This window comes from Trachypithecus francoisi, unplaced genomic scaffold, assembly GCF_009764315.1.
Source record: "Trachypithecus francoisi isolate TF-2019V2 unplaced genomic scaffold, Tfra_2.0 Lachesis_group11, whole genome shotgun sequence".
In the NCBI taxonomy this organism is placed as follows: domain Eukaryota; kingdom Metazoa; phylum Chordata; class Mammalia; order Primates; family Cercopithecidae; genus Trachypithecus; species Trachypithecus francoisi.
The window spans coordinates 128,144,762-128,358,045 of NW_022681456.1; the positions used below are offsets into that span (position 1 = coordinate 128,144,762).

The 213,284-nt window shown below is 45.6% G+C and overlaps 1 protein-coding gene and 1 non-coding gene across 6 annotated transcripts; both read left to right on the forward strand.

Annotated features, from left to right (window-relative positions):
• The first annotated feature begins 61,732 nt into the window (after nt 1-61,732).
• Nucleotides 61,733-194,512, forward strand: CRACR2A (calcium release activated channel regulator 2A). 5 transcript variants are annotated; one of them, XM_033223167.1, is made up of 20 exons: nt 61,733-61,856; nt 81,329-81,598; nt 99,600-99,680; nt 116,528-116,791; nt 125,787-125,898; nt 127,034-127,217; nt 132,542-132,688; nt 147,068-147,158; nt 150,310-150,405; nt 152,297-152,484; nt 157,969-158,040; nt 162,231-162,276; nt 164,755-164,861; nt 168,188-168,518; nt 173,215-173,347; nt 179,438-179,519; nt 179,594-179,708; nt 187,736-187,837; nt 190,398-190,474; nt 192,006-194,512. In XM_033223167.1, exons 4-20 carry the CDS (start codon nt 116,564-116,566, stop codon nt 192,088-192,090), a joined length of 2,196 nt encoding a protein of 731 aa, XP_033079058.1. In that variant the 5' UTR covers nt 61,733-61,856; nt 81,329-81,598; nt 99,600-99,680; nt 116,528-116,563; the 3' UTR covers nt 192,091-194,512. The 5 variants fall into 5 exon arrangements, with proteins under 5 accessions (XP_033079058.1, XP_033079062.1, XP_033079060.1 ...); XM_033223168.1 differs by lacking the exon at nt 61,733-61,856 and adding an exon at nt 62,479-62,585; XM_033223171.1 differs by lacking the exon at nt 99,600-99,680.
• On the forward strand, nt 88,598-88,703 carry LOC117091178. The gene has a single exon (XR_004440295.1). It is a non-coding gene; the product is annotated as a U6 spliceosomal RNA (small nuclear RNA).
• Nucleotides 194,513-213,284: the final 18,772 nt, after the last annotated feature.

The window sequence follows — 213,284 nt, forward strand, 5'->3', positions numbered from 1 at the left end:
ATTGTTGATCTAGAAGTGCTACATCCTTACAAATTCTATTCTGTAGCCATTCGAGTGTTTTGTGATTATCTCCCAAATTGCTAGGAATAACATGAGAAACAATATTACGGTGATCCTACTTGTGTAGCCTCCAGATTTTCCACTCTGCTTAAGGATTATTTGTTTATTTTCAAATATTTTCTTTTGCTTAAAACAAAGAGACAGTCAATTTCTAGATGAAATTATACACTCTGTACTTGTAAAAGAGATAAAAGGTAATGAAAAGTAGCAAGGAAAGGAAAAACAAAACCCTCGTCAAGAATTAGTTTTGGTTAGAAACTTTAACAAAGTGATTTTAGTTATTTTTATCCCTTTGCACTCTGCAGGAAGAGTTTTGGTGATACGAGATAGTCTGCCACACTTTCTTATGAATCATTTCATGATGTTACTTGGGGCAACACAGATGGAAGAAATGAACGTTTCAAAGAACTATGAAATACATAATTATTTGCAGGCTGCTTGATTAGTGTGAGTAATATATGCAGGGAGAGGTGAGCCCTAAATATCCAAGAGAGAAGTTGGAAGTTGATCTTTTATCCTTCACTTTTTAGCAGTGGTAGTTTACTTCTCATGTTTTCAGAAACTCTAGGATGGAAGGTGGTTTGGGAACTCATGTTTCTTTCCTCCTGTCTCCTTCCTATATTGAGCTCTGCTTGATCCATCCCAGGTAAAAGGATGTCTCAGTTATTTCTAAACCCAAACAATAAATTCCTTGTAAATGATCCGAGTCTCCTGCTGTAAAATTATGTAATCCATTTTCTCAGCTTTAATTGCTTGGCTTTCGTTTCTCAGCACTACAGGCCAAGAACCTGGCTATTAGAATTCTCTCACTGTGTGGCTGTGTATCTAAGAATTTAGCACTGTCTTACTTATTTTTAAGTGGCTTTTCATAAGATTGGAACATAGGTTTTATGCCAAAGACATTTGTGTTTTCTGCAGCTTCTTAGCATTGCTGGGCCCTCTACCAAGAGGTTATATGGTAAGCTGATTCTGACTCTGTGGCTTATGCTGACTTCATGATTGTAAACCAGCTTAAGGAGAGTCACCATCCAGAATTTAATTAAATCATCTTTGCAATATTGATTATACATCCAGACTGCACTTGTGTTTTCCTGTTCCTTTTTAAAAATACCTTTTCCTGAAGGGCTCATTACGCTTTAATGTCTCCTAGATAACATGTGGAAGCTGTAGGCATTATAAGCCCGCTTTTGATGAACAGTCTCAGAGAATCAGCATGCAAGCTCATTTCCTCCACTTTATTCCTTAAGAAGAAGATCAAGCCTCAACTTGGGAGCCAGCTGATGTGAATTTTATTCCCGGCTTTGCTGTTTGATTCAGTGTGACCTTGGATAACTCACCAGAGAGGGAAGGTTCACTTTTCAGAAGGTGAAGTTTATGAAAGACCAATCAGACTCTCGTTGAAAGAAAAAGACCGGATGGAGCACAGCTATATTTCTCTAGGCAACGTCTGACCTGACTGAAGATGATTTTTGAGTTTGGGTCAGGAAAATACAGTAGCAGGGATCAAGATGCCTTGAGAAGAAGCAAGGGCTTGCAGTAGGAACGAAAAAGAATGAACCTGGTTGTCCCTGAAACTCTGCCACTAATTAGTTTCCCCACTCCCCTTCTAGTTCACAACTCTGAATTCTTGTGGCGTGCCAGGGACTGAACAAGTCAGTCATGGCCTCTGCTCTCATGGGACTTAAAGTCTAGCAGGGAAGATGTAATGAACTGTAATGACAAGAATGATGACGTTTCCTGAAGGGGAAGTTCAGGCCACTGTGAGGCTCTGACAGAGGGATTTCACCTGTCCTCGGGAATTATGGAAGGCTTTCCTGGGGACTGACATTTGAATGTGAAGATAGAAAGATAAGTAGATGTTAATGAAGGGAAGGAGGATTTTATATCCCCCAGCCACACCCATCTGTGCCATATCAGGCTTTGGAGAGATGAGAAAACCCAGGTATGGGTAGAAACAACGTTGGAACATGGTTTTTATCACTAAAACAAAGATGGCAGAATCAAAGCCATTTAAATTGTGTTGCCCCAAACCCCTGCACCTGGTCCTGGAACCAGCCTTACGGGAACCAGGACCCAGCAGTAAGAGGTATGTGGAGAAGGGATTGTGAAGATTTTATACAGTTTAAGGGAATCAAGAAGCTTGCTGGGTAAAGGAGTTCCTTCTTGGCCCCCATGCCTTTGCATATGCCTTTCTGCCTCACCTAGAACACACACTCGTATTCCTCTCTCTTGAAAACTCTATTTGAAGCATGGGCTCTGGAGTCAGATGTCCAGGGTGATTCCTGGCGCCAGCATTTACCAGCTGTTTCACTTGAGCAGGTTGCTTAAGCTCTCTGTGCTGCTGTTTCCTCATCTATAAAATGGTGATGATAATAGTGTCTACCGTAGAAGGCTGTTGTGAGAACTGGATGAAGTAATGCTTGTAAAGTGTTTGGGATGATGCCCGGCACATAGTCAACCTCAGTAAATGCTGGAGGGTGTTAATACGTAAGGCCTCTCCTCTTTCAAGAGGTCTTCTATGCCTAATACAACCCTCACAGGCTAGGATTCATACGGTATTTATAGTGTACTTGGAGGTAGGGACGTAACTTTTTTTTCTTAGCATTTACTTGGTCAGTGCCCTTTGGCCAAAGACCACCAGGAGCAACCCTGTAAGTTAAACAAATTAGGTTCATTACTTATGGCAGCCAGAGAGCACACACCTGCTGAGGAACTATGGGGTGTCCCGGTAGGAGGGTGCAAGAAAGAACTTTCTGTAGGATTTGGGCTTTGGGGATTTGGGGGCGGGTCTGAGGAGTTAGGATTTCACTCTCATTGGATGCTGTCAGAAAGCAGGGGCAATTCTATGATTTGGCATGTTCATAAATCTTATCTACAGAGAGGGAAGTGTAGCTGAGGATAAGCTGTAATTAGCAAAACAGAAGCAGTGGTTCATCTGGCTGAGAGAAGTGGTGTTTGGTGTCCTGTGGGTGACACAGTGACCTTATTTTTTTCTGTTCTTAGACACAATTATGAAATGACCTTGTTTTGTCTCATTTTATTGTAGTCTCAGAATAACCTTGTCAGAGGTTGGTTTTCTGTGAGATAGTTTAGGTTCATCAGAATAACAACATGCCTTAGCTGTGAGTACCAGGCCAGTTTCTAAATGTCAGAGGCTGCTCTTTTTGTTCTCAACTTGTCTAACTTCTGTTTGGGCTACTTTTCTTCCTCCTGGGAAATTGTAAGAGAATGTATTTACTCATTCAACAGACCGCCAAGTGAGTACCTGTACTCCATACCAGGCACGAGCCTACACACAGGACACAGTAGTGAAAATGCTGCCTTCAAGGTTCTCAGAGTCTTGGATGAAACTATGTTTCAATGAACTGTTTTGCTCGTTTGAATGCCTTCTTCACCTTTCCCACAAGTATTCCAACTTGTATCTGGATACTTCCAATCATTAGGAAATCCTACGTATTGTAGACAGTTCTGAATGCTAGAAAATTGGTTCTTACGTTGATCTATAATTTCTTTTTTCTTTTTTTGAAACGGAGTCTCGCTCTGTCGCCCAGGCTGGAGTGCAGTGGCGCAATCTCGGCTCACTGCAAGCTCCGCCTCCCAGGTTCACACCATTCTCCTGCCTCAGCCTCCTGAGTAGCTGGGACTACAGGCGCCTGCCACCATGACCAGCTAATTTTTTTGTATTTTTAGTAGAGACGGGGTTTCACCATGTTAGCCAGGATGGTCTCGATCTGCTGACCTCATGATCCACCTGCCTCAGTCTCCCAGAGTGCTGGGATTACAGGCGTGAGCCACCGGGCCTGGCCTTGAGCTACAATTTCTTTGCTTGTATATTCCACTGCTTGGGTCTATGTCTGTACATTAAAGACACTGAGAACACGTTCCCTGCATATTCTCTAGCTGTTTACATAGTCGACCCATGGGTGATGTAGTTCGTGAACTCTGGATTTTCATGATTCAGTGCTATGCTGACTGCTCTTACATTCTTCTCAAAAGAATATTTTAATTCAAGAAACAATTTAACATTGATTCCATTTTCCACATGGCCTTAGCGTTTAGGCCTATTTTGTCTGACTGAAGGACAGACTACATTATCAGGGCTTTTCTAATCAAAATGTTATGTAGGCAGTTAAGTGCTACTGCGCGTGAGAACAGGAGACGCTAGGTGGCAGCATCTTGCCTCGGAACTGGCACAGCAAACTGGGAGCTGAGTTCATAGCTATGTTTGAGAGAGCAGGGTCAAAGGACCTTCCACCAGGTGGTTGGACAACCCCTGGTCAAATCCACCGACATAGGTATTTATCCCGTTTATAATAACTGCTAGGAAAAGTGCGCATCTTCCCAATAGGAACCTAGTCTAATATTTTAGAATTTTGCCTGGTGAAAATTCTTCCCAAATAACCATACCACGTACTGTCATCTAATCTGTTTTCCTTCTTTCCTCAGATGAAATCACATTAATTTTTTTTTTTTTTTTGAGACGGAGTCTCGCTGTGTCGCCCAGGCTGGAGTGCAGTGGCACGATCTCGGCTCACCGCAAGCTCCGCCTCCCGGATTCCCGCCATTCTCCCGCCTCAGCCTCCGAGTAGCTGGGACTACAGGCGCCCGCCACTGCGCCCGGCTAGTTTTTGTATTTTTTTTTAGTAGAGACGGGGTTTCACCGTGTTAGCCAGGAGGGTCTCGATCTCCTGACCTCGTGATCCGCCCGCCTCGGCCTCCCAAAGTGCTGGGATTACAGGCTTGAGCCACCGCGCCCGGCCGAAATCACATTAATTTAAGTTGATTTAGAAAAAGATTGTTGGCCATTTTCTGAGGCCGTACACACAAAGACTGTTACCAGTGAGTTCCCTGTCAGCCTTACTTCTTCAGCCCACCCATCCCCACCTTGCCAGAAAGATTCTTCATCCACTAACGTGTTTTTGACTATATTCCCCAGCTTCTTCTTTACCTCTGGCAGTGCCTCCTGGCTGTGTTCTCCATCGTGCTTAAGTTATGGAGCCCCTAAGTTTTGCCTTCCTTCTTGGCACAAATTAAAACTCAGGTTCTTAACATTGTAAAGTTAACACCTCAGAACACAATATGCCCTCTGAGCTATGATATTCTATGGTCTTTTTAAAAAAATGTGTGTCAGAAAAGATGGGCCATAAACTTAGCTTCACATTGAAACAGAGGACATATCAACTCCAGATGTTTCTGAAATCCGTCTCTCAAAGTCTTAGGAGTTGAACTGGTATACCACAAATATTTTAAAGGTATAATTTTTATACTCTTCCTACAAAATTGAGGTGAGGCCAAATAATTTGTGACTGTGGAAGACAAGAACTGAATGCCTGCGATCATGTTTCCATGTCAGAACCAGGCAGAGACCCCCGGCAGTGTAATTCCCGGTCTAGTGATCTATCTTCCAGTGTAATCGTGTTGGGCTCCTGCCATATATGTAAGATCTTAACACGGATATTGTTCGTTTAAAGAATTTTTGTAGCAAGAGAGGAGCATCGTAAAAGGTCTGTGTCAGGATTTTGTGTTTGAAAAGCAATGTGTTCTAATAAAAAACAGGTGTTAGAGTCAGGTGATCCTAGCAACAGACCCAGATTTGCTACTTTCTAGCCATGTAGCCTTGGAGAAGTTGACCAGCTTCTCAGAACTGCTGTTTCCTCACATTTTAATGCTGTTATGAGAATTACCTGAGGCTGTGTGAGTATATGGAGCACTTAGCACAATGTCTGACATATGCCAGTTGCTCAAGACTTAGATACAATAATCAGTGCTGGCTGTCCTGTTCCGGGAGAAGGGCTTCTGTGGGGCCATTCCTAATACCGTGTGACAGAAGTGAAAAAGGACAAACCCGATAGTCTGGGAGAAGTCATACTGCAGTGGCGTGGTGTCAGATCTCACCCTATTCTTTGCTTCTCAAGAACTGTAAGTAAGGAACTTGGCATACAGAGGAGAAAAAGCAAGCCACAGAAAGGCCAGGCAACATAAATGAGAACAGATCTGTGATTGTGAGTTCTTCATGTCCATTTCCTTTGGCTTCCAGGCATATCTGTTTCTCATCCCTTCCAGAAAACCGTTAGTGGGCCAAGGGGGTGGACAGAGTTATGGATAAGGATAGTATGATTTTGTATGTCTCTTATATTTTCATTGCCAGTTTCCACAGAAGCAGCAATGGTCACCTGACCCTTTTATAATATCTAGATTATCATAGATTTAGTGTATACTTTCAAACCCAAGGAAAATAAAATAGATCTCCATTTTGGACTAATGACAGGGAAAATGGTTCAGAAGTTGATGACAGTACTGATGGTGGGTGCTGCAATAGAATTGGATAAATTTGAAGTATTGTGGATGGAAATAATGAAAACAAAGGAAACATTCATTATCCATTAATTCACCCTCATTTCTGGAAGGAAGGAAGAGAGGAAGAAAGCCTTAGTTTTGTTATTATGTGGTTGCAGGTATTAAAGCTACCAAATGAATCTTAAAATTAGAAGTTTTTAATTGTTGCTTTAGTCATTAAATATTTATTTACTATCCACTATGTGCCAGCAGTTATACGTCAGGCCCTGTGCTGGATTAGCATCAAAGCTGAACAAGGTGTAGTCCTTACCTTCCAGAAGCTCTCGGCCTACTGAGGAGACAGTTATGTAATCAAATGGATAATTCCATGTGCTAAGTGCTGGTCAGAGACATGAATTCCCTATCATGGGAAATGCAAAAAGCCAAGGAATCAGATATTCCTGGAGAGGAGGGTAGGTGTAACCTAACGGTAATAAGGCAACATTTTACCTGAATCTTGCAGGAAAATACCATGCGACAGAAGTGTAAAAGGACAATCCAATCCCAACAAATCACGGACCAATGTGTAGAGCTAGGAAAGGGCCCTGTGTGTCTGAGTAGTGTGTGCAACAGCAACACGTGGTCATGTGGGGAAAGCAGGGAGTGGGAATGGAACAGAATAATTTGGGGAGACAAAAAAAAATGTTGAGCCTGGTTGGAAAGGGATTTGTATTTTAAGTTAAGGAGTTTGGGTTTTGTTTGAGGAACTGACCAAAGTTTTTAAGAAGTTGGGGCACAGTTTGTAAGACTGGGTACGCAGAGATGTCATCAGTGGAGATGAACAATGTGGAAGGCAGAACATGGTTGGAGAGTGTGGTGGGCACTGCTCCTTTTTCCTGGAATAGTGGTAACCTGTTCTTCTCCCCTGCTTTAACTTGTGTATGTGAACCTAAGAAGAGCTGCTTTCTACCCCTGCCCCTGCTCCCACCTTTTAGGATACAGAATGCTATCTCCTTATCTATAGTGATTGTTCTAGGGGTGCATACCAGATGCAAGCTGGTTCAGTCATAGTGTCTTGCAGTCTACCCTGGTCCACAGTGTTTGGCCTAAGTATGGATGTGTGACCCAGTCTGACCCCTTCCCTGGTATTTTTGAATTTTGAATAGTCACTAAGGGAAATCTGATGATGGATCTGGGAAGTTGCAACCCTAAAGATGCTAGTGGTTTTGTCTTTTATATGTGTAAGAAGCTGGTATTCAGTAGGGAAAACTGAAACTAGCAGAAAGAAGCAAATATGAGAGATAGAAGGAGAATTCTGGTGGCCTTTTGGTTTCTGATTTCAAGCATCCTGAAGCTGGCTTAATTCCTGCCGTGTTTTGGTTAACATAAGCCAATAAATTACTCTTTTTGCCTTTGCTGGCTAGTGTTTCAGACACACCGATTAGTCCTGACTAATGACAACAGGAAGATAATTAACTCGGATTTTGATATATTACGTTTATAAAGACTTCTCTAGATGGTAAGGAGCTCAAGAGAAAAGTCAGGGCTAGAAATACAGATGTAAAAGCCACCTGGAGATCAGCGGTTGTTAAAGCTGTAGAAGTGGCTGAGTTGACCCAGGTAAGTGTGGAAAGTGTTGAGAGGCCAAGGATGGAACCTTGAAGAATGCTAACATCCAAGAATACGCAGAGAAGGAGGAACCAGCTGTTTCTAACTCATACCATTTCTGATTTAGCCAGCCCTTCCAATCTTACAGTCCTCAGTGGGAAGAAGGTAGTCTATTAAAATTCATTATGGTGTCTTTATTAAAATTCATTATGGCTTTTGGACTTTTTTTTTTTCTAACTGCTCTAGGCCACATCTGAAATCTGCCTCATATAGCTCTCAGTCATTGGAGTAAATATAATTTTCTCCAACATATTCCTTCCTGTATTTGAAATCTAAGATCTTATAACGTAATGTCTTCTCTTCTTCAGTATTAAATCCCTTCCTTCTTTCAGCCATCCCTCGTCTGACAAATTGTCAGATTGTATTGATGTCTTTTAAATGTCTGTCCATGTTGCTTATGAAGGGTGACATCTGGAACACATACTGTATTTGAGCTGTAATGTGACTGTCACAGAGTACAGTGGAACTAATGTGTCTTCCTGATACTAACCTCATACTGGTTGCACTGTTGAGGAATAATGCACTTGTCACTAACAAAAAAATCACAGATTTTTTTTTCTAAAAATTTCTAGAAGCCCAGAAAAACAATCTATAATTATATGATTGGGGTTTTGAACTTAAAGGCCTTTACACTTGTCCCTGTTCAATTATTTCTTATACAAAAGGGTAATTGCTGTAGCCTAATATATGTGTAAATAATTAGAAGCAACATATCTGGCCAAAAATAGGGTAATGTTAAATATAAACACAAGATGGAATATCATGTGTCTGTGAAAATGATCTTTCTGAAGAATATTTAATGACATGAGAAAGTGCTTAGTGTATAATGTTAAGGAAGATGCAGGGTTTAAACCATATGTAATAAATTGTAGAAGTCCCTTCACCAGGAAAGGGACTGTGACACAGAGGTAAGAGAAGCAACATCCCTGTTAAATTTTATCTTATTGGTATTAACCCGTTATTCCAGCTTCAAAAAAGCTTTTTTTGTCTTAATTCTGTTACCCAACTATTAGTCATCCAGAGCTCTCTCCTTTGTCCAAAGCTATCCAAAAATTGGTCTACCAAATAGGACATAAAAGTGTTTATACTATTGGGCAAGTATAGAGGTCTGCAGTAAATATCCATGGATGCACTTGAGTTTTGGGTTATAGTAACCATACCTGAATATATTATTTAATCACTAGATTAGTCTTTAACAGGATATTATTAGAAAATACATTCAGACTGAAAGGCATCTTAAAAGATCATTTCCTCCCATCTCTACACCTCTATTCAGATTTGGTATTATACTTTTTTAGGAAGAACATTGTCCTAGTTTGGGCTACTATAGCAGAATACCACAGACTGGGCAGCTTAAACAGAAACATTTCTCACAGACCTGGAGGCTGGGAAGTCCAAGATCAAGGTGCCTGCAGATGTGATTGCCTCCCAAAAGTTTCACCTCCAAATACTGTCACATGGGGGATAAGATTTCAACATACGAATTTGAGGGCATTTAGTCTGTAGCAAATGTTATTGCCCAAGATTCCCATCAGTTGCCAAAAGTCAAAAGTCCTGAATTCATTGTGTACCTTGGTATATGATTTTGACCAAGACACTTAGTCAACACTCTTGCTTTCCCTGTCAGCAAAATGGGATTTGCTATACGTGAAGGTCCCCATGTCAGTCTGGTCTGAGGAGATAAGCTACAATACAAACAAAAATGGGATTTGCTGTATGTGAAGGCAGATTAGAACAAAGGTCTTTTTATCTTAACGGTTAAGTGCATGGAAAGAACCTCTGATGGAAATCGAGGAGTACTGATAGCACGATGTGAAAAATAAGAGAGAAAAGCAAAAAAGGAAGGTGGAAATTCTGACAAGGAAATTAAGATGCATGTCCATGGATGTGTTTTGTTTTGATGATAGCAAAAGGATATATTTACATCCTATGTAAATATTGTTTGTACTTGACAAAAATCTAGTTTCCTTTCGTAGAGTTCTTAAAGGACAGAAAAATATATCTGTCTGAACACCATTTAGACAGGTAAATGATGAATGAGTTACCTCTGAATACCTCTTGAAAGCTGGTGTCTGTCAAATGTTGAACTTCTGGGAGAGAAGTATAACAAAATACAAGGAAGCTTAATGGTCAATATTTGCAAATAACAAAGTACTCCTTAGATTGGAAGTTACTACCTCAGCAATGGGCAATATTACCCCCAAAATAGTAAGAACTTTGTGGTTTAATATTACTACAATTTGAGGCATATTATCTAAATGATTTAAGATGTGATTGTTTCCAGATTTTTACTCAGTGCTATGGTTTGAATGTTTCTGTCCCCTCCAAAAGTCACATCTTGAAAACTTTATCATTAGCACAACCGTTGGGAGGTAGGACCTTTTGGAAGGTGTTTAGGATTAACACTGCTATAAAAAACACTCTAGGTAGTGGGTTTGCTCTCTCTTGTTCTACCTTCTATGTGAGGACACAGCAAGAAGGCCCTTACCAGATGCTGGCACCTTGATCTTAGAGTTTCTGGCTTCTAGAACTGTGAGAGAACTGTCAGGTTTTGGGGGTTTTTTTGTTTTTCTTTTTTCTTTTTTCTTTTTTTTAAATAGCAGCACAAAACAGGCTAAGAAACTCAGGATTTTTTTTTTTTTTTTTTTTTTTATTATACTTTAAGTTCTAGGGTACATGTGCATGACGTTTATATCATGTATAACTCCCCAATGCAATCCCTCCCTCCTCCCCCCTCCCCATAATAGGCCCCAGTGTGTGATGTTCCCCTTCCCGAGTCCAAGTGATCTCATTGTTCAGTTCCCACCTATGAGTGAGAACATGCGGTGTTTGGTTTCTCTTCTTGTGATAGTTTGCTAAGAATGATGGTTTCCAGCTGCATCCATGTCCCTACAAAGGATGCAAATTCATCCTTTTTTATGGCTGCATAGTATTCCATGGTGTATATGTGCCACATTTTCTTAATCCAGTCTGTCACAGATGGACATTTGGGTTGATTCCAAGTCTTTGCTATTGTGAATAGTGCCGCAATAAACATACGTGTGCATGTGTCTTTGTAGTAGAGTAATTTATAATCCTTTGGGTATATACCCAGTAGTGGGATGGCTGGGTCATATGGTACATCTAGTTCCAGATCCTTGAGGAATCGCCATACTGTTTTCCATAATGGTTGAACTAGTTTACAATCCCACCAACAGTGTAAAAGTGTTCCTATTTCTCCACATCCTCTCCAACACCTGTTGTTTCCTGACTTCTTAATGATTGCCATTCTAACTGGTGTGAGATGGTATCTCATTGTAGTTTTGATTTGCATTTCTCTGATGGCGAGTGATGATGAGCATTTTTTCATGTGTCTGTTGGCTGTATGGATGTCTTCTTTTGAGAAATGTCTGTTCATATCCTTTCCCCACTTTTTGATGGGGTTGTTTGTTTTTTTCTTGTATATTTGTTTGAGTTCTTTGTAGATTCTGGATATTAGCCCTTTGTCAGATGAGTAGGTTGCAAAAATTTTTTCCCATTCTGTAGGTTGCCTGTTCACTCTGATGGTAGTTTCTTTAGCTGTGCAAAAGCTCTTTAGTTTAATTAGATCCCATGTGTCAATTTTTGCTTTTGCTGCCGTTGCTTTTGGTGTTTTAGACATGAAGTCCTTGCCCATGCCTATGTCCTGAATGGTACTACCTAGATTTTCTTCTAGGGTTTTTATGGTATTAGGTCTAACATTTAAGTCTCTAATCCATCTTGAATTAATTTTCGTATAAGGGGTAAGGAAAGGATCCAGTTTCAGCTTTCTACTTATGGCTAGCCAATTTTCCCAGCACCATTTATTAAATAGGGAATCCTTTCCCCATTTCTTGTTTCTCTCAGGTTTGTCAAAGATCAGATGGCTGTAGATGTGTGGTATTATTTCTGAGGACTCTGTTCTGTTCCATTGGTCTATATCTCTGTTGTGGTACCAGTACCATGCTGTTTTGGTTACTGTAGCCTTGTAGTATAGTTTGAAGTCAGGTAGCGTGACGCCTCCAGCTTTGTCCTTTTGACTTAGGATTGTCTTGGCAATGCGGGCTCTTTTTTGGTTCCATATGAACTTTAAAGCAGTTTTTTCCAATTCTGTGAAGAAAGTCATTGGTAGCTTGATGGGGATGGCATTGAATCTATAAATCACCTTGGGCAGTATGGCCATTTTCACGATATTGATTCTTCCTATCCATGAGCATGGTATGTTCTTCCATTTGTTTGTGTCCTCTTTGATTTCACTGAGCAGTGGTTTGTAGTTCTCCTTGAAGAGGTCCTTTACATCCCTTGTAAGCTGGATTCCTAGGTATTTTATTCTCTTTGAAGCAATTGTGAATGGAAGTTCATTCCTGATTTGGCTCTCTGCTTGTCTGTTACTGGTGTATAAGAATGCTTGTGATTTTTGCACATTAATTTTGTATCCTGAGACTTTGCTGAAGTTGCTTATCAGCTTAAGGAGATTTTGGGCTGAGACGATGGGGTTTTCTAAATATACAATCATGTCATCTGCAAACAGGGACAATTTGACTTCTTCTTTTCCTAACTGGATACCCTTGATTTCTTTCTCTTGCCTGATTGCCCTAGCCAGAACTTCCAACACTATGTTGAATAGGAGTGGTGAGAGAGGGCATCCCTGTCTTGTGCCAGTTTTCAAAGGGAATTTTTCCAGTTTTTGCCCATTCAGTATGATATTAGCTGTGGGTTTGTCATAAATAGCTCTTATTATTTTGAGGTACGTTCCATCAATACCAAATTTATTGAGCGTTTTTAGCATAAAGGGCTGTTGAATTTTGTCAAAAGCCTTTTCTGCATCTATTGAGATAATTATGTGGTTCTTGTCTTTGGTTCTGTTTATATGCTGGATTACGTTTATTGATTTGCGAATGTTGAACCAGCCTTGCATCCCAGGGATGAAGCCCACTTGATCATGGTGGATAAGCTTTTTGATGTGCTGCTGAATCCGGTTTGCCAGTATTTTATTGAGGATTTTTGCATCGATGTTCATCAGGGATATTGGTCTAAAATTCTCTTTTTTTGTTGTGTCTCTGCCAGGCTTTGGTATCAGGATGATGTTGGCCTCATAAAAAGAGTTAGGGAGGATTCCCTCTTTTTCTATTGATTGAAATAGTTTCAGAAGGAATGGTACCAGCTCCTCCTTGTACCTCTGGTAGAATTCAGCTGTGAATCCATCTGGTCCTGGACTTTTTTTGGTGGGTAGGCTATTAATTGTTGCCTCAATTTCAGAGCCTGCTATTGGTCTATTCAGGGATTCAACTTCTTCCTGGTTTAGTCTTGGGAGAGTGTAAGTGTCCAGGAAATTATCCATTTCTTCTAGATTTTCTAGTTGATTTGCGTAGAGGCATTTATAGTATTCTCTGATGGTTGGTTGTATTTCTGTGGGGTCTGTGGTGATATCCCCTTTATCATTTTTTATTGCGTCTATTTGATTCTTCTCTCTTTTCTTCTTTATTAGTCTAGCTAGCGGTCTGTCAATTTTGTTTATCTTTTCAAAAAACCAACTCCTGGATTCATTGATTTTTTGGAGGGTTTTTTGTGTCTCTATCTCCTTCAGTTCTGCTCTGATCTTAGTTATTTCTTGCCTTCTGCTAGCTTTTGAATGTGTTTGCTCTTGCCTCTCTAGTTCTTTTAATTGTGATGTTAGAGTGTCAATTTTAGATCTCTCCTGCTTTCTCTTGTGGGCATTTAGTGCTATAAATTTCCCTCTACACACTGCTTTAAATGTGTCCCAGAGATTCTGGTATGTTGTATCTTTGTTCTCATTGGTTTCAAAGAACATCTTTATTTCTGCTTTCATTTCGTTATGTACCCAATAGTCATTCAGGAGCAGGTTGTTCAGTTTCCATGTAGTTGAGCGGTTTTGATTGAGTTTCTTAGTCCTGAGTTCTAGTTTGATTGCACTGTGGTCTGAGAGACAGTTTGTTATAATTTCAGTTCTTGTACATTTGCTGAGGAGTGCTTTACTTCCAATTATGTGGTCAATTTTGGAATAAGTGCGATGTGGTGCTGAGAAGAATGTATATTCTGTTGATTTGGGGTGGAGAGTTCTATAGATGTCTATTAGGTCCGCTTGGTGCAGAGATGAGTTCAATTCCTGGATATCCTTGTTAACTTTCTGTCTCGTTGATCTGTCTAATGTTGACAGTGGAGTGTTGAAGTCTCCCATTATTATTGTATGGGAGTCTAAGTCTCTTTGTAGGTCTCTAAGGACTTGCTTTATGAATCTGGGTGCTCCTGTATTGGGTGCATATATATTTAGGAGAGTTAGCTCTTCCTGTTGAATTGATCCCTTTACCATTATGTAATGGCCTTCTTTGTCTCTTTTGATCTTTGATGGTTTAAAGTCTGTTTTATCAGAGACTAGGATTGCAACCCCTGCTTTTTTTTGTTCTCCATTTGCTTGGTAGATCTTCCTCCATCCCTTTATTTTGAGCCTATGTATGTCTCTGCATGTGAGATGGGTCTCCTGAATACAGCAGACTGATGGGTCTTGACTCTTTATCCAGTTTGCCAGTCTGTGTCTTTTAATTGGAGCATTTAGTCCATTGACATTTAAGGTTAATATTGTTATGTGTGAACTTGATCCTGTCATTATGATATTAACTGGTTATTTTGCTCGTTAGTTGATGCAGTTTCTTCCTAGCTTCGATGGTCTTTACATTTTGGCATGTTTTTGCAATGGCTGGTACCGGTTGTTCCTTTCCATGTTTAGGGCTTCCTTCAGGGTCTCTTGTAAGGCAGGCCTGGTGGTGACAAAATCTCTAAGCATTTGCTTATCTGTAAAGGATTTTATTTCTCCTTCACTGATGAAGCTTAGTTTGGCTGGATATGAAATTCTGGGTTGAAAATTCTTTTCTTTAAGAACGTTGAATATTGGCCCCCACTCTCTTCTGGCTTGTAGAGTTTCTGCCGAGAGGTCTGCTGTTATTCTGATGGGCTTCCCTTTGTGGGTAACCCGACCTTTCTCTCTGGCTGCCCTTAAGATTTTTTCCTTCATTTCAACTTTGGTGAATCTGGCAATTATGTGTCTTGGAGTTGCTCTTCTGGAGGAGTATCTTTGTGGCGTTCTCTGTATTTCCTGAATTTGAATGTTGGCCTGCCCTACTAGGTTGGGGAAGTTCTCCTGGATGATATCCTGAAGAGTGTTTTCCAACTTGGTTCCATTTTCCCCCTCACTTTCAGGCACCCCAATCAGACGTAGATTTGGTCTTTTTACATAATCCCATACTTCTTGCAGGCTTTGTTCCTTTCTTTTTCTTCTTTTTTCTTTTGGTTTCTCTTCTCGCTTCATTTCATTCATTTGATCCTCAATCGCTGATACTCTTTCTTCCAGTTGATCGAGTCGGTTACCGAAGCTTGTGCATTTGTCACGTATTTCTCGTGTCATGGTTTTCATCTCTGTCATTTCGTTTATGATCTTCTCTGCATTAATTAGTCTAGCTGTCAATTCTTCCACTTTTTTTTCAAGATTTTTAGTTTCTTTGTGCTGGGTACGTAATTCCTCCTTTAGCTCTGAGAGGTTTGATGGACTGAAGCCTTCTTCTCTCATCTCGTCAAAGTCATTCTCTGACCAGCTTTGATCCGTTGCTGGCGATGGGCTGCGCTCCTTTGCAGGGGGAGATGCGCTCTTATTTTTTGAATTTCCAGCTTTTCTGCCCTGCTTCTTCCCCATCTTTGTGGTTTTATCTGTCTCTGGACTTTGATGATGGTGACGTACTGATGGGGTTTTGGTATAGGTGTCCTTCCTGTTTGATAGTTTTCCGTCTGACAGTCAGAAGGACTGTCTGTTGGTCTGTTAGAGATTGCTTGAGGTCCACTCTAGACCCTGTTTGCCTGGGTATCAGCAGCAGAGGTTGCCGAAGATAGAATATTGCTGAACAGCAAGTGTACCTGTCTGATTCTTTCTTTGGAAGTTTCCTCTCAGGGGTGACGCCACCCTGTGAGGTGTGGGGTATCAGACTGCCCCTAGTGGGGGATGTCTCCCAGCTAGGCTACTCAGGGGTCAGGGACCCACCTGAGCAGGCAGTCTGTCCGTTCTCAGATCTCAACCTCCGCGTTAGGAGATCCACGGCTCTCCCCAAAGCTGTCAGACAGAGTCGTTCGGGTCTGCAGCGGCCCTGCTCTTTCCCCTAATGGACTGCAGCTGTGTGCTGTCCGCAGAGGTAGAGTCTACAGAGACAGGCAGGCTTCCTTGAGCTGCTGTGAGCTCCACCCAGTTCGAGCTTCCCAGAGGCTTTGTTTACCTACTTAAGCCTCAGCAATGGCGGGCGCCCCTCCCCCAGCCTCGCTGCTGCCTTGCGGATAGATCGCGGCAGACGGCTGTGTTAGCAGTGAGGGAGGCTCCGTGGGCGTGGGACCCTCCCGGCCAGGTGTGGGATATATTCTCCTGGTGTGCCTGTTTCCTTAAAGCGCAGTATTGGGGTGGGAGTTACCCGATTTTCCAGGTGTTGTGTGTCTCAGTTCCCCTGGCTAGGAAAAGGGATTTCCTTCCCCCTTGCGCTTCCAGGTGAGGCGATGCCTCGCCCTGCTTCAGCTCACGCTGGTCAGGCTGCAGCAGCTGACCAGCACCGATTGTCCGGCACTCCCTAGAGAGATGACCCCAGTACCTCAGTTGAAAATGCAGAAATCACCGGTCTTCTGTGTCGCTCGCGCTGGGAGTTGGAGACTGGAGCTGTTCCTATTCGGCCATCTTGCTCCGCCCCCCCAGGATTTGTTTTAATCAGGTACTTTTAAGATGAAAGACACAGAGTTTGAAAGAAGTTTTCTTTCTTATACTTAAGAGAAAGGTCCATGCCATGCCATGCAGGGCCACGTGGGGGAAGTATCAGGGTCAGTCAGGAGGCAGAAGGAGGAGAGAGGGGAAAGCATGGCCCAGAGCATTTATTGTGCTTTTCCAGGGAAGTCATGGATAAGACAAGGAAGGCAAATATGAGCAAGTTTGGGGGTTGGGTAGTAGTTTTGGTAATTTCAGCAGCCCTGGGTTATAAAGGTGGTCTCTGGTTGTTGGACACCTGGTCCTGTGGTGATTTAGGGCAGGGGAAATACTGACTTGCTGTGTGAGAGTTAAATAAAGTTGTGGTTGGAGATAGGGCCTTTGGATTGGTTGGTGTGCATGTGAAAGACACCCTTAGCAGAGTCCTTTGCTATCCAGGACTTAGCCAGCCCTGGGAGGGCCAGTCTGTCCTTGGCCAACAGGGTACTATAAAATATAGAAAATAAAAAGTATGATTAATATACATACATAAGTGTAGCTCTTTAAATAACTGACAAAATTTTGAGATCAAATTAGTTAGGACTGAAGTAAAATACAGTCTTTATTTCTCTCTTTACTCCTCATTTTGCTGCCTGATTCTCCCTAAGAAGATGACTGGATAGGGCACAAATTTCCCTTGTTCTCTACAACTGAGGTTTTGGGATGAACTTCTGTGGGTGGATGAACACTTTAGTGATGAAGTGTTCCCCAGGATGCATCATAGTCTGTTTACTGTCCTTGGGAGAAAATCACTGACCGCCTTGCAGCTGCCTACCCCAGCATCTTGTTCATGGCCAAAGGCAACTTACACGGTCCTCTGTGTCACCACATTCCCACAGGAACCCATTTGCCAGGAAAATGAAATGCAGTGTCTGCATCTTTTGTTTTTTCAGTCAGCCCACAATGGATAATGAATACAGACCTCAAGGGCAATGTAATGACAGTGTCCAACCCCTGAGAGGGTGATTATGCAGAAGGTGGGGGGCCAGCTGTTCTCCATTTTCTTTGAGAACAGACAAGAGGAATTGGATTTAAACCATGGCACAAGATGTATCAGTTAGATATTAGAAAGAATTGCCTGTCACAGTTCGAGGCATGGAATTGGTGACCAGGGACAGCTATGAAACTGCTTTCCTTGGGGACCTTTTATGAAGGAAAGACTGGTAGATGGACGGGGCCACCTGCCTAGGTAGGTGTGACACAGAAACTGCCTTTGTGATCTCCCTCCAGGAGTACATGTGCTTGTCCTGAGAACCACTCTCTTAGAAGTCTTAGCACAAGATGGGTTTGTACCTTACCTGCCCTGCTAGACTGTAGCAGTCTTTAGGCAATGACTAGCATGGTGCCTTGCACATAGCTGACATTCAAGAAAGTTTTGTGTGTGTGTGAGAATGAATTAAGATGATACTTGTCTTTGAAATACCTCAATTCCTCACCCTCCTCTTTTCCACCCTCTTTTTTATTCAGCACCCTTTCTATCCCAGGTGATCTCCAAAGTCTCTTCTAACTCAGAAATTTTAGTAGTCTGGGTTTACTTATGTTGTTAGTATACCATTTTTACCTTTCCTTAGAAACATAGGTCTTATGAGTCACATATGAATGTGAATTTCTTAATAACAGAATAATGATTTCTAATTATATACATTATTTCAATTAGCACAATTCAGTGGACTGGGCATCATCAACTCAAGTTTGCTTTAAATAAGCAGTCTAAAGCTAAGATTGTGACCTATCCAAGCTTAAATAGCTAAGAACGATGTAAACTCACATCTGTCTGACCCCAAAGCCCGGCACCTAAACACAGTGGGTTTTCTCACTCAGGAAAATACAAAATTTAAAAAAGATTCTAAGGAGAGCCCAAAGACAATAGTATCCAAAAAGAGAATAGCAAGCCCTGTTACTGGAATGAGTGAGACAAAAATTGGACTCTGAGGACCTGAAAACCTCAGCTACATGTAAGATCAGCCCTGGCATCCCAGCTGCTTAGTCCTACCTACCTCTAGCCCAACTACTGCTTAGTGCCTACACAAAGCAGACAGTTCCCCAGGTTGTCTGTTAGAGTGAGGAGGTTGTCAGGTGCCAGAATCTATACAGGCACTTAGGGCCCGGATATCTGAGCTTATGTTACTGCTTTGCAACCTGGGGAGTCTAGCATTTTATCCGTCTGCAGAGTTAATTTTCATCCCTCCCTTTCTGGCCTCTGAACCACTGGAAATAGGATCTCTCTGTCAACAGTGCCTTTGACTGTTTATTTTCCACTTCTCCAGTTGCATTTTATTCTCAGCTTGGATCATTAACCCACTGTGTGGAAATTTTGATCAGACTTGAATCCTAGAGGACCAGCGCTGTGGTGTATTTAGCTGCTGTTTCAGTAATAGCAAATACTTAAACCTGGAATGCACATTGCCCATGGGCTGTCTGCATTGAGTTGTTTTTCTACCAAATGTGTTCATCTGCCCAGACTCCTTTTAAAGAAAGTAATAAATTACCTCCCTGCAATTATAGTGTAATTCACTGGGAAAGTGTGGTTTAATTTGTGCATCATTTTCTTGGATCAAATAAATCACCCTAAAGCAACCTTCAGTTGAAGTTTTGTTATTACAAAGCCCAAGAAGATCGTCCAATTATCATTTAGAGTGGTTATCAGCCTGTTCTGCAGTGGGCAGCTGAAAAGGAAATACAGGTTTATTTTCAGTGGCCCTTATCTTGGTGTCCAGCCACTGCCATCCTCCATGCTTAAAGAGGGCAGGAGGAGCTGGAACTGGGAACTCGCATGTTGAAAGGATGACAGACTCTAGGGATACACCCACTAGACTTTTAAATTCTTTGAGGATGAGACCTATGCTCGACATTTGTATTCAAGGTAGCATGGCGTAATGATTAGCTATATAGACTCTGAAGCCAGACAGCCTGCGTTTCAATCCTGCCTGTGTGGCACTAGCTGGCTGTGTGACCTCTCTGCACTTCAGTTTCCTCATCAGTAAAAGTACCTATCTCTCAGAGCTGTTGTGATGATGAAGTGAGTGAACATATGTAGAGGGCACAGGATGCACCCTGGGCTATAATAAGTACTGTATATCTAACTGTATCGTCTGGCACTGAGTAGGCTTAATAAATGTCTGTGAATGAATAGCAGCATTCCATCATTCACCTGTAATGATCTCTTCCTGGTATCATTACTACTAGATCCAAAAGGTAGGGATACATTTCTGGAGGAAGAAAACGTTGTAGATAGTTGGAATGATTGACCAAGGAGGGAGTGAAATATTTTGGGGGAGGTTCTCATGACCACATTGACTCTCCTCAGTCAGGGATTCTCGTGTATAGTCCTGCATATTATATTAACAAGGAGTTGGAGGCCTCTAGAGAGGAAATGTCACTGCAAATTCTTCCAACAAGAGAAAACAGTTTTCCTCTGCTCACGTAGATCATAGATCCCAGCACATAGATTTGCAGTGTGCTACTCTATCTTGTAAATATGCCACTGAGTTCCACTAGGGGCACAGCTAAGTTTCTGCTGATTTTTTTAGCACTGAGATTGACATATCTGAGCTAATGAATATGCAAAACCTTTCCAGTACATTTGCTAGCTTCATCCACTTCTAGGCAGTCTTCTAGCTGAGTCCCCCAAGTATGATTCTTGGCCTGTATTGCGTTTTTACCTCCTGGTGCCTGCTACTTACACCATCAACGCCGCCTCTCCGCATCCTCCTTTGTCCTCTTCTATGTGACCCCCAAGCCTTTGGCTAAGAATAATTCCGCCATTCCCAATACTTAAAAATCATAGAAAACATGAGTGTGGTCTGGCAGAGGAGCGTTGTCTGGTTGTCTTGTAAATGTTACAGATGTGGCAGATCCATTTGGCTTTACTGTGTCTTTAATGTATATGTTTGTGTGCATGTATACATGTGCACATACACATGTACATCCAATTACACATCCATGCCTTTTTAAAAATATGGTGTTTGTACTCACATGGCCCTAAGCTGTAAAATATCTTGCTTTTCCTACTACTCAAGGCTTTTTGCTTCCTGTGTTCCTTCTACTTTTCCATAATTGTAATCTCAGAACATTCACATGACTCCAAATGTTAGGTGTAGTTCAATGCCTAGAAGTCAGAGCAAGAAAAGGAGAGATTTGCCCCCATTTCATAGTTTCCTAGCATGAGAACATTTATATTGTCCCTTATTATACACAAGTATACGCAAGACTTCCTTGCATTCCCCACTGTCTAGACTCCAAGGTCTTCGGAGAGAGGTGCTGCTTCTCAACTCTGTATCCCCACCTTCTCTAATAGTGCACAGCACACAGTTTGTTAGATGAAGTAGGAATGCTTATTTACTCGATTGTGTGTGTGTGTGTGTGTGTGTGTGTGTGTGTGTATGTGTTTGTTTGCAAAGAGCAGAAAAAGGAGTTTATTGTAGGACTACATTAGAACTGAAGCCGGAAAAAAAATCAGGATTTCAGCAGTTTTTAAGATGCCTGCTCTCTTTCTCTCCCTTTGGAACTATCTAACATGACAAATTTTCTCATCTCTGCACATCTGCCCTTCTTTTCTTTGGGACTCACTGATCCATTCCCTCTGTATTCCCCAAACTAAATTCAGACTGCTTAATGTAGAATCCTACTACATTTATTGGACAGCATCCTTCTTGTTGGGCTGCCTCATGGGCTGAAACCCAGTCTATGATTGAGCTGCCTTGGGTCAGATGCATATTCCAGTCTAATCAGTAACCACTGCTGCCCGAAAAGACTGCCTGGCCTTGCTATTTTGAAGGATGGGGTTGGCGGGGAGCTGTGGGAAGTGCAGTTAGAGGGATCAATAGATGATGCAGGAACGTTATAATTCATGGCAGAGTGTCCCTGAAAAAAACGGTGCTAGTACACTGTAGCAAAGAAACAAAAGGACTACTAACTACTGGGGGATTGTTACCAAGCCCTTCACGTATATTAACTAATTTAACCTTTTTTTTTTTTTTTTGGTCGGGGTCGGGGGCAGGTGTGTGGAGTCTCGCTCTGTCGCCCAGGCTGGAGTGCAATGGCGCGATCTCAGCTCACTGCAACCTCCACCTCCTGGGTTCACGTGATTCTGTGTCAGCCTTCTGAGTAGCTGGGATTACAGGCACTTGCCATCACACCCAGCTAATTTTTTGTATTTTTAGTACAGACAGGGTTTCACCATGTGGGCCAGGCTGGTCTTGAACTCTTGACCTCAGGTGATCCACCTATCTCAGCCTCCCGAAGTGCTGGGATGACAGGTGTGAGCCACTGCGCCTGGCCTTAATTTAACCTTTTATGATGTAATACTAGTCTTGTCAGATATAGCAAATAATACAGGAAGGATACCCGTACAATATTTAGGATATACTTAAGAAATTATTTGTGATTTATCTGAAATTCAAATTTAACTGGGTATATTCTAGCCACTCTATCTCCATTTTACAGATGAGGACACTGAGGCAACTCACCTCACCCCAGGACACATAGCTAGGAATTGGCAAAGCCAATTTGGCTTTAGTACCCTGTACTATCCACTGTGCTATTCTGCTGCTTTTAAATCTATGTTAATGGCAAGCATGCGCGTGCGCACACACACACACACACACACAACTGCTTTATTCTTGTCACCATCTTTCAAAAATAAGAATCAAAAGACCAAAGTGTCCTTAGATGTTGTGTCAGAGTTCAAGCAAGGGACAGAAATCACAGCAGAAATTTGGACAGGGAAAACTTAATATAAAGAATTTTTTTTTTTTTTTTTTTGAGACGGAGTCTTGCTCTGTCGCCCAGGCTGGAGTGCAGGGGCGCGATCTGGGCTCACTGCAAGCTCCGCCTCCCGGGTTCACGCCATTCTCGTGCCTCGGCCTCCGGAGGAGCTGGGACTACAGGCGCCCGCCACCTCGCCCGGCTAGTTTTTTGTATTTTTTTTTTAGTAGAGACGGAGTTTCACCGTGTTAGCCAGGATGGTCTCAATCTCCTGACCTCGTGATCCTCCCGTCTCGGCCTCCCAAAGTGCTGGGATTACAGGCTTGAGCCACCGCGCCTGGCCAAGAATTGTTGACTACATAAAGTTCTGTTAACTACTAAAAGGGGGAAAGGAGCTCTAAGGAGCAGCGAGGCAGTTAGCTGCAGAAAGTGGCTACTACATCGAAGACTAAGGGACAAATGAACAAGGAAGGAACTTACAAACTAATAGAAAAGGTCCCTGCAAGGCTGGATTCAGACCTCTGAGGAGAGTTCCTGGTGGTTACAGGAACTTGTTGCCTGTAGTCCTGGTGCCAAGGACACTTGCTGAAAGGCACCCGCTGTTAAACTGCATAGGGCAGCCTGCCACTGCTGTAAATCCTGACCGGGATAGTCGCATGCCGATCTGCCCGCCACTGCATGGAAAACAGAAAACTAGATGAAGAAGAAAAAGGCCTCCGTCTTCCAGCCGTGCATTATCCTTCCACACTCCTTATTGTCAAAGCCTAACATGGAGCCAGCTGACAAAGGAAAAGTATGGCCTGTGGAGTTCAGCCCCACTGTTACAAAGCAGGATGAAGAAACTGGGCTTGGAGCTGAAATACAATAAATTACTAACTGGTACAGATGGAAAGTACATTTTTCAGCCCAAGTATAGAAGGAAGCCCCAAACATCATCACACAAAAGGAAGACAGATTGGCTAAGAGAGGCATTTAAATTAAAAACAAAAAAAAAAGAAAACTCTAGGTGCGGTGGTTCACACGTGTAATCCCAGCACTTTGGGAGGCCAAGGTGGGCGGATCACGAGGTCAGGAGATGGAGACCATCCTGACTAACATGGGGAAACCCCGTCTCTACTGAAAATACAAAAAACTAGCCGGGCGAGGTGGCGGGCGCCTGCAGTCCCAGCTACTCGGGAGGCTGAGGCAGGAGAATGGCGCAAACCCGGGAGGTGGAGCTTGCAGTGAGCCGAGATCATGCCCCTGCACTCCAGCCTGGGCGACAGAGCCAGACTCCGTCTCAAACCAAACCAAAACTAAACTAAACTGAAGGTTTACAGGGACACATCTCTTGGAGTAGAGCAGTCTGCGTCCAAGGTATTGGATAAGCAAGACAAGGTGTTATAAAGCCTATTGTGTAAATATATACAGAAGACTGAGAGGTTTTCAACCGAATAAATAAATGCCCGGTACAGCGTTAATGTAGCTGAGAAATTCATCCTGTGAGAAGTTGAGTCAAAAAAAAAAAAAAGACAACAACCAGCCGTGAAGGGATAAGTCACCCTTTAGGGAGCATCCTTAGTTATTACTTTCAAAAGGATAGTGATAAACATTTACAATGTAAAATAGCATTAACTCCCTGAACTCTTGACATTTCTGGAGCATCTAAGACTGATGTTTTTGAGGCAAATGCAGAGATTCAATGAACTGTGAAGACCCCATTCACTGCCAGAGGGAATAATTCTAAGAGGACGATTCATAGAGACAGTTTTTCCAATGTGAAGAATAAGTCAGACATCAGGTCTGTTACTTTTCGTTGTGAGACAGTAGCCATTCTATCCAGTCAGCAGTTAGTTATTTTTCTATAGAACCCTGACTTTCCTACCTTCATTGCAGCTTCTCTAATTGCAAAGTATCCTCTCTGATTTACTCTCTAGACAATCAGGTCTGTCCTGCAAACTGCTGACTCTCAGCCTTGCTGGGCAAATTGAACACATCACTCTTTGGAATACTGATGTTGTCAAGGTTAGTTCAAGGGACACTCTTCTTTTTATTGGAAGCATGTTTCACCCTCCTGCCTCCCCTATCAATGATGTCTCTTAGTATTTATGGACCACCTGCCCCCCACCCTGCACCTGTTCTGCATCGATGGCATGAAAGCCCAGACCATTCTGTAGGCGTGAAAATAACTCCTGTCTACAGCCCAGAGCCTTGCATTCATCCTCTTATTTACGTTTGAGATCAGGGCTACATCTTACTCCTAAATATCTTAAGTATCTTAGTATCTTTAGAGATTTTTAAATATCTTTGTATGCTTTAGAGATTTTTATATTTCTAATACTTCCTTGAGAGTCCATACAGTCGAGTGATTAAAACCATGGGCCAGACTTCCTGCATTCAGATCACCAGGTGATATGGTTTGGATATTTGTCCCCTCCAAATCGCATGTTGAAATGTGATCCCCAGTGTTGGAGGTGGGGCCTGGTGGGAGGTGTTTGGGTCAGGGGAGTGGATTCCTCAAGAATGGCTTGGTGCCCACCCCCGTGGTCATGAGTGAGTTTTCACTCTATCAGTTCATGTGAGAGCTAGTTGTTTAAAGGAGCCTGGCATCTCTCTTGCTTCCTCTCTTGCTCTGTGACATACTGGCTCCCGTTTGCCTTCTGCCGTGACTGTAAGCTTCCATTTTGATGGGTTATAATGAGAATTAGTGTGCACGTAAGAGACCTAGAATAGGATCAACTGCTTTGGCAGTTGCCCTCCTGTATCACAGAATTAGAAGACATCGGACAACAGGCAGTATAGGACCTCGATCCCTTGAAAGATGAGAAACAAACGAGGTGAGCCCTATGATTTTCTCAGCTTGCTGACTGGAGGCAGTTTATAGACTGCAGTGCAGGGCAAGGGAATCCAAAGGGAGCCAAGAGACATTTGCAGGCTGGGATTTAGAAAGAGCGAGGAGGGAATTATCTCTCAACAGTGGCCCTTTTAGGGACCCAGCAAAACCTACAAATATCCAGTACTGAAAGCTGACAGCAAGATTTTTGCCAGGGCTCTTGATGATGGATGGTTTTATTTCAAAGAAAGGAAGATGTTAACACAAAGAGAAGTTTGCAGACAGGCATTTAGAAGGAGCTAGGAATGGAATTCTGTCACACCAGTGAGTCGTTTAGAGACCCATCAAAACCAACAAATACCTGGCCTGAAAGCTGACAATGAGCTTTGTGCCAGAATTCTACACACATGCGCACACACGTGCGCAAACACATACTGTTAGAACCGATAAATTTAATAAAGTTGCAGGATACAAAATAGCAAACAAAAAGTTGCACATTAGAAAAATGAGCTTTTCTAAAATGAAGCTAAGAAAACAACTCATTTATAAAAACATCAAAAAGAATAAAATACTTAGGAAAAAACTAAGGAAGTGAAATCATTATACACTGAAAACTGTAAAACACTGATGAAAGGAATTAAAGGAGATTACAAATAAATGGAAAGACATCATGTGTTCATGGATCAGACTACTTAATATTGTTAAAATGTCCACAGTACCCAAAGCAATGTACAGATTAAATACAATGCTTATCAAAATGCCAGTGTTTTTTTTTTTTCTTTTTTTTACAAAAATATAAAAGCCCCCAAGTTCACTTGGAGTTACAAAGTACCCTGAATAGCTAAAACAATCTTGAGAAAGAGACAAAGTGGGGGGACATCATACTTTCTGGTTTCAAAATATATCACAAAACTACATTAATTAGTATCACAAAGCTACATTAATTAGAACAGTATGCTATTGGCATAAAGATAGACATGTACACTAATGGAACAGAACAGAGAGGCCAGCATAAACCCAAGCATATACAGTCAACTAATCTTTGACAAGGGTGCCAAGAATATACAATGGGGAGAGGATAGTCACTTCAACAAATGGCGTTGGGAAAACTGAATATCCACATGCAAGAAAATAAATTGGGTTGCTACCTTACACCACACAAGAAAATCAACTCAAAAAGGGATTAAAAACTTAAACATAAGACCTGAAACTTTATAGAAGAAAACACAGGGTGAAAGTTTTATGACATTCATCTTGGCATTGATTCTTTTATTTATATGTGTGTGTGTGTGTGTGTGTGTGTGTGTGTGTATGTACACTTTAAGTTCTGGGGTAAATGTACAGAATGTGCAGGTTTGTTACATTGGCATACACATGGTGGTTTTATGACCCATCAACCATCATCTACATTAGGTATTTCTCGTAATGCTATCTCTCCCCTAGTCCCCTACCCACCGACAAGCCCCAGTGTATGATGTTCCCCTCCCTGTGTACCCACAGCCAATATTATACTGAATGGGCAAAAACTGGAAGCATTTCCTTTGAAACCAGCAGAAGGCAAGGATGCCCTCTCTCACCATTCCTATTCAACATAGTACTGGAAGTTCTGGCCAGGGCAATCAGTCAAGAGAAAAAAATAAAGGGTATTCTATTAGGAAAAGAGGAAGTCAAATTGTCCCTTTTTGCAGATGACATGATTGCGTTTTAGAAAACCCCATCATCTTAGACCAAAATCTCCTTAAGCTGGTAAGCAACTTCAGCAGTCTCAGGATACAAAATCAATGTGCAAAAATCACAAGCATTCTTATACACCAATAACAGACAAACAGAGAGCCAAACCATGAGTGAACTGCCATTCACAATTGCTACTAAGAGAATAAAATATCTAGGAATCCAATTACAAGGGATGTGAAGGACCTCTTCAAGGAGACCTACAACCACTGCTCAAGGAAATAGGAGAGGACACAAACAGATGGAAACAACATTCCATGCTCATGGATTGGAAGAATCAATATCATCAAAACGGCCATACTGCCCAAAGTAATTTATGGATTCAATGCTGTCCCAATCAAGCTACCATTGACTTTCTTCACAGAATTGGAAAAAACTACTTTAAATTTCATATAGAACCAAAAAGCCCGCATAGCCAAGACAATCCTAAGCAAAAAGAACAAAACTGGAGGCATCATGCTACCTCACTTCAAACTATAATGGTACTGGTACCAAAATAGGTATATAGACCAATGGAACAGAACAGAGGCCTCAGAAATAACGCCACACATCTACCACCTGATCTTTGATGAACCTGACATAAATAAGCAATGGGGAAATGATTCCCTATTTGATAAGTGGTGTTGGGAAAACTGGCTAGCCACATGCGGAAAGCTGCAACTGGATCCCTTCCTTACAGGAAAGCTGCAACTGGATCCCTTCCTTACACCTTATACAAAAATTAACAAGATGGATTAAAGACTTAAATGTAAGACCTAAAGCTATAAAAACCCTAGAAGAAAACCTAGGCAATACCATTCAGGACATAGACATGGGCAAAGACTTCATGACTAAAACACCAAAAGCAATGGCAACAAATGCCAAAATAGATAAATCGGATCTGACTAAACTAGAGAACTTCTGCACAGCAAAAGAAACTGTTATCAGAGTGAACAGGCAACCTACAGAATGGGAGAAAATTTTTGCAGTCTATCCATCTGACAATGATTTCTTGAATATTGCATCAAAAGCACAGGCAACAAAAGCAAAAATAGGCAAGTTGGACTACATCAAACTAAAAGGGCTCTGCACAGCAAGGAAACAAAATGAAAAGGCAGGCCTATGGCATGGGAGAACATATTTGCAAATAACGTATGTGATAAGTGGCTAAGATCCAAAAATATAAGGAACTCCTTTAATTCAAAAACAAAACAAGTAACAAAAAGTAGGCAAAGGAATTGAATAGAAATTTCTCCAAAAAGACATACAAATGACCAACAAGTATATGGAAAGATGTTTAACAGCACTAATCATCAGGGAAATGCAAATCAAAATCACAATGAGATATTACTATACACTTGTTAGGATGACTATTATCAAAAAAAGGTAAGTGTTGGTGAAGATGGGGAGATGCTGGGACCCTTGTACACTATTGTGGGGAATGTAGAATAGTGCAGCCACTATGAAAACAGTATAGAGGTTTCTCAAAAAAATAAATCTATAAATTACATATGATCCAGCATTCCCACTTCTGGTATCTGCCTAAAGAATTGAAATCTGGGTCTCAGATATATTAACACTCTCATGTTCAATAGCTAAAGTGTGGAAACAACCTAAATGTGCATTGACCGATGAGTGGATAAATGTGCTATATTCATTCAATGGAATATTATTCAGCCATAAAAAAGAAGAACATCCTACCATCTGTGACTGTGTTAATGGACCTTGATGAAATTATGTTAAGTGAAATGAAGCATAGTCACAGGAAGACAACTACTATATGATAATTCATATATAAGGTGTATAAAATAAACACATGGAAGCAGAGAGTAGAATAGTGGTTGCCAAGGGCTGGGGGAGGGGAAATGGAGAGTTGCGATTCAGTGAGCATAAAGTTTCAGTTATGCAAGTTGGTTAAGTTTGAAAGATCTTCACAACATTGCAGCTATAGTTAACAATACTGTATCATGCATTTAAAATCGATTAAGAGGGTAGATCTTATGTTAAGTGTTCTTACCTAAAAAAAGTCTTCTTCAGATGATTAAAAATCAAAAAGAACCCATTGCCAGTACACCTGGACTAAAATAAATCTTCATTTAAATTCCTCAGGCAAAAGGAAAGTGAGGAAAGGGATAGGAAATGGAAATCTGGATCTATAAAAAGAAGTGAAGAATGCTGAAGATGGAAATCATGGGGACTAAAAAAGATATCTTTTCTCGGCTGGGCACGGTGGCTCACGCCTGTAATCCCAGCACTTTGGGAGGACGAGGTGGGCGGATCACGAGGTCAGAAGATCAAGACCATCCTGGCTAACACGGTGAAACCCTGTCTTTACTAAAAATACAAAAAAATTAGCCAGGCATGGTGGCGGGCACCTGTACTCCCAGCTGCTGGGGAGGCTGAGGCAGGAGAATAGCGTGAACCCGGGAGGCAGAGCCTGCAGTGAGCTGAGATCGCACCACCACACTCCAGCCTGGGCAACAGAGCGAGACTCCATCTCAAAAAAAAAAAAAGTTACTATTAAAGACTACTGACTGTTTAAAGCAAAAATAAAAACAATGTACCATGAAGTTTATAAAATATGTAGCAGTAAAATATATGACAACAATAACACAGAGGACAGAAGGCATGGATGTAAGTATAGTGTTGTATGTTTCTTGTGTTACAGAGGAAGAGGAATGATACTATGGGAAGGTAGACTGTGAAAAACTAAAGATAGATACTGTAAATCCTAGAGCAACTCCTTAAAAGAAAGATAAATAATAATCGAATGATGGAAATAAAATGGAATTATAAAAAATATTCAATTAACTCAAAGGCTAGAAAAGAACAAAAAGGGAGCAAAGAATAGATGGGACAAAGAGAAACTGGAAGTAAGATGGCAAATTTAAACTAAGGAACCCAATTAAAAGCCAGAAATTGTAAGATTGGATTTAAAAAAGCAAGCCTCAACTATATGCTATATTCAAGAAACTCTACATATACACATATATATGAAACCATATATATACATATATATGTATATATGATTTATTGAATGATACCGATAGGTTAAAAATGGTGGAAAAAGAAATACCACACAAACACTTATTAAAAGAAAGCTAAAATGGCTGTATTCATAATAGACAATGTAGATTAAAAACCAGGACTATTAGCAGAGATAAAGAGGAACATTTTATAGTGATAAAGGGGTGAATTCATCAAGAAGACAAAAGAATGCAATACATGAAGAATATTTGATAGAACTGAAGGGAGAAATAGGCACATACACAATTAGAGTTGGAAACCTCATTCTTCTCCCCAAAAACTGATGAATCAAATAGAAAACAACCACAGTGCAATAGAAGACTCAAAGAACTCGATCAACCAGCATAACCTCATTGATATTTATAGAACATTCCAGACAGCAAGAGCATAATACACATTTTATTCATGTCTTCATAGAACATGCACCAAGACAGACCATATACCAGGCCGTAAAATGAGTTGCAATACATTTAAAATATTGAAATCATACAGAATATGTTATTTGTCTACAACAGAAATAATAACATAAATATATCCAGAAAATCCCCAAAGAGTTGGAAATTATCACATTGCTAAGTAACTCATGGTCAATAAGAAAATGTAAAAATTCTTTGAATGGAATTAAAATGAAAATGCACATGTTAAAATCTGTGAGATGCAAGCCGGGCATGGTGAAGGGTGTCTATAGTCCTAGCTACTCAGGAGACTGAGGCAGGAAGATCACCTGTGCCCAGGAGTTTGAGTTCAGTCTGGGCAACATAGAACCTGTGCCCCCCGCAAAAAGAAAAAAAAACTCATTTTAAGATGCAGCTAAAACACTGCTTAGAGAAAAATTTGTTGCCTTGAATGATCATAATAGAAAATAAAAAATATTTTGGCCGGGTGTGGTTGCTCACGCCTGTAATCCCAGCACTTTGGGAGACTGAGGCAGCTGGATCACCTGAGGCCAGGAGTTCAAGACCAGCCTGGCCAACGTGGTGAAACCCTGTCTGTACTAAAAACACAAAAAAATTAGCTGGGCATAGTGGCGCACACGCCTGTAATCCCAGCTACTCAGGAGGCTGAGGCAGGAAAATTGCTTGAACCTGGGAGGCGGCGGCTGCAGTGAGCCGAGATCGTACCATTGCACTCCAGCCTGGGCAACAAGAGGAAAACTCTGTCTCAAAAAGAAAAAAAAAGGGGGGGGGGGAGAAAAATATTTTAAGTTAATAATCTTATTTTTCACCTTACAAAATCACAAAAAGAAGAGCAAATTAAACCTGAAGTAAGCAGAAGGAAGGAAATAATAAAGAGTATAAACCAAAGATGCAGGAAACAGAAAAGCAGTAGAGAAAAATCAGTGAAACCAAGAGCAGATTTGCTAAATCAATCAATAAAATTGATACGCCTCTAGGTAGCCTGATACGGTAAAGGGAGAGAAGACATGAATTACCAATGTCAGGAGTGAAAAAGGGGATATCACTGCAGGTTCTATAGACATTAGAAAAAATCAGGATATATTATGAACAATTTTATGCTAATACATTTGACAAATAAAATGAAAAATTCCTTGAAAATCACAAACTAAAAAAGCCCAAACAAGAATAAATAAACTGAAGAGCCCTATATCTGTTTAAAATTTCAAATCTGGGCCAGGTGCGGTGGCTCACGCCTGTATTCCCAGCACTTTGGGAGGCCAAGGTGGGCGGATCACTTGAGGTCAGGAGTTCAAGACCAGCCTGGCCAACATGGTGAAACTCTGTCTCTACTAAAAATGCAAAAAAAAATTTAGCTGTGTGTGGTGGCAGGCGCCTGTAATCCCAGCTACTCGGGAGGCTGAGGCAGGAGAATCACTTGAATCCAGGAGGTGGAGGTTTCAGTGAGTCGAGATCACGCCACTGCACTCCAGCCTGGTGACAGAGCGAGACTCCATCTCCAAAAAAAAAAAAAAAAAAAAAAAAGTCAAATCTGTAATTTAAAACCTACCAACAAACTTCAGACCCAAATGACCACTGGTGAACTCTATCAAATTTTTAAGGAAGAAATAATACTGATTCTACATATGTTTTTATAAATTAGAAGAGAAATGATGCTTTCTAACACATTTTATGAATCCAACATTTTCCAAATACCCAAACCAGAGAGAATTATTACTGGAAATTTATCAGTGTCCTGTATCAGTCTATTCTCACAATGCTATAAAGAACTATCTGAGACTAGTAATTTATAAATAAGGGAGATGTAATAGGCTCATGGTTCTGCAGGCTGTACAGGAGGCATGTCTGGGGAGGCCTCAGGAAACTTACAGTCACGTTTGAAGGTGAAGGGGAAGCAAGCACATTTCACATGGATGGCAGGAGTGAGAGAGAAGGGGGAGGAGCTACACACTTTCAAACAGCCAAATCTCGTGAGAACTCTAGCACAAGACAGCCCTTGGGGGTTGGTACTAAACCATTAGAAACCACCCTGATGATCCAGTTACCTCCCACCAGGCCCCATGTCCAACACTGGGGATCACAGTTCAATATGAGGTTTGAGTGGGGACACAGAACCAAACCGTATCAGTCCCTTATGATAGATGCAAAAATCATTCACAAAAATATTAGCAAATTAAATCCAGCAGTGTAGAAAAAGAATAAACTACATGACAAAGGGGTTTATTTCAGGAGTGCAATATTAATTTAACTTTTGAAAATCAAGTAATGTAATTCACCACACTAATAGACAAAAAGACAAACTATGTGATCACCTCAATAGATGAAGAAAAAGCATTAGGAAAAAAAACTCATTCATGATAAAAACTCTTTGCCAACTTGGAACAGAGTGGAACTTTTTCAAACTAAATAAATGGAATCTTTGAGGAACCAACAACTAACATCATATTAGTGAAAACTGTATGCTTTCTGCTTACAATTGGAAAGAAAGCAAAGATGTCTGTTCCTTCACCTTCTACTCAGCATTATACTGGAGATTCTTGGCAATGCAGTAAAGTAAGAAAAAGAAATAAAAGGAAATAATGGAAATGAAGAAGTAAAATGGTCTTTACAGTCATCATGATCTTGTCTGTAGAAAATCTTAAGGACCTACAAAAAAGTGAATAGAACTAATCAGAGCTTTTAAAGATTGCACAATATAAAGCCAATATACAAAAAAAAAAATTGTATTTCTATATACCAGCAACAAATAATTAGAAATTTAAATAACACTATCATTTACAATAGTGTTAAACAACATGAAATACTGAGGAGTAAGTTTACTAGCCTTAGCAACATGGTGAAAAATACAAAAACTACAAAAATTAGATAGGTGTGGTGGCATGTGCTTGTAATCCCAGCTACTCGGGAGGCTGAGGTGAGAGGATCACTTGGGCCCAGGAGGCAGAGATTGCAGTGAGCCGAGATCGCCACTACACTCCAGCCTAGATGAGATGACAAGACTCTGTTTCAAAAAAAAAAAAAAGGAATAAGTTTACCCAGATACGTGTAAGACCTTTACATGAAAAACTCTATGCTTATGAATCGTAAGACTCAATGTTGTTAAGATATCGGTTGTCCTCAAATTGTTCTATAGAATCACATAATAACAAGCTGATTCTTACATTATATGGAAACTCAAAGTTCTTAGAACAGACAAGACAGTGTTGAAAGAGAAGAAAATTTATATGGGTTTATGCTGCTTGTTTTCAAGACATTAAAAACTACAGTAATCAAGACAATATCATATTGGAATGAAGATGGACGAGCAAATTGAGAAATAGATTCTTACATACGGAGTCAATTTGGGTCAAAGGTGCCAGTTCAATGGGAGAAGTCATAGTCTTTTTTTTTTTTTTTTTTTTTTTTTTTGAGACGGAGTCTTGCCCTGTCGCCCAGGCAGGGGTGCAGTGGCGCGATCTCGGCTCACGGCAAGCTCTGCTTCCCGGGTTCACTCCATTCTCCTGCCTCAGCCTCTGGAGTAGCTGGGACTACAGGCGCCCGCCACCGCACCCAGGTAACTTTTTGTATTTTTAGTAGAGACTGGGGTTTCACCATGTTAGCCACGATGGTCTCTATCTTCTGACTTTGTGATCCGCCCGCCTCGGCCTCCCAAAGTGCTGGGATTACAGACATGAGCCACGGCGCCCAGCCCATGATAGTCTTCTAAGCAAATAGTATTGGAACAGTTGGATAGCATATAGAAAAAAATGAACTTTAGCCCTTATGTCACACTATTCATAAAAAAAAACACAAAATAGATGATATACCCAAACAGAGCTAAAATTATAAAACTCTAGAATAAACTTTGGGAGAAAAATTTTATGAACTTGGAGTAGGCAAAGATTTCATGGATATGACACAAAAAGTACAAACCCAAAGTACTGTTGAATTAAACTGTTAAAATTTAAAACTTTTGTTCTTCAAAAGACAGTGCAAAAGAAAATAAAAATGTAGTTATAGCCCAGGTAAGGGGATTGGCAAAATACGTATCTGATAAAGGACTTGTATCCAGAATATGAAAAGGACTCTTACAACTCAGTAAGAAAGGCCGGGCGCGGTGGCTCAAGCCTGTAATCCCAGCACTTTGGGAGGCCGAGACGGGTGGATCACGAGGTCAGGAGATCGAGATCATCCTGGCTAACACGGTGAAACCCCGTCTCTACTAAAAATACAAAAACTAGCTGGGCGAGGTGGCGGGCGCCTGTAGTCCCAGCTACTCGGGAGGCTGAGGCAGGAGAATGGCGTAAACCCGGGAGGCGGAGCTTGCAGTGAGCTGAGATCTGGCCACTGCACTCCAGTCCGGGAGACAGAGCGAGACTCCGCCTCAAAAAAAAAAAAAAAAAAAAAACAACTCAGTAAGAAAAATGACCTGATTTTTTTTTTTTTTTTTTGAGACACAGTCTTGCACTGTTGCCTGGGCTGGAGTGCAGTGGAGTGATCTCGGCTCACTGCAACTTCTGCCTCCCAGGTTCAAGCGATTCTTCTGCCTCGGCCTCCTGAGTAGCTGGGATTACAGGCGCATGCCACCACGCCCAACTAATTTTTTGTATTTTTAGTAGAGACACAATTTCACCATGTTGGCCAGGCTGGTCTTGAACTCTTGACCTCGTGATTCACCCTCCTCAGCCTCCCAAAGTGCTGAGATTATAGGCGTGAGCCACCGCGCCCAGCCCAACCTGATTTTTTTAAGTGCAAATGATCTAAACAGATACTTAGCAAAGAAAATATATGGGTGACAAATAAGCACATGAAAAGATGCTCAACATTATTTAGTTTTTAGGGAAATGCAAATTAAAGCTGCAGTGAGATGCCATTACATACCCACTGGAATGGCCAAAATTATAAAGACTGGCAGCACCAAGTGTTGACAGTGGTGTGGAGCAGCTGGAACTGTAATTCATCGCCGGGAGGAATGCAAATACGATACAGCCACTTTGGAGAACAGTTCAGTAGTTTCTCATATAGTTGCTTTATGACCAAACAGTCCCACTCTTGCAGATTTACCCAACAGAAATGAAAATGTTTGTCTGCAGAATGACCTGCCTGAATTTTCTCAGCAGTTTTATTGATAATAGCTTCAAGCTGGAAACAACCGAAGTATCCACAAACTAGTTAATGGATACACAATAATAAATATAATGGATGTATTTATTCATTGGACTACTACTCATTCAATCATAGTACAGCATGGATGAATTCAGAAATATTATGCTAGGTAAAAGCAGACACAAACGTGTACGTTTTCATTTGCATGAAATTCTAGAAGAGGCAAGACTGTCATGATACGAAGGAGATCAGTAGTGCCTGGAGTCATGGGTGAGAGGAGGGACTGATGGTGAAGGGGCACAAGAGACTTCTAGGGGCAATGAAGATCTACTATCTTGCTTTGTTGTGGTTACAAAGTGTATACATTTGTCAAAACTCATCAAACTTCACTCTTAAAATGCAGAGTGGATAAATAATGGAATATTGACGACAACAAAAAGGTACAAACTACTGATACATGTAACAATGTGAATAAATCTCACAGTCATGTTGAGTGAATGATGCCAGACACGAAAATACACACTCTATTCTTCTGTTTATTTGAATTTCTAGAAGCAGCAAAAAAAAATGTATTAATCTGCATTGAAAAAATCAGAGATATGGTTGCATCTGAAGCAGGAGTGGGGAGTATTGGCTGAGAAGATGCCTGTGGTAATTTTCTGGGATGGTGGTAATAGTCTTTATGTTGACTGGAGCGTGAGTTACACAGGTATATGCATTTGCCAAGACTCATTGAACTGTACACTCAAGATCTGTGAATTTCATTATGAAATCTGTGAATTTTTACCTAAGATCTGTGAATGTATACCTCAATAAAATTTTATTTAAAATTTAAAGCAATGCTTTCATATGCACCATTTTGTTTGTCACAGTAACTTGAGAGAGAGGAATGCAGCAAAAACTCTCCCCATTTCACCTTACAGAAATCCAATGTTTGAATCAATTATATGACTTGCCTGAGATCACACAGCTGGGATAAGAATTCAGTCGTTTACTCCTGTTCCTCTCTTCTTTCTATTTAATGTACTGTTTAGTGGTTTAAACTGAACCATGAACACAACATATGTGGTCTTTTGTAAATAAGTGAATGGAATGTGATGTTCTGTAGCCAAAGCAAACCAGTATGTTTTCTGAAGCAGCGGGACCCAAATAAAAACAGGAACATAAAAATATCCTCTGCAGTGATATCTCACATGGGCATGGCACAGTGTTTAAATTGCAATCCGTATCCCATCATTTTCACCACCCTTTATTAAACTGTGAAAGAAAACCACTCAATAACAGCAATTCTGGTTGACAATTTACAATTAATCAGCAGAGTTGTTGTCCACGTGAGTTTGTTATGAAGTTCAGATGTGAAGCTGTTTTGTCTGAGACATCAGTCACCCATTACTGCAGGAGTGTTAGTGCACTCAGGGTCTTCTTCCTTTCTAATGGATGTTTCTCCTAAAAGTGCAGTCATAGTGGAAGCAGTTGATTTCCTCAAGCACAGAAGCATCATTTTATCACTGAAACATGATGATATGAAATAGCTAGATCTTCCTGGTAAGTTCATAATGTCCAGTTGTATGAAGTCACAGATGTCAGGGCTTCGCTGTCAAAGAGGAATGGTGGATTATACATTCAGTGATCAGATCACTCAGTGTTTTCTGGTTCTGATTTCTCCATAGAGAGTTTGAGAAATAGCTTTTATGGTGAATCGATTTCTAGATATTGTTACTATTAATTGGCTTCTACAAAAGTTTAGTTTGGCTTAGGTAAGTTCCAGCTTTGCCTGGTTGGCGGTTTGTTTTTAGAAGAGCTTCAGATGCATGAGTCCATTCCTGCATCTTTCTACCTCTAGATGGGGCTCTTCTCATTTCATCCTGATTTCATAGTCTCCAAAAATGACAGGGAAGAAGATGGCACAGCTGCTAATTGTCATGCTTTCTTCTTTTTATGAAGGTTCTCACATGAAAAATAGTCCCTTCCTTCCTTCCTTCCTTCTTCCTTCCTTCCTTCCTTCCTTCCTTCCTTCCTTCCTTCCTTCCTTCCTTCTGTCCTTTCCCTTCCTCCCTCCCTCTCTCCTTCCCTCCCTCCATTCCTATAAATGTTACTATCTACTCTATGCCAGTCATTGGAAATGTAAAGGTAATAATGACATAGTCTTTCTTAAATTACATCTAACAACACAAGCAGATATGTACTCAGATAATCATAACACAATGTTAAAGGGCAAGGAAGATGAACTTGCAAAGTTAAGTTAGGTCTAGATCATGAAGGGGTTTGTATATCATGCTAAGGGTTTGAACTTTCTTGAGAGGGCAGTAGAGAACCTCTGAGTGCTTTAGGCAGGGAGGAGTCATGATCAGAGCTGAGTGTTGGAGACATCACTCTGGCCTCAATATGAAGGATGGATTAGAGTTGTGAAGACTAGAGCCTCCTTTGCCAACTCTCCATTTTCCTGACCTCTTCTCTCCCTTTCTCTTCTCTTTCCTTTTCTAGCTATACTCCCTTGTGCTGCTATGAGAAGTGATGTCACCTAGTCCTGCTGCTTTAAACAGGATCCATTGAGTGATGACTCCCAATTTTATATCTCCAGCCTAGACCTCCCTTCTGACCCACTGCATCCTACATTTGAAAGCCTTCTCAGTCTTCATTTGGCTGTCTAAAACTTGTTCTTTCCCTTGTCTTTTCCAGCATAGTAAGTGCCACCATCATCCATCCCTTTAGTTACCCAAATCACTCCCCATTAGATATGCTCTTCTTTCTTCATGCCCCACACCAATCCATCACATCTGGGCCATCTCTAAAACATATCCTGACTCCATCCACTTCTCCTCATCTCCATTAGTACCTTATCCCAAGCCACCATGATCTTTCCTTTGCACTATTGCAGGAGCTTTCTAACTGTGCTCCCTACTTTCCTTTTGAGCATACGCCAATCAGAGTGATTTCTTAAACATAAATTGGATGATATCACTCCCATGCTTACAACCTATCAGTTAGTACCCATTGCACTTAAAAAAGTTCCCAACTCCAATCTGAGAACCAAAGGGTTCTCCATTATTTGGTCTACTCATCCTCACCTGGATCGCTCTCTCTTGCTCATTATACTCCAGCCTCATTTTTCTTTCAGTCCTTCCATCACTGTGCTGTAATCCTTTCCTCTTCCTGGCGTGCTCTGGGCAAAGCTGGATGCTTGCTTCTCCTCCTTCAGACCTCAGCTCCCTCCTCTCGAGCTCTAGAGCCACCCTATCTCTGTGAGCCCTCTGTGCTCAGTTAGTCTTTCTCACATCACTCTGCTTATTTTCTTCCTAGAAAACATGACAATTTATAATCATCTTAGTTGTTTTATTTTCTGGCTCTCCTACTACGGTATAAGCTCCACGACACTAGCAACTTCTCTCTCACTCACCACAGTGTCCTCAGAACCTGAAAGAGACCATGGTACAAAATGCACATCATGGATGACATATTTCATGTAGGGGCTGTGATGGTAGTTTGAATGAGCAATTGTGCGGGCTTCAGTGAAATGATGTCAGGATGGGAAGCAGAGGAGGTTTCCATGAACATTTAGAAGATCGAATCAGTAGGACCTGGTGACTGAATGAGTGTGAGGGTGAGGAAAAGCAGTAAAAGGTATTTCTTGACTAGATGCATAAGCATGCCATTGACGTGATGCAATATTCGGGGAGAGGAGCAGCAAAAAGCAAGGGGGAGTGCAAGAGCAATGAGGCTAGGAAGAGATAAGCATGACAAGAACTTGATCTGTAGGCTAGGGTTCTAAGAACATTTTGTGAGTAGAATTAGATTGTAGACATTTTCATTTGAAATCTATGTTTTTGAAGTTTAGGCATATGTTAAGACATTATTTCTGAGTCTAGTTCCGTTCTCTAATTCTATTTCCAATTCTCTGTCTCCTCTCTTACCTTTAGAAAAGTGTTTGATCTGATACAATCAAATAAAATGGCATAACGTCAATATCACAGTTTAGTGGTTTGATCAAGAGTTTACATTTTCCCCATATTTCTAATATAAAGTTGTTTGAAATATTTAAAAATCTCCTGAACCACGTGACTTTTCACATCCTAAACATCCTTTGAGCCCAGCTGGTGAAATTCACTGAATCAAAGAAACGGAGAGTATTAGCGGCAGATGGGCTTCAGAGGTAGATGAGTTGGTCCCCACACTGCTATAAAGAATACCTGAGACTGGGTAATTCATAAAGAAAAGATGTTTAATTAACTCATAGTTCTGCTTGGCTTGAGGGCCTTAGGAAACTTACAATCATGGCGGAAGGCGAAGAGGAAGCAGGCACCTTCTTCACAAGTCAGCAGGAGAGAGAGAGAGAGAGAGAGAGTGAGCGCAAGCAAAAGAGCAAGGAGGTGCCACACTTAAAACCATCAGCTTAAAACATCACACTTAAAAACCATCACGATAGTGAGAACTCCCTCACTATCATGAGAACAGCATGGGGGAAACTGCCCCCGTAAGCCAGTCACCTCCCACCAGGTCCCTCCCTCGATACATGGGGATTACCATTCGAGAGGAGATTTGGGTGGGAACACAGAGTCAAACCGTATCGAGAGGCCATTTAGTTCAGCTGAGGAGAAAAAAAGCCCCAAGTTAAATATAGCTTGCCAAGTGGTTGAACTAGGAAAAGAACTCAAGGGATATTTAATCAAATCCACTGAGCAGCACTGAATTTGAACCTCAGCTCCTGATTGCAATGGAAGAAGTCTTCAGAACACTGGTGGTATGTTTGTGCTGCTCTTTTGTTCACACATTAGTTCAGTTGACATTTCTTTTTTTTTTTTTTTTTTTTGAGACAGTCTTGCTCTGTGGCCCAGGCTGGAATGGTGTGATCTCAGCTCACTGCAAGCTCCACCTCCTGGGTTCATGCCATTCTCCTGCCTCAGCCTCCCAAGTAGCTGGGACTACAGGTGTCCGCTACCACGCCCAGGTAAGGTTTTTTTTTTTTGTATTTTTAGTAGAGATGGGGTTTCACTGTGTTAGCCAGGATGGTCTTGATCTGACCTCAAGATCCACCTGCCTTGGCCTCCCAAAGTGGTGGGATTACAGGCCTGAGCCACCGCACCCGGCCCAGTTCAGTTGACATTTCTGACTGTCACAGGCAGCACCAAACCTCATCCTTTTCTGTTGCAGAGCTGTTCCAGCTGCTGCGTTTGGATTTATGGAGAAATGACTGCCTTTAGCAAAATATGTGTTTTTTTTAAATGACACCCTTAAGTCTGACTTATTATATTTATCCCCATCTCTCTGTTCTTCTTTCTGAAGTACACACCGCTCTCTCCTTTTCTTTTCCGCTTCCATTGAAGGATTTTTGGCCCAAGTGAGTGTTTGTATTCATTGCACCAGCCAGCCCAAGTGGTCTAGGGAAGGAAAAGCTGATAAAGATTTTGCATTTTTGTCAGCCTTCTCAAGCTCTTCTGACAGTCTGCCTGGGGCTTCATTGTTCCTTCATGGGGTATTACTTAAGAATCTTTGTCTATACAGCGGAGTAAGCAGTGATGAGACAGATCCTAATGCAGCACAGGTGCACACCCCCGTTTGTCTATCAGTGTGCTAACAGCAGAACCAGCCTACCCAGCATTTAAAACACTAGGCAGAACCACCCATCTGAAGGGACCATGCATTGTACAAAAAGCCATCCTCATTCTCTAAGCTTCCAAAAAAACTGCCTTCTGAGCAAGGCATGCCCTTGGCACCTCTGCGGGCAGATAGATCTTTCCCCCATAACCCATGCATAGCTCTGGCCACCCAGGACACCAAAAGAGATAGTTCATTTTCTGTTCACAGCCTCTAAACTTTAGTTGCAGGACAGAATGGGGCCCAAAGATCATGCAATACAACCATTTATATTCTTGTCATCACACTGGAAAGTTCTCCATGTGTAACTTACGGATCTTGCCAAGATAGAGCCTGAGTCTGTGTCTTTATTATTTAAATGCCTTTTGAGTCAAGGGAAGGTTAACACTGGCTGTCTGGAGATGAGTAAGTCAAAGTTATAACTGTCATTCAAATGTCTACACAATTTACTCCAGTTTATATTTATAGACTTATCTGCTTCTGCTTCTCAATCCAATTTCTGTATTTTAGTAAAATAATAATATTTTTCTCTCAAATTCACCTTGTGCTTTTCCATTTCTAAAAACTTCTTTCTCTGGGCACTTATTATTTCCTCCCATCTGTATTTCTCACATTCCTGCAATTCTGTCAATCAAAATTATATCCACCCCTAAGATCTGATTTAAATAACACTTTCTCCAGGAAGGCTTTCCTGACCGTTCTAGCTAAAAGGCCTCTCTCCTTCCTTGAAACTCCGATATCTCAGTTTGTATGTCTGTTATCACCTTACCTTATAGCATAGTTATTGTGTACTCACCTTCCCTACCTCCTGCTTTAGTTAGACTGTAAACTCTCTGAGGACAGGGTCATTCTTTTTCATCTGTGTATCCCCCACAGCCTCTAAGACAACCTTTTGCACTTAATAGGAGCTCAATAAACATCTGTTGTGAAATGAATGAGAATCACATAATGAATAGTTAAGGAAACATGAAATGAGTAGTTAAGGAATTTTAGAGCCCTGAAAAACCCAGCTGGTGACTGGGTCCAGAGTAAAAGAGAAGAGCAGGAGCAGGAAGTGAGCTGGTTTGGTCTCTCTTTGGAGGCAACCAGCTGCAGCCCCAAAGAAATCTATTTTGTTTAAAAAAACAAAAACAGCAAACAAAGTTGGCAGAGGAAGTGATGATGTCAGCATTCCATTTCTGCACAGATGTATCACTCAATTAAACTCGATAGCTCAAACACCAAATTACTACGCCTTCACCCCTCATCCTCCACCTAGCTTTCTCAGAGCACACACACTCATGCCTAGGGGACAGACATCAAATATGTTTTAGAAGCTTGGTGAGTATTCTTGGTAGGGTAGAAAGTGTCATCCAGAATTCTCTCCTTAGGTACTATATGCTGGAGAAATGGGGATAGCAATATGTGGGTGCAGTATTTCAGTTCTTTTTTGGTAAAGGCCAAGATTGTAGATAAAAATTCATTTTAGTTGGATTTCTGCCATTACTGGTATCAAAAACATCTCCATTTTAGTGATGCTGAAAAGTGCTGAGCAGGTGGCTGGAAACCTGGCACACTGTCCCAAAGATCCTGGCAGCAAAATCTGAGAGAACACAGGGACAATGGATAGCTAGACAGGGCATGGCCCGAGCAGGGCTGGCTTTGACCAGGGCCACATGCAATCAGTATAGGTCAGAAAGAAAGAGAATTTATGTCACAACAAGATGTCACCTACACAGTTGAGGAGCTTGTCATTACATGTCCAGGGTTCACACCTCCATTGCTGAGCCAGTATTGAGAGTCGGGTTGCTTTGTTTTGTCTTGTTTTTGTTTTTTAACAGCCTTATTGAGGTATCATGTATATACCTTATACCCATTGCAAGTATACAACTTAATGGTTTTTAATAAATGTATAGAGTTGTATGACCATCATCACAATCCGGTTTTATTACATCGTCATCATCCTAAACATTTTATTAAGCTCATTTGGAGTCCAAACCAACTTCTACCCCACCTTCCCAGGACAATCACTAATCTGATTTCTGTCTCTATAATTTGCCTCTTCTGGACACTTACTATAAATGAAATCATCTAATATATACTCTTTGCATCTGTCTTCCTTTTTTTTTTGAGACAGAGTCTCACTCTGTCGCCCAGGCTGGAGTCCAGTGGCACGATCTTGGCTCTCTGCAAGCTCTACCTCCCGGATTCACCCCATTCTCCTGCCTCAGCCTCCACAGTATCTGGGACTGCAGGCGCCTGCCACCATGCCTGGCTAATTTTTTTGTATTTTTGTAGTAGAGACCGGGTTTCACCGTGTTAGCCAGGATGGTCTCGATCTCCTGACCTCGTGATCTGCCTGCCTCAGCCTCCCAAAGTGCTGGGATTATAGGCGTGAGCCACCGCGCCTGGCCTGCATCTGTCTTCTCTAGGCATACTAATTAGGTTCATTCATGTTGTAATATGTACCAGTATTTTACTCCTTCCTATTGCTGAGTAGTATTCCATTGAATTGGTATACCATATTGGGTTTATCCACTCACCAGCTGGTAGACATTTGGATTATTGCCAGGTTTTGGCTAGTACAAATAATGCTGCTATGCATATTCACGTATGAGTCATTGTATGGAGATATTTTCATTTCTCTTGGATAGATTCCTCAGAGTGAAGTCACTGAGTCTTGGGTAAATTTTTGTTTGACTTAAGAAAAACCAAATAATTTTCCAAAGTAGCTGTACCATTTTCATTTCTTCCAGGAACACGCAAGCATTCCAGTTTCTCCACACCCTCACTAATACTTAGTATTACCTGTCTTTGAATATAGCACTCTACTGAGCATATAAGTACATCACATTATGTTTTTTTTTTTTTTTTGAGACGGAGTCTCCCTCTGTCGCACAGGCTGGAGTGCAGTGGCGAGATCTCGGCTCACTGCAAGCTCCGCCTCCCGGGTTCACGCCATTCTCCTGCCTCAGCCTCCCGAGTAGCTGGACTGCAGGTGCCCGCCACCACACCCAGCCAATTTCCTGTATTTTTAGTAGAGACGGGGTTTCACTGTGTTAGCCATGATGGTCCCGATCTCTTGCAACTCATGATCCGCCTGCCTCGGCCTCCCAAAGTGCTGGGATTACAGGAGTGAACCACCGCACCCGGCCCACATTATGATTTTAGTTTGCATTTATTTATGACTAATGATGTTGGGGTGCCTTTTCATGTGTTTATTTGCTATTAATATGTCTTCTTTGGTGAAATATTTATTCAAGTCTTCTATCATTTTTTATCAGTTGTAATTAAAATTACTATTAATTACTGAGTTGTAAAAGTACCTTTTATATTCTGGATACTAGACCTTTATTAGGTATATGTTTTGCAAATATTTCATCCTAGTTTGTGCTGGTCTTTTAATTTTATTAGGGTTATTTTTTGAAGCACAAAGGTTTTTAAACTTAATAAGGTGCAATTTGCCAATTTTGTCTTTTATGAATCCTATTCTGGAGTCATAAAGATTTGCAGAAGATTTATCAAAATGATTTTTCTCCTATATTTTCTTTTCTTTTTTTTTTTTTTTTTTGAGACGGAGTCTTGCTCTGTCGCCGGGGCTGGAGTGCAGTGGCCGGATCTCAGCTCACTGCAAGCTCCGCCTCCCGGGTTCCCGCCATTCTCCTGCCTCAGCCTCCCGAGTAGCTGGGACTACAGACGCCCGCCACCTCGCCCGGCTAGTTTTTTGTATTTTTTAGTAGAGACGGGGTTTCACCGTGTTCGCCAGGATGGTCTCGATCTCCTGACCTCGTGATCCGCCCTCCTCGGCCTCCCAAAGTGCTGGGATTACAGGCTTGAGCCACCGCGCCCGGCCTTCTCCTATATTTTCATTTAAAAGTTTTATAGTTGTAGCTCTTCTGCTTAAGACTGTGACCCATTTTGAGTTTAAGTAGAATGTCAAAGAAGGGTCTAAGTTCATTTTATTGCATATGGATATCCCTTCCCAAGTGCCTACTGTGGAACAGACTATCCTTTCCAAATTGAATTGTCTTGTCCTTCATTAGAAACCAGTGGACCATAAATGTAGGCTTTTATTTCTGGATTCTAAATTCTGTTTCAAAAATATGTATGTCTGTCTTTATGCCAATACAACATTGCCTTTACTACTGAATACGTTTTGGGCATTGCAAATCCTCCAACTTTTTTCTTCTTTTATAAAATTGTCTTGGCTATTCTAGATCTTTTGCATTTTCATATAAATTTTAGGATCAACTTGTCAATTTCTACCAAAAATCCTGATGGGATTCTACTATGTCGATTCTATGGATCAATTTAAGGAGAATTGTTATCTTAACAACATTGCATCTTCCAGTCCAGAAACATTCATCTTCATTTATAAAGATCTCACTTTGGACTTAAGTTTGCTTTTCTTTTTCTAGTTTTGTAAGGTGGAAACTTAGGTTTTTGATTTTAGATCTTCTCCTTTTCTAATATATCCATTCAATGCTGTAAATTTCTCCCCAGGCACTAGTTTCACTGTATCCCACTAATTTTGATGTTTTATTTAATTTTCATGAAGTATTTTTAAATTTCTCTTGATCTTCTTTCACCCACGTATTTTTTAGAAACGTATTTTGAGATTTTCTAGCTGTCTTCTGTTATTGATTCCTCATTTAATTCCATTATGGTGAGAACATACTTTGAATGATTTCTATTCTTCTAAATTTGTTAAGGTTTGCTGAACGGCCTGGAATGTGGTCTGTCTTGGTGAATGTTCATGTGAGCTTGATAGGAGTGTGTATTTTACTTTTGTTGGATGAAACATTCTATAAATCTCTATTAGATCCAGTTGTTTGGTGGTGCTATCCCCTTCAACTATATGCTTATTGATTTTCTGCCTGCTGAATCTATCAGTCACTGAAAGAGGATGTTGAAATCTCCAGCTACGTTAGTGGATTTGTCTGTTTCTCCTTGCAGTTCTATCAGTTTTGGCCTCACATATTTTGACTCTGTTGTTAGGCGCATACGTGTCAAGTATGGTAGTTCTTTTTGAGAATTAGTCCCTTTACCACTATGTAATGCCCGTCTTTATCCCTGTCCATTTTTCTTGTCCTGAAGTCTGTTTTGTCTGAAATTAATATAGTTATTATAGATTTCTTTTGATTCATGTTATCATGGCATCTTTTCCTCTACCCCTTTAATTTATTCTATCTGTGTCTTTATATTTAAAGTGAGTTTCTTATAAACAGCATTTAGTTCGGTCTTGTTTTTTAAATCCATTGTGACAAACTCTGTCTTTTGTTTACTTAGACCACACTTTTTTTTTTTTTTTTTTTTTTGAGACAGAGTTTTGCTCTTGTTGCCCAGGCTGGAGTGCAATGGCATGATCTTGGCTCACTGCAACCTCCGCCTCCTGGGCTCCAGTGATTCTCCTGCCTCAGCCTCCCGAGTAGCTGGGATTACAGGCATGCATGACTATGCCCAGCTAATTTTGTATTTTTAGTAGAGATGAGGTTTCTCCATGTTGGTCAGGCTGGTCTCAAACTCCCAACCTTCGGCCTCCTGCCTCGGCCTCCCAAAGTGCTGGGATTACAGGTGTGAGCCACCACACCCAGCCTTGTTTCGTATTCTTAAGCCTGGCTTCCTAGGCTTCCTGGCCTAGAACACACATTTAAAGTGATTTTTGATATAGTTGGATTACTATCTATCACACTTACAACTATCTTCTGTTTTTTGTACTTATTCTTTGTTTCCTTTTCAAATTTCCCCTCTTTTCCCACCTTCTCTGATTTTTATTGAGCATTTTATACGATTCTATTTTCTTTCCTCTCTGCATATCAATTACATTTTTAAAAATATTGAGTGGTTGCCCTAGTGTGTATAATGTGTTTACAACTAATCTAAGTCCAGTTTCAAATATTTATCTATGATTATATGTTCTTAATTTCTCCCTCTTGTTCCTTATTGTATTGCTGTCACTCGTTTATCTATATGTTATAATTACCTAATACATTGTTACTATTATTTCTTTGAGCAAGTTATTATCCATTACATCAATTAAGAATAAGAAAAGTAAAGGATTGCATTTTGTTTTAATTATTCCTTCTTCAGTACTCTTCCTATCATAATTTCCTTCTCTCTAAAGAATTTCTTTTAACATTTCTCGTGGGCAGATCTACTGATGATGAGTTTTCTCAGCTTTTGTTTGTCAGAATTTTCTAAGTTTTTGTTTTTGTTTTTGTTTGTTTTGTTTATTGTGCCTTCACTTTTAAAGGGTAATTTTGCTGAGTATAGAATTCTAGGTTAGTGGTTTTTCCTTTCAACACTTCAGATGTTTCACTTAACTCTCTGACGAGAAGTCTGTGGCGGTTCATTTGAAATGTTGGCTGGGCCACAGGGTGTTCATAGATTTTGTACACATTGTTCTGAGTGTATCTGTGAGCATGCTTCTGGTGAGGATAACATCTGAATGGGTAGACTGAGTCAAGCAGATTGCCCTCCCCAGTATAGGTGGACTTCATCCACTCCGTTGAAGGCCTAAATAGAACAAAGAGTTGGAGTAAGAGAATTCCCTCTCTCTGCCTAACTGTCTTAGAGTTGGGACATTTTTCTTCTACTGCCTTCAAACTTGGACTCAGATTAGAAGTTATGCTATTGGCTCTCCTGGTTCTCAGTTCTTCAGATTCAGGCTGCAAGTATACCATGAGCACTCCTGGGTCTACAGCTTGCTGATTGCAGACTTGGGACTTCTCAGCTTCCATAGCTGCATGAGCTAATTCCTTATCCTTCCTCCCTCTCTCCCCACCCATACACACATATGTGTGTGTTTGTGTGAAGAGAGATGTGATGTGTGTGTGTGCATGAGAGAGAGAGAGACAGAATGTGTGTGTGTGTGAAAGAGAAAGAGCGAGAGAGAGAGGTGTGTGTAGTGTGTGTGTGTGTGTGAAAGAGAGACAGAAAGAGTGAGAGAGAGAGAGAGATGTGGGGTGTGTGTGTGTGTGTGCATGAGAGAGAGAGAGGTGTGTGTGTGTGAAAGAGAAAGAGCGCGCGCGAGAGATGTGTGTGTAGTGTGTGTGTGTGTATGTGTGTGTGTGTGAGAGACAAAGTGAGAGAGAGAGAGATTGTGTGTGTGTGTGTGTGTGTGTGTGTGTGTGTGTGTGTGTATTCTATTGGTTCTGTTTCCCGGGAGAACCCAGACTAATACAAAGTTCACTGTAATTTTTATCTCTATTCCTCTATAGGTGAGATGTCCTCCCCTCACCCCCATCTCTCATGGCTTCTTTCAGGATTTTCTTGGTCTTTGGTTTTCTGAAGTTTGAATATGATATGCCTAGTTGTAGATTTTTAAATTTTATCCTGATTGGTGTTCTCTGAGCTTCCTGAAGTTTGGTTTCTATTATTATTTTTGGAAAATTCTCAGCCTTTGTTACTCAAATTTCTCCTGCTCCTTTCCCTCTTTCTTTTCCTTTTGACATTCCCATTACACATGTTTTACCTTTTGTGATCATCCCACAGTTCTTGGATATTTTGTTTTTTCTTTTTTCTTTTTTTTTTTTTCTCTTTGCGTTTCAGTTTGGGAAGTTTCTACTGGCATATCTTCAGCCTCACTGACTTTCCTCAGCTGTTTCCAGTGTACTGATGAGCCTGTCAAAGACATTATTTATTCTACAGTATATTTGATTTCTAGCACTTTCTTTTGATTATTTCTTAGAATTTCCACCTCTCTGCTCACATTATCCATCTGTTCTTACATATTGTCTACTTTTTCCATTACAGCCCTTAATATATTAATTATTATTATTATTATTATTATTATTATTGAGATGGAGCCTCGCTCTGTCACCCAGGCTGGAGTGCAGTGGCCCGATCTCAGCTCACTGCAAGCTCCGCCTCCCAGGTTCACGCCATTCTCCTGCCTCAGCCTCCCAAGTAGCTGGGACTGCAGGCACCTGCCACCACGCCTGGCCAATTTTTGGTATTTTTTAGTAGAGACGGGGTTTCACCGTGTTAGCCAGGATGGTCTCGATCTCCTGACCTCGTGATCTGCCCATCTCAGCCTCCCAAGGTGCTGGGATTACAGGCTTGAGCCACCGCGCCCGACCAATCATAATTATTTTTAACTTTCTTACGTGATAATTCCATAGTCTGTGTTACATGTGAGTCTGGTTCTAATGCTTGTCTCCTCAGGTAGTTTTTTCTTGCCTTTTAGCATGCTTTGTAATTTTCTGTTGAAAGCAGACATGGCGTATCGGGTAGGAGAAACTAAAGTAAGAGGCCTTTGTGTGAGGTTTTATGTTAATCTGACTACAAGCTGGGCTATGTTTAATGTTTACTATAGCTATAGGTGCCGGAGAGTTTAGTTACCTCCAGCATCCTTGCTTTTCTCCCTGTGTCCTGTTGTCATTGAGTTCCCATAAGAACCCCTTCCTTTTTTTTCTTTTTTTTTATTTTGAGTCGGAGTCTCTCTCTGTCGCCCAGGCTGGAGTACAGTGGCGTGATCTCGGCTCACTGCAAGCTCCGCCTCCCAGGTTCACACCATTCTCCCACCCCAGCCTCCCTAGTAGCTGGAACTACAGGTACCTGCCACTACACCTGGCTAATTTTTTTATATTTTTAGTAGAGACGGGGTTTCACCATGTTAGCCAGGATGGTCTCGATCTCCTGACCTCGTGATCCACCTGCCTCGGCCTCCCAAAGTGCTGGGATTACAGGCATGAGCCACCGCGCCCGGTCAGAACCCTTTCTTAAATAGAACTTGTGTTTTTCAGGTCTTTCAGCTGTAATCTGTTCTACTAGAGCTCTGTTGATATAATAAGGTGTGATATAATACGGTGATATAATACTGAGCTTCAATTTGATTGGACTGAAGGATGAAAAGTTTTGTTCCTGGGTGTATCTGTGAGGGTGGTGCCAAAGGAGATTCACATTTGAGTCAGTGGTCTAGGACAGGCAGACCCACCCTCAGTCTGGGTAGTTACATCGAGTCAGCTGCCAGCGTGGCTAGGATAAAAGCAGGCAGAGGAATGTGTAAGGACTAGACTAGCTAAGTCTTCTGGCCTCCATCTTTCTCCCGTGCCTGATGCTTCCTGCCTTGGAAAATGGGATTCTAAATTCTTCAGTTTTTGGACTCTTGGACCTACACCAGTGGTCTGCCAGGGGTTCTCGGGGCTTCGGCCACAAACTGAAGACGGCACCCTCGGCTTCTCTACTTTTGAGGTCTTGGGATTTAGACTGGCTTCCTTGCTCCTGGGCTTCCAGACGGTTTATGGTGGGACTGCACCTCGTGATCTTGAGAGTTAATACTCCTTAATAAACTCCCTTTCATATATGCGTCTATCCGATTAGTCCTGTCCCTCTAGAGAACCCTAATACATGAGGTGTTGGTGAGGGGAAATGATCTATAATTTTATGATGAAATCTCAGTCCTTTAGTAGGCTTGAGTCTCTGGGCTACAACCTTCAGAAGTGTTTTCTTTCGTTTTGTTTTTCCCTTCCTTCAAGTGAGGCAGGAAGGCTAGAAGGAGCTGAAGTTGGCTAATTGTCATTTCCTCAGGTAGGCAAGGCTCTGGTAAAGTTGGTTCCCTTGGAGAGCAGGCCCTTGAAATGGAGAATGCTTTGGCATATTTTAAATGGCTGCTTTTCCCCTCACGCCTGCCTGAAATGTAAGGGAGTTTTTTTTTTTTGTTGGATCTTCAATGTGAGAATCTAGTGGGGCTCCTGAAGGTAAAATCCATGCAGGTGTAGTGGGGGAAGCACACTAACACTGCATCTCCAGGAATTAATGACTCACTCGAGCAAATCCATCCTCGACCCCCAGCCATCCATCAGAATTATTATTTAAGGCTTTCTGTCGGTTTATGGCTGTCGTGGCTTCTGCTTTACAAGAGCTGACCTAGGCTGTGGCTCTCTGTATTCACTTGTCTCTGTAGACTTCAGGATGCTTCTTTGCCTTGCAATGTCAATTTTCTGATGGAAGTAAGAAAAGTTATTTATTTTCCATTTGTTCAGCTTTTATCTTGTAAGAATGGGAGTGATAAGTTCTAAGCTCTTCCCATGTCATAGCTGAAACTGGAAGTCCTCCATCCTTTTACATTTAATTTTCTTTGTTTCTTTGAAACTAAGCTATGTTTCTTGTTGACCGCGTATACAAACATACAAAAATTTGGTCTTGTTCTTTTTTATACAGTCTGAAAACCTGTTCCTTTTGAGTAGGGCATGTAGTCCATTTATATTTTGTATAATTATTGGTATGGATTTATATTTGTTATTTTTCTGTGTGTTTTCTATTTTTCTCATGTTTTTTTGATATTGTTCCTTTGCTCCTCTTTTACTTCCGTCTTGCGTGTTCAATGAATATTTTTCGTGTAGCATTTTAATTCCTCTGTTGATTTTTCTGCTGTATTTTTGAGTTATATTCTTAGGTGTTTTAGGAATTTCAATGTGCATCTCAACTTCTTGCAGTCTAATTCAGAATAATGCTAAATTAATTCTAAAAATATTGCTGCAATATTTCTTTCTTTTCTCTATCCTCCTTTGTTCCATCATTATCATATCAATTTCTATGGGTGTTATATACCCAACAATACAGTGTTACAAGTTTTGCCTTATACAATTTTATGTCTTTTACAGAAGTTAAGAGAAAAAAATCAGAAAAAAATATATTTATGGAGTCTTTCATATTTACCCACATATTTATAATTTCTGAACTGCTTCCTTTCTTATTGTGGATTTGAGTATCTTATGGTGTTACTTTCTCTCGGCCTAAAGGGCTTCCTTTAGTATTTATCGTGAGGTACATTTGCTAGCAAAACATTCTCTCAGTCTTTGATTACCTGGCAGTGTCTTTGCTTTCATTTGTGAAGGATAGTTTGGATGGATGTAAGTAATTTGTTGACAGATATTTTTCACCATTTCGATTATGTCATTTCACTGCCTTGTGACATCCATTGTTTTAGAATTGATTCATTTGTGTAATTTCTTTTGTTGATATTGTTTATTTATTGTTGTCATACTATCCTTAAAATTTTAAACATGGTTTCCTGTAGTTCCTTGAACACATTTCTAATAACTGCTTTAAAAACTGTCTGCTAGACCCAACATCCAGGGACATTCAGAGACAATTTTAATTCACTCCTTTTTTTTTCCCCCTGAATATGCTCATACCTTTGTGTTGCTTTGCCTGCCTTATAATTTTTTTTTTGTTGAAAAATGGATATCTTTACATAGTATATTGTAGCAACTTTGGATTTTAATTTTAATTTGAGTGTTTGTTATTGTTACTGTTTTGTATGTTTATTTAATGACTTGTCTGGAATAAATCTGTGAAGCTTGCCTCTTCTGCAGTGTACATCCATGAATGTGTCTGCTGCTGTTTTTCTTGTTTCTTACTTGTTTTTTTTTTTTGTTTGTTTGTTTGTTTGTTTGAGACAGAGTCTTGTTCTGTCACCCAGGTTGGAGTGCAGTGGTGCGATCTCAGCTCACTGCAACCTCCGCCTCCCAGGTTCAAGCAATTCTCCTGCCTCAGCCTCCCTAGTAGCTTGGACTACAAGCGCATGCCACCACACCCCGCTAAATTTTTTTTTTTTTTGTATTTGTAGTAGAGGCGGGGTTTCACCGTGTAAGCCAGAATGGTCTCGATCTCCTGACCTCATGATCCACCCGCCTCGACCTCCCAAGGTGCTGGGATTATAGGCATGAGCCACCACACCCGGCCTTGTTTCTTATTCTTAAGCCTGGCTTCCTAGAGTTGCCCATGTGTCTGCCTAGATTAGTGCTCAGCCAAAGATTGGTCAGAGGTTATGCTCAAATATCTTGAGCCAGTAAGATTTCTACTTTCTGCTGGCAGATTTGTGAGTAAGCTGGATAGTGCATCAAAATTTCAGGCATTTTCCCCCCAAGTCTGCCCAGGCTTCTCTTTTCCCCTGATCCCTTGCATCTCCACTGTACATGGGGAAGACTCCATTGGCCAGGAATGTGTGGGTGGCTTAGGATGCTCCCATTTCTGCAGCATATGCATATGATCTTTGTTTAACTCATAATATGAGGAGAGTTTACTAATCCCCCCATATCTGCCTCACCTCCTGGAACTCCCTGTTAAGTACCCAGCTAGTCACTAGCTCATTGCTTGCTCTGCAATTTCAGGCCAGAAGAGCTTCTGGTCCTTTCTGATCACTTGCCTCTGAGATCATCACTTAAATAATACTGCTTAAAATCAAGTGAGCCCCCTCCGGCAGTCAAAAAAAATGCTAATTTGTAAGATCTGGCTTGCCCTCATTGAACTATCAAATAACAGAACTCTGGTGGCGGGGCAGGGGTGCAGGGATCAGTACAGATCACCACAGATTCACGCTGAGCTTGCTGTAAGTTTGGTAGTTTTCATGAATATAAGCACTTTTCAGTTTGTTGCATGCCTGTAGTCATTTTTGAGAAATGAAATGGTTGTTTTTGACAGTTTTAAGTGGGGACTTTTTGACAGTTTTGAGTGGGGACTATAGTTGCTTTTTGAGGAAATAGATTATCGACCTCTTCACACTCTTATGCCAGAAGTTCTTCTCTGGACATCAGGTTTTTATGGTGTCTCTCCCCGGCTGGGAGAGGGGGTGTGCAGGAGGGTAGGAGCTCTGGGCTGGAAGCTTTCCAATCTGGACTCAGCTGCACACTGGCTTTTACCGTTTGTAGATCTCGGTTCCCTTAGCTGAAAATCAGTTGGGGTTGGACAGGGTGATTTCTGCATTTCCTTCCAAAATATCAAGTTTCTAATGGAATTCAGAATTCAGCTAACATCTTTACATAGGAGATCTGAAAACTTAATCGATCTTACCCTTTCCATGATCTTTGGTGTCATTGTTACATGAAATTCTGTCTCCAAGGAGGTCATACATGTTATTTCATCTAAGAAGAGGCAGTGGTGCTTTTGACTTCAGTACAGAGAGAAGGATATTTTTCCCTCCCTCCCTCCCTCCCTCTCTCTCTCTCTCTCTCTCTCTCTCTCTCTTTCTCTCTTTCTCTCTTTCTCTCCTTCTTTCTTTCTTTCTCTTTTTCTTTTCTTTCTTTCTTTTCAGAGACAGGGTCTTGCTCTGTTGCCTAGGTTGGAGTGCAGTGGCATTATCCTAGCTCACTACAGGTGTGTGCCACTGTATTAGTCCATTCTCACATGGTTATAAAGAACTACCTGAGACTAGGTAATTTATAAAGAAGAGAGGTTTAATTGGCTCATGGTTTCAGGAGGCATGGCTGGGGAGACCTCAGGAAATTTACAATCATGGCAGAAGGTGAAGGTGGAATAGGCACATCCTGCATGGCTGGAGCATGAGGAAGAGCAAAAAGGGAAGTGCTGTACACTGTTTTATTTGTCCATTTTCATGCTGCTGATAAGACATACCCGAGACTGGGAAAAGAAAGAGGTTTAATTGGAGTTACAGTTCCACATGGCTAGGGAGGCCTCAGAATCATGGTGGGAGGTGAAAGGCACTTCTTACATGGTGTGGCAGGAAAAATTGAGAGAGAAGCAGAAGCAGAAACCCCTGATAAACCCATCAGATCTTGTGAGACTTACTATCACGATAGTAGCACAGGAAACACTGGCCCCCATGATTCAGCTACCTCCCCCTGGGTGCCTCCCACAACATGTGGGAATTCTGGGAGATACAGTTCAAATTGAGATTTGAGTGGGGATACAACCAAACCATATCAACTTTTAAACAACCAGATCTTGTGAGAACTCACTCACTATCGCGAGAACAGCAAGGGGGAAAATCCTCCCCCATGATCCAGTCACCTTCCACCAGGCCCCTCCTCCAACATTAGGGATTACAATTTGACATGAGATGTGGGCAGGGACACAAATCCAAACCATATCAGCCACCATGCCTGGCTAATATATTTTTTTAATTTATAACTTTTTGTAGAGATGGGGTGTCACTGTGTTGCCCAGGCTGGTCTCATTCTCTTTGCTTTGCTTTTCCCTCTTCCTCTCCTCCCTCCCTCCCTCCGTCCCTCCCTCCCTTCCTTTTTTCTTTCCTGACATTGTAAGCCTTGACTATGTACCAGGCACTGTACTAGTTGCTTTTTACATGAATTATTTCTTTTTTTTTTTTTTTGAGACGGAGTCTCGCTCTGTCGCCCAGGCTGGAGTGCAGTGGTGCGATCTCCACTCACTGCAAGCTCTGCCCCCCGGGTTCATGCCATTCTCCTGCCTCAGCCTCCCGTGTAGCTGGGACTACAGGTGCCCGCCACCATGCCTGGCTAATTTTTTGTGTTTTTAGTAGAGATGGGGTTTCACAGTGTTAGGCAGGATGGTCTCGATCTCCTGACCTCGTGATCCGTCTGTCTCGGCCTCCCAAAGTGCTGGGATTACAGGTGTGAGCCACTGCGCCTGGCTGAATTATTTCATTTACTTCTCACAACAATCTCATCAGGTAGGTCCTATCCCTAACTACATTTTACAGATTAGGAAGCTGAAGAACAGAGAAACTTCCTGACATGTTCAAAGCTAAGTTGTTATTTAGTCTCTACCTCTCAATCCCCTTCTACTCTACAACACCAACTCTACACATAAATTAGACTTTTGGCATCATTGGTCATGTTTTTAAGAGAAGTGGCCAGGAGTTGAGAGGTGGGGAGGCTCCTCTGGCTGAGAAACACCAGAGATGTCTTTCTGCAGAAGGCAGCATGACAGCTGGATCTGGCTTTAGACTTTAAACAGAGATACATGGAGGGCCCTGCAGGCAGGGAAAGCAATGGTAGTATGACAACAGCAGTTGCTAGAAAGCAAATGCTGGACTCTTTACAGCTTATTTGTGGGTGAGTAGTGAGACATAAGCTTAGAAGGTGATATGGTTTGACTGTGACCCCACTCAAATCTCATCTTGAATTGTAGCTCCCACAATTCCCATGTGTCATGGGAGGCACCTGGTGGAAGGTAATGGAATCATGGGGGCAGGTTTTTCCTGTGCTGTTCTCATGATAGTGAATACATCTCACACAAGATTTGATGGTTTGATAAAGGGGAGTTTCCCTGCCCAAGCTCTCTCTTATCTGCCACCATATAAGACGTGCTTTTTGCTTTCTGCCATGATTGTGAGGCCTCCCCGGCCACATGGAACTGTGAGTCCACTAAACCTCTTTTCCTTTATAAATTACCCAGTCTCAGGTAAGTCTTGATCAGCAGCATGAGAACAGACTAATACAGAAGGGTTGTTTTATCAAAACAAAGCATCTTTCTAAAAATGGTGATGTTCCCTGACCAACTTTTGATGGTGGAAGAATTAGGTTATTGGAAAGCACTCCATAATGAAACTGCCAGACACTTTTCTTAGTTTTCACTGGCTTGTAGGAGCTGGTTGGCTCCACCAAACACTAGGCCTAGAACATTCTTGTGCTAACAGAACCCCCTGTTTCACCTGACTACATTTGTTATTTTCTTATTTATTATATTCATGGTCAAGATACTGTGGTTGGGTCTTGTGTGTATGCATGTGCATTCATGGGAAAGCAGAATTATGCAGGAAAAATATCTATACTTTCTAAGCAATTTATAACTGTAAAATAGTAGATACAAAACATTAATTTCATCATGCCCAGATGATTAGATAAATGATAATTTACTGTTAGGCCTTTAAGTTATTTTTAGCTGAAGTAACAATGTGGCTTCTTTAGTGGATACCCTTGAATATATGGAGGCTTTGATTTCTCTATTCCACAAACAGGGGATTCAGAAATTTGTGACAGCAAAAACAATATCCCACATAAGGTGGCATCAGGTACGCTGTCTCTCAGATGCCACTTGTGGGGCAGGGGGATGGAATGAAATCCTCCATTCAGGGCCTGGAGTGGGCACCCACAAGCTTGTGGCTTATAGGTCAAGTCACCCTGAGCCATAGTTACCTCATCGGTAATACATGGGATTGGCTCTATGACTTCCAGCTCTCTCAGGTCTGTACCTCTGTGGCCCCATCTGAATGACGAAGTCTATTCTTGGCTGCTGCATGGAGAGTAGAAACTTCCTGCTCATGTCTCACTTGTCCTGTTTTGGAAGGACTCCAGATTTGTAAATCCCTTAAAGGAAGTACATGATTTTCAGAAATATCCTCAGGGAGGCCCTGAATTCTAGCCTGATTTTTCCATTGCAGCTATAAGCATGTAGCCTGAATTGGCTCCTGCAGTCTCACAGATGTCTCCTCCCCAAACATGCTCAGAGAGGCAAAGGATGGAAGATATGGATCCCGGGTGATTTCCCTCTGGTGTTTGCTGGCTCTGTAGAGCTCGCTAGCCCTCTGTTCCCGGCCGCTGTTTGATTTGGCCTTTGTTGGCGAGGCTCTGAGAGGTGGGGCAGATGCTGCCATTCTGTATGCAGCCCGAGAGAGTCAACATGGAAAAGTCCTTTTGGTTTTTGGCCTCCACCTGTTGGAAGCTCTGTAATTATTGCCATTCATAATAAGGAAGAAGGAACAGCAGAGGGATGCCTATATTAGAACAATGAATGTTTTCACTGTTCCTCCGAGGGGGCCAGTAATAGGAACTGGGCTTAAATTAGAGTTGAAAGCAGCAAGTGAACAAGAAAAAACAAAGAAGTTACAGATGCTAGGAGAAAGGATGCCACAGAGTATCAAGGTGACTCTGGAGGAGGGTACCTCGCTTCCTTGGAAGTGTCCCTGTGCCCTTCAAGTCAATTTTCTACTCCACCCACCCCTGACACTGGCTCTTCCCTGCCCCACCCCAGAGGAGGCAGCAACTCACAGCACAAGCATCTAAATGTTACTTACCCCACCGGTCAACCCAGACCCTCCAGCCATTACCTATTTTCTTGGTTCATAGAGGAAACAGGGACCATGATCTGGGAGCTCTGCATCCATTTTCCTCCCACTGCTTGCTCCCATCCTCACTCATCTTTACCTCCTCCTCCTGCTTCTGAGACTTACAGGCTCCGCCTAAGCCCTTGTGCTCGCCAGTCCTTCCTGCCTCTTCTTATACCAGGGCCATTGACCCTTCCTCACTCTTCGTTCTTTCTCTCTTTATCAGATTCTTAACCTCAGTCTACAAACCTCTTCCAGTCTCCTGCTTGGTTCTTCTGTTCCTCTCTCACACTGTTTGTCCCCTCTACTGCCAGCCTCCTTGAGAGTGGTATCTCCTTCCTTCTCCATTCCTCACTTCCATTTATTCCCAAACCATTGTGTTGGGGCTTCCAGCAACTCATCCAAAAAAAAAAGAGAAGGAAAAAGAAAACAGACCACAACCAAAAATACCCTGTTCTTGGGCCAATGACCTTCAAACTGCCAATTCCAATCCAGGCTTTGCCGTATGTATTTACCTTTTGTATGTTCACTCAACTATCATGACTTAGATGCTTCTTACATGTCAGAATGCAGGCCAGGAGGACACCAGAATACCTCTAATAAAACCCAAGCGTCCTTTGGATGAATAGCCCATTAGGTTTTGTCTGCCAATTGCTTTTCACTGTGGATGACTTTATGTGCCCTTTTCTGGAGGTTGACTGGGTCTGGGCAGGCAGAGGAAACTAGAGTCCACTGGCAGTCTGGTGATCAGGGAGTATGGGTTGGAGGACATAACAGCTTAGGGCCCCAGTGGCACACATTTCCTGGTGTTGACATGACTTAGCGGTGGCCTCCTAGGGTGGCAGGGTTTGCAGCTGCTGTCTGGGGCTGCAGGCCCTGGTGCTAAACCAAGGCCATTCTCCTAGCAGGGAGCACAGTGGTAAGTCACTGGCGGCTGGGCAGGCTGCACAGCTGGGGAGTGCAGCTGGGCCAAGTGAGCTCAACACTGGCCAATGTCCTGTCCTTCTTTCACGGCTACCCTGTCTCTGTCACAGCCACCATCGTACTGAACTGCAATTGTCAATTCCCTGGCTGATTTCCTGTGACACGGAGCTGCTAGGGAAGAGCCTCAGTCCAGACCAGCTGTACAACTTGAACGGTCCAGTGTAAAATACAATTTATATGGCCCCTTGTTCAAAAATTAAGAATTTCAAGCAGGTGACAGGAGAGCATTAAACTACGTATGAAGCCCTTCTAAGTGAGTGGCCTATGTCAAGTGTCGCCAACCCCTAGGCTACGAACCGGTAATGGGGTACTGGTCTGTGAACCTTATTGTGAATTGTGCATGTGAGGGATCTTGTTTGCACACTCCTTATGAGAATCTAACTAATGCCTGATGATCTGAGGTGGAACAGTTTCATCCTGAAACCATTCCCACCCCCCACTCCCATCCCCGGTCCATGGAAAAACTGTCTTCCATGAAACAGTTTCCTGGTTCCAAAAAGGGTGGGGACCTCTGGCCTATGTGACTTCATGGGTCACATGCCCAGGAAGCCGGCCTTGCCTAGGTCTTATTCATCACCTAGAGAGTGCTCAATAAATCCTCATTGAATAAATGAGTTTGGGTTTCTCCTGCAACACTGAATCAGGAAAGCAGTGTAGCCATGGGGAAAGAGGTAGTGGAGATCCTCATCCTTCCCACGGTCCAGGCTAGCTCCATAGCCTGGGGCCAATCAGTGAATATCAACTGTGCCTCAGTTTCCTACATCCATACATGGGAAGAACCATCTTTTCCCCGTCACTTTTCTGCCGTGCACCAAGAGTAAAAGAGGCACAAATGTACAAGCTCAACTTGCAGCAATTAATGTGATGGCTCTGTGATTCCGAAGGACACCGTGAGGTGTGGTGTTCTGTTAAAGAAAATGCCAGCAAATCAGAGACATCCCCATAGAAGCCAGAAGATGTGGTTAATGTTTGTACCATGAAATGTCTACGTGTTCTGAGGTGGGCTAAAGGACAGTTGCTTTTCTTCCCTATTAAATAGGTGGTTAGACTCAGACATAAGAGTACAGGAAGCAGAATGGTGTCAGAGACAAAGACGACTGCATGGAGTTTGGTGAGAAACCATCCCCAAAGCAGCAATTTTTTAGATGAGTCTCAGCCTTTCTGAGCCTCCATTATTCCAACTGTGAAGTGATACAATTAACAATAACAAAAATTTGATAAGAGCGAATACATTTGACATTTTTAATGCATCTGCTGCTATTCTAAGCCCTTTAAAGATACGCATTTATTTCGATTCATAGAACATACCATGATGCAGGAGCTGTTACTATCCACATTGTACTGAGAAATGTGGAAAAAGTTCCAGTAACTTGCCAAGGATGTATAGCTGGCAAGTTGGAACACTGAGATTTGAACCCAGGGCTTTGGCCTCCAGAGTCTGTGCACTAACCACTATAATACCTCTGAGACTGTGAGGGGCAAATGAGTGACAACACATTGCTTTAGAAGTGAAAGGCGATCTAAACGTGCAAGTATTAACGGTATTAAAAACGACAATAACAATGGTAGGTACCTCCAATGACTCTGACTTTATTTCTCTGGTCACAGTTTTCTCCTCTGTAAAATGGGTGGGCAGGCTTTGCGTTGGATACTCTCTGAGGTCCCTTTCACTTCTTGGGTTCTGATAATGAAAGGTCCTTCTTTCCTCACGTAGGGCTGAGAGAAGGGCAAGCCACCGGCTTGCAGAACTTGGAGGCAGAGACAGGGAAGCCTACTCAGGACAGAGCTGGAAAAGCCCAGGCACACAGTGAGGACACACCAGAGGGCAGGCCTCCGAGCCCCTGACACCCTTCTGAAACGCTGGTAGGGTGGAGGGAGGTTGTGGGCTAGTGGCTGGCTGGGCTGCAAGGAGAAGAAAGGACTCCACAGAGCAATTTATAACAGCTGCTCAGTAAGTGCTACTTTGTTTCTCTCCATCTTGGAATAGGGCTTAGTGTGTGTGGGAGGGGGATGCTACATAAACCAGCACTAGAAAGATGGGCTTACCAGAAAGAACTGGGGCCCTCTGCAGGGGCAGTGTCTGGGGAAGGGTTCTCCAAAAAAGGTGACATTTCAGAGGGCCTGGATGGATGAGTAGGATTTCAACAGGCAGAGATGAAAGGGGAGGGTGCTCCAGGCAAAAAGCAAGAACTCCCAGCAGCCATGAAGAACAGCTGGTGTTTGGCAACAGCCAGTGTGTCCAGAGCTAAAGTGTTGTGTGTGTGTGAGGGAGAGAGGGTGAGGCTGGAAAATCAGGTTGTGGCCAGAGTGGGCAGGGTGGGCCTTGCCTTGTGCGCTAGGCTTGAGGGGTTATCCCGCAGCCTGAACACCTTGGGAGGCCTTTGAAGATTTACTTAGTGCTTTATTAACAAATATGTATCGGGCTTTGGGTTTTTGGTGTTTTGTTTTGTTTTTTAACGATTCATGCCCACAGTAGAATATACAGAAGGGTCAGAAAAGTATAAAGAATAAGATCCCCTATAGTTTCTGTTCCCGGAGATAACAGCTGGAGTGACGCCAGGCCGTTGCCGGGTTTTCGGGGTGCACTCCCAGACACCACCTCTCCAGTGAGTCAGCAAGGGCCGGACTGACGCCCCTCCTTGGGAACCTGAATCGGGGCAAGGGGCCTAGGGGGCCTAGGGAGCAGAGGGGCCCGGGAAGCCCGACCAGTCAGGCAGGCTAAATCGGCAGGGGCCCGCCCTCGCCACGCAGGCTCCCTGGCAGTCTCAGGTCGCGCCTGCCGGCCCGGACCCCGCCGCTCGGCGCGCGCACGTCCAGGAGGGCGCCCAGGGGGCGCCGCTTCCCCTTCAGCTCCGCTGGGGGCTGGTCCAGCCGCGCGGATCGGAGCGGAAAGAGTCGGGCGGAGCACGCGGCGGGGCGGGCGGCTGCTTGACAGCTGTGAGTCGAGCGGGCGCGCGGGCAGGTCCACGGGAAGCGTACACGCTCAAGGTAATGTGCAGGAAGGTGGAGGGTTGAGGGTGGGCACCCGGGGCGCGGCGCTTCCTGCCTGCTTCTCCGGCTGCGAAGTGTGAGCGCGTGTGTGCAGCACATGGAGTTCGCAGAGGGCCTGGCTGGAGGCTGTGTGCCCTTGGGTGGGAACAGCTGGCTCCCCTGCCATCCCCAGGCCTGGCCTGGCCCTTGCTCCCCTCGCTGTCACTCGGTAACGGGACTGGAGGGGAGCCGAGAAGCCCTAGGGTTTTGGTCAGGAAGGGACCTTAGGAACCCTCCAGCCTCATCCAGCCTCTTCATTTCACAGATGAGGAAACCCTCAGAAGGGTAAAGTGACTTGACCAAGGTCTCAGGCCTAAGAACCAAAACTCCTACCTTGCAAGTCAATGCTACTAGGAGCCCTGGCCACGCAGGCAGCACCCACAACTCTTGCCCTGTGTGGAAACAAAGAACCGAGACAGACAGAAAGACACAGAGAGAGAGAACCTCCCAGAGCAAAGGAAGGAGGTCAGGAAGTGGGCGGCTGCTGAGGCTTGGCTTCCGCCCTGGCCCCAGCATGTACTGGTCTGGCTGTGTGGCCCAGCGGCCCTGTGCTGACTCTGCCTGTGTGTGTGTGTGTGTGTGTGTGTGTGTGTGTGTGTGCGCGTGCGCACCCATGCATGCACTGGATGCAGCGAATGTGCCCTGCTACGTGGGAAAGCCGTCTGAGTTCATTTATCTGTTTACAAGGTGTGCTTGGGAACTTGCCCTGTTTGGCTCTGTGGAGGAAACCAGGAGTCTCAGAGGAATTCCTTCCGTGTGACTCTAGAGTACAGAAAGGGTCAATCCGTGGGAGTCCCCAGGGTGGTCAGAGGTCAGGAGGAAGAACCTAACTCGTGAGGTGGTGAGTTCCTTGTCTCTGGAAGAAAACAGCATGTACCGAAGAGTCTTTTTATCAAGGATGTGGGCATAGGGATGTGAAATCAGGGCAGCTTGTTCCACGTGGAATCAGCATTTTTGTTGGAGGGTCCAGAGTTCCTGCCCCTTTTCAGGTGAAATTAACATGCACAACCTTCTGGGATAGTATTTGCCCATAAGAGCAGCTTTATGCATAGTTTTTGAGTGATAAGTGAGAGGCTTCATGTATGGCTTCTGAGGTCCTGTCACCTCTCGGTTCTATACTATAAAGCCTATAGAGGGAGTTTGGAGGAAGGAGGTTACTTCTGGAAGGAGTGGCTCGCAGAGGGCGTCCTGGAGGTGGCACTGAGGCCGGGCCTTGAACAGGAGTCTGGGTCTGGGCATCTTGGGAAAGGACGGCTGAGCAAAGCCATGAAGGTGGGATGTACCTGAGGAGCGAGGAAGAATGTGGCGGACAGTCCGGTAAGGAGCGCTGCCTGGGCGAGTTGGCAGAGGCTTGGAGTGTTCGCCTCGTTATTAAGCCTAGGGATGTTTTGATGGTTTCTAAGAAGAGAAGTGACGGTTCTGGAGCTGGGTTCAGAAGAACATGTCATCTGCAGCTGGGTATGGGATGTACTGCAGTGGAGGAAGCTTTGGGAAGAGAACCTGGGAAGAAGCCCATTGCAGTGACCATGAGGGGTTGAACAGGGCTGGTGGGAATGGACAGGAAGGGGCTAAAAGTCTTGGGGGTGGGGGAAAAGTCATCTGCTATGTGCCAGGGCCTGTGGTAGGAGATTTTCATCTTTAATCTCATTTAATCCTCCTGACAACCTCATGAGGAAATTGCTGTGATCGTTCCATATTGTAGAGGAGGAAACAGAGAGGTTAAGTGGTTTATCCAAGGTCATGTAGCAAACAAGTGGCAGGATGGGGATTTTAACCCAGAGAACAATGGAGTAGATGCAATCTGGTAACTGAATAAATGTCAGGGACTAGAGCAGAAGAGACCAAGATGATGGCGATTTGGGTTCCAGAGTTGGAGTGGTTGGTAATGCCACTGATGGAGGCGGAACCCCAGATGTGGGGAGTGATTGGAGATGTGTTAGCCTGTGGTGAGCCTGCAGAAAGCAGGCCCCAGCACCGCGGCAGTGGCCACAGTAGCCATCCATTCTGCCTTGGGGCTCCTTGTCGCAATAATTTGCTGAACCTGTTGTGGGGAAGGAGGGTTGAACCTGCAAGCTGCCTGGGTACTGGCAATGCAGCTGAGAGAAGTTAGGCTGGAGGAGAGCTAGTGAGGGATTCCTCAGGGACTGGCCTAATCACCCACTGAGTTCACATCACTCTTGCTTTTCTTCCGCACAAAAGAATGTCTATTCTGTTGCAATGCACAGAGGACTCAGGCACTTGCCGTGATACTTTAGGTGAGAATTAGTTCAGATTTTATATTTTCTAAGGCACTGGTTCCCTCCTATGTTCCCCTAGAGAAGAGCTAAAAGATGCAGTTGCCAATATTGCAAAATATTGCAGAATTCAGGATCCTAAGAGCAGGTCCAGGGCCTTTTACAATGTCGTAGAATCACAGTGTCCTAGAGACAAGTCTGCCCTATTTTACGGGCGGAGAAACTGAGTCTTTGCGAAATCATGGTCCTTTGTCAGCTGTTAGTGAATGGCAGAAATGGCCCAGGCCCTTGGGCTCCAGAGGTTTTGCTTTCTCCACTGACACACAAGGAGGCTGCTGTCTTGCAGAGGAGCCTCCAGGGTTTCCTATAAAATAGCCCTGGGGGCCGGGCGAGGTGGCTCACACCTGTAATCCAGCACTTTGGAGGCCCACGCTGGGTGGATCACCAGAGGTCAGAAGTTCAAGAGCCTGGCCAACATGGTGAAACCTCATTTCTACGAAAAACACAAAAATCAGGTGGGCATGGTGGCAGACACCTGTAAGCCCAGCTATTCAGGAGGCCAAGGCAGGAGAATTGGTTGAACCCGGGAGGCGGAAGTTGTAGTGAGCTGAGATCGTGCCATTGCACTCCAGCCTGAGTGACAAGAGCAAGACTCCATCTCAAAATAATAATAATAAATAATAATAATAATAAATATTTTTAAAAGCCCAGGGGACAGTTTTGTAGACAGGTCAATGGACCATTTCAAACTGGTACACTTTTCGTTCCTACCAACACAACACACACACACACACACACGCAAAGAAACAGCAACAACAACAAAAACCAGCACATTGTTCCACTCATCCATCTGTTGGTCATTTCTTTGCCTTTTCAAATTGCTTCCTTTCCACTGAGAGAAATTTGATAAGGCACAGTTTAGTTAGAGCTGTAAAGGGTTCCATCCAAGTACAGGGTCAGGGGGAGGTCCCAATAAAGCCAGACGGTACCTGTGTGCACCACCAGAATCCTAAGGCATGGACAGGGAAGCAGGAAAGGAGAGGATGGCTGTAAGGATCAAGGAAGGAGGAGAGACAAAGTGCAGAGAAAAAGGAAAAGAGGAAAAGCTGAGTTTGTGCAGCAGACACGTCAGTGGCATGGGCAGAGCCTACTTGGGGATCTATATTTTGGGAACCTGGCTCCCCAGTACTCAGAGGCAGCATGAAGCAGGGAGATAACCAGGTGGACATGAAGTAGCCAAAGGGAGTCACTCTTATAATACATCATCCAACCTCGGGCACTGCCGGGAGTGAAAGGGGGAATATTCTTAGCAATGCTGGGACCACAAGCATAGCCAGGATGTCCCAGGCAAACTGGTCACCTTCACAACAGCAATGCACAGAAAGTGCCAGGCACAGCCCAAGGGCTGTCCGTGTATTCCCTTTTGGAAGCCTCACTGCAACCCAATTGGCTAGGCACTGCCATCATGCCCATTATACAGAAAAGTTAACTGAGAAAGAGAGAGGCACAGTATCATGTCTACAGTCACACAGCCAGTACACGGTTCAGGCAGGATTTGAACTCAGGCAGCTTGGCTATTTCAGAGCCTGCACCATAAGCGTCATGCTCCATTGGCTCTCTACTCACCAACAGCATCCACACAAAGACACCCCCTTCCCCTCACAGGACTCAGCAGAGGGACCTTTGGGGTCTGTTTCCCCTCACAGCTGCTCTAACTGGTCAAGTTAGCATGATGTCATCTGGATGACATAAACAAGTTTGCAGTCAGACTGAGGTGAGGGGGAGGACAACCTTCAGTCGGGTTTGTCCTCTACAGGCTCCATCCCTTGGACACAGTGCTGAGTCTTGGGCTCAGGTCTTGGAGTTCTCAGTCATCCTTGCCTTGTAACTGCTCTGCCCTTTCACTGAAGGCTGAGTTAGATACAGGAAGGACCTCTTGAAGTTCAGTGTTAGGGACGGGTTCCTCTAGGACCTCATCTGCCTGGGGCAACTAGAGGGTGCCACCCTGTGATGACAAAGTTATCTCCAGGGCCTCTTCAAGCTTGAGGGCTATAGAATTGTCTTTTGTGACAGATTCTTCAGGAGACAGTGCATGCCCCTCGTCGGTGTGTTTTGGCTCCCAGCCCTGGCTTTCTGAGAATGCCAGCAGGACACTTGCTTCCCTTGTCTGTTGACACATCCTGGGTAGGGCTGGCCAAGGGAGGCATTTATAGGGCAGCAGGCTCTATGGTGGGTGGAGTCTGACTCTGGGTGATGCTCCACGTGTTTCTAGAAGATGCAGGGAGGTAGAAGCAGGCAAGCTTCCCCTGTGGTTCAGATTCCAAGGGCCTCTGTCCACACCCCATCTGTGCTGAAGCTCCCTCATTCACACAATAGAGCTGCTCTGCCTGGGGGTGGACACATGTGAGGCTGGGCCTGAGAACTTGTGGGAAAGTGGAAATGGCGTTTTACCCAAGCAAATTCCAGCAGTGAGGTTGGATAGGCTTAACACCCAGCCCTGTGCTTGTGGTGTACCCCTGAGCCTGTGGAACTCTGTGCCCTTCTGGGCTTAGCTAGAGGAAAGGTGAGAAGGGCGAGACATAGCACACATGTGACAGGTGCACCAGGACAAGCTGGAACCAGTGGGTGTGGCTGCCCCTCCTCCCGGAACCTTCACTTGTATTTCTGGCCAGACAGCTTCCTTTACTCCCTTTTTAACTCCCAGCAGCACCAAGGGACGTGGGAGGTTGGCTACAATGACCCAATTACCAGTGCAGACAAGAGGAAAATCTCCTATTACCTGGGAGATTGTTTTATTTTCACTTTATTTACTTTAGAGATTGCTCAGCATTGAGCTCCGGGATTTGCAGTCTGTTAGAGTTCTCTTGGTAAATGGATGGAGCTTTGCCACATTGTCCACTGCACATAACCACATGCCTTCACCTGCTGGGATAGAGGGTTGGATTGGTGTGGATGCGGGAGGGAGGCCAACTTCCTGCAGCCCCACTTTGACCAAACATGGAACTCCAGGGACCTTCTTTCTACTGCACCTCAAGGTTGATGCACAGAAATACACCAGGCATGGCTGAGAGTTTGGCATAAATGAACTCATCTTTCTAACAGATTTAGGAAATAGGCACTGTTATCATTCTCCCCATTTTATAGATGAGGAAACCAAGGTTGCGAGAGGCTGAGTAACTTTTCCAAGGTCACACAGCTGATAAGAGGCTGAGCTGGGATTTGAATCCAGGCAGTCTGGCTCTAGGGCCAAGTCCTCAACCATTCCACAGCCTGCTGTCTCTGAATGCTTAGTGCAGAGCCTGAGTTCTGACTCTAACCAGTCGTGTGTCTTTGGGATTAGCCCTCTAAACCTGAGTTTCTTTCCTCTTCATTGAAGTGGGAATACAGGAGTTACCTGTTGATCCATGTCAGATGAATTAAGGGATGTGAGGAAGCACGTGGTCCATGCACACATGACCCCATGGGTCATGGTGACGTTACCTCTTTTGAGAGCTTGTGGTTGAGTTCCGTGCTAAGGGTGTACTCCTCCCCTTGTTGGTCCTTCACAACTTGTGCTTGTCTTGGACTGAAATTCCCTAGGAGGCAGAGGCAGAGTCTCTCACCTAATTAGCTTCTATGTGTGCTAAGTTCCTGATGTGCCAGCAAAGGGTCCTGCAGGGTGTCTGGTCTAAGAAGAGAGGGGTGGTCCCTGCAGCAGGCATGCACAGTCCCTTTGCGGGGGGATGTCTTTTTTCAAAATAACACAGACTGGGTGGCTTGGACCACCGAAATTTATTTTCTCACAGTTCTGGAGGCTGGACGTCTAAGATCTTGGTGTCAGTTTGGTGGGTGGAGGTTCTCTCCTTGGCTTGCAGAAAGCCACTTTCTTTTTGTGTCCTCACATGGCACGGAGAGGGAGAGAATGGGAGAGGAAGAAGGGAGAGGGAGAAGGGCAGGGGAGAGGGAGGAGAGAGAGATGGGTTGGAGGGGAGAGAGAGAGAGCAAGAGAGAGAGAAGCTCTCTGGAGTCTCTTCTTACAAGGGCACTAATCCCATCATGAGAACCCCACCCTCATGACCTTATCTAAACCTAATCACCTCCTAAAGGGCTTACCTCCAAATACCATCACCTTGGAGGCTAGGGCTTCAACATATGAATTGTTGGGGAGACATAATTTAGCTTGTAACAGGGGATGATATAAAAAATAACCAATGATGTTAGTGTTTATAGGCAAGTAAGTAAGATATATTTCTCATGGCTTTAGAGAGGAGGTAAGATTTGAGCTGCACCAGAAGTACAGCCCAGGCATTTACAGCACAGGGCCCTGAGGCACAGGAACACACCCCCTCCTCGGCAGGGCCATGCCCTTCTGAAGACATGAATGAGGTCAGGGAGGTCGGGGGAAGGAGATGAGAGACACTGGCCAGAGAGACACCTCCTGCCTTCGGCCAGCTTTTGTTTTTCTGTGGGGAAGGAGATGGTTTGTCAAAGATACAATTTCTTTTTTCTTTTCTTTCTCTTCTTTTCCCTTTCCCTTTCCTTTCCTTTTTTTTGTTCTTGTTGCCCAGGCTGGAGTGCAATAGCATGATCTTGGTTCACTGTTACCTACCTACACCTCCCAGGTTCAAGCGATTCTCCTGCCTCAGCCTTCCAAGTAGCTGGGATTACAGGCATGCACCACCACGCCCAGCTAATTTTTGTATTTTTAGTAGAGACGGGGTTTCTCCATGTTGGTCAGGCTGGTCTCAAACTCCCAACCTCAAATGATCCACCCGCCTCAACCTCTCAAAGTCCTGGGATTACAGGCGTGAGCCACTGCACCTGGCTCAAAGCTACTATTTCTTAACCTGAGCAGGGCTGACATTTTAGAGGCTTTCTTCCCAAGGCGAGTTTTCTGAGCCAGACAGCAGCAGCACCACCATCCCCAGAGGAGGATGCGGTGGGAGTGAGGGTAGGAGAAGTTCTTGGAAGTTCATTTCTGTGGGTAGTGTCATCTGAATCATGGTCAGAAATTGCCACTGGGGAGATACCATCAGGAATAACATTGTTCAGCAGAAGAACCTCTAGATCTTTCAGTGGTGTCATGGCCTGCAGTGGCTTTTAGATTTTCGGGTCTTCTGGGAGTTTGGATTGAATAGACACCCCAAATACTGATCATCCACAGGACAGAGATCTTGACTCACAGGGCCTTTGGTGTGGCATCTGGGTGCATGGGCACTGCCTTCCCTACAGAATCCCACAGAGGGAAGGCCATCCGACTCTTCTTTATGTTATTTTTACTGTACTGTCTGCAGTGGGCAGAGAGTTGAGATTTAGGGTTTTTTCTTTGTTGGCTTTTGGATCTTCACTTTTTTATTGTGATAAAATATACATAACGTACAATGTACCATTTTAACCATTTTAAGTGTGCTGTGCAATGGCAGTAAGTATATTCACATTGCGAATTGTTTCATCTTACACTGACAGGGTTTGAGAAGGTTTGCTTTTAACTGTGGCTACAGGAAGTCATACAGTGATACTGTCTCAGCTCCCTCTCTGCACAGTGGCCTCACCATCAGATGTCCTGTCAACTTTTGGAATCTTTCTGCTGCCATTTCTCTCTTATTCCTTTCTGTTTGTTTGGTTTTTTAAAAAAATGATCTGCTTCAATCAAAAGCGCTTCCGTGAGACTGCCCTCCTGTGGGCTGAGTACTCTGTACAGAACCTTGTATATTTCTCCCCAGGGTCCTATAAGGTAGTACAATCACCCACCCTTTCCAGATGAGGAAACTGAGTGCCTCAGATGTAAGTAACATACGTGAGGCAGTGTAATTTCAGAGCTGGGACTCGATTCTGGACTCTCTGATTCTTCCTGCTTCATCTAGACCCTTGGGTTGCAGGGTCTGCTTGATCTAGACAGGGTCAAGCACAGCTTCCCTGCCTGAGCACATTAGTGTCTACTCGAGAAGGTTTCTAGAAGCTGCACGGATCTGGGTTTGTATTATGTGAACCATGTTCCATTAGGATTCTTAACTGGGGCCTTTAGCCAAAAAGGATTCACTTAAAAATAGCTTCATTACATACCATAGATAAACTGCTAATGGAACTTACCAAACTGTTAAATTAAGCTTTTCAACGAATCACACACATACTATAAAAGTGTGAGTTTAGCTTTGACTGTGATTCCTCCCAAGGCAGAGAATTTGTGCACCTTCTCTGGCTAGCAGGGATTTAGTCCATCTCAGCTCCTGTTCTTGGTCGTGATCTGTTTTGCTTTTCTGTCCCCTCTCGGTATCTCACCGCAGCTTGATTCTGCGTTTACTCAGGACACAGTTTGTTCCTAGGCCGTGGTTGTCCTGGCCACAAATACTGTGGAGTGTATTTGCTGTTTCCCCAGCGAGCATTCTTGCTAGCATGTGACACATGTGCGACGTGTCCACTGGCACATTTCCTATGGCTTGTCATTTCCCTCCCCATGGGCTGCAAGCCCCTGCTGTGTGTCCCAGAACTCAGACTTCTGGGTTCAACTTTCTTTGGGGCACAGGGTTCTGATGTGGCTTAACTCTCGGAATGAAGTCAGCTGGGGAAGCAGCGAGGCATTCAGCAAACTTCTGTGTGGGCTGCGTGCTTCACACGAAGATAATTTGTCAAGTGCCTGCCATGTGCCAGACATTTTCTGATATAGGTCTCACCATGTCCTTTTTACAGTTGAGGAAACTGAGGCTCAGAGAGGCTCAACAACTTGTGTGGGTTCACACCAGACACCTAGTCCTGGTGTAGACACCTGCACCATGGACACCTCCCCCGGGCTGTTGATCCCCCTGTGCCTGACTGGCTTCCTACAAAGGGCTGACCCCTTGGGTTGCAGGGTCTGCTTGATGACAGAGCTCTCTCCACACGCCTGTAAAATGGGAGCCAGAAGCTGCCAATGCCATGTCAGGTGAGCCACCCCGGGCACAGGCCATCCAGAAATACAGGGATGGAAAAGGCCTGTTTAAAAATCTGTTGTAGTACTTCTTTTTAATGAATGCATGTTTAGTCCATTGAACTGCAGCTTGAACCAAACCAGAGCCACAAAAAGGAACTTTCAGGTAAAATGAGTGTCAATGAAAAAAGAAAAATTACTCGGCTTCCATTACGTAGGCACGCTTCGCAAACTAAACGTATTTTTAAAAAATGTACAAGCCCTGTTTACAGAAGTTTGAAATAGAATAAAAAGTTCTAATTTGTACTCAATAGCAGTTAGATCATAACACACACCACATCTGAATTTTCTGACACTTTAGGGGTTACATTGTTGTGATTTAATGCCAATAAAACAAAAGACAAAATGGATCAATATGTACTTATTGAACACCTGCTGTATGAAGTGCTTTGTGCAAGAAAAAGGGACACAATATTTCTTTTGACCAGACACAAGTGCAGAGAGAGCTGACCTCCCCAGATAGCATGTGTAACTTTTGCCAAGGAGATGGGACAGAGTGAATGTGCTCTAGAAAGAAACTGGGCCTTGGAGAGGGCTTAGCCAAGTAGGTGGGAACTGAGCCTTGTCTTCAAGGATGGTAGAATTCAGCAGGTAAGTGGTGGCAGGAAGTCCTGGGAGGACTGTTCCGTGAGTGTCCTTCTGTCCATCTTAATAGACGTGTCTGAGGGCCATTCTTAGGGAAATTAAACCAGTGATGTTCTGCCCAGGCTGTAGAATGTGCCTACCAATATTTGTAAGGGTCACACTCTCCTGCCAGCCTTCACTGACTAGTTTATAATCTAGAAGGAGGTGAGATTTCTCCCAGCAGGGAGCCAGGATTCAATTCTGGACTTTCTGATCCTTCCTCCTTCGTCTAGACAGGGATGTTGTCATATAGAACCTCGCACAGCTGGCCCTGCCTCTGCATGTATGCTGGAAGGTTTCTAGAATCAGCACGGATTTGGGCATGTTTGAGGTAGACTGTGTCCCATTAGGATGGAGATGGTATTCAGCACCCTGTAGAAGGTGCCAGAGAGCTATCGAGTGGAAGAAGATGGGACCACCCTCAGAGACTCACCCTCTCCTTCTACAGTTATCCACCAGGAAAAGCCAGCCAAAACAGAACAGGAGATGCCTAGATGGTAACTCTTTTACCAATAGGCCAACTATTGAGTTCTTTCATGCCTGCTGCCTGATTTCTTTTCAGTCCTGGTTATAGAGCCAAAAGCAGCTGTTCACAGTTTGGCCATGTCCTAGGCCTGGGTAACAGTGGTTAGTCCAGCCCTCCCTGTCCCAGCCTCACATGTGCGTTCAACCCCAGCAGCCACACAGCCTCTGTCTGCAACCTGTGAAATGGCTGGGCCATCTCAGAGGTGCTTTAGAGAGAAATGTTAACTAGCAGAGTGACAGTCACGGGTGACTGTCTTGCCCTCGCTGAGAGGATACAGGATACATGTGCCCGCTTCATTGCAGCCGGCCGTTCGCCTGTGACCTTCAGGCTGATTGGGTCTCATTGGAGCTCCTGAGGGTGTGTTTTCTTTTTGTGAACTAAGATGTAAGTTGAGTGACTAAACCATGTCTCCCATCCTCCCGCCCTGTCCCATTCGGAATGCAAGTGCCCATGTGGTGTGACTCCTACTGCTGTCCTTTTAGGACCTGGTCCACAGAAGCTGGAAGCGGGCAGACAGGAAAGTCAGAAAGCTCAGGTGGAGAAGCTGGGCCAGGCGGCAGCACCGGCTGTGAGGGAGGAAGAGCGTGGTTGATGTTCGGCTTCACCACTTGCTCTCTGTGGACCTCTGTTGCCTCATCCATGAAAGAGCTGCCCTTCGTGTCCCTGAGGGAATTTGTAAGGATGGAATGACACAGTGAAAATAGGAAAGTCCTTCATGAACATAAAGCCTTTTGAATGGAGGTTGCTTGTTTTTGTGCAGCGAAGTAGTTTCCATTCGTTTATCAGTTTGGCCTAAAATTAACCTTTGCTTCTTCTGTCATTATAATAGATCCGTTTAGCGTTGGCTCAGTCATCAGTGATTTTTATCAAAAGGGTAAACCACACAGTCCAGTTAGGTGGCTGAAGCTCAGCCAGTGCCCCACGGTCCAGAGCTCTCCAGCCTGTCCCATCAAGATCCTCAGGAGGAAGTAGGAAGGGGTCCAGGTCCAGAGCTCTCCAGCCTGTCCCATCAAGATCCTCAGGAGGAAGTAGGAAGGGGTCCAGGCTGACTGGGGCCCTTGGAAGTCTGGGCTGTTTCCAACTAAGACAGCATGGAGACGCCCCTGAAACAGAGTGGGAACCAAAGCCTACAGAAAGTGGAAAATGGAAAAATGAGGCTTTGTTACTTTTTAAGAAAGTCATTCTGGGTGTGTCCTGCTCTCTGGAGCTTCTGCCCTCCCTTTGCAAATATTTGCCTAGGGATGTAGAGGGTGGAGGCAACCATGGAGAATAAAGGAAGAAGGAGGGTGAGTGTTCTTGAGTACATATGTGTGGTCAGACAGCTGTCAACTTCAACTTGATGTAAATTCAAGTCACCTCTCACTGAGAGCCTACCATGTGCAAAGCTCTGCACTGCAAGCTAGTACAATTATTATTTTCCTTAGCTTAAAGGTGAGGAAACTGAGGCTTATAAAGTAGCTAAGCAACTTGCTCGAGGTCACATGGCTAGTAAGTGTAGAACCAGAATTGAAATCCGGGCACTTGACTGCAGAGCCCACTCAATAACCATAATGGGTTAAATTATGTACACGGAGATGATCTCTCTGTTGATGAAGGTGTTTGCAATTCACACAGCAACCCACAGACTCTGCTTTCAAATCTGTACAGCAATGCAGTAAGGTATTAGTACTGAGTATTATACACTTGGCTAAGCATATTAAATAAAATTATGACTGTGGAGGCACTTAGTACATTGTAAAATGCTCTACAAATAGGGTATAATTATTGTCTCATAACTAAAATAAGGGGTTAAGTGGCTTGCCCAAGGACATGTAAGTTGCAAATGCCAAGTGAGGACGCCACCCCGGGACCTGGAACTTAGAACTTCAGCACCAGTGCTTTTTGTTTTCTTGACACCATCAAGGAAAGATTCACTCTGACTTTATCTGTTTCCCCCGAAGTGTTGTCAAATAAAAATTGGGCAGAGACCCTAAAGAAGAATAAGCTAACTTTTCTTCGCTACCTTTTATTAACTTGGGCTTTCCTCTCCTTTTTCAGTCCCCAGTGAAACTGAGAGTAGGGTCATGGAAGAAGCTGGGGGGTTCTCCAGCATGGGGGTTAGGGTAGCAGAAGCTGCAGAGGGATCATTTGTGTGTCCCCATCTCCTAGTTGAAATGAGAGCCCTGGGCAAGGATGTGAGGAAAGAGGATGGGCAGGATATGTTGTTTTGCACTATGGATGGACCAGCATGTATTTTATAACCTTGTAACACTGTGACCACAAATTATTTTAAAATTGTGAGTTCATCTAGAATCTGGGGTGTATCCCTGGGGCTTGTGTGTATGCAGGCAATGTGTGTGTGTGTGTGTGTGTGTGTGTGTGTATATATATATTTTTTTTGTTTTGTTTTGTTTTTGAGTCGGAGTCTTGCTCTGTTGCCAGGCTGGAGTGCAGTGGTGCGATCTCGGCTTACTGCAACCTCCAATTCCCTGGTTCAAGTGATTCTCCTGCCTCAGCCTCCTGAGTAGCTGGGATTACAGGTACGCACCACCACGCCTGGCTAATTTTTATATTTATAATAGAGACAGGGCTTCACCATGTTGACCAGGCTGGTCTCAATCTCCTGACCTCGTGATCCGCCCGCCTCAACCTCCCAAAGTGCTGGGATTACAGGCATGAGCCACCACGCCCAGCCAAAATTTCTTAAATAAAGAAATCATAAATATTTTGTTCAAAAGATCTTAGACTTGATACTGGAAAGATGAAAATAACTGCTAAACACAGTTCATATTTGTACAATTTGAAACAGTGCCAGAATTTTATCTTAGAACTGAAGCAAAGGGAGTCATTCTTTGTTACTAGCAATGTCTTATTTTTAAAATGTGCTCATTAATTTTAAAAGGGATAAGAAATTAACATTTATTTTACACCTTCCAGATACAGAAGCTATGCTGGAGCATTCATGGGTATTTGCTCATTTATTCCTCAAAAAAATGCTTGTATAAGTGATACTGTTAGATGAGTTTTTAAGATGAAGAAATCAAGACTCTGAGAGATTAAGTAATTTGATTCAAGTTTCTCGGATAGCAAGAGATGGCAGCAAGATACCAGTATAAGCATGCCTGACTACCAATCTGTAATTTTTTCAACAACCCACTGAGAAAATCCATTTTCAGTTTCTTTGTTTTTCATTTCTTCCTTAATCTCAGATCTTTCACGTAGATTCTGTCTTTTTCTGTTTGAAGTCCATCTTTTAAAATTTTTCATTTTCAGTGAGAAGCTCCATGTGGCCGACTCCCAGGTTTTTTTTTTTTTTTGGTCATATAATGTCTTTATTTCTCTTATTCTTAAAGGATATCTTTTTAAGTATAGAATTCTCAGAAGACAGTCACCCGCTATTACCGTGTTGAAAGTATTTTACCACTGCCTTCTGTCTTGTTCGTCACTGATGAGAAAAAACCTAACTGTTAATCCCTTGAAGGTAATTTCTCTTTTCTCTGTGCTGCTTTTAAGACACTCTCTTTGTCTTTGGTGGTCTTGAACCTTACTGACATGTGTCTGCTTATGGATTTATTTTTATTTATTCTTCTTGGGATTCTTGAATATGTGTGTTGGTGTTTGTCATCACTTTAGAAAATTCTTAGTCATTACCTGTTTAAATATTCTCTTCCTTCTCCTTCTCACATCTGAAACAGATGTGAGTTAGACTCTTTTTCATGTCTCTTACGTTCTCTTTCATATTTTTCAGTGTCTTTGTCTTTTTGGGCTGCATTTTGGTTAACTTATTATTGACCCAGCTTCCAGTTTACTGTCTCTTTCTCAAACTGTATCTAATCTGCTCTTAAGTCTATCCACAGTTTGTTATTTCAATTATTATTTTTTTATTTTTAAACATTCTCTCTGGTTCATTCTTCAAAACTTCTTGTGTTATTCCTCATGACTTTGTCTCTTACACATATCTTCAAGCTTTGCTTTAATTTCTTTAAATACATTACAGTCATTTTTATAGTCAGCGTCTGGATATTTATTATCTAAAGAAGCCCCTGGCCAGTAAATTCCTTCCTTTCTTGTCAGTCCATCAATGCTTTTGGAAATTAAAAAAAAATTACATAAAACTTTTTAGTAGTTTCTAGTGGCAAGGTCCATCTAGGTACTTAGCCTGCCATAATGATGAAAATAGAAATCTAGCATGTTGTTGGAAAATTGACAAAATTAGGAGGGGGAAAACTGATCAGATGGAGATCGGCATTAGGAGCCTAGAATTGCCCACATGTGCTGAATGCACTTTGTGAATGCCCTGAAGAGTGCATAGGGTGTTGTGATGAGAAGCTACTCACCATGGGACTTGGCTAGCCTGGCACCCCACCCCACAGGACGTGACACCAGAAGGAGTGTCACCAAACAAGATGAGGAAATTTCTAGGAGGCCTATTTAAAAGACATCATTTTATCAATGAGAGGCTCTTTTAGGAGAGGAAGGCTTGGTAGGACTTGTCCTCTACTTCTGATCTGAGCCCTACAAAAGCCAGTAGGACCCGTTGCCTTGGAATTCAAAGGGTATGTGTTCTTCCATCCCAGTGGCCCTGTGGGAGTATCCAAGAATAGATGTAGATGAGACCACAGAGTCCATGCTGGCCTCCACTGCTCCTTCCCCCCACTTACTACATCCCATTGGCCACCCAGTCCTCTTGATTCCACCTCTAAATAGCTCTAGAATCTCTTCACGTGTGCCTACTTCTGCTGCCATCGTCCTGGTCCAAGATGTTGCCATCTCTTGCCTGGGCTGTAATGATTCCCCGAACCAGCCTCCATGTATCCACTCCATGTCCCTCCTCTTCCAATTTCACTCCCCACAAGCAGCCAAAGTCATCTTTTAAAAAAATGCAAATCAGATCATGTCTCTCCCAACCTTTTAGATTTTTAACTTTAATGATTTCCTATGGCTTGTTGGGATAAAGTCCCGAATCTCTAACCTGGCCCATCAAGTCCTACTCTTCAACCTCATCTCCTACCACTCTCTTCCACATTAGGATTGTTCTCACCACCCTGGTTTCCTTCCATTTCTTGAACACACAAAAAAGCTTGTTCTACCTGAGGGTATTTATGCCTGCTCTCCCCCCTCCTTAACACGCTTCCCACCCACCTTTCATTGGGTTGCTCCTATTCACCTCGTGGACCCCACATAAATGTAATTTCCTTTCTCTCGTCTTCTGTGTTGGCCCTGTTGCTTTGGGCTCCCGATAGCAAGCCCTTTGTATGTCTTCACGTCTTCATCAGAGCTCTTACCCCAATTGTGATCCATAATCGTTGTAATTTCTGTCCACTTTCTCCCCTCTCCACTATCTGGTGAGGGCTGAGTTCATCACCCTATCGCAGCGCAAAGCACAAAGCCTGGCACATGGTAGCTGTTGCTTATTGGAGAATGTGTCTGTGAATGAATCTGGCTTCTACTTCCATCCCTCCACTGGGACTGCTATTACTGAGAGTTCATCCATGGCCTCCTCATTGATAAGTCCAGGGTTTCTTCTCTGGAATGTCTGACATGTCTACAACATTTGAACCTGCTGTCAACCTCTAGTTCTTTAAAGGTTCTCCATCTTTTCTCATCCTTTGGTTTTGAGACAACATTATTTCCTTTGCTTTCTCTCTGAGCACTGCTTCTGAGCCTCCTTGGCTGATGTGCTCTGAGTGTCCCTTAAATGTCAGTGTCCTGCATGATTCCAGCCCTCCGTTTTTTCTGCTCCCTCTGTACATTCTGTAAGCAGCCTTAATTATGTCTGTGGCTTCAACCCGTATATATTTCAACTGGTGAATCCCACAGCTGTATGTCCAGCCCTGTCCCCGCTCCTGCACACCAGATCTTTCTCTCACTGCATCCTAAATGCCTCCACCCAGATGTCCCATAGAAGCTTCAAGCTTAACATTTCCAAGTGGAACTAATTCTCTTCCTTGCCAAACTTGTTCTTCCTGTAGAATTTCCTATCTGGCTAAATAATGTCACCCATCTACCTAACCTCTGAAGCTAGATGTCATGGAGTCATCCTAGATACCTCTGCCAGCTCAGTACCCATGTTCAACTGTCATCACACTCTGTCTCTTGAATCTGTCCCTATCCCTCCTCTCTCTGCACTGCCACCGCCTTAGTGCAGCCCCTGCTGTACTTGTTGGGGTCATGGCATCAACCTCTTACCTGAGCTCCCTCCTTCCGTCTTCTTCCCCATCTAGCACTCATGCCAGAGATCTTGTCACAGAGAACAAAGCCTAATCAAGCCACCTCCCTGCCTCACCCCACACCTTTCTCCCTCATGCCCATACAGTAAAGCCCATCTTCCTGAGGATGACGTGCAAGCTTCTTCACAGCTGCCTTGTCTTTCCCTCTGGCGTTTGCTTCTCTTTGCAGCATTCATGGTCCTCTGAGCATGCCATCCCTTCTCAGTTCAGGCTTATAGTGTCAAGCAGGGTTCACAAACATCAGAATCACAAGGAAGGCCTGCTGTAAAAACATGGCATGCTGGGCCTCACCTGCAGAGGTTCTAACTCTGTGGGTCTGAGATGAGGCCCAGGATCTGAATTGGCAACAAGTTTCCAGGGTCTGCGGGGCCTTCTCTTCTGGTGGCCACTGTGAGAACCACCAGTGTACCCTAAAAAGCGTGTGAGCCTCGGAGCTCCACTGCCTGGGTCCAAATCCTGCCTCTGCTACTCACTTCCTATGTCACTTAACCTCTCCATGCCTCGGTTTACTTATCCATAAAAAGGGACTAATCCTTGAACTACCTTACAGGCTTTGGAGGAGGATTAAATGGGTTAGTACCCAGAAGACTTTCAAACACTGCCTGGGTCATTGTAAGTGTCAGGAACTGTTAGTTGCCACCATTGTTGGTTGTTATTTGTATTATTATTTACATTCTTGGTTGTGAATGTCTGCCTCCCTCTCTTTATTGCTTGCAGTTTTCTCGTCTCCTCTCAAGATTTCATTTCTTTTCTGAGGAGCGTTTTGCTAACACCCTCCCATCCCCAGGCCTTCTGCACCCTTCTTTGTGCCCACACAGGCCCGCGTGCACCATGTCCTAGCATTTGCCACCCTGCACTCGCCTCTTTCCCAGGAGTTGGGCTCACTTGCTGTGTCTCCGCAAGGCTTCATTTTCTTCCAGCTTCATTGAGGTATAACTGAAAGATAAAATTCTATAAATTTAAGGTGTCCAATATGATGATTTCATATATGTGTGCGTTATGAAATGATACCCCAATCAAGTTGGTTAATACAGAATTCAAAGAGAAAATGTTTTTATAAAGTTAGTTAACACATTCATCACCCCACCTAGTTACCATTTTTGCGTATGTGGAAGGAGCATTTAAAATCTACCCTCTTAGCAAATTTCAAGTGTACGATACAGTATTAACTCAAGTCATCATGCTGTGCATTAGATCTCTAGAACTTACCCACTTATCCACATTATAACTGTAATTTTGTACCCTTGGACCAACATTTCCCCTTTCTCCCCACCTATAGCCCCTTGCAACCACCATTCTACTCTCTGTTTCTCTGTGTTCAATTGTTCTAGATTCCACATATAAGTGAGATCATAAATTTGCCTTTCTCTGTCTGACTTACCTGACTTAGTGTAATGCCCTTGAGGCTCAACGTTCACCCCTGTTGTCGCAAATGGTAGGATTTCGTTCTTTTTGTGGATAAATTATATTCTATTATGTATATGCGCACGCGCGCACACACACACGCACACTGCACAGCTTCTTTATCCATCCATCTGTTGATGGACAGCTAGGCTGTTTCCATGTCTTGGGGATTGTGAATACTGCCGCTGTGAACACGGGAGTGCGGAATCACTTTGAGCTACTGATCGTGTTTCCTTCAGACACATACCTAGAAGTGGGATTGTTGGATCATATGGTAGTTCTGTTTCTAGTTTTTTGAGGAACTTCCATGCCATTTTCCGTGTTTAGTCCCTGACTTCAATTTTGAGTCCCGGGAGCCCAGCAAAGTGTCTGGTACATCAGTGGGGGTAAAAAATGTTTCTTAATTAAATGATGGAGTTGGCATATGTTGCAGAATTTATTGAAAATACGGGCTGGGCGCGGTGGCTCACGCCTATAATCCCAGCACTTTGGGAGGCTGCGGTGGTTGGATCACCAGGTCAGGAGATCAGACCTTCCTGGCTAACACGGTGAAACCCCGTCTCTACTAAAAATATAAAGAAATTAACCAGGTGTGATGGCGGGCACCTGTAGTCCCAGCTATTCGGGAGGCTGAGGCAGGAGAATGGCATGAACCTGGGAGGCGGAGCTTGCAGTGAGCTGAGATCATGCCACTGCACTCCAGCCTGGGCGACAGAGCGAGACTCCATCTCAAAAAAAAAGAAAATATGGCAAAATGTGTGCAGTCTAGGAAAAGGACTGAATACCATGAAAAGGTGGAGAAAAAAGTGTATGTGTATGTGTGGGTGTGTGTGTGTGTCCTGAAAGTTTGAGAATGTTGTAGTTAGGATAGTGGGATTGGATTCAAGAATGTGGTCTTGTGGTCTCAGGAACATCTCAGTGCACATCACTTAGTATAATCTTAGCTATGAGTAGCAAAACCCCACAACTCGATGGATTTAAACAAGGATATTTATTACATGTGTAATAAGAAGTCTGGAGGAAGGGTGATATTGGTGTTGTCTGATCCAGTGGTCAACGATGTCATCAGGGGCCCGGGTTCATTCTTTCTGTTCTGCCTCAGGCTTCCTCCTCATGGTCACGAAGTGGCTACAGAGGTTCTAGTCAACACATTAGATGGCACAGCATCCAGCAGAAGAAAAGAGCTGGGAAAACACTTCCCCAAGCACCCCTAGCAGGCCTCCTCTCACATCTTAACGACTAGAGGCCGGGTAGAGTCCACCCCAATCTATGCACTGGCAAGAAGCTTGCTTTGTTTTGACTTGATGAGGCCTCTGAGCTGGGGAGGTCACTGTCCTGAGTGGACAGAATCTGCTAGAAAGGAGGAAAGGAAAAATGGATGCTGCTTCAGCAAACAACAGTGTCTGCCTCAAAGCCCAACCCAGATAATCTAAAATGAATTGCTTGAAGTCAAAGTGAGGAACCCTTTCCTCTCTCTGTTCTACCCATAGGTCATGCCCTGACCACAGCTGCCCTTCAGGAGGCTGGCACGGAGCCACCCGGGGTCATTGGGCTGTTTGTCAAGGGTGCGGCAGCAGCGGCTTGCCACTCTTCCTCCATGAGCCCAGCCAGAGCCTCCACTGGGCACTTAGCACAAGAAAAACCCTGCAGGAACCAGAGTCCAGAGCGTTGGGATTCAGCAGGTGTGCCAGGAGAATTCAACACAGGTGTGCTGCCTCCTCTCCTGCCAGGCGTGTGGCTGGACACGAGTCTTGCTGATGGTAAGAATCGGAGTTCCTGGATGCAGGGGGTACTGGGAGCAGCCGCCTGTGAGAAGGCTGGGCCAAACAAACAAATGTTCTGAACGAGGGTAAGAAAACAGCATTTCTGCCGAAGGTCTCTGATTTTCTGTAGCCTGCCCCTGGCTTGAAAACTGTCAGCTTACCAAAGTGGGCTCTCAAACCACCTGGATCTCATGTTTTTTGCTTGTCAGATTCATTGAGAGCTGCAGAATAGGCCCACCGACTCGTAGGGTCTGCTTCTCTGACTGGGACAAAAGCGCTCGCAAGAAACTGATGGGAGCGGCTTCACTGGGGGTGGCAGACAATTCTGGCCAGGAGTGGGTGTCCACAGTGGGCAAGAAGTGTGGGCTCCATGTCAGGAGCGGTGGCGACAGCTTCTAGAAATTGTCTATGGCTGGGCGCGGTGGCTCAAGCCTGTAATCCCAGCACTTTGGGAGGCCGAGACGGGCGGATGACGAGGTCAGGAGATCGAGACCATCCTGGCTAACACGGTGAAACCCCGTCTGTACTAAAAAAATACAAAAAACTAGCCGGGCGAGGTGGCGGCATCTGTAGTCCCAGCTACTCGGGAGGCTGAGGCAGGAGAATGGCGTGAACCCGGGAGGCGGAGCTTGCAGTGAGCTGAGATCCGGCCACGGCACTCCAGCCTGGACGACAGAGCGAGACTCCGTCTCAAAAAAAAAAAAAAAGAAATTGTCTAATAGCCTGACATCCTAAAGAATGTCCTGAAGAGCTGAAAAAGCAGTTCTTCCAGACACATACAGGGAGCAGCGAAATGAGATGCAGTAGAAGGTTGAATCCAGCTGGGAGCACAGTGCCATTTAGTTAAGAGTGACTTCTGTGGCATCTGCTGGTCATGGGTGAGGGTTGGGGGAAGATAATACTAATTTGGCCATTATTACATGTGTCTTTCTTGAATCTTCAATCAGACTGTCAACTCCTTGAGGACAGTAATGGAATATTTTATTTCTCTTGCATTCTTCACAAGATCGGGTACTCAGCCATTGTTTATTGGTTGAGTATTTGATGGATTCCGACACAATCAACTTGACCAGGCCAGCTCCCAGAATCTTCATTCATGGGAGCAGTGTTGTCACCAGTATCTATCGGTACCTGCTGAGAAGGAGCAGTGGTGGGTACTTTTGCCACCTGAGTTGGCCGAGGTTGCTGAGTGTGTGAGTTTCCTAGGGCTGCCTTAACAAAGTGCCACTAACTGGGTGATTAACAGAAATGTCAGGTCTCCCAGTTCTAGAGGCTAGAGGTCTGCAGCCAAGGTGTCAGCAGGGCCATGATCCCTCTGTGGTATATAGGAGGCCTCTCTCTGCCTTGCCCTGGCATCTGACGATTTGCCGGCAGACTTTGATCTTCCTTGACTTGCAGCTGCATCACTCCAATGTCTGCCTTTATCATCACATGGCATTCTCCCTGTGTGTGTGTTTCCAAATTTTCCCATTTCTATAAGGACACCAGCCATATTAGGAACCGCCGTACTCCAGTGTGACCTCATCTTAACTCTTGACATCTTCAGCAACCCCGTTTCCAAAGAAGGTCACATTCTGAGGTACTGGGGGTTAGGACTTCAATGTGGAGATCACAGTTCAAGCCGAAACACTCAGTGAGCTCATTCACAGTGACAAGACTAGGGACATACGAAGGGCCAGGATGAATATGCCTGGTGTTCCGTGGTGCTGCCTGGAAGTGACTGGCAGCAGTGTCAGCGGGGGAGCACGTCCTCTGCTCTCAGCATTCCCTAGGGAGGTGCGCTGAGCTGGGCCCAGCTGGACACATTGGATGCCGTGCTCCAGAGGAGGAACCGCACCCACCTGTCGCTCTCCTTTGTATGGGACAAGTGGGACACAGCCTTGATGGGGGGAACACACCACTGGGGCTCCAGGCAGCCTTAATTGTCGAGGAATGCCCGGAAATTCTGTCTGCCCAGCAGCTGGAGACCTTGGAGCTCCTCGGTTTCCCGAGAAGTTGAGTTTTTTGGAGCCGTCTCTCCCAGAGAGGCTGGGAGTTGATCGCTTTCCCCCTAGAGGCGGTGGGGGCTGCTGGGCTCGACTAGCGCATTGCCAGGCAATCCAGAGAGAGTTCCAGACACCAGGCACTGAGCAACCTACTTGTCTCGAAATCCAGTAAAGCTTGGACCCAATGCCGCCAACTTTTCTGCCTCTGCAGTTTTGGAGCCCTTAACATGAAGGTTACAGCCCAGAAGCCTGCAGGCTGTTCGGAGCCTGTAGATGTGTTTTCTTCCCAGCAGCTGGTGTACACAGTGTTTTTGTATTATTTTTCAAACAGGCAATACATTTGCGTGGTTCAAAAATTAAAGCACTGTAGAAAGGTATTCACTGAAATCTTATCCCTGCCTCCAGTGGCCAGTCCTGCCCTGCCCCTCCCCTGTAAATGCTTTTATTAGTTTCCTGTACAACCTTCCGGAATTTCTTTTTGCAGATAAAAGTCAGTACAAATACTTATCTGCCTCCATCCCTCTACTTCTCACATAATTATAGCAGACTATACGCACTATTTTTAACCTCGCCTTTTTCACTTAATTTATCTTGGTGATCTTTCCCTATCCGTATGTGGAGAGCTTCCTCATTCTTTTTTTACAGGGGTGTAGTATCCCGTTGTATGGATTTACCGTAATTTAACAATCCCCTACTGATGAACACGGGTTGTTTTTAGTCATTTTCTGTGAATGTTACAAGAAACACTGCACGGGATAAACCTGCCATTTCGTGTTGACCCTGAACGTGCGTAACATTTAAAAATCTGAAAAATCTTTGAATAATCAGAAGAACTGGAAGCACTTGGTTCGAACATGTGGACAACTGGTTGGGTTGGGTAACAGCTGTCCTTTTAAAGAGACCTCCCTGCCCCGCTCTGGCATGTTCCCCACCACCTCTTGCTGACCCTCTTGCGTTCAGCCTGAGCGTTGACTGCCATCTGGCAACATCGTGCTGTTTCCCTCCTAGAGTATTAAGGAGGAAGGGAAATCACTCATGTACTCATGTCTCTTCAAGGGGGAAACTGAAAACCAAGGAGGCTGTCTTTTTCCAGCAGAGGGAGGAGGGCAGACTCGATATGAAAGCGATTCTGCTTCTTCATCGGCCCCTCACCACTCGGCCCATTTCGGTTACTCTTCTGTATGCTTGAGATTGCAGCCCCTGCCTTGCCATGTCCAGGCTTTCGTCTCAGGAGCTGGAAAGTGGAAGGGAAAGAACCCTGCCGTCTTCTTGCTTTTGTGTGCACTGTCTGAGTGGCTGCATGGAGACCAGCAATGAAAATGAAATACTAGACAGTCAGAAGTGTTGTTCTATGACATGGATTGTCTCAGCAGACCCCCCAGGCAGTGGTAGCACTATCTCCGTTTTCCAGACAAGGAAACCGTAGCAGAGTGAAGCGGCTTCACCGAGACTCATAACTCGTACACAGAACTAGGATCAGAACCCAGGTTTTTCTGCCACTAGAACCTGACATTTTAGCCAATCTATCGTGCTGCTTCCAAAGTTTTTTTTTTTTTTTCCTTGAGACAGAGTCTTGCTGTGTCACCCAGGCTGGAGTGCAGTGATGTAATCTTGGCTCACTGCAACCTCTGCCTCCCAGGTTCAGGTGATTCTCCTGCCTCAACCTCCCGAGTAGCTGGGATTACAGGTGCGCACCACCACGTCCAGCTAATTTTTGTGTTTTTAGTAGAGACGGGATTTCACCATGTTGGCCAGGATGGTCTCAATCTCTTGACCTCATGACCTGCCTGCCTCGTCCTCCCAAAGTGCTGGGATTACATGAGTGAACCAGCACACCCAGCCCCAAAGTCTTTTTTAAAAAGGTGTGGTTTACAGTTATGCCTCTCACCTGCTAAGTTTGTCACTACTGATGCTGTGGAGATGACAGTCATGACAAAGATAAAAGCAGCTCTGAAAACAGGCAAGATGGCTCCATGCTGCGAAGAAGGTGGGTGACAATGCGTATGTGGTCTCATAACTAACATGACAGCTGTTCCTTGATGGTTTTTCCCATTTTATAGAGTGGAATTGGCTCCCCTGCCCTTTTTGCTCTTTCGATCCAAAAACATGTATTGAGCAACTTCTGAATGCCAGGCACTGTGCTCGATGTGAGTGATAAGCCTGGTGCCTGGAGGCTAGTTCAGGTAGGTCAACAGAAAGCTGCAGTGCCACCAGGTGTATGTGGTATTGGTGACATGGATGCGTTGGGTTGTGTCCAGAACGTGACAAAAGAGACAAATATACCATGGAGCAACCATGAACAACAAGGCGAGTGGCTTCCAGTTGTCTTGGGTCCTCATCATTTTACACTACTTGATGAAGGAAGGAAGTCGGGCCCAGAAGTGGTGGCTATGAGCTAAGGTATTGAGCCATCCTTCTGCCCGCAGCCCAGGATGAACATGACCACAACTGGCAGCTCTCTGGAGCCTACTTGGGGTTGAAAGGTGGGCCAAAGGAACCTTCCCTCCCTTTGCTGCTCCACCTCAGCTTTTCTCATTCCTGGCCGATTTATCCTGTAAGCTGGGGGCTGGGGGTCTCCCAAAGGAATACTCACCCTGAGAATTAGCGTTCTTCCAGCGGGGCAAAATCCTCTTCCCTGCTGAAGAAATTGTAAACCCAGTCAGCTGAAAGAGGAAGAGTGCAGGGGTTAGGGAATGATGGGACCAGGAGGGCACATTCCATCTGATCTCTGAAATCACACCTCAGCTATAGGACTTGCCCACCAAGGCTTCTCGTCACCATGCTTTGTTGGATCTGTAATGTTGCTGTTTCTCTCTCTTCTCCCCCAGGGTTTGCATGCAACAGCATCTGTCATCTCTGTGGTTATCTCAGAACAACTGGGGCTTTTGCTTTTTATTTATTCTTTCTCTGAGTGCAGTGCTAACCACAGCAGCCTACGGGCAGAGGGGTTGGGGAGGGAGCCAGTTGCTTTTCACTGAAATCCTGTGGTCTTCAGCTGCAGCTGGTGCGAGTGCTGAAACTGTGTGAAACAAAAGTGTTGAAACTCAGTCCCAAGTGACTTCTGGGGATCTGTTTGCCTGTGCTTCCTATGGATCAGTAATTAGAAACGAGTTGTTTTCAGGTGGAAAAGGAGAATCCAGAGTCCTGATGGAATGCAGGCAACAGGCACGTCTAGGGCCACAGACAGGTATGTGCACTTCTCTGTGCTGGCAGCTGTGTGCAGATACAAGAAAAGCATCCCATCCCCTCCTTGCCCTCAAGGAACTTAGCGACAGGAAGAGGAGCAACATTTACCGTTGGTCTACCCTCTTGGGCCTGTTTCCTCATTACAGAAATGAATGAGGTTAGACTTGATCAGTATTCCTTATTATTATTATTATTTTAGATTCAGGAGGTACACGTGCAAGTCTGTTCCATGGATGTATTACATAAGGCCGAGGTTTGGGGTTCTAATTAACCCATCACCCAAATAACGAACACAGCATGCAATAGATAGTTTTTCAGCCCTCGTTTGGTGCATGTTTCTGATGGGGTCAGTGCTGTCCCCTAGAGTAATGCTTCTCACACTTTCGAAGAAGTTAAACCAAAAGCCCAGTATTTAGGAAATGGTTGTTTTAGGAAGAGAAGCCTAACTGGAATAAAGACAAAGCCTTGAAATGATGAGACGATTTCCCAGCTTCATGCATTCTATCTGGATCAGAGCATTTCCAAATATACACTTAACTGAAAAGGGCACAGTGCAATATGCAGTTACCGTAAAGCAAGGAACCCATGTGCAGGTCTGTAACAGGAAATTTGAAACTTCATCGAACAGATGTAGAATTAGATACTATTTTAAATTAGCAGAGGCACCTCAAACTTGCTTATAAAAGTTGTTTTAAAAATAATTAATATTCTTATCACATATATTTGTAGTACAATGATAAGAAATCTCTTGCAAAAATTAGCTATCGTGGTTACTTCTTTGGAGTTGCCTTTTGTTCTTCCCTTTTACTCTGATATATTCTCCTTCAAGATCTACCAAACAACTTTTCCCAATCCATCCTCCTCTTCTCACTGCCCATACTATAAGGATGTCATTTTAAAGGCCTTTTTTTTTTTTTTTTTTTTTTTTTTCTTGAGACACAGTCTCGCTCTGTTGCCAGGCTGGAGTGCAGTGGCGTGATCTCAGCTCACTGCAACCTCTGCCTCCCAGGTTCAAGCGATTCTCCCGCCTTAGCCTCCCAAGTAGCTGGGACGACAGGGAGCGCCACCAAGCCCGGCTAATTTTTGTATTTTTAGTAGAGACGGGGTTTCACCATGTTGGCCAGGGTGGTCTCAATCTCTTAACCTCGTGATCCACCCCCATCAGCCTCCCAAAGTGCTGGGATTACAAGCATGAGCCATCATGCCCAGCCACTTTTTTTTCCTTTCTTTCTTTCCCTTTCCTTCCTTCCTTTCTTTCTTTCTTTCTTCTTTCTTTCTTTCCTTCCTTCCTTCCTTCCTTTTTTTTTTTTTTTTAACTGCTAAAGACTGAAGATATGCCTGGACACAGTGGGTGGGATTTCCAGGCTGGAAACATGTTTTCTGTGACACTTTGTCACTATCCTGTCCCATGCCACAGCATAATAAATTATCATGACACTACACTTACATGTAAGGCTGAGCTCATGAGACAGGATCCTGTGCTTCCTTGTTTCCTCTGCTTGCACATTTGTCATTTGATTTGGCTTGTTATCTGTACCTCAGCGACTGTTATTTCCTTCTTCCTCTTATCATATACAGCCAGGAAATGGGGGGTTCTTCCTTCTCATTGTAACACTTTTTTATTTGATTGTCCTCCTATATCCCTCACTCTTTTATTTCCTTGTACTTCTTATGTGAAGTGGCTTCTATTTGTCTTCTGTTAAATTTAAACTTATCCATTATAGGTGGGTGGAAGTGTTGACTACTTCATTATGTGTTCCAGTGCAGGCATACCTGAGCACGTACATATTGAAAGACATATTATTTTGTTAAGAATCACATTTCTGTGCTCACTTTGGCAGCACGTATACTAAAATTGGAATGGCACAGAGAAGATTAGCATGGCTCCTGCACGGGATGACACGCCAAGTGTGCACGCTCTCACTCTCTCTCTCGCTCTCTCTCTCTGTCTCTCTCGCTTGCTCTCTCTGTATATAAATCACATTTCCTTTTTCTCCTTTTATTAAAAGTAGGACGACTTTATGCATTTGGGTCGAATGACTTTTCTAGGAATTTTATTTCAGGTGGTAAAGAGGGTGTTTCTAAATATTTGTTACAAAAATGGGGCATTGATTGGATAGGGTGGAGCACCACTGGATTAAATGATTTCCAAGGTCTCTGACATTCTTTGTGCAACATTTACAAAACAGTGGATGACAGCCTGATTCATGACTCAGTCAGAAAAAAGAAATCCTGGAGGAGAAAGTGATCAGTGAAAGCTGGTGTTATTTATTTATAATGTCTTCTTCAATGAAGTACTGTCCGGGAGATGTGGCTCTCCTCACCCCTGCCCCACCATCCTAGCTGCACTTGAGAAACTGGGGAACTGAAGAAAAGAAAATACTTATTTAATTTCCCATCCAGGATCATGTGAAAACCAATTTCTGGAGTGAGGCCCACACATCTGGAGTGTTTAAAAACCTCCCCAGATGATGTGATGTACTCTGAGGGTTGAGAATTAGAGTGTGCAGAGGGGTGAATGGTAAAAAGGTAGCCCATGTCCTAACTGCCAGAACTGGTGAATATGACCTTATTTGGAAACAAAAAAAGTCTTTGCAGGTTTAATGAAGTTACAGATCTTGAGATGAGATCATCCTGGGATATCTGGGTGGGCTCTCAATTCAGTGGCAAGTGTCTTCATAAAGAGACACACAGAGGAGGGACACAGAGAGAAGAAGGCCAAGTGAGGACAGAAGCAGAGTTGCTGCCACATAGCCTCAAGCCAAGGAACACCTGGAGGTACCAGAGCCGGAAGAAGCAAGGAGGAGATCCTTTCCAGGAGCCTTTAGAGGGGACACAGCACTGCAGTCGCCTTGATTTAGTACTTCTGGCCTCCAGAACTGTGAGAGAAGGAATCTGTGGTCTTAAGACACCTGGTTTTTGATAATTTGTTGGCAACTCTTATAGATTAGATTAAAACCCTGCCTAACGAGCAGAGGAGATTTGGTGAGATGGAAGAGATGTGGGAGAGCCTTTCTTATGTGGAAGCAAAGTGAGTGAAAGCAGGGAGGCCTGGCTAGAGGGAAGACGGGAGGCAGGACCACCACAGAACAGTGACTGTCCAAGGGGAGCGGACACTAATTCTGTGGAGAGCCCACCAGAGAAGATTTCCTTTTTCTAGGAAAGATGAATTCCTCTCCGTTCTTCTTCTCCATTCTGTCCTGTCCTATTTTGGAAGATAGTGCTTGCTGCGCCTCCTTAGACCGAAAGAGCCCAAGCAGCCCAGGAAGCGAGTTCACACTCCATTCCACAGCAGTGGGAACCAGTGAAGGGTGAGGCCAGATGTCTGAACGCTCAGTGTTCTGTTGCCCATCGGTGTAAGGGTCACTCCCTCCAGGGTGCACTCCACCACTCCCCGACACCAGCAGTTCCACCTTACGGGGGTGGCTTTATGAATCCCAGCAAAGCTATTATTTGTCTTGCAGCCCCGGAAGGTCTGGGTGATATTGCTGACATCGTTGGATGGCCCTGCCAATGTCTTAGAAGTCAGTCCCAACTGCAGATTTCTAAACTAAGTCGCATCACTTCTGACAAACTTCTCCTAAGGGACCATTTTCTCCTATCCTCAGACCACCAAGCTGGAATGAGAGCAGCCAGCCTCGGAGCACACGCCGTGCCAGCTGTACTTAGTTAATAACCAGCCAGCTATCTTGGGGAGGCATCTCGCGGGGCACTCCGTGATGAAGCACAGATCCATGCCCTACTTTCTGCAAACTTAAGCAAGCGAAACTTTCATTAACAATGCCATGAAAGCAGAGTCCTCGCTGACTTTTCTGGCTGGCTCAGCAGGAGCTGAGAGGGTGTGACAGTGCTTGTACAAGAACTCACTAATCTCATTACTGGATCCTGTGTGTGCATTTCCCAGGTGTTGTTTTGAACAGTGAACTCAGAAAGGGCCAATACTCTGGGAGCAGGGAGGTCACCCTGAGTATAATATGGCCTTAAGGGTAGAGAAAAGCAATTAAATGCCACCCGACAAGAAGAATCTAGGGACTGCGATGCACTGAGCACTGGGGCTGGGTGGTGGGGGCCTCTATTGGAAGGAGACAGGAGGAAACAGAGGGGAACAACTGATGCATGGTTATTCTTAGTCTTTGATTGTCAGCTCTGTTGGGGATTTGACATTACCCATTTTCCTAGAAACGAAGGAAGGGCATAGGAACGCCTTCATTTCGTTTTCTGGAAATAAACATCTTTAAAGGAAGGAGATCTCTTCCTTCTATGGACACCGTCCTATGACTGACACCGTTAAGGTCAGTGGCTACTGATTTAATGTTGAGAGAGACGCTGCAGAATGGTAAACACAGGCCAAAATGTTGTGTTGCTTTGGGATCCCTTGGACAGGAGGCCCTGGTGGAGGTCATTCCAGGCATCCTCCTGCCTACAAGGACCCCAACATCCTTGCCCACTATGGGCTTGAGGGAGAAAAGGCCTGGCATCTTAACGTGAGATGTGGGGCTGCGGTTAGGGAGCAGGATGGAGGACCATGGCTGGAGTTGCTAAGTCTCACTGGGGCATCCCTAGGCATCTCGCTGTGCCACTGAGTCAGAGGACGTGTGACAATGTTTCCAATTGAGCAGTAGGGTATTTTGAATGCAAACACACACAGTTTCTAAACCCCCCACCACTGACCTCCTCTTATTTATTAAAAAATCCGAAAGAGTTTTCCAGGGTTGACTGGAAGGGTGGATAAATCTGACACTAACTGGCCACCTGAACCATGGAGAGAAAACAGTGTCCTCCAGAGAACAAGCACCATTAGAGAAGCCCTATCATGATGAGAAGGCCTAAGGATTGTTGCTGTCCACACACAGCTCCAACCCAGAGAAAGGGCATGCCAGGGACCAGCCATGTGTCTGTGCTGCAGACATGGCATGCTACTCCATGCTCAGCACTCTAGTCAAGGTTGCAAGTGTTACTGGGAACAAGGCAGACAGTTCCCGGCCTCAGGGAGCTCACAGTCCAGCAGGAGTAATAGATGTTCACTAGTTACACCAGGCATTGTTTAGTTACAATGGTCATAAATGCTAAGGAGGAGTACAAAGTTCCTGAGAACATACAGTTTCAGATGTAGTCTGAAGGATCTTAAAGATCATTTTGTCCAGCCCAATCAGTCCACAGATAAGGAAACTGAGGCTCAGAGAAGGCAAGGAAATAGATGCAAGAGTACCTATTTCGTCAGTGACTGAGATGGGATGAGAAAACATTTTTGATTCCCAATTCTGTTTTTGTTTAGGCTAGGGAAATTGATTGACATTTGTAGTCAGAGCCAGTTGTAGCAACGTTTTCATTAAAGTGTCTGGGTCTAGGAGTTTCATAAAAAAGCCATTGGATGAGAGAATGGAGGGGGACTATTCACAGCATGGGAAGGGGCTCTTTGCACAAGTCCTTCTTCTGGTAGCTACTCTAATAAGGCAAGGGTGAGTCCCTGTGGGTGCTGTGTGTCCTGTGCTGACATCAGAAATGATAAATGTGCTTGATGCGTGAGCCAAGGAACTCATCAGCCATCAGCTGTAAGCCCTACCTCCATGCAGTCCCCCAGATGCCAGCCTTGCTCCACACTTCATTCTCTGAGTGGCTGTGCCATTCCAGGTCCCCACAGCCTCTCATGGGTCTAGTCTCCTTACTTCTTTCTGTTTGACTTTAGTCCCCACACTGTCTTCAGACTGTATGACCTTAGGCGGGTTACCTAAACTTTCTGAACCTCATGTGTAAATGAATGTGGACGATGAGGGTTATCGATAGGGTCAATTAAGACAATTAAGGCTCCCAGCACAGTGCCTGGTATGTATTCCATATGAACTCCCTAAAATATGTCAGGTCCTGGAACCCCTGATGACTCATTATAACCTGCAAAATAGGGAATAACCGTGTTAGAATCCAATACATCCAAGAAGATGTTGTTGACTCCTGTTATGTGCTAGTCATTATGCTGGGTAGTATGGGTACAGAATGAATGAGCCATGATCCTTGACCTCAGGGAGCTAAAAATGTATGGGGATAGACGTGTACACGAGTCTAATCCAGGGTGATGAGTGATGCGTCAGCGACAATCACAGAAGGCCATGGAAACACTGACAGTGAGCAACCGAGTCAGTTTGACATGACATTCAAGGCTCTCTAGCCCTCCTGTCCTCTCTTACTCTGTCCTTGTGCCAGTGTACCCTGTTCCCTACTCATGTGTTACTGGGAACAAGGCAGACAGTCCCCGGCCTCAGGGAGCTCACAGTCCAGCAGGAGTAATAGATGTTCACTAGTTACACCAGGCATTGTTTAGTTATAATGGTCATAAATGCTAAGGAGGAGTACAAAGTTTCCAAACATGTTTCCAAACACATGCTGGACCTCTTCCATCTCCCTTCCCCTCCCCACAGCCCTGGGGGTTAGTTAACATAAACACAGAGAATATAGGAAATACTAAAGAACCTCATAAAAATCACCCATAAACCCAATAAACAAGATAACCACCATTGATGTTGTGGTACATTTCCTTCTAGTCTTTTTTCAGTGTACATGTCTTTTCTTATTGCCCTTTTCTCATTCTGCTTTACAGTTTAGTTTTTCACATGCATTTATCTCCACTAGACTATAAGCTATTTGAGGACAAGGATAACGTTTCACTCACTTTTTTTTTTTTTTTGAGACAGGGTTGAGACTCTGTTGCCCAGACTGGAGTGCAGTGGTGTGATCATGGCTTGCTTACTGCAACCTCAGACTCCCATGCTCAAGATTCTCCCACTCACCTTCCCAAGTAGCTAGGACTACAGGCATATGCCACTGCACTCGGCTAGTTTTTTCTTTTCTCTCTCTCTCTTTCTTTTTTTTTTTTTTTTGGTAGAGATGGGGTTTTGCTATGTTGCCCAGGCTGGCCTCAAACTCCTAGGCTCAAGTGATCCTCCTGCCTCGGCCTCCCAAAGTGCTGAGATGACAGGTGTGAGACATCATGCCTGACCTCACTTGCTTTGTACCCCTGTTCCTAACATAGCATCTTGTACTGGGAGTCACTCTGTAGATGTTAGCTGGATAGAGCCACTGGGTGAATTTGTTCGGCTTTGGAACTCTGCATGTAGACATTTTTGAGAAAGCAGCTTTGCTGTCCTGGTGCGTGCTGCTCATTTAAAACTCAGGCATTCTCATGAGCACTAGAAAGCGCTGGCCGGTCAGCCACTCTGCGGGGTGGGTGAGGGAAGGGACTAAAAATCCGTGATAATTCAACAAGTGGCTGAGCCATAGGCGAGTAATTAAGTGTGTTCTGCATCCTACATGGGGTTGTGTTGGAAAGCAGCTCTGCCTGCTGTGATTCAACTTTGTCTTGCTTTAGAATGACACAGTTGATACTGGCAAATCTGTCTTTATCCCTTCCGATAAAAAATAATGTTGGCATTTCACCTGGGTGGGAGTGGGTGAGATTTTCTTCTCTAAGAAGTCAGTTTTGGCTCTAAAATACTCTGGTTAGATTACATTGTAAGCGGCTCTTGAGCGAGGGTTGGAAGTGGGAATAACACAGGCTTTTTTCCAAAAAGCTCAGGGTGGGGAAGCTGGGTCCAGGTCAGGAGGGGAATTCACTCAGCACGCCACAGGTCAATGCAAAGCAGAGCACGAGAGAGAATGTTTTGAGGGATTAACGCAGCAGAAAATGTTATAGCATCAAGATCCTGTCGAGACTTGTGGCAGGCACAGAGAGGCTCGTGGTGTACTAAGTACCTTCCATTTTCATTTGTTTCTTTTTGTCTTTTTCTTTTCTTTTCTTTTCTTTTTTGAGATAGAGTTTCATTCTTGTTGCCTAGACTGGATTGCAATGGCATGATCTCAGCTCACTGCAACTTCTGCCTCCTGGGTTCAAGCGCTTCTCCTGCCTCAGCTTCCCCAGTAACTGGGATTACAGGTGCCCGCCACCACGCCTGGCTAATGTTTTGTATTTTTAGTAGAGACGGGGTTTCACCATGTTGGCCAGGCTGGTCTTGAACTCCAGACCTCAGCTGATCCACCTACCTCAGCCTTCCAAAGTGTTGGGATATAGTGACCCACTGCACCTGGCCACCTTCCATTTTTATAAAAAATGTAGGAAATTCATTGGTATGGATGGCAACCGGACCATGAAAGCGGATATGAGAGAGACAAGTCCATTCACAATCTGCGATTTTTATTTGGATATGGCAGGATGTTTGTTATTTACATGTCTTTTGTCTTGAAAGAGACTATGGTATGGCAGAGGCTATTTCTAGTATTAAATATCTCAGAAGGAATTTCATTCCAAGATCAAGGAAAGAGTCTGCACGGTTTTGGCTTCTGATGAAAAGCATCTAAAACCAAGTTAAATCAAAGAGAACCCTTAAACAAATCGTCGATTTGGGTGATGCAAAGAAACCTCAGTCAGAGAGCCTCTTTTGGAGCATGAAAGAGAGGAGAGGAACTCTGCAGGGCTCAGCCTTGGAGACTACATTCTGGGATAGGATTTCCTATCTCTGCACACCATTAGAAAGAAATGAAATGGACAGGATCTGGTGGTTTACCTACTATGGATGAGGACAAGAGGAGCCTGAGGCCCAAGGAGGCCAAGTGACTTGCCCGAGGTTAGGACATCAGCGGTGACATGGGGAAATATGCTTTAAAAAAAAAAAAAAAAAAACCCAAGTCTTGTTTTCTTTCTGCACCTCTACATTGCTTGTGGGAGGTAAGGGATTCAGGAGAAAGAGTATGGGTTTGAGATGTGCTTGATTGGACTCCAGCCTCCATTTCTTCATCTGCACATAACCGAGGCTGTGTTAGTCATAACATCTGCTGTGTTAATTCCCCCAAAACATTCTCCCTTGGGTGCTCTGCTTTGCTTTAACCTGTGGCCTCCTGAGCAAATTCCCCTCTTGACCTAGTCCCAGTCTCCCCACCCTGAGCTTTTTGGAAAGGAGCCTGTGTTATTCCTACTTTCAACCCTCCCTCAAGGAGTCCAGGAGTTGTTCCTGTCTGCTCCAGTAGGACCTCCAGCTTCTTGTAAACTCTCCCCCAGCCTCACACACTCACTGGCTCACTTGTTCATTCAGATGCTGTTCTGGATGCCAGGGATACAGCTGTGAACCAAAGAGACACCTGCCTTCATGGAGCTTACGCTCCAGACCGGCACTGCACATTAGAAATACAACACGAGCCACATGTAGAATGTTCCATTTTGGCCACATTTTTTTTAAAAAGTAAAAGAAACAGATGAAATTCATTGTAATAACATTTTAGTTAACCTAATACATGCAACATATTATCATTTCAGCATGAGGTCACTCTAAAAATTATTAACGAGATCTTTTATTCTCCTTTCTTTTGAACTCAGTCTTTGAAATCTCTTTTGCTCTTACATCTCACTTTAGACTGTCCACAGTTCAAGTGCTTACCTTCATATGTGGCTTGTGGCTTCTCTATTGGACAGTACAGGTCTATGGCTCGGGATCAAGACTCCGCCATCCCCCCAAGTCATGGAAACTGGGGGCAGAGTGTCCCTGCAAGCCCGGCTGCTTGAGAGAGAATGCTGCCTGCTCCCCAAAGGTGCCTTCGTCTAGGGCCCTCAGTCCCACCCACTGGAATGTGCTGAGCTCATGCAGAAAGAGGGAGGATGCCCACGCCCCCGGGTCCTGACCTAGTCTGTGGGTTCAGGCGAGGGAACAGCAATGTACTGTCCCCCTGTCATTATAATAGTAATAATATAATTAGCACTTAAAGCACTAAGTATGGGTCATACCCTGTGCTAAGCACTTTATACGTGCTGTGTGTCTTATTATCTTCACCACAACTTTATGAATGAGGTGCTATTATCGTCCATGTTTAACACAGGAGAAATCGGCCCTCAGAAGATAGATCACTTCCTGAGGATCACAGGTAGGCAGTGGCAGGGCTGGGACTTGAACCCAGGGCTGTCTGAAACCAAAGCCTGGTGTTCTTAAGACAGAATGAGATCCATCTAGAGTCACATGGGAACTGAGCACGGGATCCTGAGCCTCATCTAAGGCTCTCTTCATCCATTCAAAGGCCACACCAGTGAGTTGGAATGCTTTGGAGATGGAGGTGTCATTGAAGGTGACTAAGTGTCACATGGAGGAGTATATGGGAGACATCTGGCATCCCTAGGCCCAGCCCGCCACAGCAGTCAACCAGGATCTATAACTGCTGGCATGTTCTTATGATAAATAAAATAGCATAATCTTTGAAAGCCATATAATAATGTAGGTGTATTACAAATAAGATATTGACTCATAATTGATAGGCATAAATTACGAAATCCTTTGTATACTCTGCAGCACCATGTAAAAGTGTGCTCTCATCATTTTATGGTTATTGCTGTTGTTACCGCTCAGTTGGTGGTGTGTCCAGGGAGCTTACCCTAGCCCGGATCGCAGTGGTAGTGCCTGCAATATCAAATGGCAACTGAGAGCATAACCCGACTTGAATGTTCTGTCCCAACTGGGTCCCAGCACCTGGAAGTATTTGAGTTTTGCATATGGATATATTGCAGTAAAAGCCCAATGTGCAGACGAGCTAATTAACCAGGTGTTTTCAGCATTTGCCAGCTTGCCCGGTGCTGAAATCAGTCTTCATGTTCAGCGTTGGTGGCCAGCAGCACTCCTGGCTCTTCAGAGCGTTGTTAGAGAGACACTTAGAAACCAGCAGACATGATGGAGGGGGTAGAGGCCCACTCTCAAGTCCCAGGACAGGCAAGAGGCCAGGAAGCCAGCCACCAGCATCTGGAAGAAAAATCCCACCAACTGCTGTGGGTTTCCTGGGCATTGCTTGTGGCCTTGCTAAATGGGATTATCCTGAGGAGTATCCAAATCCCATTCACTCTCTAAGCCCAGTTTAAATCCCACTCGCTCCACAGAAACCTTTCCTGACTCATATATCAACACTCATTTGTTAAAGCCTTTCCCCCAACCCGCTGGGAGACCTATTTGCTTCTTCACCGTATCCCATGCACCCAGTGCCTGGAAACTGGCAGGGGGTCTGTAAAGACTAGATCAATAAATGCATGAATTAATTAGCATGGTCGCTCTAGGAGATGGCAAGGGGTGGGAGAAGAGAGTCCAGATCTGGGGCTCTGTGGCTTTCTGAATTCCTCAGCTGTAAAGAGAAGTAAGGTCTGCTACAGATGGGCAGTGGAATAATGGAAAATACATTGGCCTAGAAGTCAGGGACCTGAGGGTCAGGCATTCTCCTGCATTTTCTATGTAACCTCAAGAAAGTCTTATAAGGGTTGAAGGAGATGTTTTTGTGAAATTGCTTTGTAAACCGTAAAGTGATATGGTAAGATGTTGTTCATCATCCTCAGATCTGGCTCCTGCCTATTTGTCCAAATGTATTCCTTATTAATTTAATTTAGCTAGGCCAATCTTCTCATTAAAAAATATGTTTCTCTCCTTAATGCAAAACAATGCATCATAATAACAAAAATATCAGAAAATTCAGAAGAAAATACAAATCATCTCTTAAGGTTACCATCTGGAAATAATACTGTTCACATCTTATTTATAGTCTAAACAATTTTTTTCTAAGTGAGTTTCCCAGGTGTCAGCAGTGGGGACAAGACAGGGCAGCTTTCTTCTCCTGTTTTCCCACTGCGCTGGCTTTGCTGAGGGCTGCTGCCTGGGAAAACACCAGAGAGGGAAGTCTCCCCATTTGTTTGCTTCCAGCATCCTGGTAGCAATGCCAGTGGGTCAGGGGACAAGGGTGCCAACAGGTGGCTTAGAGAGGGGGTTACCTTGCTCCAGCACTTTTCATTATCTAAAAGTGCTTATTTGGTCTGCATATTTTTATTTGTCTCTGGAAATAACTGGCCACTGGAATATAAGTGCCACAAGGACAATACCTTGCTGGATTTGCCTGTTGCTGCCTTTGGCACCTAACAAAAGTGCCTGCACAGAGTGAATATTCATTGAACAAAATGAATGAACGCAAGCGCTGTGTTACCTCATATAGGATAGGAAACACCTGATGAATATTTGCCTCCCATGAATTGTGCATATGAGAGGCACAGAGGCCAGATTCCTTGGTGATATACATCTGGACTTCCAGGTCTAGCTGTGGTTTGAGCTTTGGCATTATACAATAGATAATCCCAGTCCCCTTTTTGTAACCACTACTGCTCCCTTGAGTCATTTCAAGCACGTTCTCAGACTGTGCTACTTAACGTGGCCAAAGCATTCTGTCAAATTGCTTTCTAGGTTCAGTCATAGCACTCCCAAACTGTCCTGTGCAAGGAAGCCCATCGTCTCCCTGTCCCAAAGCCTGTCCCTCCTCCATTGTCTTTCAGCTTTCCCTCCTTATGTAGCCCCTAGGCTTTCTTGTACATCCTACTGCATTTCTTTCTTAGGGAGGGCAGTGATTCTTGCCACATGCTTACATTGCTGTCTTCAAAGGTGAGCTCCTATGGCGTAGACAGCATCTGTGGATTTGGATGGAAAGAATTTCAAGAGCACTTGCTTGGAGCTGGAGCTCTGTGGGGGGCAGTGTCCAATTAATCCTGAGGCTACGCCCTTCTCATGCACAAGGGTCTGCTCCCATCAAGCTGGACATAACTTCTGGATTCAGGGTCACTAAGCAGACTTATCACTGCTGTTCCTTCATCTTCCCTCCTCTTCTCCAAAACCTGGAAGAGGATGAGTTAGGCCTGTTTTCTTCCAGAACACTGCAATGTGGTAGGAGGGATGTTTCCCCTGTTTTTCCAGAATTCCTATAAAGTCACTTCTGTTGTAACCCTCAATGGAAAACCTCAATGGAAAAAAGATGTGATGCATCTCTTGTGTATTTCCCAGGTGGAATGCAAGTCACCAGTGGCCAAAGTACCCTCCAGGTGTGAAGAGTTGCAGGTCCTCTGAGGAGCCAGGAGCTGCAAGGTGAGTGAGCGAACAAAAGACAGCAGGCTGCAGAGTACTAGATCTGCCCCCACCCCAGACCCCAACTCCAGGCCCTGCCTTGTTAGCACTATTGTAGCTGTTTTTTAATATTCATGAGGATCAGCAGCGGGACCTTAGATTTGGGAAACAGAGTTCATCAGCCTTCTTGAGGACAGTTTTAAAAATACTAGATGACAGAGGGGCTATTCCACCTTGTTGGGGTATCACTTAAGTTCATTTAAGGGAGGCCTCTGGGAGAGAGGGTTCATCACTTTGCCCAGCTCTTTTACATGTGGGCACAAGGGTCTGGAACCTTTATTAGCCTCTCTCTGCAAAGAGCCACTCCTCAGCCACTGGTCCCTCACAGAGCCAGTTCCACTGTGGAGCCTGTCCAATCCTGATTTCCCTCTTGTCTAGCCTCCCTTGGCAATGAGGAGGGTGTGTTTGCATTGGTGTATAGCATCACTGTTCACTTTCACATCTGCCGTCTCATTTGAGCCACTTCCCGTGGGATAGTGATAGAGTAATAGTTTGGATATTTGTCACTGCCCAAATCTCATGTTGAATTGTAATCCCTGATTTTGGAGGTGGGCCTGGTGGGAGGTGATTGGCTGATGGGGGTGAATCCTCATGAATGGCTTAGCACCATCGCTCATGGCTTGGTGCTGTATTTACCATAGTGAGTGAGTTCTCATGATATCTGGTCATTTAAAAGTGTGTGGCACCTCACCCCCAACTGTCTCTCTCTCTCTGTTGCTCCCGCTTTGCCATGTGACGTGCAAGCTCCTGCTTCACCTTCTGCCGTGAGTAAGAGCTCCCTGGGGCCTCCCCAGTAGCCAAGCAGATGTTGGCACCATGCTTGCATAGCCTGCAGAACCATATATCAATTAAACTTGTTTTCTTCTTAAATTATCCAGTCTCAGATATTTCTTTATAGCAATGCAAGAATGACCTAATACAGATAGGCAGGAAGGAAACTGTTATCCCACTTTAAAAAACAAAAGAAATGGCCAACTTCCCAACGTCACAGGGTGGCAAAGTTCACACCTGAACTTTATTTTTGATGCCTGAACCTTTCTATGGTACTATGTTCCTGCTAGCCTCTTGACAGATGGGGTTGAGACAGGACAAGAATAGGAAAGGGAGAGGGAATGAAGACTAAAGGTTTGATGAGGAAATAATTGGGAACTGTTGGGGTTATCTCTGCAGGCTAGATTCATTGTTGTCTTTGTTTTTCTCTCATTTTCTACCAGCCACTAAAATCCATTAGAATAATGTGCTATCCAAACTCGTAGTGATTCATACAAGACTATGGCTTGGAGAAAATATCAAAATTTAGCCCTTTGGATGGCCTTTTATTCCACCTCAGTATAACATCTTGTAAGTTAAACTCTAATCCTGAATTTGTTACCAAGAGTGGCGTGCCACTGTAATAAATCCCTGAAAATGTGGATGTGGCTATGGAATGGGTAATAGGTAGAGGCTGGAAGAATTTTGAGGTACATGCTAGAAAAAGCCTACATTGCCATGAACTGACTTTTAAAGGTGGTTCTGGTGAAGGCTCAGAAGGAGAAGAGAAGAGCTGTAGAGAAGGCCTCAAGCTTAAACAAGACGTAAGTCATCCTACATTGGTAGGAATATGCATGATAAAAGCCTTTCTGATGAGGTCTCAGATGAAAATGAAGAACATGTTATTAGACACTAGAGGAAAGGCCAGCCTTGTTATAAAGTGGCAAAGAACTTGGCTGAGTTGTGCTTACATCAGTCCTTTGTAGAAGGTAGAACCTCAGAGTGATGAAATTGGATATTTGACTGAGGAAATATCTAAGCAAAGTTTAAAGGAGTGGCCTAGTTTCTCTTGACTGCTTATAGTAAAATTTGAGAGGAGGACTATGACTTAAGATGAAATTGCGAGTCAAAAGCAGAGAACGTAAAGATTTGGAACATTCTCAGCCTATCCCTTTAGAGATGGGAACACCTGTCATGCCCCTGTCCCATCACTGTATTTTGGAAGTACATAACCTGTTTGATTTCACAGGTTCACAGCTGGTGAGGAATTTGTCTTAGAATGAATGATACTGAGTCTCAGCCATATCTGATTTACATGATATTTACATGAGATTTTGGACTTTCTGTCTTTGAGTTTATGCTAGAACGAGTGGAGACTTTTGAGGCTGTTGGAATGGAATGAGTGTATTTTGCATGTGAGAAGGACATGAGCTGGGAAAATCAGGGTTGGAATGCTATGGACTGAATAACTGTGTCACTTTAAAACTCATTATGTTGAAACTTAACCTCCCAAGTGGATGAGAGTAGGAAATGGGGCCTTTGAGGACTCTAATGGGATTAGTGCCCTGATAAAAGAGGCCCTAATAAACTTCCTTTTTTTTTTTTTTTTTTTTTTGAGGTGGAACCTCACTCTGTTGCCAGGCTGGAGTGCAGTGGCACAATCTTGGCTCACTGCAACCTCCGCCTCCTGGGTTCAAGTGATTCTCCTGCCTTAGCCTCCCAAGTAGCTGGGATTACAGGCATCCATCACCATGCCCAGCTAATTTTTGTATTTTTAGTAGAGTCGGAGTTTCACCATGTTGGCCAGGATGGTCTGGATCTCTTGACCTCATGATCCACCCGCCTTGGCCTCCCAAAGTGCTGGGATTACAGGCGTGAGCCATTGCGCCCGGCCAACTTCCCATCTTCCTTACCATGTGAGAACAGTGTGAGAAGTTGCAGTCTGCAGCTCAGAAGAGGGCCCTCGCCAGAACCCAACCATGCTGGCACCTGATCTCAGACTTCCAGCCTCCAGAACTGGGAGAAATAAATGTCTATTGTTTATAAGCCATCCAGTCTATATTTTGTTATATCAGCTGGAATAGAGTGAGATATTAAATACCCATAAGACTTAGCACAGACAAATGGAAAGGGCATGCCAGATGACTGAGCTGTATATTGGAAGATGCCAAGGCACAAAAGAGCTGAGAGAACAGGAAATAATTTGGAAGGAAGTGAATGTGGTAGGAGAAGAGGGCGATTACTCTAAAGAAGTAGTAGTGGTCCCTTGTGTTTAAGATTGATACTGAAAACAGTGGGGAGGCATGATCAGGTCTCATTTTAGACAGATCTTCCTAGCAGTCTTCTTAGGGCTTTGCTTAACCTTTTTCTGGAAAGCAGTTTAGTAGTACACATTAGAAGCCTTTAAAATGTGCACACAAAATACCTCTGGTTCAATCATGTTATAAATCTGGGAACGATAATAATAACAACCACCTACCATGTAGTCCATATTGTATCAGGTATTTTCGATATGCCGGGTGCATTATTTTTGTATAATCCTTACAACAATTCTGCAAGTAAGAATCATTAGCCTCATTTTACAAATAAAGAAACCAAGGTTTTATTTACTTTTTAACTTTTTTTTTGAGACAGAGTCTCGCTCTGTCACCCAGGCCAGAGCGCAGTGGCACAATCTTGGCTCGCTGCAACCTCTGCCTCCCGGGTTGAAGTGATTCTCCTACCTCAGGCTTCCGAGTAACTGAAATTACAGGCTTGCACCACCATGCCCGGCTAATTTTGTAGTTTTAGTAGAGACAGGGTTTCACCATGTTGACCAGGCTGGCCGCGAACTCCTGACCTCAAGTGATCCACCCACCTCAGCCTTCCAAAGTGCTGGGATTATCGGCGTAAGCCACTGCGCCCGGCCGGAAACTGAGGTTGTAAAGAGTCAGGCCGACTTAAGATTAAATTCATCCTCTGTCATTAATTAGCCGTTTTCCCGCAATAAATTACTTAACTTTTTCTGAAACAGCTTCCTGTGGTGCTGCTGTAAAGAATAATGCAAAGCAGATTTAAATAAAATCTCCTCTTTATTGGATTATCCACTCATTGGGATTATCTCTACCATAGCTGACTTTCATTTTCTCAAACATTTGAGAGCAGCTTTGGCTTCAAAAATTAAGTAAAATGAGTCAGAATTGTATGGTGTAGAGAATGACTGGAGAGTAATTTTATTTTGGGGGACCACCCTGAGAGTTGTTTGTGCCTACAGTTTTTATTGCGCACACACACGTGGCTCGTCTCACCTCGTCTACCTCTGCTGTTTGTGTGTTGTCCTCTGCTAGACTGTCAGTGCATTGTGAAAGACCATAGTTGTAAACTTATCTCTGTATCTCCCACAGCAGCTCCCTGATTCAGTGCCTTCCACATAGCTGGAGAAATTGCAACAATTTTTCCAGAAAGAGTTGGAACATCATAATCCAAGAGAAAGAGAGGCATTGAGAATAGAGAGCTAAGAGTTAAGGGCATAGGAGCAGACACAGAAAACATAGATATTTAGGTCTGGAGACTTGAAAGGGAAGGTTTGGAACTAAGGGAATCTGGGAGAATGTATCGCCTAATAAATATACAAAATGTCGTCATTAATGTTGGGTCAAGAGAATTATCTTAGATTGGGCTTCCAGAAAGCCAACCCTGAGAGGAAGATTCATATTCAGGTGATTTATTAAGAAAATGCTCCCAGGAGAACCTGATAAGGGATGGGGAAGCAGGATGGGAGAGAGGAGGAAGCCACACAGAGTGAGATCTCAGCAAAGTTCCAGCCTCTGTCCCCACAAAAGTGTTCCAGAGTGTAAATCACAACTCAGAGTTTGTCCCCACTGGAGGCAAGAGTACTGGGCTTTCCTAATTCCACGCCCATCAGTCTTTGGATAAGGGTTCTTTAGAGGGGTGGGGGAAACTTCCAGGCACTTCTGGCTCTGTCCGTGTGGACCAAGTGGGTCAATAGCTCAGGGGTCCACCTTCTAAGAGTTACAGGTTCAGAGAGTTAGAAGCAAAAGCACACAGATGCTGAGGGAAGATCCACAAAAAGTATTCAAGGGTGTCTGAGTGGAGCATCGATAACACCACCTTGATAACAGATCTGCAGCCCTGACTTTGTCCAGGTACACCACACTGATCTGCTTCTAAAATTCATCGTCATGTGCAGCTTCCTTATCTATAAAGTGGGGATAGTGTGACTTTACTTGCCTGTATTACAGCATCATTGCAAAAACAAAACAAAAGGAGATCTGGTATACATAGAATTGTAGAGACAACGATAAGAAAGGATGTTATACCAAGCCAGGTGTTATTATTATATCTCTCTCTTTCTTCCAGGCGCAGGGGATACATGAGCAATTTGTCCTCTTCAGGCTCTTGTCTTGCAGGCATCAGCACTGACAGCCTTTTAAAAAAGCTTGTTCATGGGAAGAAAGCAGACCCTTTTTTAATGTTGATAAATTTTGCAGCAGTTTCTTTAATATATACCAGACGCCTTGAAATACATCTAATTAACCACCAGCTACCATGCTGTGGCTATGTTTGGCTTTGATGTTCTTATTGGCTTCAGCAAGGAAATATTGGAAAGCTAGTCATAATAGGACTTACTTCTTATAAAATGCTTTTTATCTTCAAAGTGGTTTACAACCACTAATTATTGAAGGAATTAGGGTGAACAGCAACCATCTCACAGAGACCTCAAATCATTATCAAGGCTTTTAATGTATCTTATAATAGAGCAAGAGAAGTGTGAAGGGGGCTGTTTAATAATAGTTGTCCAGACCTGGAAGACTTATTTTACAGAGGTAGGAGACAGCTGTTCCCTGTCTCCCTTGAGGCTAGAACAAGAAAATTGGACCTAATTTGAGGAGCAGGGATGCTGGATGGAGCATGGCAGAAGTTACAGCAGGCTGCAGAACGGAAAGACTGCCTGTTTCAAAGGCAGTCAAATGCACCTCCATCCACCTGCCCCTTTCTGTGGTTGGTGGGGCATATTCACCTTCTTGATGGCCTGGGGTAGGGAAGATCACCCCAGGAAGTCCTGTCCAGCTGGGGGAGTCAAGGGTAGATTTTGGGGCCTCTTGGTTGTTTGTCTTCATGTAATTTTTTTGTTTTGTTTGTTTGCTTTTTTATTCGTTCGTTTTGTTAGAATATAATCTGGGGTGGAGGAAGCCAATTTGATTCCAATAATAATAATAGTAGCTGACAGGCTGGGTGCAGTGGCTCATGCCTGTAATCCCAGCACTTTGGGAGGCTGAGGCAGGTGGACCACTTGAGGTCAGGAGTTCAAGACCCACCTGGCCAACATGGTAAAGCCCCATCTCTGCTAAAAATAATAAAAAAATTAGCTGGGCTTGGTGGCACACCCCTGTAATCACAGCTACTTGGGAAACTGAGGCAGGAGACTTGCTTGAATCCAGGAGCCAGAAGTTGCTGTGAGCTGAGATCATGCCACTGCACTTCAGCCTGGACAACAGAGTGAGACTCCCTCTCTAAATAAATAAGTGATAGCTGACACACGTAAGTTGCTACCCTGGCCCTTCATTTTACAGATGAGGAAAATGAAGTTCAGAGAGTGTAAGAAATTTGCCAGAGTCATACTGCTAACTCAGGCACTCTGGCCTTGGAATTTATGTTCTTATCCACCAAGGCAAGAGGCCTATCAGAGAAGGGGTGGTATTTGTCCAAAGCCCCCTAACTTTACTATGTGTCAAAGAAATAAATAATACTCTCATATGGAACAGGGACAAGTCTCATTTCTGGCTGGGTTTGGCTCCTGTGCTAAGTGCTTTCCTCCTGAGCAGGGGGTGGTGAGAGGAGCCCAGTGAGATGCAGCTCAGCATCTCTGTTCCTCACCATCAGGGTGCTTGCATCTGCCTTGTCTCCTGCTCCCACTCGAGGGCCTGCCCTGGTCATGGGGTGTGTAGAAGAGGCACAGGCATGAAGAACTGGTGACCCCCCTGTGAAACTCTGCCTTTCCCCACCAACCACTAAGACGTTTAATAATGGGTCCTGCCCTATACGTTTAGGGTTGAGGGGATACGTTCTAAAGTGGTATCAGCTACTAACACCTGTGCAAAAAGTACTGGGGATGCAGCTTCCCTTTTCCAGAAACATCAGCCACTCAATCTCTTTCTTGGTGAGAGCCAATAGATTGTTGGTAGGTTGAAATTGGTCACAGTGGGAATATTGACACCACAGAAATAGGCAGATGCTACAAATCAGGGCTGCCCCCCTACACCAACCTGGAAAATTGGTTGTTAAATATTGCAGTGTCTTTTCTTCTGACACCAAATGTGTATCCTAGAAGTCAATTCAATTCTGACATTATCCAGAGTTAGCGCAGACCCCACAGTTTAAGGGGTCTGTCCCACAAGACTGCACCCACATCAGATACTAATCCCCAGTCCTCCTGCCTCTCTGCAGTTTGAAGAGACCCACCTATCTCTTTGCCTTTATCAGACATCGCGAGCTCCGAGTTGATCACTGGGGCTTCAGGGTACTGCTACATATGGAGGATCCCTCCTGCTGAAGCCTGGGTGAATAAAGAGATGTGAATGGGTCCTGGAGATGCTTTTTGGCCTTTCCGTTTCCTAACTCTGTGCTGCAGGAGAGATTCAAGGGAAATCTGGATGACTTAGTGGCTGCTTTCAGGTTTGCCACTGGTGTGGTGTGGAGAGGCCAGCTGTTCTCTGTCTCTCCGGAGCCCAGATTAAGGGGAAAATTAGCTTAGAACCCTTAGAAGGGATTTAAGTTTGATCTACGAACTTTCTGATTGCAGCAGTTACTAAGCTGCTAGAATTACCTTGGATATCTGGGAAATCCTCCTGGAAATATTTAAGGACTGGATAATTCCCATCTGTTTATAAAGGCTTTTATGGAACCATTCTGGAGGGAGGAGAGTGGCCTGGAAACTCTCACAGAGTCAGGCAGATAAAAAGTATTTTCTCTTTTCTCCTTGTGGTGGTCTTTTCCCTTTGCCTTTAGAATACACTCCACCATTTCATCCTTTATGGATGTACTTACTGTCTGTTGGTCTAATGGAAAATCTTTGAGACAAAAAGCTATGTCTAGCCCTGAGATTAAGGCATCCTTGGGCTTCCTCCAAATGGGAGACAGCCGAGCTCATGCAGGGCTTCCACTTTATTTGGAAATTAAAATAGAAGCACTTCTGCTGTTTTGTTTTCCGCGGCTCTTGAGAAAGCCACAGATGCTCAGCAAAGACTGCAGGTCTAGCCAGGGGACACAGGGTAAGAGAGAAGAGGCTGAAGTCATGTTAGGTCAGTGGCCTTCACAAGGGGCTCTGCCTGCTTCTTTATTTGTAGGGTTTATTTAGCTCCCTCCACAAACAGACTGAAAGTTTTCACAGGGAAATTGCTTAATTTTCAGCCATTTCCTCCTTGCTGGAGTTGAATGTAAAAGGCAGAATCAGGCTCCTGGGATAAATACAATGGACTGGACTAGATTTGCAAGGCCTGGGAGACAGAAGAAGGTTCTGACCCTTTTTTTTTCTTTTTCTTTTTCTTTTTTTGAGATGGAGTCTTGCTCTGTCGCCTCAGCTGGAGTGCAGTGGTGGGATCTCGGCTCACTGCAAGCTCCGCCTCCTGGGTTCACGCCATTCTCCTGTGTCAGCCTCCCAAGTAGCTGGGACTACAGGTGCCTGCCACCACACCCAGCTAATTTGTTGTTTTATTAGTAGAGACAGGGTTTCACCATGTTAGCCAGGATGGTCTCGATCTCCTGACCTTGTGATCCACCCACCTTGGGCTCCCGAAGTGCTGGGACCACAGGCGTGAGCCACCGTGCCCGGCCCTTTTTTTTTTCAATAGATGTGTGGAGCTATTGACATATAATAAACTGCATTATATGTAAAGTGTACCATTTGATCAGTTTTAATATATATTTGTATATATGTATATATGTGTGTGTATGAATAAATAAATAAGTCCAGGAAACTATCATGGAATCATGTATCATATTCATGAACTTAAGGTAGCAGACATATCCACACCCCCCAAAATTTCCTCTTACCTCTTGGTAATCCCTCCTTCTCACTCCTGCCTACTCTCACTTCTTTTCTTCTAACAAATGTTTTCATTTTTTAGAATTTTATATAAATGAAATCATATAGTATGTGCTTTTTTTGTCTGACTTCTGTCACTCACATGGTTATTTTGAAGTTTGTTCATTTTGTTGCTTAGGATCAACAGTTCATTCCCTTTAATTAAAACTGGCATTTCATAATTTGTTTATCCATTTACCTATCAATGAACATTTGGGTCATTGTTTTTGGCTATTACAAATAAAAGTGCTATGAACAGTCATGTACAAGTCTTTGTATGTACACATGCTTTTCTTCTCTTGAGTAAATAGGACTAGGATGGCTGGATCATATGGGAAACATTTGTTTGACTTTCTAAGAAACTGTCAAATGTTTTCCAAAGGAGAGGTACTGCTTTACATTTTTACTAGTAATATATGAGAGTTGCAGGTGCTCCACATCTTTGCCAAGAGTTGGTACAGTCAATCTTTGTAATGTTAGCCATTCCAATAGGTGTGTCATGGTATTTCATTGTGGTTTTCAGTTGCATGTCTCTTATAACTAATGAGGGTGAACATCTTTTTATGTAGTTGTTTGATATCCCTATATCTTGTTTGGTGAAGCACCTGTTCAAATGTTTTGCCCATTTTATTTATTTTTATTTTTATTTTTATTTTTATTTTTATTTTTTGAGATGGAGTCTCCCTCTGTCGCCCAGACTGGAGTGCAGTGGTGTGATCTCCGCTCACTGCAAGCTCCGCCTCCCGGGTTCACGCCATTCTCCTGCCTCAGCCTCCCGAGTAGCTGGGACCACAGGCGCCCGCCACCTCACCCGGCTAATTTTTTTGTGTTTTTAGTAGAGACGGGTTTTCACTGTGTTCGCCAGGATGGTCTACATCTCCTTACCTCATGATCCGCCCTCCTCGGCCTCCCCAAGTGCTGGGATTACAGGCGTGAGCCACCGTGCCCGGGTTTGCCCATTTTAAAAAGTGGGTTGTTTTCTCATGAATGAGTTTTGAAAGTTCTTTATACGTTCTAGATAAAAACCCTGTATTAGATATGTGTTTTGTAAATACTTTGTCTCAGTCTGTGGCTTGCTTTTCGTTCACTTAAATTATAGCTTTCAAAGAGCAGATGTTTCCAATTTTGATGAAGACCAATTTGTCATATTTTTTTCAAATGAATTGCACTTTTGTTATTATACCCAAGAAACTTTTGCCTAAGCTAAGGTCACAAAGATGTTTTGCTTCTTGAAGTTTTATGTTTATAGGTATTACATTTAGGTCTATGATACATTGTAAGGTATTTTTTGTATATGGTACAAGGTGTGAATTAAAATTCTCTTTGCTGCCGGGCGCGGTGACTTGTGCCTGTAATCCCAGCACTTTGGGAGGCCAAAGCGGGTGGATCATGAAGTCAGGACATCAAGGCCATCCTGGCCACGGTGAAACCCCATCTCTACTAAAAATATAAAAAATTAGCTGGGCCTGGTGGCAGGCGCCAGTAGTCCCAGGTACTCGGGAGGCTGAGGCAGGAGAATGGCGTAACCTGGGAAGTGGAGCTTGCAGTAAGCCAGAGATCGCACCAATGCGCTCCAACCTGAGCAAGACTCCGTCTCAAAACAAAAAACAAACAAACAAAAAAACTCTTTTTGCAAATGGATATTCAATTGTTTCAGTATCATTTGTTGGAAAAAACTGTGCTTCATCCTCTGAATTGCCTTGCATCTTTGCCAAAAATCATTTATATACATGGGTCTATTTTTGGCTTCTCTGATGTATGTTCTGTTCCATTTATCTGTTTGGGTGTCTTTATGCCAGTATCGCTGTCTTGGCTACTGTAGCTTTATAATAAGTCTTGAAATCAGGTAGTGTTTGTCTTCCAATTTTGTTCTTCTTTTTTAAAGTTGTTTTGGCTATTCTAGGTTTTTCTCATTTTTGTGTGAATTTTAGATCAGGTTATCAATTTCTACAAATAAGCCTGGTGGGATTTTGACTGGAATTGAGATGAATCTATTGGACTTAGGAAGAAATGACATCTTAATAATATTGAGTCTCTCAATCCCATGAACATGGCATATCTCTCCATTTGTTTTAGGTCTTCTTTGTATTCTTATTGATATTTTATAGCTTTCAGTGTATAAGTATTACACATCCTTTGTCAGATATATTCATATCTCATATTTTTATACCATTGCAAATGGTATTTTTATTTCAGTTTTAATTTTTTATTGCTAGTATAAATACAGCTGATTATCATACACTGAGTGTGTGTCCTGCAACCTTGTCAAATTCACTTATTAGTTATGGTAGCTTTTTGTGAATTTAGTCAGATTTTTTGTTTGTTTGTTTTTTTGAGGCGAGTTTCGCTCTGTCGCCCAGGCTGGAGTGCAGTGGCCGGATCTCAGCTCACTGCAAGCTCCGCCTCCTGGGTTCACGCCATTCTCCTGCCTCAGCCTCCCAAGTAGCTGGGACTACAGGCGCCCGCCACCTCGCCCGGCTAGTTTTTTGTTTTTTGTTTTTTTTCAGTAGAGACGGGGGTTTCACCATGTTAACCAGGATAGTCTCGATCTCCTGACCTTGTGATCCGCCCGTCTCGGCCTCCCAAAGTGCTGGGATTACAGGCTTGAGCCACCGCGCCCGGCCCAGATTTTTTTATATAAGCACTCCTGCTATCTGGGAATAAAGATAATTTAATGTCTTCCTTTCCAATCTGAATGTATTTTATTTCTTTTTCTTGCTCCATTGAACTAGCTAACATCTCCAACACAATGTTGAATAGAAGTGGTAAGAACAGACATTCTTGTCTTTTTCTTGACCCCAGGGGCAAAACATTTGGTCTTTCACCCTTAAGTGTGATGCCAGCTGGTGTTGTTTCTGTAGATGCCCATTTTCATGTTGGGCCAGTTCCTTCCTATTCCTAGTTCTCTTAGTTTTTCTCAGGAGTAGATTTTGTCAGATGCTGTTTTTGTATCTATTGAGATGATCAAAAGGTTTATCTTTTAAAATTTGTCAATATGGTGAATTACATTATTGATTTTTAAATGTTAAACCATCCTTGCCTTTCTCAGATAAACCCTGGTTGGTCAGGATTATCATCTTTTTATATGGCATTGAACTCAATCTGTTACAATTGCCTGAAGAATGTTTACATCAGTGTTCATAAGGGATATTGGCCTATTTTTTTCTGTAATATCTTTGTTCAGTTTTGGTATCAGGGTAATGCTAGCCTCATATAATATGGTAGGAAGCATTTCCTACTCTTCAATTTTCTGAAAGAGTCTGTGTCGAATTGGTATTGCTCATTCTTTAAATATTTGATAGAATTCATCAATTTAGCTATGCGGACCTGAAGTTTTCTTGTGGGAAGATTTTTTGTTTAACTATCAGGTCAATTTCTTTAGCAGATATAGAGTTATTCATGTAATCTGTCTCTCCTTGAGTGAGCTTTGGTATTTAGTGTTTTTCAAGAAATTGGTTCATCTAATCTGAATTGTCAAATTTGTTGGCATAAAGTTATTCATAATATTCTCTTATTAGCCTTTTAATATCTATAGTATCTGTAATGATATCACCTCACATTGCTGATATTGTAATTTATGTCTTCTCTCTTTATTGATCTTCTCAAGGAGCCAGCTGGTAGTTTTGTTGATTTTCTCCACTGCTTTTCTGTTTTCTATTTTATTTTTTCTTTTCTGATCCTTAGTATTTTTTTCTCCCTACTTTGGGTTTAATTTGTATTTATTTTTCTTGTTTCTTAAGGTAAAATCTGAGGTCATTGATTTGAGCCCTTTCTTCTTTCCAAGTATACATGATTAGTGCTATCAATTTTTTCTTAGTACTGCTTTAGCAGTATCCCACAAAATTTGACATATTGTGATTTTTTTCCATTTAGTTCACTATACTTTTTCATTTCTCCTTTCCTGTTTTTTTTTCTTTCGCCCATGGGTTGTTTAGAAGTGTGTTACTCTCTTTCCAAATACTTGGACATTTTCCAGCGGTCTCTCTGTTATTGATTTCTAATGTAATTCCACTGTGGTCAGAGTACATACTTTGTACAAATTGAATCCTTTTAAATTCATTAAGACTGATTTTATGCCCCAGAATATGGATTATCTTGGTCAGTATTCCATGTGTATTTGAAAAGTATATTTAGCTGTCATTGGGTGGAATGTTCTATAAATGTCAGTTAAGTCAAGATGGTTAATAGCGTTGTTCAAGTCATCTGTATCCTTATAGATTTCTGTCAACTTGTTTTATAAATTATTGAGAAAGAAAGTTATTGAAATCTTTGGATATCATTATGACTTTGCTGTTTTTCCTTGCAGTTCAATCAGTTTTTGCTTTGTGCATTTCGAAGCTCTGCTATTAGACACATAAATGTTTAGCATTATTGTAGCATATTGATGACCTTTTATCAATATGAAATGACTTTTTAATTCCCATTAATATTCTTCCTTCTGCAATCCATTTTGCCTGATATTAATATGCAGTATTCTCTTAACTAATGTGAATGTGTTATATCTTTTTCCAGCCTTTTACTTTTAACTGTTTGTGTCTTTATGTGTAAAACACATTTCTCGTAAGCAGGGTATAGTTGGGTTTCCTCAGCATAGGTAGTCTACCGAACTGTGCCTGTGTTTCCTAAAAACTCTTTAGACAATAAGACAGGGCAACTTGGGGTTCATTTTGTTTCTTTCCTCTCTCTCAGGAACAGAGCTTGAACTAGAGTCAGATGAGTGAAGCCCCTATGATAAAAAAAAATTTAAGACAGAAATCACTGTCAGATGCACAATTTTGCATGTGAAAGCCTCCTTAGATTTTGTACCCTAAGCAGCTGACTCTTGGGAAGGTACTAATTCTCAGGGTTGTGGAAGTTCAGGGTTAGGTCCTGAGAGTAAATGTCTTTTTAAATCCTGTTCTGTAGGGGCTTCACTCAGCTCGGTATAGTCCTGCCCCTGCTTAAGGATTACCATCCTTCATTCCTGATGTCTAGTGTCTTGAAAACCATTTTTAAAGTTATCTTCTCTCTGGATTTTTGGTTATTTCAATTGGGAGGGTAAATCCAGCCTCTGATACTACGTCTTTTCTGGAAACAGAAGTCTAGACTTACTCATTATAAGATAAAAATTCCACGTATAGCGCTACCTGCCTGAAATAAAAATGCTTGCAGGCCCTCCTCTGAAGACGTCAGCAAAAGTTTGGTCTTCCTTCACACAATGGTCAGTGAGTACCTACTATGTACCATATTCTAGGCTAGAAACTGGCCGTAAAATCAGATAAGACATGGTGCCTGTCTGCTGGTTGTTCATAGCTGATTTCTCTAGAACTACTAGTTGACTCTTTCATGTCATGCATCACCTGTTAACAGGTGGGCAGAGGTAGAGGGAAAGTGGTCTAGGGAAGATAGAAAGCCAGCAAGCATCAGATCTGGAACTAAGAAATCCTCTCTACTATTTCTCAGGCCCAGAGTGACTTGAGGGCTCACTTAAGGTCACACAGTTATTTAATAGTAGTTGATTGATACAGAGTTTATTTAGGGCTCAATCTAAAACATTTTCCCCCACTATCAGTCACCATTATTGAAATCCCACCGTTAGAGACTCTCAGAGACTTATTCATTAAGGGCAGGGACCATGTCCTACTCACCATGTCACCTAACACTATTTCTCAGTGTTAGCTCAGAGCTTGCTGCATAGTAATCAGTAGATGGAAATAAATGAATGAATGAATGAATGAATGAAGTAAAGACGTTCCCCTTAAAATGATGAATATGCCTCTGGGAGGTGATTTAGATCAGTTGGGGATGAGTACACTGTTAAGAGCAAGCCCGCAACTGGGTCTCAGGAAGGCAATGTAGTGTAGCAGAAGAGGTCTCTGACTGTGCTAGACTTTGATCCAAATGAACCTCTCCAAAATTCAGTTTCCTCATCTGTATGATGGGAATCCTAATTATACTTACCGTATGGGAGGATGTCAGGTTCAATAGGATGAAGTATGGTAGGGGCCTGGCAAGAGAAAGCACTCAAGGAATGACAGATATTATTAATCTCGTCTCCTGGGAGCAGCAGGTGGGAGTAGGGTGGGGCCTACTAGGTGCAGAGACCTTGCAGATAGAGTCCTGGCAAGGTCCCAGGAAGACAACAGCCTGTTCTGCTCATGTGCTATATTTACAGAAGCTCACGTTACCACCATCATTATCCAAAAGCCCTTGCAAAGCCAGCACTGCATGCAGGTGGGTTGAACAATGCACATAAAAGCCACGAAGACACAGCCCCGCCTCCTCAGGCTTACATCCAAGGCAGCTCCCTCTGGGAAAGACAGAATAGAAATGTGAAATCTGCTTAGGATTCGGTGATGGTCAGTACACACACACAGGGATGACAAGAAAGAACATTTCCTGAGGACAGGGCTGGTCAGATGGGTCAGAGTGGGAATTACATGTCCAGCCACGTGGAGCGAGAGGTGTAGTCTGCTCTGCTCTGTCAAGGCCTTGTTACATGAAGTTCATTCCTGATGCCAGGAGCTCTTCCAGCTCTGGCCCCCAGCTCTTGACACATCTGGTAAGTGGAAGATGGTCACTGAAATCAACAGATTTGAGATTGCTTTGGACATGGTATAGCTGAGCCAGAGGCCCAGGGCCTGGTAATCAGAGAAACCTGCCTGGTGATTCACTTATTTTCCTCCTTTCTTACTCACATGGACACAGGAAATATGATCCAGGGCATCACGTTCTCCAGCTTGGCCACAAAATGCATGACAGTGCATATCTCTATTTTTAAATCCAAATGTGATCGTGTATTTAAAATTTGGACCTATTCTGCTTCCAAAAAGTCTTCAGATGGAAAAAAAAAATCCAAGGATGTTATTATTTCCTTTTATCCCATGAACTCAGTTTTTTATTAATAGCATTTATAATTAATAGCATTTTATGATGTGGGGATTTCACAGACTTACAGATGATCAGAACTAGAAGGGACCTTAATGATAAACAGGTCCAGTCTCCTCATACGGATAAGGAAACTGAGGCCCAGTCAGGTACCGACTTGTTCAAGGTCATATAAGCAGCAGTGGAGTCCAGACTGGAAGGCAGGTTTCTGTGTGCTGTCTTCCACATCACATTGCAAGATACCTTCTGAAAACACTCCTGCAGGGTCTTTAAAAGTCTGATTGAGGTGTATGATTTGTGATTCTTTTGGGGCCGAAAACAGCCTTGGGCGTCACCAAACCAGGCCTGGCAAGTCGTGTGCAACATGAAGCTCCTTGAGAATGGGGCACATTTTCTCCTACTTAAACTGCAGAGCTCACAGCTGTGGCAGAGGTCTATGACATTGAGTAAGAGCTCACCAACAACTTGTTGACTGTGAATGATGTAGGAGCAAGTGCATCTGCCTGAGGAGAGCTTTCCATCCTCGGCAGTGCTGAGGAGTCACGACAGGTGGGATTAAGATCGTACAAGTTATACAAGCTTGGATTGCAGTCTCAGCTTTTGTAGTAATTTGTTGTGTGATATTGGGCAAGTCACTCAACCTCTCTGAGCCTTAGTTTTCACATTGCTAAAGTGAAGATGATAATGGCTATGTCAGAGAGATGTGAGAATTACATGAAAAAAATGTATGTAGAGGCCATGGCATGGTGTCTAAGTGAACGCTCTATAAATGGCAGCTGGTCTATCAGGATCTATTTTGTTGTTGTTTGGTGGTTTAAATTGGGAGAAATTATTTTTGGGCTTCCCCTATTTCATCTTCTTTCAATCTGGAGATGTCTGTCTTCTTTCTGCCCTCTTCCCTTCTCCCGTTGATGGACTTGCCGATCTATTAGTGATCATGGAATATTTTCCCCTTGTCCTGAGATTTTGCTAATTAAGAGGTGGTTGCTAGGAGATGCCTGGACACACTGGTGGGTGGCTCTGTGCTTCCTTCTCATCCCCTCTTGTTCTTTTTCAGCCTCACTCCAACCTTCCACACCCACTTCTCTCTCCCATTTTCCATGTTCAGGTTCTGAAAAAGACTTCAAGAAACTGACTAATCTCGATGGCTGCTCCTGATGGGAGGGTAGTCTCCAGACCCCAAAGACTTGGTCAGGGGTCTGGCCAGGGGCCAGAGGGGCGTGGAGCCTGCCTGCATCCCCTGGACAGCCTGGAGCAGAAGGAGACTCAGGAGCAGACGCTGGGCCAGCTAGACATGCTGAGGAAGGCACAGGAATTCTTTCAGACCTGCGATGCTGAAGGCAAGGGCTTCATCGCCAGGAAGGATATGCAGGTAAGTAGGGTCCCCGGTAGGTCTGCCCACCGAGAATGTCAAATGTCTTCCTGTCTCGGGTTAGAGCTTGCCCCATGGGAGGTGACATCCTTAACAGAAAAAGTGCCATCAGTTCTGTCTTGGAAGGAAGGGTCTGACCAAACTCTACTAGGAGCCGGACCTCCTGGGTTCATTCTATTTCTGGCCTTTACTTGCTGTCAGACTCCAGCGCTGTTTTCTCTCTGCCTCGGTAACTCTCCGGGATTGTGGGAAATGATAGTAGTAACATAAGGGACGTAAGTAAGACACAGAGAAGAACCTGCTGAAACTGAAAGTAGAAAGGCACCCACTTGAGTTATAACGAAGTCATTCCTGCTGTCTGTGCCTTAGGAATAGGTACAACCTGGGAGGAAGGCATTTCTGAGGTTGTCTTATCCGTCTCTCACCTTCAAACCCAAACACACTGCACTCTCCTGAAGAGATTCTCCAGAGAGATGGTGTGCAGAGCATCAGTGCACACCATTGCCTAGCGCAGGGCCCGGCAGCCTTTTTATAAAGGTCCAGAGAATAAATATTGTCCGCTTTGTGGACCTTACAGTCTCTATCACAGCTACTCGTCTCTGCTTTTGCAGCACAAAAGCATCCATAGGCAATATGTGAACAAATGAGGGTGCCGTGTTCCAATAAAACTTTATGGACAAGGAAGTTTGAATTTTATATAATTTCCATGTGTCACCAAGTACTGCTATTCTTTTGATATTTCTTTTCGACCATTTAAAAATGTAAAAACCAGGCTTGGCCGGGCGCAGTGGCTCAAGCCTGTAATCCCAGCACTTTGGGAGGCCGAGGCGGGTGGATCACGAGGTCAGGAGATCGAGACCATCCTGGCTAACACGGTGAAACCCCGTCTCTACTAAAAAATACAAAAAACTAGCCGGGCGAGGTGGTGGGCGCCTGTGGTCCCAGCTACTCGGGAGTCTGAGGCAGGAGAATGGCTTAAGCCCGGGAGGCGGAGCTTGCAGTGAGCTGAGATCCGGCCACTGCACTCCAGCCTGGGCAACAGAGCAAGACTCCGTCTCCAGAAAAAAAAAAAAAAAAAAAAAAAAAACAGGCTTAGCTCACTAGCCACACCAAAATAGGGGATTGCTGGGTTAGCCCAGGGGCAGAGTTTGCCCACTCCTGGTCTGGTGCCTTTCTTTCTTTAGTTTCAAAAACTTCTCAGTGTGTGACTGAAGTCTGTTATGCCGCCGTCAGGATTTCACTTGAACGTGGGTGAATAAAACACAGACTCCACTAGAGTACTTTCAAAGCAGCTCTTTTCCCCTCTGTCTCTGTGTCACTCACGCCATCAGAGTAGTTTTTAAAGGAGCGCATCCCTGTGCTGTTGGAGGAAGCACAATGGCTAGGCTCTCTGTAAGTCTAGTTTTTCACAATATACCAAATTGGGCAATGAAATGTAGACCCTCATTAGGCTCAGCCCCATCTCTGCTCATGCCTGTGAGCTCTGAGGTATGGAGGCTATGAAAGGAGCCTTGTGACCCAGGTGAAGTGTGGCAGTTCTTTCTCTCCCTGGCCCCATGTGATGATGTTCTTATGAGTCTCCTGGAGCTCTTCCGCTCTCCACCTGTTGCACGAATTGAGGGAAAAGACTTGGGGAACAGCACCAGCTCAGCCCACAAATGAGCCCCACCCACCCTCCTTTGCAATGATGACTCCCCCAGTAAGTTTCTGTCACCAAAACCCAGTCCCCAAAGCCTCACCACGTGGAAGGCCAGATTCAGTGTGTTTTGAGGAAACCTTTGACAAACCCCTGTCTGTGAACTTCATAACTGGCATTCACAGGTCTGCAGTAGCGGTGGTTGGTGGTCGTGGTTTCAAAATCAGGCTTAACTTTTGATTATTCCCTCTAGAAAGAAAGAAAAGGAAATTCACATGTATGGAGGGTCAACTCTGAGCCACATGTACTGTGCCACTCAGCACTCTTGCTGTATATAACCTACCTCTCACTGAGCCCCACTCTTCAATGAAGGGATGAGGAGTCATGGAGAATTTAAACTAGGTATAAATTTTTAAAGAAATCACTTGTATTTGACTTGAAATATAGTCAGAAACATTAAGTCCCAGAAATACTGACTCCGCCTTCCTCCCCAGTCCCCACTCCTGATCCAGGCAGGACGACGCCTGAACCAACAAGCCAGCAAGCCAATAACTTGGCATCCATGGCATTTGTTTCCGCTGTCTACTTAATTTTCTGACGCTTTTCTGAACCTGTGGTCAACGAAGCATTTGAAATGTTTAGTTCTTCTGGCTGGCAAGTGCTGTCAAGAGAGGGAACAGAGCACGTTATGTAAGCACCATCTCTGGCTGCTTCCGCTGGCCACCTCTGAAGGAAGATAGGCTGGGGGAGATGCATGAAGAAGAAGAAAAACGGGGCTTCTCATGGTCAGCTGTGGCTCTCTGCAGAAAGTCCCCATGCCCCTTGGTTCTCCTGCAGCAGGTCCTCCAGGCATCTGTGGTGTTGGCTTGTCACTGCCACATGGGGCCGTGGTGTACATGTGGTCACCCCCTTTGGTTGGTGTCTAACTTCCTGGGCCTGGGCACCACCGCCCCTTTTACCTTAGGCTCCCAGCACAGCATCATGGGAACTGGAAGGGAAAGAGCACATTTTTCATATACATACAAGTTCAGAAAGCAGGAAAGGTCCTTGACAGCAGAGAGTGGTCTTCAAGGAAGGAGAGGCCACAGGCCAGGTGGGAGGAAGAACGCAGGAGGCTGAGGAACTAATGGAGAAGCCAAGTGGGAAGAAAGTCACAGACAGGGAGAGGGAGATGGGGAGAGGATGGGCAGGAGATCTCTCTGAGAAAACCTAGAGCCTCAAAAGCCCTGTTTCCCTGATTTTTTTGGAGGAGTAAAAGGATTATCTACCAACACCAAGCACCTGCCTCCCCAACACTGCCCAGAATTCTTGGCTATGCCAAACTTAAGAGTCATTTAGGAGTTGGCAAACTAACCAAATCTGGGCCACTACCTGTTTTTGTAAGTAAAGTTTTCTTGGAACACAGATGTGCTCATTCTTTTATGTGTTTTGTGTGTTTCTGCCACTGCAGTGGCAGAGTGAAGTAGTTGTGACAAAGACCGAATGGCCCACAAAGCCTAAAATATGCACTCCCTGTGGCTGTTTTCAGAAAAAGCCGGCTAACTCCTGATTTAGGTTAACTAGAAAACTTTAAAAGATTTTTATAGCAAATTAACTTGGGTTTTAATCCTCAATCTGCAACTTGCTAGTAATATGAATTTGTGTGAATCTCTTAACCCCTCTAGGCTACAGTTTCTCAGCTGTGAATTATTTATAGCTACCGCCCAGCATTAAAAGAGAATTGAATGAGCTTAAGCATGTAGCACACTCAGCCCTGAGACTGGGACCTGGAAATCCCTGGAAATGCACTGTGTATGTGCCACGTCTTAGCCCAGTCCCTGATGTCCTCTGCACTGTGATTGTGTTTAATCGTGGTAAGATACAGATGGCACACAATTTACCATTGTAACCATTTTTTAAGTGTGCAGTTCAGTGACATTAAGTACTTTCACTTTCTTCTGCAACCGCCATTATCATATATCTACAGAACTCTTTTTATCATGCAAAACAGAAACTCTGTACCCATGAAACAACGTCCTCATTTCGCCTACTCCCAGCCCCTGGCAACCACCATTCTATTTTCTGTCTCTCTGAATTGGACTACTCAAGGTGTCCTATATAGGTGGATTTATATAATATTTGTCCTGTTGTGACTGGCTTATTTCACTTAGTATAATGTCCTCAAGGTTCATCCGTATCATAGCATGTGTCAGAATATTTTTAGTCTGAATAATAGTCCATTGTATGTATATACCACATTTTTTTCCTCCATTCCTTTGTCAGTGGATACTTGGTAACTTCCACCTGTTGACTCTTTGTGAATAGTGCTGATATGGACATGGATGGGCAACTATCTGTTCAAGTCCTTGCTTTTTATTCTTTGGGGTATATACCCAGAAGTGAAATTGCTGGATTATAGGATAATTCTATTTTATACATTTTTTGAGGAGACACCGTACCATTTTATACAGGAGCTGCACCATCACATTGCACTTTTAAGGTGCAAGTTGTCTGTCCTGTCTTAGAGAAAAGAAATGGGCATTTCTACTGAAAAGGGAATCTTCCACTCGTATCCAGCTGCTGTTATTTTTGTGTCCAATCTACATGAGTGGCGGCAATTTTGCCTCCTGGAGGACATATGGCAATGCGTCATGTTCACGACTACGCCAATTGTCATGCTTCGGGATAGGTTCCAGCCCGTACTGAGGTCCAGAGGAAGTGGGTAGATGAGCAGAAACAACACTCGGGGTCATAGGCAGGTGAATATGGTTTTATTCAGCAGCAGCTTTCATCAACAGCTTTCTTACACTGTCCGCCCCGTCTTGGCTACTTAATCCGGCGGCCCCCACACACAGCTTCATGGCCCGCCCTCCCTTGCCTTCAGGGTCAGCAGCTTAATTAACTCTTTCTTTGGGCGTGTGTCCTGGCTCCCCGCAATCTGTTTGCAATGACAGACAGCTCTGACTCTCTCTCTCTTTCTGTGGGCACAAGCGCAAGCATGCCTGCACAATGTCAGCGGGACAATTATACCTTTTACAGACAATAGTGGTATACAGCCAAGTGATGGCCTTCTCATGTTATGGCTATATGGCTGTGATAACAAGTGGAATTATACGCCTGCGCTCTAAACTCGCTGAGTCATGCAGGATGTAAACATCCTACCACGGTCTATCCTTGACCAAAGCACAGCCATGTTCCTTACACAATGTATGGAGGCATTTTTTATTGAAACGACTGGTGAGGGAAGTGCTGCCAGCGTTTAGCAGGCAAAGGCTAGGGATGCTGCTGTATATCCTATAATAGACAGGTTGGTCCCTCCCCTGCCTTCTTTAACCAAAAATTGTCCATTCTAAAATGTCAGTAGTGCTGAGATTGAGTAACTCTGGCCTATACCACGTAATCAGCCCAAGCCAAGCACATCAAGGTGCAAAGCAGGATAAAGGTTGATCCTGCCCTCCCACCTCCCACTCTCGTCCTAAAGAGATTTGGTATAGCTGAACTGTACCACAGGGAAGAGGGTGGTTGGTGCTGGAACGGCGTCTGAAAAGAATGCTGTGAATGCCCCAAAAGGAGGGACAGTGTCATTCTGGACATAAAAAATGGATATCTTCTGTTTTTCTCCTTAATAAAAATGCCATGGAAGCATGTTTGAAGCTGTGCGACCATATGCTTTAAGCTACGTGGGGTATGTTACTGGGCTGGTGACCAGGAAGGTAAAGGAGTCTGGCTGGAGTGCAACAAAAGACATCACTTTCCCATGGCTCTGGGACATGAACTCTCAGTACTGCTGCTGTAGATGCTCCATGTTCCAGGTTCTGGAAGGCTGCCAGTCACTATGAGTCTTGCTGAGAATTAGCAGTTGGGCTGGTCAGGATCTGGAGTGTGGAGGATCAGGATCTATACATAGGAGCTCAGGGTCTCCTGCCGTTGCTCTTAGTCAAGCGCTTATCCATGCCTTCCTTCAACACTTATCTAAACAAACATGAGTTTGTGTTTGTCAGCACTGGGCTAGATCCTGGGGACACAACAGTGCCTAACGAATGAGGTCCCTGTTCTCAGAGCACTGAGGGAGCTGACATTCATCAACGAATCACATCTGTCAGTATATAAAATGTTCATCGAGATAAGACTTATGAATGAGAGAAAGGTAGTCTGGGGAGCTTGCGTAACCTGACCTAACCTGGGTAGTTGCAGAGGCCTTAGGGAGGAAGCGATGCCGGAGATGAGAGTGAAGAGTGAGGCTGGTATTTAAAGGAGTTCTCAAGAGCTCCTAGTGCCATGGGCAGTACGGATAGGAAACTGAGTTCCTCCTCGTGCCTCTCGTTTTCCCTGGCCCGCCCTTCCAGGTGCGTGAAAAGCTGTGAGTGCCACAGGATCTCTGGAAGGCTGGATCTTGGTGGTGCTGGCAAGGGAGACTTTGTGTTGTGCTTTTGGTGGTGCTGGTAGGTGGGTAGGTGTGGGAGGTAATGACAGTGAGGGAATAACAGAATGAATGCACTGGAGAACTATTAGACAGTTGCTCAAGCCCTGGATGGAAAATCAGTTCTTTTCCCAGCTGTGGTCTCCGCTGTGACTTTAGGCTCATCTCAGAGCCTCACAGGCTTATTGCACAGTGGAATAAATAATCTTGCTCCCCTCCACCCTGCTTATCTCACTTAGTTAAAAATGTAGGCCAGGTGCGGTGGCTCACACCTGTAATCCCAGCACTTTGGGAAGCTGAGGCAGGTGGATCAAAAGGTCAGGAGTTCAAGACCAGCCTGGCCAAGAGGGTGAAACACTGTCTCTACTAAAAATACAAAAATTAACCAGGCGTGGTGGTGGGCGCTTGTAATCCCAGCTACCCGGGAGGCTGAGGCAGGAGAATCGCTTGAACCCGGGAGGTGGAGGTTGCAGTGAGCTGAGATCGCACTACTCTACTCCAGCCTGGGTGACAGAGCGAGACTCTATCTCAAAAAAATAAAATAAAAATAACAAAAATAATGTAAACAGTACCAGGGGACCATACCAGAACAAGCTGGTTTTCTGTGGCTCTGCAGGCCCTGAGCAGAGTGATAAATAAGAGATAATTATAGTTATTAAGACTAAAAGATTTTTCAAGGAGGGCCAACAAAACACGGTTGAAGAATCAGCTGTAGCGCAGTTGCAGAGAAGGCTGAAGAAGCACTCAGCGCTAATTTGCCAGGACATGAAGAGTAAGAACTATTTGGAACCTATAATATTGCTTTCCCCATCTTTGCTGACAACAAAAGGAGGAAACTGGCTTGAGATGTAGACAAGAAGGACTGGGGTTAGACAACAGGGGGATGTGGGGTTGGAAGTGCTGCTGGACCCAGGATGGTGCCTAAGGTGAGCTGTGAACTAGCCTCTCCTGGTTCATGCTAACAACAGAAAAGTGTGTGGGGTGTGTGGGTGAAAGGCATGTTGAGGGTCCCGTTGATCTCTGCAATTTTCCTGCAGCTCATTTCTTGCTCCAGCTCATGTGAGAGACCACATTTTGAATCAGATCCAGCAATCCTAGGCTGAGGGTGGGGAAGGAGGAAGGATTATCCCAAGGAAGGAATGTGAGCGTGACAGGAGCTTGCGCTTTTACCCTACCTCAGGTGTGATGCTTTTTATTTCCAATGATGCTAATAAAATCCCTGCTTGCAAAATGGACTCTCTCCTCACCCTGTGTTCTCCTACTGTAGCTTTTCAGACAGCTGGTTTATGGATTGTTGATAAGTCAGAGATTCTGCTGAATGCTAAGCAGATGTACTTCTAGAATCTTTGCACACTCTCTCTCACTCTCCTTCCTTTTTTGAAAAGCCCATTCATATTTAATTCAATTCTTCTAAATGGCTTCCACATCAGCCTGTCTTCCCACTTTATAATGCATCATGGTCTCTCTTAATGCATGTACCTGCCAATTTAAGCTTTATGGCTTATCCGCTAGAACTGCCATAGGATCAAGCCAAGTGTTCTTGCCAGTTATGTTATGGGCTTTCGCACCTGCCAGCTCTTTTTATTGTTGAGGTTGGTATATACCTTTCTTCTTACAAAGCACTGTGCTCATTGTCTTTAGCTATCAGTCACTTCCACGCTGGCAATTGTGCAGTCACCGCTTAGGTAACTGGGAGGAAGTGAGATGGTCGGCTGAAATACAAGGAACTCTCTGGGGAGCTCTCATTTGGAGACCTAGATTGTTTGGATATGAGGGGACACTTGCTTCAACTATGCAAATTAGCCTTGGCCTGAGGCCACTGCACATCAGGCAGAAGGCCAGAAGGGAGCAGCAACAGCTCAGCTACTTTGCTCTTGGGCCATCCGTTGGTCTCTGCCCTTCCCTCCTTGTGAGGTCTGAGTCTGTTCTAGACTCAAATCCAGCGATGACCTCCTCCAACGGGGACTGTCTTGTCCAGTCCTCCTTTAACACACAAATACTCTTGGGGGCTTGGTACCTTAAGCCAATGGCAGTTGAGATCTTGTTAGGAATTCATTACCAGTCAGCCGGGAGCCGGAGTGGAACCTGGACTCAGGACCTGGGTGTGGGTCACTCAGAGGTAGGAAGGGGGATTATCCCATATCCCCTCAGAGCTCAAGGACCAAAATGTGTGTCTGCAGACACAAATGCAGTGCTGAGGCACTGGGACACCAGGGGCCTCCAGCAGGAGAGGCCTTTACAAGTAAATGACCCAGCCCCGCATCATGGTACGGGAGAGGAAAGAGGGCTTAGGGAGAGCAGGGAAGACAGGGTTTGAAGCCTGGCTCTGCCATGCACTCCTTGAGGGGCCTCAGTGGGCCATGAGTCTCTCTCTGTCTTTCTGCCTCCCTACTACTTTTTATTGAATGCTTTCTCTATGCAGGCACTGTTAAATGCTTTACATTCATGATTGCAGTTAACTTTATAACACTATGCAGTGTGAGTATTATCCTGAAAGTATTTGATCCTGTACAGTTTGAGTCCTTTACAGATGTTGAGAGTGCTGGCTTTGGAATCAGAGCAGGATTTGACTCCTGGCTATGTCATTACTAGCCATGTGACTTTGGAGCAGGTAATTTCACCTCAAACTTCATCTGTAAAACAACGATAATAGTGCCTAGCTCAAAGCGTTGTCATGGGAATTAAATGCAGATAGATAGATAAATGCGTATTTACATATTTATTTATGAGTCACCTAGCAAATGGCCTGGTACATTAGTAGGCACCCAATCAATGGTAGTTGTGCTAGCATGCAAAGGAGGAGAGGGATGGTGAAGCAGTCTGGATGCAGAAGCTTGCTACTGGCTTTTGTAGCCTGGGCCGAACTCTAGACACGTTCTGGCAGGAGACTCCGCAGTCCCAGGTCACCTCCGCCACCGGTGAGTGTCAGTATTAACCAGTACACTCTGGGTTGTTTTCAGAGGCTGCATAAGGAGCTACCGCTCAGCCTGGAGGAACTGGAGGATGTGTTTGATGCCCTGGATGCTGATGGCAATGGCTATCTGACCCCAGAGGAATTTACTACTGGATTCAGTAAGTTCCGATGGGTGCTGGGGACCTCAGGGTTCTGGGTCTACTTAGCACTGTTTAAGGTGCATTCCTGTTCCCTCTAGACCTGGGGGGCAGGTAGTAAAGCTTTCCTGCCCTCCTTTCAGGGATCTGGAGCTCAAGGTCTCCAGGCTCTGGATTGCTTGGGCCTCCTCACATGCCCGTCTCAACTGCTGACATTGCTGCTTGCTCAGTGCCCACTGCACTGCCATTAGCAAGTTCCCTCCCACTGGGACTGGCAAGGGAGATAGACGGAAGCTCCACAGAAGGCGTAGCATCAAAGGGGGAGCTGTGATGAGATTTGCAGCCTCTCCTTTCCTGCCTTCATAGAAAAATGGCCAAAAGGTGGGACAACTGGATGGCTCATTCCAACCCAAGTCTGGCTGAATCTTCCAGGTTGAGGGATAACAGCTATCAGAGAAATTTCTAGAAGGTTTGAACAGACTAGCCATTCTCAAGGTAACCAGGAGGAAGGCGAATTGAGACCTATGAACAATATAAGGAAACCAGACACACTATCGTATCAGATACATCAAAGGCAAACTTTACCATACATCTGCCTCATGTGTGGGGCCATACAATTTTCTTGTAAGTATCTGATGCCTTTCCTGACCTTCAGGAGCTTCTAACTGACTTGGGAGGATAAGACAGAGTGCGGTAATACTGGACAGTATGAGTATGGAGGAAGGACACTGGAAACTGTTAAGGATCTTATAGTCTAGTGATGCTAGCGGGAGGATGGCTAGGATGATGATAGGAGCCTCTGCAGTCAGGGTGCTGGAATGCAGTGCAGGGAAAGGCCTCGTTGCTTAAAGAAGAAATCGACAGAGGTGAGTTCTAAGCCAGATGTCAAGGGACTGAGAACCACAAAGGAGACACCCTACTTGTCTTACATTCTGCTGTTCCCAGATTCTAGCATCACTGGTGGGGTGTTTGTGGAAGCGGAAAAGACACAGAATCCGGAATGTGTCCACGGACCTATATCCATGGATCTTTACTGGAGGGGCTTTCCCTTTTCCTTCTCTCAGATGAACCTTCAGTGATTCCTGGCGGGTGAGAAAGCTGAACTCTTCCTGGGTGGGTGGGTCTAATTCAGATCCTTGTGCCCTGCACCCCCTAGGTCATTTCTTCTTCAGCCAGAATAACCCAAGTTGGGAAGATGCGGGTGAGCAGGTGGCCCAGCGCCACGAAGAGAAGGTGTATCAGTCCAGAGGGAACGAGGATCTGGGAGACATGGGCGAAGATGAGGAAGCCCAGTTCCAGATGCTGATGGACAGACTTGGAGCCCAAAAGGTTTTGGAAGAGTAAGTGGTGACAGGGATTTGTAGAATGGAGACCAACCTGAGAGGGGCCTCTTCCTGTGTCCGTTCAACAATTAACCTTTGTTAACCATGTGGTGTCGGGCCCTGCACTGGAATGCAGTGCGGGGAAAGGCCCGTTGGTTCTGCCAACGGGGGGCCTGTCCTTTGTGATGACCTGACTGCGTGTTGAGCTCTGTCTCTGCTTTTTACATTAGTTTTCTGTAGGAAACATTCCTATTCTCCTTCTCGCCCACCCCCGCACCTTCCTCACTCCCGGCCATGCCTTATCCCGCAGTCCTTGGCTCAGCCTTGCTCCCCATGGGGCACTCACACATCAGGGGTCTGTACCATGCCCTCAGGGTTTTTCAGGGAGTTCTCACTAAGGCTTCCTGTCACCGTCAGCTCCCCAGCATCTTTACCTCTCCTGGGTCTCTAGAGTTATGGTGCCTCCCAGCTGCCCCCACTGTGGGCGCCTTCCTGGCAAAAGCCCATCATGTGGTAGCATTTGCATACTGTGTCCCCAGCACACCAGGCTTGTGCAGCAAGCCAAGGTGGGAAATTAACCTGTTTTTAGCAGGCCACTACTTGGAAAATTTTAGACGGCTGGGATCTCGAACAAAACATAATTACCCCTCCACCTTTTTTTTTCCCTAAAAAGTGCTTTGGAATAGACACATGGATCTAAGCCCTGACATTGAAGTAAAGTAAAATAAAATAAGCAAAATGTGATATTACAGCTAGTAGAAACCAGACAGAGGGCCTGAAACGCATGTAATACCTTCTGCCCCTTTAGCCTCTGCCTTTGGCCTTTTTGTTTTGGGGTCTCTAGATCTTGGGCTAGGTGTGTGTTTCCTGCAGGGTGGGAATGCCCTGCTGATTGCAGCTGACGTTTCCTGAGCTTGGGAAGAGAAGGCGCTATGGTGGGAAAAGATAAAGAGGAGGCAAGAGAGAAGAGGCCTATATATGATTTGCAGGACGAAGCTCTGTGAATTTTTCAGCAAACAATTTGGTAGACTGTGGCAGAATTGGGAAAGGCTGGCAAAAGTGTGTTCCAGGCAAGAAAGGGATAGGTAAGGGCCTAGGAAAGATCCTGGTGGGGGTGCTACACAGGAAGTGGAACTCAAGACCAGCAGCAGTAGCAGCTTTGCTGAAGGCCTAGAAGGGGCTGCCGCAGGTGTGGATCACAGACGGTGCGGCTGGGCTGGTGGAGGGGGCACAGGTGGGTGGGAAGTTCATGAGTCATCCACCTGACCCAGCTTCTCCAAGGACAAAAGGCCAGAGCACAGAGACCATTCCTGGTGACAGTGTGACACCTCCTTCTGGAGAAGGGGGAAGGAGAAGGCAGTGCAGGTGAGCTGAGGTACTGTAATGGAAGGAAGGGGCCTCTCCACCCAGCCCGCACTGCAGGGCAGCAGCCTTCCTGGCAGGGTTCTCAATTAGAGTCCACCAGACATGACTCTGAGGACCTATAGCAAAGGCCAGTGCAGAACTGAGCCAAAATGAGATGTCCCGAAGAAGAGGAGGTTTTGTGGAGGTTTCCAGAGTGGTTTGTAAAAACTGATATGCAGAAGATGGTGACCAGCCACTTCCATCCTCACTGAAGGGGACTGAGGTTGCAGCATGAGGGAAACATTCATGGCTGTGAGACCTCAGATAGGGAAATAGAAAAGGCTATGAAGATTGGAGGGCTCTTTGAAGATTTTACTCACCAAAATGATTTGTGTGTTGTTCTGGAAGCAGTGAAATGGATTGATAAACCTCCCAGAATCCCTTCTAGCCTATACTCCCGTATCCTCCCAGGAGGGGTGGCCTTGGTGTGTTCTAGAAGTTCGAGACTGGACATCTGCACTTTGGCTTTTCTTGGTGGCCTGATTGGCTGAGTGATTTGACAGCTTAGTGAGCTTTGGCTTGTTTTTCATCAAAAGTTGGAAGACTTGTACCTTTCCCAGAAATCTGGGGCAAGATGTTGTTGCCATGACTAAGTAGTTCAAAGAGTGTTGGAAGATGAGCAGGTGGGTCTGCAAATCTCGCTGGGACTTTAGCTCAGTTGGCTGCTACGGGAACCTGGCAGGTGTGGACAGACAGACCTAGGCTGGCAAGGTGAACCTTGATTTTACAATGCGTTTACTTCGTGATGGCATGTCTCAATTTGTTTGGTTTGCTGTAATACACTGCCATAGATGGGGTACTTTATAAATAACCAAAATTTATTTCTGGCAGTTCTGGAAGCTAGGAAGTTCAAGATCAAGGTGCCAGCAGATTTGCTGTCTAATGAGGTCACATTTCCTCGTTCACAGACAGTTGTCTTCTCACTGTATCCTCATAGGGCAGGAAGGGTGAATGAGCTTCTTCTGGACTCTTTTATAAGGGCACTGGTGCCATTTGTGAGGGCTCTGCCTTCATGATCTAATCACCTCTCAAAGTCCTCACCTTCTGATACCATCACGTCAGGGTTAGGATTTAAACATATGCATTTGTAGGAGATATAAACTTTCAGACCACAGCAGGGAGCAACCTGCCACAGGGATGGGAGGTCACCGTGGTGTCTCTCTGAGATCCTCTTATCTCTGAACCCTTTGTCACATCTAAATTTTACCTGTAGGATGAAATAAGACCCCCCACAACATGTTGTGTGTGTGTTGTGGGGCGGGGAGGAATGGAACTCATTCTGAAAAACAGAGAGGCTCCTTACCTCCTCTTCTCCCATTTCCCAGATTCACCCATGACATCCAGTACAGTGCAAGGTTTACAGTAGATCACAATAAATACTTGTTGAATTAATAAGGAAATGGGTGGTTGGGTGGATGGATGGATGGATGGATAGATGGTCTAAATAAGTAGGCGGATGTTTGGATGGGATAGAAGAAAGAACTGGTGGAAGTGATGGAACAAGGAAAGGAGGGAGACAGGGATGAAGTGTTAAAGAGATGACCAGATAACTGATCAGAGGTGGGCCTGTTTCTCAGTGGTCTTCTTCTCTGCTGGGTGCAGAGAGTAATGTCCATTCCCCAAGAGCATTGCTAGCATGGCATTATTGAATATCACTTCTGAATAAGGTTTCTAAAATATAATGCTTAATACACAAGCACAAAGGATTTTATTCCTTATCCTGAGGGTTCCTGGTCGGAGCTATCCTCAGATCTTCTGTTTTTGGAATATTAATGGGAGACAAGTCACATTTATGTTTCTGTTTTTGTGGTTTCTGTCTTAAAGTGATTTATTCGGGAGGTACTTCCAGAAGAAACTGATAAGGAATTTGGGGAAGTGGGACAGGGAAAGGAAGTAAAACAAATAATGGCGTAATTTTAGGAAAAGTCCTGGTTCTCCAGGGATATTATTTATGTAGTCATAATAGTATAAACATGTATTTATTATCATATTTGGGAATTGGCATACAGAGTTTTAAAACAATACTAAGTGTTGATGGCACTAGTCCCACTCATGAGGGCTCTGCCTTCGTGATCTAATCACCTCTCAAAGGCCTCACCTATTGATCCCATCATGTTGGGGGTTAGGATTTAAACATACGAACTTGTAGGAGATATAAACATTCAGACCACAGCAGGGAACAACCTGCCACAGGGATGGCAGGTCACCACCCGTTTCTCAGTGGGCCTCTTCTCTGCAGGGTGCAGAGAGTAATGTCTGTGCCACAGGGGCATTGCTAGCATGGCACTATCAAGTATCACTTCCGAAGAAAATTTCTAAAATATCATGCTTGTTATATAAGCACAGATAATTTTGTTCTTTATCCTGAGGATTCCTGGGGAGCCAACAGGAATCTGTTGGTGACAGACTGTCAAGGTACAGATGACTGTAATGAACAAGCAAATTTTGGAAAGAGCTCAAGAGAAGTATAGGCATACAGATAACTTTATCCTCATAAAACGAGGGTCATAAGCGATTTTCCATAATTAAATTAAATTAATTAAATGTGAAATATACACTACATAAAGTCTCAAAGTTTAACAGAGTAAATAATCAAAATGTAATTGTGTTGAAAGGATGGAAGGAGGTGAAGGACTTATATTTTCAATAGCTGGAAACTTGAAAGATTAAGACACAGAGTGAATATTTAAGTAACAAAAGACTTTGAGAAGACAATGAACTGAGCTAGTTATTACATCTTTTTCTATAGATGTGAAAAAAGTGTTGGAAAATACGTATGTGTGTCCATTAATTTAAAAAATCAAAAACCTGATTGTTTGGGGGATAAGATTTATATTTATTCTCTACTTTGCTAGAACAAAGTTGAATTGGTAATTTATAATAAACTAGCCTGTGAAGTTCCACTTGAACTCTACTGTTTATTGTTCTATAACTTTCAAACTTGATGCTATAACACTCTGTTGCCTGCTAGCTGTGAGAAATTATTAACTTTTATTGAATTAAAACCTATCCTCTTTCAGATTTGTGTTTAACTTAGCTTGATCATTGACTACAGAGTTTTTGGTTTCTCCAGAAAGGGAGAACAGGGTCCACCATGTGTGTCTCCTCCTCATTCCCTCCCTGGGTATCAGCCTGAGCCCCTGCATCTCTGCCACTAAGCCGTGTACACACGTGCCTTTGAGCCTTTGTTTATTGGCCCCCGGGTCTCCCACATCTCTCTCGCCTTGTCTTTCTGTGTGCGCACATCTTTCAAACTTGCTCCTTCCCTTCTTTTTGCCTGTCAGTCATCCCTAGTGTCACCAGGCCACAGTGGGGTGCTGCATATTTATCTCTTCCCTTCCTGCAGTGACAGTTGCTTTCTGCCATCCATCACATGGCACGTCTTTACCTCTCAGCAGTGAGGACCATCCTTCCTGGAGGCAACAAGCTCTCTCCTTTAGCTCCATAGAGTGTGTCCTCACACGCACTGGGCTCCTGTCCTGTCTTCTTCCTGGCATTTGGAGATGCACCCGAGCATGTTGCTGTGCACACTCAGCCCCATGAGCCCATCGTGAAGGCCACAGGAGAACAGAAGCAGCAGAGCGAGGTGGGGAAGGAGGCCAACACCAGAGTCAGACAGACCCCGATCTGGAGCCCTGACTCCATCAGTTACTGCTGGGTGATCTTAGACAGCTCACTCCACCTCTCTTCACCTGCTTCCTCATCTGTAAATGGGGTAATTGCAGCTCCTGCCTCATAGGGTTACTGTGAGGACAAAATGAGCTGATATCCTTGAAGCTCCTCGCATGCAGCAGGCATTCGGTCCACGTTAGCTACTGTCATCTTTATAGTGATTCTGATGGTACTGTTTCTGGCTGTCTGTTTCCTATCTGGGAACCTCTGTATTTCCCATGAAGCCTCATTTCCACACTTCCACATGAGCATCCCTTCTCTTGCAGTGAAAGTGATGTCAAGCAGCTCTGGCTGCAGCTGAAGAAGGATGAACCTCATTTACTATCCAACTTTGAAGATTTCCTGACCAGAATCTTCTCCCAGCTCCAAGAAGCCCATGAGGAGAAGAATGAACTGGAGTATGCCCTAAAAAGGTGGGTACCCCAGTGTCAGCCACTTTCTGTAACTATGTGTGAAAGAGACACACAGTGCACTTTCTCTTAGATCTTCTGCCAGAACATTGTGTGATGCCTCCTTATCGCTGTCTGCCAAAGTGGGGACCGGGCTGTATGTCTGTCACGATATATATATTTTTAAGCTGTCCCTCACCTTTATAAGCTATATATGATAGGCACTATTCTAAATACTTTTTATACACTAGCATATTTAGTCCTCACCACAACCCTTTGAAGTAGGGGCTGGTTATCATTTTGCACATTTATTATCTGCACATTTTGCAGGTGGAGGGTTGGAAACCCAGAAAGGTTAAGTAGTGCGCCCCAGAAGGCACAGCTTGTAAACAGTAGAGCCAGGACTCGGAGTGAGCTAGCCAGGTGCCCGTGACCAGAAGAAAAATCACTCTGTTTCCCTCCAGGCAGTAAGGCCATCCCCCAGTGCCAGATCAGCCTACTTTGCAGAGGTGGCATGTTTGGTAAGGTGACCTGTAGCCCTGCTGAATGTCCCTCCTCCTGGCCGCTTTCTCCCGTCACGGCCTCATGTATCTTCATCCGCCATATTTGCCTCCAAGACCTCTCCAGGAGACAGGACCAGGCAAGTTAAGCAACATCTGAAGAAGCTACTGAAGAACTGAACCAGAGTCAGAACAGGCGGGTATATCACAAAACTGGGGCAAGCCCACTAGACACCAGTCCCTTCATGAGAATCAATGCATGGTTATGGGCACCGTGCTGTTCTTAGTCCTTTAACACACATTTACAGCCATGAGCTCGCATTTTGTGAACGTGGACTTAGACGTGGTATGACTAGGGATGGTTCATAACCCTGAAGGTGAGGCCAAAACACAGGGCTGGGTTTGAGTAGAGCTTGGAAGCATACAGAGGAGGCCCTGCCCCCTGCTTCTGCCATGAAATCTTGTCCACACCCAGAGATTTGCTCACGTTCTGCAGGAATCCTCAACAATCCCGTGGCTATGCGGTTCCAGAAAGCACCTGCTCCTCCATTCAGATACTTCCAGCAAAGCCTGGAAGGCAGTTTCAGAGTCTGTGCTGAAATAGTCTTAGAGTAAGCGTGCAGCCTCTGATTGAACAAGAAGAGATCACCATGTGTCTTGCTGTGTAGATCATCTATTTACACATTATTCTGAGTCCCTGCTCCTTTTCGTCTTGTGTCTCCCCAACCTCAACTCTAAAAATAACTTGTAGATCATCTATTTACACATTATTCTGAGTCCCTGCTCCTTTTCGTCTTGTGTCTCCCCAACCTCAACTCTAAAAATAACTTGTAGATCATCTATTTACACATTATTCTGAGTCCCAGCTCCTTTTCGTCTTGTGTCTCCCCAACCTCAACTCTAAAAATAACTTGTTGAGGTCCATTGGGTATACACAGATCTGGGGAGAAAGGACTTTTAGGACTCTGCATTATGAGGATGCTGAGGCCCTGGAGGAAACATAGTTTGGCTGGAGGACTGTTAAGAACATTCTGGGGAGAGGCTCCCAAAGCTCAGAGAAGGGAAGGATTAAAGGGTGTATTTTTATGTAGCTATTACCTAATTAAGAATCAGACAGAACTGGCCGGGCGCGGTGGCTCAAGCCTGTAATCCCAGCACTTTGGGAGGCCGAGACTGGCAGATCATGAGGTCAGGAGATTGAGACCATCCTGGCTAACATGGTGAAACCTCGTCTCTACTAAAAAATACAAAAAACTAGCCGGGTGAGGTGGCGGGCACCTGTAGTCCCAGCTACTCGGGAGGCTGAGGCAGGAGAATGGCGTGAACCCAGGAGGTGGAGCTTGCAGTGAAATCTGGCCACTGCATTCCAGCCTGGGTGACAGAGTGAGACTCCGTCTCAAAAAAAAAGAATCAGACAGAACTGAGTTTGAGTCTTGATTCTGCCATTTACTAGCTATGCAACTTAGGACAAGTTACCTAACTTCTCTGGGTCTCAGCTTCCTTATCTGTAAGACAGGGATAGTATCCATCTCACAGAGTTTTGAGTATTAAATGAGATAATGCATGTAAGTATTTGGAACAGTGCTGGCACATAAGTATCCAATGAATGTCAAAATAATAATTATTAGTATTTTAAATAAGTATCTTTGTTAGTCTTAGAGGATTTGTCTGGCTGAAGTGGAGAGTTTGAGCATCAGTATAATCAGAGGCTAAGTTTAAGGATCCCTGTATCCTTCCAGACAACAGTGTAGTGACTTGCTGCTCAAAGTGTAGTCCATGGACCAGCAATGTTGGCATCACCTGGAAACATCTTAGGAATGGAGAGTCTCAGACCTCACCCCCAGCCCCACTGAATCTGCATTTTAACAGGGTGTCCAGGTGCTTAGCGTGTAACTTTGGGAAGTGGGAGGCTGAGAACGAGGAGTTCTGGGTTTGAGGCATGTATGACTTTGCAACCAGCTAGCTCTGTGACTACTCAGATTTTGTGGCCTCTCTTGAGGCTTGGTTTTCCTATCTGTAAAATGAGGGGACTAGATTAGTTGCTGACCCCACTTCACCCCTTCTCCCCTCTGACACCCAGCACTGATCACCTGGAGGAGCCACAGCAAAAGTTAAGTGGCCTCTCCCAGAAAGGAAGGCATTCTTCTCTTCTCTAAGGAGATAATTGCAGTCTGAACCGGTGGGCAATTACCCAGCCTTAGCCTGGCGTCTCATCTGCAAGACCTCCTCTGCTGGCCTGCATTTCTGCAGGAAGAAACAAGTGCTCCTGTCTTGCTGGAGAGCTGCTTAGCCCTGATATCCATCTTTAAGGGCCTCTGTTAGTGGTTTGTCCTCATTTAGTAATTGTGCTTGAAACGTTGTTGAGATAAAAGTCAAGCCACTCTTGGCTGCATATGCACAACCAGCTCATCCGAAGGTTCCAGCCTCTCCATGCCCATCCTCAGTCAGTATCCCTGCCAGCCATGCCTGCTCTGGAGTCAGCTGATCAAGGCCCACTCTTGGCTAGGGAACTGTGTTGGGATTGGGGACTCACTGAACTCTGACCAGTCCCGTTCCAGAGGCATTCTCCAGATGCAGAACCTGAGAACTGCAGACCGTATTGAGCAGGACACTGAAATAGGAGGCAGGAAGGACTGGAGCCCCTGCCCAACCACTGGCACTTACCAGCTGTGTGACCTCAGGCAACTTGCATTACCTCTCTGTGCATCAGCTTCCTTATTGGCAACCTCTGATGTTTTCTACTAGAGCCTCTTTCAGTCTCTTCTATTTTTAAAAGAAAGGTGGGTCGCACCTTGCTGGTGGGCCTGTCTATAAAGGCACTTGCAACTCAGACGTCAAGCAAGAGACTGGAAATCCCAACAGGGTATAGGATATGAAAATGGGATTCTTTACAAATGACTCAGGGTGAGATTAAGTGATTCTGAGACATCTAGAAAGTGAGTTTGGAGGTGTGAGGTTGTTTGTGGGAGGGACATTTTCAGGTTTTAGAGAGGAAGTGGGAGGAAGCTTTTGGGGATGGCCTGATTTGGGAGGGAGCCTAGAGGAATCCCGAGGAGAAGAGCGGGTTCTGGTGAGCTGTGAGACTATCTCCCAGGCACCTCCACATGCTCACTTTTCATTATAGTGGATGACATTTCAATGAGCGCCTATCCCGGATGCTGGGATGACAGCTCAGGTCACGACTGCTGCATGTCTGCCCCGGGCCAGGCACCGGGGGAACAGTCTGTGTGTAACCAGTAGCTAGCATCGAACCAGCACTCCCTCCATGCCAGGCTCTGAGTTCAGCAAAGGGAACGTAGAGTCCCTCCGCTTGAGGAGTTCGTGATTGCACCGAGGAGACGGCACTTAGATGCCTGGAAATTCTGCACAAGACAGACCAGAAAATCCTCCTGCAAATGAAACCTGAGACAGCATTGCCATGGGCAGCATAGCCTCTACTTTTTCTCCTTGTGCAGACCACACACCTTTCTCCCACAGGGCCAGAGAAAATGAGGCTGACCTCTGGGGGAGTTCGGCCTTATGCAGGTTAGGCAGGACACACACTCCTGCCCCCAGCCTCCCAGGCTGGGCCACATCCCCCAGGTGGCACTGTGGCTGTGAGTGGGAAAGGCCCACCCCAGCTACCTCCTCACATTTACCCCCACTTCCTGGGAGGGAGGAGGTGAACTGAGGTGGCTGAGTGCTAGGCAAGCCCTGGATAGCGGAGGCCAGGAGAACCCCTCAGAGTGTCCTGGAGCATTGTTAGAAACAACCCAGAGTCCTCCTTACTCATGGCCGTGAATTTTTTTAACCTGCATATCAGAAATAGCAGCAGGGAAGGGGTCTGGGAGCATTCAGTCTCCCTCACCCTTGTCCTTTTGCACAGAAGTTGAAGAAATTTCAGATTCAACCCCCTTCTGGGCCTCCGCTTCTCTCCAAGGAGGGAAGGTGAGACTCACACGGAGCAAGTCCCCTCTGCATTCGCAGTGCGGATGTGCGGAGGTCTTCACACTTCAGCATGAGGGATCTAGTGTAGACATTGGGAAGAACTTAGAATTGGGGATGTCTTTGCCATAGAAAGCATCCTCTGCATTTACCTTTTTCTGCAACAAAAGTTTGAGATCTCCAGGGGATGTAGAGCAGTGCTGTCTGGAGGCAGCAGTAGATCTAGACTTTTCACCAGAACCACTTTGGGATGCCAGAGGTCCCACCCCAGTGGGGGCCAGTTCAGTTGTTTGAGGTGGGGGGCTTAACGTCTGTATTCGTAATGTGTGGGGGCAAGGGTGAATTAGGCAGTATCTGAGTGGGGTGCTTTGAGCTCTGAAGGAAAGTGCTTTCTAGATCAAAGGCCAGTCCCAGGCTGTACTCCGGGAGGTCTCCAACTCAATCCTCTGCAGCTCTGTAGCCTGGGAATACCAGCTGGCTGCCTGTTTGGCATCACTGGTTGACCATACTCGGCCTTGACAAGCTTAGCAGCAGTCCCCACGCCCTCCTTGGAATCAGCTCCTCATCTGCACAGTGTTCCCTTGTCCATCTGAATCAGACCTCAGGCTGTTTCTTGGGAGCTCACAGGCTCTTAAGTTGCAGCCGCTATCAGCTGCCATTCAGCCACTTCCTGTCTGCAGTGATTCCCTGGGCTCTGGGAAGGTGTCCAGACCAGGAGGAAAGCACCCTACAGACTGACAGGCAGCCCCAGCTATGATGGCCTGCACCCCCACACAAGCCTGAGGATCGGCAGCCTGTGTTGTGGAGCCTGGAGGACAAGGAAGCTGTCCCCGAAGCTTTTCAGGGAAGAGATGTCATCAGATCGCTGGCCCTGCCTCCAGTTAGGGCAGCAAATAAAGCGTCATATTCCTGGCAGGTGACCCTTACATTCCAGAGTTCTTCGTGACCTTGGGGAAGGCCTCAGCTTCATAGTTCTCGAATGGTAGGTTGCTTAGATTTACCAGAGGATTTTTAAATTAAAAGGTAGTTCCCTCTCCGCTAGAGAATCTAAATCGGTGTGTCTCAGGGAAGGGGCCCAGGAACATGCACCATAGCACACATCCCAGGCGGTTCTGATACAGGCAGGCTGTAGACCACGCTTTGAGAAATGCTGCTCTAGCCAGTTCTTCCAGAATCAATCAGCCAGCAAAAGGTACATCCCGGGGTGCCCTTCCAATCTGGAATGCTAGTCCTATTCTTAGGGTGAAGTTCTCGGTGGGGACTCTAGGTGACGAGGTTGTGACTTAATCAAATGCATGTCTTCTGTGGGTTTATTATTATGTTGAGCACATTGTTAACATTGCCCTGAGAGCAAATTGGAAAGTGAGGACTGTTTGTGCTCTGTGTACACCATGGGCATGATTTGTAAACCTGACTAATAAAAAACTGTTTGCTTTATAGAATGGGATAAAGCTGCAAAGTTGGTTTATACAGGCAGCAGAGTCTAATTTGGAAGAAACCATCCGTCTTGAAAATCCAATTGGCAATTTCACAGTCTTTGCAGAATTTTCTACAAACTCTTACATTTTCCTTTCATTCAGCTCTACTCTAATCATGCATGTATGTGTGTGCACGTGCATGCACCCACTTGTGTGTGAGAGAGATGGAGACAGAGAGAGACAGAGATAAGCAGATAATTACAGAGACCGAGATAGACTGATTTCAGGGGAACAAAACTCTAAACAGGATTTTTCTAGTGGGAGCTTCTTAGCTGTCAGAGGACTGCAGCTGCCCTAAGAAGGTGGCGGAGGGCAGTGGGGAGTCCAAAACCCTGCTTACCATTCCCATTCCAAGCACAAAACTGACTGAGGCTGAATTTGTTTCCATGTTCTTCTCTTGCAAAGAGCAGACTTCTTGAGACTTCTCTAGTCGAGGGTCTTTGTTCTGTCATCAGCACGTTGGGCAGGGAGTGGGAGGGAATGTGGGTAACATGGGGAAATAGGAGTCAAGCCCTTCCCATAATCTTGCCTCTCTTTGACCATAGCAGTGCGGACTGTTGACCCCATACCTCGCTCCAGTTCGTGCTCACTCCCCAGTTGACAGATTCCAGGTGTAATTTGGAACACTGACAATTCTAAATGCAAGTATATGGAGTTATCTATTTTACAACCTAGGCTGCTGGGCCAGACATTGTAGTGATGTGAATGGAGCCACGGGACCCGAGTCAAGGCCTGGATTCTGCCCGCGACTCTGACACTTGGAAATCTGGTGACTTCACTGTTTTGATCCTCATTTTCTTCACTTGAAAAACAAAGACGTAGGGAGTACATCAGCTTTATAAGCTTTCATTCTGTGATGGGGAGGAGGGATTCTCCTCTTTGCGTCTGCCTTTGCCGAAACTTTGCAAACCAGGAGACGTAACTGATCAAACCACAGCCTCAAAGACACACATACAATCAGAATGACAACTCTCCAAGGCCAATGGCCATTTCTGAAACTCTGCCTTGAGTTCAAGCTCCTGAAATGTACCTAAATTGTAGAGAAATGCCATTTCCTCTCTGCAAGGCCAAGCCTACACTTTCATTTACAACCGACAGAAACTACATTTTTCTTGGAATGATTTTAGCACACCCCTGCTGACAACCTAGGCAGGGGAATGGATGACTTTCTAAGACCCTCTGAAATCCCAATAGATTTTATTTAAAAGGGAGGACAAAGAGAGGAGAAGCACGAAGAAAATCTTTTGACCAAGCAGTATTCCACAGCAGGAAGGCCTTGGCCCATGTGCCATTAGCTGGAACTCCAGTGATGTTGAGTATTAATGCTTCGCTCTGGCGTAGCACCTTAACTCTCAGTGTGCAAAGCACTTTGTGAAGGTTAATTAATTTTCACAGTTCCTGTGGGAGGCTGGCAGGATAAGTTAATGCTAACTACATCTCACCTTCCAGTTCCCTGCAAATTATCTGTAAAGGCCTCTCAGAAGCTACGCTTTGTATTTACATTAGACTCATAAATTCTTCACCCCTACATCCTTCTCACACATCCCATCCTCCTCCCATCCTTAGCTCCCCAGTAACCCAGCACCAGACGTACACGTGAGCGCGCGCGCACACACACACACACACACACACAACCTTTAGAGAGGGACATTTGCCAGAACCAGACATCTCGGATGAAGGTGTTTAATCCCCTGAGCTGGACCTGGGCTTTCATCTGGGTTTTCAGTAGGACTCATTCATTCTGATCCATCACTGCCCTTATGGCGTCCGCAGTATCTCGCTGTTACTCTCTCCCCTCTGCTGTTGAAAATCTCCCTATTCTGAACTCACCTCTTCTTAGCTTTTCCCCTGAGAACTCCACCATCCTTCCCACCACCAGAGCAGGTAGCTTCCTTCACTTCCCCCTAGCAGGGCTCTGAGGTCACAGGATGACTGTCAGACAGAACCTAGGAAGGTTCTTTTGGGTCTGCCTCATGGTGTGTAGCTTCTTCTGTCTGTGCCTTTCCTCCCTGCCACTATAGCACTGGGCTCGATATTCTTAGATGCTAAATTATACAGAGAGTATAACTTCAATCTGAAGTATTTTGCCCAGGGTCATACTGTAAGAAGGGCTTAATCAACACTTTTCAATGGGATGTATGGACGTCTCTTTCCACATTTAGTCTTCTCTATTGAGCCTCCTCAGGTTTTATCCACCTCTGTGTCTTCTATCCCCAAGTCCTTCACCATTCCTGCCCACATTTCTTCACACCACGTACACCAAGCTGCCATTTGATCCTCCACCCCCCACTTTCTACTTGACCCTTGGCTGACATCTATAGAGCAGTAACTCTCAAATGGGGTCCTTGGCCTCTGGAGAATCAGAAAACTTATTTAATTAGAATTTATTAAATGCATCTTATGGTGTTAGACGCTTCCACATGCATTATCTTTTTTAATCTTCACAACTTCTATCTAAAGTAGGTATTACCAACTGATTTTTCAGATATAGAACACTTCAGGCTTACTGAGGTAACGTGACTTATCCAAGGCCTGAAAGTTTGTAGATGTCAGAACTGAGACTTGAACCCAGACCTTCTAATTCTGGATCTAAGAAACTTTGAGGCAACCATACGCGTGTCAGCAAAGGGTCTATGACCTAGACTGCCCTGAAACATGCCAGAAGAACTACCCAGCTATCACAGGGAAAGAAAAGGATGGGGAGGATAAATATGAGTGCTCATGACTATTGCTAACTCTGCCTCCTCCACATATTTGTCCTTCTGTTCCACTGAGAACTCATGTCTCTTGCCCTCACTCCTCTTTCATCTACCTCTTCTTCGTCTCTCCCGCATTATGTAACTCAAAATGATTAGGGTCAGATAGTAGAAAATGGAATAATTAAATAGATACCACTTGAGTTCTGGGAGCCAGGTCAAGAAGTGTTTTGGTTTGTTTTTGTTTGTTTGTTTTGAGACGGAGTCTCACTCTGTCACCCAGGTTGGAGTGCGGTGGTGGGATCTTGGCGCACTGCAACCTCCACCTTCTGGGCTCAAGTGATTCTCCTGCTTCAGCCTCCTGAGTAACTGGGGCTACAGGCGTGTACCACCACACCTGGCTACTTTTTGTATTTTTAGCAGAGAGGGGGTTTCTCCATGTTGGTCAGGCTGGTCTTGAACTCCTGACCTCAGGTGATCTGCCCGCCTTGGCCTCCCAAAGTGCTGGGATTACAAGCGTGAGCCCCTGTGCCCAGCCAGAAGGAGTGTTTTGAGAATGGCTAAGAGAAGATAGGTTGAATGGCTATGCCTACATGTCACTAATTAACATCTCAGAGAGCTCTGCTACAGATTGTTGTCCTCATTTTGTCTAACATTTTTCCAGTGGCATGAGTAAAGGAAGATAAAAAGGGAATGTTTTGAAGTAATGAAAAAAGTTCCATCCATAAAGAAGATACAACATATATTAAGCTTTATGCGCCAAACAACACAACAGCAAGATACATACGGCAGAAGCTTTTAGAAAAAATAAAGAAAACTAGGCTGGGCGTGGTGGCTCAAACCTGTAATCCCAGCACTGTGGGAGGCCAAGGCGGGCGGATCACGGTCAGGAGATTGAGACTATCCTGGCTAACCCGGTGAAACCCCGTCTCTACTAAAAAATACAAAAAACTAGCTGGGCAAGGTGGCGGGCACCTGTAGTCCCAGCTACTCGGGAGGCTGAGGTGGGAGAATGGCATGAACCCAGGAGGCGGAGCTTGCAGTGAGCTGAGATTCGGCCACTGCACTCCAGCCTAGGTGACAGAGTGAGACTCCGTCTCAAAAAAACAAAGAAAAGAAAAGAAAAAATAAAGAAAACTTAATAAAAACCAGACTTTAGACTTTAACAAATTTGCTTCAGATTTGACACATGAGTCACGCAAAAGTACATGCAAGATTAAAGTATGTGAAACCGTCAATGAACACACTTTAGAGATGAATATAGAATCGTGTGCCTTACAAATAGAATATATATCCCTCTCATAGAAGTTGTGCAAACATTGGTCATGTTTGTGGCTACAGAGGAAAGATAACCAGTAGATTCCAAAACCATTTCTTACTATAATATAATAAAACTAGAAACCAATAGCTTGTACCATTTTTAATAAACTGCCTTTTAAATAACTCTCAGATACATTAAATGACAAAAACCAACATTATAGATTGTTTAGCCTACATCCTGATTGAAGATTTAAAATGTCAACAAAACTTGGAAGGTCACTGAATACACCACATGACCAACTGAGACCTGTTAGCATAGTGACAGGCTAGAAAGATGGACTAGAACTAGCAAACACGAAATCTAACAGATTTACATTTGAGATGTTGCTCTGTGTTCAAAACGCCAATGGCAGAAGCACAAAGTAGAGGAGATACAATTCAGCAGTACCATCTTTAAAACAAAAATGATCACACAGACCTAAGATTTAGAGATTGTAGTTGGCAAATGGGTTCAGAACACATCCACTGTTATGTGGCTGCCAAGAAAAGTTAATGGGGTTTTAGGCTGTAAGAATAGTTATACAGCATCTGGAACAAGAGAGGAAATAGCTCTGATCTGCACACATCAGACTCATACACTGGACATTCAGTTTGGCACTCCCATAGCTTGAGAAAGATCATTGCAGCCCATTTGAAGAAGCATGAAGGGAATTGTAAAGGGGTTTGTAAAAAATCCACGTGAGACACAGTTGCAGGAAGTGGAGAGGCTTGACCTGAACCCTTGAAGTCTTGATGCCATTCTGAAATAAAGGCTTTTATGCAGAAGAGTAAGGTCATGGAAAGACAGATTTCTGTGAGCCAGAATATCCCAAAGATGAAATGACTACTTAGAGAAACAGCAAGTTCCCTGTCACTGGGGGTATTCTAACTTAGTCTGGGTAAGTACTTGACATGGTATTATCACAAGAATTTTAACACCAGAGAAACAGGTAGTTAGATCAGACAAACCTTACAACTCTGAAGTTCTTTAACTCACATGGTATCTAGTGTTCCCTCAAAATGGTCCATGAGCTTCTGAGTTTGGTACCCAAAATTGTAAATTGAGTTTTTACAGGTTTTTGGCATTAACATTTTGAGTTCAGGCCCTGCGGGTGACATAAATGCCTGCGTGTTTATAATCTAATTGAGACAACACGAACCCAAATGAAACAGTTGTTCAGGACTATTTAAGATTAATTGTTAAATGATCAAATGAAGACATCTGTCATCCGAGTTCAGAGAAGGGGTCATGAGGGTTGGAATAGATGGCAAAATCTTCACAGAGAAGACTTCAAAGTCTGTTTATATGCATTAGGCAATATAAGTGGTTTTAGAAATTGTGGCAACAAGGATGTATATGATGAGCAAACATGATGAGTTGGCAGAATATGGCGAGCCTTGCTGAATGTGACTCACCATATGTGTACATCTTTTTAGTGTCTCTTGCTGCCAGTGCCCGCACAGCCACTGCAGGGCTCCTGCAGACACGGGCTCCTGGCTCCTGCTCACACACAGTCTGGGTCTCTCATGGATTGGTTTGACAGGCACTTTTATTGACTGAGCTATTTCTTCTTCATCTTCCCAATTGCATCAGCCTTTCCAAACCCAGCAGGTCTTTTATCCTTGAAACCAAGACCCTCTTCCCCTTGGGGAGTACTGCCCTTTGCCCTCCACAGCCCATGATTGTAATGACAACAGTAAATCATCCCTTACATTGACTGAGGGCTCTGTGGTTCTGACACTTTCCACATCCACTCTCGTGTGTTCTTTATGACAATGTAGGGAGGAACATAGGGCAGGTACCATTCCAGGATGGGAGGAGGTCAGAGCACTTACCCAAGGTCACACTGAGGAAAGGAGCTGGTTCTGGGATCCGAATGCAAGTCGTCTCATCCCTGCACTGGTTTAGTGACATGACTGGTATGCACAGCACCTTAATCTTCCCCATTCCTGGGATTAGTGTGTTCTAACCCAGTCTTGTCATAGTCATTCAAGCCTGGAGAGTCTCACAGCAGGCCAGCTTTCCAAAAGCTTGGTTGCATATATGAGTCTGGTTGGGCCCAGGATCTCGGATGCCCACCTGGAATCCCAGGGCTTCTTTGCAGTAGGCCTAGCCTTTGTGAGTCAGGGCTAGGAGGAGGCACTCTTCAAACACTGTATCTATCTTCCTGCCAGTTATTTTTTAGTGGTTTGTAAAATAACTTAATTCACATACCAGCAAGCTGGTATGCAAGCGTGAAAAACCTAGAGTGTGTTAATTTAATCAAATAAGACATAGATTAAAGTTAATATAGCACACTTAATTATATTATAGAATTAATGCCCTGCATGGTTATTAGAAATAAATGGTAAGCCATTTATATGAATAACTTTATATGAATTGCTTTAGCAGAGCCAAATCAATATTCAAGTTTTTCTCATCTTACTTTATTAGTTTTACAGTATTTATATAGCTGGAATCTCAGTCTGGAGTTTTCCTTGATATCATTTACCATCTAGCATCTGAGTTTCTTCAAACACAGGAAGATAATTCCAGGGACCAAGAGAAATCATCTTGCTTTCTGAAAGTTCCTTCAAACTGTATCTGCTTCTGTCACTGAAGTATCAGGGTCAATAGCATGAGCCTTTTTCATTACTTTTCCTCCAAGATTTTGTTTTAATTCTTATGAGTTAACTCAGAGCAAAAGAAACCATCCCAAACATCGGTCATTTAACAAGAAGAGATTTCTTACTCAGCCAAAAAGAGTAAGGGATGCAGGACGTATCCATAAAGACAGGGTCCCGGCTTGCGAAGGTCTGGGAGGACTGTCATCTCTTGCTGAGCCCACCCTGGGCCGTTAATGTACAGTCACTCAAAATCAAGTTTCTGGTCTTGGGGGTGAGCCAAGCAAGGCAACTCCAAGGCTGTGCTCTGTGATGAATGTCCCTGACCATGGAGTCTCACACATTGTTCCTTTGTCTGGGTCAGATGTGTGGTTTCTGTAAAGCTGGAAGGATGCCAATCAACATGACTCCTGTTCCTTGTTCCCCTGTGCACATGGTGACAATGCTCTCCCAACAGGTGGCAGGTGAGAAAGGGGCAGAAATTGGGCTGTGGCAAAGCCTTGGACAGCAGAGAAGGTCTGGTCCTGGATTGGAGGCCCAAGTGGACATGGGAGATAGAGGTTAAAATGATGGAGGGCTCAGGGGAATAAATATATTCCCATCCTTGATGTTCAGTTCAGAAATCTTCCTAGTACTTCTTAAAATTGAGAACTTCAATTATTGAAGTCTCTTAAATAAAGGGCGCAGTGCCATCATTTAAGTTTAGAATGGCAGGGGCCGTGTGTGTGTGTGTGTGTCTGCTGCATGTTCAAAACAGGTCTTGAGAGCCACATCAGCCTGTTCACAGAGCCTGGAGTTTCCTGAACAGGATGGGGAGAGGATCGGGAGTAGGAGCCACAGAGAGGATCTTTCACTGCATGGTCAGCAAAAAAGGCATGAAAATGCAACTACCTGGGAATGTCAATAATTCAGTGTGATAACTCCCAGTTTCAGTTCCAATGCTAATACCAGATCTTTCCTGTTTGAATTTGGAGGGGCATTAGAAGTTGGATGTATCATGGGGAGAGGGAGACACAGAAAAGGGTCATCCCTGGGGATGACCTACAAACCTTGTCCCCATAGCTGTGTTTGTCTTCATCTCCCTATAGGAGCAGAGTGCCTAGGTGCTCACTTTCTGGTTGGGAAGAGGAAAGAGTGGGGAGAGGATGCTGAGAAAAAGAGTGGGGATGAGGACATCTCATTGTCATCGCCATCCTCCAACCAACCTCGCCTGTCTCGCACTGTCTGCTTGTGCCCTGGAGCCTGAGATGGCACGGGCACTAGACATCGTGCCTTTTGCTTTGTGGTGGGGGGTGTGGTAGCTCTTGTTGTCATCATCATGGAATCTCTTGAGAATCTCATGAGAAACATGGATCACACAAACTCAAGCATACAAGGAGAGTCCTCTGAGAGAGCAGTGATAGAGGGTCCTGATGTGGACAGGCAGAGAGAAAGCATGCAAACAGGGACAAAATAAACCAGGAAACAGAACAGGAAAGAAACCCACACAATGCAACTTCATATAGTCTATGAGCGTGGGGCTCAGCGGGAACAGGGATGATACGTCTGGCAGAGGCCTGTGGGCTTGTGTTGAAATAAAGTACAGTAAAGGGAGATGGTCCAGGGAAACTTCACCGAGGAGCACAGGGATCATCTAGGCGTGATGGCTGGGGAATGGGGGGAGGAGAGGCCACGTGAAACCTACCAGTTGCAGGGGCAGGTGCCACAAGGCCTCTGTGGTCTGCATGCCTTGTCAGGTTAGCTGATCCTGAGGGACTGATCTTGTAGCCTTGACTGACCTGACCGATGCTGTCACCCCCACACCCACAGCTCCAGAGCGGGGGACTGGTGTCTGAGCTCCAGGAGCTATCGCTGTGGGATAGGGGAACCTCAATGCAGACTCTCCTTTTGCCACCTCTGTAGGAAAATTGCTGCTTATGATGAAGAAATCCAGCATCTCTATGAGGAGATGGAACAGCAAATCAAAAGTGAGAAGGAGCAGTTTCTCCTGAAGGTAAGTGTGCACTTCCCAGGCTTGGCTCTGAGGCCAGCTTGACATATCTGCTCTGTCTCCCCCAAATTTAAGATTGTGGTGCCTCCATCCACGCACTGTTGATTCCCTCTTTCTCTACTGTGTTTTTTTTTCAAGGCATTTATCAGCTTCACACAGGACATGTAATATCCTTGTTTATTTTCATTGAGTGTCTATCTTCTCCTGCTAACATATAAGTTGCAAAAGAGCAGAGATTTTTATCTTTTATTAACTAAGGTATCCTCAGCACATAGACAATGCCTGGAACATACCAGGTGCTCAACAAATATTTGTTAAATGCATGAATGAATGAATAAGTGAATGAATAAAAGGATGGAGGTTCATGTTTTCTCTGTTGAATTTGATCTGACATTGACTGTTCCTAGATTTATATGGCAGGCCCACCCAAATGCACCAGCCCAGTTCACCTTGTGCCCAGCAGCTCTCCTAAGTGGACAAGCGTTAGCGCCTGTGCTACCCATCCTTTACCCTTAGGCACATGGAAAATTTAATAGCCAAGAAAAAACAAGTCAATCCCACCTTCCACAGATACCATGGAGGAAATGGATAACTCCCTTCCCTCTTCCTGTTCTGACCCTTATCCACCCCTTCCCAAGCCCTGCCATTTGTCTCAAGAAGTCAGGATGGGCAAAATCCTCTTCTTTGCCAAGGTAAGCAGGATCCTTCTGGAAACATGTTCATAAAACTAAATTTAAAAAAAAAAAAAAGCGTCAGAGAACTCTCTAGCACCCATTTTGGGGCTATCTACTTGGTGGGTTCTCAGCAGAAAAGACTTTGATCTTAGATGGCAGCTTCCCTTGCTGCTCAGCACTAAGCCTGACTGTTATCACAACCCCTTCTCTTGAACCAATTTTAAGTTTTGTGCTGCCTCAGATTATCAACACCACTGCTCCATTTATTATCACAGATGTCATTCAAACTGAGAGGGAATCGGAATGCTTTTCAAGAAAATCTGGTCATGTCCTCCAACTAGCGCCCTCTGGAGGCTTGTCAGAATTTCCAGGCCTCCTCCCTCTCGTAGAGCCTGAAAGCATTCTGGCTGCTCCTGCCCCTCAACCTAGTTGATGGCAGACAGAACTCACACACTTGTCACCAGTAGACCCCAAAATAGTTTCTGAGAACAGCAGCTCCCCACCCCACCTCCCTGCCATAGGACTGTCACCCCCTTTATCCCAAATGACACCCTGCACAGAGAGGCTGAGCGCCATGGGGCATCTTGTCCCCTCTGCCCGGGCCATGACTGCAGGTCAGAGATCCTAGCTAAAGGAAAAGACGTGATTTCAGAAGCAAGTGCTGGGCCAGGGCATGGGGGATGGGCAAGGGCAGAGGTCACAGGAAAAAAATTCGAGGACAAGTTTGCGTCACTGCAGGTGTTCCAGCCTCCCTGGCCCCTTCTGCTCCCTCCTTCTCCCCTCTTGACACCAAATGCCTTTAAAGTGCAGTGCTTAGATGTATGCCTTTTGCATGAACGTGGAAACTGCTCAGATGTTTTTGCAGCACTATTAAGCCATTAGATACAAAGACTTTTGCCTGGCGATAGATCAGGGACAGTGGTGCTACAGTTTCTGACATCATGGAAAAGGCTGAACCCTCGGACTAGAATTCGGATCCTGGCTTGACACTTATCAGTTTGTCTGACCATGAAGGAAGTACCTAATCACTTGCACCTTCCAACCCCAGGATGTGATGCCAGACCACCGCAACGCTTTGTCCTGGTGCATTGTGAGGATGCTCTGTAGGCCCATTGTGGGTGCAGCCACATCATCACGGGGATCCTGGAGCCTCTCGCTGCTCCCAGCATTTTTCACGGGGAGCAGTAGCCAAGCTGAAGGAGGCAGATTCTCTGGGGCTGATTCTCTGGAAGCAAATGTTGGGAGCAGGTGCTGTCTGGTCAGATCGTACCTCTGCCATTCATGTGGTTAACATGATGATAATCACAGGCTGTCCCTGTGGTTCTTCTGCCCATTTACCTGCCTAAAAATGGACAGAAGAACCTGGTAACATCAACAGAGGATGCTCAAGGAAGCATCCTGAGCCTTTGAGTGGAGGTGTCCAAAGGCCTCTGGCCCGAGGGGGCCGTGTTCCACCACCGTGCTGTGGCCACTGGTATGCCAGGACACCCGTCTAGTGTAGCATCCCACGCTGTCCTCCTTGGGAAAGAGTCCTTCCGTATCTCAGGAACCCCAGGAGGCTCCGGTAGTGAGTTATATGGCAATTACAATGGTTTCTTCTCTTCCTGCACATTTTGTACCTCCATTCCGCCTTCAGGCAAGTGGAGTGCTGCAGATGGCATGGGTATTTTTGTTTCTATTCTGTGAACAAACAGTGATCCAGAAGAATGAAGCAAGTTAGTTGGGTGAAGCCGGGGCCAGAACCCAAGTTGTATCCCGCTCAGCTCAGGGCCCTTACACCACAGATCTGGCTCTGCTGAGAGCATCAGGCACCCGACGGCCCACACACTTTCCTCCTCATCCCACAGCCAGGCCCCTTCTCACCTGCTTCAGCACCTCTCTGTGGGGAAAGCCCAGCCTAGGGAAGGAGCAGATATTAAAACATCCTGAGGAGCAGGGCCCAGGAGACTTCAATCACAGTGGGAAAATATGAACACTTAGACCCTCAAGAGGAAGAGGTAATGGCCATGTATTTCCAGAGTGAGGCCAAGTTAAGGCATCCGATGCCAATGCCCAACCTCGAACAGAGTATCCAGGTCGGAAGGCGTCTGAGGGGTCATCTGCCTCCCCCAATTTGCACATGGGGAGACCAAGGTCTGATGTTTGAACTCAGGGCCCAACTCTCCCATTCAGTATTCCACCACTGGCTGACACTGCTCCTTTTTTTGGTGGAGAGGAGGGTGGCGGTGCACAGTCACTAGACATGGCCATGCTTGCTGGGAGTTGGCATCCTGCCTCACTAAGTGCTTGCACTATCTCTGTCTCATTTGGTCCTCCCTGATGGGGCAGGCAGGTTACCAGAGCCCTGCAGTGCTATGGGAAGAGCCCCACAGTCTAATAGGATGGGTTTTGATGTTGAGTAGGTTCAAGGTGGGAAAAGTAATCTATAACCCAGGGGTGCTACATTTGGGTCCTGTGTATCCCTCTTTCTGGCTTGGCAGGACACAGAGAGGTTTCAAGCCCGCAGTCAAGAGCTGGAGCAGAAACTGTTATGTAAGGAGCAGGAGCTGGAGCAGCTCACCCAGAAGCAGAAAAGGGTATGTTGCTGTCAGTGGCCTCAGAGTACCTGACTTCACTCCATCCTTTGCTCTACCTCTTGCCCACCTTCCCTGCCATTCACTTAAGGACTTTTGATTTTTTTAACCTGAGAAGAACGATTTAGTTGTACAAAAGATAGTATTTAAAATCACAGGTGATCACAAGATAGAACCTTTACTTCTCCAATACCAGGTGTTTAACTTGGAAAAGTTGCCAAGCATTCCCCCATGAGGTATCTGCAGACATGTTCCTATAATTATACCCAGGAGCCACAAGAATGCCAAAGCTGGAATTTGTTTCCTGTCTCCTGTATAAGAAAAGAGGGGAATGCTGAGGTACAAGAGACATTGTCTACCACGATATGTGGGGGGAGGCTACAGATAAGCTTCTTCCCTCCAGAATGGTCATGGATACCTCTGCTGGAACAGGCGCTTCCAAAGTCAGCCTGTCTCTTCCCTGGTTGTGTGGTGCCTGGACAGGGTCATTGGCATCCTTTGTGGCTACTCCCATCCCTGCAGGAAGAATGCAGACACCAGGCACTCCTCTCTGATGTACCTGAGCCTCCAGGAGGCAGGCTGGGTGGTGTATTCTGCAGGGCAGTGGCTCTGTGGCTGGGAGTGCCTGGCTAATGACCCCAGAAAGACTGACTGCCTAGGCAAGCCTCCTACTTAGTGGCCTCCACTCCTTAGCAAGGGCTCCTGAGGGAGACAGGCTAGCGTGCCACTGGCCTCCTGTTTTGTTGTGCCCGGTGCTGGAAGGAATCCAGCTCTGGACAGACCAGGACACATTGCTTCCATTTCAAACAAGAGGGTTATTTTTAGCAGCACATTAAAATCTACTTGAAGACAGCCCTGCTAAGACAAGAGACTGTTCCACTGCTGCTGCTTCCCAAGCCATGAATTTAGGTCTCTTTCCTTCTGCAGCAAGACGATTTCTACTCCGGGAACTGCCAGCTGCCTCCCCGTTTCCCCATCCACAGTTGTACCTTGCTTCTCCTACTCCTTCTCTTCCTCTCTATTATGCATTAAGTTCCTAGCAATTAGATTTATCCCTCAAATGAATGATTGCCACTCGATTTAATTACTGCATGCTTGCCTGATTACACGGGAGCCTCTTGAGAATCACACCAAATTCTCTGTTGTTACTTCTTCCTCCCCTTACTGGCCACATCCATTAAACTACATTTATTATGATATATGTACCTTGGTTTGATTCTTCCTCTGGTGAGAGGATTGGAAGCTCTGCACACAATCAACGGCCAAGAAAAGCTGAAGCTATAAAAATGCAAGGTTTTTAGTTACTTTCGAGACACAGAAAAGGTCTATGTTCTGTTTGAACTGTTTTAGTTATTTCCTAAGAATTTTCAGGGCTTCTGGCTACCCTTAAAAGCTTCTCTAGATTGATGGAATTGGAGTTGAGAGGAGAAAAGGGAATATATAGATTTACTATCAGCGTGCGAAATTGGGAAGGATGGTTTTATGAAGCAGGCCATTTAGCTGTTCCCCTTCTCCATCAAGGACCAAGGAAAAGAAATTGGCTTAAAGGACAACAAGACGGATTTAGGTTAGATCTCAAGGCCATTCACACGGACGGGCTGTGGAAGTTCCTTTGTTAGTGGTCTTTCTGAGTGGAGCAGTTCCTCCTGGACTATTTAGTGATCCTGTGTGGAGACAGGGGAGAGACAAGATGTGCTCTGAAAGCTCCTTCCTGCCTAGAGGAGTGTATATGTGTGAACTGAGGTGAGGACAATGCCGATTTAGGCTTGAGGCCGGTGAGGGGTGGCAGTGACGGTTCCTGCCTGCCAAGCGGGAAAGCAAGGTGAGGCCAGGGCAGACCCTCCTGAAGATGGTGGTCGCTCCTCATTCCCCTCTGCTCCCCATGCCTTTGCAGCTGGAAGGTCAGTGCATGGCCCTGCATCATGACAAGCATGAAACCAAAGCTGAGAATACCAAGCTGAAACTCACCAACCAGGAGCTGGCCCGGGAGCTGGAGCAGACCTCCTGGGAGCTCCAGGATGCTCAGCAGCAGCTGGAAAGCCTTCAGCAAGAGGCCTGCAAACTCCACCAGGAGAAGGAGATGTGAGTCCAGCCTTTGTCCACTCCCCTGCTGTCCTCCAGCACCACCCCCCACTATGGGCGCGTCCCCTCGCCGCTCAGAGACCCTGTCTCCTGGCCTGTGAAATGTGGATTTGGGCTTGTTGCTCCCTGAGACACTTCTAACACTCTTCTAGGATTCTGACCCTGTTAAGCAGACCAGTTCTGTGTCCAGCATTGCCTAGGACTGACAAGAAATGTACAGCCCTGTTCTCAGAAAATGCATTCTGTGATTAGAAAGACATGCTTTTCCACAAACAAGTATGAGGGAGTCTGTGGGCAAATGCTGAGTGAGCAGACAGACCCTAGGTAACTGTCGTCATGTGCAGACCTGGGAGGCCAAGGGAGACCAGAGGGAAGCAGGAAGGCTTCTGGGATCAGCATGTGATCTGACGGGGCATGTGCCACTGTCCTGGACTCGCCTGTCCATCTGTGCCCATTTTTTTCACCATGTTCCTCAGATTCACCTGTGTGGTCCCAGTAGGGGGAACCCACGTCTCTCAGGGCCCGACCTGCCCGTGGTGTCCAACCATGGGAGTTAGTTTACTAGGCAGAGGCACACCTGAGGCAGAATCAAGCCTGGGTCTGCACCTTAAGCTGGAGGAGTCCCTGAAGAATCAGCCATTTATCTTGTCTTGGTAGTCTTACGTTTTAGAACAAATGTACTCTGAGGCTCAGGGCAGAGGACTCTGATTTGTTTGTTTGTATATTCATGTATCCATATAGTCAATGACTTCTTCATTTGGCAAACATGTATTCTGCGCTAGGTACCATGCTGGGCATTCAATATATCTCACTTATGTCGATCATTTGACATCCTCTATTTGATCTTTAAATCATCCTGGGCCAGGCGTGGTGGCTCACGCCTGTAATCCCAGCACTTTGGGAGGCCGAGGTGGGCAGATCACGAGGTCAGGAGTCCGAGACCAGCCTGACCAACATGATGAAACCCTATCTCTATTAAAAACACAAAAATTAGCCGGGCATGGTGGTACACGCCTGTAGTCTCAGCTACTCGGGAAGCTGAGGCAGGAGAACGGCTTGAACCTGGGAGGCAGAGATTACAGTGAGCCGAGATCGTGCCACTGCACTCCAGCCTGGGTGACAGAGCAAGACTCTGACTAAAAAAAAAAAAAAAAATTCCTGGTGTGGCAGGTTCTGCTATTATCGAGGAGGAAACTAAGGTTCAGAGGTTTAAGTAACTATCCCAACATGCCAAGAGTTAGACACATCTTGCCGATTTTCCCTAGAGAATAACAAGCCTGCAGAAAATATTCTTACAAGAGTCAGACTGGCTATCATTTACTCGCACATTCGTTCATGCACTCTTCATTCATTCATTTATTCTGAAAAAAGTAATTGTGTGCCTGATCCTGGAAGGTACCAGGTAGTACTGAAAGTGTGATTTTAGGGAAAAGGGCAGTGCTACGTACCAGAACTTGTTTTGTAGATGTTAACTCCCCTTGTTCAGAAGTGACGGTGCTCACTCTGGGTGGCTGCTGGCAGGATTTTGGTCCACAGGCCTACATAAAACTGCTGTGCTGGTTTGACCTCTATGTGGAATCCTGTACCATTTGGCGCTAATTGCCTGGGGTAAAAGGAAGGAGACGTGTTTGGGCTGGAAATTTCATCCTAGTAAGATGTCTCCAGTTAAAACAAAACAAAAACAAAGAGCTCCCAAGTAGCTGACTTAAATTAAGCCCCTCCATCCCAATTCTTGGATGACCAATTGTGGAAGGACAATGTATTTCATTGTGAACAAGCAAAATTAGTTCCTCCTCACTGAGAACAGGTCAACAAGGTACAGGCATTTAGCTTTACAAACAGAATTAAGGATGCAGGCTCTTAAAATTCAATCAAGCTCTAAAAGCAACAAACATCTGAAGGCACAAGCATTAGAACAGCAAATGGAAATAAACACCCAGTGCTGGAGCATCACATCACAGCATGAGGATTCAAAGCTTTCTGAAGTCTTATCTTAATTAACCAAGCCAGAGACACAATCTCTGGAGGCTGGGAATTGAAAAAGAAGGAGGGAGGGAGGATTGGGAGGAAGAGAGAAATATGACTCCAGAACCTTCACAACTTTTATTCAAGAAGCTTGAAGTTTCTTGTGTAGCCGGGGAGCATGCTGGGGCCTGGAGAGCATGTCCCGTCCAGGGAGGCCGGGAGAGCAATGCAGCAAGAGGCTTGGCTTGTTCTCCGTAGAGTAGGGTTGCAGACCGGCAGATGGAGAGGACTTTGATGCTCTGGTTCACCTGGAGGAGTCCCTGAAGAATCAGTCATTTATCTTGTCTTGGTAGTCTTAGGTTTTAGAACAAATGTACTCTGAGGCTCAGGGCAGAGGACTCTCATTTGTTTATTTGTATATTCATTTATCCATATAGTCAATGACTTCTTCATTTGGCAAACATTTATTCTGTGCTAGGTACTGTGCTGGGCATTCAATATATCTCACTTATGTCGATCATTTGACATCCTCTATTTGATCTTTAAATCATCCTGGGCCAGGCGCAGTATCTCGCACTCATTTTATACATGAAGAGACTGAGGCTCAGAGAGGTGTAGTGATGGGCCCAAAGCCATGCAGCTAGTTAGTGCTGGATAACAGGGACGGAGCCCGGTTCTCCTGATAGTCCTGGGCTCTCCGACAGGGTCTTGCTGCCTCATGCTGCTGCAGAGCAGCTGGGAGAGGAAAGGGTGGAGCTGGGAGGTAAACAGGCTTAGTCACTAATCAGCAAGAATTCTGAACAGGCAAAATTAATTTTCCTGATCTCTGAAGATGCTCAAGGTAGCAGAAGTAGATTTTAAAATAAGATAAAGAAAGAACTATCCAGCAGAGAGGTAATGTAAAGATGAAGGTCAGCTGAGAAGCAGCAACTCTCTGTTTATTTTTTAATTAACTTTTATTTTGAGTAAGTATTTATGACAAGGCACGCAATTCAAAAGGCACAAAAGGTTATATGGTCAAAAAGAAGTCTGTGTCCCTGACACGGCCCTGATCTGCAGTCATCAGAGCCACTGGTCATGGTTTCTTGTGGATCCTTTCAGAGTATGCTGTATGTATATGCAGGCACAGACACATATATGTGCGTGCACACACGTGCACACGCATGCACACACACACACTTTTCCTTTATAAAACAGTAGCATACTAAGCATACTGTTCTGCATTTACATTTTTCACTTGACAATATGTCTTGTGAAGTGCTCCATAGCTCATCCCTCCCCTAAAACAAAGCCAACAGCAGTTCCCCTAAGGGTAACCATCAACACCTCAGCAATTACCACTCCAAACAACTGCAGGTTCTTTCTCTTTCAGTTTACATATTACCCATGTATACACTTTTAGAACCTCTAGGTTAGAAGGCCTGTAGAGGTCATTCAGTCAGATATCTGAGTGTCTTTTTTTTCAGAAGTGCCTTTCTTTTGTTGACACAAAAATATATTTCTGAATATATGTGTGTATATATGGATGTACAAATATCCAAGCAGATATATGTTTACTAGACAAATAGAACAGTACGTGTGTTCACATGTATTGCTAATACAAACGTGTGTATATATAGCTCTGATGGTCACTGGTGCTGTGTATGCAGAGCCAGAGAAGACTTAGAATTTGAGAACTGGCTATTTGGTAAAACACTCTGTAAAAACCCAGACCTTAAGTCCTTGGTGAATGATTTTCCTGAGCAGAGGAAAAGCTGTGAGCTCCTGGTCACCCCTGGAGAGAGGCAGGACACAGGGTGGGGTCGGGGGACCGTAAGGTACAGCACCAGGATCTTCAGCTTCCAGGGCCCGGAGTCGGGAGCGGGCAGCTCTGCTCACAGAGCGCTCATCAGAGCAGAGTCCCAAGGACAGGGGTTTAGAGACCCCATTTGGATGATGGGAAATACATTGTTTTTCTTCAAGTTGAAATTAAATATAATCGGTAATAAAATGCCAAGAATTTGCATCTCTGCAGGAGCCAGAGAAGGTTTGTTGCTTAATTGGAATTGTCTGAGTTGAACTTAGAATTTCATTCAGCCTCTTATTGCTGTAAATTGACTTTACAATTATTCTATAAAATGGGGAAAAGAGAAACATCATGCTTAAGGAATCAGGTTATTAGGAGCTTGGCAGGAGAGTCCTGTGGACCAGCATGTTGGTGCTGTTTTTGCCAGCTCAGTAATGAGATTGATGGGGTGGCAGAGGGGTCCTTGCCCAGCCCAGTGTGTGCACAGCCTGGCAGCCCTGACAGCCCATGGGAAGTGACGCCTGTATCAATTTGCGAGATGCTCCCTACGTGAAAAGCTGTGCTGCAGTTTGGCAATGTGGAACTACAGACCCTTGTAGTAAGATCGGAGAGCAATTAAAAATTGTCTAAAGCATGGTATAGAACAGAGAAGGAAAAATGAAGACAGAATTGTGAAGTTAAGCCAGTTTCCCAATATCACCCGATTTCTTATTTTTTTCCTTTCCTTTCTTCCCTGAGTGATGCTGAAGACCTCCCCAATTACTGCATCCTTCCTTCCTCTTTTATTCTTCCTTCTTTTCCTCCTTCCTTCATTCTTTCCTTCCTCTCTTCCTCCTTCCCTCCCTTTCTTCCTTCTTTGCTCCCCCTTACCTCTTTTACTCTCTCTCTCTTTTCTTTCTTCCTCCACCTATTTGCTGATTACGCCTCCAAGCCAGGCGCTGTGTCGAGGATATCAATGTAAACAAACCAGCACAGCCCTTACCTCCCCACCTCTAGCTGCTCTGATTCACAGCCTCCCTGCTTCTCTCTCCCCTTCCTCACAACTCCTGTTACAATTAACACGTTTGCACAGTGATACAAATGATTATAATAGATACATTCAATCTCTGCATTACAGCTGGATCATAAGTCAGAGAAATGAATGCCCAATAGTGAAAAGTCCAGATATCTGGGGACTTTGGGAGGAAGGTGGGAAAGAAAAGGTGGTTCTTCCAGAGCTCCTAAAAGCATACCGCACCAGCCTCTGGGTGGGGCGAGCATGGGAGGGAAGGTCATACAAATTCTGCTCTCACCCTTCATGATCTGGCTGAGGAAGAATTTTGATTCTAATTCCCTGAAGTCTGGATAGGATAGGGCAGTTTGGAGCCTGGACAGACTCTTTAGTGACCATCCAGCCTATTCTTAGGTAGCATGTGAAGTGGCTGGGGAATAAGCTGGGTCTGGGGGTAGGAGGGGACCGTGGTTCAGTCACAGATTGTCTGCGTGAACTGCAAAGACTTAGCAGACTTCTCTGATGGTCACAGTCTATAAATTGAGGATAAGTTCACCTCCCAAATTGGGCACATGCAATGCCCAAAGCACTTGCATACCACAGGAGCTCCCCAAGAGAAGGCCACATTCCTCCAATGCCCTCCGTCCCCAGTGCGGCATCGCCTGCCAGTCTGCAGCATGAGGGGTCTGGGCATCCAGCTTCCACCTAGGAGCTCACCGCAATGTGTTTGCCTCCTCCTCAGGGAAGTGTACCGTGTGACGGAGAGTCTACAGCGCGAGAAGGCCGGGCTCCTCAAGCAGCTGGATTTCCTAAGGTGCGTCGGTGGGCACTGGCCTGTGCTGAGAGCACCTCCCAGAAGCCTGGGGTCGGAAGGACCAGTCTGAGGGTCATCCTTGCCTACGTGCTGGAAAAATACGCCTGCGGAGAGCGCCCTCGTTCCCTTGGTCCCCAACGCATTGTTTGGACCACTGAGTAGCCACTGTTATGTTTGGTCCTTTTACGCATGCGCCCATATCCAGTTTATTCCTCCTGGTGGGGAGGCTCTGCCCCACTCTTCTGAGTCCCTCATAGGACCATGCTTGGTACTGGATCACATGGGAGTGGAGCTGGGTTTATTGAGCATTTAATCTATGCCAGAAATATTATCTCTTTCATCTTCAGCAAACTGTTAGGTGAGTAGGGCGGTTAATTCACAGGAATTAACTGACGGGGAAGTTGATATTCGAGGAATGAGGTAATTTACCACAGGCAACGCGGCTCCTCGCTGATAGGGCCAGAATGGAAATCCGTAAGTCGGCTTCGTTCTGTTCATGTTTGTTGAATGAGTAAATGAATCGCGAACAGAGCACCAAGAAAAAGCTTCCTCAGCCTTCAGAGACCCCCAGCAATACATTCCAAGTTGACTGGTCTGGAACGTGCATCACCCTCCCCTCCTCAGAAAAACAAACCTGTGCGGGGAAAGATGGAAGTTTTGATGTTGCCCGTGATGTTTGTAAGTCACTGCCGGCTGGGCACCTCTTGGGGAAGGGTGAGGAAACAGAAGGACTTTGGGTTCTGAATTTTGAAGTGCAAGTGGTTTTGAATCACTTCCCAGTTATGTTATGAAGGTTTTTGTTTTTGTGAAAGCAAGGGATGCTCACTCTGTCTGGCGTCTATGATGCTACCAAATGGAAAAGTGCTTCAACCTGAATGCGTTGCAGATTGACTGTGCTCAATACATGATTCGGTCAGGCCTCCAGAGCCAGGGAACATGCAAGGGGGTTCTTAGGTGACCAAGTCGTAATCCATTTGCGAGAAGGTCTTGATTCTTAGGAAGGCTTTAGTGAAAGGAAGAGAACAAAATGGATAAGGACAAGTTTGGGGTCTTTTTTTTCTATCGCATTTAGGAAAAAATGAAAGGGTAGCTAGCTTCAAAGAGAATGCGCAGGGGAGAATGACAAGGCAGCTCTCTACAAATACGAGGCTTTTTCATGGAAGCTAGCATTTGTGCAGAATCACAAAGGGACTGAGGCCTTGCTGTGCCATCGATCCAGGGTTACCCAGCTTAAGTCTCGCTGGCTAATGAAAGCTGAGAGGTGGAGGGAAGGCCTCATGGCAGATCTCTCCTTCACAGTGAAACCAGCAGGAATCGAGGGAGCGAGAATGCTGCGGTGGGGATAGGGGATACCAGGAATGTCAGGGGAGGGTAGGGGTGGGATGGTGGTGGAATCAGGACGACAGCTGGGGTGTGATGGGGTGAGAAGGGCCGCCATCCAAAGGACAGTGGGTGCAAACACGAGCAATTTCAGGGCACTTGATTGGGAACAAGCACTTTGAAGCTGGATCTGATTCAAAACCCAGCACTTCCTCTCATTAGCTTGTGTGACCTTGGGCAGTTGACTTAACCAATCCGGGTCTTAATTTTCCCGTGCCTAGCTTACAGGGTTCTTTTGAGAATAAGATGATACTCGTGAGTAGGAATCACAGTAGAGCAGCGATGTGAACAAAAGCAGATACGTTTCTTTAAATACCGAGGCTTCTGTATGGGGATGACCACATCCCCATAAAGCAGGAAGCCACAAAGCAGGAAACAACGCAGCATGCTTTCCAAAAATGGTGGGACTTTCCAGGTCTCCCAAGGTCCTTGCTCAGGTGCAAGGGTGCTAACTCACAGCTCTGTGCTGAGTGAGGGTCCCTCTGGCGTGAGCAGCTCACTTTGCCATTCTCAGGACTTGTAAAATAACCTCCATGTCCCTCCTGACTTGTTCTGACGGCCCTGGCTGTGTGCCTGCCTGCTCACCTCATGCAGGTAACTGAAAACAACCCTGGCACATTCCTAATGTTTTCTGCAAGGCTGGCGGAATTGGAAGTCAGTTGCCCTGGTGGTGACCCCTCAGGCCCCACCTAAAATCTCTTTCTATGGTGCACAACACACTCAGCAGAGCGCCTGGCCCACAATAAGTGCCCCCATAAATGGCAGCGTTTTGATGATTAGGGCCTAACCATGGCTGTACCCTCCCTTTCCCTTCAGAAGTATACGTTTGTTCAGAGGCCACTGGCCAGAAGAGTCAGAGAATCACAAAACTGCTAAGCACTTTGAGGTCATCTGGCCTGCCCTCTCCACCTCTTGTGTTAATGGATGAAATTCCCAGTTGTGAACCCCAAGTGCATTCCGCAGTCACACAGCAGACCCAGTCAACTCACTTTCCCAACTGCTCCTACTTCAAGTCCTGGAAAAAAAGACTCCTCCTTTTCCATCCTCACGCTTGCTCCTGTTTCACAGCTGGAACCATTTGATAAGAGCTTCCTCCCACACCCATGTCTCTGCCTTCTCTGTTATGGTGGATGTACTCCCCATGCTCGTCACAGAGGCCATCCCCAACCCCTGTGCCCAACTCATACTCTAGAATTAGAGCCTGTCCCTTCCTGGCTCCTCAAGGACTGTTCTAGCGTTAGTTCTTTCTCTCCTCCATTGTCAGTTTTATCTCTTTTGAAGAGACCTACAAATGTACTCTCATGTTTCTTGTCTAACATCTCTTGTCCTTACTTCCCCACCTAGCTACTTGCCATTTCTTCAACCCCTTTACAACGAAATGTTCAGAAGAGTTGTTCACATTCACTGTCTCCACTCCTTTTCTTCACATTCTCAACCCACCACTCAGCCTTTTCCCCCCTGCTGTTCCACAAAAACAGTTCTTACCCCAGTGGCCAGTGACCTCCATGTTACTAAAAATATTCCTCAAGTGTCAGGGCCCCACACTTGCCCCCAGCAGTCTATTCTTAGCACCACATCCAGAGGGATCCTTTGAAAACTGGAGCCAGATCTTGACATTCCTTTGCCAGCTGCTTCACCCTCACCACCCCCAGCCCCTTGGCTTCATATCTCATTTGGAGTAAAAATCAAAGTTCGTGCAGTGGCCCACAGGGCTGTGAAGAGATAGGTCCTGACCACCATCCGCTTTTTCTCTGGCTTCATCTCCTAACTACTTACCCTTTGGGCTCTCTACTTCCTCCTTTCTGTTTCTTGCTCACACTAGGTGTATCGCAGCACAAGGCTTTGCCCTAGCCTCTCCTCTGCCTGGAATGCTTCTCCCACTCCTTCAAGGTTCTGCACAAATGCTGTCTTATCAGTGAGGGCGTCACTGACCACTGTAGTTGAAATACTACTCCACCCTCTGGCTTTTACTCCACTTTCCCACTTTATTTTCTCAATAACAGATATCCCTCCACTAAAACACAAGTTCTGTGAGGCAGGAAGTTTTTTTTTTTTTTTTGAGACGGAGTCTCGCTCTGTCGCCCAGGCTGGAGTGCAGTGGCCGGACCTCAGCTCACTGCAAGCTCCGCCTCCTGGGTTTACGCCATTCTCCTGCCTCAGCCTCCCGAGTGGCTGGGACTACAGGCGCCCGCCACCTCGCCCGGCTAGTTTTTTGTATTTTTTTTAGTAGAGACGGGGTTTCACCATGTTAGCCAGGATGGTCTCGATCTCCTGACCTTGTGATCCGCCCGTCTCGGCCTCCCAAAGTGCTGGGATTACAGGCTTGAGCCACCGCGCCCGGCCGGCAGGAAGTTTTTGTTTTGGTCATTGGCATGACTTGATGGCTAGAAGAGTGCCTGACATGCAGTGGGTGCTCAGGAGACATTTGAGTGAATGCGTGCATGCATGCATGAATGGATGAATGAATGGTGCACAGAGGGAAAGAAAGAGGGAGCCCAACGGGAAGCTCCCAGGTGGAGCTGGAATGCTGGGGTCCCCTCTGGAGGCGGTGCCGAGAGGCCATGCATCATCCTGATGGGCCATGGGTGTCTCAAGGGCATTCAGTCTATCCCCCATGTCGGTGTGTACCTATCTGTACACACAAACGATCCTCTGCCGTTAATCACATCCCTGTGGAAGGAGATTCCACAGGCTCCCTGGTCTCCCACACCACACCTTCCCCTGCACCCATCTGACTAGCGAATTGGCTGCCGTTGGATCTGTCAACTGCAAACTCCGTGTTTGAATAGATTCCCCTTTACCATCCACAGGGAAAGGAACAAGCACCTTCGGGATGAACGGGACATATGTTTTCAGGTAATTGGCCAGTTCTCCCTTACCTGTGGGGGACCAAGGGCTGTGGTCCACTGGACAGCCAGATCCATGTCGAGACTGGCCCAGCAATGTCCTGACACTTGGGATCTATTTGGCAGGATGATAGCATAAAAATGTTTTGCAATTAATAAAAATTCAGGGTGGCCTACTGGGTAACAGTGTGTTAACAGCAACGCAGTTTCCTCTTGGCACAACAAGACTAAAATATTTGGGAGGGTCGCACATTTCTTGGATGCAGAAATGATAGTTCTATCCATGAGATGGCGCAGTTGAAATGTCATTATCACTTCTAAACCAAAATGCTCACAGCTTTCTTCTTCATTTAAATTTTTATCTCACTGAAAATTTTCCATTTTATACTGTCATAGACCACATTAGAAATGTGTATTTCACTGTTTTCATACTTGATTTTATGAACAATTTTCCACTATCCTATAGGGAACCCTACTCTTCCATACCTGAGTACCATGTCTCTCTCTTTCTCTCTCTCTCTCTATATATATATATATGTAGTATATATATGTAGTATATATATAGTGTGTATGTAATGTGTATATGTGTGTGTGTATATGTATGTTTTTATATATATGTAAATACTTTCCTAAATGACGTGAAATCCTATATTTATTTAAAGGCCTTCACTGTGGACCACACTGGCTAAAACCTAGGATTCCATGCTGTTACTCATCTTCCCCTTTAGACAGGAGCCACTGGGTGCTCTGAAGGGAAGAAAACTGAAGGCCAAATTGATTGATGTGACTTCCTAATTATCAGGATGACCATCCTACGAATTTCATGTGTGTCCCTGGGCAAGTCATTTACCACCTTGGACCATGACCCCACTGTCACATGAGGAAAGTGAATTCCCATCCGCCCTTCATACAACAGGAATCTTTGAGAAAGATTCTTGGAAAGGGGATGTTGTGTATTGGACCCTTAGCTGAACAGTGACCTAGATATGGTCAGCAGAAGGCGGCTGGTTTGCCCTACATTAGATCTGACCTGCTTTATCATCGCACATCCCTGAGGGACCGCATTACGCCACAGTTTCTTTTCCATCACTTACTGGCAGCAAACATCTCTGCCACCCACCTATGTGTACTGTTAGAGCAAGACTTAAGCCTACCCATGTTTGTTTGATGATGATAATGGTTCTAATTGCTTTAGAAGTAACACTGAACTTATTTTAAAACTTCCAACCGAATGTCACCCTAATCCCTTCACCTCCCTCCCCTTTACCTGCCAAACTGATTCTGCTTTGAAAGGGGCATGGAATTACAGAACTCCTGTGGGGAATCAAAGGAAGAGGGGCACACTGAGTAAGAATTGAAGATGAATTTGGAATCAGCATAGCCATTACCTTCAGGGGCTCTGGGAGCATTGCAGCTCCTCCTCTCATTAAGGATCACTGGGAATCATGGCATGGCTAATTAACGAGAGGTATTTCCTGCAGTCTAACTCCCCCGCCTCATCTCCTGGAAGACGTCTGTCAGGGAGCATAGGCAAAGGGGGTTGTAAACCCCTGCTCCACCCAGGTTCTGTGTTACAGATGTTAGTAATTTATCTACACCCAGCCTACTTCCACCAAAAAGCTGAACTGCCTTATGCTACTCAGGAGTTACATGGACAGAACACTGAGTTAATTGATCCTCCTGGCTAGTTACTTTCTCATTACATCTGAGACTTTAGAAAGAAAAAGCGATTGGAGCCATACAGACGAGTGTGAATTAAAGATTCACAGAGTTTTTTATACCTGTAAATATTTTTCTTTTTTTCTGTCTGACCAGGCGTGGTGGCTCACTCCTGTAATCCCGGTACTTTGGGAGAGTGAGACGGGAGGATCACTTAAGGCCAAGAATTCAAGACCAACCTGGGCAACATGGCAAGGTTCCATCTCCACAAAAAATGAGAATATTAGCCAGGCGTGGTAGAGCGCCTATAGTCCTAGCTACCCAGGAGGCTGAGGCTAGAGGATTGCTTGAGTGCAGGAGTTTGAGGCTGCAGTGCGCTGTGATCATGCCATTGCACTCTGACCTGGGAGACAGAGCAAGACCCTGTTTCAAAAATATAGATGTATTTTTTCAGAAGAGATAAATGTTCAATGCGTATTTTCTATGTGCATTAGAAATATGTATAGAAAATATGCATTAAACACTTATCTCTTCTTCTTTTTCCTTTTACAAATGATCAGTGCTCCTGTGAATAACAGGATGGACCCCAGGCTATAAACTGTGTATTTTTTCATTTGATGAGGTAACTGGAAAGGAGATGGAGAGATTCTGGTAAGGGATGATGGCAAAAGGGAAGAGTGAGTAAATGCTAATGGGGTGACCAGAACACTGCTCACTTCCTTCGGAGTTTTGTGTAGAGCCTAGTCTATGAGATGGGAACCATGACCCCTTTTCTGTTCAAACACCGGGCAAATAGGCATGGATCTAAGGGCATTTTGTGTTTCTACAGAAAGATAAGGCAGCCAAGGCCAACACAGCTGCTTCCAGGGCAAGCTGGAAAAAGAGATCTGGCTCCGTGATAGGCAAATATGTGGACGGCAGAGGGATTCTTAGGAGGTAAGTCATCTCCAATTGCTCATCCCTTCGTTAATGTCGGGCTCATTGGGAGCTGGCTCCGGGCCACACTCAGGGCCTGCTGATCCCTTGAAAGGTGAGGAAACTGAGGTCAGCTGCACTCACTCTCTTCAAATCTTGGAACACATTCCCCTCCCTGTTCTGACATCCAAGCCAGAGGGGGATGTGCAGAGCAAACCCCCCAGGACAGACCATTGTCTTCTGAGGCTGCCCCACCCTATTGTGTGTCTGTAGAGAGGGACTGCATAGCAGCAGAGGAGAGGGGTCAAGGGAGAGCGATGGAGTGTGTAGCTGGGTAACACTGTTTTCTGCTGAGCAGAATGGATGCACTCGGTTTTGGGATTTTTGTTGTTGTTGTTATTGTTGTTTGAGACAGAGTCTTGCTTTGTCGCCTAGGCCAGAATGCAGTGGCACAATCTCGGCTCTCTGCAACCTCTGCCTCGCAGGTTCAAGCGATCCTCCTGCCTCAGCCTCCCAAATAGCTGGGATTACAGAGGTGCGCCACCACGCCTGTCTAATTTTTGTATTTTTAGTAAAGACGGGGTTTCTCCATGTTGGCCAGGACTGGTCTTGAACTCCTGACCTCGCGCTCTGCCCACCTCGGCCTCCCAAAGTGCTAGGATTACAGGCGTGAGCCACCATGCCCGGCCGATGCACTTGGGTTTTTAGGAACATGACTATATTGGCTATGAAGGTTAATTAAAGTGTCAAATAGAATCTCCAATAGTTAACTCCTTTCACAGACAAGACTGGGGCCTGTGCTTGACGGATCGTTTCAATGACTTATAATTAATTAACTCAAACGTAACGTGTTTTGTTGCTCTTGGGCAGCACATGATTGAGCTTGAGTCCCTAAGGGTTGGCTCGTTGTTCATTCAGAGACAAACCAGTCCCCTGCCCGCTCTTCATTTTGGCGTGGGCTGTGTCCACAGAGATGGCCACAGAGAGATAGAGGCACCTGGCCCTTCAGTATCAGACCCAGAGAGACCTTGAAGACTGCAAGCATGAAATGAAAAGATATGCAAAGGGGAAGTGACTCTGGAGATGTAAATCAGCTCATCAGTCAAACCTTTGGGCCTGATCATCATGAATTCTTGTTCTAAATAGCTGAATAATGAGATACAATTTGGGAGCCCAATTTCTGCAATAGTGATTGGCCCGTTGGTTCCTCAGAATGGAATGGATTGGCTGATTGATTGAACAGACGTTTACTGATTACCTACTGTGTTCCAGACATTCTTTTGAGTCCTGTAAAGCCTCCAAAAATAAATTAGACATGGTGGGTCTTACCATTAATCTCCGTTATTAAATGCTCACTTAATACATATTTATTGAGTGTCTACTGTGTGTGAGGTGCTGTGCTATTTGCTGGATATACAGTAGTGAGCAAAATGGACCTACCTCTGTGTCATTGAATTTCTGGTTGAGTGGTAGAAGCAGACAATAATCAAGGAAGTGAGCCCCGAATTCTAATGCAGACTTTGCCAAAAATAGCTGCTGTCCCTACTAATGGCAGAGAGCACTTGGTGGTAAAACCAAAAATGAACTCAGTCATGCCATGATGCAGGTATTACAGAATGACAGTAGTGCTTGAGAATTTCCCAGATAAAAAGCTTTTTCCAATAAATGCTTTGTTTTAAGGCCTATTTAAGTGGCTGTTTCTTTTCTGGTTGCAAAGCCTTTGAAAAAACATGCTGTGTGTGCATAGTTGCTCATGTGTACACACAAATATTCACTTTGGTGTGTATAAGCAGAATAAAAGTAGATGGGAATACCAATTGTGTTCTAAAACAAATAAGCACTTTATAAGCTTGATACAATATGTAGGAAGTTTGCTGGAAAGAAGACATTTGGCTTTTTTAAAACTGTTTTTATAAGGCAAGGGAAAGGTGCTTTAATTGCTGCAAATCCTTTATTTTTATATCAGGGAATACAAACTAATTCACCCTTTCCGCAAGCAAGCACTATATCGTAATTTGTCTTTCAAAATCACAGTTAATATCAGGATGGTGATACCTGCTTTTTTTGTTTGTTTGTTTTTCTACTGTTGGTCTTTAAGAGTAATACATATTTTAAATCAGGGAGCAAAAGAAAATATATTTCTCTGTTCTGCATATTCTGTGTCGTTCATTTAGTTCCTTTCTCCTTTGGCCCTGTCACCCCATTGCTTCATCCCCATTCCATTTTCTTTTCTAGTCTGCGTGCATGTGTGTGTGTGTGTGTGCGTGTGTGTGCGTGTGTGTGTGCGTGTGTGTGTGTGTGTGTGTGTGCGTGTGTGTGTGTGTCTGTGTGTGTTTCAATTCTGGACTTAAGGTCCTCCCTGTCAAACTTCCTTTAAGATAATTTCTGTGAGGCCTTTGCTCTCAAAACCTTTGAAAGTACAGACTCTGCATTGACCCCCATATCCAGTTCCCTCATTCCCTGCACTGCCTACAGCTTCTCCTTGCCCTTAGTGCTCAAATGCTTCTAGAAGCAAGTGTGTGCTTAGGCCTCTGAGACCATTTACTCCTGATTCTGACTTCCAGGGATACAGAAAGAGGAAGAGAAAGGGAGAGGAAGGAGAGGTGGATGGAGATGCTCTGCCTGGTTTTCTTCTGACCCAAAGCCTCCTGTCCAGGGGGCAGCTGCCTGTGAACCAGCAGACCTGCTATATCTGGAGGTGGGGGGCCCTCCCAAAGCAACAGCACCCCTCACACTGCTGGATGTTTTGCAAACATGTCTGTTTTTATGTATTGTCTTATTTGTGAATAGACAGAGCAGATGGGCCACATTTTACAGCAAGGCCTGAAGAGTTGGAGTGTCTTACCCAAGGACACACAGTTAGTAAGGGCTGGCGCTGGGAGCAGAGCCAAGGCCACCTGCTAATGTTAATCAGGGTGCTTTGTATCTGAGTCTGAGACTTCTTTCTTTACAACCTTTCCTTCTCCTTCATAGCAGTCTCACAATTTGTAAATGATGTATTTATTTGTGTCATTATTGCTTTAGTCCCCCACTAAATCAAGTATTCCATTAGGACAGGAATTATGTCCATCTGTAAATGGCATCTGTACTTAATGCTTGGTCGTCATCATCACCATCATCATCTGTGTCATCATCTGCCTCAGCAGTGGCAGCAGGCACTTAGTGTAAGCGTGTTGAGTGAATGAGCTGCAGAATGCTGGCTGGTTTGTTCTTCCCTTTCCCAGAGTGCTCTTCTCCAAAGGTGTGTTGCTCCCTGGTTATCTGTTTGTCACAAAAGCCGTCATGCAGCCCGTGTTGAAATATTTTGTGAAATCCTCCCAACTCTTCTCTCTTCCCCGCCCCAATAGCCAGTCAGAGGAGGAGGAGGAGGTGTTTGGCATCCCAAGGAGAAGCTCCCTGGGCCTGAGTGGATATCCCCTAACAGAAGAGGAGCCAGGAACCGGGGAGCCGAGGCCTGGGGGTCCCTACCCCCGGCCTCTCCGCAGAATCATCTCCATTGAAGAAGACCCCCTGCCCCAGCTCCTGGATGGCGGCTTTGAGCAACCCCTGAGCGAATGCCCAGAAGAGGAAGAGGTCTCTGACCAGGGGGTACAGGGACAAATCCAGGAGGCCCCACCCTTGAAACTCACCCCCACATCCCCCCGAGGGCAGCCTGTTGGAAAAGAAGCCCTGTGCAAGGTAAGGGCCCATCCTGCTTTGGTTCATGGACATCGCCTCTATGATCCGTCTCTTGCATTTGAGGCCGAGCGCCCGGAGAGGCAGCTCAGGAGGTCAGATGCTGCAGGTCCCGTGATTCACCACATTCGTGTCCTCCAAATACCACTTTCCCCCGCTTAGCTGAGTGTCATGCGGGGAGACCCAGGGGTCCGGATAAATTCTCCTTAAACCTCCGTTGTGTTTGGAGTAACGCTCAAAATCCGAAGGAAATTGAACACTCGAACAAAGGATTCTTAGCAAAGCAATTTTACGTCTGCGCAGAGGGGTGCCTCCTTGGCCAATTGCCACGAGAGCGCGCCTGAACAGAGGGGCGTGCGGTGCATGTTTATTTCTGACGCAAGTCCTGCCCCTGTACCCTTTCGCCATTGGCCGGGGTCGGGTCGTACAATCTAAACTAATCCTGGTTGGCTAAACATTTGATTTTTAAAGATAGGTGGGCACGTAAAAGAAAATGGAGGCAAAGGGCAAGGGGTGTCTGTAATGAGCCAGAAAGTTCGTCCTCTTTCCAAATAAGGAAAGGAGTGTGAGCTGGTACTGATAACGCTTGGTACGGTGGTGTGCCTGGGCGTCTAACAAAGGCAAGAAGAAAGAAAAGGAGAAAAAAGCCGGGGGAGGGGGGTACTATGAATTAAAGAATAAAAGATTGATCAGATTATTTGAAAAGAAACCGGCCGGGCGCGGTGGCTCAAGCCTGTAATCCCAGCACTTTGGGAGGCTGAGACCGGCGGATCACGAGGGTCAGGAGATCGAGACCATCCTGGCTAATATGGTGAAACCCTGTCTCTACTTAAAAATACAAAAAACTAGCCGGGCGATGAGGCGGGCGCCTGTAGTCCCAGCTACTCGGGAGGCTGAGGCAGGAGAATGGCGTAAAACCCGGGAGGCGGAGCTTGCAGTGAGCTGAGATCCGGCCACTGCACTCCAGCCTGGGTGGCAGAGCAAGACTCCGTCTCAAAAAAAAAAAAAAAAAAGAAACCTCATCGTATCCCACAGTTGTTTGCCCCATTCCCGACCCTGTGCCCTCTCTTCCGACTCAGATTCAAAAGCGTTAATTGAGCACCTACTTAAGATAGACTGTATGCTAGGCTCCTAGCATGCAATTTCATATACTTTGGAAGTTGCATGCTTTGTAACTGCTCTTAGCAGAGCCAGGCCCTGCTTTAGAAAGTTTACATACCATCATTTTTCTCTTGGTTCTTAATCAGCTAATCACACTTTCATTCCGACATTCCCTGCCTGCTCCTCTCTTCAGTGTGACCCTGTACTTCCCACCAGGCATTCCTGCTAAATTCTGTAGGAAAAGGGAGATCACATGAAAAGTGGCTCCCCTGGCTCATGGTGATAGATGTTCTTTGCCTCGTTTGGGACTCAGGCCTCAGAATAGGCTCCTTGAGCCCTCATCCTGCACTCAGCCTTCTGAAACAGCTTTAGAACGATGCACAACAGTCTGAAAGAGGTTCCTCCCTGCACGCCGTCACCGCAGCCATTGAGAACTGAGCCTTTGCCACCTTGAACTTTTCCCAGTGGCTGTACTGGGGTGTGAGCTACCTAATGGACTTCCTGGCATAGGTTACCATTCTTAGGCCAGGATTAAGACTCATGCCTGCAGATCACTCCTCAAGGGCCCTGGGTGCAAGGGGAGAGTGGAGAGCTGGGTGGCACCAGTGTGGGGTCCCCCTCCCTCCTGCATGCCCTTCCACATCCCCTTCAATGCACAGACCTACACTTGCTGGCAGTGGGTACAAACGGGGTCTTACATAACTCCAAGATGTCCCCCTAAAATGTGAAAGAAGTGTCATGAGGTCAGTAGGAGCTGGGGATGAAGAAAAAGGCTCAAGCATCTGCTCAAACATCTGCTGTGTCATTTTATCCTCACCGCTCTCTGATGAGTCAGGTCAGAAATTTTTTCTCCCCATTGACAGATGGGAAAGTTGGAGCTCAGAGGGGAGGGCCAGGCCCACAGTGACGGGGAGCCCAGCCCTCCTCACCAAGCTCTCTCGCTTCTGTGCCCGCTCCACGAGGTCCTGCTGCCGTCGTGCTGGGGGCAGAACTGCAGCAGGGAGGAAGTGTGATTTACTAGCAGCCACACCACAGCTCCAGCAGGGAAGGTATGCTCGTGTGAAGGCTACTGCAAGGCAGGCCCTCCCATACAAGGCCGGGGAGGTGTAAACGGGTACAACCCTTCTGGACAACCATTTGGTAATATGAACCAAAAACTGAAAAATACCATGTCCTTTGAACCGGCACTTCTACTGCTGGGAATTCTTCGTAAGGAAATAACCAAAGTCAGACAAAGATTGAACTCAAGAATGCAAGAGTTATTTATAATAGCAAACGGTTGAAAGAAAAATGTCCACTAATAGGGACATAAGGCATAGGATATTAATTCACTAGAATATTACACAGCTGTTAAAAATATTTTCGAAAATCTTTAGTGACTAAAAAAACTCTAAGTTAATAAGATATGATAAAGTAGGATAAAATTATATGTATCTCAAATTTCTGTAAATAAAACAAAGATGATATTTTGAAAAGCTGAAAGGAATGCATCAAGATGTGAATTGTGGGCTGGGCAAGGTGGCTCACATCTGTAAGAGCAGCACTTTGGGAGGCCATGGTGGGGGGATAGCCTGAGGCCAGGAGTTCAAGACCAGCCTAAGCAACATAGCAAGACCCAGTCTTTACAAAAAGTAAGAAAAGTATCCAGATGTGTTGATGCATACCTGTAGTCCTAGCTGCTCCAGGGGCTGAGGCAGGAGGAGTTCTGAGCCCAGGAGTTCAAGGCTGCAGTGAGCTGTGATTGTACCACTGCACTCCAGCCTGGGCAACAGAATGCGATCCAGTCTCTTAAAAAATAAAAAGATATGAATAGTGACCATTTCAGGGTGGTAGGGTAGATTAGGAAGAATTAATTTCCCCTCTACTTTTGTGCATTTCCTAATTGGAAACATTAGCATAATTTTATTTTTTAAAGGCTTATTTTTTAAATTATAAAACATGAAAGGAAGGAGAGTGAGAAGAGATCTTCTGACTTACCAGCCAGGTACTGCTTCTCCAGCCCCTCCCCGCAATCCAGCCATCTTATTTTCCTGTGGCAGGTGGCCTGTCCCCCAGAGGGGACAGTGGGTTAAGTGCATGAACATACCTGAGAGTTTGCTGCCCCTGTGAGGTGAGTCCTGCCTGATGCTGAGCCGTTGATGTGTCTCTGGGCAAAATAAACGTGCTCTGCCTGAGGAGGGGCAGTGACCACAGGGGTAAGGATCAGGCAACACCTCTCCCACCAGGACCGTCTCCTGCCATCCTGGGTTTCACCTTCCCTGCCCTGTACTGTGCTTGGGTGTATTAGATTGATACACTGAGTTTTAGTCTCAAACAAATAACAATTAAAAGTACAGGGACCAGCAGAGAATTGGTGCCCTTGTGCATTGCATGAATAAAGAAAATGAGGCAGGAGGTATAGTTTTTGAGTGCAGGTTGGTTTTTTTTTTTTTAACTTTTAGTTTAAATTTTTGTAGTTGACCTTGAATTCTCTCCTAAATACTGCATGGAACTGATTTCTCTCCAAAAGGCAGTGAATGGCTTTTTATCTGAAACTCAAGTACTGCTAATACAACTGCCACTACATTATAGCGTTTGCTGAATGAGAGGAGCGAATTCCCCCAAATTCACTTTTAAATAGATTCAAAAGAGCCTCCCCATGTGATCAGGCCATGCTGAGCTGGGCCTGAAGGCACGACGCCTGCGGGTGAGTGGCAGCTCCCTGGGATGAATGATCATTCCTCAGAAGGAGGCTGTGCTGGAAGGTGGCTCCTTACTCTACCTCCTACTTGCTTTTTGTCCTAGGTCACGTTCACTCCCCTCTGGGCTTTCATGTCCCAGCCCTTTCCCTCTGCTGGGCCCAAGAGACAGAGCAGCAGTGACTGACTGACTCTGGGAAGCTTTGGCCAGCAGCCTAGCATTTCCCAGCTTCCTGAGTGGAGACCCTCGTGCCTCAGTTACACAAGGAAGATGGCAGTGCCTCGATGGGAGCTGATGAGATGGATGGAGAGCAATATTCAGGGAGGCAAGAGCATCCTCCATTTAGTCCAGGCTGCCAAGGATAGGGCTGAAATAAGGAACTCCCTGTCCCAACCTGGGACGTCTCTGTCCCCGTAATGTGGATAAGCCTTCTTTCATCCTTCTCTACGCAAACGCTCCACCTTGTCCTTCCCTGCAGAAAAAATTCCTGCCTCCTCTTGAAGGAATTGTGGGCTGGGCATGGTGGCTCACACCTGTAAAAGCAGCACTTTGGGAGGCCATGGTGGTAAGGCTCCTCCTCTGTGCCCTGTCACACTTGGAGCACTGAGCTGTCCTTATCCGTGAACCCCACTGGAAACCAGGGTCGGCCTCTGCCTCCCTGCCACAGGAGGCGGACAGCAAATGTCACTTGGGTGGCTGTTTCTCCTCCCTCCTGCGGATGCTGGAGAAAGCCTCCATACCCCAAGACCAACTATGCTCACTGCATTCTGAGGCTGTGGCAGCCTCCCTGGTGCAGGTCTGGAGGGCGGTCTGCACCCCCTGAGGGCCACTGTGGGGATGGGTGAAGGGCCTCTGGTGGCTGGGGCAGGGGCTGGCAGGACCATTGCCTGCAGTTGATCAGACTGTGTGCCGTCCGCAGGAGGAAAGCTCTCCCTCGGCCCCTGACCGGCTCTTCAAGATTGTGTTCGTCGGCAATTCCGCGGTGGGGAAGACGTCCTTCCTGAGGAGGTTCTGTGAGGACCGGTTCTCCCCAGGCATGGCGGCCACTGTGGGTGAGTTCTCCTCCCTGAGGTGGGTCCCAGGCCCATCTCTGGGAAAGGACTTTGTGAGAAGGGGGCCCGGGGGAGGGGGCATTAGAGGCCCATGGGAAGGGCCATGAGGATTGGCCAATAGGGATGCTGGTGTCTGCTGTGTTCAACACAGAGGCTGGGAGGGGCAAGATGAAGCCACCTCCCCTCACGATGCTAAGCTTATCCTGTGTGTGATGGGACCCCGGAGTATTTCGTAAGTCCAACCCTGGGTTTATGGAACTAAATTTGGTAAAGGTAGATCTGGGTCCCCTTCCCCGCTTCAATGAGTGCCCCCTCCCTTTGACCACTCCTCCCCACTGTCAGCAGGGCCCTGGGTCTTTCTGCTCCCCCTGAACTGCCTGGGACTCCTCCCGAGACCCACATCCTGCCACACATCCCCCTGCCTTCCTGAGGGCCTGCTACGTCCTGGCCTCGCTCCTGGAAGGCTTCTTTTACCTGTCACATTGGGTGACAGCTGGACTTTAATGTGGAAGCTCATTAGGCTCAGCCATTAATGGATGATCATGGCTTAATGTGTTCCCACTCTGGGTGATATTTTATTTAAATAGAGGCCTTTAATCCCTTCACCCACAGTTGAGGGTTGCATTGGAATATGCGGTGAGACCCAAGGGCATACGGACTTTTTAGCTTGAATCACTCAACAGAAAGGTGAATCACTTAACAAAAAACAAATACATTGCATGCCTGTTCCACCGAGCTGGTAAGTCAGCTGTACTTGAAAATATATTTGTATGACCTGAATATTTACCAGAAGCTTTTATAGTCATCCTTTCCATCTGTCTCCACAACAGCCCTAGCGGACAGGTACTGTTCAGCCCAGTCGACAGATCAGGAAACTGAGGTCCAGAGAGGTTAGAGGCTTGTTCACATTCCCATCAGTTGGTTGGTGCTGATATCTTCCCCTCAACTACCTTCTTTTTTTTTTTTTTTTTTTGAGACGGAGTCTCACTCTTGCCCAGGCTGGAGTGCAGTGGCCGGATCTCAGCTCACTGCAAGCTCCGCCTCCTGGGTTCACGCCATTCTCCTGCCTCAGCCTCCCGAGCAGCTGGGACTACAGGCACCCGCCACCTCGCTCGGCTAGTTTTTTGTATTTTTTAGTAGAGACGGGGTTTCACCGTGTTCGCCAGGATGGTCTCGATCTCCTGACTTCGTGATCCACCCGTCTCAGCCTCCCAAAGTGCTGGGATTGCAGGCTTGAGCCACCACGCCCGGCCCCCTCAACTACCTTCTATTCCATGCCATCGTGTCCCTCAATTGAGTTGTATGCACTTAGCACCCCATGAGAGGTGAGGATGCTTGTCTGCCTCTGGAGGTGAACAGAGGTTGGTGCAGGAAGGAGGGGCTTCGGAGGTTCAGTAAGACATCAGAAGTCCTGAGTCTTCATCTGGGCCCTGCCACTGACAAGCTGTGTGACCTCAAGAGGATGTGATACCTCTTAGGGCTTCAGTTTTCTCTCATTTGAAAAATAAGAGGTTGCCACTGGGTCCCTGTATGTCTGTTTTTTCACTGCTATAAAGAAATACCTGAGACTGGTAATTTATAAAGAAAAGAGGTTTAATTGGCTCATGGTTCTGCAGGCTGTACAGGAAGCATGGCTGGGGAGGCCTCAGGAAACTTATAGTTATGGCGGAAGGTAAAGGGAAAGCAGGCACGTCTTACATGGCCAGAGCAGGAGGAATAGAGGACAGGGGAGGTGCTACAAACTTTTAAACAACCAGATCTCGTGAGAACTCTATCATGAGGAAAAGGGATGGTGCTAAACCATTCATGAAGGATCCACCCCCATGATCCAATCACCTGCCCCAGGACCCACCTCCAACATTGGGGATTATAATTGAATATGAAATCTTGGTGGGGACACAAATCTAAATCATATTAGCACCCTAAGACTGCCTCCAAGCCTAGGTCTCTGACTCAACCATCTTCGACCTTTGGCTGTGTGACAAGCTGGTTCTACAAGACCAACTTTGAGCAGCCCAGAGTCCTGCCTGGGGAGACTCCATTTGCTTTCTCTTACCCTAAACTGGCCCTTCTAACATTTCTCCCAGAGAGGGGTCTGTGCCTGTGTGCTTCAGGTGTCCCATCCTTCCTGCCGGGCCTTTTCTTAACACTGTTATCACACCTGGAATATCTTCCCATCCCTTTCCTTCTGCTCAACTTCACCCAGAGACTGAGAGCATCCCAAGACAAAAATTGGGACCCAGATGGGAAGAAGCACAAGCCTGCAAACCAAACCCAGAAGAGCCTGGTCACGTCTGGTCTTGAGGGAGGGGCAGCTGGGAGTGTGCTGAGTGTGGTAACACAGGAGACAGCGCCCGGGAGGTCAACTTGCCCTCCCTGAGGTTGTTCCATGGGGGAGACAGGGAGAGGGTGCCCCGCCCGCAGGCCTCAGAGCCATGTCCCCCGAGCAGTGTGCATGTGGCCTGCCTCTCCTGACAACAAAATCAGGGTCTGTTTACATTTTCAACTTGTGGCCCTGAGATGGAAGGCCCTGAAAAATAGAAAATCAGACTCATTTGCACTTCCCAGGAGGCCAATTATGGAAACACCCCACAGTTTAGGAAGGGGAAAAAAAAAATCAAAGGTTCCAAATCAGGATGCCCTTCATCACACTGCTCCACACATGCTCGAGCAGCAGCTCAAATTAGTTTCCCTGCCACACTGCAGGCCCTGCTCTGGGACACATGTCAGGAAGCAGATGTTGCACCAGCCACCTGCAGGCTGCCCCCTTTAAAGAGATATAAAAGCCACAGAGTCACAGCCTCTCGGGCCAAAACTGCCCACCCCCAGAACAGGACTCCATCCAATCTCCTGTCAAGGGCAGCAGCTACAGCCCAGTGGCAGGGCTTTGGCTGTTCTTCCAGCTCACCTCCGTCCTCCGAGGGGTCCTCCAACTTCCTGGTCTCCCACTCCCTCATAAGAGCATGTTTTGTACTGGACCAGTGGCTTGTGTGAAATGCAAGTTGCTACAGGGCGACTGGTGACTGGGGCACCCTGCCTGCCCCACCCAGGGCCCAGCCTGCTCCTTCAAGAGCAGGTGCTTGAGCCTTGCAGCCATCCTGGAGACAACACGGATGGTTTTTGCAGAATGCTAGATCTGGAAGGAGCCTTAGGAATGGTCTAATTACATCCTCTCATGTTGGAAGTGAGAAAATGGAGATCCACGACAGACTGATCATTCGAGTTAGCCAAACTCCCTGGAACCCAGGACTCCAAGTCTAGCATTCTTCCCACTACACCACATTGGTTCACAACCTGCCTGCATTAAGTCACAGGCCAGAACCCAAGATGTTTCTTCCAGAGCTGTTTCTGGCAGAATGCCCCGGCCCTTTCTTGGCCACCGGTCCAGTGTCTGTCCCACTGCCCATCTCTACAGAGAAATCCCTGCAGCAGCCCCCGAGGGTATTTCTCCAGAGCAACTTGCTGCCACTGCTCCCCATTGCTCCTGCCTTATGACAGCTCAGGGCTGTCACCTCGAGAAAGGTTGAGGTCACCCTCCTGGCAACCATCAGCCCAGCGCTAACCCACACCATCTCCACAGCACCTTTCAAGGTGCCAGGAGGCTCCTGACTTGAGCCATCCTTCGGGAAGCAATTCGTTTGCAAACAAGGGTCACCTCGATGTGATAGCTGAATGCTCCAGCCGCACCTAAACACTGTGAACATCCAACTTAGCCCTTCATCCCTTCACACCTCCATCCCACTGCCATCTACCGATGAGAGAGAACCCCCCAAAATGAGCTGCATCCATGGTCAGTGGCAGAGCTGAGACAGGAACGCACAACACAGGTCTCTTGACTCCTGGGATTTCAGAACTGGTGGTCGTCTTTAAATCAGTTTAATCCAGGCCCTCTGGTCCCCAGCTACTCCATGTTACTATCCTGCTGGACTTGTGTTCTCTGGCTTCATGCTTGCACACGCTGCCTCTTCATCCCCACCCCCTCGTCTTCTCCTTGTGTCCCTCACACCCAGCCCCCGAGAGCCTGTTTATCTGCTTCCTCGGCCTGCCCGTCTGAGGCTGCAGAGAGAAACACATCGCGTGTTCAGCAGGGAGTCTCACCGAGCTCACCACGGCACAGAACATTTTTCCAGCACACTCTTTTGCCCATCTCACTCCTTGCCAGAGGCAGCTGCCTGTCCTCCAGCAAAGCACCTAGCCCATGAGGTGGAGCAGGAGCTGAGGGCAACTAAGACCCAGCTGCCCCAGCAAACTCCCTGCCGCTCTACCTGCGAGCCTTACCAGCAGGCAGAGGGCTCTGTCCTTGGGGAGCACTGGGTGGTTTTGGATCTGGCCCTGAAGCTGTATGACCACGGATGCCTTTCCCTTCAGTGGTTACCAGAAAGCAGGCGGCCCCTTCTGTCTCCCAGAGCACAGACCAGGAAAGCCCCTCCACTTCTAGCCAGGCAGAAAACGCACCCTTGGATCCCACCTTGCTGGGAGCACTTAGCCCTGGGCCTTCTAGGTGAAACAAAGCTGCCCGTGTCCTGTGCCCTGAGTCTGGCTACAGGAGTGGCAGTCAGCCTCAGAGCTGGGATTGCAGCTCACCTTGCTACCAGCCAGCTCGGGCAAGGCACGACTGCTCATGACTCGTGCTTCGTCTCTCGGTATGTGTGTGAATGTGTGTGCATGAGTACATATGCGTGTGTGCACATGTGTGTGCAGATAACTCACATGGATGTCACAGGGGGACTCTGTGAAGGTAGAGAGGCAGCACACAGAAACACTGGAAATAGCATTCTATTAATGGGAGAAGTCACTCTGAGCCCAGACAATTGCACTCCTCTCTGGCCCCCATCTGTGAAGCAGAGGGCCTCCAGACTCCCTGCTGCCCCTGACATTCTGGAAGTGGATGATCCTCCCACCTCTCCTCACTCGTGAGTCCTTAATGCACTAGCCTTTGCCCAGCAGCACTGGCTGGGATGACCTTTTCCATTTACTGCCTCTTTGTTATCTGTTTGGTCTCTTCTGTCTCTATCTGTCCAAGCTGCTGTTGCTCTTTGTCTTCCTGAGCCCTCCAGAGGCCTTTCTGAAGGTTGTGGGAGATACCCTAAAGCTCTAAGATCTGGAACTTATGGTGGTGGTGGTGGGATGTACTTTTGAACCTCTTTATGCCTTTGCGAATATTCTTACAGGATGCAGGAGTGGAGAAGACCTGTATCAAAACACCTGTGTTGAGGTCCTGACCTCTGAGAGCTGCTGTGGGGTGCAGAATGCACTTCACTGACCTTGCCCCCTCTCTCTGGGGTTGAGGACCCCAGGTAGGGTCACACCCCTGGAGAGATGGTTGTGAACAGCCCAGTGGTAGGACTAGGAGCTCTAATCCATGTCAAGGGTGAACGTTGCCTGTGATTTTTTTCTCTTACCCCTTCTGTTCTGTCCTTTCCTCTACCTGCCAGTTCCTCCCCTCCTCCTCCTGTTCCTCCTCCCCTCCTTCTTCTTCCTCCACATACTTTTGGATTGGTTGATGGAGGCCATCCCCATAGGACATTTGGTTTTTACTAGGGGGCCTTTTAAAGGATTTTAGGTGAAAGAAAAAGAAAGAGAGAGAGAGAGAAAGAGAAAGAAAGAAAGAGAGAAAGGAAAGAAGGAAAGAAAGAGAAGGGAAAGAAAGAAAGAGAGAAAGGAAAGAAAGAAGAAAGAAGAAGGAAAGAAAGAAAGAAAGAAAGTAAGTTGGGGGAGAGGGAGGGAGGAAGGGGAAAGGAAGGAAGGAAGGAAGGAAGAAAGGAAGGAAGGAAAAGAGGGAGGGAGGGAGGGAGGGAAATAAAGAGCATATGGCTTGTATTACAGTGAAGAGCCCGCAGTTCAGAGTGGTTAAGTGATTTGATCAAGGTTCCACGGCTAATAAGTGGCAGAGACAGGACCAGAGCTGAAGTCCCATGCCTCCCCGTCCAGGGCTCTGTTCTTTTCTCCATTTTGCCTCCCACGAGCTGCACAGGGAGGGTTGTCACCTTAGGCCTGATGTGACTTCAGACATTGGAAGCCTCATTTCCTGATTTGGAAGTGAGGTGCCCCGGCCCAGAGCAGCCCTGACAGGCCCATTTCACCCTGCAGGCATTGACTACCGTGTGAAGACAGTGAATGTGGACGACTCTCAGGTGGCCCTACAGCTGTGGGACACAGCTGGGCAGGAGAGGTGAGGAGCTGCCTGAAGTTCTGGACTCCAGGGGGAAGGTCATGCATGCCTGACCCGTGGCCCTTCTGTGGCAGGTACCGGTGCATCACCCAGCAGTTCTTCAGAAAGGCCGATGGTGTCATCGTCATGTACGATCTCACAGACAAGCAGTCGTTCCTGTCGGTCCGGCGGTGGCTGAGCAGTGTGGAGGTGAGCTGGCGACCTTCCTAGGAGCATTTAGGCTTGATTGTAGTTTCTCTTTTCTTCTCTGTCCATCTCCCACCTGAGCCTCTGCATTTTCAAAATCTGATTCAGAACTTGCCTTTTCCAGGAACAAACTGATGCAGGCATTTGTTCCTCTGTTCATCCAAGTTCCCGGTACCAGGCTAGTTACTGGGGACCCAGAAGTGAACAAGACAGACACAGTCCCTACCCTTGTGGAGAGAGGGACACGGAAAATCCAGATTATGCCAGCAGCTGCGTCGTTGCTGGGCCATGAGTGAATGGGACTGGATTGGGAGAGGGGACATAGTGGAGTGTCAAGGAAGGGTCCTGGAGAAATCAGTGTTCGAGCACAACCAGATTCTTCCCTCATTCTCACCAGCACCTCTCCCCACCCCCTGAGTCTTTCCAGCTCCAGTAGGCCCAGCTATGCCCTGCCCGGGAGCCACACCATGCAATGTTTGGGGGCCTCTGTCACAGCTCTTCACACAAGAGGAGGTTGATCCAGAATGTGAGGGCTCCAGGCTCACCTCAAAATCAAGGGTCTTGGCAGGGCCCAAGAGCAACTGTGTTATCTTTGCATTCTGAGTTATCTGGGAGACTCTACTTTTATGATTCCTACTTGCAATGTGTCACTTTGTACATGCTTTTTTAAAGTTTTTCCACCACTCCAATGCAGGCTTCTCAAGGCCAGTGCCAGTGTGGACAAGCTACAAATTGCTCTTTACCAGGCCTCGGCTGATTCCCTCACAGAACAGCCAAGTAGGATGTCCCACCCCTCCCACCAGCAGGATTCATGGTTTGTTCATTTATTTGTTGAAAATACCTGCAGGCACTATTCTGGGGCCTGGGAGTCCTAGCAGTGAATAAAAGAGACAAAGCTGCTGCCCTCATGAAGCTTATGTTCAGCTCTCTGCTCCAAGTCCATAATACCCTGCATATACCATCACATACTTATCACGCTGCTACAAATCGCTTGTTTACCGGCCTGTGTCTCCATGCTACCTAAGAACAGAAGTTGCATCTTCGTTGCCATAACCTGGATGCTTTGCATGAGGCCAACAACTACTGGATGAATGAATGGATACCACATTGCTCTGAAGGCAGAATCTTGGAGTTGTCAATGTCTTTGACCCTTTCGGCTCTAAGATCCGTGATCCCTTTCACCCAAATCTGTTTCTCTGTAGTTTCACCTGTCTAGGTCACCCATCTCTCTCTTGTTAATCTGCATCCTTCTGATTACCAAGAAAAAATAAGGAACAGAATGGAAGCCAGATTCAAGGGTTTCAAGAATTTGCCTAATACCTATTATTTCTCAAAATTACTATGCCTAACACACTTATAAATGAGAAAAATGCAAGTTTTGAAATGTAGCTGGTGGATTGCCTATCCACCAAACTAATAATGGAAGCAAATGGTATGGGTGAATCTGGCCATAATTCCTTTCTAAATTTTGGAGTTTATGACGTGATTTTTCTCTTCTTTTCTTTTTTTACTTTTGTTGTTGGCAGCACTAAGCAGATTTATCTTCCTTACAGAAGTTAAGCACCAGGAGAGAAGTTAGGGATTACCTAATCCAGGAGTTTCCAGACTTTCTTCCTTGGAGCCCTGGAATCAGCCTGACATTCCCCAGAGATAGGGGGGCGGCAGGGGAAGGTTTAGTGGTCATGGATCCAGGTCCCTCGTCCCCCATCTCTGTCAGAGCTGCCTTGCCTTTTTCAGCATATTGGAGGTCAAGTACAATTTTGTTAGACAAAAGGGATTCCCTTTGAAAATCTCCCGTCTAGTATAGCCATCTCCTTCAAAAGTGAAGAAAGGGAAGCCCTAACTTCTCCAGGGTCACCTGTCCTTTCCATAGACATTTAGTTGTCCCCCGATATCTAAATTGTGGTGTGTGCTAGGGCTCAGCCTCCAGGTGGTCTGGGATCAATGGGAATGGACGGTGACAAATTTGTGGAACTGTGCTCTCTGCTGTCATTAAGGGGTGTCGTTTCTAAGGCTCCTGTCTGGCACAGAGCCTGGGATCTAGAAGAAGACGTGGAATAGTTTGGTGGTGGAGGTGAAGAAATCTCAGAAGGCCATCATCACAGCTTGAAGCCTGAGTTTAGTCATCCCCCAGAAACGTTCCTTTGTGGGACAGGGCTGGAATGCATCCGCGCCGTGTGGCTGCTAAGAGGCCCAGGGAAGCCTTGGTATGTCTGTGGGCTCAGGAAGCCTGGCTCAGATGGGGAATCTATCCATAGTTAAATCAGAATGGTTTATGTGTAGACAGGGCTTTTCTATATGATTTGTAGTTTGAGTTTTTCCTTTTTTTTTTAGATATTAGCCGAAGATACATTTAAGCTCTAATTGATGATTCTAAACCTGGATGAACATCGGGATCACATGTGGAGCTTTTAAAGGGAACAGAGGCCAGGGCCTTCTCTCCCAGAGTGATTCAGGGCCTGCAAAAAAAAACAAAAAAAAAACAAAAAACTAACAGTTCCCCAGGGAATTTTGATTCTCAGCCACCACTGTTCCTGGCCTAAACAAGTGCTCCTTGAACCCTAACGTATATGAGACTCTCCTGGGGACCTTCTTAAAATGCAGTCTCTGCTTCAGGAAGTCGGGGCTGGGGCCTGAAATTCTGTGTTTCTAGCAAGTTCTCAGGTGAGGCTGATGCTGGTGGTCCAGGGATGACCCTTTGAGTAGAAGAGCTCTCAGTCATTTTCAAAGACACCTGTGACCCCTCACCAAGAATTTACTAAGCCTCTACGGCATGTCCAGCACACACTAGGAGCTCTGGGACTCAGTAGGATAGACCAGGAAACGCGTTCAGTTCAGCAGCACAGAGTTTCAGAAACAAACGCAGGAGGCTGTGTCAAATGGCAGAGTGTGTGTCAAAGGTGTGGAACGGTGGCATCAGAAATGCAATTATGCTCTAGATTCTTGAAAAGCTAAGTCATTCTGCCTTGGCAACCAGCAATCAGAGGTGTCAGGTGATAGATTAAAACTTGACACCTAATTTGATCTGAGGGGAACTGAAAATAATAAGTACCTTATATTTGTGGAGCACCTTACTTTTCCAAAGAGCTCCAAGCACTTTACCAACTCCCTCGCCCGGAGATGGGAGGGTGGAGGGGGAGCTTTAATAACAGTCTTCAAGGTTCTGAAGCCTTATTAATAAGTGAATGGTGGCCAGCTGTTCACAGTCCCCCTTCCTCCCTCAACTTGAAAAGCATACAAGAAAAAAGGGCTTCAGTGGCTGTACATGCCTGCATGGGAAAGACTTACTCTTGGAAGAGGTTGTGTGGGGTGGGAACAGATGCTCGGGGGAGGTAGTGGAGCTCCCTGAAAGGAAGTTCTTACTATCCCATCTTGGTCACTTCCTGGCCATGAAACTTTGGCCAACCATTCAACGAGGAAGCAGACCAAATGACCCCTCCTGGCCCCCAAATTCTACAGTGTATGATGGCATTTGACTCTGTCTCTTGGAGGCCAAGACGGAGCAGGAATGTGTGTGGTGAGAAGATTCTGGAGAGTCCTTCCAGCCCAGAGGGAACCAAAATCCTTTGGTGCAAGAGAGCGCCGGTGCTGCTTGATGAGGTGGGAAGGCTGTGGCCTTGCTCTTGTTCTGCTCTTTCACCCAGCACAGGCAACTTTACCTTGCCTGCAGGCCTTCTGCAGAAGAGGCCCAAGCAGGGCCCAGACGCACTCTGTGCTGATTCTCCTGAGTGCCTTATGGGAAGTCACCGCAGGCAGTCTTTCAGCCAACTCGGCATTTCCAACCCACCCCCGATTTCTTATCTCAGTTGGGTAGAATTGGTTTAACCATTCCAATCTGGAAAAGAAAATAGTCAGGCTCTAAGGCCCCATGTGTGGCCATGGGACAAAGTGGACATCAGAAGACTCCGGGGCCTGTGTCGGATAGAGAAAATAGAATTTAGAACGCCAGCCTGTATGAGCCTGTATGGGCTGGTATTTCCCCCAGAGCCAGATTGCTGGCCCCCAGTGTCTGCAGTCCTGGGATGCTGAACTTCTTGTTGAGAGCCTCTTGCCGTTCTGATAGCACTAGATTGCTAGGTGTATAAGTCGAGGAAGTGAAATAGAATTGGCAGAGTTAAGCCAAATGGACCAGTGTTTCCGAGCTGGAAAAAAACGTGGAGATTAATCTAATGCAACCTCTTGTTTTATAAGTCAGAAAAACTATGATCCAAAAAGAGGAAGTGACTTTCCCAGAGGCGCCCACACTTGTCAGCAGCACCACCCGATGCAGAAGCGAGGGCTTTGCCACACTGCACTGCTTCTCTCTTGTCCTGTGGTCCGTGGCTGAAATCTGGTCCTGAAAAGCAGGTGTTCATTTACTTTTGAGTCCTTCTTGCTTCTCTCTCAAAGCAGGACAGTTCTTCAGCTCAAGGGGTCCTGGCCCACTTCCCTCTCCCTTCCTGGGCTGCTAGCTAAACCTCATTCTGCGATCTTTGTCATTGGTGACAATGTACAGCATGGTGCAAAAAATAGTTTGATTTTTTTTCTCCACGTTCCAAGTTGAGCTTGAAGTGCTGGCAGTTTAAAACGAACCACACAAATAAATCTTGTTTTGACTCATAGTCCAGGGGATGGATAAATATGGAAACCCCCAAGATATAATTTTGCAGTCATTTTTTTCTTAGCATAACTGCATGCTTTAATGTGCTGAAAAAATTCTTGCTTTGGCTCCAGAGAAATAGCAGCACTATCCCAGCTAAGTGCTTTTTCATGCCTCCTAGCAAATAGATATTAAAACATACACACACGCACACACACACATGCACACAGGCAACAACCAACCAAACCCAACAGCTGCACATTCTGAGCTGAATGCCAATCCACTGCTCCAAGTTGACAGCTCTTGTTATTTAAAGTCAGAGATGGGTGATCTTTTGAATTTCAACAAGTCTGTCTTCCAACAAGCTCAAGTTCACAGAAAGTCAGCTGAAATGACTGAAGGTGGAGGGAGGGCTCTCTGTTAGAGGGTCATAGAACAGAACCTGGCTTTAGAACAGAGAGACACAGAAAAGAGGAGAGACTCAGATGAGTCACTTGGAGAGATGGTGACAGAGCTAGGGCAGAACCCACGTCTCCTAAAGAGAGATTGTGTGCCTGATGAAGGAGCTAAGATGACTTCACTGCAACCTGTCATGCCGATGGGATTTTTACCAACATCTATCACAGTCTTAACATCAGAGTTTGAGTAGACCTGAGACCTGTTCACCAAAGCCCTAGGAGGCTTGAAGGAGATATTGCTTTATCTAGGAGGTAATTCTGAACATCTCGTGCCAAGTGGTATGCAGGCCAAAAACCTAGTTAGGTATGAGAAAGGTATACAGTTTAGACAGATAGTTCAAGACTTTTGGGGTTGAAGTCAGAGAGGACCATGAGATACCTACCCCAATACCAGCTCCTCTCCCTGCTCCTGTGTCAGAGACTGATGACCCGGGCCAGGGAGATGGTGACTGACTGTGATAGTTAGCACATTCTCTGGTCTTATGGATATTCTCATTTGTTTTTGCCAAATCTCTGGAGATGAGTCTAATTCTCCTTTATCAGTGGCAGGCCAGGGTTCCTGGAGGGGAACGAGTTGTCCAGAGTGGCTGCGTAAGAAAAGAACAATACAAAGAAACCGCAGCTCCTGCTGGGTGCTTTGCTTTTAAATTTTTTTTTCTTCTCCTTCTAAGCTCCTTTATTTTTATATCCAGGAATTGCTTTGGTGTTTTTTGGTTTTGTTTTGTTTTTTGTTTGTTTGTTTTTGTTTTTTTGTTTTGAGACAGAGTCTTGCTCTGTCACCCAGGCTGGAGTGCAGTGGCAGGATCTCAGCTCACTGCAACCTCTGCCTCCCGGGTTCCAGCAATTCTCTGCCTCAGCCTCCCGAGTAGCTGGGATGACAGGCACCTGCCACCACACCCAGCCAATTTTTGTATTTTTAGTAGAGACGGGGTTTCGCCCTCTTGGCCAGGCTGGTCTTGAACTCCTGACCTTGTGATCTATCCACCTCGGCCTCCTCCCCCAAAAAGGAAGAAACCTGCCCTTTCTTTTCCCAGGAGGGAAGAGGCACCATTGCTGTTTATGGTGCACAGGACCCAGATGTTGGGTTTATGACCCATTCCCTACCTCATCCTACTGGGTCATTCAGTACCCATCACCCCCTCTGCAAGCCATCGCCCATTCCAAATAATAGCAAAACCCGGGGTAGAATTCTGCCCTGGGATTTCAAGTCTGATGCTCATATTTTCAGAGTTTCCATGTCAAGAAATCCCACAAGCCTTAATCATTCCTCACACATAAATCTACAAATATCTCTCTGCCATGTGCTCTAAACAGCAAGCTGCTTGGCCCATTTCCCTGCTTCCTCCTCCTTTCTTCCCTTTCCGTGAAAAGCTCTTCACACAAGTATCCTGTGGCACAGCATGGTCAGAGGAGGGGGTGTCCCCATTAGCGAACACTCTAGCTAATGGGGGAGGCACAGGATTTCATATATGCCGTGAGTGGCTTTCTCACTTTCAAGTAGTTGGAATACGTACAATCCACTTAGCACATCAACTGCAGTGTCCAGAATTTAATCTATTTTTGAGGGGTCAGAAGACACTGTAAGATCTTGTAGTGCCTTTGAGTCATCATTGCAAACACACAGTATCATCTCACCAATAGATACCGTGTTTAGAGAGTTCCAGTTAATAAGACACTAAGTAGCAGAGACTTGATTGGAAATAAGAATCTAGAGGAAAAGGCTGTAGAATGAGGACCCATATACTCAAGAGTTCTCATAATTCAGTGCTTATGGTGTTGAAGGTTCTTTTGGATTCTCTGAGCCTTAACTTTCTCGTTTGGTAAATAAGAATTTTTTCCCCCTATTGAACTGCAGTAAAAATGAATGTACAGATCAAGGAAACATTGAGGCTTAATTTCAAACATAATAGCATTTAAACTTAAAATTGGTATACCTGTAAGATGGACTTTGGACATTTATTTGAAATGCTTAAGTAAAGCAGCTGAAGTATTGGCAAAATTGTAACTGCTTATTAGCTTCTGTTATCCCACAGGTCCCTCTATTTAGTAAAACATTTAGCTATAATGAATAACTATTTGTTACTAAATTATGATTAAAAGCCCCTAATTAAATATTTAAGTAAAAATAACAACCTTCTTCAATGTGCCAATTACCACATTCACTCACTGAATGGCAGTCGGTGGTCCCGGGCCCTTTGGGCGCCATCCGGAGAGATACCTACAGTGCTCTTTTCACCAGGGAGGAGGTGGAGACCCGGGAGGAGGCCCCTGGCTGGTAAGCCACAGCCGCTGTGGGAGTAAACAGTGTGATACCTTGAATAAACCTGTGACTTCTGGCCCAAGCAGTGCAGCTGCTATGGCCACAACGTTCCTTCTCATACAGGGCTTTCTTCAGAGCCAAAGCACCCAGTGACAGGGATCTGTGGTGCCCGCCTCCAGCGAGGCACATGGCAGTCATTTATGGAGCCTTGTGGGTGCAAGACCGTGAGGCAGATTTGGATCCAACCCTCAGAAGCTTATGTGCTATCATGAGGCCTCTGGTGATACAGTTTCTAATCAAAGCAGCCTCCAGAACAACTCCAAGCCATGGGGCATTCATGGCCTTGGTCCATCGGACTAAGCCTGGCCATTTAGGCCCTGGAAGGGGGCATGTGGCCTGTTGGCATCAACTGTCCCCTCATCCAGCACACCTGGGGGGCCTGCTGTTCCATCTAAGATCCAAGGAGCATCGTGAAGGGGGAGTGGTCATTGCACACACAGGGACTGGGAGACAGCACAGGCAGTCCTAGGGCACCTTGCAGAAGTGTGATAAACTGAGGCTCTTGGAGAAGGTGGGTGTTTTCTGCTTTCAGGATGATTCTATTACGGCCTCACTTTTTATGGCAGCAGGGGATTCTCAAGCCAGGTCCCATCTGTCCAGCCGACATTGTCAGTCTGCCCTCTGGGCGATCCTATGACACCCCTCTCAGTTGAAAACATTTTCTGTTCTGCAGGAAGCTGTGGGAGACCGGGTTCCTGTTCTTCTGCTGGGTAATAAGCTTGACAACGAGAAAGAGCGGGAAGTCCCCCGGGGCCTCGGAGAGCAGCTTGCCAAGGTAAAGAGCAAGCGACAGAGTGTAACCCCGAGGGAAGTCGCGCAAGTGCCCAGGAGCCTTGGTGGGGACTTTCTCTGGAAGTGCCATGGGAAGGGAGCAACTGGGAAAGATGGGTGTCTTGGCATCATGGGAATGGCCAGCTCCTGTGCATGTAGAACTCTGCATAGAAAGCCACAGGCTGTAAGACGGGGTTGGTGAGGGACCACTAGGGTATGGGAAATTATCCTAAAGTCCCTTCCTTGTAACTCAGAATTATAAATTCTAAGATAGCAATAGTTTACTTATTTCAATCCCCCTCCAATCTGCATTTCCACTTGATCAGCCCCAGGGATGAGAAGCTCACTCTCTGTAAAGCAGTGTGTTCTTCTGTAGACCACTGCGTTAGAGAGTTCATCCTTTCTGTCAGGATGGAGCCTCAAAGTCGTGAACTCAAGATAAACCCAGGAGACACCCTGGAAAACCTACCATTAAAATAAGCATGGGGCCTCTTGCCCAAAAATGGAATCAATGGGGCTTAACGGAAATCAGGCAACAAAGTGTGGTTCCTTGGCTTCTGTTACTGCCTCAGAGTTTGGTTTTCATGAAACTGTGTGTCTGGGAGGATGGTGTGCTTACCAGCCCCATGATTCTGTAATTCTTTGCATGCTCGTCCTAAACAGGGTGTCATGAGTTCAGAGCCTGGGAGAATGAGCACAGATGGTAAGACTCAAGGAAAAAGGAGGAGGAAGGGCCTGACAGGTGTCTACATGGAGGGTCACTAGACAGTTAACATGTCCACAATTCCAAAATCTGAAAACAGAAAGGGTTGTTTTGTATTTTATCTGGCAGAAAAATCTGACCAGAAATGACATGAGGCTATTCATGGTTGTAACCTTGCTTTGAAAAGGTGAGTATTCAAGGCCGGGCGCGGTGGCTCAAGCCTGTAATCCCAGCACTTTGGGAGGCCGAGACGGGCGGATCACGAGGTCAGGAGATCAAGACCATTCTAGCTAACATGGTGAAACCCCGTCTCCACTAAAAAATACAAAACACTAGCTGGGCGAGGTGGCGGGCGCCTGTAGTCCCAGCTACTCAGGAGGCTGAGGCAGGAGAACGGCGTAAACCCGAGAGGCGGAGCTTGCAGTGAGCTGAGATCCGGCCACTGCACTCCAGCCTGGACGACAGAGCGAGACTCCATCTCAAAAAAACAAAACAAAACAAAAAAACAAAAACGAAAAGGTGAATATTCAAATGTCTTACTGAAGCAATAGTAATATGTTTGATTATAGAGTGCTGTCTGAAATCCACTGAGGGTGTTATATAATACATAGTATATACATGTATTACCTTTCTAAGATTTGGAAAATTCTGGATTTCAAAATATACCTGGACCTAAAGATTCTATCCATTTTCTTCTATTTTCTTTCTTTCTTTCTTTCTTTTTGTCGGTGAAAAAAAAAAAACATTGAGACTCAGGAGTTAAGTGATACATTCGTATTATCACAGCTCATCCGAGGTGGGATTAGAACTCAAAGCAGGAAGGCAAATCATGTCTTCCAGTTCTAAGTCCTATGTCCTTCTCTCCCCACTATTCCAACCCCATGGAACTTCTACTCTTTGACAGACTGACCCAAGAGATTGCAGATCTGAGAGAAAGGCAGACAGGGAGAGATAGAGTCCCTGGGGCTGGGTGAGAGGGGCAGAAGGCAGAGCTGCCTGTGGGTGTAGGTGGGGAAAGCTGCACTGGGAGCCTGGCAGAACCTCCTGAACTACAGCCACAGAACTGTCCTCACTCAGCTGGCCTGCATCCTCTCTGGGCATCAGCCTCCAAGAAGAGGCCATCTAAAACCAGGGCCCTGTGCCATCAGCATTGTCGTCATGACGCCAGTCATCTGTTAATGGGAGTGATCAGTGGAATACGATGAGCCTTAGCCAAGGGCTCCCGCACCATGCAGGCAGCACAACCTCATCCTAATGAGCTGATGGCCAGTCTGGTGCACCAGTGCCGACAGCCAGGGCAGCTAGAGTATTAATTAACTGGGGCAAAAGAGAATTCCTACTGGAGTGCCTCATGAAACCTGTCCCCGAGGCCTATGGAATGCCACTGTCTTGGGGAAGGCATGCTGCAAGGAGCTCTGCCATTGACTCACTGTGGGACTGAACAAGCCAGCCAAGCGCCCTCTCTCACAGCAGCTTACCTGCTTGTGAAGGGGGGAGAATGTTGCCCGCCCTGGCCTTTGTGTCTTTGGCTGAGTCACAGGGCTGGTGTAACCTGGAGTGAGCACGTGTGTGCTTGACAGTAATTTGGGAAAGTATAAAGAGGCACTAGACAGCGTATGGTTTCATTGTTTTACAATTGTTATAGCTCACCTGGGAGATGGTTACAGAGCTTGCGTTAGTCAGGGAGCCTGTGGAGACAGAAATCAGCCATGTACGGAGTGAGGATGGATTATGAGGAGGTCAAGGGGCCTGCGAGAGGAAGCGAAGGCTGTAGGTAGATGCACAAGGGGGCTCTCCTACCACCCCCTACAGTCCCCTCTCACTCCAGTACTCTTGTATTCACTCTGATTTATGATTCCAGGACAACAATCTGATCTTCTATGAATGCAGCGCCTACTCTGGTCACAACACCAAAGAGTCCCTGCTCCATCTGGCCAGGTAAAGAGATGTGCTCCCCAGGTGCAGTAACTGCTGTGTCCAGCTGTGCCTGCCTTCAGGGAGGTACCGTATTTCCTGCCACCCAGGCCACGCCTCTGACCCCCCTTTCCTCCCTATTGGCCAGAGCCCTCTGAGTACAGGCAATGAGGTCCTAGGCCTTTGTATGGGATTGCAACATCAGGAACAGCTTTCTGAAACAATGCTGTTGGGAAAGAAAGCATCCCTGCCTGTCGCCCCCATTGCAGTCTTCTTCTGAGTCTTAAAGGCTGCCTTTTCCTAGGGATCCTCTTTTTAAATGCAAATCCCTCTGGGAAAGGTCAGATCAGAGGGTCCTCAGCACTGGCTGAAGTCTTAGCAGGGACTAGCTGGAAGCCAACTGGGGGCAAGACTGGGTTATAATGTGAATTCCTGGGTGTGGGAGGAAGGAGTGGATGTCGGAGGAAGGAGTGGGTGTAGAAACCGGAAAGAAGAGAGGCTGTGATGGGAAATCAATGGGAGGTAACCAGGGTAATGATGCTGGTAACACGGAAAGACTGGTTCCTTAAGGCCCCGCCTACACCAAAAATTTAAACAACAAAACCACGCTGGGACTCATTTCCAATACTTAAGCATTCACTCATTCATTCATCCATCTAGGCCGTCATTTCATTCCATCTATTCATCCATCCAATAAATACTTAACAGAGCCCATTTTGTGCTCAGCACTCATTCTGGGGCATTTAAAAATATTTTTCTTTGAGTAATTAAGAGCACAGAACAACTCCTCTATGCATTGGCAAGGTGATGGGGTTATGGAGTATCATAAGGAAACATTCTAGGCTTTTCTCTGCCCCTGACTCCCTGGGCAAATGCCCTGCCTCTCTGAGGTTTGTCAGGAAGGTAGGAACACCAATCATGCCTTCCTTCCCTGCCCACTCACAGGTTGTTGAGAGAATCAAAGGAGATGTGTAATGCAAAAGTGTTTTGAAAGTTATAAAGCAGAGACAAGGTGTTTACCATTATTTTTAATTCCTCACCTACAATTAATCTGGAGCTTTGGACACATGGCACAGCCCTACTGCAGAGGTCACAACCCATCAGTATATTTTGGAGCCTCGCCTGTGTGCTGGTTACTGTGATAGGCTGCAGAGGCACAGAGAAAAAAGATAAGTCTTGGTCCCAAGCAACTCATTTTCGGCCGAGGGAGACAGCCAGGGAAGCCGCGCGTTGTGACGCTGGGTGGTGGGGTCATGACAGAGGAAGGGTCAGATGCTGTCAGGGCACTTAGGCTTACCTAGAGGATCAGGGGAGGCTTCCTGGAGGAGACGTCTTGAAGGATCCATGTCGACTAAACTCTCTGGCTTTACAATTACAGTTGTGCACCTGTACTCTCCAGGGGGAGATGTTCAGGACTCTCTCTGATGCCGTGGTGAGGGTGGGTTCTCTCCGTGTGGCCCAGATGGCCTGTGACCTGAGGGTGGCTGGGCCAGGTTGCCAGCCCCTGGGCCTATCAACTTCTCCATCACTGACACTCTCTCTTCCCCTCTCCCAGGTTCCTCAAGGAGCAAGAAGACACAGTGAGAGAGGACACCATTCAGGTCGGCCACCCTGCCAAGAAGAAATCCTGCTGTGGCTGATAGGGTCCTACCAGGACTGCCCCCAGCAAGCCTGAGGTCACAGAGCCTGCCCTGATCCTGCACACGGCTCCTGCACAGATGCCGCCCACGGGGACCCGCCCAGTCCTTTTCTTTGTCAGTCACTCGCCTCCCCCGAAAGAAAGGGAAGCGCATCCCATCAGGAGAGCTGCTCTTGGAGCGTCTCAGAGTCTTTTCTCTCCTTTCTCTTTCTAGACCCCAGATGCCCATCCCTCCTTTGTTGTTGTTGTTGTGTTCCCTGACTTCGTTTCCTAAGGGAAAGAAACAGATGGGCTTTTCCAGAAAAGCCACCGCGTGCCTTCTCCATCCCCCTTCCCCTCCCCTTGCCCTTCGGAGCCTCAGCACTGCTGTTGCCATGACAGCCGTGCGGGCCCGACTTGCGGCTTCCTGCAGGCCAAAGGTACAGCCCTCAGGTGCTGCCAGGGTAGTTAATCTTGCTTGGCCCCTGTTCTCCAGCGGCCAAAGGGATACTTTTATACATGCTTCGCGGACCTTGAGATACCCAAGTTGTTGACTGCAGCAAACCAGGGCGGCCACGTTCTAGTCTACCCCCGACCCCGGGGCTCCGCTCTTTCCTTTATCCCAGTTTTGAGCCTTCCCTCTCAGCACCGTGCCCGCTGCCTTTGTCCCCTTGGGTTTTCTGGAACGGTGCCTTAGGGAGAACCGACAGCCTTTCCTCCTTACCTCCACCTACAACCCTGACTCCAGGGTGGACTGTGGGTGATAAGTGGATGCCTGGGGTTAGGGAGTGGGTTGACTTCCCACTTAACTTTGACTGAGAAATGAAAAGAAAACTAGTGGAGAAAAGCCATCTGCTGCTAAACAGAGCGACCATTTCTGGAGGGTACAAATGAGGTATATATAGCTATAGAAAAGCCATTTTCTAAATGTTTCTCAAAATAGCTCTTTGAAAAATCATACGTGATGATTAACAGGGTAGACTGACATGCAGGCAGTGGGGCCCAGCACGAGGGCCATAGTTACTGACTTCATTTTACTTTCTTTTACTTTATTTCAGAACACTGTATTTTTTTTTTCAGTGTGGCTGTGATGTTGACATTTTGCTGGTGTTTGAGAAGTGAACAGAATGTAGCTGCTGGTTTCAGCACCCCCGATTGCAATAGCACAGGGCACTTGGACTGGGGGAGTGATCTGGGCCCCGTGGGATCCCTGCAGTTGGGTGGCGGTGAGTTCCCAGCCAGCTCCGGCATCACTAGCCGGCTGTCACAGTACTCTTGCCCTGAGCAGGAAGTCGAATGAAAGTTATTACAAAGATAACTGCCAGTCACTGGGCCTGCAGAGCCAGGCCCCCACAGGAAAGTGGGTAGTCCACACCCAAGTGGGGCACAGAGAGAGGGAAAGGGGCAGAAAGTGTCCACAGGCTTCCAACAAGATAGTTGAAGACAACCCCACACAGCCACGTGGATGGGGGAGAGACCACTGGCCAGAGTTCTCAAGGCCTTCCAATAGCCTCCTCCCAGACTCCCAAAACGGTCAGAGGCTCTCTGGGTCACCAGGCAAGGACCTCCCTCTTTTTTGCAGACTTCTCTTTCATTGAGCACTTGCAGGAAGCAGAGAGCCCATGGAGGGTGCCGAACAAAAATGAGGACTGGGTACCAGGAGGTGCTCCATGACCCTAAGCAAGCCCACTCCCTCCTCGGCCCCCACCACATCAGTAAAATGAAGGGACTGGATATTCGATGCTTTGAGTTCTTCTTGCTCAGATGCACAGGATGACGTATTTATTTTCCATCATCGGCTGGCCCTGGACCCCAGTCCAAGGTTAAGGAGAATTCACAGGAAACTCCCTTCCTCTAGAGAAGAGCAGTGGTGATGGTCCCAGTAATAGGATAAGGCAGGGAGAGGGGATGCATGGGTCACCCAGAGGTGGCCCTCCAGTGTGTGTGTGTGTGTGTGTGTGTGATGTGCGTGAAGGGAAAGGAAGGATAGAAGGTCATGGTGGCCGTGGAGAAAGTAAACTCACTCTTCTGCTTTTGACAAACAGCAGCTATAGCTATTGGGATTTATGGGGCAAGCAGACCATTCCTGGGGTTCCCTAAGCCCACAAATGTCTTGATTCCTAATTCCTTGCCCCTGCTTTCCGCTGCTTTCTTCCATTTAGAAACAGGCCATGCAAGGTTTAGGGCAGGAAAGGGCGGCCCTAATGCCCTAGTGCCTGGCCTTCTGGCATATGGGGTAAATCACCATGAGTCTTCAAAGGAGAGAGAAAGGAGCAGGGTGGGTCTTCAGGCCTCTGATGCTCTCTTCCCCAATCCCCCTTTTAAAAAGAGGAGAGGGCCGAGTGTGGTGGCTCACACCTGTAATCCCAGCTGAGCCAGAGGATCATTTGAGACCAGAAGTTTGACACCAACCTGAGTAACATAGCAAGACCCTACCGTTACACACACACACACAAAAAAAAAAAATTAGCAGAGCATGGTGGCGTGAGCCTGTAGCTTTAGCTGCTTAGGAGGCTGAGCCAGGAGGATCACTTGAGCCCGGGAGTTTGAGGTTTAAAGTGAACTATGATGGTGCCACTGCACTTCAGCCTGAGGGACAGAATGAGATTCTGTCTTTAATAAAAGAGTGGAGGATTGGGACTCCAGAGGAACTCTGAGAAGTTCCTTGTCCCCAGCTGTCAGCTCCCCTCCTCCCATTCCTTTTAAGCCACGATGTTGATCAGAGCCACCCTGGGCTGTCACTCTGGTCCAGAGGCTGCCAGAGAAACCTTCTGGCTCTGTGTCATTCACATCGTGTAATGGCCTTGAGCAAGTCACTTAACCAGGATCCACGTTTATCTATAGATTGAGATTTTCAATGTGTACCGCACAGGGTCATTTTAGTATTAGATGAGGTCATGTGTGTAAAGTACCTAGCAACATGCCCAGAATATAAGAGGTGTTCATAAGCAGGGGCTATTTTTGTTGTCAACATCGAGTTGCTGTCCTGGCCACTTGCCTTGCTTCAGTTTTATATTTAGAACCAGCTAACAGTTACTAAGCATCTGCCCAGAACTGGGCACGTTCACAAACACAACCTCGTGTGAGCATCCATTTGCCCGAGTTCTGAGCTCATGTCTGGCTTGCCTCTTGCTGTTCTTTGTTCCTATGAGTTTCCTAGGTTCCTGGTTTTTCTATCAGTGCCTGTAGCCTTCCAGTGCCTGTTGCCTGATCCCAGCACCCAGTCCTCTCTCCCTCCCTCTCTGTGGTGCTCCAGGAACCACGCGACAGCTCAGACCTGGTCACAACTCCTGGGTGTTTACCAGTGAATGGCCTGTGCTCATTGCCATCCCTGGCTCTCGCCTGCTCCCTGTTCTTACACCTTTTGCTTCTTCCAGGGGCAGATGCTGCCCTCAGCCCTGAGTTGCCAAACCAAGAACCTCATCACAACCCAGTGCCCCAGCTGCTTTGCTCCTTGTCTAGCATCTGTTTCACCCCACACTCTCTGTGGGACTTTTTTTGTTCCCCTGAGATACCTTAGCTTTCTCCCTGCTCCCCATCCTACACTCTTTCTCTATTCTTAATACTTCTACCCACTCAGAGAGACTTCTTCTCCCTGCTTTCCTCCTGGGCCCAGGCCAGGCCATACCTACTGAGTCTATCAAAAGTGGCTCAACCATTTGTCTCTGTCACTATCAGTCACTGCTCCAACGGAGCTTGAACCAACTTCAGCTAAATGGAATTACAACACAATTGGTGGCGTCCAGGGCCATATTTATACTTTAACAAAGAACTGCAAGGGAGGCAAACCTTTAACTCAAAGGAGTGAGTCCCTAGTGATAGGATATTAACCACTATAATGGGTTATGGAAGTCAAATATTTAGGGACCAAGCTGCCTTCTCTACTCTCAAAGACCCCAGTTTGCTTCATGTATTTTGGGGCTTTCTTGCTAGGTTCGAATGTATTATAATTGTGATTTCTTCTGGACGGATTGACCGTTTCTCATTGTAAAGTGTCCTTCTTTGTCTTTGGTACAATTTTTGTCTCAAACTTGAGTTTTTTTTTTTTGTTTTTTTTTTTTTTTTTTTTGAGATGCAGTTTCCCTCTTGTTGCCCAGGCTAGAGTGCAATGGTGCGATCTCAACTCACTGCAACCGCCGCCTCCTGGGTTCAAGTGATTCTCCTGCCTCAGCCTCCCGAGTAGCTGGGACTACAGGTGCCCGCCACCACGCCCAGCTAGTTTTTTTGTATTTTTAGTAGAGACGGGGTTTCACCATGTTGTCCAGGCTGGTCTTGAACTCCTGGCCTCAGGTGATCTGCCTGCCTTGGCCTCCCAGTGCTGGGATTACGGGTGTGAGCCACTGCGCTGACTTTGTCTGATATTAGTGTAGCCCCTTCAACTCTCTTTTTATTGCTGTTTGCATTGTATATCTTTTACATCCTTTTAATTTCAATCTAGTTGTATCTTTAAATCTACAGTGTCTCTTGCAGACAGCATATAGTTGGATCGTGTTTTTTAAATCTATTCTTCCAATCTCTTAATTGGAAAGTTTAATTTATTTATATTTAATATAATTGAAAAAGTAAGATTTGTCTGCCACTGTGCTATTTATCTTCTATACATCATACGTCTTTTTAAATCTTGTATTCTTTCATTACTGCCTTATTTTATGTTAAATAGATGTTTTATTTAATTCTCTTATTTCATTTACTATATATTTTTGAATTATTCTCTTGGTGGTTGCCCTGGGGATTACCATTAATATCTCAATTTATAGCCATCTGTTCATGTTAATACCAACTTAATTTCAAGTATACAAAAATGTTGCTCTAAAGTGGTCCATTTTCTCCTCCCTTATGCTATTATTGTCACAGATTTCATCTTTATACATTTTGTGTCCATCAACATACATTTATAATTATTGCCTTATGCAGTTTTTTATTTAAATCAGAAAAAAAGAGTTACGAACAACAAAATAAATTTGTAGTGTTTTATAGCTGACTTCATAATTTCTTTTACTAGTGCTCTTTATTTCTTTATGTTGATTCACATTACTATCTTGCGCCTTTTCATTTCAGCCTGAAGGTTTCTTTTACTATTTTTTGTAGGGCAGGCTTGTTAGAGACAAACTCTCTGGTTAGAGATAAACTTTCTCAGTATATCTGTACGTCTTAATTTATCCTTCATTTTTGAAGAATAGTTTTGCCAGATACAGAATTTTTGATTGAAAGCTTTCTTTGTTTTTTTAAGAACTTTGTGCCATCCCACTGTTTCCAGCCTTCATGGTTTCTGATGTAAAATTAGCTGTTGGTATCATTGAGGAGCGTTGTATTTGATGAATTGTTTCTCTCTTTGTGCTTTCAAAATTCTTTGTCTTTGTCTTTCAGTGGTTTCATTTTGATGTGCGCAGCTGTGGATCTTTTAAGTTTATCCCACTTGGAGTTTGTTGAGCTTCTTGAATGCGCAGATTAATAGTTTTCATGAAATTGGGGGAGATTTTGGTCCTTGTTTCTTCAAATATTCTTTCTACTTCTTTCTCACCTTTCCTTCTGGGGTTCCCATTACGTGTGTTTGGCATGCTTGATGGTGTCTCACAGGTTTCTGAGGCTCTGTTTATTATTATTCATTCTTTTTTCTTTATGTTCCTCAGACTGGGTGATCTCAATTGACTGATCTTTAGGCTCACTAGTTCTTTCTTCTGCCTGTTCAAATATGCTGTTGGACCTGTCTAGTGAATTTTTCTTTTCCATTATTGTACTTTTCAACTCCAGAATTTCTGTCTGGTTGCTTATTACAATTTCTTTGTCTCCATCAGTATTCTCTGTTTGGTGAGGCATTATCCTCATACTTTCCTTTAGTTCTTTAGACATGATTTACTTTAAGTCTTTAAACATATTTAAAATAGCTTCAAGTCTTAAAGAGCATACATTGGTAGCCACCTGCCCTGTGCACAAACCAAATTCTGCTTGCCAATCTCTGCTTTCTTTCTAACCCTTCACACAACCCAGCTAGGACTCTGGCCTTTTTCTTTAACTTGACCTCTACCCTCCTCTCTAAGGTCTCTCCTTTCTTCTGGCTTCTAAGAAGGAGGAGGCCCTTCAGGGCTGAGAAAGCCTCCCGTCTTCCTGAGCTTCCATTGCCTTTCTGGAGGAGGTGAGCTGCCCAAGGAGTTACGCAGTCTCTCAGGGGAACTAAAGAGAGGCCAGACATGCTCAGACAATCTCCCCTGTCCTTCTAAGAATTCAGTCATCCTGCAAAGCTTTACTCAAAAGGGATTGCGGGGGAAGACTGCAAATCAGGACAAATCTGAAGCTTTTCTTTAAAAAAGCCAACTTAATTACTTCAAAATAATGAAATTATGCGACACATGCATACCAAACCCAAGACTTTAGTAGCCTGTTGCTGCTGGTTGTGATCAAAGCCCGAGCTTGGTTTCTGAGCTGGCCCTAGGAGCACTGCCACCTCTCCTCCCTTCCTCTGGGGAGCAGAAAGAGGCTGCACACCTTCCAACCAAGTTTAGTCAAAAGCCATAGGATTTTACTTGATTGCTTATTCTCTCCCTTCTTATCTGGCAAGGGAGAGGGTTAACAGGATACAACCACCTTCTAAACCTCCTCCCCCACTTCCTAACTCTGTTGATGTCTCTATTAATAGACATATTAATTACTAACAATAGCAGTGACGAAGAACGTCATAACTCCACCTTTTACACAATTCAGTGGAACCAATTTAATCAAAGTGCCCTACTTAGGGAGAACATTGCTGGAAATGACAGGGATTGGGAAACCATATGGTGCTTGGCAGAGGACCCGAAATCAATGTAGACACTGAGGAGCTTGGGCAAAGTGTGTCACCATTTATCATTCTGGGGCCAGGGCTGAGTCAGGTCCAAGAACTGACCCCCTCTCAGAGCTGGGACTTCATCAAGGCTTTGGCTGTGGTTTGAATGTGGTACTTGCAGGCTCTTGTGGTAGCACCAGGAGACCCCTCTCCCGGCAGATAAGGACTCCTAGGACCAGTGAGGCCTGTGCTATCATAATGAATTATGAGTGGATCCGTCTGACCTATAAAAATAAATACCATCCCTAAACAACACTGCAATGCTAAGCAAAAAGGCCTGAAGAACATAGACAGAGAGAATGGGATTTCTTTTTTAAAAAATTAAAAACAGAAATCAAAACGTGAGGCTCAGCATGAATTTGGGAAACATCATTGGAACTGGGATTCGTTGAGCACGTGTCGCACGAGGTCAAGGGCGGAGTGTTCGGGTGTAGCCCAACATCAGGTGCATGGGCTCTCCAGGCCACTCTGGGCTGAAGCAAATTGCACCATTCGGTGTGGTGCTTATTCATACACACTGCCCACGGGGCTCTAATGATTTAGATGCACAGGACTGAGCTGAGGGCAGGAGCATTCGTCTCTGTAGCCACGTGTTCGGTACAGTGTCTGACAAATCACATTTCCCTTGTAGGAACAATTGAGAGCAGAGCATCGTTTCTCAAGAACAAGGCCCACCCCCTGGTCAGCCGCTCCACTGGAGTCCCAGGTCCCTAACCTGTGACCTAGGTAGACCTTAGGATTTGCCTCACTGGTGCAAATGAGTTGCTGCTTCTTGCTTTTGAAGCAAAGTGTTGGCATGTTCCAGCTGCTGCGATGTAGTTGCCTTTCAGACAGTGTGGTGCCCGACAAAGCATCCGTCTCAACACCCCGCGGCCTCCCCAGCTGCCACTAGTAGCAGTCCATTACCGGCAGGCAGCTCAAAAACTCAATTTGCCTTGGGCTCCACACCTCCACACAAAAGATGCTTCCCTGCCCTGTTCTCCTCCTTCCTGTTGTGAAAGCAGCCTTCCTCGCCCTTACCCAGCTGTGGCTCTCTCAGCCACTTCCTCTAGCCCCAAAGGCCCACCCAGAATAAGGACCTGCACACAAGTTGTGTGGCCCTGGGCAAAACCTGGAACTGCTTGATGTTCTGAGCCTGCTTTCAAATCTGCAAAATAGTGCTCTCTGCCTTACTCCCTCAGAGGCTAGTGTGAAGGTCCAAAGAGAACTCCTGGGAAAGAGCTTAGTCAGCTGAGAGGCTCTAAATAAATGATAGTTATTGCATCATCCTCTGTCTCCCCATGCAAGAGACCAAAACAAAACAATATACAAAAGGGAGAGAAAATTCCACATTTCTTGGTAACAGGAAGAGCTGAGGCCATGGGTGAGAGCACCTCCCATTTCCCTGGGAAAGGAGAATAAGTAAAACTTGAATCCCTTCAATTAGAGACTCATCTAAGAAGAGTTTCTCTCTTCCCACTCTACTTTGAAGTAGGACAGGGGACCCAGCATTACAGACTACAGGGTTCTTATCTTGTAGTTCTGGTCTCATTCATTTCTGTATTTATCAAGCCTGGTACATAAACACAGTAGGCAGGTGGATGAATGAATTTGCTGTCCAGTCAAGACTTCAGATAGCACATTCCTAATTGACCTGCCTTTACCTATGTGGTTTCTAAAACACTTTCACACTGGGATGATGACAGAGTTCTGGAGATGGATGGATGGTGGTGATGGTTGCACACACTATTGGGAATCTATTTAATGACATTGAATTGTACATTTTTAAATGGTTAAAATTGTAAATTTTACATTATGTATATTTTACCACAATAAAAAAATTTAAGAAGAAACGCTGTCACAAACATTTACGTTCCATGAATGAAGGAAGGATTCAATTGTCTTTGATCTCCAGCAACTGAAGCTGTAAGACACTCAGTGTTTGTCTCAGGTTATATTAAGAGATGAGAGAGCTAGAAAGGAAGACAAGCTCAAGTACAGCCTTTGGTGCTTCACTGTGCTTGAGGGGAGGAAACAGCTAGAAATGCACAAGCATAAATTAACATGCCGTACAAATGCCTCTGCCATAACTCCTGTCTGCCTTCCCCTGAGGGCCTCACCCCACCTCACCCGACTCTCAGCTCCGCAGTGGGAGGGTGCTCCGTGCTCCTGGCCTTCTACCCCTGCCCATGAACACGCCTCTCTGTGTGGCCCCACCACTTGTAGACAAGCTTCTGGTTGACAGACCCTCGCATCCTGTATGCCGACAGGAGCCCCTCGCCTCGCCCAAGTAGATCGCCAGTGTGTTGAATGACAACAACAACAAAACAAGTGACAAAAATCTTTTGGGTTCCTGGAATTTTGTGGCATTGACTATAGCAGGAAATACATTAATTAACACCCAGAAATGTGTTGGTTTTGCAGAGATTTGCATTGTGATAATTGACGGTAAAGACTAGAAATCAGCATAGAAGGATTGGCACTGAAGAGGGAGCCTGAATATGCAGTTCAAGCATGAAGGGCTGACTTCGGCTTTAAGCTTATTCTGAGGGACTTAAGAGGGCCGGATTAGAACTCGGGGTGGCAGAGCGAAAGAATTTCAATGTATCCCAATGGAGGAGTTTATCTCCAATAGTGCTGTCCAGCAAGGAAACAGGCTGCCTCACAGGATGAACTTTCTGAAGCTCTGCTCTTACAAATGCAGGTGGGAAATTAGTACAAAGGATTAAAAGGCCCCCGTCTACACCCCACAGCCCTGGACCTGAGGGCGAAGTGAGAGGATATAGCACCGGCAGTACAGGGAGTCAGGATGGCCTGAGCTAGGAAGCTTTCCAGGCCCAGGAGGACAGGGGTCTAGTTCATTTCTCAAGTTCAGTTTCCCTCCTTTAACGCATCTCTTCACTTTCCTCCCTGCCCTACTTCTTCCCCCGCTTCCCCACCACCCCTCCTCCTCTCTCTGCGTCCCCATCAGGGAGGGGAAAGCACCTGGCTTGGAAGTCTATCTAGCCCAGAGCGATTTGCTCGGCAGCTTCCCTGGTGAGGAGGGAGGTGCTGGATCCTGGCCAGAGCCCTGCCAGCTTCCCTATTGTGGCAAGTGAAATCATCAGCTTCACACTGCGGGTCTATTTAAATCAGCCTTTCATGTCTGATGGATTTAAAAATATGCTAGGAGTCGGCATCTTAAATACAAGAAACACAAACAAGCAGATGAAGCTGCATTTTTCCTTCCTCTGTGCCCTCCCCGCTCCCTCTCCCCTTCTTTCCCCTTCTCTCCTTGCCCCTCCCAAAGCAGCTTTCATTCATAAGGCCCATCTCCCCTGCTCTCCCCTTCCCTCCAGCCCACTCAGTGGCACAGGAAGCCTTTAGTCTGATGAGTGGCTGGAAGCACAGGGGTCTGGGTTCCCTCAACTCTGCCAGAGACCAGTAAGTACCCCAACCTCTGCTGAGAGGGTGAGTCCTGGGCGCCCTCCCTCTAGCCAGTCCTCCCCTCACCCCCACCCCCGGCCAGCAGGGTCTTCTGCATTGACTAGTGTGTACAAACAAGCGCCAGACTGGCTGCAAACTGGCTCACTACACTCACTACGCTCCCTTCTCAAATCACAGACAGGAAGGAGACTGTGGCCCAGGCAGGAGGAGGGACGCGCCCAGGGTTTGTGGTCAGTGAGCAGCCAAGCTGGTCCCTGGCCCATTGCCCTTGCTGTCCACAGCTGGCTCCACACAAGCCTTGCAACGTCTTCCCACTCAGTGCTGGGAAGGGGGTTCACTGCACCCAGAACCCTACAACTCCAGTAATGCATCTGTGAGCATTTCACAGCTTCCATGGCAGCAGGGTTCCTAGTCTGTCCCCACATCACAAAGGACGGATATTCACTGGGAACCCTTCTGGGGCTTTGATCTAACCCAGTCTTCTCCTGCTGTAAATTAAGCCACATCCCCTCTAATCCCTGAGCATCATCCCTTTGAGACTTGCTAAGTAGCCTCTCATATGCCCCATCTCCTGGCAGGTGGCCGGCTGCCTGACCAGCATGGCAGTCACTGGAATCGTGTCTAGGAGCAGCTCCCCAGACACGGCAGTACTGCCCTGGCCCAACTGCACTGTGTCCCAGCCCGCATGAGCCCTGGTGAGGGGCTACCTCAGGTTCTCAACCGTGGATGCAGGTTCAAATCACGTGCGGGTCTTTTCTTTATTTTTGGCAGTTTATTTTACTTTTATTTTATTTTTTAAAAGCAGGTCAGGTGCAGTGGCTCACACTTGTAATTCCTGGCCCAGATGGGAGGATCACTTAAGGCCAGGAGTTCAAGGCTGCAGTAAGCTATGATTGCACCATTGCACTCCAGCCTGGGTGACAGAATGAGATCCTGTCCCTAAAAATAATAATATCAACTCTTGCCCCCACTCCCCAACTGCTGCTGGAAATTGTGATTTAATTAGAAGCTGGACGACCTTTATTTTTCAATTGTTTAACATTACTATTATTAGTACCAACAGTAATGGAATGGAATAATAGCAAAAAATCTCACAAGCTTGCAAGCATTTTCTTGACCTTAGATCTGCTCTTTGATGCCTCTTCCTCTTTGACCACACAGCCTGCACTCTCTGAATTCTTTAAGATAATGTTGGTGACTTGCTTAGGTCCACACAGCAGGTTATTAGTAAAGCAGAGATCCCAATAGGGTGCTGAGGCCTCCCCAGTACTGCCAGACCCTCTCAGTGGCCCAGCCAGCGGTCAGTGCTGATTGTCTACACCCAGGAGGGAGGTGGGCTCAGGGGCTACAGTGACTCATCCTGTGTCTGTGGGTGTACAAAACACACACACACACACACACACACTGATGAAACGACGCACACTACCCATTCTGATTTCATCCCCGACTCTCCTCTTTAGTCCTACCGTTAAAGGCCTGAAATACTTTCCACCCAAGTTTCAATACGTGCTGAGGTGTCATGCCATACCCTATGCTCTTAGAACATGAAAATAAAGAAATCAAGAATTAAGGAGCTCCAAGTTGGTGAAGGATCTATATCAGCAAGCAAGTAGAAAACAATGAGAGAGGGATGATGCAGAATACAGGCTGAGCAGCCCTAGCTGGAAAATCCACAATCCTCTAAAGTCTGAAACATTTTAAGCATTGGCATGATGCCACAGGTGGAAATTCCACGCCTGACCTCATGCGATGAGCCACAGTCAAAACGCAGCCAAAACTTTGTTTCATTCACAAAATTATCAAACGATATAAAATCACCTTCAGGCTATGTGTGTAAGGTGTATAGGAAACACAAATAAATTTCGTCTTTAGACTTGGGTCCCATCCCCAACATATCTCATTATGTGTATGCAAATATTCCAAAATTCAAAAAAAAAAATCCCAAATCCAAAAAAATCCGAAACCTAAAATGCTTCTGGTCGCGAGCATTTTAGATCAGGAATATTCACCCTGTGCTATGGACATTGAGAATTGAGTGGGACTCTGGGTGGGGGCACGGGGTGGGGGGGACTCCTAGTTCTAACAAAGAGGTTCATGATTGGTGGGATAAATAACAGAAGGAAATCAGGGAAGCAGGAGAGTGAAAGCTGACGGGGTCCAGGCGTGCAGGACACACGGCTTGTATGGCCAGGGCAGTGCATAGGATGAGGACTCCGGGAGTGGGGGACACAGCTGGGACTTTGACAGTGAATGGGACATGGGAGACCAGAGCCAGACAGCCTACCCCAGGCGAGCAGGAGTTTCAGTATCAGCCTGTAGATCACAAGGAGCCACCGGTCAGTCGTGATGGTGGTGGGGGTGAGGGGGTAGGGTTTAAACAGGAGAGCGACATGAGCAGATTTGCAGTTGTGCCTGAAGAAAGAGGAGTGGAAGGATGGGGTGGGATGGAAGGCCGGAGGCCCTTCGAGCATCACCCTCAGGCCAGCACAGAGTAGTGGGTGCAGCCAGGGTGTGTGAGGATGGAGGTAAAGCAAGAAACTGCATAAGCAACAACCTCAGCTCTAACACGTTAAGCATTTATTCTGCCAGCCAGGCCATATCTTCAATCTCAGTCTTCCCACAGTCCAGCATGCTTCCAGGACTTCCAATTGTACTTCCCCCATCCCAGACTTCAAGTCATTAAATCTCAAACACTGAGTGTTTAAAACTGAAATCCAGACAGCCTCAGATTTCTGAAAATGGGATTTCTCAGAATGAGCTGAGGTCATGGGGATTGCACACTACAAGCTTCAAGTCAAATTAAATTTTTAGATCATTCATTACTTGAAATTCTCCAGGCCATAGTTTTCTCCACGAACGTGAATATTCAAAGCCAACTGTGGCTTGTGGACTGGGAGGGAATAACACAAAAACCTACGTGTGTACAGCTGTGTAGAGTTCACAGGTTGCTTCTGCAGCATGCCCTGTGGAAACAGACCCAGGGAGACTGACGACCAGGGCAAGGTTGGGGGTGGCAGGGCCAGGGCTTAACTGACCCCAGGACCCCTGGATTCACTTTGTGCAGACGTGGAATGAGGTTTGCCTTCTCAATTGGCCGTTGCTCCCCAGGCCTCCCTTGATCCTAGACACCACCCAGCTCTGCTCCCTGCTCCTCTTCCCTCACAGAGCCCCCAGAAACCACATTTCCAGAGGCCCACTCAATAGAAACACTTTGCAGAGAAACACCTGAAAGAAAATCTTATCAGAGATAATCAATAGGCAACGTCAGAAAAGACAAAGTAACTCCCCGTGTGGATGACAGCCAAGCGGTCCTGGCCAGACACCAGCCAGCATCCTTAATCCCGTTAGCTCTCAGTTATTAAAACGGTTTTCCAATAAATGGGTCCTCTCTGTAGAGTCGCACACTGATGAACGGCAGTCAAGCGCCTGAGAAACCTCGCATCTTGGCGGTTCAGCCCTGCATTCCTCCGGCGACTCCCTGGCAAAGCCTCCACGGTGTCTTTCTACAGCCCAGGCAGGAACTTCTTTTCTTCCTCGAGTGTTTACTTCTCACTCCTACCCCCAACTTCCACCAAAAATAAGCCATTCTACTCTCCTCCACTACACAGTTGGGGGCGGGATCTTCTTAGAAAGCTCTGAGCCCAGGGTCGCAAAATAAGAACTGTCGAATCACAAAAATCACCGTTTCTTTCAGCTGAGTGGGGACCTCATGATCTTTCTAGGCGAATACCTTTCTCCCATAAATGAGAATACCGAGGCCCAGGGCAGGGGAGTGAATAGCCCCAGGTGAGAGAGTAGGTTCAGAGATTAGGAGCAGTAGGCAGGTTGGAGACTGCCGTGGGCACCATGGCATCAGGTCAGCATTCACTCGTTTGGAAAGATGGATTAAGCACCTATGATAGGTTAGGGACTTGTACTTGCCACTGGCAGTCAGCACAAGTGGGATGCAGAGCCTGCTCTCAAGGAGATCACAGTCTCCTGGGGAGACAGACACAAAAACAGACACTGAAAATGCAGCCTGGCAAGTGTGGGGCACAGATGGTGGGCTTCGCACACCTCCAGAGAGCACAGGAGCCAGGCTGTGGGGCTCAGAACGGCCAATGTGCCCGAGTCCTGGAGGTGTGCAAAGCCTGGCAGAACTCCCAGGAGGAGCAGCTAGTCTATGTATTGCTCATCTCATACCTGGCTTGCTTCTCACTTAACTCTTACCCAGTGCCACAGGGTAGATAATAGGATTACCACCATTTGTAGGAAACTGAGGCAGAGAGAGGCTGAATGACTTGCTCAAGGTTACACGGCCAGAATTGGGAGAATCAGGGTTTGAATAGGCTCCTCCGGCTCCAGGGTCCACACTCCTAATCACTGCCCTGTGCTTTTTCTTATCTCAGGTCATTCTGGGTCCTCAGTCTAGGACACTATGGGAAACCTCCTGCCGACTGGCCCGTTCCACACTCGGCAATAGGCAGCCTCAGGCCCCAAGTCACGTTTAATGACCTCAGATGCCTGGAAGTCCTGGCCCTGCTCTGAATTCCCCTGGCATTTCTTTTTTTTCTTTTCTTTTCTTTTTTTTTTTTAGAGACAGAGTCTCACTCAGTTGCCCAGGCTGGAGTGCAGTGGTGCGATCTCAGCTCACTGCAAGCTCCGCCTCCCGGGTTCCCGCCATTCTCCCGCCTCAGCCTCCCAAGTAGCTGGGACTACAGGTGCCCGCCACCACGCCTGGCTAATTTTTTGTATTTTTAGTAGAGACAGGGTTTCACTGTGTTAGCCAGGATGGTCTCGATCTCCTGACCTCGTGATCCACCCGCCCCAGCCTCCCAAAGTGCTGGGATTACAGGCGTGAGCCACCGCGCCCGGCCTTCCCCTGGCATTTCTAATCTAAGTATCTCCAAAGCCACCTTTGGAATCATTGGCAAGCAACACAGGATCCTATGCCTTCTTTCTTTGGCCACGTGAAGCCAGCACTCCGACCCACTGTAGAGAGAGACTCTACTTGGACTTGTTTTTCCTTCGGGAGAGCCCGGAGTCATCTGCATGTTCTTGTCTGGAGCCCTCAGCTCCAAGAAGAGAAAGAGCTGCCGTTTATAAGCAGCTGCCTGTGCCCCAGGGTGCATTACCATGTGATCTCACATGATCTCATTTAAATCCTTCAGTGTCATTTGACACTGGCAGCAACCCTGGGAGAAAGGTGTTATTATCCTCCCCCATCGAACAGGGAAAGAATTCACACAGAAGCAGACAATTCCAGTAACTCGCTGCCAGTCTCAGCTACTCACTGGGGGAGCCAGGCTCAACCCCAGGCCTGTTCATCTCCATGGCTGGCTGGAGTTCAATGCATCACCCATGCCCATGCAACAGAGCTGCGTGTCTATGAAGCCTGTGCCTTTGGCTTGAAGTTCGATGCTCTATCCAACAGAGCTAACCAGCCATGGCCAAAAAGCAGTTGTCATGATATCAGAAACCCATTACAACCCACGGAGCCTCTGAAAGATGCTTCAAGAATGTGTGCTGTGAGTTGAAAGTGATGCCAAGCATTCTGCTCCCCTGGAAACAGCTGCCCAGGGCTTGAAGCAACAGCAGCAATCCCCAAACGCAGATCCAGCCTTGCACCGAGCCTTCCAACTGCCTTCCCCCTCCCAGATGATGACATACTCTGAGCCAGGGGGAGGCTGTCCTCCTGGGAAGAGCAGTATGACATGACACCAGACAGGACGATGCAAATGATCTCAGAGTTGCACAAACTGGCCAGTTGCAGATTCCCTCCGGGTGAACAAGGCAATCCTAAAACGAAGCGATCTGTATTCAAGCCACTGTCAACAACAGCAACCAAAAGAAGCCTCAGTCCCCATCCTTCACTCGTGGTTCCTAGAGGTTCTGCCGGCGCTACAGATGACCTGTTCTGCGGTTGATTTTCTGAAGTAGGCAATGGGTTAAGCGTATTACCATTTTTCCAGGGAAACAATTGCCAAATTGAGCTCATTAGATGGTGAGCATGTGTGGCATGCAAATCTGGTCCTGTCACTTTCAGGACTAAAAAGCCTTCAGTGTTTTCTCATTGCCTAAGGAAAATGTGTCCTTGACATGGTTTGCAAGGCCCTTGACCACGGAGCCCAGACCGTGTCTCAGGGCTCCTTTCTCTGGGTTCTCCCCTGGTCCTCTGCAGGCTCCTCTTTTTCAGTTGTGCCAAGCTCTCTGGACTCCTTTGGGCTGGGCCCCGGCACTGGCTATTTTTGCTGGATCCTTCCTCCATCTCCCCCTCCTCTCCCCTCCTCTCCCAGTTTTTCAAGGCTCTGTTTAAAGTCCTGTCTTCAGGGAAGCTCTCTTGTTCTCAGGCTCTAAATAACAGTCTCTTAACTCCCTCAGCCTCTGCTTCCTTTTCATAATATTTATCCCTCTTGTTTAGTGTCTGCTTCTCCAGCAGCCAGTAAATTCCAAGATAGCAGGCTGGCATCTCTTTTGTTCAGTGCTGTATTCCCAGCACCTAGCAAGAAGTCTGCTACACAGGAGGCACCCAAGAAATATGTATGGAGTGGAGGAGAGACCACTCATGTAGTGCTCCTAGTTCCAACTGGGTGCAGAACCGGGGCCTCGTGCTGAAAAAGTGTAGCACCCCAAGTTTCATCTGCACGCCGTGCCCAGCATGCAGGTAACAGGTGCTGAGTGAGTGTACCTCCTTCCTGCCTCCTAACAGATCCTCCATGTTACGTGGTGACACCGTATTCCCAGACCACAGAGCTGTGTGTGTGACATACCATTTCCACGTATCTAGGTTTTGCTGCCTGTTCCTGCACAGATGTTTTCTCGGGAGGCCCGGTCCTTCCCTGAGCACAGAGAAGGACCCCTACAGTTCTGTTCTTCTGTTGCCTTCTGACTCATAACGCCATAGTGGAGTGTGCCTCTGACATATTAATGGCAATTTCTGACAGTGGGGAGTTGGTTGGTAATTTCCTGATAAGTGTAGCCAAACAAGTCTTAAGCATTGATGTGGCTGTTACTGCCATCAAGATTAGCCTGTCAGCCTAGTCCCCACCCTGCTCCCCTTGCCGGTCCCCAGAATGTGCTTCCAAACCGCTAACTCCGGCCATCAAAGAGAATAGGTACTCCAAGGATACACATTCAATATATTATTAACCGAAACTAAATATGACTAAAGGAATAATTCTCCCAGGAAAAGCAGCGTGTGTTGAATTCCAAAGTAAAATAACACTTTGGATTATCTTCTGCTCTTCTCCCTGGTATGCAAAGCAGGCACTGGGCTTAGTACATTAGGCGCGGTCTCAAGGTCACCAGCAAGTTCCCGTGATTAGAAACAGATGCGGAGGCAGCCAGAAGGTGAGGCCCTGCCCAAGTGCCCCAGGTGGGTCTATGGCCTCTCTACAACTGAGGATCTTTTCATTCTAATGGAAAGACATACACCTATTGGTGCCAGGGAAGGACATACATGGGTGCCAGTTAGTCACAGCGTGGCAGAGGGCTAGGAGATGGGTTTTAAGATCTCCACAGGCCACTTCTGAAGCTCTTAAAGAGCCAGTGAACCAGAGCCCTGAAGCAGGCCGCTTCCGCCCAGGGCTTTTGGAAAGCTCTGCAAGCCTCTCACCTGAAGTGCTGCCCCAAACCCTGGGCTGCTGCTGCCCTCGACTCTGACTGTGGTGCCTGCTGCCCTCAGGGCCTTTGCAGACACATGGGGTTCCACTCGGTCATCTAAATGTGCCTCTCAAGAGCAGAATTGCAATCCAGAATGGCTATTGAAGCAGCAGTTATCACTAGAATCTCATTGCGCTTTGCATTTCTCAAACACATTTTATATTCATTTCATTCTGAGTTGTCTCCTTTTCAGCAGAAGAAGCTATTCAGGCTCATAGTGACTTGCCCAAGGTCACATTGTTAGTAAGCAGCAGTGCTGGGAGGTGACTAGGTTCCTTGGCTCCAAAACTCCTGTCATGCGGCAGAGCTGTGCGGCGGCTGATGGCTGCCTTTGGAAATGGGGACAGCAGGGGCCTGGGTCTGGTGACCCACATGCTACGGCTTCCTCTGCCCCATTTGCTCCAGCTGCTCTCCAGCCTTAGGTGTCAGCTAATGGTTGGCACACTCCCTTTGGCACTTCTATTGTGAGAAATGACCTACTGCCAGCTTTAAAAAGGGCCCTGGGCCTCCCAGAGCACTGTCATTCTCTGAAAATGACAGGCTGCCCCCCACCCCACCATGGAATTCACAGAAAGCAGGAAATTCAAGCATGTTCTCTTTCTGTTTCTAGGGCTTAGTGACTGAGATAAGCCAACCAGCAACATAGCTCACCACCTACTCTGACAGAGGTTGTGTTGCAGAGCTGGGCTAAGAACTGTGGCTGGCCCTCGGGATGAGATGGGTAGAGCTGGAGCTGGTAGGCAATGGCAGAGGGACCTTATTTTCTTGAGATTTGGGCAAGAGCAGGCCCAGCCTAGCTAGACACTAACAATCACCGAGTTCCATGATGCCTGCTGTCTCTGCTATATTGCTGCTTCCTAGGTCAGTGCCTGGAGCCTCTTAAGTATCCAGGACTGGAATATGTTGTGTCTGAGCCTTTGCTGAATATGAACTAATTGCTTCCAATGGGACGGGGACATTGGAGGCTCCAGACCTGGAACTCAGCACATCCACTGTGGTTAGACACGTACTGAGGAGACAGATCACCTGTCCTCGGGAAGTCAGACTTATGTTGGAAGTCACCAGACAACAAAATAAGGGTCTGGGTATAATATGCCACAGCCTAGGGTTCTAAGGAAATCTAGATGCCCCTAGGTAGGGCTGTACTCAGAAACAAGGTATCCAGAGAGATGCTAGTCAGAACCCCAGGCAGGTAGCAGGGATCCTGAAAAATGTTTCTTCAGGAAGAGGACTCCAAAAACAGAGCTGGGGCCCTCGGTGTGGTAGGGAGGGGGATTTGCAAGAACAAGACAGAGTCCTCATACTATGTGAGACCAAGGAGATCAAGGCAGGGCACATGCCGGGTGATCAGAACTGCCACTAGGCTGGGGACAGACTCCAGGCCAGGTGAACGCGATGCAGAGATGGGCCAAGATGTCTGGCTTAATTTCATGCCACTACTGAGGTCTGGAGTGAGGTGGAGTCTGTAGGTGGGATCGCAGGTTTGACGCCAAGGGGAGAGGGAGGCTTCAGAGATGGGTTCAGGGAGGACCTGGCTAAGACCTCATTTCTGCCCATAGAGTTTACAGAGGCTTGTGTCTATCTAGGGCAGATGGCCTCCATGGGGTGGTTTTTATGAAGTAAAAAAAAATATTGGCATCTCCCAAGGAGCACAGATAGAAGAGGCTGGAGCCTGCAGGTCCTGGGTGGGGGGCAGGGGCTCATGGGCATATATCCATGGGAGTCAAGCAAGTGCTGGGTCAGCTGCCACTCTCTTACCAGCCACCCTTACTCTGCTCTCTTCAGGCAGGTCCCCGCCCTTGGAGCTTGTGGTTTATGAAGGGAGAGAAACTATGCCTCCGTGGACTTCAGAACAAGCACAGAGTGGCCTCCGTACAGAGAAGCCCAGATGCAGTCACAAAAGAGGACCACGTTTTGGGAGAAGCGAGTTGGGAGTGGAAGGGCAAAGTTCCCGGGAGTAGGAGAAGAGTGACAGGCGAGAAAGTCTCTACAGGGTTTTGTACAATCTCAAAAACGAAAAAGAGGCAAAGAGACGAGGAAAAAACAGGTTTCATCAGTGAAGTCATCTTTATAGCATCTCTGTTGTTGTCCGAGACCTCATCTGAAGCACTGACTTCCATTCAGAGGCTGTTAGAAGCAGAGATTGCTTATTTCCCGTTGAATCGGAGGGATAATAAATGACAATTCCCACTGGAGCATTCCCCTGAGCCGGAGGGAGGAGGCTGCTGTGAAATTGATCCCTTATGCATTGCAGGCTTCTCTTCTGCAGCCCAGGGGCAGGGAGGGGTGACGGTGTGGCAGCCCAGGGGTTGCACCGCTCCAGAAAGCTAAAGATGGGAGTGGGTGCAGCATCGGCCCCTGGGATGACCCTCTTCTCCTCTGATGGCCAGAGAGGCCCAAAAGATTGCTGGGCCTTTGTTCAGTCTGGTCCTCCTCCAAGCCTCTTGCCCCAGCAGCCTCCCCAGGTCCTGGGGTGTCAGGGATGCCTGCAGGCCCCCAAATGCCTGGAGCACCCAGAAGGCCATCATTCTGGCTGCTCCACTGGGCTCCTGACAATGTGGGATTTTGCTGGTTGACCATGGATGGGATCCTACACCAGGCTGAATAGGCTTCCTGTCCAAGGCTAGACCAGGTCAGTAGGCAGAATCCAGGGGATCCCAACTCTCACCACAATGGAAACCTACCCCTGAACTCTCCTCAAACGCCCCCTGAGGGAGCCCCCACTCCAATGTCCTCCTTCAATCTCCTCTCTCCTCTAACACACTTGCTTCTGTCCCCTCTTAAGTTTCTCTATTTTTCTTGCCCGATACATCTACACAAAAAGCATTAAATAATTTTCACTGTGTTTTTCTCTAAGTATAAAAAAGACAGTCTTAGCCTCTGGGCCCCAGGCTCGGAAGAATCAGTGCAGGGCAGGGGAGGGCACGTTAACTGGCACTTGAGACCTTGGCCCAGCTCACCTCAGCTACCAAATGGCTGGGGTAAGGCCTCTGTGTGTAACTCCCAAGGCTTCACGAAATTGACAAAGTCCATGGACATCAGAAAGTTATGGAAGTGCAGAAGCTATTGCCATTGGGTTCAGTTATCATTATCCAGGGGGTCTGCCATCACCAACACTCCCCACCCATGCAAAGCCAGGCCCGAGGTCTCCCCTGCACCTTCCCCATTCCTGGATCCCATCAACTCCACCCATCATCTCTAAATGGCCCCTCTTCCTTCCCCCACCTGGAATGTCTCTTTCCAGGGAGGTGACGTAGATAAGACTCATGGTCTTGGAAGCTAAAGCATAACCCAAGACCAGACCAAATCAAAACACTCCACCACGCCCTGCAAAGTACATTGTATTTCCA

Excerpts from the sequence above, each read along its gene's own strand:
- CRACR2A (XM_033223167.1), top strand. The coding sequence starts at position 116,564 with ATGGCTGCTCCTGATGGGAGGGTAGTCTCCAGACCCCAAAGACTTGGT. Across the intron at positions 116,792-125,786 it reads TCGCCAGGAAGGATATGCAG|AGGCTGCATAAGGAGCTACC; the intron begins GTAAGTAGGGTC and ends GGTTGTTTTCAG. Across the intron at positions 150,406-152,296 it reads TCACCCAGAAGCAGAAAAGG|CTGGAAGGTCAGTGCATGGC; the intron begins GTATGTTGCTGT and ends ATGCCTTTGCAG.